At 42.2% G+C, this 288,358-nt stretch overlaps 2 protein-coding genes, 1 long non-coding RNA gene and 1 other non-coding gene across 9 annotated transcripts; 1 reads left to right on the top strand and 3 right to left on the bottom strand.

Annotated features, from left to right (window-relative positions):
• Positions 1–2,131: 2,131 nt before the first annotated feature.
• On the bottom strand, positions 2,132–130,933 carry RHBDD1 (rhomboid domain containing 1). Of its 6 annotated transcripts, XR_005989427.1 has the most exons (8): positions 123,718–123,877; positions 100,672–101,176; positions 99,510–99,642; positions 65,548–65,636; positions 62,300–62,356; positions 54,837–54,980; positions 36,111–36,228; positions 32,441–32,461 (listed from the first exon to the last, which is right to left on the bottom strand). XR_005989427.1 is itself a non-coding variant. In XM_041766427.1 (7 exons), the coding sequence occupies exons 2-7, from the start codon at positions 101,102–101,104 to the stop codon at positions 4,390–4,392; spliced, it is 951 nt and encodes a 316-aa protein (XP_041622361.1). In that variant the 5' UTR covers positions 101,105–101,176; positions 130,517–130,933; the 3' UTR covers positions 2,132–4,389. The 6 variants fall into 6 exon arrangements, 5 of the variants coding, with proteins under 5 accessions (XP_041622361.1, XP_041622360.1, XP_041622359.1 ...); XM_041766427.1 differs by lacking the exons at positions 32,441–32,461; positions 36,111–36,228; positions 123,718–123,877 and adding exons at positions 2,132–4,484; positions 130,517–130,933; XM_041766426.1 differs by lacking the exons at positions 32,441–32,461; positions 36,111–36,228; positions 123,718–123,877 and adding exons at positions 2,132–4,484; positions 128,560–128,639.
• On the bottom strand, positions 56,592–56,720 carry LOC121498355. Its single transcript, XR_005989735.1, has one exon. It is a non-coding gene; the product is annotated as a small nucleolar RNA SNORA70 (small nucleolar RNA).
• Positions 130,934–159,834: 28,901 nt separating the features above from the next.
• Positions 159,835–223,906, top strand: IRS1 (insulin receptor substrate 1). Its single transcript, XM_041765569.1, has 2 exons — positions 159,835–163,711; positions 219,151–223,906. Exon 1 carries the CDS (start codon positions 159,971–159,973, stop codon positions 163,688–163,690), a length of 3,720 nt encoding a protein of 1,239 aa, XP_041621503.1. The 5' UTR covers positions 159,835–159,970; the 3' UTR covers positions 163,691–163,711; positions 219,151–223,906.
• On the bottom strand, positions 215,204–219,142 carry LOC121496831. Its single transcript, XR_005989352.1, has 3 exons — positions 218,217–219,142; positions 217,530–217,574; positions 215,204–217,443 (listed from the first exon to the last, which is right to left on the bottom strand). It is a non-coding gene; the product is annotated as an uncharacterized LOC121496831 (long non-coding RNA).
• Positions 223,907–288,358: the final 64,452 nt, after the last annotated feature.

The following is a 288,358-nucleotide window of genomic DNA, read 5'->3' on the forward strand; positions in this document are numbered from 1 at the left end:
TGAGCAGCTTATTTCAATGCTCAGAGAAGGGACCCACATCAGGTTGTGTTTACCGAGAGCCATGTGGCAGGGCGCTGCTTCCCGGGTGGTGCTTGTGCGGGCCCCAGATGCCGAGAGCCTCTTTCAGCCACACGAGACGACGGATTTTGATCATCTCATTCATTCTCTTCCCAAGCACCGATATGTGTTACCACCAAATATGATTTCTACTGACCATGTTCTAATTTTCGTTGACAAATCCTAAACCTTGCGTTCAAATCTGCCAGTTCATTTCTGTCATCTGAACAAGATGTCAAGATCACTCTCCCTTGCTCCAAACTTCAATAGAAGAAAAAAAATTAGCAGACACATCAAAAGCATTCCTGCAAATTATAATGACCAGATTTGGTGGTATAGACAGGGAGTCCTCAGTGGTATTTTCTGGACAGACTGGGATCTTGAATCTTGTGCTGTGACGTGGGGGGAGGCCTCAGACCGACACACAAGGGTGGCGACACCTCCCCACTTTCTTACCAGTGGGCGTGCTATCTTGGGAAGCTTGGGAAGAGTCTGAAATGCTTTCTAGGGGTAAATCCTTTCCTTCATGGTATTCCTTCCTTGATGGGATTCAAGAAAACATCAAAAAACCATAACAGTGTCCATTAGCAACACGCGTTATCTCTTAACACGTGCCGCCGGGGACGGTATCGATGAGCTGCTGTTTCAGTCCACGGCACTTACTGGTTCTGACCTTCCAGCAGAGCATTGCTCTAGGTACTGTGAGAAGACACACAGAGGTGGTCATGGCCCCTGCCTCATGAAGCCTAGAGAGAAAAGACATTGTCGCTGTAGAACACCTAGAAGCAATTCCAAGAGGCCGTGGAAACTATGACCAACAGCCAACAGGAGCAGGAGATCATGCTGGGCTGTGGTATCCGGGGCAGGACAGGGCCTGGATGGGCCGAGAGAGGTCAAGAGACTGTCCCGTGTAAAAGCACCTCGCGATTAAGCCACAGAGGCAGGAAAGCTCCTGCCTTAGAGGGGGAGGCCAGGGAGCGGACGCGCAGACCTTTAGGGGTAACTGGGGATGAGGTGGAAAGGCTGCCTGGAGCCTCATGGTCGAGCCTGTGGAGTGTGACCTTCATGCTTTTGCAACAGAGACAATAAAGCCTACGGAGGTGAGGAGTGCCCAGCACAGGGGTCAATTTTGGAAGATTAACTGGAGGAGCTGAGGGAAGAGGTATTTTAAGTGTTGAGTAGAGCAAGGAATTGAGAGACCTGAACAGGTCCCCTACATAGAGTCCGTGGTTCTAAAATGCAAGACTGGGGGTGGGGTGGAGCAGGAAAGGATCGCAGTGCTCCACGGGAAGGGAAAGGAAGAGCTGTATGTACAAGGTTTGCTAAACGTGTCCAGCTGAATACAGTGATTTACCTGATACTGAAGCTCTCAGGAGGAACGAAGCCTGGGAGCGAGGAGGCCAGCGCTGTCACACCGTCTCACGGTCTGTACTGGGTGGCGGGTCTCATCTCTTATGTAACCGGCCCCCCCAGGGGCAGAACGAGTGTCAGGTACGTAGGCTGGCTCTGCTACCAAACCCTGCCACTTGCTGCTGGCTTGCGCGTGGGCAGCACAGGGCTTCAAAGGATGGAGGGAGCTCAAACTAGCATGTACGACCTTGGCATCACAGGCAGCGCACTTGAGGTCATTACCAGGAAGCCACTGTAACCATCCCCTCACCCTTCAGGAAGATTCTGAACCGAGAGGTCTCCTAAGTTGGCTGACCGCAACCAAAGTAGGGCAACTGGGTGCTTAATGGACAATGGGGAAATTGCTATTAACCCAACTACCAACCAAATTATAAAAACAGCCCTAAATGCTTATTCTCCATTAGAGGTAATTAGTCTAATACACTTGCTTTTGTCTTTCTCAACCCAATTCCAGTTTGTGGACATTGCCTTGCGGATTCCTTATTGCAGGAAAAAATATAAGATGGAAACTGAAAATAAGCATTGGTCATAGGCTAGTCTATCAGGGATAAAGTAACCATAAGGATTTCCAGAACAGCTTCGCTGTTGTGCTAACTGGTTTTTATTTATAACTAGGATGACCTTTCCCACATCTCGAAAGCTGAGTGATGTTCCACTCCATAAATAAAGAAGGTGTGCGTATTTTATTACTCATGCCACACAAAATACAACAATGGTGTCTACCTGTATACAAACAGAGTGAGGAGCTACTACCACCGAACTCCTACCAGACTCAACAGCAGTTAAGAAAAATACTTCTATAAACAGTGGTTGGACTTTCAATGTAACAGAACACTTTGGTGGGAAAACATTCAGTGAGTGCCTCCAAGGAGCCAGGGCCAAGCCTTTGGGTGGTGGCCGGGGAGAGAGGGACAGTGCAGAAAGGTAAGACACCGTCCTTGTCCCCGAGCCATTCACACAGTCTACGCTCCCCGCGTCGAAGGCACATGTTTGTGTAGTTGTGCACAACCAATAACATGGCAAGACATCAGTGCTATCACAGAATTACCTTCACCTCCTGCCAGGAGAAGACAGTGTAAGAATGAGGGTACGTCTAACAGGGGAATGGGAGTCAAACCCGTAGAGCTTGGGAGCGAGAGAAATGACCTTTAACTTGAACATTTTAACATGTTTAAGGCTACCGGACTCGCAGATATGATTTATATTAGAAACACACTGCAAGCAGCGTCACATCGGTTACAAATTAAATCGCGGAGCCCAGGTATCCTTGCGCAGGTCAAAGTGCTCCCAGGACGCGCAGGTTTTCTTTGCTTGTTTGTACGCAGGTGTCAGAGCCTCTCCTCCCAGATCCGTTCAGATCAGGAACCAGACACCAAGCCGCAGAGTTGGGAGGCTCCAAGCTTGTCAAACATGTACAAAGAAAAACTAAGAAAGTCATGTCCCCAAAATGTTAACCTTGGGGACCTAACGTGGTGAGAAGATAGTTGATTTTAAAGTTGTACATGGATTTATTTGTATTTTTTATATTGTGATTTTTTTTTTCTCAGTGGAGACCTAGTACTTATTCTGTTCTCCTGATTGTATAGTTCTTGCTTTACTATCACATAAATCAGTTTTCCTGATTGCAAAAGCAATACATATACATACAAATACACACATTTTAAAAAGACTGCAGTATAAAATCATTAAAAAACCCAGAAAGCAAAATCCTACGTGCTCTAACCCCCAAAGATAAGCTCAGTTAACGTATATTTCCTTCAGATTTTGCTTTATGCATAGATAAGGCAGATATATTACTTTCATAATCAGAAAACTATATACAAATGTTAGAAACATACATGAAAACAGGAGGATCCTTTTTGGCTTCCAACTCTCTTTAGAAATAAATATCTCAGTGACAACAGGGCATCGGTGATACCTGACTTGGTCTTTGTATTCACGAAACACAAGCACCAGGACCCACCTTGAGTGCCGTGGACGGCCTGTGGTTCTAACACTGCAGGGGTCCGGGGGAACCTTGGACACCTGGGCAGGACAAGTGGCTGTTACGGTGGCCATTTAAAAGGCACTTTTTATGAGGGGCAAAAAAAAACCCACCTCAAGAGGGATTTCTCAGTGACCACTTGAACGACTTTGCTTTACTCTGCCTGTAGCACCTGCTGCTGCCCTCCTGACTGGTTAGCTAACACGGGTCCCATCTCTGGGAACCTATCCTGTCACCGGAGAGGCTGCTGTGAGCATGAAATGTCGGTGCCACCTGGTAGCTAACAGAGTGTGTAGTGATCACCCACCTGAGGTCCTACCCAAGCTTTTCCAGCCAAACACTCATAAAGGCAGAGCCACGTAAAAACAAAGTCGGTACACAGTCAACACCACCCAGGCGTAAGGGCCTGAGTAGCTGAGGCACTTGGGCAGGGGTGACCCCAATAACGTTGTTACGGGAGCCACATGATGCTCCTGGAATGTCATCACGGCAACGTGTCAGGGAGGACTGGGGATGGCTTGTCACTTCCGGCCAGGCTGAATACTGGGCACGCTGGGAAGAATGGGGGTGCGATCTCCCAAGCTGGAGAAAGTCATAGTCTTCACAAAGAGAACAAGGCAGAGGCACCGCTGAGCTAGCAGCATGAGAGAGGCATGTGGCGACCAGTCCCTGCATGGAGGAAATGCCCTTCTGCCCATGAGGGGGACCAGGCCAGCAGGAGGGCCGCTTCCTGAGGGCTGTGAGCTGCATCCAGAAGGCTGGTTTCCAGACAAGTCGGTGTGCTGGTGCATGGAGACCCAAAGAGGCCATGGGACAATGAGCAGAAACAGATGGCAGGTAAGGCTGCACTCTGCTTTGGTGTGAAGTTGGGGCTTGGGGGATGACCAAATGGGTGGTCAACACGCCTGGACCACTCTTGTCCAAGATGCTGTGCCACCTCACTGGCTGTCAAATCTGTGGAGCCTCTTCCTTCTCATCTCCTCTTCTGGTGAGAGATGGAACCCGTAGGGTGGAGGGCTCGGCCTGCTATTTCCTGTAGGGAGAAGACACAGGGGAAAGTCAGACACTGTGCATCCGTTGTTCTGACATTTACGGGGCATTGTTGCCCAGGACTTCAAGGGGGAAGAAAAACTGATGGCTTGGGTGTCATCTTTACTTTAGCACGAAGAAGAAGTATGACAAACATATTTCAACTTGAACTGTCAATACTAAACGCCAACATCAAGTAAGTATTTTTAGTGTGGTCCAGTCTACGAATCCAATCCATTCATTCTGAAGATTCCTGACAAAACTCCCCATTTTTCCCCCACCATGTTTTATAATTTATGTCATCTAACGTCTACAGTGTTTACAGCACTTGTTTATTATTTTAAAGTAGCTCATCGCTGTTTCTGTCTTTCCCACCAAGTATGCTGTTTGGTTTCCTTTCATCAGCCTCGGGGCCTCCTTCTGCCCCACTGCCTCCTGCAGTCCTCCAAGTCCACCCCAGCCAGGCGGCATCAAGCTTGCTGGAAACACATAAACACCACCGAGCACCAGGGACCCGAATGCAATGATGACCAATATCTGGGCAGGCAGACAAAAATGCAGGCCTAACATCTGAAAATCATATGAAGGATCATGGACATGATTCCTGGAAAGGGTTTCTGCTCATTCTACAAGACCGGTGCCTTTTCAAAGATGTTTCCAAGTAATAGGTTGGAAACCTATCGGTAGGTTGATTGTTAAGAAACACTATAGTGAAAAAAAATGTTAGAGAAAGCGCCAGAAACTAAGTCAGTCTTCTCACAAAGGAAGACCAAGGCTGTACGACATCACTTATATGTGGAATCGGAAAAACGGAGCCTATGAAAACAGTTGAATGGCAGTTACCCGGGGCTGGGGAACAAGTGTTGGGGAGCTTCTGTTTAAGGGCACAAACTTGTAACCAGGAGATAAGTCAGTCCTGGGGATCCCATGCACAACACCGTGATGACAGTCAGTAATAAGGTATTACAAACTTCGAGGTTGCTAAGCGACTGCATCAACTCTTCTCAACACAAAAAAGGAACTGAAAAACGCATGATACGCTACAAGTGCTGGCTGATGCCGCCGTGGTAATCATACTGCACTATACGAATGTATTAAACCAACAGGTTGCACATTTTATGTTTATGTGATGTATGTCAGTTATGATTGATTTAAAAAAATCTGATTATGGAAAAAAAAATCTGATTATGGAAAAAAATCAGTCTGCTCCGTCCACCACTGGAATTTCAGTGGTCAGATGATGAGAAATTCTTAAAAGGCAGGAAAAGGTAACCCCTCTTTCATTTTGTTGCTGCCCCAACCCTTACCTTTGTTTGGTTCTCCTTTCCTTTGGAGACCACGGGACAAGTACCTGCCGTAAGCCCCCTGCTCACTCGTGCTGGCTGCACTCTATCTACTCCAGGGTTTCTGGGATGGTGTAACCTATGTTGATTCATCAACCTTCATTAAGGGTGACATTCAAACACAGTACGGGCTTATAGGACTTTCACCATAAAGAATTTATGAATACTATTAAGATTAAAGTTTAAGTGATACGGTTTGGGCTGTATATATTTGAAAAGGAATCTCTCTTTTCAGAGTGGCAAATGCCTTGAAATCACAGAGAGGGGCGCCTGGGTGGCTCAGGCTCAGTCAGTTAAGCATCTGACTCTTGATTTCAGCTCAGGTCATGATGTGAGGTCGAGCCCCACGTCGGGCTCTGCACTCAGCACCGGGTCTGTTTGAAATTCTCTTCCTCTGCCCCTCTCCTCGCCTTCTTTCTCTCTTTCTAAAATAAATCTTAAAAAAAAAGAAATTACAAAAAAACTCATGAATCCAATTACCATTAGTTTATTGCTTAAAACTGTCATAGATGATGGAGCTCTAAATCCTGCTTTCCCTTAAACAGTTGTTTTCAACAAGAAGACGATTCTTAATTGCACTTGTGAGAGCAGGCCAGCATGTGACACCCGTGCCAGCAAGGCAGCAGGGAGCCATGAGGAAGAGCTGTGGGTAGTGTCAGAGGCAAGCTCGACGTGGCATGTGGAGTCTGGGCCACGGGGCATGAGCCCACGGAGGCTGCAGGGGTGCTCAGACCCCTAAAGGGAATCCCAGCCTCTATGAGAAAAAGCCCGAGAGTTCATGTTTCCATGAGGCGGTGGGGAGTCCAGGCTCCATTCTGCTCCTGGGGTCTCAGAATGAGCAGCCTGCACAAATGCACTCTGGACCCACTCACAGGGCATTGGGGGAGAACAGGGCTGAGACAACAGAAGTGCCCCATACTGGAGCAGATAAGTCACATCAAGGAGCAAGGACCACTCCTTTGCTCACAGAGCCTTTTTTTTTTTTTTTACAGATTTTATTTATTCATGACAGACAGAAGCAGAGGGAGAAGCAGGCTCCACGCAGGGAGCCCGGCGTGGGACTCAATCCCGGGTCTCCAGGATCAAGCCCTGGGCTGCAGGCGGCACTAAACCACTGAACCACCGGGGCTGCCCTTACAGAGCCCTTTTAATGTGCTCTATGTCAGTCAGCTTTGACTGGATTTTATGATCCCAAGTTTACAGATGAGGGAGCTGGGGTTCAGAGCGCATTAGGGACACACATGAGGTCGTGAGGTGGGTCTGAGAGGCAGCAAAATCTTGCCCCCGGGGCTCCTGACTGCAGGTCTGGCTCTACCCCTGCTGTTCCCACTAACCTGCATTGCCATCACCTCTGACCTTTTGCCATCCCAGGTGCTCCTGCCCAAACCCAGAAGGATGTGTGGGGACCTCCTACTATCTGGAAATAGAAAAAGAAGTTCCAGCCTAAAGCCATCGACTCTGCGGTCAACATAGACAGGACTACAAAGTTCCCACATGGGGCCCCTTGGATTCCTGGCTTTCCAGGACCACCACAGGGCCTGGTCCTACCACTAACACAACAACAACAGCACCACCCCATCTGCAGTCAGGCCTGATTTTAAAGGGCATTTAAAATCCCTCAAATTCAGCGCTTCTGCTACCATCGAAGCCACCCGACTGTGCGGAGTATGGCTTAATTGCATCATTTCAGGCTCTGCACATCACACTGTTCTTAATCCCAGGGGTTATTTATTTATTTATTTTTTTTTGGAAAGTTCTCAAGTGTCAGTAATCTTTGCTATTTTGAAGACAATAACATATCTGATGTCTGTCATGAACGATGACACCACTTGACACGTCTGTGCCACCCTGGGGACAAGGCCTCCGCTGTCCCATCCAAGTCTCGGCTAAGCTCTGTCTTCCAATTCCCTGCTATTCATTTACTTTTAAGTTTGTTCCTCTGTTTCTAATGTTTGCAGTTGCATCACATGGTCTATTACTTCTCCCCATAGCCTCTAGGATCCTCTGCAGGCATTTCTCAAAGGGTCTTAGAAATGTTTTCGATATGCACTCACATTTAGTAAGCACTCAGAAAAGATGCGGACAGGCGTCTGGCTGGGTGGTAGGAGGGGACGCAAGCCCGGTCCCTGGGGACATAATGAGAAAGGTGTTGGTAGGGCATCAAGAGGTGCTTCTAGCTGTACCTGGAACCGGACAGCAGACTCCAGGCAAGTCTCCATCTCGCAGGTTCTGGGAGGTCGGGGGGCTCATCTGTGAGGGGAGGCTGCCTAGCAAGGTGACTGCTGCGTCCCTCCCACCACTGTGTAGTCTGACCACCTGAGACTAAATTCCAACTCCTCTACTTTTTTTTTAAATTTTATTTATTTAAATTAGAGAGAGAATGAGAGAGAGAGAGAGAGAGAGAACCAGCAGGGGGAGAGAAAGAGTGAGAAGCAGAGAAGCAGACTCTCCGCTGAGCAGGGAGCCCGATGTAGGGTTCGATCCCGGGATCCTGGGATCATGACCTGAGTCAAAGGCAGACGCTTAACCAACTGAGCCACCCAGGTGCCCCCCGACTCCTCTACTTGTGACTACACATCCTTGAGCAAGCTGGTTACCTTCATTTGGCCTTAGTTTCCCTATCTTTACATGAGGATTAAGGACAAACTCCTTCCCTGGATTGTTGAGAGGCAAGAAGAGAAATGTTGCACATAAAATGCTTAGCTGAGCGCCAGGCATGGAGAGGGCCTGATGAGGGCCGCATGTTATAATTTCTCATCTCTAACATCATCATGAGTCACAGGGCAGATGTCGACTAGTTAGTTATTGTGAACTGACTCAGTATAAGACACAAACGAAAGGGACAAGAACAGTGACTTCTCGCCAGACAGAGCCCAGTTCTGTTTGAAGCCCACTTGGCAGCGTTTCGTACAACATGCGGAGTTGCTGCTTACCCAGGAATCTGCCTTCTAAGAAACAGATACCCCCCCCCCCCCAAAAAAAGGTAATTAACAGCCTCCAGTTTGCAGCAGCTTTTGTACCACGGAGAAGCCCTTCAGTCACTGGCAAAAGCTGGCGGGCGCAGCCAAGACCTCCTCTTCTCTGCCGAGTTAAATCATGCACTGAACCCTGACAGGCCTGGGCGTGACACCCCTGCTCTGGTGAACTTGGTACAGAAGATTAGTATTTATGAGCCCTGCCTCCGCATCCCGGTAAATGGAGGTCAGCTCTCAGTGTTAACTCAGAGAAACAGTGAGCATGCTTCAAAGAACCTCAGGAACAGTGCCCGTTTTCAGATGATTTAGCTCAATTATAGCACCAGTAGTGAGATCATAAGATTTATTGATTCATGGTTCTTGATGGAAAAATTTTCACTTCCCTACCCTTATGTATAATGCAGTAACCTCTGCATTTTACATCTAAGGGAGGAGAAGCAATTTCATCCAGATAAGAATTGCTAAAAAGAGCACCGCGAGTTGATGGCCAGTTTCCCTCCTGTTCGCCGTCCCTGTAAATAGAGGTGTTTAATTTGCTGGTATTCACAGATCCTGCCCATGATCTGATGAGCGCTCTATACCATTCAGGGAAATTACACTGATGTGAGTCACAGGATGGCATATCATTCGCTTATATTAGGAAGCTAAAGAGGCAATCACTTTTTTTTTTTTTTAAACCAGGAAACCTTTAAATAAATCACCAGTGTTCTCAGGGATCTCTACTGTCAAATGAGGGCAGCAGCATGGGTCCCACATTAGCTCTTTGAAGGTTACTTTATTAGAATTCCATGAATTACAAAGCTCCCAAAATGCCTTCTGAAAGGACGGTTGCTAAGTCATTTACTGACAAAGACCAAACAAGCTGGAAGGAATTCCAAGTCCAACAACTTGGCATGATATTCTTTGAAAAAGGGAGATACTTAAGGACATAAGACCACTGTATTTTCTGAGTCGCTAATTATAATGTCTGTTTGTCTATCTATCCATCCATCCATCTATCTACCTACCTACTATCTATCTCTTCAAGAAGAGTTTGAAATTCACCTAAAACCTCATAACTCCACAAAAATGGAAGCTTCATTATGGTATACAGGAAAGGTAACATCTAGAAGTGACTTGAGAGGGGCTCCTGCGTGGCTCAGTGGTTGAGCATCTGCCTTTGGCTCATGCACTGAACCCTGACAGGCCTGGGTGTGACACCCCTGCTCTGGTGAACTTGGTACAGAAGATTAGTATTCATGATCCCGGGGTCCTGGGATCGAGTCCCACATCGGGCTCCCTGCATGGAGCCGGCTTCTCCCTCTGCCTGTGTCTCTGCCTCTGTGTGTCTCTCATGAATAAACAGATAAAATATTTTTAAAAAGAAAAGAAAAAGAAGTGACTTGAGAGAGAAAATAATCCCATTTCTATTCCTCAACCAATCAGCTCAGCCACAGTGGAGATATTTCTTTGTTCTGAAATGGTATCTGGAATTTCAAAAGGAGAAGCTGAAATGGAGACCCACTCAGTTGCTACTTTCCCTGTTGTACTTTTCTCTCTGATCTATAGTCAGTTTATTTTGGAAATCTTTATGTTACAACATACTTAAAATAAATAGGTTAGAATCCAGCTAGCTATTCAAGTAACCTAAAATATTCGGTCTACCATGTCAAGTCTAGTGTTTCTTGCAATACAGACAATGCATGGTCTGACCTCTAGAACAGAAAGTTCTGGAGACCAGGAACGTCTGCTGGGCCACTGCTATACGCTCACCTTACATATTCTCCCTCCTTTTAAAAAAGAGCACAGCTTGATTAATTTTCGTGAACTGGACATGTGGGGCCAATATCCAGATCAAAATACAGAACATTTCCAGCATTCATAAGCCTCTCCGTGCACCCTTCTAGTCACTGCTCCCACACTCGAGAGTATCCACTTTCCTGGTTTCCAACGGTGTAGATTCTTTTGTCTATTTTTGTGCATAAATGGATTCATACAATATGCGAGTTTTGTGAGTGGCTTCATTTTATGTTATGTTTGTGATCCATATTGTTATATGTGGTTTTTATTTTACTTACCCCTCCGAGTACAATGTCCTGGTCTATTTATAGACAGAGGAAATGAGGCCTAAGGATTTTCAGTAACTCGCTAAGGCCACATAGCCAGTCAGTGGCTGGGTCAGGACTCAAACCCAGACGGATCCCTTTCTACTTCCATCCAGAATTGAGGTACCAGTTGTCTTCCTTAATCCCAAACCAGACTCTGTCAACCTGAACAATACCTTAGCTTTAATTATGACTTGGAAGCAGGATCTGAAGCTTGCCTTCTGCCTTAGATAGGGCTCACTGCAAACAGAAACCTTTCTTGGGTAACTGAAGGGATCTGGGATTAGGAGCTCCTTTGATGACGTATATAGTTTTAGCAACAGGCCCAGCTCCAAAGGGCAGCCTTGGTAGTTAACTATCAAGTATTTTTTTTTCTCAAGTATTTTTTAAACAGAAAACAGTGTATAACTTCTTAAAGAAATAGTTTGATGCACTTTCTACGTCACTGTGCTGGAGCAGCAAGGGAGGGAGGAGAAGCTGAGTGTCCACCTGTCATTAGCAATCCCTGTAACACAAGGCTTTCCTTTATAACTGGAGTATAGTTGACACACAATGTTACACTAGTTTCTGGTGTACGACACGTGATTCAACAGTGCTGTGCATTATGCTCTGCTCACCACAGGGCAACGATCATCACCACACCACGCTACTATAACACTAGTGACTATATCCCTTGTGTTATGCCTTTTATTGCCATGGCTTGTTCATTCCAGAACTGGATTCCTGTATCTCTCAATCCCATTTACCCATTTTCTCCAACCCCTCTCCTCCCTTCCCTTCCTCTCTGGCAAACATCAGTTTGTTCTTTATATTTATGGGTCTGTTTCTGCTTTTTGTTTGCTTAGTCATTTATTTTTTAGATTCCACATGTAAGTAATATCATATGGTATCTGTCTTTCTCTGACTCACTTCACTTAGCATCATGCCCTCTAGGTCCATCCATGTTGTCACAAATGGCAAGATCTCCTCCTTTCTTTCATGGCCGAGTAATGCTCCACTAGATATTATATCACATCTTTATCCATTCATCTATCGACAGACACTTGGATTGCTTTTGAAATGTATTTTTGTAACATATGAATGTGAATTTTAATACTAAAAGACTTTCCTCTTTTAAAAAATCAATGTCTTAAATCTTTTGAAAATTCCCTCATCATCTTATACTTTGTCAAGATGGATTTTCATAACACTAAAAATCTTTTTTTTTTTTTTCAGAAATGATTTTCAAACACCTTTTACATTCATTTAATGATGCTTTAGAATGTTTCAAATTTTCCTTGATCTAAAATAAAACGCCGTCTGGTCAACAACCTGGAGGTACTTCAGTTTTATCCATATCAGCTGATTCTGGAAACTGAAAAGAGCTCGACTATCTCTGAGAATATCAAGGTACTTTGGGATTGTATTTTTTTTTTCAACTCAGAATCATCTAGGGATATTTGTGGGATAAATATATGAAAATCTTGGAAACTGGACACAGGGCTCCCTGAGGGCAGAGGCTGTCTCTCACTTCTGTATCCTTGTTGTCTACTACGTCTGAGGGGCTGTGTGTGTCTGGCTGGGATGACAGAAAACAAACGTGAGCTTTGTCTTGAGACACAGATTTGAGAACATACTTGACGACAAAAAAAAGGAAGCTGAAGGTAGACCTTCCCATCTGCGAGGAGGGAGGGGGTTCTCATCAAACACATCTATATATGAGTATGGACAATGCTAGAAAAAAGGTAACAACCCTTTGGGAAATTGAAATTCCACAGTCCTCTCCGAAGCTCCAGGACCCGTGCTGGCTGGTCTTCGGAGGGCGGCTGCCATCCCCCCTGTGTCCTGACATCTCTGATGGAGATTCCACACCTGCCCACAGACAGGGTCATGGGGCGGGGTGGGGGTTGGGTAATGCACCTGGGTAATGCTGTGGATACATCCCACCCAGCCCGCATCTGTGCTGGACTCCACTCTGGGAATCCTCAAAGACATAAAGGATTCCCCACGTCCAAGTGGCATCTGCACCAGTCTCCAGACTCCTTGGCCCTCTATGAGCTCTGACCCTCGGGCCTTTAACTCTCAGGCAGAAGCTCCCCATGGGGGAAGGACAGGCAGGAAGGGACTTCTAGTGGTCTCCTCAGAACCTGGATACAAGTCCCCCTGCCAACAACACCCCATGCTTCTGTCTTCGGATTTTTTGGTTTTGATTTTTTACCTTCATAACTTTCAATGTCATTATTTTTTTTAAAAGGAGGGGACAGTAGGTAAGAGAGTCTTTAAACTCTAATAAATTGAACTACACAAGATAAAAGGTTGCCTCTTCTCAAGATACACAGAGTGCTGTCCCACAGCCCGCCAGTTGCTGTGGTGTTCACCCTAAAAAGTAGTCATGGTGGAAGCCTCCCTTCCTGGCTTTCAGCAGCCCCAGTCCTATGAGCAGAATTTCCAACAAACAGCAACCAACTGGCCACTGAAGGCAGAAATCAGAGCCACAGCCCCTTAATTGTGCAAATGCAAGATGCCTAGACAAAGCCAGACAGTCTTGGAGGTACTATGAACTGGAGAGTCACCCAGTTTGCCGCTGTGGCCTTTAAATGTCAGTGTAAAGAATAAGGAAAACCCTGTTAAAATGCAGATTACAAGATCCCAATGCCAGAGATTTTTGTGCATTAAAGTGGTGGCTGGAAACTGCACCTTAGTGAGCACTCAAGTGATTTTGTTGCAGGTGGTGTCAAATCACTGAGAATTGCCATGGAAAAGATCACACCTCACCAGACCTAGGTTCACATCCTGACTCCGCTAGGGCCTTGGACAAGTCACTCCCTTCCCCAGGCCTCGGGCTCATCTGTGCCACACGGGTGCTGGACTAGACACTTTACACTCTGCACAGAGATGCCACGACTTGTTTGGTTTCCAGTGAGACATCCGGTTGACTGGCCCATGATGGGAGAGTTCAATGGGCCACACCAGCCACCAGCCTCCTCCTCTGCTGCCTGCGGCCTGGGCAGCTACTCAGAGGACCCTGCCTGCCCTGCTGACCAGCCTGGCCATGACTTCCAGCAGCTGAGCACACAACTGGCCATGCTATGCTCCTTGGCTCTACGGCCTCTAATTCAATGGGTCTATTTCCTCCTCTCTGACATTTTAACTTTTCGTAAACTTTTAATTTTGGAATAATTTTAGATTTGCAGGAAAGCTACAAAGATAATACAGACAATTCAATTCCCCTAATGTTAACATCTTACATTACCATGGTGTCGTTGTCAAAACGAATGAATCGTTTCCAGGGATAAGTGCATTCCTATTAACTGAATTCCAGACTTCACTCGGATTTTACCAGTTTTTCCACTGATTTTCTTTTTCTGTACTAGGACCCAAGGGCACATTTAGTTGCCTTGTCTTCTTAGCCTCTTCTACTAGTCTGTGGCAGCTTCTCCATCATTCCTTGCATCCTATGACCTTGATGATCTGGAGGGGTACCGGGCCAGGCAGCCTGTAGAATATCTCTCAGTTTGGTTTGTCCGATGTCTTTCCTCACGGTTGGACTGGGGTCACGGTTCTTAGGAAGAAGGCCACAGAGGTGAGGTGCCCTTCCCGTAGCATATCCAGGATTCCTGCTATCAACATGACTAATCACACGTGATGTATGTAATCTTGAGCACTTGGGTAAGTAGTGTTTGCCAGGTTCCTCCGTTTTTAAACTTTTTTGATGAGTTCTGAGGTAATAAAGCTTTGACTCTTGCCACCAAGGGTTACCAGGATAAAATGGAAGAAACAGGAGTAGGTAGGTCATGTAGGCTTCATCACCTGTTTGGGGATAAGTGGATATGTGTGTGGTGGGGGAGGGGGGCCGTCCCTGACCTAAGCCGGGCTCTAGGTCTCTGAATTGCAGGTGAAGTGGTTCTCTCACACTGGTGTCAGTGTACGAAGCGAGCTGTTTGAGAGACTTTCCAATTCCGTAGGCTTGGCATGGAACCCAGGCCACTGTATTTTTAATGAGCTCCCAGGTGATCTTGACCTACACTAGCTCTGGGGACCCACTGAGCTACTGCTTAAATTTGTCTTGCAACCCTGGTTTCGCGTTCCAGTTTTTACACTTGCCAGCAGGTGGACCCAGAGCCCTGTGACACCGAGTCCGCTGAAGAAAACTAGGGCAAATTCCAGTCAACAAAGCATTCCGCATCGTAAGCAGAATTGGGGTTATTTTGAAACAGATGGGCTCTACAGAAGCTGCTGCACTGAATATTATGGAGTTGTTTATTGTCTCGATGGTCTGAAACTGGGGACTATTTGCCAGCATCTAGCAGTTTCCATGTCCTATCAGACTTCTTCAAGAGCAGACAGGACTGACGAGGCCCTAGGAGAGGGTCAGACAGGGGTATGGATGTGGATGTGGAGACAGATCTTTTAACCAGCTCTGAACTCAGAATCCACTCCTGCTGCTGTGCTTGCTGCCTTGCATCATGGAGTGCTTTTTACTGCACTGATCTCTATCACCCTAACTCCAAGTTAGAAAAGATAGAAAGATACAATTTGTGGTAATAAGATGATCTTCGATGTGGGAATACTAAAAATGATTTATTGTAAAACCTAATCAAAGTGGTTCTGTTTACCGGTCCACATTTTCACCCAAACCCCCACTTACACCTGCCCCCCATGCTCTTTTCCTCTGCCTCTTCTCCTTGTGCCACCCCAGAAGATCACCAGGAGAGAGGAAGCGAGATCAAGAAGGGCCTTCTGGTGCTCATTTGGACCGTGCCTGATGCAGTGGTTCAAAATATGTAGGACCAGGACTTTTAAACGGAGTATTCTGAGTTCTGGAAATCTGCAAAGAACTCTGGCATCGACGGTTCCTCCCTGGAGGATGTTTTTAATTCCTTATCCTATGACCCCAGACACTTTGCTGCTGTCCTGGCCAGCCCCGGCCCAGAGGGGCCACGAAGGGGTCTTTGAAATTGGTGGCTTGGTAATTGGTGGCCTGGCTGTCTCAGCTGCTGGGCAGCCCCCAGCGATCCAAGGGATGTGGATGCAGGGATGTGCTTCCTGTTCGATGGGGCCCTGCCTGAGGTGGTGGGTCCCTGACTGCCTGGGCCAGCACCACCCCTTGGTCCAAGGGATAAAATGCCAGGTGCATCGTCCACCCCCATTCATGCTCAAGCGGAGGCTCTTCACTCAGAAATAACAAAATGTCCAAGGCTATTGTTTTTTGCTTGGGCTTTCAAAGCCCCTGCTCAGACCGAGAGAAGCATTTTTGATGACATTTAGGCCTATTTCATTTTTTTTTCTCACTCTCTCTGCCTTAAGTTCCAAATCATAGACAGCTCATGTTTCAGCTCTTTAAGCAAAGGCCCAAAATAATGTTTTCGTTGACTTTTGAAATCACAGACCATTTAAAACTAGACAATATTTCACTCAAAAACCTCAATCTTCTGAAAACACCGTTTGGCCTTTGGGTATGAAAATACAAATAAACATCATCCCAAGGAATCAAGGAATAAGAAAAAAAACATGGAGAGCCTATGTGGGGAGAACTTTGGAGAGGGACAAGGGAACTTAGGGTAGAAACCTCTGCTGAGAGGAATCACTGGGAGGGGCGGGGGCAGCAAATCCAGGTGGCCTGGGGCACCCACTGCAAGTAACTGTGTGTCAGGAGAAACAAGGCTGTGCAGCTTGGGGAGGCACATAGGCTGGGACATCTGGCTCCTAGGCTCAGTGGCCATAGGAACCAGGTCCCACAGCCACCCAACGCGTCCATGTCACAGTCCTGCAAGAAACATGGCCTTTGGAAGCACTAAAGGCCAGATACTGGATCTAGAACACAAAATCCCACAGTTTGATGTGGGAGAGCGAGGTGAAAGGCAGATCCTAGGTTGTAACTTGGGAGATCCCAGACCAATGTCTGTGGTGGGACCCAGGAATCTGCATTTTTCTCTCACACCTAGAGTGAGCTACTGGCCCGACTTGGAGAAACTTGGATCAGAAGAATCCCACACTGTATTCTGGGGAGTCATCTGGCCTTGAGCATTGGCACCAGCAGCATGGCTGGTAGGGTCTTGGGTTGTTAATGCTCAATCCCGGATGATGTGTGACCCAGCTCTCCTGAAGATACCATATATACATACCATTATGGTGCTGCCCTGAAGATTCCATCAGTCATAACATCAGAGTAAATGCAACTGGCCCAGAATCCCCCATCCTATTCTTGGAAAGAAGCAGTTCACCTCTAGATCCCCGGTGCTAGGTACACGGTGGGTGCATCACAAATGTTTGGTAAATGGGCAAAGAAGCAACTAATTTGCCATTGGGGCTGGGCACAGAGGGGGTCAGGATGACCCAGCCAGGACAGCGGGGCCAAAGCACACTGAGGGAAACATAGGTAAATGGTGGCAGGAAGGAAATTTCAAGGTCTGGGATCATGGTTTTTGGCTTGGGTCACTAACCAGCTCCCAAACCCTGAGCCATTCATGGGTGAGGGGAGGCTACACACCCATAGGCTGCAGAACACAATTCAGTTTGTTTCCTCCATGAAATTCCTGAAGCTAAAAAAAAAAAAAAAAAAAGAAATTCCTGAAGTTTTCCTGGGCTCTGGGGTTCACGATACTTTAGGGAACTTACAGTAGCTAGGAACAGGCCGAGATAGGAAATGTATTACACATATCCAAGCCCAACGCATCTTAAACACTTAAAAAGTTCAAATTATTTCTGCTTTTCTAAAGCCATAGGCCTGATTAGTGCATAACCGCATGTCCAGAGATACTGATATCAACACAGAACTGAAAAACAATCCCTGACCTAGGAAACTGTCCCTGAGATTTTTGATGGCCAAGGGGAACATTGTGATTCAAAGCTCTCACGAAAGCTGAAAGCCGCCTGCTTCCTTCATGGCAGGTGGGGCGAGGGGAAGACAAAACGCTCTGAGAAGCCCTGTCACGGGGTGTGCCATGGCCGGGGTCCGAAGTGTGTGGGTGGGCGGGGGCAGGCTGGGGCCTCCCAGGGAAATAAGCTCTACACCCAGCCACGAGCAAACAAGAAAACGTGAACACTAGAGCTAGATGGTTTTAAAAAAAAGGGTGGGGGGGGGCAAGAGAGGGAGGAGGTGGGAATAGGGAAAGAAGGATGAGACACCCTTGTCCAAAGTATGACGGCCAAGAATTGTGAATGGTGACAGTTGGCGGCTCAGAAAATTGGGGTGGGCTCCTCTCCCAATCTACCAAGGTGTCCATACCAGGAAGGTGAGGACAGCACAACCTTTGAGACTTTCTCAGTGGATAAGTCCCGTGAGATGAGTGGCTGAGAGAGGCTGTGGGCGGTGGGGGGTACACAAATGGGCCTTGGTCTCAGTGTTAGAGCCGAGAAAGTCTTCGTGTAGGTCAGGGTCCACCTTGAGCTGTGGCACTTGCGGATTTCTGGGATGTGATAAGCTAGCCCACAAGTACGATGGTTGTTTAAAAAACATGCTTGCTTCTTCTGTATTCGATGGTATTTAGCCTAAGCCTGAGCCTAAGTGCCACTTTCTTGAGTGTTCTTTCTTGAGGTCTGGTCAACTCACTGCCATCCACACTGCATTCTGATCATGTGCCCCATTAAAGAGCGTGTGTGTGTGTGTGTGTGTGTGTGTGACACACACACTTTCTCTCTCTCTCTCTCTCTCACACACGCCCCATGACTGAAACATCTCTCCTACATGAGCCCTCCCCTCCCGGCCTCGGGAAGGCCCGGGGGGCTTTCTCAGACTGTTCTCACACCCCTGAAACGGCTGCCTCCAGCTGACCTAGAATTTGCTCCAAAAGGATTCTATAATGGCCTTTGCTGTGGAGAGGTACTCAGTAACAACAAACAGTGACTTATTCTTACAGGTTTGTTAATAATTTCTAGCAGAATAAAACTTACTTTATGAACATTAAGGGAGACCACAGGACTAAACTTTCTGAACTTGAAGTGCCAAGTGAGGAGTCTAAAATTATCTTGGAAAATGGATGTAAGTGAAGGGAGAGAGTATGTTGCTTTCTGAGCCTCCTCTCTGGACGTATCTCAGTGTGTGCTACGGACAGATTAAAAGCTCCTACGGGAAGGCCAGTCTATGGTTTTAAGGAAGCTCTGAAGTTTTGATCGAGTGTGAACAGGGATTCTGTATGAGATGTGTCTAGTCCACCACAAAAATCATGGGTTTTCCGAGCAAGGACGGGGGTCACTTGGGATGGTGGCATCCAACTGGCTCATGTTGGAGATGGGAGACAGAAGCACAGGGAGGGTAAGTGGTTTTCCCGCTGATGCAACTACAGCAGCAGAGAGAGAAGCCAGGTCCCTCCACTGTCTGTTCCTAACACTCGGCTTCTTTATTTTCTCTTTTAGGCTCATTTCATCCTGCATAACCCACACCACCTCCCTTGTCAAACCTGGAGTGGACACTGGTGTCTTACAAAAGTGCCCGTCTGCTCCCTGGCTCTGCTGGGGACAGTGCAAGGGAAGGGTTTCCCGGAGCCAGATGGACCTGAGTTTGAATACCACCCCTGCTCCTTGTCCTGCGCCCTTGGACATGTTACCCTCCTCACTGACCTTTGACTTTGTTATCTGTGAACTGCAGAAATCGGCTTCGTAGATGTGCTCAGAAGTGAACTAATCAGAGGCTGTCAGCACCAGGCCCCAAACCATCGAGAGTAAGTGGTACCTGTTATTTTACTAATAACCCCCTTTCCAGGCAGCCCCATCCCGGGAATGTTCCCTCCATACAACCAGTTAATCACACATACCCAGACCCTAGTCACCCTGGACATCTCCCTCTTCTCACCTGGCCCTCTGTGACACAGCACCAAACCCTGTCATTTTAACCTGAATGGTCCTCGAACTCATCCATTTCTCTCCATCTGCCCCATCACCACCCCTGCCTGAGCACCTGTTTTGGGAGCCTGGACTGGCATCTGAGCCCCTAGATGATCTCCTCACATTCTCCCTGGCCTTCCTGCAGGCTATTCCCCACACACTTGTGGGAGAGCTTTTGGAAAACATGCACCTGATCCAGTTCATCCTCTGCCTGCCCAGGGCTTCCTTTTCTTTAAGTATAAACATCAAAATTTGTACCCAGCCCAGGACACCTGCCTTCCATCCCTTCCCACTCACTTCTTATCCTTTTCCAACAACCAGCACAAACACTGGATCCTCAGGAAAGGGACTGTATCCCCTGAACCCTCCATGAGGTCCTCTGCCCTGGGCTCTCATGGGAGCATGTCCCCTTCCTTCAAAGCACATGACTCCCCCATTGCTAATTTGACAGGACTCATTATTTCAGGAATGTGCATCCTCATTGGGCTGTGAGCTCTGTGGGTAAGAGGAGTGAGGGGTTGTGTTCACTTTCTCTAAGGATGAATAAATAAACAAACAGATCCATGACTGAGAGGGAAGGAGGGACAGAGGGGCTGCGTAGTAACTACTGTCCTCATTTTATAGATGGCCAAACTGAGGTTCCAGAAGGTGTGTGATTTTCTGAGGTTTCAGAGCCAGCAAATAATATGGCCTGGATGCCAGGGGTTGGATCTAAGCTTAGTGTTCTTTCTGCGTACACCACCAGGTTGCTCTGGACACCAGCACCCACATCTCTCCCTTTAAAATCCAACTTTCTTCACTTTAACCAGTGGCTCAGCAAAAAAATTTGTGGGTTTTTTTTTTTTTTTTTTTAATGGGAGGCTATGAGGGTATGGGAGGGGCCGTAATTGGTACATGAAAAAAGAAGAAATTGCAAGTTGATACATTGGATATTCTGAGCTAAGGAAAAAAAAAAAAAAGACCATGAAAAGGCACAGAACTTGTTGCTATTTAGACCAAGTATAACCACGTTTCCAGAACTGTTTCTACGGGTCTGAGGATAGTAGATTAAGGGCAACTGACTTGGCAAAAGGCCTAGACCTGTTTTCAGATGCTCTTAGGTTAGAAAAAATAAGGACAGTTAAAAAGCCCCAATGAGGACACTATACCAACATGACTGATAAAAATGGAACAGACTTCTATGAGTCATTTGTAGCTTTAAATACTATAGAAAAAGAAGAATTTATAAAACATGCCCAAACAGCCTCCCTTTGATGTGGCGAGCCCTTTTAAAACCACATTGTTCAAATTTATGTTAAAATGCAAACCCTTCATGTTTACAATGGTACTCTTGGAGGAATGCAATATAAAAGTACAACTGTTAAATTTCAAAGACAAGACTTATAACCCCAGAACAATAGGGCATTCCCAGTGCAAATTTATGAGCTGTTAAACCTCAAAAGGTTTCTTCAATTAGCAGTGAAGGCTTTTGACATATTTGCAGCCTGATATAGGGGCTGCTCTTTATATAATTTGGGGTGTACTGCTTTTATCAGAACTTTTCCTTACTTTTATTGACCTCGGCCGACAACTATTGTGCTTCTCTCTGCACAGCGTTTGATCCTGCTAATTATGCTGTGAGGCCGGGACGGCATTTCACGGTTTACCATTGCTCCTGGGGCGCGCTACAAATTATACATAATGCATTGCATTGTAATTGCTGCATTGTGAACTTGGCTCGCCTTTCCAACATAAAATACCGACATCCAAGTAGTTTTATTATAAAAAAAAAAAAAAAAAACCATAAGGGATTCTTTCGGATTATAAACATCTGAAGACATAACATTCTCATGAATTCCAGCTGGCTATTTTGGACACACAGAGGGCAGGCCAGGCTGAAAAGCAAAGCAAATATACTTCATATTAATGTTTACAGAGAAAAAAGAGGAGGCAGTCATAAAGGCAAGACTCGACTGAATGCAAAACGAAACGGAGGGGGCACAAGCTGAAGTGGGGACAGAAGTCCAAACCGAGGAAGCAGAGATGCACATTCTCGGGATGGTCCCTTCGCCTCACTGTGCCTGGAGGTCCTTGTTTCAGAAACAAAGGCGCAGAACCAAATGACCACAAAAGTCTCCTTTTCCCCCAAGACAGGGGCCTCGGGAGAGCGGTGGCTTGTTTTCCGAGTCCAGTTTGTAGGAACCTGTGTCTTGTACCAAACATGGGGTCTTGTGCCGGTGCCCTACTGCTTTGGGGCCCTTTAGAATAAGACAATGCCTCCTTTTTAAGGGGCAGGAGGTGGGGTGGCTGCATGAATGGAGCTGCAAGTTTTCTCTATGCAGTACCACCAGGTGGAAACAAGATCACAAGAATGACATCATGGTCAGTGAGGCTCACTGCCGCTGCTTGCACGCCCCGGGCCAGAAGTCCCGCCCCAGACACCCCACAGCTGGCTACCTGGAGCTCCGGGCCTGCGGTTCCTGTACCAAGCAACACCGAAGAACCAGGCGACTACTCATCCTCACTTCTCCCCTCTCTCCAAAATGAGACGGTAACATGATCTATGAATTCAGACCAGTTCCTTTTCACCTCCTTTCAGGGAGAAGAATGTTCTAGAAGAGCTTAAGTGGAGGTGGCACTCAATCTGAGCACATTCTGCACCAGTGAGATGCCATGATCAAAGAAGGGGCTTTAGGAGTGTGGTGAGGCTGGGGTGGGGTGGGTGTGGGTCTTAGTAATTCCTGACAAATCATCACGATCTGAGGACATGCCCATCCCTTGCTTGCCACAGTGGCTGCAGTTAGGAAATCAATGACTGGGCATCCTTGTTTCTCTTGCCTAATAAGTGGGCGGGGGGTGGGGGTTATGTCCAAGATCCAGGATGAGCAGAGGGCACAGGCTGCCCCTGCAGGCCCTGCCTGGTAGCTATGTTTGGGCTGGCCCCCAGGGGACAGCGGCCAGTTCTATCACATCTCACAGTGTCCCTCGTGCCAAAGGCTCAGGAGGTCACATCCTTGCTCCAATCCACACCGCACCTGGTCTCCAAAGAATCGAGACTTGTAACCAGTCAGGTGGGCCATGCCAGTGGAGGCGGAAAGGCTGACTACTTGAACTGAGCCACTAGTGGGACTGCTCTCGTATTTTCTCCGTTGCTCAGACCTAGAGAAGGAACACAGCGCCTCGGCTTCAGTCAGCTTTACTCCTGCAGCCAGACGCACTCAGCAGAGCCCTTGGGGGCTCGTTTTCAGCTCTTGCTTCCTGTGGGCAGAGGCGGAACTTGACTTATGTGTATGGCGATCTCTTCTTAACTATTTGCTAAATCATATGTAGTTTCTATAGGCATCACCTCAACTTTTAATGTGCCCAGATAAAAGGCAATAGTTGAGGAGTCTATGTTTAGATCATTGTTGAAAATTCTAAGCCTAATAGATTTTCAAGGACTCCTTCTTTGTGTAGAAATACACCCATGTCCATGCCCTTCTGCACTAGGCAACGTTGGACGGTGTCTTTGCATCCAAGCAGACTTCCCTGTTCTGCACCAAACTGCCGACTTTCATTAAGAGCCCGGGTGGCTCAGTCAGTTGAGTGTCTGCCTTCGGCTCAAGGTCATGATCTCAAGGTCCTGGGATCAAGCCCCATGTTGGGCTCCTCGCTGAGCAGGGAGTCTGCTTTTCCCTCTCCAGCCCACCCCATCATGCTCACTCTCGTGCTCTCTCTCTCAAAAAAATAAATTCTTAAAAATAAAAAAGAGAGAGAAAAAGATTAACCAACAGTTTCTGCTATCTAGCTGGGATTGACCTGGCTTCTGAGGGCTCCGAAGGGAAATGAGAGTGTCAGGAAAATCAAGAACTGGCTCACTCCAGGAGGAAGGGCCCTTCCTCAAGGAGATGACCACTCCTGAGTGAGGGCCTCAGGGGCATCTACTCCACTTGGTCCTGTCAAAAAGCATTTCTCCTTATGCTCTTTTATCCTCTTGACACCACATTAATCCCTCGGAGACCCCACAAAAGCCTGGGTCTGAAGGCTCATGTGTTAGAAATGGAACTGCCAATTAAAGGAAAGGAATAAGCTGCAGCTTTAAAAACACAACTCCCCCCCACTAGGAGACCCGATGTTCCCCCTGCCCTCCATGGGGTAACAGCAGTGAAGGAGTTGGGGCAGCTGGCACTGATGTTGGTCCATATGTAGCCATCAGACCAGCCGACCCAGGCCTCATCTGTGCCACGGGAGCCCAGTCTAAAGAGATGTATGGCCTAAAAACGGTAAAGGGGGCATCACGTCACCTACCTGCAAGGCCAGGGACCCTCTGGGAGCAACTCCAATTATAGGACAATGCCCTTGTCACCACTGCCATGATGGGTCACTCACTGCTGGGAGTAGGCCCCCACCTTGCCCTCAGTGATGGGTACCAGTCATTAAGAGTATCCTCATGCCTGGAAGGAAATCCCTATGCATGTCACTTCCGGGGTAAACTTCTATTTATTTTTCAACTAAATAGAAGAATCAAACAGCCAGATGTCCCTTCTGTACGTCTTTATTAACCAACAAGAGACCTGATAGCTGTCACCACCTGGATCTTCGGGACTCAAAAAACGCAACACACAACACCGTGGGGCCAGGCCCTGGCTCAGCTGAATCACATCCATAGCCTACGCTCACCACTGCACCCAGAGACCCGCTGTTCCAGGGCCTGACACTGAAAAGGTCCTGTGAGTCAAATGTTAACTCCAGGAAAATTTGGTGGAAAGTCAACGTGCTCTCAAATTGCGGTTCTACTGTGTGATGATCCACCTCGTCTGATAACCTTTGGCAAACTAGGAAACTCACCTTCTTCTTCCTACTGGTGATAGCTGACACTGTTGTGTGCCTATGGTGTGTCAGGTGCGGAGTGAGGCACTGAACGCGGATCATGTGCTAGGACTCTCTCACAGTGATGGACGAAAGGGAGCGTGCCTGACCAGCCAGTAACAGCCAGGAGAGCAAACAGCTAGTTTGCTCCTTCTCATCCCTCTGATCTCCTTGATTTCGGTTTATAGTTTGTAATTTCTAATTCCCCGAGAGTTTCTGAGGCTGCCTGAAATGTCAGCAAGTTGCCTCCCCTGCTTTCCTTAATTTATCTGATGACCATTACCTGAAAACACCACCTGTGTGTCAGGCACCATTCTAGATTAAGGACGAATAAGGTAGTCTCTTCTCTTAGGAGCCCATGTAAACCTAAGATGAACATGGATATACGGTGTAAATGAGTACATATATTCACATCCATGAGACCTGTGCACTACAACCAATATTAAACATACACAGAATTTCTAAAGCTAACAAGGCCACCTAGACATCCCCTGGTCTCACAGATCCTGAAACAGTTCAGAAAAGCTACGAAGACTTTCCCAGGTCCCTCAGTAAGCCTGCAGTAACTCTGGAACTAGAACTTACTGACTACACACATGCCTATGAGTCAGCGCTCAAACAATATATGTGCTCCAACAAGGCTTCCAGCAAAAGGGGTCACTCCAATGGCTCGGATGGCCACAAGGCATTGGCACTCTTGCTCACATAACACATAACCCAACTCCGTTAGAACACTAGCTTCTCTTTGATGTTGGGCCACAAACACTCAAACATGCAGTTGATGGGCAGTTAAACTCCCCTCAAAGAGTTCTGTGTTCCTCAACTAACCACTCCCTGCCAACCTGGTTTAATGGCGAGCACACGGTGCAGCTGATTTCAAACCACACTTCAGACCTATATTTGACAGCAAAGTATGTTTAGAACTTTCGAGTGTTGGGCGTACAACGGTCGGAATCCTAACTATTTATTCAGATTGTTACACCCAGTGCCTTGTAAATGGCATCTTTGACTCTGGCCACTCCTCAAGGCCTCGGATACTGGGGAAGGATGCCAGAGTGTGGCAAGGCTGTGAGGCGGCCTCCCCACAGACCCTGCAAGCCCTCAGGTCCAGCACATGCCCAGCAGCCATTCTACCTGATGGTTCCCCTGAAGAGAAAAGGGGACTCTCAATAGGGAACAGCTGGATGGGTCAACAGTCAGGATTATGATTTTAGGACAGGATACTCTATTGGCCTGAGAACAGTTCTAAGGCTCACAGAAATGCTGGAGGGGGATACGATCAGTGGCAATTCTGTCCATGAACGAAGCAGCTAAGCCTTCTTCCCATTCGGTTTTCACTCCTGATGACAATGATGATGACAATCACAACAGACCTGGCGTTTTCAAGAAAGACAATCTCTAGGACTTTTAGGGCTGATTTCCTCATGGTCTAATTTACCACCTTCTCTAAAAAAGAAAACAACTCAAATATAAAATATTAGAAGAGTTCTTGCTGAAGGGGGCTGGGCAGGGAAGAAAGAGTCAATGGGAGAGGTGACATCTAGGAACTGCTCTGGGAAATACTCCCAAGGCAATGGAACTTTACTCTAAATAAATGCCAATCTCCCACTGGGGATAGTTCTAGGTAAATGGCAAAGCATAGGAGGAAGCAGAGCAGGAGGCCTCCAAAAAGGTCCATGAGGAACAAGTATTCCCAGTGACCATCCACATAAGAATGGATCCCCTTTTCTGGGGTGAAATCAGGTTTGAGGAAGAAAGGATGGCTCTTTAGATAATCCTAGTTTCTCCCTTCCTCATTTAGTCCCTTTGTATTTCTTTCTTTCATAAGGAAGGGGCTCTCTCTCTCTCTCTCTCTCTCTCTCTCTCTCTCTCTCTCTCTAGCTTTCTGCCATGTTTAGTGGGTCACTTGCTAACAGAACCTAGAACTTTCAAGAAAAATGAAAATTCAGCACCTTGGATTAAAAAAAAGGCACAGGGATCCCTGGGTGGCGCAGCGGTTTGGCGCCTGCCTTTGGCCCAGGGCGCGATCCTGGAGACCCGGGATCGAATCCCACATCGGGCTCCCGGTGCATGGAGCCTGCTTCTCCCTCTGCCTGTGTCTCTGCCTCTCTCTCTCTCTCTCTGTGTGACTACCATAAATAAATAAAAATTTAAAAAAAAAAAAAAAAAAAAAAAAAAAAAAGGCACAGAGTCAAATGTTTTAACACATTTGAAATGACACAAAGTAGGGCTCCAGAAGGTAAAAGCCCACAAAGGTCCTCAAACATCCCCGTATGATGGATAGAACATCTCTCCTTTCATACAGCTTATAATCTAGTGGGGTCAGAGGCACATACCAACAACCGCCACCTCCTTGTGAAAGATCTGAGAAAGTAACTTCTCTGAACCTCAGTTTCCTTATGAAAAAAACAACTGACCCAAAGCCAGAAACCACTGCCTTCAGGGCAGTTTTGGGGATTGAGTTAAAAACAAACAAAGAAGATGGGAAAGTATTTCACAAGTTCAAACTGATGACATTTAAAGTTTTAACTCCTTAAATCTTGGGACCTCTGGGTGATAAATGTCTCATACTATGTTTGATGCTGTGCACCTGCTGCCTATGAAGAACTGGTACTCAGAACAGACAAATCTCTACCAAACCCTAAAAATAAGGCCTCTCTGGTGCCCTTTTGTAGCCAACAGATGTTGCTGATGGACAGACACACATAAACTAGGATGCTTCATGCACAGACCAATCTTGGTCCATATCACAAGACTTCAAAGAGACAGGGGTTTAAAAAAAAAAAAAAAAGCTTTTTTGGGGGAAAAACATGAAACTATTTTTCAATTGGCTTCAGTCCTAAGCAGACACCACCACTTATTTGTCCTAAGAATGAAAAGCCATACTGCTCCTAAATTCAATTTTACTTCTCTCTTGTAGACATCTTATGAAACACCTAAATCCTCCCAGCTGGCAGTGCTAGTAGATATAAGGGGAAAATGAACTCAGTTTCAGAAAGAAAGGATTACGCAGCAGAGCTGAGAAATATATCGTAAGAGGCTGTCTGGTTTCCCCCTTCTTTCTCATGGGCACCCGTTTGGGGAGCAGCGTGGGTGAGGGCTAGGGAGGGATATGACCAGGTTCAAAGCAGCCCAGGACACAAGAGAAGACACTGAAGGAGGAAAACATTTGTAGACTCGTGTGAAGAGAAAACTGGCTGCTTCAAATGTGTTAGACTAGACCGTCCTTCTGGCTTCGAGATCCCCTTTGTGTCTCACCACAGGATGTGTTAAGATGATGTGCAGTGTGTTTAAATAAAACAAGAAAACAAACCAAGAAAAATTTAGCGTTATGAAGAAGGAAAATCTCCTAAAAATACTTTACTACGACTTCAAACATGAAATCACATTTACAAAATAACATTTTAATGACTTAGGCGTAAGTGACTCAGGAACATATGGATTAAATTTCCTTCAAAATGCATATGGCTTGAACAATTAGGGGGGAACTTGCTTGGCAAAATTAGCTTGGTTTGTAGAGCACAGCTCTGGAAAAAGGAGAAAAAAGTGTGTCAAACTGTACTCACTGTAGCGTCCCTTTCTGGAGCTTTCTTTGGTGACTGAGTCAATTGGCTACAAGAGCCATTACCTAAGAAACTTGGAACAACTTTCTTGGAAATGGCTTAATTCTTTTTTCCTTATTTAGGCAAAGTATTCAATAAGTTTTTAGTAAATGACTCTCCTTCACCCCCAATATTGCATCAAAAATAGAGGTCCGCTTCTGTAAAAAAAATGTTGAGTCGTCTTAGGCCCAGAGCAAACGATGACGGTGTCTTTTTGACAATGGGCATGGCTATGTATACAGAGATATTTTAATTTCCTTTCAATCCATTTGGAACAAACTTTAGAGAATACCTTCTTCCCTTCCCCAAATTAAAGATGCTAATTTTAGGCAAAGCCCACAACAATCAGGCTCTGTTTTACCTGTCTAGCCTTTTTGGAGTGTGATTTTTGTTTGTTTTTTGCTTTGTTACCAAACTTCATATGCAATACTACCACCACCACCACTGTAAAATACCGTAACATTCATAGTGTTTACTGATTCCAAAATGTACCCTCAAATATCATCTCATTCCTCCCTAGGGGACAGTCATGAGGAGTATTCAACCCACTTTTTAGATAAGGAAACAGAGATCAGGTTCAGAGAAAGGTTGTAGAGCACCTACTAGCCAGTGTGCTAACACCAACTGTACATTCCTGTCTTGGTATCTTTTATCATTTACTTTTATTTACTTTTATTTTAGAGAAAGAGTGAGAGCAGAGAGGGGATGAAAAGGGGTAAAGGGAGACAGAGAATCTCAGGTAGGCTCCACACTGGGTGTGGAGCCCATCATGGGGCTGAATCTCATGACCCTGAGATCATGACCTAAGCTTAAATCAAGAGTCAGATGTTCAACTGACTGAGCCACCCAGGTACCCCTATTCATTTTTATTAATATTTAATAGTGGTACTCTCTGGACGACCTATTCTCTTTAGTCACACATCTGAGAATTGCCACTCTTTAAGGACTGGAACAAACGCCACACATTTCAAGATATGATCCTTGAACACTCAGTCTCTAGTGTGATGGTCTTTTTTTTAATGTGTCAACTGGGCTCAGCTGCGGTCTGCAGTTACTCAATCAAGCACTACCTGGGATGCTGTTGTGAAGGTATTCAAGACATGATTAAAGTCTATAATCAGTTGACTTTAAAGGAGATTGTTCTAGATAATCTGGGTGGGACTAATCCAGAAAGGCCCTAAAACCAGAGCTGAGATTTCCTTGAAAAAATAAATTCCACCTTCGGATTGCAGCTTTCGCACATGCCTGAGAATTTCAGTCCACCAGCCCTGCAGGCATGCTCTACAGATTTCAGACTTCCCTGTTTAGCGCCTTCAATTGCATAAGCCAATTCCTTGCATTGAATCTCCTAACAAATGTCTCCCACTGGTTATTTCTCTGGTTGAAACTTGAGTAATTTCCCAGGTAACTCTTCCTCTCTGTTCCTATCATTTTATGATTCTTAAGCCATTTCTATAACTCACTGCTGGTCCTATAAGTTCTTTGCAGGCAGGCCTGGGCCTCAGACATCTCTGTAAGGCACATAGCACTTAGCCTTACATATGAATAAATATTCACTGGGAGAATTAAATTATATAATGCAAAAGCAGAAGAGATAGTGCTCCATCCTCCTGTGAAATAAGTAAACCTGATTACGTGCTCACGGGGAAATAGGACAAGCAAAGGGAGGGTCATAGCCTTACAGGTGATGATTTCACCAAGGAGATATTTCTGTCACCTATGAACAGGTTGCTGGTTTCTCCTCACTGGACAGGACAATCCTCTGCAAGCAGGACAGTTAACACTCCTGAGCCTGAGGCACTGAATGATGATTACAACCTTTCTACTTTTACCCTGTCAATGTGACAACAAAAAAGCTCTCACAGACACATTTCCAAATGAGCCCCCTGCAGGGGGCATACTATACTTATCAAAGATTACCTTCTCAGCATTGTAACAATTAAAATTTATTAAAATACAGAGTGAACAATTATGCCAACAATGGCTTCTCCTAAAACAAGCTGCAGAATTATAGGTTGCAAAAGTAGAAGTGTACTAACAGGTCATCATGAATGCCATAAAGTGATCATATGCAGCAAGTCATAGACAGGATAAGTGTTCTTAACTTTAGACACTTTACCCATGCTAAGGATATAAATCTCTTTAGTAACTCAAAAAACACTTAGGAGCCCTTCTGTGAGCCAGGAACTAATTGTTACTAGCTCATGAGAAAGTAGCTAGAAAGATTTTCGTGGAGTGCAGAGGGTACATTTGGGATGTCCTGACTTAAAATATTAGTTATGTGGCATGCACGGGATTCATTCTTGGGGACCTGGGGGCCTCATAAAGAGGTGATCCATCTTCTACATCACCTTCTCAAAGTGATTTCCAGACCAGTATCAAAGTATCATCTGGGAACTTGTTAGAAAAGCAAATTCTCAGACCCCATTCCAGACCTGCTAATTCAGGAACTCTGGGAATGGGGCATTCTGCTTAGCGTCTGAGAATTTCTATTTCTAACAAGTCCCAGGACACACTTTGAGAAACTGTGCTCTACTGCATTAGGACAATGGCCACTAACCACATGTGGCTATTTACATTTAAATGGATTCAGATTAAGTAAAATAAAAATTCAGTTGCTCAGTTGTATTAACTACAGCAGCCCCACTTATCCATAGTTTTGCTTCTGCTGTTAGCCATGTCTTGTCATGAGGTCAACAGTAGACCAAGGCTACATCACATCATTCTACTTCACCTCATCACATAGGCATCTTATCATCTTGCATCATCACAAGAAGGCTAAGTATGATATTTTGAGAGAGAGAGACCACATTCACTTGGCTTTGTACTATAGTCTATTGTCGCAATCCTTCTAAATTACTATTGCTGTTCATCTCTTACTGTGCCTAATGTCTAAATTAAACTTTACCATAGGTATGTATGTATAGGAAAAAACATGCAGGGTTTGGTACTCCCTGTGGTCTCAGACATCCACCCCTCAAGATTAAAGGGGAACTACTGTACATTTGCAGGGCTTAGCACATGTAGCTAGTGGCTACTACACTGGACATGGAAGACACAGATCATGTCCATCATTGCAGAAAGTTCTATTGTACGATGCTGCTCTAGAATTACTGACAAGCCCCTCCTAGGAGAACCTATCCATATACAGTCAGGTATTATAGGCAGAGAAGAGACCAATTTCATAATTCTCAAGGCCAGATGGTCTAAGTCAAAGGCAAAAAACTGCTTTGTGATGAAGTTTGCGTCTCATATGGGCAACTCACTATAGCTCCAGGATGAGTAACATCAGGGGTTTGTTTATTTAACAATATCTAAGGCTGGGGAGTCCGGTAGTAGTAATGCAGCCGATGTCAATTATCATGTTCCTTTTCATTAATTATCAGGGGTAGAGGTGGGGGTTAAGAAACTCAAGCCTTTAAAAGCACAGGACCCCTGTTCTAACTCTGATGGAACAAGAGACAAAAGTGGAATCTATATGGCACCAGCAACTGTTCATTTCCTGAAGCAGCTGTTACCAAGGTCAATCCTGACGTTGGCCTTGCTGAATCCAGGACCCATTTCTCAGCCGTCATCCCACAACGGGAGACTCGGCTGCAGGAAGTACGCTCAACTTTCTTGGCCGCATACAGCAGCACAGTGGGGCTTAGAGCAGCAGCCCCCAGTCCCTCTGGTGCCATTGGAGGCCTACTGGAGCAGTTTGTCCGTGGTGTTGGACTCCAGGGCACCAGCAGCAGCACCTTATGAAGTAGCCAGCCCACAACAATCTCCTTCTCCTCTCACCTGAGCCCTGAGCGGAATCAAAGCCATGCCTGGACAAGGGGTGCTTCAAGATAAGAGGGAAATCTTCTCACCCCTCCTTCTCCATCATGCACATGGCAGCCCCAAAGCTAAGCAGGGCTAAGGACAGGGTTCTCCAACCCCCAGCTTCCTGACTGGTGACCACCACCCCTCTTGTCATCGCCTTTCACCCACCCTAGTCTTTGTTGGGATTCCCATCAATTCTCAGAACTGTGTGGGGTTTCCCTGGGGCCTTGTGGGGGCTGAGACCTCATGAAAGACTCCCCTCTTCCCATTCTTGTTTCCTGGAGAGGAGGGATCACCTGCACTGAGAATGAGACAGTTTGACACAGATCACAAAATAAAAATCTTTTTGAACAACAACAACAACAAAAAACAACAACAAAAAACTTATCTTCTCCATTTTCTCCCCATTTTGCTGGTCCCTTCTTCTCACTTTCCTTTGCTGGTATCTTCTTTTCTCTCCACGCTTCATGTTGGACACCCAGGCACTGGGTCCTTGATCCTTTTCTCTATTTACACTCACTTCCTTGGAGATTCCATCCAGCTTCAGGAATATAAATACCATTTATGCCATGCTGGTGGCTTGCAAACATATTTCCAAACACAACTGTCATCTGGCCTCATATAAACCACCTCCTCACTGTCTCTACATGGAGCTTTCATTATCCTCTCGCTCTCTCCAGGTCCAAGACTGAACTGTTTTTTCCCTACAAATCTGTTCTCTCTGCATGTTCAGGTTAATGGAAATTCCAACTTCCCAGTGCCCTCAACCAAAACCTTAGTCCCCTCTCTCTCTTCTTTCTCTTACCATCACAACTATTCTGTCAAAAAATCCTTCTAGACCACCTTCAAAATGTTCTCAGAAGCTGACCTCTTTGCATCTCCTCCAAGGCACCTGATGGGAGCTGTGGCCTCTCTTGCCTGGACTGATGCAATTGACTGATCTGTCATTGGGTTTGGGGTCCACCATCTTGAGATTGTTAACTTAATTACATCTGCAAAGGTTCTTCCTCCAGATATGGTCACATTCGGATGGGGTCTTTTGGGAATCACCACTCAACCCACTATGCTACCTTACAGACCATTCTCAACACAGCAGCCCAAATGATCCTTTAGAAAGTTAAATTATGTTACTCTCCTGCCCAAAACCCTCTAATGGTCCCATCTCAGAGAAAAACAAAAGTGCTTTGACTGGCCTAAAAGGCTCTGTGTGATCTGGCTCTTCTTTCTCCATCTTCACCTACCTTCTGGGCACAGACAGCACTGGCTCAGACTAGTGCACATGGAAAGAAGTGGAAGAATGTGAGTCATGTTTTGAATCAGCATCAAGAGGACTCGGTTATTGGACACCGGGGTGGCTCAGTGGTTGAGCATCTGACTTTGGCTCAGTTTGTGATCCCGGGATCCTGGGATCGAGTTCTGCATCTGGGACTTCTCTGTCTGCTATTTCTCTGCCTTTATATGCCTCTCATGAATTAAAAAAACAAAAACAAAAAAAACCTTAAGAAATACAGAGGACCTGGTTATTGACAATACTTGATGAGGAATAAGTCAGGGAGGTGGAAAGGTATTATGAATTCGGTTTTGTACATGCTGTATTTGGGATGTCCTTGAGTGGGTTATATATAATATCAGAAGCTTAAAAAGAGATCTGAGCTGTGGAGATAAATCTGGAAGTTGTTGGCATATAAGCAGTAACTGAAGCTTTGGGAAAAGAAAAGAACACCTAGGGGCGAATGGGTGGCATAGTAGGTTGAGCATCCAACTCTTGATTTTGACTTTTGGGGTCCTAGAACCAAACCCCACATAGGCTCTATGCTCAGTGTGTAGTCTGCCTGGGATTCTCTCTCCCTCTGCCCCTCCTGTTCATGTTCTTTCCACCTCTCTCTCAAATAATTAAAAAAAAAAAAAAGAATAACACCTAGGATGAAGTCATTAGGAAAACTGGTATTCAAAAGTCAATTCAAAGAGGTGCACCTGCCAAGGAAAGAGGCCAGAACAGCAGCCAGAAAACCAGGGGAGTGGGCATCAGGGGGGAAGGGAGGCAAAAGGTGGGGTTTCAAGACAGGGTGATTAGCTTTGGTAGGAGAATGTGGGGAAGAAAAATGATGCCAGGCTTTAAGTACACTGAGGTCACTGGAGAACTTGTCTAGAGCTGGGTGATTAATCAATGGTGGCCATACCATGATGAAATGAAGAGGTGGCAAGATTCGGGGTTGAAGAAGTCAAGAGATAAGCAACTGGCTGGAGGCTGTCAAGGGAAGAAAGTGGCAGGTGAGTGAAAGGCAGCTGTGTTACCGTTCTCTTTCTTTGGGGATGAGGCAGGAGAGAGGCTAGTATATGCTTCGATGTTGATTGGAAGGATCCAGTAGAGGCCGACAGGCTGAAGACAGAGGGATGATCAGTAACAAAAGATTTTCCTGAGAATAATGATAAGAAAGAGACCTCCCCACCCAGCTGTCAGGAGGGATGAGTTAAGTATGGGAATGGGTACAGGTAATTTTGTAGTTTTTGTTTGTTTGTTTGTTTTTAAAGATATATGGGAGGGAGAGAGAAAGAACGAGTGCAGGCATGCACGTATGTGGGAGGAAGTGCAGAGGGAAAGAATCTCAGGCAGACTCCTCAAAGAGTGTGGAGGCTGATGCAGGGCCCGATCCCAGGACTCCAAGACCAACCATGACCTGAACCAAACCAAGTCAGATGCTTGACAGACTAAGCCACCCAGGTACCCCAAGTTTGTAGTTTTGACAGGAGACTGATGTCATTACCTACAAGTGGATTTTATTTTCTCTGGGCAGTCAAGGCCAGGAGGGATGCTGACATGTATTATAATAGGCTCAGGCTCTTCTGCTGGGTCGGAGGAGTCTCCAGTCAGACTCAGCTGGCAGATGGAGGGTCTGAGAAGCCTATTGGCTGGGCTCACTCAAATCTGTGGTTGTTTCCAGATAGATGGAAGGAGGACCGAGCAGCAAGGGCATAGGCAATATTTGTAAGACAGTAACTGAAACAACGGACCAGAAAGCTAAGCAGGGTGGGGAAGCAAGAGAGCCCCCCAGGAGATTGTCGACAATATCTGGAGCTACTTTTGGCTGTCACAACTCGGGGGAAGGATGTATCCATCCACTGGGTGGGGGACAGGTGCTTCTCAACATCCTATGATGCACAGGACAGCTCCATGCCACCCCAATAAGGGGACTATCTGGCCCAAGATGTCAACAGTGTTAAAGAAACCCTGCTCCAGAGCAAAGCTCCTTGAAAATGCAGGCCATTTACATCAGAGAGAAGAGGGCTCAACTGGGTATTGAAGTAACAAACTATCTTCAAATTTTCTGTACCAGAGACATTCCAACGGCCTAAACTAAACCAACTTAGTTTTCAGGAAAGGCATCAAACCAAGTACGCAAAAAAGTACAATGTTTAGATACTTAAACCTATGGATGCCCTTGACTTCTCTTGCCTTCTTTGCCCAGCTTTCCCCAGCTTCTCGTTTACTTCTTTCCCACATGCTAGAGAGTTAAGTTCTAACGATACATTCATCTTGACAAAATTCCTTTACTGGAAGTAAATGTGAAAGTCTGAAGAATTTAGTAAGACAGCCTTTTTGCCCGTATACAGAAATGATGAAAGACGAGGCCACGATTAAATTCCAAGCAGAGTAACATAATTAGCAAATTTATGAATGGGTCTTCTTTTCACGGTTCCACTGTCAGGACTAATTACTTGTATTAATTAGAACTGTCAACACATGAATATGCTCATGGAGGCTGCTTCCTACGGTAAAATACGAGACTTGTAAATATCAAGACGCTTGGAAAGATGTAAAGACTTTCATTTATTAGCAGCTCTAAATGATGTGGAGGCACCCGGCTACACAGTGAGCCTTGGGAATTGACTGTAAATAGATTCCTAGTTAATGAATTTGCTGTTTGTTCTTCCTTGCTTAGGCATTAGTCTCCATGTAGCCTTTGGATGAAACAGCCAAGACATCACTACTTTGGCACGACCATCACAAGGATAAGGAAAGAGTTCACATGTTACTGGAGAACTGCAAAGAGTAGCCAAGATGGTTAAGGTGGGAAAGATAGCTGGGAGGAGGGGGGCTAAAAACCATAGCTGGAACACCACTTTTAACTCTGTGTGACCCTGGGTAAGTGGACGAGTTACTTAGCCTTGTGGTGCCTTGGTTTCCTCACCTGAAAAATGGGGTTAGAGACAGGGCTTGTCCAGAGTCGTGGTGAGCCTCCAATGAGTCCATACACGCAAGGGGCTTCAAGCACTAGCTCTTCTTACTGTTTTCATAACCACTTCCATCTGCGATGGGGGCAGAGACAGAAGTGAACACTCCCAGAAGGAGATCCTTGGAGTGACCTGCATGGTGATGAAGAGCTCTGGAGTCAGACAGGGCTCGATTCATACCTTGACTCTATTACATTTAATTTCTAAGCCTCAACTGTTGCCCATCTAGATCAGAAGACCTTGCAAACAGTATATGGAAAAACAATGCATGTAATGTATTCATTCTGCTGGGCCCATAAGAAGCTTGCTAAATGTTAGTGGCTGAAGTGTCCATTACCATTATTACCTTTCAGGAGAAATCTCCAAAGTTGAAATGGATGCCAAAAGAAAGGTTTGGGTGAGTGATCTAAGATAAGTGGAGAGAGCAAACGTGTGGAAAAGGAGAAAGGAAAACCAAGTGGTGGGAAGAGGCGTTTGAGCAAGTGCCTTCTGTGCCAGGTGTCCTTCATCCCCTGTCTCAGGTGGCTACCAAGCGCCACAAGCAAGGCTTAACTCCCCAGCCACAAAATCCCCATAAATCCCTTAATTACCCTGTTCACTGGTGAAGGAGAGACAGCTGGGATTCCAACTGGGGCCTGACTGCCTGTGAAGCCCAGACCCATACCGTGTTGAGGCGGGAAAGCAAGGTTGCAAAGGGCTTCATCACAGGCGGAGGGTATACAGATGCTAAGCTCCTTCTGCTTGCTTTTTCCTTTTTCCCTTTTCCCCTTCACATATAAAAAAATAATAACCCAATTCTTGATAGGCAAAGCTTGTTCTGGCTGGTTGGCTAAACTTTACCTGATAACTACCATAAAATTCCATAAAATGTTACATAAGGGTCAGTTAATCAAGTCGTTTCAGTTTTAATCCCCTTCAGTACCAACTTGGCAACAGTCCACAAAAGACAGAATTATTCTGTGTTTTATCTGACAAGGTCCTTCCAGAGACTCCTATTTCTGACAGTGTGAAGATGGCCCATCTGACAGGCAGTGCAGGGGAGCGTTCCAGAAATGACTGAAGGACGTATCTGCTAAGGTCCCTCCTGATTCAAGGATCTTCTATTTCTGAATAGTGAGATGCGGATGCTACAACGGATTTTGGTTGAAAATCCATTTCTGCATAAAAAATAAAAAACTAGACAGCTAATAAAATATGGTAAATTTGACCTTTAATCTCACCTTAAAAATCTTGCAATGCCTTAAAACCAATCCAGCCAAAAATTTATAGCATCAGAATAATCAACATATAAAGAGAAAATCTAGTTGGTGAATGTTCTGGATCATTTCACAAGGATATTTATTAAAATACAAGATAACAGAAAAAACCCTGCAGTTCCTAAATACATATTAAAAAGCAAGCTGATGTATGCTGATCACTGGAAACCGTTAAAACTTATTTTAAGGATAGAACTCCCCACCTCTACTCTAGTTGCTCATTAGTGACTTTCAAAGCAAATATAGGCACCAAAGGATCCTACTGGTGATCCTCTAAGGCAGTGGGGAATCTTTAGTAATGTGCATTATTGCTCTTCAAAGAACTCATTTTTTTTATTGCATATTATGCTTAAAAATGAACTTGCATGATATGGTAAAAACAGCTCTAAGCAGAGAGTCTGATGATGTGGATTCCAGGTCAAGCTCCAGGATGGATAAGCCATGTGGCTCTAGCCAGTAATAAACTTTTTCCCTAGGGTGCACACTGCCAAGGTGGTTAGGACTAGGCCATTCCTAAAGCCTTTACAGACTTAGAATCCCAGGAATAACTGTTAGCAAGAACTCTGTGTAATTCTTATAAGGCCAAACCACTGCCACAGGGCTTGTAGACTAACAGTTCTGCACACTTTCTGGAAGTGTCAACAGAGCTCTTTTTAATGGTGCAGCCGAGCCGTCAGGTTATAATCATCTCTAATTGGTGATCTCGTGAACTGCATCTTCCCTAACTTTTAGTGAAAAGGCTCGACAGTTTCATTCCTCTAAGAAGAAACATGTTAAAAGGCAAAATAATAATTAAAAAAAGCACTGTGAGCAATAATCACTGAAATTCACTGTGTTTATGTGAACATTCCTCATCAGTAAGATTTAAGTCTAGAGGACAGAATAAACAAAAACCAAACATGTTATTTTATAATTTCTTAATTGCATGAATTCCAATAAGAATTGGTATGTGATGTAAGATGGGCTTAATGGTTCTTCTTTTCTTTTCTTTTCTTTTTTTTGGTCATGGAGACATGTTAAGAAACCACGTGCCACCCTTTCTTCCATCCTTTACATCCCTAAATGTTCCCAACTGGTCGTTCCCCTTCCCTTCTACTAGCAATAATTTCATCTAGACAACAGCTATTCCTTACTGGCTCCCTCTCTCCATATACTCTTCCTCTTTCTCATACTTGACTAAGTTCTCTGAAAGCAGAAAATGTGTTCTTCATTTTCATTCTGGAGGAAGAGGGGTAGCCTATCTTGCTCATACTCGGAACAATATGTTTTCCATATATTCTAAAGACGATATATAAAGAATTTAGAAATCTAGGTACTACTGAAGTGTGTGGTAGTATCTGTACCTCCAACTTAAGAAAAAAAAAAAAACAAAAGTGCTCATTGCCTTCTGCTAGATAGAGCTCCTTGAGGAGCGATGCAGAGACAAATGGGAACCTTCCACTTTGGTCTTCAAGGATCTCTCCAACTGAGGACTAGGGGAGCTTGCAAAGCAATCCCAGTGCCTGGGACCCCACTGCCCTCTCTGTGCACACTCCCTTACCCCCACCCCACCGGCTATAGATCCCGGTTCATAATTTCAGAAAGCTCCCTGGGTGATTCTAACAGGCAGGTGGCTGAGTACCACCAAAATCTCTAAAACATCTCCTCTAGTTTCTTAACTACTAGTCAATTGTATGTTTGGTATTTCTGGAATTACAGTCCTTAGATGCACCCACAGCCACCATTCACTTATGGAAACACACAAGAGAACAATGGTTATTCTGTTTTCAGAAAACAAGTGAGGTCACTGTAGTTAGGAATATATTCATAGTCTTCCTTGCTATTGGTGAGCTGTATCTTTCATAAAAATCCACTCTCCTTTATTCTTAATATTGCCTTTCCCATATTTCCACTGAATTTAGAAGGTTTCGTCTACAGTTAGCTGTTACCTGTGGGTTGGAAAACATTTTGGGATTTCATATCCCCTGGACTCTCACATGTATCCAGTGCAGGTCCTGAAAAAACTCAACCATGAAATCTGCCACACAAATTCCCAAAGCGTAAAGCCGGCCAAGAAGACCTAAGTTAACCTCTACTTGGAAAACTTAATTTGAAACTTTTTGATATTTTACAGAACTCTGATTTGCTAAAATTTCTATAATTTCATTCCAATTAATATGAATACAAAAGAAATCACTAAGCTAATAAAGTACTAGCCACATTGCATAGAATATTAGTACTGTTATTTTTATTTAAAATATGATGATGACAATGCTACCGATACAGTATGATAGGGGAAATAACAATGATTAAGTTCATAGACTCTAGAACCAAGACGTTTGGGGTCACATCTTGGCTCTACCACTTAACTAGCTTGTGTGACTGAGGTCGGCCTCCCTTTGGTTATTAGTCTTCTCTGAAATGGGTAAACACTAAAACCCATTTCATTGTTGATGGATTACATGAACACGTACATGCACGCATGTGTATATAAACATACAAAGTCACTTATTATCATGTCTGTTATGCTAGGATTCACTTATATTCCATCTCTTGGGGCACCTGGGTGGCTCAGTGGTTGAGTGTCTGCCTTTGGCTCAGGTCATGATCCTGGGGTCCTGGGATCAAATCCCAGATCAGGCTCCCTGCAGGGAGCCTGCTTCTCCCTCTACCTATGTCTCTAACTCTCTCTGTCTCTCATGAATAATTAAAATCTTAAAAAAAAAAAAGAATGCCATCTCTCCCCCTGCAACCCAATCCGCACACACAGTGTGGTGATTGTAAGATCCCTATCTGCTCTTGTTGCTCCCCTACTTAAAACTGTGGCTTCCATTGAAAGATGAATGGATAAAGAAGATGTGGTTTATGTATACAATGGAATATTACTCAGCAATTAGAAACGACAAATACCCACCATTTGCTTCAACGTGGATGGAACTGGAGGGTATTATGCTGAGTGAAATAAGTCAATCGGAGAAGGACAAACAGTGCATGTTCTCACTCATTTGGGGAATATAAAAAATAGTGAAAGGGAATATAAAGGAAGGGAAAAGAAATGTTGGGAAATATCAGGAAGGGAGACAGAACATAAAGACTCCTAACTCTGGGAAACGAACTAGGGGTGGTGGAAAGGGAGGAGGGCAGGGGGTGGAGGGGAATGGGTGACGGGCACTGAGGCGGACACTTGACGGGATGAGCACTGGGTGTTTCTCTGTATGTTGGTAAATTGAACACCAATAAAAATTAATTAAAAAAAAAAAACTGTGGCTTCCACTGTCCCCAGGACCAACTATGAAACCCTTAAACACAGTGTACAGACATTCCCACCTGTCTTGCCACTTGGGGCTCCACCTGAAAAACAAATTGCAATCCCAGACAATTTAGTTTTTTCCAATAGGCCATCCTCACCTCTGAGGGTCTTTATCCATTTTCTCTCCTCCCCTCTTGGCTCCAATCCCTCGCTACTCAGTGGTTGTGGTTCAGGGGGAAAACCACAATCCTTAGAGGAGCCACGGTCTAGAACCCACTAACTGAAATTTAGGGTCAATAATCCAGATCACCCCAAACTTAGATGTTATACGTTCATTCATAGAGAAAGGATCCTCAAGACCTAAGCATTCCGCCTGCTGATCTTTAAGACAATTAAGGTAACAGCAGGTGTTATGACGTCACTCTGTTACAGCCACTCCGGAGAAGATCCGTGAATTCTGAGTTTAGAGTAAATGGCATCCTCTCTGTATGCTTCTGTCTTTTGTCTGCTGTAGGTGCAATTCTGAAGTTATTTTCATGTTAAGGAGTTGTTTCTCTGTTCATGTAACTGCAGAGAGCAGAGCAAGGCATGCGTCTTAGAAAATACAAGTCTGAGTGTTTTTAAGGACACCGCTCATTTGATCTCATTATTCTGCCAGTTAATTGACAGGAAAGAATGTCCTAATTGCTCATTAACTCTGAAGATGTCCCCCTTGTATGGTGTCAAGGTCTAAGAGATACAGGGTACACAGCATCTGCACAACTGCTGCTGCTTTGAGGGACAAAGCATTAGTTTTTGCGCAGCTAAAAAAACAGCAGATGTTTTTAATTTTGGCTTCAAACAATCTTATCTATAATACAGCAGAATTTGGTGGGGAGTTATTTTCTCCCCGGGCTAATAAGATGAACCACATTGCTGGTTAAATACCATTTTCTGGGGCCACATGGCTTTTCACAACCACTGCTTATGGAAATCATTCTTGGTTTGATTGTAATCTGCCAAAATGGCAGCGGATTTTTAGAAGTGCCTCTGAGAAGGCACTCCCTGAAGTTCTTCCATTTCCACCCACCTCTGTCCCTATATGCAGGATCATAATGAGTAAAAGCCTAACAGAAACACACCATCAGCATAGGCGCAGCTCAGGTCCCTTCCTCAAAGCGTAACAAGAAATCCAGAATTTCACTAAACAGCTATGCCCACATGCCGAGAGGAACAGTCTACATGTTCCTGTGATATATAAGACATTAAAATGACAATTAGCAAATAATTAGAGCTACCGAGGGCTAGGAAATGTCATAACGTGACAACCATCATCGTGTCAAAGTTATGCTCAAAAATGGGCCTTGCTGAACCTGAATTATCTAAGTCAGGGGCTTATTCCCCTCTGCACCCCCCAATGTCTTACCAAAAAGCATCCTCCACATGACAGTAAATTACTTGAGGTTTAAAATTTATCTTTGTCACAGCAGTGTATGCCAAAAGAAGGGCCCTGCTAACCCCCAGAGACACAGCTTATTTAAAGTTATAATGAAGACAGCAGGTGTTCTATACAGATGTCACTTCTTCTAGAAGACACTTATTAAACACTTTATCTTCCTTAATGTCGAAGGACTAGCTACGTTTTATTTGCTTTCAGCATCACTGTAGCCAAAAGCAAATTGTTTCCTTTTAGTCTCACTGAGCTGAAAATTAAAAACTACTGGGCTTTGGGTTGTTTAGGTTGATTTGTAAAGAATTCTAAATGCAGTGATTCAAGAGTCAACCCATACTGTTTTCTAGTAACACAAAACTGTATTTTGCAATTCAAAAATACTCTTCCAGAAAGTGTGCCAGACTTCTTCCCCTGGTGGCCCAAACCTCTGCATTCCAACTGCCACACAACCTTTCGTGCAGATAAAGTGAAACAGATAGGAAAGGACCACACTCGATAAAATATATGAAGCTTTACATTTCGTATACTGGCAGGTAAAATGGAACTGCCTGGTGGCATGGTCCCTAACCTGCATGCTAAAGCAGCCCCTAACTGGGACAGAGTCCAGTGTGTTCTGGAACCTTAAGAAAGAAATCACTGCACTAGGGAGGGAGTGCTAGCTACTGATAACAGGAGCAGTTAGCCTTCTTGTCTGAAGTGCGTGGATAACTTTAGCCTGGGAGGTTCAGAGCAGAGAGGAGAATGGAAAGAGGAAGAGACGCAGAAAGGAAAAGGGGAGACAGGGTCTGGAGAGATCCTAGTTCAGGACACTGGGCTCTGCTCAGTCTCCCCATCACTCTGACTGCTCATCTGTACCCTACAGAGCCTGGAGGGGAATGTAAGTGTCTCTGCATTTCTCTGCAACAACCTGATGCCTTCAACAGAATGGAGCTATGGAGAACATCAGAGAAGAGCATGGCTAATATTGAATACTTTTTAGCAATGCATAGATTCATGTTAATGATATTTTTCCTTTCCTTTCTCTACATGATTCTGCAGAAATTTTAGTAAATGGAGTTAAGCCAAAATAAGCAAATAAAAGTCACTGTAATCGTATTCTTGAGAAATAAGGATAATTGGCATTTTGTTAAGGATTATCCCAACCTTTTTAACACTACATTTAGATCTCCTAAAAATAAATGATTTGTTACTAAGAACACTGCTTGTATCCTTGCTTCTCATCTGATATACCATGAACCTGCTTCTCTGTCTTTTTAATGGCTGACTATTATTCTACATCATGATGTATTTAACCTGTCCCTTATCGTGGCATGATTAGGCCATTTGCAATTTTTCCAAGGCAGATGATTACAATATAATTTTAATCAGCTTAATATTTATAGTAATCTTCATAACATTGCACAATTTCAGTCCTGTGTTACAACAAAAATAGATTTAAATAACACAGATGTGACACAGGAAGATTTCTCGTCCCTAATTGAGATTCATGAAGATATATAAATACATATTATGCATGACTCTCACATCTGGCTCTCCATAACTAAGTGCAACAGAATTATAAATAGTTCTGGACCCTTGGAGAACCGCCATGTGATGAAACTAGACCACTGTGAAAGTTATTTGTGATTCTATAATAAATGGAAACCAACATATGACTCTTGATTTTTCTTACCAGCAACACAACACAACAAAACGGATGGAAGACGGTGCATTTTCTGAGCGAGAGGACTTTGAGAGGCAGAGTGGATAGCAGTAGAAATTCCTACGGGAATAATTCCCTCTCACATGGAGAGGGAGAAATGTGTAACAGCCTAGTGTAAAATTCTGATGTCTTAAAGCCGCACTTAATGTGAGCACATTTATTCTTTTGTTCTGAATCATTTCTCTTCTAAAAGGAAAGCTACTGAACAAAAAATAGAGCCCTACTTAAATGAACGACACAAATATCCTTAATTAAAATGTCGCTAATGTGTCCATATTAGAAACAATATTTTCACGCCCATATGCTATAAATTTTGGTAGAAATGAATGATAGCTCAGCAGATGATTTATGATTGTATACAGCAAGCTTCTGTGTGTGTATGTGTGTGTCCTATAAGGTACCTGAGATGCAGGTTTCTTACGTAAAAGGGTGTTCTTTCCCCACATGAACAATTTTGCAATTTTTAACTCTATCAGGATCTGTTGCCTAAACAAAACCAAAAATCAACCAAACAAAAGAACTTAGCTAATCATTTATGGACAGGTGAGGACCACAGTAAGAGAAATGTCATCGTTATTCTATAAGGAATACAGTCCTTCTGGATGTAGCCCAGACTGTTGTAGAGTGGCCACACTCATCTCAGTTTTCAGGATTCTGAATTCAGGAAGATCACAACAGCCAATCCCCCTCCCAGAATACAAACAAAACTCCAGCTCAATTATGTCCTGACTATATGGAAAAAAGTCTCTACTATAACTGACAAATTCAGTTGTGGCCTAGAAATGCTTTTTCTAAAGAGGTTCCACTTTATGATATAAAAGTGTCCCAACTAGGAACACAGAAGTCTGGCCTTCTTGCCTGGTGTTTATCACTTAGACTGTGACCCTGGGCAAATCATTTAATTGGTCTGTGCCGTCACTTTCCAATCTAAAAGAACAAAGATAATTACAAATGCTTATTTTGTAATGTGCTGTGTGGGTATGTGAACCCTCCCAGCACCATGGAGAGGCACTTCATTCTTGTTGACTTGAAAAGAACTTCACCAAAACACTGGCAGTGCTTTCTCCTGGGTGCCTACATTATGGGTAGCTGCAAGGATAAATCTCAAATGTTATGTGGTTTTTCTCTGGGTAGTGGGGTTATGGGTATTTTTTGTCTTCTTATTTGTATTTTCCACAAAAATATATGGCTTATATATATATAAATTGGAATATATATTGCTTTTTAGAACTAGAATAACAAATACTGCCCAAATTGTAAAAGACCGTGATAGATGAGCTCAGGTACCCATCATCACCTGTCTCAGGTCCTCAGCCCCATCTGCCTCAGGACATCTGGAATTCAAGAAGAACTTCCAGAAAAGGAGCTGAGTGTTGCCTACTCCTGTGGCAAAACAAAAGCAGACCCCCACAGCAATCACAGCACATGTCTTAACAGATTTTAGCACACATACATGAGAGCCGCCTGTCACACTTCCTCACCCATCTCCCCTTTACCTTGAAGGCCACGTGGACTCTGCCCTTGGCGGGAGGGGAAAGCTGAAAGTCTGTCCGTAGTCAGGTCCAGAAGGATTATTCAGGGGTTCAGCTCTAGGGTGGTCTCATGGGAGCCCTAGAAATGTAAGTCCAATCTAGCACCTTCCAGATAGGTCCTGACTCCCAGGCTCCTCACACCTGTCTACTTTACACCTGCATCCCCAGGGCAGGACATTGTCAACAGTAACTGAGGCCAAGTTCACAGATAGGCATATAGATGGTGATGGGATACTAAGTCTCTTGGCTTCTCTGAGTCTGTTTCCTTACTGGGTGAAAGTAGGTGTCCGATATGATGACCTTTAAGGCCACTCTCAGTACCAACATATAACAGTTACATTTGAAAATGGCGCTACTTTGTCTCATTCTTTGTCACTGACTTCAAAAATAATTTAAATAAATTAAGCAAAGGATCACAATAACACATCCTTCCCTGAGATTTAAACTAAAGTCATTTGCTTAATATGCTCAACAATGGGGATGCCTGGGTAGCTCAGCAGTTAAGCATCTGCTTTTGGCTCAGTGCGTGATCCTGGAGTCCCCGGATCGAGTCCCACATCGGGCTTCCTGCATGGAGCCTGCATCTCCCTCCGTCTGTGTCTCTGCCTCTCTGGGTCTCTCATGAAAAATAAAATATTAAAAAAAAAACAAAACATGCTCAACAATGTGGCTCTTTACAAACACCAAACTCATCACTGGTGTTCAACTCACAGATGAAGATGAAATATTAAGACACAGTCATGCGAAACGTTGTATAAAATGATGTGTAATTATAATGCCTAAAGAAGAACTAGAAAGGCTCAAATAAAAAGAAAATAAAATCCAAGTCACTGAAAATATCAACTACTGAGTCTATGTAAAAAAAGTTTGGGCCTTCAGCTCAAAAAAAAAAAAAAAAGACATTTTTGTTTTAAATTTTAGTACAAATATGTAGGATTAGAAACTTCTTCATACCCTCAGTTGTTTGATTAATAAGAATGTAAGATCCACTATAATTTTAAAGCACTATTTGATATTTCTTTTCCAAATTAATACATTTTTGTAGAAACAGCAAACGTTTCTTAATCAGGCCTAAATTCATAGTTTTCTGGGATTATTTGATTTTGTAAGACACTGAATATATACACCTCAATAACTTCTGAAATTAAAAACTGTATAGATAGCTTGACTATACAAAATCATTGTATTAGTAAACTTGATAGTTTATAAAATTCTTTTTTTAAGAAAAGATTTTATTTATTTATTCATGAGAGACACACACAGAGAGAGAGGCAGAGACATAGGCAGAGGGAAAAGCAGGCTCCATGCAGGAGCCTGACATGGGACTCGATCCTGGGTCTCCAGGATCAAGCCCTGGGTGGAAGGCAGTGCTAAACCGCTGAGCCACCCGGGCTGCCCAGTTTATAAAATTCTTATATAATTTAGGGACTCGTGGTTGCTTTGGTATTTCACAGATTGGTAAGTAAAGTGATCAACTCATTTTGAAAGTTACTAAGAGTGCCTGGGTGGCTCAGTTGGCTAAGTGTCGGACTCTTGATTTTGGCTCAGGCATGACCTCACCCATGAGGTCCCACCATGCTCGCCTTTCAAGATACAGCCCTGGGCAGCTTGGTGCTGGGTGTGGAGCCTGCTTGAGATTCTCTCTCTGCCCCTCCCATCTTGCGTGTATGTGTGTGTGTGTGTGTGTGCGCACACACACACACACACATGCTCTCTCAAAAAAAATCTTTCAAAAGTTACTGTATCTCATGAATCTAAAATATTGATATATTGATTAGTGGAAGTGAAATAAATTACTTAAATCATCTACTGTGTAGCAAAAAGAGTAATATTTTTGGTTTGATAATAAAGAACAGGATTTATTCCTTTCTGTAGCCTACAATGCTTAATAGTATCTGACACATACAAGAGGCTCAAATAACAGATTTGCTGAGTAACAGAATGAATAATGATCTGAGCACATGAGTATGCAAGGTAACATCTCTGAAATTGTTAAGATGTGGTAGCCCCAAAACAGTCTCCAAGTGTGAGGGGGATGGAGGGGCGATGGGTGGGTGGAATTAATTCATTAGCGTTTTGTTTATACGTTTATTGTTAAATCTACTCATTAGCATCTGAATAATGCTTTCAATATACAGGGACTGTAGGGGGGTGGCAGAGGAAAAATTATAAATACACACAGAACTATTACTGTCAAGTTTCCAAATATGTCTAAATTTCATGTATCTTTATTTCTATTTTGCTATTTCAGTAACAGCAGGCTATGGTTAATATTTTAAAATTTGGGACCTCAAGAGAAGCCGGCTCCTTTACAATAGGGACCTAAACAGAACTCTGGCCCCACTCAGTTTATTATTTTGTTTTTCCTGGCTGGGATAGTTACATGTTGTTTCACAGATTTTAAAACTCATATACTTATGTTTCTTTACATGCACAATTTGACATCTAGACAGAGTCTCGAATATTCAACTTCACTGAGACTAGCAAGTAAGAATCATAATCCAAAGGAAGTGTTCTGCAATGAAACTGCTTTTAGACAATCTGGCAGATGGTAGTTTTTCATTACATTGAAACTTTTCCTAGGGGAAAACACACCAATTTACTGGGGAAAAAAAGGTAAGTGGTCACACAGAATTAGCTGTGCATCTCTGTCCTGGCCTCCAATGCCTCTGCAAAGCCAAGCAGGCCAGCCACGAACATTTGCATATGTTAAAAACTGCCAACTGCATTATGCCTACACTGGGCCAAAGAAGGATCATATAATCATGCAACTGAATAAGATACCACCATGTAATCCACGTATTGATGGATGTAGATCTTCTGTAGAAAGCAGTGTGAATTTATATTCCTGAAATGGCCTTTGATCTGTAAGCCCTGAGATCTACATGTCACACACCAATATTCCTGACAGTTCCCTGTACCACCTCTTTCTAGCTACACCTCTCCTAGTCTGTCCATTACCACAGAATAATGGAAAAGGAATACTTACTATTCCCCAATTCCAGTCTTTATTATAAAAAAATAATAGTAAAATGAAGGTCTGATTAAGATTCAGTCATTCACACCTCAAGTAGAGCTAGTTAATTAATAACCCAGGACTGAATGCAGGCCACGGATTTTTCCATTATTTTCTCTTTGTATCAACACTGGGGAAGATAAAAAGAATGAACATAATGTACTTCATTTTTCTCAAAAATGTCCACACAATAAAGACACAAAACAAATGCTGCTCTTATATGCGTGGGTGCAGCTTCAATAAAAGGAAAAATATACGACAGTTCTGTTCTTTTTTTACCTAAAATGTGTCTCAATTGGTCCCTATAAACACATGATGCTTATGAACAAGAGATTCAAAGATATTGTCAAATAATCTGTTAACAACAAAAGGACGAGATATTAATTTGGAACCTAAATATTTTTTTTTTCCAAAATGGCTTCCCTGGCAATTTCACATCCAAAGACTGAGAGACAAAGCAGCAACCGGTTTCATTCTGAAGCCAAGACCTTTGTAGTATATTCCACCATAGTTTCACATATGGCTAACCAGCAACCCCAACTGTACAGTGTGGGGAGGGGGGGTGACAGATCTGCTTGCTTTTCACGAGAGAGCCAAAGTGTGATTGTGGCCATTTGCCTTGCAGAAGAGTCTAAGAAAAGAAGCACAAGTTACTCTACATGCCAGTAAGGATTTCCAGCTTTAACCAGTGCACATGCTTCAGCCTGGCAGATAGGAGTTGAAAAGGACACAGCTTTGTACGCAGCCGCCAGCTGAACTTGGTGGCAGGCTATTAAAAAAAAAAAAAGGGCACAAATTATACATGGAAGGATGTGGGGGAGGGGTGGAGGAAAATGCAATGAGCTAATGTTCCTACTTGGCATCTGCCTTTTGACTCAAAGAAAGAGATGGCTCTTTTCCAGAATTTTTCTATTATTGTGGTATCAGCTGCCTCTTGGACTCGCTTATAAAAGTGGAGACTGCCAACAGAACAAGACAAGATTTCTGTTGAGGGTAGTAAATGTGCACGCTCCTTGAAATAATAGGGATTTCGATATTTCTACTAGAAAGGCTACTTTGGTCTTACTATTCCTGGCATGAGCTTCAGGATTTGTATGGCCAGGTACTGGTGAGGACCATGACAACAGCAAATTCTGAACTTAAAAATGTGCTACCTTGGTTCTTTAATTTACTCCTCCAATATATTTAACTAAAGAACAGTTTGAAACTAATTGGTGCTGGATGTTTCTTGCTGGACTGGCATGCTACCAAATGAATTTCTATTAGTTGGCACTTTCAAATCTCAGTATTACTCTACTACACTAACTTCTTACTCTGGAAATCAAAGAGAAGAAATTAAGTACTTATCCAACCTTAAATAAAAAAAAAAAAGGATTACAGATTCTACCTTCTTCATGGAGGAAATATCTTTATTTAAACAACAACAAAAAGGTAGTAAATAAATGTATTAAGAATGATAGATTCAAACCCTGATGAAGAACAAGGAATGCTTCCAGCTTCCCTTTGGGGTATAGAAAGCTATCTTATAATAAACATAATGTGAGGCAATCTACAAATTAGTAACTTTTTCTGAACTCATCACACGGCTGAGGCAGTAGGGCACCTAACTCAACACAGGTCTACAAAGGCACTGGAGCACTTGCTTACCTAGGTCAGACTCCACTGGCAACTAATAAAAAGAATTTAGCCAAAACCATGAATAAACTGCTAAAGGCTGAGTGTGAGCTAGCAAGAGAACACAGGATGTATTCACAGAACATATAACACAAAGCATACTGGGTGCTAAAATATAAAAAACTCACACCCACTTTTAGGTTCTTCTCAGAACCTCCAGTGGGCCTCCCAAAAGAGACAGGTGAGAGTGCCCCAAAAGTACCCTTTGTCATTCCTGGTTCAGTCCTGGGAGAAAGAACAGCAACCCTGGCAGGAAAGGTTTTTATAAAATAGGCTGCATAGATCCTTCTTCTCTGTCCCTATGGAACAAAAGCCATCTAGTGCCTGGAAGAAAGGCAAAAACCACTGTTTCCCTAATGGAAATGGTGAAAGCCAGGGCAGCTTAGGAAAGGGGGAGGAGAAATCAACACCAACCTCTAAATGTGGGGGAGGGCCAGAAACACTCAGAGGGCCACACCTCCAAGCCGAGGCACACAATCACTGAGATCAAGGCCTAGCCAATGTGTACCCCACTTGCCTCCTACCCCTAGACTGCAAAACAGAGAGTAAGAAGCAGCGGCAGTGTACCCCTGGGAGAGAGTCATGAGAGCGGATGGGGAGCCTACCCATGCCACTGCACAGAGGAAGGGCTGAGATCCAAGGTCAAGCAAACACTGAGAAAACCTCACCAGCCCCCACCCTAAAAAACAAGGTAACACTAGAGGAACCTGAAGTGCCTGCTGTACAGAGGGTAACCACAGCAACAATGTGCATTCGGGATTACTGGGAGCAATTTGTTTAATTCAAAATGCAGTATGCAATAGAACAAGTAGATAATCAGAAGGGAATGGAAGACCCGGGGAATGCTAGACTAAGTTAATCTAATTAACATTTATGGAATATTCCACCCAACCAGAGCAGAATACACATCTGTTTCAGGGGCACATGGTGTTTTCACCAGGGTGGACCATAAAATGGCACAACCAAGTGGAACTTATCCTGGGAAAGCAAACCTTCCTCAATTTTGAAAAGCAAAATAACTTAGTATGTCAACAGACTAAAGAAGAAAAAAATATATAATAATCTCAACAAATAGATTCTTTTTTAAAATTACTCTTTACAATAGCCTACCTCCCCCTCCAAAAAAACATACTTAGGTATAACTCTAAGATATTATATGGAAGATCTGTATGCTCAAAAAATTTTGTGATATGGAAATCTGATTACAATATAACATTGAATGAAAGCAAGAAAGGTACAGGATAGTATGTATATATGGTCAGAATTTTATAAAATAAAATTCAAACCAAGTATTTTTTCTATAGGGATAAAAAGGCCACAAAATATTAAATATTTACAACAGTGTGTCTTTAGTTCCTTATTCTTAATAAGGCAATCACCAAGTGTTTTAAAGGAAATAAAACTGAAATTAATATGAACAATGTGTAAAGCTAATTCCTTTGCTGCCACCTGTTACTGTATAATGCACTGCAAGAAGTCTTCTTAGGTCAGTTTTCTTGGAAATAGTTCCATATGCTCTTAAAATCATTTGCTGAAAAGAAAGTTCTGTGGTCAAAGAAGTTTAGAAAACATTAATGTAATAAATTGGTTTCCTAATTGTAAAACTCATTAGAATCATCAGTATACCAGCGTCATTCTGGATCTTTAATGGGGTATAGTTTGCTATATGTTTATAGTTCTGTGGTGTTTTCCAAATTTATTTGAGTGCAGTACTTGTAGACGGGTAGTAAGAGAGACAGGACAGGGTTGTTTTGGCTGACCTTCCAAAGTAGGTTGCAGACATCACATTATTTTGCTTCTAAATACTTCAGTGTGTATCTCCCAAGAATAAGGGACATTCTGTTGCTTATCCACAATACTGTTAACACATCCATGAAAGTCAGATTACTTCCCTAACAACTTCTAAACTCTAGTCCAAATACAAAATTCCAGTTTTATTAAAAAAAATGCTTTTATAGTTAGTTTTTCAAGGTTCTCATGTTATGTTTGTTATTTCCTTTGAATGCAAAACCACACACTGTTTGTTTGTTTTTTTCTTTTTGATGTGGATTTTTTTTTTCTTCCAGGAGACCAGTCTCAATGAATTGTAGAAATCCCATGTTTTGTCTGATTATTTCTCCATGGTGTTACTCACTTTGTTCCTCTATCCCAGGTTATTTCCAGTATATTGACACAACAGAAGACTTAGAGTCAGGTAAAACACTTTTATCAAGAATATGTCATAACAAGAACATGATGCTGTGCTCCTCATCCCACATCATATCAGGAGACACACAATAGGCCACCTCACTAGTAATACTGCTGAGCTTGATCACAGCATTCAGGTGCTAACTGCCAAATCTCTCCATTGCAAAGGTATACCTTTCTCTTTGTTACTAGCATTTCTGCCACGAGGTGATACTTTATCACTTTATCACTGTCCTGTCTCTCAATAACCTTCTAAGTGACATATATATATATTTTTTTACCCCTGGATGGTATTTGCAGGACCACCAATTATTTCATTGTGTTCCTAATTAATTTTTATTTACCTCTTTAAAATTTCTTTATAGGAAAACTCAGTCTTTGTGATGTATAGGTATGGGAGTTCTGCCAAATACAGAGTTTTGTATCCACCACAATAATTGAGATACACAATAGTTACGTTACTTCAAAAAATTCCCTCTCACTGTCCCTTTGGGGTCCTAAATGAAGTTTGATACAAAGTCCATTCTCAGTAGCTTTGCTCCAACCTCATTTGTCCCATAGTATTTTTTATCTCACCTAGTAGTGATTAAACTCCTATGTGCATAAGAGTAAAACCATTAAAATTTATTTTAATATAGGCTCTGGGGCCCTACCCCCAAAATTTGGGATTCCAAGGCTAAGGCATGCTGCTTATGATTGTGATTCTAGTAAACCTTAAGTATATGCCACATGATGATTATGAGCATGGCCTTAATTCTCTACCTTTCCTTCTATCCATATTCTTTGCAATGCAATTTTGCAGCTCCTGCCATGAAGAGGTAGAGTCTGTTTCTGAATCCCATGAGTCTGGGCAGTGACTTGTTTCAGCAAACAAATACAGTGGAATTGATTGTATACCTGCACAAGCCTTGCTTGTTTTGACTCTTCTGGAATCCTTGGGCTGAGGCCTGGCAGATGAGCCAGGGCTAGCCTGCTACATGAGGAGGGGTGTGAGGCCTCATCTCCACCATCACCTCAGATGACAGTCAGTCAGGCAGGTAAATGGATCATCCTGGAGCAGCCAGCTCCACGCAACCCACTGCAGACACCTCAGCATACCGGCTAGGCAAGATCTTGTAAACTTTGCCAGCTGACCCATGTATATGTATGTGTATATATATACATGGCATGTATATATATATATATATATATATATATATATATGCCATGTCAGAGCGATCTGTTACATAGTAGTAGATGACTTAAACACTACAATTCTGATACTCTTTACCCAAGGATTACTGACTTACCTGTTCTCCATTCCCCCGCTACCCTGGCTCCCACCACCTTCCTCAATTAGGCTTTTATATCTTGTTCAGACTATTGCTGTCATTCTACCTCCATGCACACTACTGCTATTGACTGTATTCTTTAAAGTCAGAAGTTAAGTTGTCATAATGGATGCATTCCTATCATCTAGCATAATGACTGGTGCCCCCCACAGGTGCTCAGTCCTGGTTTGTGGAATGACAGTTGCCAGATTCATAGAGCATAGCTCTGATCATGTTGCTACTGTATGCAGGACTCTACTGGCACTTACACCACATACCAGGTCCACTTTCCACTTGGTTTACTTAATTCTAGGACCTCTGTGACCAGGCTGCAGCCTCGCTCCCCACTCTTCTTCCCTTTCTTCTCTCAAGGCTTGGATAAAAAGTGAGGGCTAGCTGACCATGCCTTTCCTTCCCTGTCTGTATGATACTGACTCCTGCCTGGAAGGCCGGCCCACAATCCATAAACTCGACACATTCCTGAAGGTCCAAGTCCTCTGTGAGAGTCTAGTAGGTCTAGTTAAGAAAGAGCTCACCCGTTCTCCTTGCCTCTAGCACTTAGCCTGAGCACTATCCCCTGAGCACCTGATACTGTGGTTACCTGTTCACTGTGGCATCTGGCAGGCATCTCCTCTGAGACTGTGAACTTTGAATACCTCTCTGTATTCTCTATGGTACCTAACACAGTCCATGCAACATAGTAAGACCTTTGTAAATGCTTACTGAACAAATGAATAGGTGGTTTTTAGTCACTAAAATGATAATAACAGTGGTAAGCCAAACCCGTGACAAAGATGGCAAGATACACAGTGGTTTTCATATATCAGTCTGTAAAAGACTCTTCTGGAAGGCCTGTTGAAAGTACAAATTCCAAGGCTCTGCCCCCAGAGAGGTTGCTTCAGTAGGTCTGGAGTAGAACCCTAAGTTTAAATTCTTATCAAGCTGTCCATGTGATTTTGGGGGAGGTTTGTGGGAAATACTTTTACATACAGTGACACACAGCCTACTTTGTAGATATGAATTCCAAAGTAAACTCCTTTTCTCATGCACCTAAGAATTTTTTTTTTAAGTTTCCCCACAGAAATGCCAAGGCACTGAGGAGTGTGGTGGGCCTATAAAAAGAACGACTTTAACAATACATACATAGTCTGGCACCTTATTCGCTTAGGTTGCTGGGAATATGGCATCACACCCCATTCTTTGTAATCACAATCTGCACACATTTTTTTCATCTACATATCCTTTTTATAAACTATTTAAAGTTTAATTTGCTACAAATAGTCCTTTTTGAGACCATCTCACCATGTGAGGTATGCTTTAGAAGTGAAGGGTGCAGAATTCCTACCTCGGTCCCAGAGGCTGGCTCTTAATGCTCTCTCCAGCTGTTCCTCCTCACTGAGTCCTGCTGTGTAGGCATTATAGTTCATGGGTGCCTCTTCAGGGTAACCTGGACTGCCATATGGGTAATAATCCTGGTATCCGGAGTAGCCTACAGGCACAAGGAAAAAGTTACAGAACATGGCCATGTACTGTTCTTTCCATTCTTCCCATCTGTAAGCAAAGACAATAAAATGATTTAGGTCATCACTCTGAGTACAGTAATAAGTTCCAAGAAAGAAAAGATGATAAAGGGAGAATTCCTCCATGAGCATGGGCAATGATACTCTTATTAGTGTTGTACATGCCCACAGTGCCCAATGTGGGACTGCACATGCTCTCGCATGTCCTTATGTGCTATAAAGGAAGAAGATATTAATTTAGAAGGTCTGAGTGGTAGTGGAGAGGGGCTGGTATGACCTGTTTTCATCTGGAGTGGGCTCTTGCAGTTTAGAGCTCCGCAATACTTGGGAGTATTTTCTGTGAAGTCCTGACGAGAATCAAGGGCACAGTTGAAATGATAGTTGATAAAGCCTTTCTGTCGAGTGGCTCCATACAATGAGCGACAGACTAACATTTAATGCAGGGACCACAGGATTTCTGTGCTGGATATGATATTTTGGACAGTAAGTTACTTCATAGACATATACAAGGCGATGTCTCTATACTTATAATTTTATGTCAAAAACATAGTTTCTATTAAAAGCACTTTCAAGTAATTGGTTGCTAGACAGAATGAGAGAAGAAACAACCTGCTCATTAAATAACGCTTTAAGTATCAGACTTACATATTCCATTAATGAAGGTCAATCACAGAGCAGAGTTCGCTTTTGCAAGGTGCTTCCATCCATCTTTTTAAGTTGGTTTGAGTTTACTCCTTACATTTTCTTTAATTGCTCATTTTGATGTAATTTGTTTGGAAGAGAATTTTCCCCCCAAAGAATACCAATCTAATTCTGGTGTAATGAGAAGGAAGACAAGAGTCTGTTTAACTATATCCCTTCTTTACTCTCATTAACATACCCTTTGGGGATGAGTTTTCAAATGTTTAATTAATGCGCTTTTTGTTGTTGATGAACATTCCTATCCTTTACTTTGAGTCCTGTCTCACAGGTCTTCATATCACCCAACATGGTATATAACCTGAGTTCAAATTTCTTATTGCTTCAGGGAAAAAAAAAATACACAATCAAGCCAAAAAGAGGAATACTGTAGGGCAGAATCTGGTTAATTAAGATTTCATATTCAGAATATTTGCTAATTGATCCTAAGGCTACTTTTTTTTTTTTTTTTGGACAGGAAGTAGGATTTATTGGTGGGCATAAATAGGGAGTTGGCAGTGCCAGGGTTCTCACAAGTGCAGAGCTCTCCATTTGTCCAAGGGGCCACTATCAGGGATGTATCTGACCCCACTGGCATCTGGGATGAGCTTCCTTTCAGCCACCTTGTCTTCAAATTCATCCACATTAAACTTAGTAAAGCCCCCCTCCCCCCCACCGTCTTGGAGATGTGATCTTCTGGTGGCCAGGGAATTTTAATTTGGCCCTGTATAGGGCCTCAATCACATGCTCCTTGTTTTGCAGCTTGGTATAGATGGACATGATGACTTGGCCAATGGGACTCTGGCTACTGTGCCCTGAGGCTTCTCAAAGGCACCCCGCATACCTGTCTGCAGCTTAGATTGGAGTTAGCATGAGGTAAGACCTCAAAGTCCACTGGAAAGGGCTGTCTCCAAGGACCCTTAGGGCAACCTGTATAGACAATAAGCTGCATACACTGCCAAGGAGGCTACTGTTTGCAGCGATGGCACATCAGGGGTCCTGAGGCTATTTTAAAATTTACTTTTGTGCCGGTTAAAAATAAAATACAATATTAAAAAGGGAAGCAATTCATTTCCCATAAGAATTTTCAGGCACTCCCAAAGTCTTTATTTTCATATAAACAATGAAATGAAAATAAAACATACTGATCTAGTTTGGGCTGATAATCTAACATAATTATACACATTTACACAAATATTTGTCATGTTACATGTGTCTATTGGTTATGTTTTTATAGCAGCTTGAATAAGACATAATGGACATGCTATATATTTCACCAATTTAAAGTATACAACTCAATAGCTTTTAGTACATATTCAGAGATTTGTGCCACCACCACCACAGTCAATTTTAGAACATTTTCATCACCCTCAAAAACAAACCTATGCCCTTTAGCTATCATCTTCTACCCCTCCCTAAGGAACCAGAATCTACTTTCTGGCTCTATAGCTATGTCTATTCTGGACAATTATATAAATAGAATCATACAACATGTGGTGTTTTGTGTCTGATTTGTTTCCTTTAGCACAGCATTTTCATGGTTCATCTATGTTGTAGCATGAATCAGTACTTCATTCCCTTTTGCAACCAAATAATATTCCATTGCATGATTCTATCACATCCATCAACTGATAGACATTTGGGTTATTTCCACCTTTTGACTCTTGTGAATTATACTCCTATAAACATTCATGGACAAGTTTTTATACAGAAATATGTTTTCATTTCTCTTGTGTACATACCTAAGAGTGGGATTCCTGGGTCATAAGAACTTCTATGTTTAACCATTTGGAACTGCCAGGATGTTTTCCAAAGCTGCATTATTTTACATTTTATGGGTTCAGATTTCTCCATATATGCACCAAGGCTTGTTACTACCTATCTTTGCAATTATAGCCAGCCCAGTAGGTTTAAGTGGTATCCCATTATGGTTTAAATGATTAATGATATTGAGCATCTTTTCATGTGCTTGTTGGTCACTTGTACATTGTCTTTGGACAGTGATCTATTCAGAGTCCTTGCCCATTCTTAATGATTATTACAACACTCTTCTTTGTAATATTCTACAAGATGTCCTTCAAAGTTACAAAGCGAATGATTAACAAAGTTAATAAACATTAAATAAAATTGTTCTGGATTTGGGGGGCTGATTCTGACAAGCCTTGCTCCTAGAGTAGTAAAAAATTAGAGGGAATTTACTAAATATGTCCAAGAACCCAACTTCCACATTCTCTCTCCTGTTTCCTGTATCACAAAATTAACATCTTCATATTTAAAACAGAGGAAGGAAAAAAAATAAAATAGGGGAAGGATATAAGTAAATTTCCCAAATCCTCACAGGAGTGTAGGACTGAAGTTAGATCTGGATTCAAATTTAAAAAAGGACCTCCGGGGGCACCTGGCTGGCTCAGTGGTTGAGCATCTGCCTTTGGCTCAGGCATGATCCTGGGTCCTGGGATCGAGTACCCCCATCAGGCTCCCTTCAGGGAACCTGCTTCTCTCTCTGCCTATGTCTCTGACTCTATCATGAATAAATAAATAAAATCTTTTTTTTTAAAAAAAAGGATACACTTCTTTAAATTGGTCTCTCCCCAACAGACCCGCAAAAAAATTTAGCTCCCACTGCTATGTTAGGGACCACCCACCAGCAAATCTTATATCCTGAGCATAAAGAAGACTATGGCACTGCTACAAACATCGTTTTCTAGATTTCTCACCAAAACAACAATAAAAACCTTTTATTAAGGGCAAATGGTTAAAATACCATCAATATGTCTACTTCACAAAGAACAAAAGAAAGGGGCAACCATTCCAAAACATAATAGAATACTTATGGATAAGTTGCTGAATACCATGGTATGCTTCCACAATCCCTCAACAGATAGACTGCCCAATTCCCTAAGAGTGCCAATTATTTTATTGCAACACAAAAAAAGCACATTGGGCGCTTTCCCATATGGCTCATTACCGCTTTCAAACCCCTGTGGAAAGTCATTCTGTTATACAAGTTCTAAGCGGCACTTCTACCTATCTATCCTCGAAAATGTCCAGCTAATTCAAAACCCAAAATAACCCCAAAGCTCTGAATACCCATCTGTACAGATATCAGAAATACCCCATACATCTATAGAGTTTCAACTGCCAGGTAAATTTGCTACAATTTGAGGCAATATTTTCTTGACATAGAGAAACATTTTTTCTTCATGTTGTTTCTTATTTAAAAACCAACCCAGCACCGCCTTAATGAAATAAAGTCTACAACTCTAAACATCTGAATATTATAAAATCTAATTTGGTACTTGTCAGACAAAACATGAGGAGAGAAAGGGAAAGCTTCAGTGTGTTAAGTCAAAAAGACTAGTGTGGTTGAAGGTTCTATCTCATCAGTCATAAATCATCAAGAAGACCAAAACTCCTATCAATATCTATTACAATGAGAACAGGTCTCCCTAGGACAAAAAATTTTCTTCAGCTGTTCTGCTGGCCCAATCAGATATTTTTAAATCTTCATAATAAACATGGCTGGAAAAACCCAACAATCAAACACTTAAGATAAATAAGTTTAAATTATATCCTGCGACGAATAGCAGTCTAATACTCTTTTGTAGCTATATCCTTTGGCTCTGTAGTAAAAGGAATTCTGGTTATCATTATTCTATTAACTACTCCATCTGTTCCTTATACACATACCAGGATTTCATGGCAAAAGAGATCAAGAAACACCACCAAGATTAGAAAAATTGGTAACAGCTTTTTAAACATTCATGAGGTTCTTTGACCTATAAAAGACACTTCCAGCTAAGGACGGCCATATTAAGCATAAATCATTACTTGTAAGGGATACATATGCTCTCCTACAAGTTCCCTAGATGACCATTAGCATGGCCACCTGGCCTTATGTAGCTCTGCTTTTGAAGAAATCCAGTCACTTCAGAGGAAGGAATATAAATATGGTAATCTTACAGGGGATAAGAGAGAAAGGTAAAAGGGGCTTTTATTTCTCCCTTTAATTCTGTGCTGTCTGTTAGGCTTACGCTTCTTCCATATGAAGGAGGAAAGGAGAAGGTTTCCCTTTTTACTTTTTTTTTTTTTAATAAATGCCAAAAAAAAAAAAAAAAAAAGGAAAGAAAAGACAATAAGGGGAACTGCCCTATTTTGTAAAGATAAACCAACAGAATGTCCATCTCCTATCCTTGTAATAGAGAAAAAGCAGAGGCTTGGAATCAAGGAGTTGCATTTTTGGTCCCGGTTTTATCACATTTGTATGACGTTAACCAAATGACTTAACATTTCTAAACTTCAATTCCCCAGCTGTCACAGAAGACATTAAGACTAGGGAATCTACGATAGTTGAAGGCATGTCTGTGCACAGGTATGTTCTTATTCTCTTTGTCCAGAGGAATATTCCTGTTACTTTTGGGGATTTAAAAAAATCAACAGTTGAAAAGCCCTTTATCCTCTGCCAACTTCCAGGTGTTAGAGGCTATGCTCCTTGTGAAGTGGAGGGAATAGTCAATAGGAAGTGAGAAACCACAATAGGAGAACCAAAATGGTCTTCCTAAGCCACCTCTTCCTAGTCAGGCAGGCCAATGAAGCTCTTATGCTTAAGTCAGTGTGAGCTGGTCTCCAGGACCAACGACTAACAGGAATCGATGCTCTTCCAAATGAGTATATTTATCAGCTTAGTAACTAATTAATCATCACACTTCTCTTTAGGTGAGACCACAGATAGAAGCAGATCAGCTGGCATCATTCAACAATGGTTCCTCTCCCACACCAAGACCACGTTTCTAGTATTTTAATCATTCAAATTAGCAGAGGCAAAAGCCTCAAAAGTGAGGTTTTTCTTGGGGTAGCAACAGCATTCACTTCCATGATCCCCAAGTCTAGGTAAACCCCATCACCTAGACCAATGATTTTTGTTCTTGATCTCATTAAAATCACCTGGAAAGCTTTAAGAAAAAAAGTCCAAGTTCCTGTCTCTATCCTCATTCTGATTTAATTGGTTTGGGATGAATTCAAGGCACGGATATATTAAAAACAAAAACAAAAAAACCTCCTCAGGTGATTCATATATATAGCCAGGGTTGATGATCGTGATCCAAGTCTTTATAACTACATCAAAAACAGAGCTTGAATGTAACTCCAATAGTATCACTCCACTGATTAAATCCTTTAGTGGCACTCCAACACATTCTGGATAATCTCAAACAGGCCTTTAATAAAGGCCTGAAAAGCCCTTTCCTCCCACCGCTTTCCTTAACTTCTCCTTACTCATTCAAAACCCTTACCTTCCACTTCCTCTGAATAACTTCCAATAACCGCAACCGTACTCCTCCCTATCAGGCTGAACACTGAATGCACCACATTAATTCTGCTGAACTGGACTTCTATCACTGCCAGGAAGGATTCACTGGGACTGAACTAGCCCTTCCACCATAATCAAGTAGGAAACTAGAAAATATATATGAAATAAGTGTTTTCAGACATTGTGTAACAGGCAATACAAGATTTTGATCCTTGAGAGAAAGGAAAGGAGCCTGAAGGGTGCTTTCTAGACTGTGGCATAGGGACAGGGGACACAAGCAGGCGCAACAGACTCCTTGAGTGGACCTGAAATTTGCAGGACAGAAAAGAGCAAAGGAGAAAACTAAGTGCACAGAAAGACCTTCAGGAATCTGCACAGGCCGCCTGGAGATTTTGCTGAATTTTTAAGCCATGCATGTGTGGGTGAAATGCCATGAGACCAGGCCAAGGACGATGAAGAATTCCAGGAGCTCAGGCGGGGCTGGTAGACCTCTGCTTTCCAACCAACCAGAACAGAGAGTCCTTGCTGAACAAAGGCCATTCAGGAAAGATCCTAGAAAAGTGACACCTCAATACTAGCATAGAAGTAGCCCTATAGTAAAAGTTACTTTAGACCCACTTTAAAGGACTTAAAAACCAGCACCAGAGGGATCACATGGTTCTCCAGTGGAAACAACTATAAAAGACAGACCTCCACAGCCTAAGGCTTCTTTAACACCTGTCTGCTAGAACTGGCCCAGGGAATGCAGGGCAGCCTCCTCAGCATGGAACATAAGGCCCTTAACCTAAAACAGGTCAGATGTCCTTTCTACATACTTGCAAAGACATATGGAAAAAACGCATTCTCTTCTTTAAGTCGCATGGTAGTAACTATAAGAGGAATGCCTATTTTAGCCTCTGAGGTTAGGTGTGATTCTTCCTGAACGTGTAGGTGGGATGAACTGCAGAGAATCGTAGATCTGAAACCAACTTCTAACACTCAGCAGGCAATCTGGATGTGTAGACCAAGAATCAAGGGCCCTGGGTCTACTATGATTCCTACCATGGCTGAGAGATCTCATAACAACCATACAATCCTTTCAGGCCAGAGTTACCTCCTTCCCTGGCCTTCTCTCTCAAATTCACCCAAATCCGCTCCCTGGGCTCTAGCTCCATCTAGCTTTCGGGCATGTTAGCAGCATAAGCACATATGTGTGGACAACTCTACAACAGCATAAGCTAATATGACCTTTTGGCAGCTCGATGCTGGCAAACTCTAGGATTTTTTTAAGATAAAATGTATTAAATGAAATAAAGTGCTTACCTGAACTATTAAAGTGGTGCTGCTGTCCTGGATAATGAATATTGGAGGGGAAAATGCCTAAATATGAAGGAAACAAACATTTTAATTGTAGCCATAAGGATTCCCTCACTGTAGCTTTTATTGAGGTCTGACTGACAAAAAATCGCATGCATTTAGGTTGTACAACATGAATTCTTAAAAGGTACATAGCATGATTTGTAACATCATACCTTAATGGCATGTAACAACATGCTTCAACATACATATGAAACGATTATTACAAAATTAATTAATATACCCATTATCTCACAGTTACCTTTTTGAGTGTGTGTAAACATAAAATCTACTCTCAGTAAATTTCAAGGATCCAAGGCAGTATTATTAACTATAGTCACCGTATTGTACATTAGACCCCCATAATTTATTCATCTTATAACTAGAAGTTTGTACTCTGTGACCATTTCTCTCATGTCCCCAGCCTCTGTCTGCTTTCTGATTTTATAAGTTCAACTTTTTTAGATTTCACATGTAAGATCATACAGTATTTGTGAGACCATATAGTAATTGTCTTTCTGTAACTGACTTATTTCACTTAGGGTAATATCTTCCAGGTTCATCCATTTTGTCACAAACAACAGGTTTTCTTTCATTTTTATAGCTGAATAAGTCCACTACACACATGCACACACATATATTCTTTAACCATTTCTCTGATGGATATTTTCACCCTCTATTGGCATATTGTGAATAATGCTGTAATGAATATGGGAGTGTGAATATCTCCTGGAGACGCTGATTTCATTTCCTTTGGATATACACTCAGAAGTGGGACTGCTATATCCTCAGGTAGTTCTAATTCTTCAAGGAGCCTCCATACTGTGTTCCATAATGGCTGTACCAATTTACATTCTCACCAACTGTACACAAGGGCTTCCTTCTCTCCAAATCCACGCCAATGCTTCTTATCTCCTGTCTTTCTGATAACCGCCATCCTAACGCTTCCTAACTGCAATCTGTATCACAAAGCTGTAGTAATCCAAACAGTGTCGTGCTGGCATAAAAGCAAGACACATCAACCCATAGAACACAACAGCCACAAGGCCTTAACTGATGATCTTTCCAACAACTGGGGAGGTTCTTTATAATGAAGCCAAGGCCATTTAAAATGATTTCTAAACAACTGTTAACATAAACTCTCTTTTGCTTGGGGCAAGCTCTCTAGGGAACAGAATGCAGAAAACCTTGAGGCTCTTCTATACTTTCTGCAGTTCCTTAGAGGTTCCTGTAGACCTCAGAGAGTCTTTGCTTGGGCTTTGAGGCCCTCTGTACAAGTAGAGGTGCTCTGGCTATCCAGAGAACTCACCCCCAGCCACCCCACCCAGTAAGCCATGGTGCTTACTTCTCTTACTCTGTCCTTAAAAGGGCAGCAGGACAGTGGATTCAGCGCTGCTGAAGGGAGGGAAAGAGGGTGGGAGAAACAGCAGAGCTTCAGTGTGATGCTCCTTTTCTCCAGGAGTTATCACAGAGCAGCTTCACGCTCTTGGCTCTTTTCCACCAGGTACCTATGTCACACCACTCTAGATCTTTCTCCGGCTTCCCCAGAAACAAACAAACAAACAAACAAACAAACAAATAAATAAAAGGCAGAAAGACTGCAGGCTATTTGTAAATAGCACGGAATGTTGGTTTCAACTTTTCATATTTAAGTCTCTACTGTATACTTTTAGAATGACATGATATAAAAAGTAAGTCTCCAAAATAAATAGGCAAGGTTTTAGGAAGGAAAGTAAATAGCACAAATGGTAAAATTGTGGGGGGAAGTCCTCTTTATAATCAGAATGCTTCCCTCAATTCCATAAAATGTCTGTGGAAAGCTTGACAAACCACTTCAACTTCAGATACACGTAGAAAAGTGAAAGAAAATATTAAGCTCCCAAGAATCATTTCTTTTCCTTTATCTGTACTGAGAGCATTGGGGCAACAAAGCTCGTTACTAGATTTCCATAATTAAGTTGTATCAAAAAATATAATGGAACTGGACATTTTCAATAAATGTGGTTCCCACTGCCTTCTCTAAGCACACATACTGAAAACACAGTAATAAGCAAATGCAGGAAAAATGGGAATCTGTTTAGATGCAACAAAACCTGTAAAAATCATCTGAAAGTGCACACAGCCCACGAATAAAGACGGCAGCACAATGCCTGGAAAGCTTTCTGATATCATGAATATTATATGGTTCTCAAGAATACCAGTCATCGGCACAAACTGTGAAAACAAATTATTTATGGTTCAAGGAAAGGTAAAATAGTCTCAGAAGATTTCCCATGAATAAAAGATGAAATATTGGAACTCATTTGGTCTATAAAACAAGTGTTTGCAAAATAGTTTTCCTATTAGTCAAAGCCAGTATAGCATTTTAAATTAAGAGGGCTAAAAAATTCATATATTGCTAAATAAAATAAAGTATTTTCATTGAGCATCAATTTGACAGGAAAAAAAAGCAAAAAACAAAAACAAAAACAAAACAAACAAAAACAAAAAATCCAACCAGCCAACAAAACTTTCAAAAGCAGGAGCCATGCTTCAAACAATAGAAGACTTGGGTTTGGCCATGCACGCATGTGCATCCTGCCTGCTGAGAATCTACTGGTCATTCTGACTTCTTTCTAATACTGGCCTTGCACTTCAGGGCAGATTTGGTTTTCTTTTGTAACTCTGCCTTGCACACATAATATTAATTCGTGGAATACTACAGAAGAATGTATTATTTGAAACCCATTTTGGTTCTCTGCATTTTCAAGAATATCCTGGTTTTTCTGCAAGTACCATTAATGTTGAAGGTAAACATATTTGTCTCCTAAAAAAGCCTCAGGTTTACAATTTGGGTTTGCCATCTTTTCTTTGGAGCAATATAAGGACTATACCAGCTGTTTTGCCTAGTGGGAGACGCCTGAGTGGCTCAGTCAGGTTAGCATCTGCCTTCGGCTCAGGTTGTGATCCCAGAGTCCTGGGATGGAGCCCTGCATCAGGCTTCCTGCTCAGCAGGGATTCTACTTCTCTCTCTCCCTCTCCCTCTCCCCCCTGTTTATGCTTGTCCTTGCTTTCTCTCTGAAATAAATAAATGGAATCTTTAAAAAAAAGAAAAAAAGAGTCTAGTAGGGAATTCCTAGGCTGAACCACAAGGAAACTTGGGATTATTCCTGTTTCCATTAAAATTAAGATGAACTTCCAACTTGTTGTCAGGCCAAAGGTGTTTTGTTCTGTACCTGCACATTTTTCCATTATTTTCTTCAGAGGCCCATGAGTATACATGAGTCCAACGAGAATCCCGGCCAGATGCCCGGCGAAGGAAGTCCTAGGAGAGAACGAGACCGTTTATGAGTAGATACATTCTATCTTCTCATCAGTCCAGTGCATGTCACTTTGTCACTGTCTCCAGGCTTTGTTCCATATCATGTCCTTTATGCTGAGCAGCATTTCATTCTATCGAAAGCACCTTTCCTACCTTAAAAAAAAAAAAAGTACGATGAGTAATAACCACCACGTGTTTAAGGTGCGGTATCCCTCCTTGACCAGGAGAAGCATTTTGTCAAGACCACCCATTCTATTTCTTCCAGTGTTTCTCTGTGGCTCTTATCCAAAAACATAAATGAAACCAGTGTTCCCCGAAGCACACCTTGAATTACCCAGCCACTGTGAGGCTCGCTGTCTATCAGTGTTGCTGTATTTTTATACACCACTGACCAGTGAGGCAAAGAGCAGGACAAACCCAGTAGAGGAGCCTGGGATGTTCACCCCCTTCCCCCCAAGTTGTCTTCATAGGCACCTTTCCATCACTCAGCAAAAATAAACAAAATTCTCAACCTCCAGCCTGAAAGATGAGTTAGGGCATTAAATTGGTTCTATTCTTCTTAAGGTAGCATCTAGACTTGTCAATTGCTTCTAAATTCAAGGCAAGCCCCAGCCAGCTAAGTCTTTGTTCAATGAGTAGAAGAATAAATGAAAGAAAAATCACCTGGCCAGTCTCCCTGCCCTCCCAATCCCCCAGCTCTTGCGCACTCTACCATCAGCTGTTCCGGAACAGTGTCAGTGTCATGTCATGTCACGGCCATCCAGTGACACTCACTGCCTCGTCTGCTTATAGTCAAGTCCTCTAGGCACTTGGCCTTGCTCATCCCTTCCCTTCACCCACAAAGCCCATCTCCTCACCCCACTGCCAGACCCCCACATACTCACAGGTGGCTATAAGGCTGAGCTGGATGGCAGGCACCCCTGTCATAAAAATCATGTCCCTCTTTCCTTCTACCTCCCTCAGTCACTTCCTATGGGATGTATTCAGCCCTCTGGGTAGTGGAGTGTTTACACGCTGGCCCGTCTGTCTCTTTCTTACAAATAACCTGGGGGCAGCAATGATGTCTTCTTAGTCATCTGTTACGCTACATTAGAAGCTCAAAGCAAAAACAGAAAAAGGTCAAGTGATTGAATATTTCCACAGGGCAGGGAAATGACCCTCACTCCAGAAGTGGGGGCCACCAAAAGTTAGTAAGGAGCTGGACGTAAAGTCCAAGAGTACGGTGAAGTTTGTGGCTTTCGCATGTGTATTACACGCTCCTCGGGCTGTGTGTCGCACAGGGCAGACACTCGAATGTGTGTGAAATGAATGATTCGAGTGTCCTCGGACCAGAAGGCCCATTAAACCCATGACATCTTAAACTTAGAGCACCCTTGGAGCCACGGGGCTGAGGCTCAGTCCCCCATGGGAGACCCAGCATCAGAGCCAACACAGTCCACCTACCCCCACAGCAACCAACAGGCCCAAGGCCCTGGAGATCTTCAAGCAAAACAGCCAGCCATGAGTCATTCTCAGTGTCTTAGAGCCAGCAAAGAGACTTGTTGGCTCCCAGGAAAAGACCAGACAATGGGACACTTCAGAGGAAAGACAAGACTCAGCCTTCTACAGACAGAATGGCACTGCTGTTCACTCCATGTGCCAATTCAATCCTACTGTTGCCCAGGCAAGCTCCTGCATGTCCACACACATGGAAAGTCACAACACGAGTGCTTGCACACATGCCATACACACACATACTCCCCCCAAACACACACACACGGTCATTCCTTCAAGAGAGCTATTATTTTCATCAAATATATTTACCTCAAAATATGTGTAACCTGATAATAAAAATATGGGATCAGATGCTCGGGTTCCCATTTTCAGGGAAGAAGAGCATGAACTGGGCTTTTCTTCAGCTTTTCAAAAAAATAAAATAAAATTGTGCTTATTTTACTCTATTTTTAGGCTACATAAAACTCTTCAAATAGTTCTAGGAATGGCAAAGAAAGTGGTAGTTTGAGGGATACAAAGAAGCAGCCAGAATCAATTTTTTAAAAATAGTAACCTCGATTTAACTGAAAAGAATAAAACTGCATCAACATTTTCAAACTTTTTAAACCAATCTTCATGGTGAATCACATAGAGATATAAAATAACATGGGAGAAAATTTCAATTGAAAACCCCAACCTCTTAAACAATCAATCCTGAACCTCATTTACAGTTTAGAGTATAATACGGTAAAATGAATTTCTTATCTCTCTAAATGAGTTTGTAGAAGTTTGAGTTATAATCTAATTGTCCTAATATAATTGCAAATAACTAAGGATGGAAAGCTGGCAGACCAGAGACCAGATTGCATTATGGCCCAACCTTCCAAATTTTCACAAAAGTCCCCTCTCAAAACCCTGGCTGTCCTCATCCATTCACTTAAGCTTTATATGGGTGTTCTTTTCTTTAAAATAAGAAGAGATTATGATCAGATTAATCAAAACTGAGAATGTCTTAACATTACACACCAAAAAGGGAGAGGCAGCCAATGAAGAAGGAAATATGGGCCCATTTTAAGAGGCATATATTAACTTTCTCTGTGCCTTTGGTAAGCCTTTGACAAACCACCTCATTGGCCCTCTTGGAGACACCACGTCCTGAGAGAAGAAATGGAACCAGAGGCTGTCTCCTCCCCAGCAGGACAGAGAGCCCCTGTCCCAGCGCTAGTGTGCTTGATCCCTGACCTGGGGTGCTGCGGAGCTGCAAGGAGGCCCTCCTGCCTGGCCTTTGGAGGAAGATAGTTAACAGCTTCAGAAGCAGGTTGTGTTATTATGATCATAACCACACACATAAGAAGGACAATTTTGATATCTGTGCTGTCCGAGGAAGCCCGTGGTTTCACGGCAGCTGTCCTCGAAGTGTGCGGTCTGCTCTGAGTTATACCCGCAGGCTGATATCCTGTGCGGCCAGCTCTCGAGAACACAGCTTCTCCTGGACCCGACTCGGTCTTCGGCTGAGACTGCAGATTTGGTGATGGCCTGTCACCCTCCATCCTAATTCAAACCCTATACCCATGACCTTGCTTGTGCGGTAAACGGCCTGACACTAGCACTCAACAAATAACAACCGAAGGAGTAGAGGCATGGAATTAACATTACATATAAAAATGCACATTTCTTGCATACATTACAACTGTATTATAAAAACCCAAGTTACACACAGTCACCGATTAATAGTTGTTTTAGTATCAAATCTCATTGGGAGAGACAGTGATTAAGCACAACACCCTCCCCATCCCGCATACTTGGACAATGTATTACACAAAACATGCTCTTCATTAACAAAACAGCAGCACTAAACCTATTATTATATCCTAAAATTGGTCACTTATAAGCTTTATTTCTTCTGATAGTGCAACAGCAACTCGCTTTAGAAATCCTAAGAGCTATAATCAAACACTGACCATGATTGGTAAGATGCAGTCACAGGGGCCAGACACATCGCTGCCATGTAGTCACCCAGGTTGTGTGAACTGCACATACAGACTACAGTGAAAAGAAATATCACTTGTCTGGGGTCTCAAGAGTGCCACAAAGATCCAATATTCAAATTTGGATCATCGTTTCTCAACTTTGGGCCAATTACTCAGAGTAATTTCATTTCAACAGGGGGACAATATCTTGATCCAGTAGTTCTTAAGGTTGTTCAGTTTCTAAGCCCCTTTAAATGTTGAACCCTGTCTGCAGAAAAATTACACATACACAAAGCATGTCACCTATAATTTTAAGAAGTCTATGGATGGCTTGAATTCCAGACCCTTGCCTCAAGTGAAAATAATTCATCACAAACAGAAGAACTCCAAACCTCCACCAATCTTAGTAGTCATACAATCGGCTGGAAAAACATCTTGTTTGTCCTCAAATACTAAGGCAGAGGTAGCCATTTTGTTTAGATGAAGACTACTCTTTTATTTTAAGATTTTATTTATTTATTCATGAGCGATACAGAGAGAGAGGCAGAGACATAGGCAGAGGGACAAGCAGGCTACCTGCGGGGAGCCCGATGTGGGACTCGATCCTGGATCCCGAGATCACACCCTGAGCCAAAGGCAGATGCTCAACTGCTGAGCCACCCTGGCGTCCCTAGATGAAGATTATTAACGAGCCCAATCTCTTTTGCTGTGCCACTGCTTTGCAGTGGTGTTTAAACCCACTCCTGGATTCAACTGCCTTCCTGCCAAAATCTGACTGTTGGTCAATTCTTTCAGTTAATGTCCAAGGGTAAAAAACTTTGCCACTCTCCATATGTCTGAAAAGGTCTTTATTTCAGTCTCCTATTCGAATGATAGCTATAGGATCAACTGCTGCTGCTAAGAAATGTAAGCTGGACAGTCATTCATCAGTCTTCTCTCTTGGCTTTTAAGATTTTCTCTTTATTATGGATACATTGTCATTATACCATAGTCACTCTAATTGTAGATTTATCTTATTTATTCTCCTTGAGATTTGCAATGCTTTTTCAATCTGAGGTCTCATGGTTTTCTACAATTCTGAAAGACCTTCGGCCATTGGTTTTTGTTCTCTGGACTCCCAGAGATGTAGCACTGACACAGAGTGGGGGGCTCAATGTGTGTATGTAGAAAAAAAAAAAACTAAAAAAAAAAAAAGTTAAAATCAAATTAATGTTGGTACACATTACTTATAAAGGATAGTGATGGTAGGAAAGTTATTTTGAAGCAAAACTAAGATTAAGATATAAGAGATATTATTGTGTGCTATATGTCAAATATATTTCAATAAAGCTGGAAATAAGACGATTGTGGATTTCAGTTATGCAAACTATATGCAGATATTATTAACACCAGTACAGAGTGTTCTTTCCTATCATGCCAGGATAAACTGTTCCTCCCTCCTTTCAGAGGCGACTTGGAAGGTTGAGCTAAGTGGTTATGCAAAACGTTTCTGCTCCCATGTGCCACTGTTAAAGAATCAAAAGCTAAAGCTATGATTGAAAGCTGTGACAGGCTATAAAGGTCCTCCTCTGCTAAATGGCAAATTCTTTCCACAGCTGAAGAAGCTGCCATCTCAGGCATAGCTCAGAAAACAGAAAATGTATTACTCTAACACATAATCTCATGGCATATGCCAAGCAAACGATCTCATTAAGGATGTAACTTGATGGAGACACGGCGTTGGACAAGGCAAGAGAACAAGGTAAGAGGCAGTCACCTAGACGTGGTCTGTCTATTGTATCCTATGTTCCGTAATTTCCTCCTGTAAAAGCAGTTATACCAGGCACAGACCGCACTGATCAGAAGTTACTCACTGTTTGGATCTTAATAAATGATCTTCATAAACTGGCGTTACAAGATGTGGCAAGAAGTTTTCAGGTTTTTGAACATTCATGCCACTAGGAAGGACTTGATAGGATTGCTTCTTCCCAAGATAAATTGTTCTTAAACTGTCTGGTTTCTGTCCTGGCTGTTTCTTCAACCACTATGCCAGTGTCTTTGGCAATGGCACATTTGGAAGAGACTTGGTCTATATGTTCTTTCTCTTTACCACATTCTCTGGCACCACCCTCCTGCTACCTCTGGCTGCAGAAGTAAAAACTAGCCCCCTTCCAATATCATATTCCCTCAAAGGGAGGCATTGCAATATTGGCCATGCAACCTCTAATATTCATGTTGATTTATTAAACATGGCACCAACCTCCAGCCTAGGGCTGGGAGCTGACCACTGACATTTACTTGAGTCCCAGACAAACACAATCTGGAGAAAAACAAGGGTATTGCAAAGGGAGAGGAAAGCCTCTTTTACAAAAGAGCTTCCCAGATAATAGATGATGCCTAGCCATTCTTTGGCTTTCAATTCCATGCCCCTCAGCCTGGCAGCAAGAGAATTTCACGAGCTGGTTCAAGAAGGTAGCATTCATTCATTCATTCATCAAATATTTACTGACGGGTTACTACATAAATAAGACAAACATGGTCACTGCCTCATGGAGCTTCCAATCTGGTGGGAGGGCACGTTTGCACGTGTGCACACGGACAAACACATATACACATACTAAGGGCAAATTGTGCAAAGTATAAAGAAATGAGTCTACTTTCCCTAGGGTGGTCTGGGATGGCTCCTTAGTGGCATTTATTTTTTTATTTTTTTTTTAAATTTTTATTTATTTACGATAGTCACACAGAGAGAGAAGGAGAGGCAGAGACATAGGCAGAGGGAGAAGCAGGCTCCATGCACCGGGAGCCCGATGTGGGATTCGATCCCGGGTCTCCAGGATCACGCCCTGGGCCAAAGGCAGGCGCCAAACCGCTGCGCCACCCAGGGATCCCTTTTTTTTTTTTTTTTAATTTTTATTTATCTTAGTGGCATTTAAAGTGACATCCATATTGGGTGCCTGGGTGGTTCAGTCGGTTAAGCATCTGCCCTCAGCTCAGGTCACCATCTCTGGGCCATGGGATCAAGTCCGACATCTGGCTCCCTTCTCAGCAGGGAGTCTGCTTCTCCCTCTCCTTCTGTACCTCCCTCTGTTTGTGTTTTCTCTCTCTCTTTAATAAATAAAATGAAAAAAATAAAGTGACATCCATAGCATTTGGAGTTTTCATGCTCCGAGGGGAAGAAGAGAAAAGCACATATGTAAGATCTTAGAGGGTGCAAAGAACCTGGTTGGTGTCTTTTAGATGACTGGAGCACAGTGAGGTAGCATAAGGACATTCTATGGCAGGAGATGAATTTGGAAAGATGGGCAAGATCCTATAGGCCTTATGTGCCATGAAGAGGAATTTGGGTTGTGTCCTGACTACAGTGGGAGGCTGCAGAAAAATTTTAAATGGGATCTAGAATTTCTACAAGTGATCTATTCCGTCTGTTGGGAGAGCAGAGTCTAAGGAGGCAAGAATGGCCAGTGCAGCAGATCAGTAAGGAGGCTAATGTAGCTCAGATGAAGAATGAAGGCCACTGAGAAGAGGCTGGTAGCAGCAGAGGTGGAGAGAAGTGAGCAGAGCCAAGTCTATCCTGGCAGCAGAGATAAAAAAGAAACTGTGGATGGACTCCATGCGGGGGGGGGGGGGGGGGGGGGGCGTGCAGGAAGGAGGAATCTAGGCTGCTGGCCTGTGCAACAAGATGGATAGAGGAACTTATTACCAGGATGGGGGGACTGGGAAGAGAAGGCCGGGTGGGGAGAATTCGAGGCTCAGTGCTGATGTGTTTATGGAGAGATGCCTGCATGACAGCTAAATAAAGGCACCTAGGACAGTATTCAGGAGGCAGCTGGGTACTAAGTTAGAAATTGAGGGGAAAGATGGTCCAAAATATAGCTCTTGTATTTCATTTTATTGGGCTTCTAGTATACCTGTATACACTATATCTTTACGTATGACATAAAACACATTATACACATACAAGGTACATATATGTATCTAAAATAAGATGTGAAGGAAATGCATTAAAAAGCAACATATAATGTGTGGTAGGGAGGGAGTAACATACCCCTATTTTCCAAACTTCTTAAAATAGTGTTTTAGTAACTGGCATTATTATTTTTCAAATATCAAGGGCACAAAAATTGGGTAAGGCCCTCCTTTAAAGAACAGTATCACTCTCATCAGTGTGGTGGGTAAATCTAAATATTTTTGTTGTTGTTAGGGTAAATCGTGAAGAAAGCTTTCCCCCAATTGGCACCGGCAAGTGTTTTGAAACTAGCACTCCAGATGAAAATCTGTGGCTTTGCAGCATTACTAAGTTTCTTCAGAGTCTGTTGTGGTGACTCAAATTTTCAAAACGAAACGAAAGGTGAGCCAAATTAACTGACAGCAACGGGCAAGTTTTATTTTCCAGGCGAAATAAAGGCACGACAATCCCCTCCCCGACACACACACTTCACTGGGGCCCAGACATGAAAAGAGAGCAGTCCCAGAAGTGAGGCCTGTGTTCCCTTCCTTGCCAGACACTCCACAGGACCAGACACATCCTACCCTTCCTACCCCCCACTCCCCATATTCACTGTTTGGTGCACAGCACGTGCCAGAACTGTCTCCACCTGCTCGGCACCACACCGCATGCACCCCAGCCCCTGGAGTGATCCAAGAATGTGTCTGAGAACACAGAGCTGGGGGTCAGAAGACCGGAGACTGAATCCTAGGTCCGAAACACCTTCACAGGACCAATGAGCACCCCCACTGCCTCTCCCAGCTGCCACCACCTCCGCTCAGGCCTCTCCCTGGTGTCCCTCGCCCTGCTCCAGCCCAGTTCAGGTTCGTTCCTGTGACAAGCATTCCAACCTGCAAGCCTCCTCCGATGCATACGCCTCTTGGTAGCTCTCCAGTGTTTCTGGAGTAAAATACAAGCAAGGCTTGTTGCATCCTCCATGTGCCTCTGTCTGCCTTGTAAGCTTCACTCCTTACTGCCAGCCCCCAGCCCTACTGCACCCTAAGCTTGGGCCCTTTGCAAAAGCTATGCTTTTGCCCTTCTTGACTTTGTTGGTAATACTCCCTTTGCCCTCCACTTCACCCAGCTAAGCACTAGCAAAACAGTCTCCCTAATCACACTCTTGGTGTCGCCCTGCTGCATGGTCTAATGGCTCTCAAACCTGTATTACCCAATGCCCCCTTAAGCCCCAACAGTTTGTCCTGCTCCCTCTGTTTTCTTGAAATGGAATTCACAAACACACATACTTTTAAAAACACAGATACATATGCAAACACAATCTCAACACAATGCCCTAGCTGTAATATAAGAAAAAAAAATTCACAAGTGATACAATGAAATACCATGAATTGTTTTACACCAGCAGAAGACATAGAAAATGGTCCTCTGCTTGCCCCTATGTATGGAATCTGCATGAAGGTAAGAATAATAAATGCAGGTAGAGGGATCCCTGAGTGGCGCAGCGGTTTGGCGCCTGCCTTTGGCCCAGGGCGCGATCCTGGAGACCCGGGATCGAATCCCACGTCAGGCTCCCGGTGCATGGAGCCTGCTTCTCCCTCTGCCTGTGTCTCTGCCTCTCTCTCTCCTTCTCTCTGTGTGTGTGACTATCATAAATAAATAAAATTTAAAAAAAAATGCAGGTAGATACAGATGGGCTTTTTGTGACTCAAATACCACATGCAGGGTTCCATCAGTGACACGATTTCATGTGAGGGAAAATAACTTTTTGATTCCAAAAAAAAGCAAAGTACAATTTTCCCTTAAGTTACATTTACAATTCAATTTACAATTTTCCTGGAAAAGTCATTGTATATTAAATCCATGCCAAAAAGAAAAAAAACAGAACACAAATCTTTGTGTTTATATGAAAAGCACAATTAGGTTTTAGATTCGGATAATCATAAACAGCTTGTTCACCTACATAAATGTTCTCACAACAGAACTGGGGATGGGAAAGTTATGCAGGATCATTCCTGTAGGGGACTGTCCTGCCTGGTGTGGGGCAGTTAGTACCTTTGGCCCCTGCACACCAAATGCCAGCAGCCCCCCCGGCTAATCATTATGACAACAAAACACAACCCTGCAAATTTCCAAAATCCTTCCTGAGTACTAAGCCATCTATCCCAGTGGAAGCCACTGGCTTAGCACACAGCAAATGCTTATTAAATGTTTGCTGAATTGATGCCTTTTAATCATTAGGCCTCAAAAATATTTCTTTTCAAAGTACTTCCCATGTGACCATACTATGCACAAATTCCACGGATTCCAAGTAAATCTACAACATATTGAACTGATATGCAAGAAAACTTCCCACCATGACTGAAATGCACATGGGGAGTTAGAATATTTGAAAGAGGCCATGATCACTTCCACATTGCACTGTGGTAGAATGAATGCAACTTGGCACGTGAAAAATGCTCTGCCATCTGCTATTACTATAGACAAAAATATTTCTGGATACCACATGAATGATTATTTGCACATCACCTCCAGAAAGTAAATATAAAATGAAAGAGAAGTTGGATTGTTTATAGCCTGATTTTAACATGTGCTACTGTTATGAAGCAAAGAGACGTTCCTGTGAGCTCAGCCTTATGGAGGGGTTTGCAGAAGCAGTGTGGATACCTGGAAATCCCACAGCCCTTTGATAGCAGGGCTTTCTGAGATTGCAGGAAGAGACTGGCATAAGTGACCTGGATGACCAGGGGTACACGAGGAAGAAAGAGCGGCAGGGGATGATCTCAACTATGAACTGGGGAAATGACTTCTACATATTCCTCCTAGACACCATAACATGAGTGGACGTGCTGCCCTTGCCAGCAAGGAGTCTAGATCTACTGTGTTTTAACCCCGGCTGGACATTAGACTCTCTTAAACAGGTTTTAAAAGTTACAGCTCCTTGGACTGCACCCCCAGAAATTCTTCAAAATTGTTCTAGAAGTAGGACCCCGACATTGCTTTGTTTGGTTACTTTCTGGTTTTGTTAATTCCCTAGGTGATTTTAATGTGTTGAGGTCTGCTGATCTTAAGCCAAAGTTCAAATTCTAATGGTGAGATTACAGCTGCCATAGCAGGTCAATAAAGAAAAACATTTTGAGTATAGGCAATACTCTTTACCCTAAAAATTACCTCAGAGAAGTGACATCTGTTTCCCTTCTTGGTAAGTTGGTCTTAATGTATTCTACTGTAATGCTGCAAGACTGAATTTTCAGTTATACTTACTTCAAAAGATTTACAAGTTCTTTGGACTTATAAAAACATGATAATTCAGCTAGTGTACCCACACATCCAAGAAAGTCATATACACATGGCCAAAGATGACAACGGTAAAGAGTTAAGGTAATTCCCGAATCCCTAGACTCAACACAAAGACTAGGAAACAAAACTAGATCATAAAGTTAGCCTATAATTTCAAAAGATTAAATTCTACTTGTGGTTAAATCTGGTCTGAATCAAAATTCTGACTGTGAACACCCCACCTACTATATGACTCAGAGACCTGGGCGTGCCATTGATAACACATATTGCTTCTGCAACAGCTTTGTTGGTATGCCTGCAAGGCACGGTTAATGTTATACAAGAGCACGGAATCACCAGCAACACAGTTCCGTAAACAGTCTAGCAGAGGAGAGTCTGTTTATGCAATGCAACCTGCTCGGCCGAACATCCGTGGAAACCATGAGACCCATATAAGCTCATCTCAGAGCACTGCCATGGTCAAAGAAACAGTCACACTTCCAATGGAGGTCCAAGGCCGGTGGATATCTCCTCACTTCCCTTCCTTGTAGCTCATCCACAAGCAGAGGCACCTATACTTGGCCAACGAGATATACGTTGCATCTAATCTTGACAATCTAGTGATAGGAGTGCAGCGAAGCAGCATTCAGGGTTCATTCAGTTCTCTCAGGTTTTTCCAGCAAAGTGCTTTGGTATTCTCTACAGTCTAGAAGATGATAGCCTTCCAATTACCGGGGACTGGTGGTAAAGTTTGCCAGAGCAGATTTCCAAGGTGTTCAACCAAGAATCTCAACTTGTGGGTTCCAGGTATATATATGGGAGCTGAAAAGATAGGCTGCTCTATTTTCTCTAGAATTGCCCTTATCTCTGATTCTTGGTATTCATACCTTCCACAATCCTTTCTTCCTGCATGTGGGTGGGACCTGTGACTTGCTTCTAAACAACATAGAACATGCCACTTCCACTATTGTGTTACGTAAGATGATAATTTCTACCTTCCTAACAGACTCCATTTTGCTGACCTTAATGTACGAAACTCCCATACTGTGAGCTAACCTATGGGGCAATTCCAGTGGCAAGGAACTGAGGATGCCCCTGACTGACAGATGACAGCACAGCTCTTAATCTAACAACCCAAAGGAACTGTGTTCTTTGATGAGCCACATAATTTGGAAGCAGATCCTTGCCAGGTCAAACCTTCAGATGAGATCTTAGTGCTGGCTGACACCTTTGTTGCAGTCTTGTGAGAAATCCTGCCACCTGAGGCCCACATAAGCCATGCCTAGCCTCCTGCCCTATGAACACCATGAGATAATAAGTGTGTATTCTCTTAAGCTACTACACTTGATATCACATATTACAGGGCAATAAATAACACAGAAGCCAACACAGGAAAAGACAAAATTCTGATGCCCTTGCTTGCACACCCAAATTCCACCATACTTCATGTCTCTGAAACCCTGAAATTTTAGTTATGTAAGCCAGTAGAGGTCCTTTCTTCTGATCAAATTAGTTTGGGCTGGGCTTCTTGAAACCATAACCAGAAGAATCTCAAAGGAAGTGGACAAAGATGACCGAGGCAATGTAGAACCAACCGAGCTCAAAGTCTGAAGGGGAACTGTGCCGTACACTATCTCAGTTCCAGGATAAGCAAAGACTCCAGGTGGAGTGGGGGACTGATGATCCTACTAACAGAGTCAAAAGAATGTTTCCACACTGAAGAATCATTAGCCCAGACGTTCAAGTTACTGAACTCATTCTCAGAACCTACACCCTTATATTAGATACAGCTCCAATCCGCATGCGCAGGAGATAATAATAACGACACTACAAGAATTAAAAGAGAAAATACATATAAAAGCATTCCATATAATGCCTGACATATTGTAGGTATTAAGCAAAATGTGAGAAAAAATTCAAACATCTCACTTTTTTAACTTAGAAACACTATTTGCTATCTCTATTAAGGCGCTCCCTGAAATTCAGACACCTTATTGAGTAAGCTATTAGCACATACTTCCAAGGGAGGTGCAGGACTCCCATAGCTCTGGAAGACTTTGATATGCTCTGACTAGCTTCAGTTATTCTTATACTCACAGAAGAAAACTCAGAGGCACTGAAGTGGTGGTAGCTCTTCCAAGGAGCCAGACACTGATTTCAGGACTTTCCTCATGGTATCTTTTTAATTTTCCAGAAAGCCCATAAGACAGGTATTATTGGTCCCATTTTATATATGAGGAACTGAGATTTAGAGAAGTAAAAAAAAAAAAACCTTGGCCAAGGATGCCAAGATTATGAAATAGAGATCCAGGAGAAAGTGGGAGTGGAAATCAATAAATGTGTACAGAAAGGCAGTCTCAAGAATGGGTCCAACCCCAGGAGGCCCAGACTGATGGATACACCTTCTACCTGTCATTGCCCCAGACACTCACACATCTGAGAAAGTTTAAGTAGGATACAATGAGGAACAGGGAACAAGACTCCAAAAGTATGACTAGGAACCATGTAACTGTTCATGTGACACAAGACTAGCAGTACTATGAGCCACGTTTTGACCCTCAAAACACTTCTTTAAAAAAATAAAATAATCTACTCTGATTCCTAATTTGCATTCCTCAATGAACCTCTTCAAAAGAGTGTGTGCCTTCTTCAAATCTACTGGAAGTTCTATTTCACCAGGTGATTTTAATTTCCTTTTCTAAGATCTTTTGCTGGCCATTCCCCATCCAGTCTTCTTTTTATCATCGATCCTGAGCTGCACCTTAAGAAAACTCCACTGACATTAATATGCAAAAATTTATGAAACCCAGACTGAGTGGGGACCTTGAGCCATCATTAAAGACGAAGCCCTCAGAGGAAGATCTTGCAACAATATGGATCGCACGCAGAACACCTCCCTCATTAGGCAGTCCACCTCCACCCATATTAGGAACAACAGTGCTGATGAATTCTTCCAGACTGAATGCGGGGAACAAGTCAGTCTGTGTAGCACTTGAACTACACTGCAAACAATGTGTGTCAAACAGTGTATAATCAGCGTGCTCAAGATGCCTGATGGCAATCACAGGCAGTGTACGCAGAGAGACACCAGAGTGGAATTTATGAATTTTAAATGAACTTTTACTGTTTCTTACATCAAATCTTTAAAATTGCTGCTACAATGAAAAAACCTTCAACTTAACATTCCAAGACAGGTATTCCTGCCATTCCTGTGTCTCCCGTCTTACTGTAACCCTCCACTCTCTGTGGCTATGACTCCATTGGATCCTAACACCTGCAAATATACCTTAAATCTTTTTACCATGAAAGTGATTTTATTCCGAACTCTAAGAATCTCAAATTAGAGATTTGATAACTCCTGGATGTGAATAATACCTCTATGATTAGTACAAAATACCCAAGTGAAGAAAATAAAACCAAAGAACACTCATAATGATGGACGAAGAAGAGCATTTTTCTGCCTTCAGAAAAGCCACAATTCTTTGTCTGCAAGTTCTGCGCATTCCATCCAGGTAAACAAGGTTAGCTGTGTCACTCCTTAGAAAAAGAAACTGGGGACAGGAAGATGAGGAGAAAAATAAGTTTTGAGTAATGAGTCTATGAGAAATGTGGCTAGATTCATAATAGTCCATGATCCCTACTTTTTCACACAATGAACTGTTGAGGAAGGGGGCTCTTCTGAGCGAACCATCCTCCTAGTCCATTCTACCCTCCTTCCTCATTCAGCAGCTCACAGGAAGGAGGAAGAGGGTGGGAGGCTGCCGTGAGTCACCATTAAGTTAGATAAACCAGACAAGGCTTGCTCCTATAAACCTATTTCACTGTAAATACATATGTATTATCTTTGCCAAAATGACTATAAGGTGATTCTCTAATAGGAGGGGAAAAATGCAAAACATTAGTAACAGCAAATTTCTATCAACGCTATACATTGGTTATTAGTAAAAAAGAGGGATCGGATCATGTTCATTTTTAATTTATAGACTCTACTTCTACATTCAGTACAAAAGAGAATTGCAAGTTTATAAAGTCATTTTTCTGCTGCCTGCATAAGTACTGAATTATTTAAAACTCGTTTGAAAAACACACACACACCTGACAGTTTTTAAAATACTGTTTGACAACAGCATTTTCAACATCTATAAAAAATATGTGCTACCAAAGCAGATTCTGTACACACTGTCTTTCATTAGCAAGTCCTCAGATATTTTTACCCACCAGTGTATCACACTTCACAAAATCACTTGAGAGAAACGGGGGTGGGGGAGAAATGTGACCCTTTGTTCAGAGTTCACATCACTTGGTATACACCATTCGGTGAACCTAGGCCACCCTCAAAGTAAACTTAACTGGTTCATCAAAACCTGCAGTGTCAGTTCTGCTGGGAAATCCTCCTTCCGAATTTACAGGATCGAGGTCCTGGATAAACTGACATTACAAATGAGTGTTCTCTCCGTAAGAGCTCATCAAAGAAACTCCATGACTGTGGATGCAACAGTGACGCAGCAGTTGGAACACATCAGAGAAACTCAAAGACTTACAAAACTGTATATTAAATATTGCTTGGATCACAAAATCTCCCCGTTCTCTCGTAGAGATTTGGTTTTAATAATGCCAGTCCAAAACGGTCACGAAAACACACACACACACGAAAACCTGGTAATCTCTTAGACCAAAAAACGGTATTCCCCCTCAAACATGCATCTTTCTAGAAGTGGAGCTAGCTTCCTCCACACCTGTGCTTCCATTCCCTTTTGTCCTATCTGCTGTTTCAGGTCATTCTAATTCTCTGAGTTACACCTGCCACCGGCTTGCCTACTTGATTTGTCCTTTCAAAGGAAAGACTCCTCAATGATCAATTCTTTTTCCCTTTTTGGTTTATTACATTTTGAATTCATCAGTACCTTCTTCTAACAGTTTATTTGTTGTTTGTAGCTTCTGAGATTGAAGGCTTAAGTTATTTACTTAGTAAACTTTCTTACCGTATTATAAAAAAACACTTCACAGTTTGCCATGGCCCCCAGGTTTGATTCGGAGTGTTCCTACTGTTCATTCATCAAGTTCTTTTTAAAAATTCCTCTTAAGTCAGGGAGTTACTTAAATTTCCAAGTGATTAGGATTATTGGGGTTGAATACTCCTTTGGCTCATATTCAGTTTTTTAAGTTTTTATTATTACTTTGTGATCAGAGAAGTTGTCCTACAAAATCTCCCTGTTTCTGGAGGTGACTGAAAGCGCCCCAGCAGCCTCCTAGATGACTCGTGTCTCATGCAGGCACCTGCGGTCTCTGGGGGGACAAGAGGCAGGGTGCAGCCCTGTTCTCACCTGGGTGTTGAGCGGCCTTTTCAGCCGGTCTTCCCTTTTCTCGCATTTGGATGCTAGACTTTGCCTGAGTACAGTGCACAAACTCTGTACTCAGATTTTCGATCTGACTTTACTCCCCCACTATACTGGACTTCGGGCAATTAACTCGGCTGTTTATACTTAGCCTTTATCTTTCATTGGGCCAGCCGCCCCACGCTCTGCCTTTATTCTATAAACATACATTTTACTGAATAACTATGATGTGCGAGGCACCATCTCAGACACTGAGGATAAGTAAGCTGTGAATGGGACAGATGATATTCCTGTCCTCTTGGAACTTATAGGAGACGAGCAAGTTAAGATCGATGGCAGTCTGAATATACCCATGAAAATATGCTACTCTATATTTATATTTTAGTAACTCCTTTTTGCTATTTTAAATGATGCATGCTCACTATAGAGAACTGCGGTGGGGGGGAAGATAAAGGAAAAAAATGATAAACAATTCCACGACTTTAAGTTAAACAGTAATACTATTATGTACTTTTTTCTGGTCCTTTTTGTGACTATTCTTTGGGGAAAAAATTGAAATCATATTATACATAATACACTGCATTCTACTTTTCTACTCTTACCTTGAGGATTTTCTTTTTTTTTCTTTTTTTTCTTTTTTTTTTTTTTTTTTACCTTGAGGATTTTCAAAATGAATTCTAATATTTCCAAAATTTAATTCCATTAAAACAACCTCTGAACATCCCACTTTAAGGGCTATATAATAATCTATTGCATCATGATTTATTAAATTATTCACTTGCTATTGAGCATTTAAGTGGTTTCCAACTTTCCAATACTTCATGACAATAAGTACACTTATGTCGGATCTTTTTCTGTATTTCTGGCTATTTATAACTTGGGCAGGTTCCTAAATAGTTACTGAATTAAAGGGTATAAACTTTTTACAGCTCTTGATACAGATCATCACGTTACCTTTCAGAAAATTTGTACCAATATGCAAACCCATCAGAAGTTTATGTATACTCCCATTTCACCAAACCCTCAATAGTGATTTAAATCTAATTTAACAAGTAAAATAGCTTATTATTTTAATTTGCTTTTATTTGGTTAACAATGTACATGTTATACAATTATTAGCCACTGATTGATATTTTCTTCTGTCAACTGTTGATGAACTTTTTCAATTTGCCTGTATTTTTCTTTTTTTTTTTTAATTTCATTTATTTATTCATGAGAGACACAGAGAGAGATGGAGACACAGGCAGAGAAAGAAGCAGGCTCCATGTGGGGAGCTGATGTGGGACTCGATCCCGGGACTCCAGGATCATGCCCTGGGCTGAAGGCAGGCGCCAAACTGCTAAGCCACCTAGGGATCCCCCTGCCTGTATTTTTCCTGCAGTATTCTTCATCACAATAAAATGATCCTCTTTTTCCTAATTTATGCCTTTCTTGCTTTTCATTTTGACACATAACCTATTAGGATCTGGAAAAAAAAATTGTTGCTTTGCCTTCATTTGAGATTATGTTCATTGCTTTTATGCTTAGAAACTTCCTCTGGACTCAAGAACTGAAAAACTTCCTTCACATATTCTTAGACAATTTGTTCATATTTTTAAAAATTCCAAACATAATTATAAGAAATTTGTTTTAAAGTAGTTACTACTCTTACTCTTCCAAGTAGTTAAAAAATTATTCAAGTACCATTAGCCAAGTAACACTATTTTCCCTACTGATTTTTGATGGTATCTTTATTATGTTTGTGGCCTATCTTGGTCCTAAAAAGATGTAGGGAAAAAAAAAAGTGTGTCTTAGAATCAAGGAACTATGCTGATATAAATAATAGAGGAGACATATATTACTAGAAATAAAACTTGTTTATTTGACCTGTGTGTTATAAATGACTACAAAATTAAAACACTCTCCTTTTGAATTCAGAGGGGAACAATGTCCATTTAAAGAGAGATAAATTAGAATAAAATTATTTTATCTCTCACATAAGCTAATGAGAAGCCAACTTTAAAATGGAAGGAGCCTGCAGTCTGTTCTCAGCTGGTTATCACAGAATAATTGATGCACTAATGATTTCAATTCATAGCTCTGTCTTCATTTTGCATAATTTGAACCAAACCTGAATGTAAATGGAAAATAGTCCTCTTGCCTATTTAACTCCCATGACTTTTAACTAAAAATCACTTAAGACTGCAGAAGAGGAAGGGGGAAATTAGCAAATGTAAAGAACTTTCTATTTAAAAGCATTCCTTCCTATACAGAACCGGGAAGATTTCAGTAAATACATTAGAAATCTCCAGAGATGTGATTTATCATCTTATTAGTTGAGAGTGAATATTTAATTGTATAACATTTATCTCCAATAGCAACTCCTGAAAAAAATTCCAAGCAGGCCAAAGTGCATTCTAAATACTCCAAAGGGAAATAGATGTGCTTCATGGAGTCCATTATTTTTTTTTTTTTGATGAAAAAAATACTAGTAAAAAGAAAATCAAGTCAAAATAATTGCTACATTTGGTAATTTTGAGATTAAGAACACCTTTTTTGATAAGACATGTTACAAGACACACCTATTGATATCACCTTTAAAGCACAGAATATATAACTTTTCAATTTTTAAAAAATAATACCTTTTAAAATAACCCCCAGTCATCATTACCTGAGACATCCAGTACAATGAACCCATGTCTTGCACCTGTCACCAAGTCACCAGAATTAATCATTAACAAGCCTGGTTAGTTAAGCACAGATTAGGTAGGTGCCACCATCCGCACACCCACAATTACATCACAGCATGATGGCCAATTAGTTTCAACCTGGGTAGTGAGTCTTATTCCAGACAACTCTATGTTCACCTGGAAAACCAGCTGCTTCCTTATTTCTACCTACTGCTCTTCTCTGTTATTCAGAGCCAGCCAATTGGGTAAAGCAGGCCCCAAACAAGGTCTGACTAATTTACAGACAGCAGGCATCTTCTATGCTGGTGCACTCTGGTTGGGAGGGAAATTTCTCATACTCCCCTCTGTGATGACGTATACATTTTAAAATGGAACCACAGGAGGACTGTCCAATTACAGAAAACAACATGGGTTCGTACACCTAAATTAAAAATTACATAGAAATCATGTTAGTGGCTAGCTGAACACTGCTTCTGAATCACACGAGGGCAAATGAAAGGAAGTCCATGCTTAAACACACAGACATTTAAGAGTAATATTTTATAGCTCTTCCTTAAAAATTAAAAAAAAAAAACTGTCACAGCCAAGAGGAACTGTTATGGACTTAATTTTATCCCCACTCAAATTCATATGTTGAACCCCTAACTCTCAACAAGATAGTATTTGGAGATGAGGCCTTTTGGAGGTAGTTTGGATGAGGTCATGCAGGTGGGGCCCGTATGCTGGCATTAGTGCCCTTAGATGACAAGACACCGCGGGTTAAGCTTGCATCCCTCTCTTGTTCTCTTTCTCCCTACTATGTGAGGGCACAGAGGAAGGTAGCCATCTACAAGCCAGGAAGGGATTCTGCACCAGAAACCGGCCATGCTAGCATCCTGATCTTGGAGGTCTAGCCTCTAGAACTTTAAGAACATAAATTTCTATTGTTTAAGCCATATAGCCTATGGTATTTTGTCATGGTAGCTCATACTAACACAGGTGTCTAAGCAGATATGAAGACTAAATGTTATATAGCATCCCAGATGAGATTTTAGAATATAAAAATGACATCAGGAAAGTGTGAATAAAGTATGGAGTTTAGTTAATAATGTGTCAATACTGGCTCATTAATTTTAAGAAATATACCATGCTAATTTTAAGATGTCAAAATTAGCTGAAAATGGGTGTGTATTATATGGGAACTTTCTGTAGAGCTTCACAATTATTCTGCAAATCTAAAGACATTTTAAAAAATAAATTTTATTTAAAATACATAAGTAAACAGAAACTGTCTTCAATCTTCCTCCCCAAACAGTCCATCATGTTTTTGTTGTAAAAAACACTTTCTGTTCTTAGCTACGGTTTAGAATATATCTTTATCCATTAATATCAGCAAGAAAGAAATTCCCTCATAAACACCGTCTATGGGGGCACCTGGGTGGCTCAGTTGTTTAAGTGCCCAACTGTTGATTTCAGCCCAGGTCATGCTCTAAGTCATCCAATAGAGCCCTGAGTCAGGCTCTGAGCTCAGCATGGAGTCTGCCTGAGATATTCTCTCTCTCTCTCCTTCTGCCCCCTCAACTCCCCAAATCATGCTCTCTGAATAAATAAATACAATCTTAAATAAAAACCAAAAAACCCACTGCCTCTGTCATTATTTATAGAATAAAAGATTATACTGTGTACTTAAGGTCTTTTAGTATATAACCTAATAAGAACTGCATGGTATTTAATATCACACAGCTCCTTGAAAATATGTAAGGGACACACACAAATCACACACAATGAAATACAACTTACTGAAAGGGAATTGACAAGTTGTCCTATTTCACTAATAAAGAAACTGTAGATCACAGCAATGGAATGATCTTTGTTATGTATCAAATTTTCAATAAAAGGAAAAACTGAAGAGAACATCCTGGCTGGTTAGGAAGTGGGCACTTTTTTACACTATGGGTGGACCACCAACCAGACTAAACTCAACAGAAAGCCAGTTGGTAATATGTACAAAAAGCCATGAAAATAACTCAAACCCTGAACTCATTCATTCTACTTCTGGGAATCAACTCTGAGGATGTATTCAGGCCTGGGAGCCAAAACTTGCAAATAGTGCGTTGACAGACAACCTCACTTGTAATTTGAATGATTAGGTGGTAAAATCAGTGTGTAAAATTAGTGAGTGAGAAACCGAACTCAAGGAACCACAACAGGAATCCCAACGCGGCCATTAAGACTGTGGCTTTTGGAGAAACTGTGCTTACAAGTTGAAGGAAGAAGTGGGAAATAATATAACTGGGTGTGAGGGCAGCACCGGGTGATAGCAGAAGTTTTCTCCGCATGGCAGACCATGGGCAATCTGTTTTCTTCATCGTACGTTTACATGTTGTCAATGTTTCCTCCAATGAATGTGCAGATAATCAGAAGATCAGCAACTGAGAAATTAGATTACACTTCCACTTAGCTGCTGTGCTTTTTTTTTTTTTTCCCAGTTCCATTGTTTATGTAATCTAACCAGTTTTTAAAAGAAAAATCTTATACAAATCTCTTAGGAAAGAATTACCTAAAGAAAACTCAGGAGTCAGATGAAATGGTCTTTTATGTTTTCTCAAAGCCTCCTGCACAGCTCCAAGCTCATTTGGTCCAGATGGTCCAGGGCAGGGCTGCATCTCCCTGCCATCCATGGGCTTGGACTCCAGAGCTGAAGAGATGATTTATATACCTCCCTTTCCCTCAAGAAGTTCCAATTCTAGTGGCAGGGAAAGGTCTCTGCCTCGAGGTTTCTCGTTCTCTTCTCATAAAACCTAACTCCAGGGAATTGTTGCTTTGGTTCAGTATTGCTCTCACCTTGAGTTCTATTCAACTATAAGCCCTCCTGGGAGACAAATTGACTCTTTCATATGATTCATATAGCTTTCCTTTATGGGAGCCTGTAAAGAGGGGAAGGAGTAAGTGAATAAATGGACATCCAAGGAACGCAGAAGAAAAATTTCCCCTACTTTGCAAAAATCTGCTCGGGACAGTCCTGGAATGTTGATTCAAACTGCTCTCCTTAATAGGCTGTGAAAACATGTTTCCATGAAATAAAACAGAAGGTGAGTATCAATGCTATAAACATTTGTCTTCCAAGCTTATTAGAAAAATGCAACAGCCCCAGTAGATAAAAACAAAAGATGTGAGTATATGTTATAAAGAAAACATCAACACTTCAGGAAATGTTCATCCTGGACAATGAATAAACAGATTTGTATATGCACACATATCCATATACATATGTTAACACAAACACGCACCAAACAACTTGGCAACATCATATTATACCTACTAAAAAAGTCCGTGTTTTAAATAATGATACTGAATGCAGGTCAATTGCAGACAAAAATGATATAAGAAATTGGTATAACTTCTTGAAAATAACTTAATCCACCCTTGCAAAACATGGATCCCTCTCTCCTTTCAATGAGCTGCTTAAACACCACCCCAACCCTAAAGGGACCATGGTTTTTCCTTGGGCTTATTCATCAGGCCATTTTTGAAGGAGCTTTCTCTCCCCGGTACAATTAATTGGGGTATTGCTGGAACTACTTATTTGTCACTTGCTCGTTTATACAAACCCCCAATGTATATCTTGACCCTATAGACATTTGGGTTCTGTTTTATTTTCTTCTAAGCTGTTGGAAATACTTCCACATTTAAGCAGTTTAGAAAGGATTGTTATGCTTTCATTTGGGAAAAAGTGTTAACTCTAATACCTCATCTTCTGCTTTGCTCTTAATAACCCCTTTTCCAATTTTCAAAAGATTTTATTAATAATGTTGTTTATGACTGAACAACTGTTATTAGCATATTTGGTTTAGGTGAACTCTACATCTTGTTAGCACATATTTCCATATACAGACAGCTATCTTGAGAGCTGGCACAGGCTTTAATAAGCCTCATGAACAAACAATACTCGTTCTAATAAAAGATGGATAAATTAGTAGAAATCTGTGACCATGGCCTGTTCTTCTGATTGCCACTGATGTTCTGGCAGTTTCTTACCACTGAGGACTATAAACGGCAGTGTTCCTAAACATACACATTTGGCTCTAGTTTAAGCAACTAGTAGCTGGCTTTAAAGCAGGACCTCTGGCAGCAGGGGTGGCTGAAGGGTTTAGCGCCACCTCCAGTCCAGGTCGTGATCCTGGAGACCCGGGATTGAGTCCCATGTCGGGTTTCCTGCATGGAGCCTGCTTCTCCCTCTGCCTGTGTCTCTGCCTCTCTCTCTGTGTCTCTCATGAATAAATAAATAAAATCTTAAAAAAAATAGCATGAACCTCTTGAAACCTGTATAGGGTCCCACAGTAAAAATACATTTTAGATTTGACCCAGCTCACATACAGCTAAAACTAAAATTCCTTGAGATAGTACTTATCCTTACTGTATTCAACACTAATATCTCTATTCTACATCCCCTCCTTCCTTCTTTTCTTTCTGAATACCAGCTGTGACCAACTAAATTGATTTGGGGATCTCTTAAAGGATTAGAACCCACAGTTGAAAACCACTGCTTTAAAGCACTGTAACTGCTGGGTGATGTTGCTATGACTCGGGGCATCACAGTGTCTGGGTGTGGATGTGCCCTACACTGCTGACCTTTGCTCTCTTTTGCTCCCCTCCAATCTCTGCCACTCCTCAAACACTGTCCTTTGTATTCATTGCTCTTCATCCTACTTTCTGCCTTTCCATGCAACTCATTGTTGTCATGACAGCTTCTGCAGAGCAGACCTGCCCAAATGCAATGGCATAAAACAAACATTTTCTTTAACTCACATTCAGAAATTCAGAAAGAACATGGAGGGGTGGACAGTGTGTACTCTACAACATCGAGGCTAAGTTGATTCATGGCTGTCTCTACAGGCCATCCACTCCCATGGCACATGGCACTTTCTCATGATGGAATTGGGGGAGCTGGACTTCTTACGTGGATTCCAGGGCCAAGTATTTCAGCTCACCAGGCAAGAAACATGCTGCTTCAGAAGTAATGATGCACTTCTGCAGCCATCTACTGATTACAGTGGGTCACAAATTCCCCCATTCAAGGGGAGGTGAACTAGACCCCACTTCCTGATGGTGGAGAGGCCAAGTTCTAGAAATACATGGGTCAGGAGATGGTGTTAAGAGTTATGTTCTAAACAGTAATTCCTCTCCTCACTCTAATTCCGAGGCAGTGATCTAATAATCTGTTATTTAGGTAGACCTACATGGTGTCAACTAGCACTTCAAACATAATGTAGCCAAGCTAATCATTGTCCTCTTCCTTCGTGTTCCCTATCTCAGTACAACTGGTGGGAGAAAAATCCCTATGTTGTATTTTAGACAAATATGCCTGAAGCGACTTATCACAAATTGCATGTAGATGGAAGGAGAGAACTCAACGTAGCTTGGAAGCTCCATGCAGTCTAAGGGATTCTGTCCATATGGAACATAGGCAGGTTTTATAGTCAGTCTCTGGAATTAGACAAGTAGCCATTCTTCTTCGGACAAAGAGCTGACAGCTCACACTGACAGATGTTACATAGCAGTTTTGGTGGTTATGTCTATTTTCACACATCCCCACCATGTTCCTCCCTCTCCAATCCCTGAGTGCACAAAGAGTCCCTGGAAAAGATTCTACTTGTCCAAGTTCTACATCACCATCTTTCCTTTCATATAAGCTATGAAACCTTCAAGTGGCTAGACAGGCAGCATGAGAGTTCAGAATGGCAGTTCTCAAGGTGTGCTCTGTGGATCTTTAACCTTTAAAAAAGTACTACTCGCCAAGTTTTGGTATGATGCAAAGAAGAATGTCCACAGTTATCTCAAAAAGCTATTCAACTGCTCCCTCCTAACCTTTCCAAGCAGGCATCTGTGTGAGGCCAAACTGTCTTTCACCAAAATGACATAGCTCAACAGATTAACTGGGGGAGCAAACATAGGAGCCAGATTTTTTTTTTCCTATTAAGTTCATCATCAGTGAGTTTTGCAAAAATGTTTATTGCCATTCATTTCCCCCTTTGTGGTATAGAACATATACTTATTTTCCATAAAAAATATTACTAAATGTGGACTCATACTGGGTTAGGCTTACTATTATTATCTTAAATGAATTGTTATTAGTAAGTGAAGTTATGATTTAAAGTGAATTATTATGAACAGTGATTTTTAAAAAAAATTCTCAGTTTTAATTTCCAATGTGATCAAGACTGATAGATATAATCCACATAAACCAAAGCCCTTTGGGGTCATCAATAATTTTTAAGACTCTAAGTTGGTCTAATGACCAAAAAGTTTAAGAACCACTGGTTTAGGCTAAGAATTCACAGACTTGATTGCTGAAGCTTAACTTCACTAATGATCCCATATATTAGCTGGCATTTGACTAACTTTAATAAGGTATTTATAAATGTTCATGCCTCAGTTTCCTTACCTCCTGAGAGAAGTAATTACTCCTCCCTTGCAAAGTAGGTGTCAGGAAGGCAGTAGATAACAGATACAAGCTTATGATGGTGCTGGGCAGGTAGGAAGTCACACACACACACAAAAGTCACTATTAATATGCCCATGGACCATCGAATTGGCCTCAGCAACCTCTCCTCCAACTGCTCCCTCTTGTTCTTTTCTCTCAGCCCCTGCCATAGACAATCTTCAGTCTCTTCTCTAGTCTAGGTCAACATTTTACTAGACTCCTCCCACCAAATCTAAAGACAATTCTTGGTCTTCTCCCCAAAGCCACAAGTCAGTTCATGGCTGTACCTCTTCAGAAACCAAAGCCATCTCCCTGGCAAAGTCAGAATTCCTGAACCAGCCAGCCAATTCAGTAACCAAGACCCTCTCTGAAGTGGCCTCATCCCCACTCTAGAGCCTGATGTTTATAAATCATACCTTGTTCTGGAGAGACTGCTTCATGCTAGTGCTAAACAAAAGGGTGCCATCATTAAATATATTGGGGAAACTCAATAGTTACCCTCATTTTTTTTCTTTCTGAAGGACTTGCTCGAACCGTTCAGGTGTTCATGTGTCCTGTGGCCACTAAACTGGAACACAGAACACACGTGTGCAGTCTGCTGACCAGGGAACCTTGCTACAGGGATGTCTCAAAAGCTAGTGTTTAAAAGGACACATGTGAGGGAACACTGCTAGCCTTATATTCCAGTGTTTGTGGGCAGATTCTTTACTATTTCCTAAATTTGCCATGTATCCTGGGTGTTGTTCTTTCTGTTCCCATGGCAAAGAGAGGTCTACCTATTATCTCCCAACACTCAACGCACATACACCTGCCTCTCTGCAAAACCACCTAATTTCTCAAATCAGGGTTAATTATCCTCCTTTTCTGTTCCTCTGCTTTTGATGAACTAAAATTCCTGCTTTGTAATGTTTCAGTTAGTTGTTGGTATGTGTGTCTTTCACTAAATTGTGAAGTTGTGGGAGGGGGGCAGCAAAAGATAGAATATTGATTCAGGTCAATACTTAGCAAGAACCCCAACAGCAGAGGCACAAAAGAAACATTCTGTCTTTACTCAACATTTAGTCCAAAATTGCTCAAGATTACTCCTTCCTTAGAGTTGAATGAGATATCAAGTTCTAAAACAATGAGATCTTGGCCCATCTTATTAACTGAAAAAAGTAGTAAAATTAAAATACTTGACAGATATCATAAAGGAATCCAACAGAAGATATCAGACCAAAAGCAACCACAGAAACTACAGGTCACTTCAATGATTGTATTAGCGTTCTCAAGAAAAACAGACTCCACAGCATGGATGGATACATGATTTCCTTAGCTCTTTTATATATGATTTATGTGTTTATATTTACATGTAATTTATATCAAATTTATTATAAAGAGTTGGCTCACATGATTATGCAAGCTGAGAAGTCCTATGATCTGCCATTTGCAGGCTGGAGATGCAGGAAAGCCAATGGTATAAATTCTAAACTGAGTCTGAAAGCCTGAGGACCAGGGATACCGATGGTGTAAGTCCCAGCCCAAGGGCAAAAGACTGAAGTCTCAGCCCAAATAGGCAGAGAGAAGGGAAAGGGTTCACTGTCCCTCCACATTTTTGTTCTATTCAGTTCCTCCAGGACTGGATGATGTCCATCCACAATGAACTTAAGTTCATTCAACCATAAATATTTATTCAGTGTCTACTACGTGTCAGGCAAATGAAGAAGATACAAAGACAAGCAAAAAAAGTTCTTCGTCTCAAGAAACTCCTAGCCTAGAGAAGGAGGGGTGGAAAAGGATAAATTATAAGGGAGAGTGCTTATGGTAGAGAAATCTACAAATACTATTGGAACAAGAATAAAGAATTAATTCTGCCTGGAAGAATCAGGGAAAGCAACATAGAATAGGTTATTATTTGACTTGGTTTTGAAAGTAACCAGGAATTTACAAGGAGAAAAGAATAAAGGGTAAGCCAAAGAAAGGGAAAGGAGATGCACTGCCAGAGGCCAAGACACACGTGGTCGGTATTTTGAGTTTGAGTCTTCACCACCTTCTCTACCCATCTTTGATAGTGTAGTAGATCAAATAATGACTCCCAGAAATATATCTATGTCCCAATCTAAGTTAAAGACTCCGAGATGGAGTGATTATGCTGCATTTTCAGAGTGAGTCCTAAATGCAGTCCCAGGGACCTTCTAAGAGGGAGGCAGAGGGAAACTGGACACAGGTAGAGAGGAAAAGGCCATGTGGTTTTGGTGGCTTTTGGGTGATGTGCTCACAAGCCAAGGAATGCTAGAAGCCACTAGAAGCTGAAAGAGATAAGAACAGATTTCCTCCAGAAAAAGAAGAGCCCTGCCAATGCCTTGATTTCGCCCAGAGTTACTGATTTTGAACACTTACCTTCGGAACTCATGAAAGCATAAATTTCCATTATTATAAGTCACCACATTTGTGGTAATTTGTTACAGCAGCAATAAGAGGCTAATACAGATGTTGTTGGCTATCTATCTCTGGTATCATTTCCTGACATCCATGGAATATTCCAGAATAATCTTACTCTCTTCATCTCTACCCCCTCTCTAATAATTACCCTGGGTGATTTCACTGCCCATGTAGATCATCCATGCAACACCTTAACCTTACTACCCCATAAGCTCTTTGACACTAATGAGCCACCCTTCCTCTAGTTTCACACCTATACAGACATGCTTACCAATAAAAACTCCAACAGCCTGTCTTCTGACTATCAATTCCTAGTCTCAAACCTCTCTCCATTTCCAAACTTGACAAAACCTCTTATGTCTTAACCCATCCATTTGCCCACCACATACAGGCCTTCCCTCTCCTTCCCATACAGGCATCACTGCAACAATCCTTTTAACAGAACCCACAGGTGAACCCAAGGAGTTCACAGAGCAATAGGCCTCTCACTTGCCAGGGATCCTTTAGAGCATGAAAGAATTCCCAGCAATGTGTTCATAGGGTCATATGGTTTTGTAAAATTTGTGAAGTGGGATATCTTAACCATACTGGTTAAAATTGCTGTCCCTGTGTGCTCTAACTTCCACTCTATCACATTTCCTCCCATGTCAGGTGGCACTGGTGTAGCCACAGACAGTTTTTGGATTCAACTAAAGGGAAGCTGAGTTGAACCTACATTTAGTTTGGATTCAGTGGGGTTTATTTACATGGTTCGTGGTCATTTTTGTGCAGTTTAAGTCCCTGCTAGTTACGTAGTACACAAATGGCTTCAGGAAATCCTCTTAATGCCCTTTCAGCATCTCTAACCTTAATTGTAACCGGAGGCAGAGAGGCAGAAGTCCTATGGCACTCTCAAGTGTCCTGGGGCAGCGAGCACTGGTAATATAGTCATCTTGCTAGTGTCAGAGCCCTGTGTCTGGAAAATTCTCCCAATCGCCAAACATGCAAAACTATTAATGGGGGGAATTCAGTTCCCACTAATACACAGTGAAAACAGCCATGAAAGAGAAGCTCTCTTCTGCCAAAAATCTACTCCATAACATGGCATATACAATCATAAATGAGCTACCCATCTTCCATCTCTTTTTTGAGAATCATGCAAAATCAACTTTATTGGAATTTCTGTGTTTGTAGCTCTCAAAAATATTTTCAAATCATATCAAAAGCTGTAAACAGAAAAATAAAAAGGTTCTTAGAGTTCTGGTAATCCAATTAATGAAGAGCATTAGTATTTAAAATTCTTGTTGATTTGGCACAAAACATTAGCATCAGTGAAGAAAATGTGAATCTCCTACCAAGCCACTAAAGATCAGTGACAACACTCAAATCAAAGTACACTGGGTATTGGTCACTGCATAAGTAATTTTAAAAAGCCTTGAAATTCTACAGCCTGTCTGTAAAAACATTTTGATGGAGATTTTTTCCAAATCAGAAAGCAATGCTAAAAATTTACATAAGCTGTAAAAAGAGCTCTCCTAAACTTTCAATAGAAAATTAATTTTGATGCACCGTGCTCTTCTCTCTCTACAGAACTGCTATTGCCAAATTACTGTCAGATGAAGAAGAGATCAAAAGCACTCAGCCAAACCTGGGGGGAAAATATTATAAAGGGAGTTAATAGAATATTACATTACTTTCACGGATTTTGTAATGTTTATAGTATTTGTTAGTTCCTTAAAATCTGTAAATTTGTCATGCTTTGTATTGTCATTTAAAATTGTTACTTTTGTTTCCAATTTTGTATTTTTTGTTTCTTAAAAAGAACTCACAAAGCTGAATTGCTTCAAGTTTACAAAACTAAGTCTTCCCTTGACAGAACATTGGTCTTTCTCAGTGCCTTGCCTTTGGAACTTTGACCTCTAACCCTGGATGAACCCCACCTAATAAATGTAGAAGGAATGATAGTGTCAGAAAACCATTCTTTCCTGCTACTCCTGAAATAAGCAAATCAGACAAGTGTCATCACTGGCATGTACTGAACCATAAGGTAGAAGGTTATTAACAAGCTATCTGCATGATGTCCAGTTACCACCTCACAGATTACTTTCCAAATGCAACGGGATGGATGTTTCCTTACATACAATGAAGACTATCCTAATTGACTGAACTTAGAATTGCTCATAGAGGGACAATGAGGCATTATGTCTTTCCTGTAACGGTGCAAGTCGGTATTGCATAGCCTAATGGCATCACTACTATGAAGTACTCTTGTCAACAACCTGGTTTAATTCTGAATGTAATTAAACCTTTGTGCCTACCTTCCAGCCTACAGAAATGCAGGGGGTAGAAGAAGGTGTTAAGGAACCCTACAAGTAAACAAGAAGAGAAATCTAGAAACTGGAACATTCTACAAAGCCTAGTCTCTTCGCAATTTTTCCATGAGTTCTCTCTCAATGTCATAGAAAAATAAAAAGCTAGGAGGACTGTCTTAGGAGTAAAAGGGGACAAAGAAATATAATCAAATGTGTGAACTTTAACCATATCCTAATCCTCTTACATCTCCACCCCCTACCCCCCAAAAAACCCCACAACAGTTACAAAAGACATGTGAAAAAAATGGGGAGTTTTGAATATAAACTAATTACTAGGCAGTGCTGGGGAATTATTGTTAACTTTCTTCAAAGTGACAACAGTAATGCATTTATATAAAGCAATATATTTTTAGGAGATACACATTAGAAGTTTTGGGGGTTGGGTGAAGTTACCCTGATATGTGCAACTTACTTTCAAATGGCACAGAAACTTCTCTTTACCTTTGAAAATTTTTACAATTAAAAAATTGGAATAGGTAAAAAAATATATTAAATCTATTTTTCTCTCATTTGGTCACTCTAACCAAGAAGTTTTTAGTAGAGTCAAAGTAATTACTCTCATCAAACATTAGCAGTGAAGCAGTACCAAAGTCTAGAGGCTAATGTTTTCAGAACTGCTGTATTAAACTAAAGAATCTCCTAGGGTCCAAATGCATCGTGGCCTGCTCAATTTGTGTTTATGAGTAGCCCACGGGAATTTTTAGACTGCTAACTGCCACACCGGATGGAAAAGTCACGCAAGAACAAGGGGCAGGGGAGAGACAGAACTGAAGCAAACAAAATTTTGTTTGACTTATTTTATTGATTTTAGGAAGAAAAGGAAGTATGATTCATTTCAGGGACACTGCACACTTCCAGTGATTGATCTCATAATAAAAATGCTTAGTTAAGGACTTTATAAAAACACCCTCAGAGAGACTACCTCTTTGACTCCTTAAAACTGGCTTAGGAAACAGAGAAAGCAAGTCATATTCCCAATGGACAGAGGAGGAAAATGAGGCTCACTGAGAGAGGCTGCAGGATTCCCCTGAGGTCCCACAGCTAGCCCAGATCTTTCACACAGGACCACTGTCCTCTAGCATGGTCACTGAGTGGCTGTCTCACAGAGGGTCACATTCATTTCTCTGAGCTTCACTTTTGGACTAAATAGCCTTCGGCTCATATGAGAAACTGCAGAGGTCAGAGGTAATCCTTGGCATCAGACCCCCTTTCTCCCATCAACGGGGCTAAGGAGCAAGAGCCCAGACTACAAGGAGGCTACATACATCCCTGCTGTGCCACCTTAGAGGCAGGGACGAAGCTTCTTCAAACACAGTTACCGACCGAGCAGGGGCCCAGGATTTGCAAGGGAATGAAAAGACCATGCCTGGTGCAGCCATCACTAAAACAAGGTTCAAACAAATACTGTGGGAAGCAAAAGCACTAGCAATGAGTGTGAGTACTTCACCCTACTGGTCAAGTCCAACCCCTTGCAGTGCCTAGTGGCTGGCTGTTTGGAGTGGCTTCCCTCCATAAGAGGCTGTAACTGGGGGAAATTACTAATTCCGTGGCTTTCATAAAACACAGAGGTCCACCAAATGTTTGCTTGGCGGGGTTTTTTTTTTTTTTTTTCTCTCCCCAGAGGGCAGCTCATTAAGTCTGACAATAAAGCGGACTTTGTTCTAAAGATTTACACTGTTTTCCCAGTGCAAATTCTAATTGACAACCACCAGGAGAATAACAATGCCGAGCAAAGAGAGCTCTGGTTTCTTCCATTCTTCCAAGATCCATCTCAAAGAAGCCCTGGCTTCTTAGTTTCCTGGACCAGTGTTTAGCCTGGTCTTTATTTAGACACAGGCAGAAGCAGATGCTTGGGTATCAGAAGTTTATCATTCAAAGTAGTCAAATCTTAAAAATCAAAAAGATTTGTTCTTTCAAACTTCAAACGATAGAAAATTTCATTTAATTCCCAGGCTCAGGATATCGGGTCCCTCCATGCAGAATAAGCATATTACATAAAAATGCAACCATGCCTTTTCCATGGAAAGGGGGGGGTGGCCCTAAAAAAAATAAAGTGCATGATGATTGAGAGTCTTCAGAAATGGTTGCGTGAGAATATTAAAGGCACAGCTATTCAAGTGGACTCATCGTGGAATAAAAAGTTCAAGTATCAGAGAGAGTGATTTCAATATGAATGTTGGGTGTTGTAGTCACACACAAGAGTCTCTCGTCTACACAGAGAACCAAGTCACATCAAGCAAGTCAGGGAACTGTGAGTGACAAGGTATAGAGAGGGCTGTTCAGACAGGGGACAGACATTACTGGACCCTTTCTCAAAGAAAACTTTGAAGATTTTGTTAGGCTTTCTTCGTGGAACTGTCACAAGATAACAATACAGTTGCAAATGAGTGGTGTTCAGTGGTCACATCACTGCCTTTTGCAGACCAGCTGCCAATGGCTGCCTATGATGGGAAATTAGCATTAAAGAAGAGACTCTCTCGAGGTTACTGGGCTGACACAGAGCCCAAAGAGAAATGCTCAAATAAAGTACAGCACCCAACACAGCCACATAACCAAAAGCAAAATAAAACTGCAGTCTGGAAAGAAAAACAGCAAAAGACAAAATATAAAAAACAAACAAACAAACAAAAAAACACCTTCTTACTTCTCCTGCATCTTCCTCAATCTCCCCCTTCTCCAAAGAGTATCTAGATCCCTAGAGTAAAAATAAACAAAAAACCATGTGTTTCCAGTAGTATATACAGACTAGGAGAAGTGAAACTGGCAGGAGAGGTAGGGGAATAACACAATTCATCCTCCTGTTTTCTAAACAAAAGCAGAAGAAGGAACCAAAGCTGGAAAGCATGGCACCCCAGGCAGGAGCACCAGACCCAGAGTCAGGAGGTCCAAATCCTTAACTATGCTAGTGTCTACCATGAGCTGTTTTGAAAAGTACATTAACTTCGTGACTTTTCTTGTCCTCATCTGAAAAGGAAGGATTCATCTAGATCAGCAGTGGTCACACTGTATTCCTTTGAGTCCTAGGGTTGCCTCTAAGATGACCACAGCAACATGGTGGGTAAAGCAAAGGGAGTGGGGCCCCATGCATGCTCTCAAACCTAAACAGTTCATAGTTGACCCATTTTACATACTGAGGTTTTGAGTCTTTTTAAAAAATTTTTTAAAGATTTATTTATTTATTCATTCATTCATAAAAGACACATGGAGAGAGGCAGAAACATAGCCAGAAGGAGAAGTAGGCTCCCTGCAGGGAGCCTGATGTGGGACTCATCCCAGGACCCCAGATCACGACCTGAGCAGAGGCAGATGTTCATCCACTGAGCCACCCAGGTGCTGTCAAGTGTTTTGTTTAAAGAGTTCTTTTTTTTTTTTTTTTTTGTTTAAAGAGTTCTATTACCAAGACACTTCACAAGTGAGATGGCTTAAAAGCACTAGACCCACATACCTTGTGATTTTTATCTATTTTTTTTAATTTTTATTTATTTATGATAGAGAGAGAGAGAGAGGCAGAGACATAGGCAGAGGGAAAAGCAGGCTCCATGCACCAGGAGCCTGATGTGGGATTCGATCCCAGGGTCTCCAGGATCGCGCCCTGGGCCAAAGGAAGGCGCTAAACCGCTGCGCCACCCAAGGATCCCGTGATTTTTATCTTGATAATTAGTGGTTTCAATGTGCCTCTTTGCATCACTATTATTACAATCAATGAATAGATAGTCTCGTTAATATTGATCCTCCAATCTGTGTGTACAATTCTCTTATTCCTAAAGGGTGAGGGAACTGAAGGTAAGGCAAGGTTACCAAAATCACAGGGCTCAGCAACTGACAGGATTCAAACTCAGAAATGTCTGACATTAAAGTGGGTAAGCCCAGTGCTGTCCTTAAAGAATAAACTTCACTGTAAAAAAAAAAACTGGTGATCTCATTATTATTGCAATTCTTTCTCCACAGAACATCAGGTTCTTCATTTGTATTCTCTGAGAGTAAACACTTACCCTGGTGAGATGAAATGAATAGCCACAAGTTCTGCCCAACAAGCAAATCTGTTGGGTACAGGAAAGCCCAAAATGTTGGCAAAGCCTCCAGGGCAATAATGGTTGTTAAGAACTTTCAAAGCAAACAAAACTCCTAGAAGAGAAGAAAGAACATACAAATATCAACAATCCAACTGTGCAGATAATCAACATTTACGAAGAAAACTAACTGAAAGTGAAAATGATTGACTGTATTCAACTTCTTGCTTTGAAACACTCTATTCTTTACAAGTCAACCAGGCTTTTGGTAGAAAGACAATGTTCACGGTAATCGTCCTTTGGAGTCCTTTGGATGTTTCTTAACACAAGTTCACACTGACTTTCAGTTGCCAGAAAATACATAACACGTAAAATGGGAATAAAATACATGAAACGGTACTAAATGCCACTGAACTGTTCACTTCAGAATTGTTAATTTTCTGCTATGTGGTTTTTAACTCCATAAAAAAAAATTAGCAGTAACGTGTATTTTTCGAACCTCTATGGAAAGACACGTTGAGGGCAGGGCATGTTTCCTTTCTTCTCCCACAACTGGCTGCATGAAGATATATCTTAAAGGGAAGGGGGACAGATGGAAGGAGACGTAGAGGGAAGAGTCAAATTTCCTTCTGTTGCAGGACTATTTCCCTCCTCCCCTCACATCTAACTCTTAGAACACCTAATTTTGGCCCTGATGGCAATTTCAGTTCTGTGAGATATGTATAGAATGACTATCATAGTTTCTGAAACATAGTGAGCATACCATGGTAGTGTGCGGTGCATATATTTTAATGAAGTTATGGAGAGGCTTACTCATCGTTTTAGGGCATTCCTTATCACAGATACACACCAGTGGGTCTTTCTACCAGGAAGGAGCCAGTGTGTATTTCTAGAACTAGATCTCCTACAACGCTACTTTGGAGCAGACCCTGGTGCAAATTGTCCAAGAGTGAATGATGCAGCATTAATGTAGGTCTATGCAAGGTCTATGTCCTTCTTGTGCTCCAATCAACCGTTTCTCCAAAATCCAAGCCCAGCAATCCTGAGCCCTCACCAAATGGAGACCCTCGCTTCATAAAATGACGACAGCCACACCTCCCTTACTGTCTTCACCCAGGCTACCTTAAAGATTTCTCTGCCCTACCTGAGAAACCTACAGCACAGTTCCTTCTGAAGCCAGGTTCATCCGTAAATTCTGCAAGAGCAAATTCCAAGAACAGGTACACCACTCCGGTGAGTAGGGAGAAGGTGATGATGATGTAGGCAAACCATCTACTTCCTAGCCTTCTTTCCAGATTTATTCCTTTCCAGAGCATGGATGCCATATTGAAATACAAATGCCAATCATCTGCATGGTGAAGAGGAGAAAGCAGTAAGCGCTGCCAGTCTTTTTGCTGGTAACACTTCTCCACGCTAAGGCAGGACTCATACAGTGGTTTCAGAGGATTCAAGAAGAACCAGACGTTGAGAGCCAAAGTTGCTAGGGTGACAGGTGGAATATTGTTGATTCCAACATGGAAGATTTGAGAGAGAAGCAGAATAAGTCCAGCATTAATTCCCCTTGATCTCCGCTGCATGGTTTATCAACCCAGTGATAGGAAAATGTGGTCAGGCTTTAGGAATCTGGAAAGATATACCGGCAGCTGAACCTAAAACATAAAATAAAATGCACATGAAAATTTATCAATTAAGACTTAATATACCATAAGGCCTACTCATTTAAAGATGAGCTTACATTATACACATATCCCACCTCCCATCTGACAGAAACATTGATTTGCAGTGTCTTCCAGGGTAACATCAGGATGCTGGCTGCCATCCTTCCTCATTTTACGTTCTAAAATAAAAATTTTCTCCCATATCCCAAATGGATCAGTTAATGGATGGGTATACTTTCTCTGACAAATATGCCATGTAAAAAAAAAATTGTCTTCTTTAGAAATAAACTTGTAACATCATTAAAACCCTACAAAGATAGTGTGTAAATATTTAATAATGATTTCTATTCAGAACACTGAACAGGATTCTTTACCATCTTAATTTTTTTTAAAGAAATATTCAATTTTGATATATTCAACAGAGTCTGCCCCAAGTTTTTAAACCTCCACAGGCATGTTTTGAAATGCAAGCATTTAGTATCTTTTACTTCATATTGTCAGTTACCGACTGCTAGGATGCTTTATCTTCACAAAAACTTCCACCTTTCGAAGTTACTTGGTATATGCCAAATCCTAGATTGCACAGTCACCGTGTTCAAGGAGCTCATTTCCTACTAAGAAGTAAGCTAACAACTGTCGCACTATGTTCTAAACACAGTGACAGAGGAAGCCCAAATCCGAAGTACACAGGTCAGCCTGGGATGGTGACAGGACTGAGGTCTTACAGAGTAAAATGGAGTTAGCAACAAGAAGGAGAGTCAAGTTCAGCGGTACCTCTCCGTCCCCTGAACCTGGGCTGTCCTTGTGACTTGTTTGGCTGACAGAATGTAGACGAGAGGACACTATTTCTGAATGTGGGCCTTGAGATGATCCACAAGTTTCTGCTCTCTCTCAAGACCCTCTCAAGCAACCAAGTGGACAAGTCTGGGCTAGCCTACTGGATGAGGAAAGACACAAGCTCCAGTCACCCTAACGGCCCTGGTCACTAGTTAGCTAATGCCTCAGAAGCAAAGCTGTCTAGCTGACCAGCTGCTGACCAAAGACACAGAAGTGAGTCCAGCAGAGCCAAGCCTAATTTGCTGGCCCACAGAATAGTGAGCCAAATAAATCACATTTTAGCTTTGCCAAGCATTAGAGTGGTATGTTATGCAGCAATTACTAACTACCATAGAAGGTATTTGATTTGGTGAGGGCCTCGGTTATGCTTATGGGAAGAAGCTAGTGAAGAAAGAGACATAGACTAAAGATGCAAAAGATACACAAAAAGAATTAAGTCCTTGAGAAAAAGTCCTAGGAGAAAAGCCTTGTCCAGTCCATTGTAACAAGAAGGAAGAAGAAAAATATGAGTAGGCATATTTTTAGGGAAGAGGAGGGCCAGGATGCTGGAAAAAGTTCTTATCTAGTGTTTTTTATCTGTGGAGCTTCTTGGGCTCCCAACCAAATATGAGACTTACTCCGATATCCTAAAGATTCATTCAGACAGGGCACTAGAAGGTACATGGGCTTTGGGGTATAGCTTTTAGAAGTTGTGACTTAAGGCAAATTACTTAAACTCTCTGAACTTCACTTTCTTCTTTTTAAATTAGAAATGATAATACCTGCTTCCCAAGATTACTGTAACATGTCTGAAATGAAGCAGATGTTAAATATACAGTCACTACCTTTTTTCATTACTCTAAGGTAATCTCACCTATGCAAAAAAGCTTTGCAAATGGTAGCATCCTAATAAGGCTCAAATATACTCCCCTCCTCCATCTTCTTCCCTTATGCATTCTAAGAAATCACCAAGAAAAAATTATACATTAATGTGTGCATGTTTATATGTATATGCCCCTCTTATAGCACAAATCTAGTTTTTTTTAAATTATTCCTATGGGCTTATTATTATAGTTCTGTCCCAGTCTCATGAACTAGAGAACTTAATAAAATTTCAACTGAAGAGCTCAGAGCTCCTGGGTTATTTTAGAGAAATGGTCTATATTTTTCACACTGACATTCAAATCGATTTTCAAATCTCCACTTATTGTGTCTTTTTTGCAATATTACCTAAATAAGTTTAGTATCAAACCTCAATACCTATAACAGGAGCAATGGAAAAATACAACCTTGATCATTAAATAATCAGCTTACAAGTAATCACAAAATGAACCCTTCAATCTCAGGATAAATAGTGTCCTATGATGCCAGTGTATGTGCAGCACAAAATCAAAACCATTTATGTCTTTGCTTAAGAAAAATCCCTACCCCTTCCACCCAGACTGGAATCAGCAGTGACAAAGAGTATATATTTGAAACTTCCCCAGTTTTATCTCACACTGCACCTAGGCTCATTATGCATTTGCTTGACTTCTGCTCAAGCCCAACGGTTCCTCTCCATGGGCATTCCTTCTCACCACCACCTCCTGCTGGTGAAGGCCTCTGCCTCCCTGGGACACTCTGCTCTCCTGCACCACCTCTCCACTGCTTTTCACTTTTCCTCTGACCCTACTTGCTTCTGCATGAATTCATGGAATTCCACTCTCCTGCATGGTTTCTAGAATTCTTTTTGTCATTTTGATTCCCAAATTACTATTTTGCAGCCTTGATTTTGCAGTAGGTCTCAGAGGGTATAATCTTATAGGAAGAATACAGCCTGTCTGATCTCTTGGTTTCCGAAAACTGAATTACCCCTCCTTCTCACAAAATGCCTACTTAGCCATTCCTTAGGTCACTCATTTACTTCATAAATATCAAGTGCCAAACGCATGCCAGTCTCCATGCCAGACAGTAGAGGTATAGCACAGAACAAAACCCTTATAATCTCAGCCCCTAAATAGCCCATTTCTATTTGCTGAAAAATAGAAAAATACTGGCTGTAGAAAATCAAAGGATGAATAGAAAGATGTGGTTCATATTTGCAACAAATGTATACGTAATGGGAAGGCAGATATAACCAAAGCCAAAGTGAGAAGTACAGACCATACATTGGGTTCCATGTTTACAAATAGAGGCCACTCCAGTACCAGTGTGGGGAGAACATTAAGTCTGGGGTTTTAAGTAGCAAAGATAAATGGGCATATATCATACCATTCCACTTTCCTTCCAAATAAGCTAACAAGTCAGCCTTCAAAAGTGACGGATGCGGCCTCTAACAAGGTAACAGAAAATGCATGTGTTCTACAAGAAGACCAAATCTGTAACTTGACCATATGGGCCAGGTAGGCATAGTTCAAATACCAAGGAGAAGAGATTACAATAAGTGAGCACTGATGATAAATGAATGTTGTTTTGTCCTGTTCATCAATATATAAAAATTTTCAGACTGCTGAGCCAGAAGAGAGACCACAGAGGCATGATCAGTTACAGCAACTCATCTATAAGCTGGAAACCAGTTCAGTGTGTTTGGTTTGGAAGTGATTTATTTATTCTAACTTGTACCCAGACCATAAAGCAGTTACCACAGCCCAAGGAAGAGCAGGCTAGTCTCTGCCCTCCCTCACCTCATAAACACATCCTTCCCCTCACCTTCAACCTGCCCCGAGCTGAACGCTGGACCATCCCCTTCCAATTTTGCTCCTTTTCATTTTTTTTTTTAAGATTGTATTTATTTATTTGACAGAGAGAGAGCACAAGCGGGGGGGGGGGGGGCAGTAGAGGGAGCAGCAGAGGGAGAAGCACTCTCCCCACTGAGCAGGGAGCCCCATGTGGGGCTCGATCTAGGACTCTGGGATCATGACCTGAGCTGAAGGCAGACGCTCAACTGAATGAGACACCTAGGTGCCCCAATTCTGCTCCTCCTCCATGTTCTACATCTCCGGACACAGAACCTCCCACTCCCCTGCTGTTCAAGGCAGAGATGCAGGAAACATTTTTGACTGGCCCTTTGTCCTCACAATCCTACTATCCCCACATCCCATCCACCACACTCTGTTAATTCTTCCACAGTTTGTGTAGATCTATTTCTTTCTAGCTCTTGAGCCCTACTCCAGTCTAAGCCACAATCACACCTTGCCTGGATTATAACCAACCCCCTAACTAGATTGTCTGCTTATCTCTTAAACCTATCTGCCATTTGCCGCCACCACCCAGAGCAATCTCTGTAAAACTGAAATCAGATTCACCTGCCGTAAGCCTGCAATGGCTTATCATTACGGTCAGTATAAAGTCCAAACTCTTTACAATAGCCACACACTTGTGACAACCACTACCCTGCCCAGCTACTCTGGTCTCGGGCGCAGTCATGGTGTTCCCACCACAAGGCGCTCCCACCTCGGGAGCTCTGTGACTGCAGTGGAAATGGCCAAGGGCAGAATTACCTTATCTGTTTTGTTCACCCCTAATTACCCAGAGCCCAGTACAATGAATGGCATAGAGTCAGCGCTGTATAAGTTATTTGCCCAAGGACTCAAGATTAGTATTTTTTAATATACCCACATTATATAATCAGTAACACGAACTGAAAAGACCATGATCTGTTCATCTTCTAAGTATTTTTCCTGCACTTGGAGCGACCTTCCCCATAGCACTATGCATATTATTCCGTTTACATTTTGGTTCCAGAACAGTGTTTATAACATTTATCTCAACTTTACAGAAATAAACCTCTGATCCATGTAAAATGTATTAATAGGTTGTTTTGCCAGAACTATTTGATTAAAAAAATGGCATTTTAATTATGTAGTAATACACACTAGACAGCACTATATCAAAGTTGTGACAGAGAGAAATGGAAGACTTCCTGAAATATTGAAAGGAAAATTAGCCATATTTACTTTTAATGAGAAATTAAAAATTAAACAGATATGTAATAAGAAAAACTAAGTGGCTAGAACAAACAAAAGAAACTGAATTCGTAACTTGGGAAACCAATGAGTCTCAAGGGAGAAAGGGGTTTTATAAAAAGGGGGAAAAATCTAATTACAGTGATCCTCTGTTCTACTTACAAAGCAGAAAATATTTCATCATTATCATTTACTAGGGTGGTAAATGTCTCAATTTTCAGTTAAAATGTTCTAGAAGAATTCAAAACACAGAACTGCAAGAACAACTACCAGTTACAAATTATATCCCCAATGTGTTCATTTGTTTGCCAGTTGATAGACATTGGGTTGTTTCTGCTTCTTGACTTGAATAATGCTGCTAGGAATATTCATGTATAATTTTTTGGTAGTCACACGTTTTCAGTTCTCTCACATATACACCTCAGAGAATTGCTGGGTCATATGGTAACTCTATGTTTAACTTTTTGAGGAAATGCAAACTGTTTTCCAAATTTCTGCACCATTTTGTATTCCTTCCAGTAGCATTTGAGGATTCCAATGTTTTCATATCCTCAACAAAACTTGTTTTTATCCACCTTTTTCATTTTAGCCATCTGACTGGGTAGGAAGTAGTACTTAGACTTCCCTAACAACTAATGACATTGAGCAAATGCCTAAATTTAATTGCTTAAAATGTAATATAAGCATGCATGTTGATAGGTACGCATAACCATACAGAAAAGTTCACGCCCCCTCTCTCCCGGTCCTTCTCTCTCTCCAAGAAACAGTCTAACAAGCTCAGGTCAAAAGAAGTCTTGGAAAGAAAGATGGAACCACAAAGAAATTGTTCTGGTTAGCCTGCCAGGATTTTAGCACTGCTATGCCCCTGGATGTGACGTGTTGAGAGGGAATATGAATGTACTTCACTAGCAGGGGCATGGCTCAGGCCAATTCACTCGACAATGAATATTGTAAAATCGTTTGAAAGAAACCGAGGATTAGTATGTTTTATTGCTTCAAACAAAGCAAAAATGCAATGGCAACAGCAGATTATACTAAACATAAGAGAAGCTTCCTCTGCTTTTTTAAATTATAAGAGCTGGATAACAAATTAGCACATCATAAATATGACATTTTTTGGGTCAAAATATACACAAAACACAATGCATTTTTTTGTTTCTTTCTTTTTTTTTTAATTTTAATTTTTATTTTTTTTTAATTTTTATTTTATTATTTATGATAGTCACAGAGAGAGAGAGGCAGAGACACAGGCAGAGGGAGAAGCAGGCTCCATGCACCGGGAGCCTGACGTGGGATTTGATCCCGGGTTTCCAGGATCGTGCCCTGGGCCAAAGGCAGGCGCCAAACCGCTGCGCCACCCAGGGATCCCTATTTCTTAAGAAATTAAACTTTTCTAGGAATAAACTGGACTGGGCCATTTCTTCTCACTCCCTGTCTCAGGCATCCTATCATTCATGGCTTTTCTAATCCAAACTCAAGAAATTGTTTTCTCTAGTTCTTACTATAGGGCCAATAGATGGAAGCATTTTAATCTGGCACAAAAAATTCTTTGTTCTTCCAATGAAACTTCTTAGCATACTTTTATTTTTCCTAACAAGTATAAGCTTCCTTAGGTCCCAAAAGAAAATACACATTTCCAAAATATTTTTGAAAAAATAAGAAAAAAAGAAAATAGTATATTGTGATATGTTACTGCATTTAGCAAAAAACAAGAATTAATTAACTAAATGTTAGCAAAGTAATTTGTTTCCTCTTTTCAAATACATGAATGCATTTCAAAAAGCCCTACACAGCCTATAGGCAATATATGGCTGTTAAATGCAATACATAGTTGTATGAGTAACACATAAATTATGCTTTTAAAACTTAATATTTAAATATTAACTGTAATAGCAAATGGTATGACTTCACATCACTACACCATGTTCAATTTACCAGAATGCATCATCTACCTGAGCTGATTAGTAAATGGGGAGTCCTGGCAGTACTGGGTGGAATCTTTGTCAGAGTACCATAATTGTTTAATGGCAAGTTGCACATAAATGACAAATTCTTCTGGCCATCTAGATGTGTTAAGTGGCATCATGAACCACAATGTTAAGGTCAAAGAATCAGAGTAGGACTCTGTTTTCTTATTTCATATTAAAGGCAGAGAGATCCAAAGAAATGAAAAAACTCAAGTGAATGAAAATTGACTTCATGAATAAAAAATGAAAACAGGAATCGAATTCTATTAAGAAGGTAATGGGATCCAGTCATGAACATTGTGACACTCTCAGTAATTACATCCTATTTATGGAAATATCTACACCTTGGTCTCTTTCAGAAGAAACTGGGAATTGAAAGCACTCTTCCTTTTTGAGGGCTTCTGATAATTCCATTTATTCAATGATTCTCCAACCTCATATGCTTTGCTGTCATTACAACCACATGAGAAACTGTCTTACCTAGCTCTATAAAACCATTAGACTATCACCTGAAAGCCAACTGGCTAAATCGCTTTGATTTTAAGCTACCAGTTTTTTAAAAACTTTAAAAAGAGTTTTTAAAAAAAAAATAAATAAATAAAAAGAGTTTTTAAGACATGAGATCTCCTCCTTCCTCTTTTTCCTCATCTATCATCTCTCCAAATGAAAACAAATACAAGATTTCTCACAGCTTAATAAGGTGATGCCCAACTGTTGTTTATAATAGCCTGACTTGAGTATGAATGTCATTCATGTGGAAGACAGAATCCTTGACCTCTGAAGGGATGGGATTTAAGACTACTAAAACAACATAAGAATTAACAAAATGTTCCAGATAAGTAAGAAACCATGAATAAGGGCATATATTATATGGTGACAGACCTCACCAAAAGTCAGGCCCTAATTACTGGATACTCTTCCCCAATCCACTTATACAATGCCTAACTAGATTCGCTAAAAATCCAATCTCATCACGTTATCCCCTCCCCCCAATCCATCTTGTTTCTCACATATGATGGCATTCTCTACATCATCATCATAAGACTGAAGAGTATCATAGTTAACAGAGTGGACTCTGAAATCTAATGGCTTGCATTCAAATCCTAACTCAACTGCTTGGAATTGTATGATCTTGGTCAAATTCTCATTCAACCTATGCTCAAGTTCCCTTGTCTGTAAAATATATACTAAATAAGACTTGCCTCAGAGTTGTTGATGAGTTAATATTCATCAACCATGCAGGACAAGGCCTGAAGCATAATAAGCCCTCTACCAGTATTAGTGGATATTAAATTTTTACCCTCGTCATCTAATCAACTTCAAGTATTTCAGCCTAGGATTCAAAGTCTTATAATATTTACGTACTTCCCCAATAATAACTAATATCTAACGTATTTATTTACAGTTTTCAAAGTAGTTACATATAATTTGTTTCATATAGTTCTCAAAATCATTGGAAGACAAACTTGGTTCCATGCTATCCACTAGATCTACCCAGCACTTGCCAATAAAAATCACATAATGTCCTGCTACCCATCCTGAAGCACATTCTATAGAGCTATCCTTATGTACTGCAGCTCAGTGGTGCTTCTGCCCTTGAGACTTTCTAGGGATGTTCAAAGGTCAGCCCTCGGCTTTCTCTGTCCAAGGTGCTTAGTTAGTGGCCACCTCCACAGATGGAAGGTCGGTCACGTGGGGCACTCTCACCACTAGAGGTCGCCAAAGCGAATTTCACACATCCCATGGCCTACATTTTAAGTCTGCCCATTCCAAACGCAACTGCCTGATTTAGTAGGAATCCTTTCAGCAGTTTTGGTGGGAAACCATGAAACAGAGAAAGAAATTCCGTTTTTCTTACATAGATAAGCCAAGATGGCAATGCTTATAAACTAGACTATGAGGACTCAAATCCAGTCCTTCCTACAGATGGTACTGCTTATCTGGCTATCTCTGTCTCTCACTACTGCAACACTTACTACCATCTATTCCTGAGAAGCTGTCCCAAAGTCTGCATGTCCACAGCATATAACAAATGCCTTGAATATCTGCAAGTAGTTAAACAGAAATCTTTGGAAATTCTAGGCTGGGATCTAGAGGCAGGGCAGAAAATAGTTCAAAGTTCTGCTTCATAACCAATATTTTTTAATTTAACTCACTAGATTAGGAACCCTGAAAAATGTCAGCTACGTTTCTTTCACATAAATGCTTCTCGGAGGGTAAACTCAAGTTTGGGAGAACTTTCTGAAAGTACGAAAAGGGAATAAAACAATGTTTTATGTTTAGTTCAATCCCTACTCACATGGTGTAAAATTTTATTAGAACTAGTTTAAGCAGTAATGAGGAAAGAGTGGTTAAAAGTGTGAAGATTTCAATACTTAACCATTCAGCAAAGGGCTTCCTTTTATGAAAAGATCTCACCAAGAGAGATAAAGCAGAACAATATATTTTAAGTTAGATATTGCTTTCAGCGATAATAAGGGTCACTGAAATACAATGTCTATTTAAAAAAAATTATTACGAGGAGAGAATTACATTTTTAACACTTCAAAAGACATAAAAGGCATCTTAGAATAAAATCCCTAGAAAACAAACCAATATGAAGAAATTCTGGGATTTAAACAGTAAAGTTGCTGAGGACAAAAGGGTATGCTAGCAAGATTGGGAAAAAATGGTTAAGACTTGCATAGTTCATAAATATACAGAGGGTGTCCATTGGGGGAGATGGTTAATCTTCATGACCATCCCCTCAAATACCCCAAATTAACACACAATCTAATTAAAAAGGGCATGTATGCTATGCAAACACAGCTTCAAGGCATCCCCTAGCTACTAGCCCCCAACCCTGTACCCTACTTCCAATCAGATTTCTACCTGAGACCCTGAGATGTAGAAATTCTAGAGCCATCAGAATTCCTGGAGTCATTGCATGCAGATGTTTTAATAAAATTTATTTTGTACACACAAAAACAACTGAGGCAGAACCATGGTGGTAGCTATGAGAAGTTTCAATTAAATATGGGAAGGTGACTTCAAATAACACAATAATCTACTCTGAGCCACAGAAATACATGCCCACGGCAATAAATGAAATCACCAAAAGAAAGTGTCAAGTCAGGACCTGATAATCTGTTCTATCCTGTGGATTCTTAACAATATTCAGGAAGTGATAAGATTCAGAGTGCTTAGTGTAAAGGTTCAATCAACTTCACCTAAGAGACAATATGGTGCAATAGAAAGTCCACAAGGTTAAACAGAAGACATCAGCTTCCATCCTGGCCCCACCATTAAGAAAGAAGATAGAGGGACATCTGGGTGACTCAGCAGTTGAGCATCTGCCTCCTGCCCAAGGCAGGATCCTGGAGTCGGAGATGGAGTCCCACATCAGGCTCCCTGCATGGAGCCTGCTTCTCCCTCTGCCTATGTCTCTGCCTCTCTCTTTCTGTGTCTCTCATGAAAAAATAAAATCTTAAAAAAAATAAAAAGAGGGCAGAAAGGCCGAATATGCAAAAGATAAAACAAGAAAACAAAAAGCCACCAACACTACTACAACAAAAACCAAGTGTTCCTACTTCACTAAGGACTGACTGGGGATGGGAAAGGCTTCATCCAGGGCTGAAGGTGTTGGCACTCATGGATTATCTTGATGGGCTACTGGGTCCCTGCCCTGCCCTCACTGTCTACCACAGCTTGGCGCTCCTCTACTGTTGCGTCTGACTCAGTGATCTTGGTTACAGAGATACTCTTGAAGTAGTACTTGGGCTGGGGCTGCGGAACTGGGCCAAGCCCTTCTAGGAACCAGAAAACCAATATCATTGTCTTCTTTGGCCCTATAATGAGGTCACATGTCATCAAACCTGTTGAAAAGTCTCTGGTTTGGGGAATAATGAGCTGGCGGGATCCCTGGGTGGCGCAGCGGTTTAGCGCCTGCCTTTGGCCCAGGGCGCGATCCTGGAGACCCGGGATCGAATCCCACGTCGGGCTCCCGGTGCATGGAGCCTGCTTCTCCCTCTGCCTGTGTCTCTGCCTCTCTCTCTCTCTGTGACTATCATAAATAAATAAAAAATTTTAAAAATTAAAAAAAAAAAAAAAAGAATAATGAGCTGGCTTCCCATAAAGGCAACACACTCTGGAAAGAACTGCAGATTTAGGAAATGCTTTAAGTTAGTTTCAACAACAATAACAACAGAAGAGCTATGTGTGTCAGTTTATTTATACAGAGCAGAGGAAATTAAGATTCATAATACATTCCATGGACCCAGGGATTTTGTCAAAGTGAAAGAAAAAGACAAAGCCTTGGTAGTGCTAAGCAATATGCTGGGGATTCCCTCAGCAATTTGAAAACTTTAGGTAAAAAGCATAAAGAAGATTAAAATGAACCAGAGAAACTATTCTCGGTGAGAGGGCACTTCTCCTCTCAGTTCCGCCAGCTGTTCTGGTTCTGCTCATCCTAGGTCTGCTCCCTGCTTTGGGGGTCCTCAATGTTCAAGAACACCAGCTTCTGGAATGGTCCATTTCTTTGGGCTGAGTTGGATCATTAAGTTGCCTTGTGGCACACAAAGCTCAGAAAGTTTGAGTCTGGTCATAAGACGGAACTATCTTCCCCAAACACAGAGACTGATATTCAGATGGAGCAAGAGACACAGAGATGCACACAGAGAAATCCATCATTAGCCATCAACAAACAACATACTGACCATCTATCACAGGGGAGGCAGAGTTATTAGGCTCAGAGAAAGAAAAAGACGAAGTGTGTATATATAACTTTCTTGTTTCAAGTGAGTTAAGAGGTTGCTCTGGGGTGCCTGGGTGGAGCAGTCAACTGATGTCGAACTGTTGGTTTCACCTCGGGTCATGATCTTGGGGTCATGGGACCGAGCCCTGAGTTGGGCTCCAAGCTCAGTGTGGAATCTGCTTGAGATTCTCTCTCTCCCTCTCCCTCTGCCCCCCACCCCCGCCCCACTCTCTCTAAAATAAATAAATCTTAAAAAAAAAAAAAAAAAAAGGAGAGTTGCTCTGATTATTCCCTGCACATAATGAGGCAGGTAACAGTGTTTCACCCCCAGGGGGTGATCAAAGATGTCGATTTAGTGAAACACAAAATAGTTCCACAGAATAACCCTACTTTTGTTCTATCATGGTCTCAGAAGAGTCTGACTAGATGATTCTGTAGTAAGGAGGAGTCCCAATATGCACAGATACTTTTACTCCTTTACTACTGCACATTTGCTAGATGGCTTTCAAACATTTTTCACTGGAATCAGGGAGAGCCATTCAGAAAATCACACACACATACAGGGTCTCTTACATCACCTTGCCTTGGATTTCTCAGGAATAAGATCATCAGGAAAGGTCCCCTCCACTATAACCCGCCCAGAATGTGCAAGACCAGGATGGTAGCCCCTTAGAAGAAAAATCAGGCATTGTTCCTCTCTGTACTTCCCCAAGTCTGGGAAAAACACCAATGTGCAAAAGTCTAGATGAGGTGGGGTCCTTCTGATTTCATAAATCCAACCCCAGCAACCACGAAAAGGAAGAAATTCATTTGTGCTTCTTTGTAACAACAGAACAAGAGACCCTGCTAAGAGTCTCCCCTGAAGCCCCTGTAATTGTTAGACTTAAAACACTAAGTACCTGACCTTATTTTCTCTTACTCTTCTATGCCTAGTTTCCTGATCAGGTCATGCTTGTCTCGAGGTCTTTGCTCAGCAAAAGCAGCGATTACAATGGCTGCTGTGGATCAGATCACCCAACTATTCTGTTTATTAGCTGTCTTAGTTACCTTGAGCAAATTCTCTTCAATCCATGCTTTGGTTTCCCCACCTGTAAAAGGAGTGGGTATGAGGATTTAATTGGCATGCTCTGGATGATTAGAGCAATTTGTTTTGGTATTATTATGCACTGGGCTTCGCCCAGAAGCAGACATTGAAACAAGGGTCTCTGTGCAAGTAATTTATTTGGGAGGTGACACACTTGGGAAATATGATAATTTATTTGGGACACAAATGACTAGCAGGGGAGTGGGAAAACAAAACAGGGAAGGCAAAGCAGCCACAAATGTATGCATTATCAAGCAAGCCATCATGACGGGTGCCTGGGGCTTAATCTCACTGGGAAATCTGAGAACTAGTACAGATATGCCCCAATGCTATCTATCCCTCAAAGGGCTAAGGGTCTGCCTTAACTCCCTGTCACTTGTGGCTTGCCACAGCAGGCAAACCAAATGACAGGGGCCAGAGAAAACACTCAGGCAAAGACCTGCAGGTCTTGGAGGTTAGAAATCTGTCAGAAGGCATGAAGGGGATGTGGGCAGGGCCCTACTAGCATCACTCCCTGACCCGACACACATTCCCTCTCTCTCCTCCCAACCCATTAGTTCCTCCTCAACTGCAGAACCCAGCTCTTGTGCAGGCTCCTCACTGACACTCCCTGACCACAGTGCTAATGTCCCACAACGCTCTCTGAATAGATGGCACACCACTGTCAATAGGATGTCACCAGACCCTATTATCATGTCCTCCAAACTGCAGGTTTTCAGTGTCTTGGGGTTTGAGAGCACACACTCTGGAGTCCAAACTGGTCCCATTGATTGGCTTTAGGATCAAGTGCTGTGTGAACTATGCAAGTCACCTAAATTAAGCCTCAGCTTCTTGCTATGAAAATGGGGAAGTAATAACAACAGCTAAATGCGATCCTGGGATTCTTGTAAAGGTTAAATGGATGAAAACATTGAAGTGATTAAAATAATGCCAAGTACACAGCAAGCACTCATTAAATCTCAGCTATTGCTTTAATGACTTAAACAGAAATACTCATTTTCTCCCAACTGAGCTTTTCTAAAATGCAAGTCTACAATTATACTTCTTACTAGTTCATCTTTGGGAGGACTGCTCTCAAACCTTACATCTGCCTAATATCTGATGGGAGTTAATTTGTAGATCAGGACCCAGAGATGGCAGGCTGTGCCAGTGGTCCGGCCCACATCACAAACCTAAACCTCAGTCCATCTGCACTAATGAGAAAGGCCTTACTGTTAATTCCTTAACCTAGACACCAATACGAATCCTCCATCTTTGGCTTTAGCTTGCTTATCTTACTCTAGAAAACAGGACCGGGATCCCTGGGTGGCGCAGCGGTTTGGTGCCTGCCTTTGGTCCAGGGCACGATCCTGGAGACCTGGGATCGAATCCCACGTCGGGCTCCCGGGTGCCTGAGGCTTAATCTCAGGGGCTTAAATTAAAAAAAAAAAAAGAAAGGAAAACAGGACCTGTCAGCCTCAGAAGGAAATCCCCCACCCCCTAGCCAACTATGCTGTTTCCACACTGCCTCTTCTAATATCCTATAACTTTCACCCTTACTCAAAATCTCCAGGGAAGAGTACTCCATTGCTTGTTGGGCACGCATCCACATCCTACCCCAAATCAATGGACTATTTCCCTTTGGATAAAGACTCCAAACTCATTACCAAATTGTCTTAGTTATTTCACATGTCCCATTTAACCCTTTAAACTTTATGAAACAGGTGTTATTACTTCCCCATTTTATAGATGAGCAGAAGTTGTAACCACGATAAAACCTGGCTCCAGAGTCTTTGTTCTTCAAATGATGAACAAGTCAGATTTTTCTCTGCAGAAAAGTTGAGAGTTTTTAACACCCAAGGTAGTCTATACTTAGACTTCAGCAAGTCACTGAAATTACCATTTAAATGGTTCTACTAGTGACTACCTTCAGCTGGCTCAGTTCCAGGTAAGCTAACTGCAGGGGAGGAGAATATGCCACCAAAACATGTCATGTGGTATAAACTTTTTTCTTTTCTTTTTTTTTTTTTTTTTTGCAGAAGGCAATTGAGAGGCAGCAGTTATAAGTTCTTTGCCCTCCCCTATTTACCTACAAGTAGGACATGAAATTATGTGTCCCCCTCCCTATCTACCAGGAAGGACAAAGTTAATTACTAGAGACAACCTTTGATCTGGCACCCATGGAATCTACATAAACTTTACTAACTAACCCATATCCAGTAGTTCCCCCACATATCTGCCTCCTATAGAAAGTCAGTCTTTTTCCTTTGTCTTGTCACTTCTCCAAAAATGTACTTCTCTTTTGTAAAGATGCTATATAAGACCAAGTTCTAACCATCTTTTTGAGTTAATCATCTCTGTGTACTCCCAAGTGTAGGTATCACATGCATGCTAATAAAGTTGTTTTCCTCTTGTTGATCTGTCTTTTATTAGTCCTGGTTACAGGCTCCCAACTGGAGAACCCAGGAGCACAGAAGGGAAAAGAAATTTTTCCTCTCCTACGTGAACTTGGCTACGATTCTGAGCCTCTTCAAAGTTGGGAGTGACAATTTGCCTTATGTCCTCAGTTCTCTGATGGATCTAAGAAATCTCGATTTTCAGTTTGTTCAGCTTCTGTCCTGTTGTAAGGTCAAGGGGGACAACTTCCAAACTCTTTACGTGTCAGAGCTGAAACAAGAAGTCACCGCACTTTTGATAAGAGATATGATACCTTAACCACCAAAAAAATTAGGAAGGACATAACCTCAATCTAAAGAACAGTCTTTCCCAAGAAAGGGTGGTTGGTGGCTTCTATTACACATGTCAAAATGTATACGTATTTTGAAAATATTTCAAATACAGAAAATCTTACTAAAGAAAACTTTTACTCTAATCATTTTCTTGATACAAGTCAACTTGTAGATCTGTATTTAAGACAGTAGTACAAAGTAACATTCAAGTATCTCACCTCTTTTGGTAATTACCAATAAAAGAACAGCCAGATAAGAATAAAAAATCAATTTTAAGAATCGAGTTAAAAACAAAAAAGTAACAACCCACATGTAATTTTTTCTCATTTTGGAATATATACCCTATACAAACAGAGAGGCTGAGAAACAAAAGCCTCCATGCATTCTCTGACTTCTCCCCCCAAGACTCTGGGAAGTGTGGGTCTACGGGAGGGAGACGTATGAAGTGTACCCTCCTTGTCATTCTTTCACATATGGCTCCCCACGTCCTGTCCCATAAAGTAAGGTTTAATCTGAGAATGAAGCCACAGAGAGACAAAAATATCTTTTCTACCTTTTAAGAATTCCTGGAATAAAGGATCACTATCCTGACTTTTAGCCTTGTGCTTGGCCAACTCTCCAAGAGCTGCCTGGTCACATCATGTCACTTTGCCTTTGAATAGTGACTCTTGTAGAATGTGCCTCATATTATTAAAAGCCTTGACAGCGGCCTCACCCAAAGGACTGCCACATAGGAATCATCTTCACATTATATAATCAAACTTACTATTCCTTGTGCAAAATCCCATCAGAACTAGGAAAAACTTAATTTCTCCTAATAAATGAATATGCTTTCTTCTGCTAAAAACCACTCAGCCATTTGGTTGTTTATCCCCTCTTTACTTGTGTTTTGTGTCATTTCTATACCCAACACTTTTTGAAATAGGCAAATAATGTACAAATATGTGCCAATTATCAAAATGTTAAGTCAGTCCAATCCAGAATACCTTAATGACGCTTCCTCACTTGCAGCAGGCTTTTTTGTTGTTGTTGTTGTTGGTTTTTAAGATTTTATTTATTTATTTATTCATGAGAGGTAGAGAGAGAGAAAGAAAGAGAGAGAAAGAGAGAGGCAGAGACACAAACAGAGGGAGAAGCAGTCTCCATGGAGGGAGCCTGACGTGGGACTCGATCCCGGGTCTCCAGGATCAGACCCTGGGCTGAAGGCGGTGCTAAACAGCTAAGCCACCCGGGTGGCCCCGCAGCAGGTTTGAAAGACAAAAAGTGAATAAGAGAAGGGAAGATTTCTTAGAAATATCTTTGTTAGAAGTATCTAAGATATTTCACAGCATGTATGTGCTGTTGGCATAAATGCTTGAACTACATTAGAGAAATATAAGTTAATTAGTGTGGTCAGTTCTGCTACAGTGCTTGTTTTGTAACAAGCAAATTTGTTCAAATGCAATTAATGTATCAGAGAACAACTGGAGCATAATGCAAATTTCCCATTTGATTATGTGCAATTTCATCTGCAAGAAACATTAGGTGAGAGCAGAAAACTGCGCCCAGCTGAGGCAAGCTATGCAGAAAGTCACCAAATGCACACATTTATATACCTCAAACATCTACCAGCTACCTATGTTTAGAGAATAGGAGTTATACCCACTCCCATCTACAGTCACAACTTACCTCCCTACTCCAGATAATCCTTATTCTACCACTTGACAATAATTCACAAGCTGCAATCCTCTGACAGCCACTTTCACAAGCAATGCTCAGGATTTTTGGAAGGCAACGTGTCGTATTTATTATAGTATTTATGTATTTCTTAACCACTTAATGTGTAACTGTGCTATTTTGTTAGGTTCTTTTTTTTTAACGTAGCACTAATAAAATTTTGTGTTTTACTCCTGCCATGATTTGCACCATAAGCTCAGTGGTTTTATTGCATGATTTTGCACAGGATGGTGATTTCAGGAATGCCCATGTCCCATCCTAGCAGAGCTGACTGTAAAGCTAGTGTGAAGTATGTGAGAGGCAGGGCAGCTAACCTGAGAACTGCTGCTTCTCAGTCATTATTAGCCCACTTCACTCCACATTTCACTCCTACAATCCTACCTTTTAACCAAACTCACCGAAGTTAGATGCTCCCATCACCCAAAGATGTGGAATACTGTATGCCCTGACCTTTCTCGGACAAATTAGAGTAAGAGAGGACAAGCTCTCTCTTAACCTATCAAATATGCCCCTCTCTTTCCCCTTGATATCTTCACTACCAAAAGTGGTTTTACCTTCCTTCACATGGAACTTAAAATCAAGATTCCTTTAATTTTGGCATTTGTTTACTTGACCACATGTCTTTAAGGTACCAGGGTTTATCTCTGATTAAAATTACTCAAGGAAATAGACCACATTTGTGTTTGGCCAGATGCTTTCAGTGAGAGAAATCAGTTATAATAACACTGTTCGAGTGTACCAATTTCAGCAAAGAAGGGAAGAGGTAAAGCTGAAACCCAAGATCAGAGGCTCTGACAATACATGCAGCTCAATGAAAAAAACTGCATTTACATGCATTGTGCGTGTTTCACTTCTAGACAGCATACAAGGTCAAACCACTAACTGTCAGTGACAATACACTTACAAACTTCTGGTCAATTACCTGGTTAATAACAAAAGGCAAGGCTATGACATCATTACAGTTGTAATTAATTTACACAGATCGGCTCCCAGTTAATCAAATACATCTTTTAAAACCATTTAATTATTTTCCACCTAGAAAGCAACACTCAGCTTTGCTAAATGAAAAGCAATCTTGCTGAATTCAACATGAAAGGCTGTCAGGCTACTCTCAGACATAAAGGACAAAAGGCTTCACAGGGCACACCACTGCAAGGTAGGAGCACTCACAGCAAGCAGAAGCAGCACAAGGTGATGGCTAATAGAACACGTTTGAACAGTTTCCGAACATAAAGAAGTTGTCAAGAAATGGGATAAACAGATAAGCTGTGGGAAAAGAAACGTCCCAATGCTTTTTGTCAAAAACATACATGGGGCCAGCAATGTTAATGTATGTAGTATTATACGCTAGCTAAGTGCATGGTCTTTGCTAAGAACTCTACAATACGCCTTAGAAACTCTGGCTGCCAGTTTCTCACCTGTAAAAGGACAATGAGGCAGGCTCATTTGGTTTTGCAAGGATCAAATGAGATTACATACATAAAATCCTAAGTTAGTTAATAATAGGGTTTTTCATCCATATAAACAAGTGAATTAAAATAAGACCTAAGATTAAGGATTTTAAATAGCTTTAAAGTATTTTTACAACTTAGTAACCAATTAGCATTTTTCTGGGCTTTCTATGATCCATTATTTTTAAACTGCATCATATGATTCAGGCACACATACATTTTAAAAGCAATATGATGGGGTATGCGTAAGGCCCATGAAAACAGAAATCATTTTCAATTAAAATAAATTTTATAATAAAGTCTCAAACCAGAGCTTCTGTCAACATTGCCTGATAATTTGAGAATTTAATGAGCCTCCACTTTAGGATTAAAAGAAAGTCTCACTATGTCAGATGACAAAATTTTTATTTTTTTCTACCTTTTTAGAGTGTTAGGGTCTTAACAGAAATGATTACCGTTATACATGAAAAATGAAACTACAGGGTTTTGTATATAATCTTGACTTTTGCTCCATGGTGAAGTGAATTAGTGCCAACTCCAATTCTGATCCATCACCACTTATGATTTCCAATATCAATCATGAGCCAGTTCCTTCTCTCACAGACTACATGTCTTAGTGTAATGAGGGCTCATTAAGTTTCTCCAACTGACAGCCCTTCAGACATAGGTCCTTCACCAGGAGACACATGGGAAGCAGCAATGCCAGCATCCACCAGCACTCCCTTCAAGAAGATTCAAGTAATTCCACGTTCACTTTTGCTCCACACCAGAGTTCTTTGTTTATTTGCCTAAAGTCAAGGAAAAAGTGAGAGCCATCCAGCCCCCCCTCATGTAGTCTCTGTGTAAGAATGGTTAGTGAATTATTTATGTGACTGAAATCCTCCCAGCACAAGAACTAGTCAAGAGGGAGAAGAGCGTGCCTGACTTCAGAGATGTTGTTTATGTTCCCACAAAGCACATGGGACATCCACTAGCCATTGGATGGTGGGGGCAGCATGAAGTTTTGGCCTGCCCAGCCAGCAACAATACCTCATTCCTTTAGGAATGGGAAGCTGCCTCCCACCCTCCCTGGATATGGTCCTGGGAAGACCAACAATCAAGGGTGCCCTTTCTCACAGATTCAAGGGTGACAGCAACCAGAGTAAAACTTGTATAGGGACCCTAGGACCAACAACATCTGGAACTGATAATGAGAGCTTTAAGTAAAAAAATGGTTCAAGTCCACCAAGTCTACCAAACCCCTGAGAGTTCACCTAGCTAGTTTCCAAGGCTTGGTTGGTTGGTTGGTTTTCTATCAATTCTCTGAGCTTATCCATAGACTTCCAATAAATGTCTTGCTCTTCAATAAGCTACCTAAATACCACAGTTAACTTACTTTCTGTTATTTTCAAAGAACACTACCTAAAACACTACATCTGCCAAGAGCTGGCAAGTAGATCCTAGTCTATTACAAGCAGCACTAACTCTCACCATCTCCTGGTACAGCACTCTAGCCTATGGAAGAGCCAAAACATGGTGCGTGTATAAGTGGTATCTCAAATGTCGGCTAAGTCCATGCTATTGCTAGAGAAAAAAAAGAGCACCCAGCTAAGGATGTGAGCACAAGAGCAACTTCGCCATACATAAGGTAAAGTCCTCTTAAAACCATGTACTAGTGTCTAAATTTGAACACTAGATGAAGAATGTAATCATAAAATGAAAAAATGGATGGTCTAAATTTGTCTTATTTATATAAGGTCGATGTTTTAAAAGAATACATCTAATTCTTGATTTTCAAAACATACTCCTTGCCTTTGTTCTTCACTGAAAACTACTCTCCACATTTAGTAAAATGTTATCACTTGATGAACACTTCTGACTAGTAGAACTTAGAGACAATGAATCATTTAGTTTCACCAACCAAAAAAAAAAAAAAAAAAAAAGGAAAGAAGGAAGAAAGAAACAGAGTAAGAGGCTTCTTCAACCTGATAGCCTTCAGGAAGGATCATGGAATTATCCTGCATGTGTTTCTGTGAGTTTACTGCTTTGTCCCCATCTTGTAATTCATTAACAGACATAAATCATCACATTTCTCTAATTATGAGCCTGGAGAAGGAAACCAATAAATGTGAAACTATAGCAGTAAAAGCATTATGCAGATAATTTTATACCTCATTGTCTGTATTCCTTCATTTAATAAATATTTGAGTGCCTTTGAAGGGAGAGGTACTGTCCTTTCAGGCAACAACAGCCTAGAGAGCAGAAATACAAACAGAGACATGGTGCGATGAAGAATGAAAACAGGAATGCATATAAAGGTGTGAGAAATGTTTGGAAAATAGCAAAAATAAGTTTTAAGGTTTTGTATGTGGGGTGGGGTAAAGAAAGAAAATAGTGGGCAGGCATTTTCCTGTGGGCTATACAGAGGAAGAGGAAATGATCCACGAAACTCAGAATCAAAATAAATAAAAGGATTTGTCATCATTTGGGGGACATAATAGCTACAAGCTAAAAATCTGGAAAGCCAAAGGTCCCTTATTAATACCAAATTAACATACCTTGAAAGAAACTAGTAAATCTAGAATACTCTGGTAGGAAGGGACTACATGGGCAGTATGTACAATATTTATTACTACATTGGTTCAAACATAGAATCAAATTGATTCATTACAAAGACATGATTGCAAATGGCTGGTATTTGAAACATAAAAAAATATATAGCAAAGTTTCCTTCGTGCTGCTCAAGTGAATTCCTCAAGGAAAACAAATCCAAAATTAGGAGTAGCTGCCAACCCACACACACACACACCCTATATTATTTATATAAGGCTGAAGTCATTGTAATATGTATATAAATTTCATTCATAACTATCCTGATATGCTGACTCTGGATTAAAAATGCATAAGCAAGTTTACTCCATGCAGAAACAGCTTCTGGTATAATGAGAACATTTCTGGAACTGAAGCCAGATTTGGGGTCAAATATGGATGCCATCATTTGCTAGTATGTGGCCTTGGGCAAATCATATAATCAATCCTGCTGAGCTTATCCTGCTTCTTTATCCATAGATGAGAAAAATCCCACTTACTTACTGGAGTCATTGTGAAGAATAAATGAAATAGCATATTATGTGAAAGCACGTAGCACACTCCCAAAGTTTGTTTTCCAATCTCCCTTCCTCTCCATAAAGTAATGAGCCTTTCCCCCCATGGAACTACACTTTATTGCTTTATAATTATGATGTGCATGTAACAATGTCCAAGAAACTAGATGGTAAAATAAAACCAACACGCAAACCTGAATGCAGACATTGTTAGTTGACTATCAACTAGATCCCAAAGGGCTCTTATACAGCTCTTGTACACTATCTATTGCTTCCCAGAAATTTGACACATTTTCTTTTCTGAATACAGCCAAAATTATCCCACAGGCTTTGAAATATCGCCATCATGATGTTGCACAGAGCAGCTGGTTGATTGAAAGTGACTCCCCCTCCCCCACACTCCAGCTGTCACCAGGAAACCCTCCTCAGTGTGTGAAAAAAGACAATGTGATATTACTACTATCCCTATTAATAATGATCTAACAAATACTTGGCATTTGAGATTATTTTTCTTATGAAAGCTCACTATTAACTAAAAATTAACTTTAAGAAAAGCCCTTTACCATACAAATTGCAAACCAGCTGCTTTCATACAACAAAAAACAGAGGGACAGTAAACACAAGTAATATATTTCCACTGACTTCTTGTTTCTTTTTCCTGGAGTCATCTGTAATGCTAAACAACAGCCAGTTAAAATATTAAATAGCTTTAACAGTGATACAGCTGTCATGGCCTAAGAGGGATCAAAAAAAAAAAAACTGACATGATTTCTCAAAAAGCATGCATAGACTCCTATTTTTTGTAAAATGTGGGTCAGACTGAAGGCTGCATCTTTTCCTTTTTTTTTTTTTTTAATAATCCCATTCCTCTGCATGAGAAGTTATATATACATTTGACATTGCTGAAAACCCTGGGAATGGTCTTCAGAACAAGTCTGTGAATCCCACTCACAATAATCCTTAATGCATGACTTTTCAGATATATAACTGTCTCTTGAGGATTTCTATCCCACAGATGAAGAGTTACACACCCAGTGCCCTGGTCTCCAGGGTTCCATTGACGTGCCTTGGAGCATCACTGCAAAAAGTTCAAGATGAGCACCAGCAAGCAGAACTGTGCCCTTTAACATCTCTTAAAGCCTCTCAGCTCCTGAGCTTTTCAGGTAAGATTCTGCTGAAGAGGGTTCCCTGCTAGAAAAACAAAACAAAACAAAACAAAACAAAACAAAAAAAAACCCTAAGGACCACTGCTTGAAGAACTAAAGCATAAAAGGAAATCTATGTTTTTAAAGTATCATTTCTATCCTTTACATGGTTTTTTAAAAGAATGTTTAGGGGGTGCCTGGGTGGCTCAGTTGGTTAAGTGTCAGATTCTTGAGTTCTGCTCAGGTCATGATCTCATGATTGTGAAATCGAGCCCTGTTGTCAGGCTCCCTGCTCCGCATGGACTCTCCTGGATTCTATCTCTCCCTCTCTCTCTCCCACTCCCTCCTTGCTTGCTCACTCACTCTCTCTCAAATAAATAAATTAAATCTTAACAATAAATAAATAAAAAGAATGTTTAGGGGTGCCTGGGTAGCACAGCTGGTTGAGCATCCTCCTCTTGGCTTCAGCTCAGGGTCATGAGACTGAGCCCAGTGTTTGGGTCCATACCCGAAGTGGAGCCTGCTTGAGGTTCTCTCTCCCTCTCCTGCTCATGCTCCCTTTCTAACTAAAATAAATCTTGGGACACCTGGGTGGCGCAGCAGTTGAGCATCTGCCTTCGGCTCAGGGTGTGATCCCAGGATCCGGGATCGAGTCCCACATTCAGCTCCTTGAGGGAAGCCTGCTTCTCCCTCTGTCTGTGTCTCTGCCTCTTTTCTGTGTCTCACATGAATAAATATATAAAATCTTAAAAAATAAATAAATATTAAAAAAGAATGTTTATATATGTGTGCATGTATATAACTTTACATAAATGTACAGATTCATCCCCATCTCCATATTATAACACATTGCCAAGTAAACAAAAGTATGACCTGGTATGACATTTTTCAAGTATTTTCCATGCTCATATGTTCATGTTTTATATATATACGAAAAAACGACATGAAATATTTCATTTTTTAAATACTGGAATATAACGCATAGTGCATGTTTTCAATGAAGTCTCACCTCCTAGAACAGTGTCCCCTCTATGCAGACTGTTGTGGTAAACTAAATGAAGATACTTAAATATTAATTACCCCCTGACCTTGACCTACCAGTAAACACCCAGAACAATTTTATGGAAGTTTGCTCCATTACAGTGATAAAATCGAAGATAGTGTTTTTCTACCAGGTTTTAGAGTTTTAACTTTTTCCATGTGTGTGCTTTCTCTCAAAATAATGTGAAAGTTCTGACTCTTCAGGATTTTACCACTTAAAAAGAAAAGTAGTGCAGTTAGGCAATAACAAAATTACCTCATTTATAAAAGTAGGATGAAGAAATGAATGCAGTAAGATTATTTGTGGAGTGATAACTACTTTCTTCCCCCTGTCCAACTGCAGCATTTATTGGGTCTCTCCGCCTTCACGTGGTTGACAGGCTTTGCACTTTATTTCATTTAATTCAATGTCCTGAAGGAGGAGCACACCATGACTCCTACTTTAAAGAGGAAATTAAGGCCAAGGGGATGTTACTTTGTCTAATGAACCCAATAACGGAGGGTTCAAAGCAAGGTCTGACCAAAACCACTGCTAGAGACCTGCCTCTCTGACACAGAGAACAAGAAAATTATTTAGGACCCTTGAAAAATGAATGTTTCATGATGGGACAGTGCTAATTTGATGGTAGTATTAACAAAATTATTTATAGAAGCTAATATGCAAAGTGACTCATGTTTATCTGAAAACTCTCACCCACAGTATACAAGGTATACCACAGTATACCTCATGGTGTGGCTCAGGAACAGTGTGCCCTAATCAAAGTGACATGTTGTTTGGCAATGACCTTTTCAACATTGGAATGAGTCTAGGTCTTATGGCAACTGCTTCAAATCCTACATTTTTCTTTTCTTCCCCCCACACTGGCACCCTGAAAAGGGAAGGGGAAAGTTGTTTTTTTTTTTTTTTTTGGAAGGGGAAAGTTGTAAGTAAACACTGCAACTGGTAATCTGAAAAAAAAAAAAAAAAAAACAGCAGGCGAAAGGCACTGCCAACTTAGCTGCTGCAATGCTTCCAGAAAACAGATGTATAGGCAACAGTTATGACAAGGCGACGTTGGCTTCCTGGACCTATGTGACACATGGGGAAGAAAGATAAGGATGGCAACATCTTCAGCTTGGGCTTCTGCACGCCAAGTCATTAACATCCTTCAGCTTTATGGCTAAGGCTTATCTCTGGTTATCCACCCTACTTTGTTACCAAGGCCTGGGTCAAAAGAAGGTATAATTAAGCTGAAAAAACCAAAAGGCCAAAGTATTAAAAACTATTCTTTAACACAATTATTTAGGTCTTTCTTAAAAATACTACAGTTCCAGGGGTCCTGGCTGGCTCAGCCAGTAGAGCCTGAGACTCTTGATCCTCAGAGTGGTGAGTTCAAGCCCCACATTGGGCATAGAGCCTACTTATCCATTCATCTTTCGATGGACACTGAGGCTCCTTCCACAGTTTGGCTATTGTGGACATTGCTGCTAGAAACATCGGGGTGCAGGTGTCCCGGTGTATAAGGGAAGGGAGAAGAAATATGTGGGAAATATCAGAAAGGGAGACAGAACAGAAAGACTCCTAACTCTGGGATACGAACTAGGGTGGTGGAAGGGGAAGAGGGTGGGGGGGTGGGGGTGACTGGGTGACGGGCCCTGAGGGGGGCACTTGACGGGATGAACACTGGGTGTTATTCTGTATGTTGGTAAATTGAACACCAATAAAAAATAAATGTATTATAAATAAATAAATAAATAAATAAATAAATATATATATATATATATTAAAAAGAAAAACAAAACAAAATAAAACTATTTCTTTCAAAAAAAAAAAAATACTGCAGGCCCAATACGGTGGTATTAGCACACACTGCTCTAACTTTCAATGGAATATCCTGATCCAACAATCTTGATTATACAAACTATACAACTAGAATCCAGAAATAAACAAGTAAAATGCCCTCTAAGGCATGGTCACAATATTCATGCACTGCAACTCACATCCAACCTGGTGAAAACCCTTCCAGCACAATCCAGGCACTTAACTCTATGCAGTTCCAACAAGCTATTAAATAATATCTCATCTTCGAATGTTTTCTTATGTGTGCTAGTGTTAAATTTATTTCCCCTGTATTTTCACACTGAGTATTTACAGCCCTATAAAGGAGCCTTTAAATAACCTGTCCAAGGCCATGCACCTAGGAAAGGCTTCACCGCGATCCACATTCCATTCAGTGATTTCTCCTCCTTATAAACACAACATTAGCTCCCAAGTGCACGGGGATCAAGTGGAAGTCTTGTTAAAATAGATTTGATTCATTTAAGTCTGGGATAAGACCCCCCCACCAAAAAAAAAAAAAAAAAATTCGCATCTCCAGCGAAGTTCCCAGGTGATGCGGATGCTAGCAGTCCTGGGACAATTAGGAACGGTATTGCTATTCTTCTTTATAAAACGACTTGCTTCCCCCAAGCTGCCACTTGAGTAGCAAATTAGAAGTCTTTAGACTTTTTTTTTTTTTAAGAGTTTATTTATTTATTCATGAGAGGGAGAGAGAGAGAGGCAGGCAGAGACACAGGCAGAGGGAGAAGCAGGCTCCATGCAGGGAGCCCGACGTGGGACTCGATCCTGGGTCTCCAGGATCACGCCCTGGGCTGAAGGCAGGTGCTAAACCGCCGAGCCACCCGGGCTGCCCAGAAGTCTTTAGATTTAAGGGCACCTGGGTGGCTCAGTGGTTGAGCATCTATCTTTGGGGCTCAGGTCCCGATCTCGGGGACCTGGGATCTTTGGCTCAGGTCCTGATCTCGGGGACCTGGGATCGAGTCCCGCTTCACACCCTGCCTCTGCCCTTCTCTCTGGGTCTCTCATGAGTCAATAAAATCTTTAAAAAAATAATAATAATAATAATTCTTTAGATTTATAGTTTGGTGGAACTGACTAAATAAATAGATGCCAGACATCACACTTTCAAGAAGCAACTGCCAGGAACTAAAAAAAAAAAAAAAAAAAAAAAGGCAGGACAGCCCCGAGCTTCCTGCAGAGGCCCACCGCACTCGGCCACTGAATCGCGACAATGCCAATTAATTCCTTCTAACAGCCATCGTGAGTCTTCAAAAGTCCGTGCGCGGTTTGGAAGAGGGGAAGGCATGTGGTCCGTTTCTGGACGGGCTTCTAAGGCGGGACGAGAACACGGGGTTAGATGCACCGGGGGGCGAGGGGGCGGCCGGGCCTCCCATCCCCCCACTAAGGGGATCCCCACCTCCTGCATCAGGGTCGCGCGGGCCGCAGCCTGCCCAGGGGAGCGGAGTCACTCTTCCAGCACCTCAAAGTGCAAGTTGCTGCTGATGCAACCTCACTTTCAACGTCCTGCTTTCGGAAGGAATCTTCTACGGCTCCCAGCGAGCCCCCCCGCCGCCCCCATCCTCTGAGCACGTCGTTCCCCGCACGGTCGGCCCCACGGAGACACCCGGGCGCGGCCCGCGGGGCCCCCGCTCCCCTGGCCTCCGGAAGCCCCCGCCCGGCCCTCGGACCTGCCCCGCGGCGCCGGGGAAGCGGCAGCGCGCCTCCAACCCGGCCCCCGGCCCGGCCCGCCCCCGGCAGGTGCCGCCCGGCGCCCCGCCTCCCCTCCCCGCCCCGCCCGGCGCCGCCGCCCGAGACGCACCGGGCAGCACCGACGACGCGAGGGGCACCAAACAGACGCAGAAACTCACGCTCTCTACGGCCCGCCTGCGTCCCCACGTCTTGGCGCGTGTGTGCGTCATCACGCACGGGCGCCGGATACCGAGCGCTCCAGGTCCCCGGGGGGGCCTGTGGGGCGGGGCGGGGGTGACGTGGCTGGCGCAGCAGGGCTTGCAGGGCGGGGATTGGAGGGGGACGTAAAGTGGGCGGGCCGGGCTCCCTCCGCGCATGCGCAGGTGCGCGCCCGCGCTGCGCTCCCCGCTGCTGGCCGGGCGTGCGCCCCGCGTGCGGCGGCGGTGACTGCCGGGGGTTCCCGCGCGGCGCGGTGTGCGGAGCCTGTACCATCCCCGAGCGACACGCGGATAAAATTCCTTCGTGCCGTAGATGTTGGTCGCCTACGCACGCGTGAAGCCGAGGAGCGGCGTAGGGACTGGACGTGGGGACGAGCGGAGAGGAGCTGCTGCGGCCAAGGAGCGGCCTTCCGGTTGCATCTCTCTCGTGAGGTCCTGCTGCTGCGTGGGGCGCTGGCGGAGCCCTGGCAGGCCGTGCAAACGGGGTCGTGGGTGCGCTGCTCACTCCCCAACGCTTAGGCTGCAGCCCGCGTTTCTTGGTCCGTTTGCCCGTTTAAGGGCTTCAGGTGTGAAGCTTTGCAGCGGAGGTATCCCTTTGATGCTATTTTAATTAGAGGCGGTGCTTCTACCGGGAAACAGGGTTATTTTTTTGTCCAGTCGGAGTCCGGTTCAATTAAATGCGGTAATGCTGTCGGTCACTTACACCCTGCAATAGGAGGAAGCTATCCTACTACCTGTACGGTGTGGAATTTTCTGGTAACAAGGAGGAGGACAACGCATTTTTCACGGAGGAATCCAAATGCAGGCGGTGGTACGCTGTTCTGTGTGTATTGGAAGTTGCAGCAGCTGTGTTTAGCGAGGCTGCAGGAAAACTGCCTGAATCAGAAGAGTTTTGATGGTCTTTTGTTACCGGTTACTGCAAGGACTCTTCGTGGAAATGTTCATTTTGGAGTTTGAAATTTCAGTGAAAATTTGGCTCACGTACAGGGGACCGTTACAGGTTTTTCTAGTGAGAGAAAAGATTCTTAGGAAATTGCGAGCATGTATTCTTTGAGTCTTACAAGTTATCCCTTTCTTCCGAAAGCAATATGCGGATCAGAAAGCTTGGCTGATGATGAGAAACTGCCTTCCTCGAAAGCCAACTGAAGGAGGATGAGGAGTACATGAATTGCATATAGAAGTATTTTATATACTTTTCTGCAAAAAAAAAAAAAAAATGTAATTCTTCCAAAAGAAGAGGTCTCCATTTATCCTGATCATGATCATGTGCATCAGTTCAATTAATACCAATCCCATCTTCAGTTCCCTTGCATCTCTTGCACCTTCCTATAATTGCATCATTTTTCTTGCTCTTAATCCATCAAATACGGAAGTAATTTTAAGGGAGCCACAAGTTAAGTCCCAAGATTAATCTCAAAAATGTTATATAGAGACGTTAAGAATATACTTAGGCAATTACGTTCCATTTCAGATATTATCAGTGAAAAATTTCATAGACATTTAAGAGGACAGAAAAAATCTATCTTTTTAAAAATGACCTTTTTTGTGCTATATGATTCAGCGGACCAGAACTTTAATTCCTTTTGAAATCATGTTGTATACTTGCGTCCTATCTAAATTGGCAAACATCATTTAGATAATAATTGTACATCTTAAACATTAACATGAGACAGTCCTGCATCCTTTCACTGAGGTAGGGCTTTCATAACAAATAGAACAAAATACAAAGATTCAGTCCCAGAAGAAGACCTTTAACATTAAATTTATGCAGTTGTTACATTACTTTGTAAGATGATTCCTAAACACTCAAAGTACTCATCTTAATCATGAGAAAAAGCATTATACACATTGTAATATTCCAGACCCGTCTAATCTGAACAATTTTCTAATTTTATAAAAGGCTTAAAAGCAGCAATACCTGGAATTAAGCCATTCGATGCAAATGACTGTTCCTAAAATGTGGTCCCTGCACACAAATAGAGGAGTTGTGGTAACAGCCTTTGTACAGTTCATAAATCTAGGATGGGAACTGGCAGGAAAGCAGATGAGTCATTTTCAGCTTCAAAGCCTGGCCTGAGGAGAGAAGACATCAAGCAACAACAACATGAGCAAATAACACAACTGCATTATTATTTTTTTTTTTTTAAAGAGGAGCTTGTTTGGTATCCAATTGCTTTTAATGGATCATTTAGTGTTATACCTAACACTACCAAAAGATGTATAAAACTTATCAAAGAATTTATAGCTTATTATGAAAAAGCTTGCATATTAATTCAAGAACAATTTAAGAACCATAAAAATAAGTACAAAGTTGCATCATGTATTATGATGATAAGACCAACAATTAAATAGTGCTAAACCATGCAAACAGTAACCTTAAGAAATTTGCAATGGCTTCGCTGATAATCTAACATAATAGACTTTAAGACAAATACTTATAAAGACACATGTCATACAGAGTCAATACATGAAGAAGATATAACAGAAATGTACATGTGTTCACCAACAGAACCCTAAATACATGAAGCAAAAATGGTTAGAGTTGAATGGAAAAATAGACAATAATAGTTTGATACTTCTATATCCTATTCTCAATGGGTAGAGGGTATAGAGAGAAAGCCACTAAGGATGTAGAAACCTTGAACGACACTACCAACCTGATACGTATGTAGACCACTGTACTTAATGATCACAGGATTTATATTCTTTTTAAGTATATCCTTCAGGATAGTCAATATGCTAGTTCATAAAACAAGTGTCAATAAATTTAAAAGGATTGGGATCACGTTCTATAATGGAACCATGTCCTATGGCTACAATGAAATTAGAAATAGACAATAGGAAAAAAAAAAAACAAAATCTCCAAATATTTGGAAATTAAATTACTCAAGAGCCAAAGAAGTCACAAAGGAAATTAGGAAATATTTTTAACTGAATGTAAATGAAAACACTGAATTTTGGGAGGCAGCTAAAACAGTGATTTGAAGGGTATTTACTATTTTAAACACCTATATTAGAAAAGAAAAAGGATTTTAATAATCTAGACTCTCATCTTAAGAACTAGAAAAATAAGAGCATCTCAGTAAACCCATAGCAAGCAAGTGGGAGGGAATATTGTTCATATTAGAAACCAGTGAAACAGAAGAGAAAAATAAAATGAAAATAAAAACTGGCTCTTTGAAAAGATCAATAAAATTGTCAAAACTTTATTTGGTAGCCCCCCCCCCAGGCCCCCCCCCCCGCAAAAAAGAGAAGACACAGATTGCCAACATTAGGAATAAAAGTAAAAAAAAAAAAAAACAGTATATCACTCCCCACCCTACCAAAATTTTAAAAGGCTATGCCAACAAATTGGACAATGTAGTTGAGTTGGACAAATGCCTACAAAGATACAAACTGCCAAAAATGAATCAAGAAAACAGAAAACCTGGAGTTTGCATTCATGTCCTAGGGCTACCACAACAAAGTACCACAAACTGGGTGGATGGAACAACGGAAATTTATGTCTCATATTTCTGGAAGCCGGAAGTGCAAGACTGAGGTAGCAGCAGGGACACACTTGCTCTGAAACCTGTAGGAGAGAATCCTTCCTTGACTATGTTCTGATGGTTTGCTGGCAGTCCAAAGCCCTACATGGCTTGCAACTGCATCACGTCCGTCTCCACCTCCATCACCACATGGCCTTCTCCCTTCATGTACCAGTTTCCCCTTCTTATTAGGACACTAGGAATCCCATCTCCAGTATGACCTTACCTTGACTAGTTACATCTGCAATGGCCTGTTGCCAAATAATACATTCTGAGGTACCGGGGGTTAGGACTTAAACATGGCTCTTTGGGTGATTGCAATTCAACCCATAACAGATGTGTAACAAGTAAAATTATTATATAGTTGGCCCTTGGGCAACATGAGTGTGAACTGTATGGGTCCACATATATATAGGTTTTTTTTTTTTCTGATAGAGTACTGTAAATAAATTTTTCTTATGATTTTCTTAAGATCATTTTTTTCTCTAGGTTTATAGCAAGAATACAGTATGCAATACTTATACAAACTATGTATTAATCCCTGTTTGTGTTACTGGTAAGGCTTCTGGTCAACACAGACTCTCAGTAGTTTTGGGAGAGTCAAAAGTTATGGGTTTTAACTGTGCAGGGGGTTTGGTGCCACAAACTCCCATGTTGTTCGAGAGTTTACTGTAGATTAAAATCCTTCTACAGGAACACTCTGCTGGCTGTCAGAAGATCATGTGACTCTTGATCTTGGGGTTGTAAGTTTGAGTCCCCATGTTGGGTGTAGAAATTACTTTAAAATGAAATCTAAAAGAAATTAAACCAAAATCTTTCTACAAAGAAAAGCCCAGGCCCAAATGTATTCACTGGTGAATTCAAATACTTAAGTAGAAGTGATGCAATACAAAACATAAGAGAAAATCTCTGCGCTTTTAGGTTAGGCGAACACTTCTTAGCTATGAAGCCAAAAGCCCAAAATGCAAAGGAAAAAAACCTGATAAGCTGGATGGCCTCAATTTTTTTTAAATATTTGCCGTTTTAAAAGACATCATTAAGAAAATGAAAATCAAGCTACAGATTAAAGGAAAATGTTTTGTATCTTATAAGGATTTGTATCTGGTTATTTAAAGTACTCATAACTCAAAAGGAAAATAAGCTATTCAATTAAAAAATGAGCGAAAAATCTGAACAGATCCTTCACCAAGGAGGATGTAAGAATAACTAAAAACCATTAAAATATTCCCAACGTCATTAGTCATTAGGAGAAAGCCAATTAAAACTATTGCAGAGCCCCTGGAGTGACAATAATAAAGAAGACAAGCAACTATGTACAGAAACTGGAACCATTGTTTACTGCTGGTGGGAATGTAAAATGGTGTGGCCATTTTGGAAAATAGGTATATTTTTAAAAGTTAAGCATACATTTATGATACAACCCAGCAATTCCACTGTTAAGAATCTACCTAAGAGAAATGAAACATGTCCACAAAAGACTTGACTGCAAATTTCACAGCAGTATTATTCATAATAGCTAAAACCTGCAAACAATCCAAATGCTTATCAACTATCATTGGATAAAGCAATAAAGATACAAACTACTGATTCATCCTACAACATGGATAAACCTCAAAAGCAGTATGCTGAGAGAAAGCAGACCCAAAATATTATATATTTAGAATTCTATCCATATGAATTTCCCAGAAAAGACCAATCTCTCCAGACATGAAACAGATCAGTGATTGACTGGGACTGGATGTGAGAGTTGGGTTAACAAAATGGACAGGAGGGAACTTTGGGGGATAATGAAATGTTCTAAGACTGGATTGTGAAGATGATTTTCCAGCTTTATAAATGTATTAGGGGCACCTGGATGGCTCAGTGGTTGAGAGATTGCCTCCAGCTCAGATCTCAAGTCATGATCCCAGAGTTCTGGGATCAAGTCCTGCATCTGGAGCCTGCTTCTCCCTCTGCCTGTGTCTCTGCCTCTCTCTCTCTATCTCTCATGAATAAATAAATAAAAACTTTAAAAATTAAATAAAAAATTACATAGGGACACTATACACACACAACGGGTGAATTTTATGGTATGTAAATTCCATCTCAACGAAGCTGTTTAAAGAGAAAGGATAACTAGTCTGTTGACACATGCGGCCAGTCATCTACAAGACCTAGTAAAGACTAGGAATGGCAAACTACACAGGTCCTACCCATCCACATGCTATGTTCAGGGCATTATTCTTGAGTCAGGGGATACCAATCAGATGCAGATGCCATACTCTAGGAACTTCTGGTCCTAAAAAGGAGCCAAGGGATCTATGTAAATTTCAATGAAGCCGCATAGAAATTGCTAACTGTTCCGACTAATGTGTAAGTCAATTAATTTGGAACTTCAAAGGAAACGAATATTAAAAGCAGCTGGAGAGATGAGGGAGTGCTTTGTGGAGCTGACATTTGAATAGTATCCTGGATACAGAAGTAGGATTGGACCCATGAGCATGAATGGAATGGAACATTCTAAAACAAAAAGAGAACAATAAAATAACAATATTATGAGGGGTGCTCCTGGGTGGCTCAGTTGGTTAAGTGTCTGCCTTGGGTTCATGTCATGATCCCAGGGTCCTGGGATATAGCCCTACAATGGGGGGGAAGTGGGGGGGGGGGTCCCTGCTCAGCAGGGAGCCAGCTTCTCCCTCTGCCTACCACTCCCCCTGCTTAAACATTCTCCTCCTCTCTCTCTCTGTCAAATAAATAAAATCTTTTTTAAAAAGAACAATATTGTGAGAAATCATTAGGGTGATTTATTCTTTATGTATTATTTGAACCAGGGTATTATTTTGATCAGTAGTAACAGATGAAATGGGTATGTCATGATGTCCAATATTCTTGGTGTATGAGCATTACAATGTAGATGCTGGACTAAACAGGATGGAGAATTTATTTAGAAGAATATTGGGAAAAGTTAGGTATAGATGATGGATGTAAGATAGAGAATGTGAAATCTTCTTGAAAAAAAACTAATAATAAAAATATAGTCAATTAACATGTTTTAGAAATTCTTATAATGAGGGGATCCCTGGGTGGCGCAGCGGTTTGGCGCCTGCCTTTGGCCCAGGGCACGATCCTGGAGACCCGGGATCGAATCCCACATCGGGCTCCCAGTGCATGGAGCCTGCTTCTCCCTCTGCCTGTGTCTCTGCCTATCTCTCTCTCTGAGACTATCATAAAAAAAAAAAGAAAGAAATTCTTATAATGATCTTGTCTTTGAGTCTTTATGTGGAAAAGTGTGCTTTGGAATTCAAATGTTTTTTTTTTATTGGTTAAAAGGAAGAATGTAGAATTAGGGATCTATCATGATTGAGTTTACCGCCAATGAGAAAATTTCTTGTGGTAAGAAGGTATACTAAAACTACAAATAACAATGGACTCGCCATAGATCTGTGATGGTTAATTATCCTGACATTATTATGGACATTATTATAATTGCATGTGAATTTTCAGTAATCAACTCTCAAATAGTCTACTCTGAGAAGAGCTGATAACACTAAAATAATTCATATTACTCTGCAGGTATTTTAATGCTTAAACTCCTGCCCGTAGATCAGTCACTTCCTGATTTCCAATCATACCATAAACAGCTAATTTTATTTCTTCTATTGGGGTATTAAACCTGTACAACTTCATTCTCTCTTCCTCTATTGTCTAATTTTTTTGTCTAAGAAGTAATACCCTCCCTCCATAAATGATGAATGAATAAACCTTAATTTCCTCGTCCCTATCCCCAGTAACCACTAAAGAACAGGAATATAACATGAAATCTGTTAGTCAAAGGTTTTCTCTTGGGACTTGGACTCTTAGGGGATCTGGAAATGGTAGGAGGCCATCCTCGTCTCAGCACCAGGAACAACAGTGCTTTAGTGGAAGAGCAGAAGGTTGAGTACTCTTTAAAGCAACTTCAGTATGACTACCTCAAGATACCCCAAACTTTGGGGCACCTGGGTGGCTCAGTTCATTTAGTGGTTGAGCATCAGATTCTTGGTTTTGGCTGGGGTCATGATCTTGGGGTTGTGGGATTGTGCCCTATGCCTGGCTCCTCAGTCAGCATGGAGTCTGCTTGTCCCTCTCCCTCTTCCACTGGCTCTCCCCCTGCTCTTTCTCTCTTTCTCTCTCTTAAAAAAAAAAAAAAAGATACCCTGAACTTTAACTCAATCCTTTATCTACTCTTGCTAAGACCTTCAGATACAGATTTTATTTTCTCATAACTCAATATTATTTTGGTAAATCGTAAAATTGTTTTCTTAATCTAACATCCTACAAAATTACCACTATTACCTCCATTATGACCTCTACTTGTGAAGTAAGTTACTGCATTTTGATTATCAAAGTGCCTGTTACACAATAAATACACAATACATGTTCACTGTTATTATAACTACTATTAGCTACCACTGCTGAGTGTCTGTCACATGCCAGGCACCTCTCTATTTTAAAAATGAGGAGGGATGCCTGGGTGGCTCAGTAGGTTGAGTGTCCCACTCTTGGTTTTGGCTCAGGTCATGATCTCAGGGTCCTAAGGTCGACCCCATGTCAGGCTCCACACTCAGCAGGAATCTGTTTGAGATTCTCTCCCTCTTCCTCTGCCTCTCCTCCCAATGGTGTGTGCTCTCTCTTTCTCTCAAATCAATCAATCAATCAATCAACCAATCAATCTTTAAAAATAATGATAATAAAGCAAAATGAGGAACCAGAGGTCAGAGAATCTAAGCAATTTATCAAAGCTCACATACCTAGTGGGTAGAAGGGATGATGAATCAAACTTTCTCATACATTATTTCTACTTCTAAATATTAAATATCCAGTTCTGGTCACCAGATGCAGAATAACACATGTAAGAGGTAATTTTGTAAAAAAAAAAAAAAAAAAAAAAGAGGTAATTTTGTTTTTATTCATGTACATGGTTAAAGCTTTCATGGTTTCATTATCTAAACTGTTAAAAATGGAAATAACCATTTACTATCCACTTCAGAATTATTTTGAATGATTGTATTTCTTTCAATTTTCCATATTTTTCTACTTTGAAAAGTAGTTTTTCTATTATTTTGAAGAAATCTTCCTGAATCTGGTTTTCACTCATTATGACTATTATCTAAAAATTAAATTGGGTTTATAGATGTTCGATTATTTGTATATTTAATAGTAGAATATTGTTTGAAAGTTCCTGTTTCTTTCAAACAATGAATCCTAAAAAAGTAATTTATTTTAATAATTATTATTAATAGTGTTTTTCTTTTACATCTGCAAATACCCCTTCTGTTTTTCTATCAACTGAAACTCTGATGCTTCCGTGACTACAATGAATGACTTGACTCTGATCTGCCAAATTGTATTTTCTACATGCCATCTGGGACCTCACAGAAGACCCCCTAAACCACATCTCCTCAAATCTAGCAGAATGGCATGTGCTTTATGAAAAACTCAAGACAATGAATTCTTAGAAAAGGAAGAACTGTTAATTTTCTTCTAGGAAAAAAAAATGTCCAAAAAGGAACTTGCATGAAAATATCGGACATGCAGCTATGATCATAGCAGTAGTAGGTGACTCAGGTGTTTGGGCCAACTTCCATCTGCCTGTAGCCCAAGTGATTGCGACCTTCACAAACCTGTCCACACCCACATACACACAGCTGTACCTCCACCACTGCTTGCTAGAACAAAAGGCACTTGGAAAAATGTTCGAACCATACTCAACTGTAACATGTTTTAAATGGAGCTCTACTGAGGGAACAATTAGAAGAGAATTAGTCAGTGAAAGGTCAATGGGTCAACCTGTCCGTCAGCATATGGCAGTCCCAAGCAGTGCCTGGGGGAACTGCACAGAGGGATCACAGGTAGAGAGAACCAGGGACCAAAGACACAGTTGAAAACTTGCAAAATTATTGCTAAGGTTCTACTCAACTTATTACAAAAGGCTAAGAAAAATAGAAATCATGGGGCAGAGCATGGGGTGGGAGGAGTTCTCAATAACACCTATAATGACAGAGAGCTCTACTTCACACGTAATTTAGATTTGTCTTTTTGAATTTTAATTGAACACACTTGCTTTCTAATCAAAACATTTCTTTTCCAGGGGATATGTGTTTTTGAGTGCTAACCACATAAGATTGTCACTTATCTGTGAACGTTAGCTCTATGTAAGTGGAAAAGGTTTTTCACAGGTAACTGTTTTATTTTTCTTAAATTATAAGCATGCTAGCCATAAGGTGGATGTCAGATCGTAAAAGGTTTTATGCTGACAATTATTTTTTTTTAACTTATTTTGAAATAATTACAGACTTTATCGAAAAGTTGCAAAAATAGTACAGAGAATTTCTGTGTATTCACAAAATCTCCTAAATGTTAATGTTTGCTTTTCTCTCTTCCTCTCCTTGTTTTTATATATAAATTAGTATTAGCATTAGTACATTAATATATGTGCACGTACAATAATTCTTTATTTATTCATGAGAGACATAGAGAGAGGCAGAGACATAGGCAGAGAGAGAAGCAGGCTCCATGCGGTGACCCCCATGTAGACTTGATCCTGGGCCTCCAGGATCATGCCCTGGGCTGAAGGCTAGCGCTTAACCACTGAGCCACCCAGGAGTCCCAAATTTTTCTTAATTATTTTAATGTAAATTGTAGACAAGATGCTCCTTTGCTTCGGTTTGCATTTCCAAGAACAAGATTTGTCTTTAGGAGAAAAGTTTTTAAATTTCCAGGATGAATCTAGCACACCGTTGTATCCATTTCATGTTCCAAACATCCAAGTGCCATGAGGCTCAGTTGTGAGGAAATGTTGACATTCATTCTATTCTAGCCCATACATTTAAGTATTAAGTAGACCACAACCTGAATTTTAAAAATATGAAATGCAAATTGAGCCTTTGGGCTGAACTGCCAACATGACTCCTAAACATTTCTTTCTACATGTGCACAAAGGAACAAACATTCCAACAAAATTTAATTCAATTGACAAAGTAATAGCCTAGAACCTTAAAATTAACTGATAGAATGAGTATAATATAATCCATAAGGAATGAGATATCAAGGATGGGGCAAGGTGGGGTGGGTATGAGTCTAACAGGCTATAATATAAATTATTGGTATGTAAACTTTTAAAGCTATTTAAGGCCCAATACAGGTTTTTCCTTTTTTTTTTTTAATTTTTAAAGATTGATTATTTATTTAAGTGGAGTAGGGGCAGGGGGGAGAGAGAGAGTCTTAAGCAGACTCCACACTGAGCATGGAGCCTATTGTAGGGCTCCATTTCACAACCCTGAGATCACCACCTGAGCAGAAACTAAGAGTCAGATGCTGAACCAACTGAGCCACCCAGGCACCCCCAGGTTTTTGTTTCTAATGTTTCTGACTTAAAATGAGCAAGAAGGCATAGAAAATTGGAAAGTGCATGGAGTATGATTTTCAGCTGTGCTGCTGCTATGGGGCCTTGAGTTAGCCATTTGGATCCTCTGAAACTTCCTTTTCTCCAGTGTAAGATGAGGGGATCACATGAAATTATTTCTAAGTTCTCCTTCAGCTTAAATAGCTTAAGATTCTAGAAAAAAATAAATAGCATGCTAGAAAAAAAACCCCAAAATACAATAAGATATAGAATGTGACTAAATTAAAAGTTGCTGAGCCAAAGAAAAGTTTTAAGATATAGATAAAAAATCACCATAATATTCAACACTTAAAAATTCATGAGTTTAAACTAAAACTTTGATAGTGAAGGAAAATGAAAGGAATAAAACATATGGTTTTGCTATGTTTTAGAATGAACCAAGAACAGTCACTAAACTAAATACAACTCACAATTACTTAATAAATATATCTTGTGTTATAATGTCAATGAGGGGCAATTATAGCTCTGGACAAAGAAACTCCTGCTGTAGAATAACACATCACTCAAAAAAATAAAGGAACATCAATTTAAAACATTTCTATCTATTGAGAGCCTTTAAGTCATAAGGAAAAAATAATATATATATATATATAAGCAAAGTCAACAACTGTGAAACCAACCCAAGCAAAGAAAAAACTGATTATTTTTAATGTGATAGGAAAAAAATATCAAAAATGGTTTCACTGACTTTAAAAAGTCCAGAAAACACTAGTAATCATCACTGCATTCGTAAGTAGCTTGGATTCGGACAAACCAAACTTCAGTCCCAACCCTAGCCAAGGGCCTGCACGATCTGACCAACCTTTTACCTCAGGCAGTAATTCCTTCCTCTGTGACGCCTTGCCACTCTTACCTGAGATAAGGCACGTAAGATGTACAGCTCAATGACGGGCACATAGTGAAGGGCCAAAAAAATATATATTAACTGGAATAACAACCTTTCCATAATTCATATTCAATTGTCTGCTTTGAGGAGGACAAGCAGAAAAGATCTGACTTTTCTGATGCTGGGGATGCTGGGTGCCTACCTTCCTGGACCAGTTAACAGCCTTCATTTGTTCCACACTGTTCTTTGGAACACCAGCTAGCTTTGTGGCACCTCTTTTTTCTGTCTGTGTTAATAGCTTTTCTGATCTAACTTTCAAAAATAAAAATTGATTTTTAAAACAAATATTTACTTCTCTGTGGACTTCTTTAGAACACGCATGTGAGAAATACAAGATTCATCAAGAGCCTTGGGAGTGATGACTAGCTATTAGCTGAAACAATGCTCTCTTGTAGGTAATATATTCATTTGCCCTTTTCTTTTGTTGAGTGAATAAAGCTCCCTAAGAGAAAACTTGAAACAAGGGTTGACCAGGTACTTTGTTAGGGAGTCTTTCCTAGGTTTTAGGAAATATTGCTTAGTCGGTATCAGAAAAAGAATCAAAAGCTCTCATTTATTGAACCTATGCCATGCACTTTACTCATCAAACTGCATTTCTCCTTCTAATGAGTTTATGAAGTAGGACCATTATCTCCTTTTATAGACACGGAGCTCTGACACAAAAAGACTAGTGCAGGTTCACAAAGACAAAAAGTGAGAGACTTGGCACCGAAACCTAAATCACCATATATTCATCCACAAATCTTCTGCTGTCATCGCTACAAGGGGGACCTGATTTATAGGCGAAAAATACCAGTTTAAGTAGTTTCTCACTCACAACTCAACTTGATATTTTATTAGCAGATTTCTACTTTGAATTTTGAGACTTATTTTCAGTGTACATAATCAAGGGACGAAGAAATAATGAAGGAAAAGGCCGATTTTTCCAGTGCCAGGTTATATCTGATCTTGGGGAAAGGCAACATGTTTAATTTTCAAGTCCCTATGAGAAATGACATATTTTAACTATATTTTTATAAAGGAAATATAAGACAGGTTGCTTACTGAATATTCTTGGGCTTTTTACCACATGTGATTGATTTAAGGTGAATTTTTAAGAGTAGTTTTTAATTTTGTTTATTTTTTGGTGAACTATTGTAACCAACTGTGTTTCCTATAAAACGCCAAGTCTCGATAAGCAGTATCTTTCTTTTGACTCTAAAAACTATTCACAAAATAAAATATGCACATCAATTAGATGCGGCAAATTGTGTAGCCTCTTAGAAAGACTTAAGTTAGATTAGACTTTCTTTTGATGAATGGGTGTTCTTTAAATGAATTAGCCCAGATTCTGCCCAGGAGCATAGTCTGGGCATCCCAGGGGAAGACACTAGAACAAGTAAGGATGTGGAGTATCTGTCTTCATCATCAAATACTGCTCAAAAGCAATTGGTTTTGAAGTACTCTCCAGACAGAGGTCGCAAACCTCAGTGCCTGGAGGGGGTAAGCAGGTGATACAGAGTCAAGTGGGCTGGGTGGAGGAAAAAGCCTGACACATGATGGTGACAAATGGCACCTGACAGTTGGCCATGGTGTCAGGGCGATGATCTGGAGCCATGAGACTATGGCAAACTGGCCGTCGAAAGGGGCAGCTGCTTTTCAATTTTGGCTAACTGAGGCCATTTGGGAATCAGGGCTCAATGCTTTCAGATCATTTGATTTTTAAAGAGAAATTAGAATTTCAAATTTTAATTGATCATCTTCTAATGTTTAATGTTGACAATTAATTTTTAAAATGCTATTTGGGCCAATTAAAAAAAAAAAAAACACCCTGGACCACATCTGGCCAACAAGCTTCCAGGTTGCCACCTCTGATTTAAGGAAATAAGACAAATAGTAATAGAAATAATACCTGAAAATGATCTCATGGTTCTGAATTCTTATATCGCTTTACTAGCCATTAGATAGCATTAAAAATGCACTTAAGTCATACTTCACCAAAACAAACAGGAAAGATGGTGTAGGCCTAGCATTCTATAGGAAACCATATGGTGTGTTTCTTGATATGTGAACTATACACCACTTCCTTTAGAATTAACTGAAGAGCTTATTTAAAATGCACATGCTGGATTTACATTAATTAGGTCTCAGGTGGCTCCTACAAATCTGACTTTGTGCAAGCACCTCAATCCCCAGATGATTCTAACAGCCATTAATGGAGCTCCCCCACTTTGAGAATATGCAGGCTATGTGGTCACTTCACTGCCATCCTTCATGATTGTATCTTCTCTAGTCTCCCAGGCAGAGACAGCTCTGATCTAAAGAGGGTTAAGTTTCGGATGCTTTGGATCTCTGCTTGGTTGGGTGATCCAGAACACATCTGTGCTTTTGGGTTATTTATTCAATTCCATAGTTACAGGTTGATACTTCATTATGACAAATGTCTACCTCATTAGCTTGCAGCTTATGGTTGCTCAGTATACATCTTCATTTAGCTAATGTCTTAGTGGGTTATTTCCTCTTGGCTCCCTACTGAGTATCGGTGTAATGTATCCGATCGGTGCCCAGTAAGTAATTTTTGATTAACTACTATAATGTATTAATTAGAGCACTGTCAACTAGGCACACTGTCTGTGCCTGAACCAAATAATCATTTGCTTTAACCCACTAGGCATTTTAGTTAAGCCAGTAATTTGACTAATTTTTAGCTCTCAGAAAATTATTTGATGACATTGACCAAATGAGTCCATTGCCAAATAATACAACTTCTGACCTCACCTGCTTTTAAATTCAGGAAGTAAACATATTATTAGAAGTACATAACTCATTAGGTGCTCTTACCCAGGACAAAAATAGTATCATGAAAGCGTTAGAGTCACACCATTTTAGACACTGGAAGCATTAGCTGTAGAAAATGCTGATAGACTGACTCGTTCTAATGTGTCTAGGGAAAACCACAATTGAAATGTAAATTGTTATTTTGTTTCAGTGAAAAATGAACTAACACGCAAGTTGTGTTTTAAAAACATTGAGATCAGAAAAATGCATCAGATCTGTGTTTTCTTTCTGGTGTTCCTACCCTGTAGACAACAGAACCTGAGTATAGGGCACAGTTAAGAGATTATTCATCATTTAGCTTAGACCGTTAATAGGCTGCTTCTTAAACCATTCCATGCATTGTTCAACAATAGAAATTTGGAAAAAAAAAAAACAATAGAAATTTGGGGCCTCCAAGGTAACCCTCTTCAGAAGATAAACTGATAATTTCTTGCACAGCTTGTCTTTTTTCCATCATTTCCATGCTATTCTAGTTAATGCAACCAGCCCTGCAGTTCAGAATATCCAAATATGCTATTAGGGTCCTGGACCCAGTGATGGGTCTTGGGTTCACCCCTGCAGAGGTGAAGTAACATTAAATTTGTCACTGCCTCCTCTAAGTCAGCACTGTATAATCTCTTTAGAAATACTAAGTTAAGTCCACGGGGAAGAAGGTGAAAAGAAGGTTAGCTACAGACATAAAATCGTGCACCGGATGTGATGACTCTTCATCAGAGGCTTTGTAGCCTGCAAGTCAGCATAATGTTATCGAATTCACCTCCTAGCTGAAGCCAGACGCATTGACAAAGGCTGCCCCACCTGCACACTAATAGATAAGCCATCAGCATCCCCTCACAAACTAGAGACACAGAGCAGGGGCAATTCATACGGAGGACTTGAATCTATAAATAGTCTCTTTTATTTTCTATTCCCCTCACCCCAAAGAATTGACCTTTTATTTTAATGTCTGAAGAACCCATGAATCTCACTTAAAGAGACATAGAAATTAACCTTTGGTAGCCAGAATCCTGAAAATCATACTCTGAAGAACGTATGGAAAACTCAGTCTTCCATTTGTTGAGCAACTGGGATAAAAAGAGGAATAGAGTGATGAGTCTTCAAAGAAGCTTTTTCCTTTCACAGAACACACATAACAGAAATAACTTCAACTAGAACTAATGAAGTGGAATAGAAATTGCAAGTTCTATTTTTTACTTTTGCTTTCTATTATGTAGGTAAAGTTCATGGTCTTGGAATCAATCAGCCTTTATATGCTTTGATTAATACAATATAAAAGTTTCCAAAAAGAGTTCTGTGTTACCTAGAGGAATTAAAAGTAAAATATTCAATGAATTTTTAGAGCTTGGATGAAATGTATAGTAACTGTATTATCTGATATGCTGATCTTTATTTTAGAAAAGAGAATCCCCAAATTGGATGAGAAGTGGGATTCCAGAAGGCAGATTCTAGGAAATTGTTCATGATGAAATGTGATTTTAGAAGTTAGAAAAATAATTTTAAATGTGCCCATCACAGAAATTAGCTTGTCACATAATTACTGATGGGAAATTACATGAAGACAACCAATGCCTTCAAAGTAACTAACAATTAGAGTTCCTGAATAAGGATCATGGGAAGACAAAATTAATTGGGTTGACTTTGGGCAAAGAAAATAAAATAAATTCAAGTCAGTTATACCTAACAAATAATCAAATGCATGCACTCTAAAAGAATGGTGTTGGGAGGGGCATCTGCTACTGGCAAGCAGAAGTCTTGGAAAATTCTTTATGAATGGTCAGCTTGCAGTCTTCTTCAATTCCTGATGCTGAACAGATTCTATAGCTAGTCACAGAGGCAACCACGTAGATAAAGGTACACACAGTATGACAACCCAACTGCCATTTTGGGGCACAGCAAGGATGGGAGGGTGGCTTGTTTGCTGCTTGCTGGGCTGAGGGCCTGGCCTCCTCTCCTGTCCCCAACCCCCTTTTGGTGCAGCATCCATCTCAACCACCTGGGTTCCCCTGGTGGATTTGGGGGGATAGGGAACTGGCACAAACATGCTGACTTCTGGCTCCTGCGTTTTCTATGAGTGATAACAATCTTTCACTTCTGAGAAAAAAAAAGTGACCAGATGTCCCATTAGCCTCCAAATCATTTGGGATTAAAATTCCAATCATCTGGGGATCCCTGGGTGGCTCAGTGGTTTAGCACCTGCCTTTGGCTCAGGGCGTGATCCTGGAGTCCCGGGATCGAGTCCTGCGTCGGGCTCCCTGCATGGAGCCTGCTTCTCCCTCTGCCTGTGTCTCTGCCTCTCTCTCTCTCTCTCTCTCTCTCTCTCTCTCTCTCTCTCTCTATGTCTACCATGAATAAATAAATAAAATTTAAAAAAAAGAGACTACCAAAATTCCAGTTATCTTTGACTTCTCACACAATTGCTCCCAGACATCCAATCTATTTTCAAAGCCCACTGTCACCACTTCTGATTTTTCTCTGTCTCTGTTCCTTTCTCTTAATTTCTACCACCACAGACCCAAAACACCATCTCATTAGGTCTGTTGAAATGGACTCCTAACTAGCCTACCCCTGCCCATTTTATTCTATTTCCTGGATCTGCTCATGTCACTTCACCCATTTATCATACCCAGCGCTCTTCATTATGCATGAAATGAAAGCCCAAACTCTTTGATCTGCATTCACAGTCATCTCTGTCGTCCTCAAGGTTATGTAATGGCATTCTGTTCTACAATTGAGTATCGAGTGCCTGGTGTATCACAAGGACATGGCGCCAGATGTCCTGAATGATTCTCAGATGAAGAGGACATTCTTCTTCTCAAAGACTTTGTAGTTGCCACTTCTTATCATGGTTAGCATGATGGTTAACAGGTGCTAAATACTTTACACGTAGGATCTCATTCATAGACAGGCCACATGCTCCCCTGGCTCCAGTCTGCATGGAATACCCATGTTTCTTCATGACTTTCCCACCATTGTTCACATAGTCCCCTGCCGGGAATGCTTTCTTCAGTCACCAATATTGCTCACCCAAAGACAGCAGTGAACAAAATCACACGCACTTTCTACTGTTTGAGAATAAGTAAGTATAAAATGTGTCTGATGATATTTAAGAAAAATAAAGTAAATTTAGATGTCAAACTGACAAAGGCTTGCCCCTTCTTTAAGCACAGGATTTCTGGGCACCTGGGTGGCTCAATCCGTTAAGTGTCAGCTCAGATCATGACCCCAGGGTCCTGGGGTTGAGTCTCATGTCAGGCTCCCTGCTCAGCAAGGAGTCTGTTTCTCCCCTTGCGTGCTGCCCCCCTGCTCACTCTCTCTTTCTCATAAATAAAATCTTTTTTTTTTTTTTTTTTAAAGGACAGGATTTCTGTGATCCTTACCACTCTAGGGTAGGCTCTGTTCTGCAACAGGGTGGGGATTAAGGGTGGGGAGATGAGGAGTGGTGGGACTAATCCCATTAAAAACATACGATTGAGGACAACAATAACAATGCTGCTGATGACTAATATTTATGAGCACTGAAATTATAAGTGCTATCTGCTTAAAATCTCACAAGGATTCAGTGAAATACTAATTTATTTCCATGCTATTGATACTTGAAACATAAGAGAGACGGAATAAATTGTTGACATTTATAATCATGGTAAGTGGCAGAGCCTGTTGACCTGAGGAAGTCCAGATCTGAGAGCTAAACTAATAGTCATTCTATGAATTGACCCACAGAATATGAGGATGTTCTTGGCAGAAGATGGAGAAACTTAATGCTGAGTAGATGCCCAGCAAATTTCCATGTCAACTACCTCTGTGCTTCCAATCTTCTCTTTTCTAAACCCATCCTTCAAAACTGTAAGAGTGATCTATATTCAACATGAAAATCCAGCTTTGTCATTATCCTGATTAAACAATTGAATGTCTTCCACTGGTAGAGAGAGAAACCATTATTATATATTGTTCTCTAATAAAATTTATGAGGTAGTGTATACCTTGGCTGTCAGTTTAAGAAAATCTCTACACCACATCTAAGCACCTAAGGTACAGAAGGAAAAGTTTATTTAGTGATTTGTTTTATTTGCCATTCTGAAAAGGATTCTTATTGGATATCACTGATAGACTGCAGGGAGATTTAGTTTTTATCCACATTAATAAGTCCTCGTGGGTACAACAGCAAAGTCAGAGACAGTTCAGGGTGGCAAAAGGAAGAATAAATACAAGTGCTTTGCAGCCAGAGTTTGCAATCGTGGTGTGAAGACACTTAGAGCTACAGCAGCTTTATCTGCAGCAGACTCGAGTGCAATTTGTGGAAATGTTTTCTTCTTCATAAGGTTGCTGTGAGGATCGCATGAGATAATGTATTAATGGCTTAAAACAATGCCTACATAGAAATTCCTAAGCATGAGATAACCATTATATATCATCAAAATTTTCATTGTTCCACCCTTCTTATATTTAGTTATAGTAGTTTAATTCAAGTGGTAATACGTGAATGTAGTTTCAAAGACAAGTAAGCAATCTTATATTGCTTGAGCATGGGATAAAAAGTCTTTCTTCCAGCGAAAATCATTGCTAAGATTTCTTATTTGCCCTTCTAGAATTCTTCTGTATATATAAAAATATACATGTGCTCTTTAAAAAAATGATAGCATTTATTAGACTGTTTGCATCTTATCTTTTCTTTTTTTCCCTGCAAGGACGATTCTATAATGGCACTTATAGATCTACTGAATAATCTTCAATGGCTAGGCAGCATTTCAATATGTAAATTTAAGAAATTGCCTACTGATGGACATGTATGTTGTTTTCAGTTATTTTCTATGACAAAAGAACATTTCAATGAATATCCTTGTATACATTTTTTACAGAATTCATTTCTAGAAGTGGAATTGCTGGGTCAAATTGTATATGCATTTGAAATTCATATAGCTCTTATCCAACTGCCTTCTGAAGAAGCTGAAGGAATTCATACTCCTACTCGATTTAGTATAAAGAAGCTATTTAAATACATTCCTTAGAAAACACTCAATATTCTTAAGCCAATTTTCTCACTCCCAGAAAACCACAAGCTATATTCCTACCTCCTTTCCTATAATCTTCTTTGCTTCTAGCCTAGAATTATCCTTCTTCTCGTTTGTCTGTCTAAATCTTACCTATCTACATTAGTTGGACACAGCCAGTTGCAAGTAAGAAAACTCAAGTGAAACTAGATTCAGGAAAACTATAAGAGAGAGGAGGATAATAATTGAGTGGATTCCAAGTAGTTCACACAATTGAAAGATAAGCTTCAGGTTCTAGAGCAGTTTCAGAGACCAGACCCTGCACACACGGCTCTAACTAGTCATTTACAACTCTGTGAATTTCTCTATGATTTAATTCTCTTCAATGGCAGGCCAATGGGCCAAAAATGTGAAAAGGTAGCAAAGTATAAACACAAAACTTCAAAAGATGTTTTGCCCTGGCAATTCTAGGTATCCATACTTTTGGTATCTTCTCCTTAGGTGGAATTCAAATGAGAAGTTTAGAAAGCACTAGTAGAATGTCCAGAAAAATTATTCCTCCTAAATATCAGGGAGTCAGAATTTCACTGTTATTCTTTATAATAACGTCCCTTAAGTGCAAGTTGCCCAGCAACAATTCCGGAATCATCTCTTCCCCCACCTACATGACTAGAATATTTTGGAAGCGCCCCCTTGGTCACGCTCTCCGTGGTCCTGAACTACCACGTAGTACACTGTTTTAGAGTCTGTTGAAATATGATAGGAGGAGGAAAAGGGAATAGAACAAGTGAAGAAGCTGTTGAGAGAGAATAGAAAATATTTTTGTTTTCTAATTTTTAAATACTCTCAGTAAGCAACAAAGAAACCCCGATCAACCTTGGTCAAACAGAAAGAGAGCAAGCATTTTTGTGGGAAGCATGGTCGATCTGTGCAAATGTCCACCTGCAGAAGCAAGGTCATGTGGCGGAGTCCGCAGATCATCATTGGGTAGAGGCAGGGTGGCTCGCTGTCATTCACAGTGGACATATAACAAATTACATGGATTTTCTTTATTTTTACTTTTAAATTATGGTGGGAAAATTGCAGAACTAAAATAATAATAAAGTCCCACAATTCACAGAGCTGTGTTTAAGTATATTCTGTAGCTTTAGAAATATTCCAAGAGGCATGGTTTCTACTGTTTGGTAAATTGTGTGCTTAACAATGACACAGCCATTTTTATTTTACATAATTCTATTGTTGCTATTGATTTATTTTACATGATTTTATTTCTTATTTTTCCAGCTTAAAAGTAAGTGCTAGTATTAATATTTGTCTTTTAGATGCGCTGTATTACTTTCCATCAATCTTTAACAGTAATTCAAAATAAAGGGGAAAGCTATCATTTATTTGCAGAAATTTTTAAAACATTAAAGTTTGATTAATCTAGAAATAAATTTCTAGAAATAAACTTTCATCTAAAAATATTATTTAAAAATTTGGTAAAAAAAATATTAGGGCATAATATCTTGGAAATTTTTTCTATGACTCTCTCTCCCTCTGCTCCCTTCTCCCTTCCCTCCTTCTGTCCGAATTTTAAGAAATACCGAGAAGTCTAGGTATCAGAGACAAGAAGGTAAAAGTCCTTGGTGAGAATTACTTAATATAATATCAGACATATTTCAATACCTTTATCCTTATGGCAATTTTTCAAGTTAGAATTATTTAGGAAATATGAAATATGTTGCTATAATTAACCATGTAAGCACTACAGATTTTACTATACACATTTACTGTACTATCTACATGTGAGGAGTGGGTTGAACTCTAGTGATATCCCTGAAGAATCAAGTCATACTCCAAGCATGTTGTGTACACCTGAGATCAATACTGGTTGGTCTTACATAAGACACAAACACAATAAGGCTAAAGCCAGTGCCAATTCCAAAGTTCCCTCTGATTTACCATCACCAGCATCAACTCAATAGTTGATTTTCTGCTCCCTGATACAGTGTCTTCCTTTCTCCTTAAAGAGTACAACCTTAGTAGCTGCCCTTCCCAGTCTCCTTTGCTGGTTCCTTTATGCTATTCTGTTCTCTACTTTCTGTCTCTTGATGATTTTGTCCAGTATCATGGGCTTTCAGTTCCACAGATGCTGACAACCTTCACATTTACATCTTCTGCCCAGACCAGTTTTTCAACTCCAACATTATGTAACAAATGCCTACTTGATAAGCAGATGCTTAACTGACTGAGTCACCCAGGTGCTTCTCTTTTTTTTAGAAAATATTTTATTCATTTATCTGAGAAAGAGAGAGTGTCAAGGTTATAATCTTGAATGAGACCTACCTGGACCATCTACTTATAAATGCAACCCTCTGCTACTATAAGCACTCCCAATCCTCCTAATCTTGATTTATTTATTTATTTTTCCTCCATGGCACTTATCACTTTCTAACATACTAGATATTTTAATCATTTAGAATATTTAGTTTTATTGCTGTCTTCTCTTACTAAAATGTAAGCTCGATGAAAGTAGATACCTGTCTGCTTTGTGCTATAAATACCTCAGGCACTTGAAATAGTGACTGACAAATAGTAAATTCTCAATAAATATTTGTTGAGTGAATGAATGAGAATTAGCCTTTAAAAATGGAATTTCCAGGGTGCCTGAGATCAGTCAGTTAAGCATCTGCCTTCTGCTCAGGCTATGATCCCAGGGTCCTGGGATCGAGCTCAGCATCCAGCTGTCTGCTCTACAGGGAGCCTACTTCTCCCTCTCCCTCTGCCTGCCACTTCCTGTGCCCCTCCCCCATCAAATAAATAAATAAAATCTTTTAAAAAATTGAATTTCCTAGTACTTGAAGAAATTTATGTCTGGTAAATTGGGTACAGAATGGCATTAACATTTTAACTAGTTTAATGAAACTAATGTCAAGAAAGCTAATTTAAATTACTAACAAGTAATTCATTTTTAAATACATCTCCTTTACAAAAAAGGCCCATCCCTTTGCTATGTAGCCTCAATCCAAAACTGGTGGAAAATAAAATGTAAATTTACATGAGTATATTTTACATGCATTTCTGTCTACTTCACCTCTTTCCCCTAAATGCTTTATACATAGTGCAAGATAAATGACATTAACTCAGTATTACAATAGAATAAAATTGGGAAATGATAATAAATGTTATCTTCAAGAAAATAGTATCTCAATTACATTGTATTCTTAATTTGCCTTTTGCCTGTATTTAGATTTCCATTGTTAAGATACATGGGAAATTTAAGTGCAGCAGATTTCATTGCTTAGCAGGTAAAGATTGGCTTCAGCTTAAGAAAAAAAGCAGTGGAAAAATCATATTTGACTCTTACTAAAAATAGTATAATTTAAATGAACTAGAATTCATTGGAAGCACAATGTGCATTTTGTCCTTGAGAGACTTCATGGTTAGCACACCAAGGAACACCAAGGAACTAGAGGTGGTGGTGGTTTTGTTTTTGAATTCAGACATACTCATCTAGTGAGGCAAACTACAGATTGTGATGCCTTAATGTGCTCTGGAATTAATTTAGTGGGCTTTAGAAAGCATTAAAAGAAGAGATGAGAAGGAGAGAGAGAGAAAGAAGAATAAAGGATCTCAGTGCATTACAGGGCATAAGGGTAGTTTGTATTTTAGTTGCATACCTGCGTGTGAACAGAACTTGATATACAATGTGTTTGTAAATATTTTTACTCTGGGTTATGGTCAAAAGTTTTTGAGTCACTGCAGAATAAAACTATTAACCAAAGGTCAATTGTTATTGGTATTTCATAATGTTTTCATTTAAAAATATATGGTTTCAGACATAAGCTGATGAGTGGTTTTCAAATCCTAGCACACATAAGCACATTAACCTAGAGAGCATCTGATGTAGTAGATTCAGGGGTAGGATAGAAAAAGCTGCACATTTCATAAGCACCCAGGTGATTCTGATGTGGGTGACCCTCTGCCCATGAGTAGAGCACCCAACAACACCACAGGTATCGATGTTATTACAAATGTCCTGAGCTCAAAATAATTCATATGTTCCTAATCCACACATGTTCCTAACCTTCTAATCAGTTGTGTAGTTGTGGGTTATTTTTTAAGATTTTATTTATTTATTTAAGAGAGAGAAAGAGACAGAAAATGAGCAGGGGGAGGAGCAGAGGGAAAGGGACAAACCAGACTCCCTACTGAGCAGGGAGCTTGTGTGGGGGCTCTATCCCAGGACCTGAGCTGAAGTCAGACACTCAGCCAACTGAGCCAACTAGGTGCCCCTGTTTTTTTGTTTTGAAATAAAGGACCTTGAAATCATGAGCCCCAGTTTGAGGAGTTACTTCAAAAGAAGAAGAAAGAAAGTAGGAAGAAGAAGAAGAAGAAGACGAAGAAGAAGACGAAGAAGAAGAAGAAGAAGAAGAAGAAGAAGAAAAAAGAAAAGAAAAGAAAAAAAGAAAGAAAGAAAGAAAGAAAGAAAGAAAGAAAGAAAGAAAGAAAGAAAAGATATGATTATTAACCCTTTCCATTAAGTGGGGTGGGTGATGCAGGGATTCTTTGTTAGGAAAACCAACTTATTTTATCTCCAGCCCCTGACTACTGAATAAAAGGCATTGCAAGGGGCACCTGGGTGGTTCAGTGGTTGAGCATCTGCTTTTGGCTCAGGTCATAATCCCGGGGTCCTGGGATCAAGTTCTGCATCAGGCTTACTGCGGGGAGCCTACTTTTCCCTCTGCCTATGTCTCTGCCTCTCTGTGTCTCTCATGAATAAATAAATAAAATCTTTAAAAAACATAAATAAAAGGCACTGAGAATTTGCCATTACTGAAAATCTTATTTAAAAACAAATAAAGTTCCAGAATTATTTTGAAAACATTTTTTTGTTGTCAAAATTTAGGCTGAGTGCACTGCACCAAAAAGACAACTTTAAGATGAATCACGGGGCAAACCAATCAGAGGTGTTGTAAAGTCTCTAAATCCTTCTAGACACGTGCTTTTCTAGATACAACTGATGTCTCTTTGGATACAAGAAACAGCTGGGGGTTCACTTCCTGGGGTTAAATGACCAAAAGAGTTGGGAGCATTATCTAAGATGACAAATTGGCAAACCTCCGGTCCTTACCAAAGAATGTAGAAAATGGGAAAATAGTAAATCAATAACATTTTTAAAAAGATGAATCAAATCTTTTTAGATAGGGGCCTTTGATTTAGAAAATCAGCAATCAGCAAAATTTCTGAAATGGAAAAATTAAATAGTAACAGAGTTTTCACCTTCTCCCTCTCTCTTCCAACCTCAATCATCTGTTTACTTATTGCTTTGTTTATACCAAAAATAACAAAAGGCTTGAAATCGTCTGTGAGGGTGTTAGTGCCTTTCTGAAATCCTGTGTTAGCTCTCGGTGCATTTATCTTCTCTGAGTTCTCTAGGATAGATGGAAGATGAATTCAAGACCAGAGCAGAACTGGATTCTTATTGGCTGACTGCCTCTAACTGATTTTTCTCAAAGACTCAGAGACTTACCAGGCCTGGGTCACCACCTGCTCCACCCCGCTATAGTAAACAGCCCACAGGTAGACACTTTTGTTTACTGGTTAAGATGCGTTCACTTGTTCCCAAGATCCTGAATTAAACATCTTCCTTTGTACCTAAGGCACTGATTCTTAAATTTTAGTGTAAATAAGAATCTCTTGGAATGCTGTTTCAAATGCAGATGATGGGCGTCAGCGTTCTCTAAGAGATTCTGGTTCAGTAGGACTTGGATGTAGCCAGAACTCTACATTTTTAGTTACACCTTGGAAAGCCCTCACACAAGTGTTTAGGAGGCACAATGGCTCTCCACACTTGTCCGAAAGATTTGATACCTATGAATGAAAAGAGAGAAGCTCCAATGCAATAACGCCTCAGTTAAGTAGAATTTTTATTGCTGTTGTTCTCTTGGAATGCATATGATACTGAAATGTCAGTACTCTGCTTGCATTTCACAGCAGCATATTATCATGCCTTCAGCCAATCATTGGTCATCTGAAATTGCCACAGAAAAGATGGTGCCCACATGTACCCAGAAGAATCAGTGTCACTGCGTATGTGTCAGAAATGCAGGACATCAGCCTGCCCTAGACCTTCTGTGTCGGAACTTGTACTCCAGGAACATTCTCAGGTTTGAGAAGCCTTGCTCCAGCAGATTCTTGAGCCAAATGTGACTTTCTAGCTCACTTCTATTTCCCTACTTTCAGATTTTTTTTTTTTTAATCTGAAAGGATTAGAGATTTTAACTATAAGAGAGAACTAAGATTGGAATGTTTGGGTGGTTCAGTTGGTTAAGTGTCTGACTCTTGGTTTCGGCTCAGGCCATGATCTCATGGGTCACGGAACTGATCCCCACATTGGGCTCCGTGCCCCCCCCCACACACACCCGGAGTCAGCTTGGGGATTTCCTCCCTCTAATTGTGAGGTCTCTCTCTAAAATAAACAAGTAAATAAATCTTAGAGAGAGACAGATAGACAGACAGACAGAGAGAGAACAAGGCTATTAAGGGGAGGGGCATCTCCACACTGCCCAATCATATTGTGACTGATGACATTTAAATTAGAAGCTAATAAATAGGTCGTTAGTGGAATCTCATTTGTGCTATGCCTACTTTTTTTTTTCAAGAGAGATCACAGTGCTCTGAAACTGTATTCATTTCCCTTTACTGTAAACTTCCTGTGGGCAGGATCATATGTCAATCTGAATTCTCAGTGCCCAGCTTCATACCTGACAAAGGAGGTGCTCCACAGCACCTAATGGGGAAAAATATTGTCTATCACTTATGTGAGTGATAGCATTCAAGTTCAACTTTGAGGCTTCTCTCTTCCACAAAGATGTCTTTAGTTATTTCATCTGCCATGATCCCCACCTGCTCTCAGGAGATACCCTCTATTGGACACTTAACACACACACACACACACACACACACACACACACACACACTACTTTGGGTATCATTCATCTTTATTTTTATCTCTTATTATCCCATCAAAGCTGTAAGAGGCTGTCTCTATATATTTCATACTGCCTTGCAGAGTAGACATTCAGAAATTTGTTACTATGAAGCTATCTTAAAATAGAAAATAGACATTGAAAAAATGAGAAAATTGGCAAGTTTTTCCTTCCCTTCAAGCATCATGTTAAATTGCCACAATTTCAGAGATGACAATATTTAAACAACTCCTCCAGGTATGAGCTATTTATCCCAAGTAGAACATGTTTTGACATAAGAAATACTTCCTAATTGCCAAATGCTTGGTTGTACCTTCAGCCAACGCAAATCTAACTTGTTATTTTTCACGGTAGCTTATACTTCTCTATGTTGACAATATATACAATGTTTAATTTGTAGCAGATTAATTCGTAACCAGAATAAGTTTATAGTTAGAGATCACTTTAAGGACATATGTAATGATTGATAAAGTTTGTGTGATGTTCCTGATAACATTACACATCAATATTTCCATTTCCAAGCTAATTGCAGGCATATTGCCCAATAATGCACCCGTGCCATGGCAAAGTCTTAGCTTCTGGAATCGAAATTGCATTTGGGAATCTCAACATAACTGTCCCAGTGTTCTGATGAACCATTTCAGCAGTTGCAGTTTTAAAACGCGCTTTAGTCTATTACACAGACCATCTCTATCCTATAGATGGCAGCATTGAGCAATATATTAGGTAATAGGTTGCTTTTCGGTTTCCGTGAATTTTCAGCTCGGACTGCATGTTTTATACAGTGTATTTCATTACAGTATGCCACAAGACTAATTTAGCGTACGGTGACAGGATAATACTTGTACCTGCTCCAAATTACTTTAGATTCCACAAAAGCATCTCTTTCTAGTCTGTATCTTATACGAACCAAATGTGCATTTCCAGAGTTATCTTAACCCATTAATAAAAAAAAAAAAAATGTGAAGAACAAATGAACTTACTATAGTGCAATTAGAATAAATATTAACCACCTTTAACGTTGGTAGTAAAACATCAGCAAGTAGGAAGAAATGGCAGTAACGTCCCATGATCAGCAATTACCCTCTGCCGGAAACCCACTGATCTGAACAGAATTTGTCGCAGCAATCTGGCTTATTTCTATAGAATCTTTTAGCCACTGAAATTGAATTTTTAAGGCAGAAATCCTTTCCCACTGCGACTTTTTTTAAAAAAAGCTTTTATATTATGTAATAATTTGTTTTATATGATTAAAATCCAAACCTTTCTGCGACAGTAATTGCAGAATATTGACACATTACACTGATCTTCCTGCCTTCACCTCCCTTTAGGAAAGAGTATTTTGTTTTCCATAGAGGTATATTCCCTTTAGCTTTTGGGGGAGGTGGGGGAAAGGGAGAGGCTCATTTGAAAAGTGAGTCTATGGATTTGGACTGTTTTCCTACAAAAACGCGAAATAACCTCCACTCCCACCCGCGCTAACCATCAAACCTGTCAAAAGCCCTTTGGCCTTAGATGACGTTGTTGCTTGCAAACAACCCTTTCATCTCGCTTTTTTTTTTTTTCCTTGCCAAGGGCAAAACCCCACACAATTACACTTTACTACTAACTTCGGGCTCCCCTGCTTCTCATCCCCCTCCCCGGCTCCCCATAAAGCAAGCTGTGCCCCCAGAATCCCGGTCACTGTTGCTACCAGCCTCGTTATCGGCTCCAAATATCTGCTATTTATAGCTTAGCTGTAGTGGGCACGTGTGCCCTCATCCCCAAGCTGTCAGAGGGAGAGAAGGGCGGGCTCGCAATTCAACAGTGTGCACACAAATTAGACATTAACCAGCTTCCGATGAGCCTGCGTGATGTTCGGGAACCCGAAGGTGAGAGCAGAGAGGAGAAGCTCCAGGCTTCCGCAGGTGCCAGGTCCCCCAATTCACGCATCACACGCCACTGAATGGCGCCTTTGGTTCTTCTCTTTTATTTATTTATTTTTTTTTACTACGCTTCGCAACCTACCTTGGTACCCTCACCCTCTGTCCCCACCTCCCCTCCTGCAAGGCAAGGCTTGAAAGACAGGCAGCTCCACCAATCAGCAGGCTTCCCCAAGAAGCAGCCCCCGCCCCTCACCCCGCTCCAGGCCCAGCCGGCCCCGCCACCGAGCAAGCCCGGCGCCTCCACGGCTGCGTTTCCCCGCGAGCATCCCGCAGTGTCCAGAGCTGGAGGCCGGGGGGTGTGTGTGTATGTGTGTGTGGGGTCGTCTCCGGCGTGGAGAGGGGGCGGAAACCCCAGCCCCGCCAGGAATGGGGTGGGTAACCAAGACAGCCTTACACCGAACGACAAACGTCATCTTCGTAGGGTCCTTAGTGCCAGCCGGGCAAGCCAAGGACAAACTGCTTGTTTATAGGTCAGCTTAAAAAGAAAAAAGAAAAAAAAAACTTTGGGGAGCGTTTGCTTGTGTTACGACTGATACCCCGAGGTAACTGTAAGAGTCTGTTCAGGTAGATCCAGGATGCTGACCTGTTCTAACTCGTGGACGTGCCCATTTTCCCATAGCGTCCAGCCGGTAGGATCCCTGTCCCCCCCCTCCCCTGATTATCCTTGAGGTCAAGGGTAGAGATTTTATGGGGTGGTTCAATGGGTGTGGAAGCTGCGCGTGAAACAAACACCGAAGCCAATATTTACATAGGAGGGTTTTGGCCTTAGGAACCCTCTGTAGGTCCCTAACATCCTTTAAAAAACACAGATAGATCCCGGAATATGATAAGGGGCATCTCATTTTCTCGCCAGGCCTTAAACCCCTGTGGATACCCGCCCCATCGCTAGGAAGAGGGGCGGGGGCGGGGGCGGGGGGGGCTGATATTTACATTTTCTCCCTAATTGATCAGCAGCTGGCCCCACAGCCGCAGACACAGGGCACTCTCTACCGGATCCTCTTATTCATTTTGGAGTGACCAGAACACCCCCCAGCCCACCCCCCATATATGCCCTTGGGCGTCCCTCTGTTCCTTCGAGGTCCCTCCCTGCAGTGATTTCGGGGCTTCCAAGGTGGAAGGCTGGCCCAGAGGTCCCTTAGTAGACCTTCTAGAAATACACATCTCCTCGCTGTGGCCTATTACCCTGAAACTGAAATCTCGCCTTCCTATTTTCCGGGAGAAAAAGGCTCGACTGGAAACCTCCTTCTGGAGGGGTCGATCTTACCTGTTAGGTAAGATCTAGCCCGGCCCCCGCGCCCCCTCCTCCCTGGGCCCTCCCACTCAGGGCTCCGCAGCCGCAGTGCCCCCCCGCCGCCCCCCACCCTCACTCCTGCGTCTTCCCCGGCGCGCCCCCACCCCCGCCCCCCACCCCACCCCACCCCCCCCCCCACCCCCGCCCCCGCCGTTTTCCCAGACTCCCCTCGTGCTTTCGGGTGGCCACCCAAACACACCCGCCCGCACCCGCGGCGGGGATTCCTGCGGGCCGGGGGCGCCCTGGGTGGCGCGCGGGGAGGACGGCTCCGCGCCGGGGCGGGTGGCCGCGCAGGGGCGCTGCCCGAGCGCTGCGCCGGGGCCCAGCTCGGGCGCCGCTGCGGCACGGCCGGGGGGCGGAGAGGGGCGGGCGCGGGGCGGGCTCGGCCGGGAATGTAGAGACCCGGGCGGGAGCCTCCCGGCGGCGGCGGCGGCCGGGCTGCGGGGCGCGGAGGCTCCGTCACGTGTTGTTCTCCTCCGAGGGAGACGGCGGCGCGGTCGGCGGGGGCCGGCGCGCAGAGCCAGACGCCGCCGCTTGTTTTGGTTGGGGCTCTCGGCAACTCTCCGAGGAGGAGGAGGAGGAGGAGGAGGAGGGGGGGGGGGGGAGGAGGGGAGAAGTAACTGCAGAGGCAGCGCCTCCCGGGGAAGAGGCTTCTTCCCCGACTCCTTCCCAAGCCTCCCCCTTTGCCTCCCGCCCTCGTCCCCTCCCCTCCTCCCCTGCCGACTGGAGCGAGGGGCAGGGATGAGCCTGCCCCTCCGGCGCGTCCCCAGCTCCCTCGGCTGCCTAGTGGCGTTTTGCGTGGAAAAGGCACTTTCTCCGCCCGCCGAGATGGGCCCGAATGGGGGCTGCAGCGGAGCGGTCCGCGGGCGGCGGCGGCAGCAGCAGCAGCAGCAGCAGCAACAGCCGCAGCGCCGCGGTCTCTGCGACTGAGCTGGTATTTGGGCGGCTGGTGGCGGCGGGGCGGTTGGGGGGGTGGGAGGAGGCGGAGGAGGCGGCGGCGGCGGAGGAGGAGGAGGAGGAGGAGGGAGAGCCCCGTGCAACGTTGGGACTTGGCAGCTCGCCTCCCCCTGCCCAAGGATATTTAATTTGCCTCGGGAATCGCTACTTCCAGAGGGGAACTCAGGAGGGAAGGCGCGCGCGCCTGGAGGGGCAACGCGGGGACCCCCGGCCGCCGCCGCCCGCCTGCGCCCGCCTGCGCCAGGCTCCAGCCCGGGCGGCGAGAGATGCATCTTCGTCCCTGCCCGGCCGCGGCGGCTGCGAGGAGCCTGGGCTCTCGGAGGATCGGGGCCGCACTCACGCCGGACGCGCTGCCTCCCCGCCAGGGCACCAAGCGCCCGTAAAGTCCGGCCCAGGCCGTCTCCTTGGCGCGGCAGCTGCGTCCCGCTCCGGCCGCCCCTCCCCGGCGCAGGGGGGCGGCGTGGCTTTCGGAGTCCGGGGCTCGGCCGCCTGCAGCCCTGTTTGCATGTGCGGGGCCGCGGCGCGGAGCCTCCGCCCCCCACCCGGCTGTTTCTCGGCGCCTCCCTCTGCTCGGCGGCGGCAGCATGGCGAGCCCCCCGGAGGCCGACGGCTTCTCGGACGTGCGCAAGGTGGGCTACCTGCGCAAACCCAAGAGCATGCACAAGCGCTTCTTCGTGCTGCGGGCGGCCAGCGAGGCGGGGGGCCCGGCGCGCCTCGAGTACTACGAGAACGAGAAGAAGTGGCGGCACAAGTCGAGCGCCCCCAAACGCTCGATCCCCCTCGAGAGCTGCTTCAACATCAACAAGCGGGCGGACTCCAAGAACAAGCACCTGGTGGCCCTTTACACCCGGGACGAGCACTTTGCCATCGCGGCGGACAGCGAGGCGGAGCAGGACAGCTGGTACCAGGCCCTCCTGCAGCTGCACAACCGGGCCAAGGGCCACCACGACGGCGCCTCGGCCCCCGGGGCGGGAGGCGGCGGGGGCAGCTGCAGCGGCAGCTCGGGCCTCGGGGAGGCCGGCGAGGACTTGAGCTACGGGGACGTGCCCCCGGGACCTGCGTTCAAGGAGGTCTGGCAGGTGATCCTGAAGCCCAAGGGCCTGGGGCAGACAAAGAACCTGATTGGCATCTACCGCCTCTGCCTGACCAGCAAGACCATCAGCTTCGTGAAGCTGAACTCCGAGGCGGCGGCCGTGGTGCTGCAGCTGATGAACATCCGACGTTGCGGCCACTCGGAGAACTTCTTCTTCATCGAAGTGGGCCGGTCCGCAGTGACGGGGCCCGGCGAGTTCTGGATGCAGGTGGATGACTCCGTGGTGGCCCAGAACATGCACGAGACCATCCTGGAGGCCATGCGGGCCATGAGCGACGAGTTCCGCCCTCGGAGTAAGAGCCAGTCCTCCTCCAACTGCTCCAACCCCATCAGCGTCCCCCTGCGCCGGCACCACCTCAACAACCCCCCTCCCAGCCAGGTGGGGCTGACGCGCCGCTCGCGCACCGAGAGCATCACCGCCACCTCCCCGGCCAGCATGGTGGGCGGCAAGCAGGGCTCCTTCCGCGTGCGCGCGTCCAGCGATGGCGAGGGCACCATGTCCCGCCCGGCCTCGGTGGACGGCAGCCCCGTGAGCCCGAGCACCACCAGGACCCACGCGCACCGGCACCGCGGCAGCTCGCGGCTGCACCCCCCGCTCAACCACAGCCGCTCCATCCCCATGCCCTCCTCTCGCTGCTCGCCTTCCGCCACCAGCCCGGTCAGCCTGTCGTCCAGCAGCACCAGTGGCCACGGCTCCACCTCGGACTGCCTCTTCCCCCGGCGCTCTAGCGCCTCGGTGTCGGGTTCCCCCAGCGACGGTGGGTTCATCTCCTCTGACGAGTACGGCTCCAGCCCCTGCGATTTCCGAAGTTCCTTCCGCAGTGTCACCCCGGATTCCCTGGGCCACACCCCCCCGGCCCGCGGCGAGGAGGAGCTGAGCAACTACATCTGCATGGGAGGCAAAGGGTCCTCCACCCTCACCGCCCCCAACGGTCACTACATTTTGCCTCGGGGTGGCAATGGCCACCGCTACGCCCCGGGGGCTGGCTTGGGCACCAGCCCGGCCCTGGCTGCGGATGAGGCGGCCGGTGCGGCCGAGCTGGATAACCGGTTCCGAAAGCGGACTCACTCTGCGGGCACGTCCCCCACCATTTCCCACCAGAAGACCCCGTCCCAGTCTTCCGTGGCTTCCATTGAGGAGTACACGGAGATGATGCCTGCCTACCCGCCAGGAGGTGGCAGTGGAGGCCGACTGCCTGGCTACCGGCACTCTGCCTTCGTGCCCACCCACTCCTACCCCGAGGAGGGTCTGGAAATGCACCCCCTGGACAGGCGTGGGGGCCACCACCGGCCGGACGCCGCCGCTCTCCACACGGATGATGGCTACATGCCCATGTCCCCGGGAGTGGCACCGGTGCCCAGCGGCCGGAAGGGCAGTGGGGACTATATGCCCATGAGCCCCAAGAGCGTGTCGGCGCCGCAGCAGATCATCAACCCTATTAGACGCCATCCCCAGAGGGTGGACCCCAATGGCTACATGATGATGTCCCCAAGCGGCAGCTGCTCTCCTGACATTGGAGGTGGGCCCGGCAGCAGCAGCAGCGGCAGCGCCGCCCCTTCTGGGAGCAGCTATGGCAAGCTGTGGACAAACGGGGTAGGGGGCCACCACCCTCACGCCCTGCCGCACCCCAAACTCCCCGTGGAGAGCGGGAGTGGCAAGCTCCTGTCTTGTACCGGCGACTACATGAACATGTCGCCGGTGGGGGACTCCAACACCAGCAGCCCCTCCGACGGCTACTACGGCCCAGAGGACCCCCAGCACAAGCCAGTTCTCTCCTACTACTCATTGCCAAGGTCCTTTAAGCACACCCAGCGCCCTGGGGAGCTGGAGGAGAGCGCCCGGCACCAGCACCTCCGCCTCTCCTCCAGCTCGGGTCGTCTCCTGTACGCCGCGACGGCGGAAGATTCCTCTTCCTCCACCAGCAGCGACAGCCTGGGCGGGGGATACTGTGGGGTCAGGCCGGATCCCGGCCTCCCGCATATCCACCATCAGGTCCTGCAGCCTCACCTGCCTCGGAAGGTGGACACCGCGGCGCAGACCAACAGCCGCCTGGCTCGGCCCACGAGGCTGTCCCTGGGGGACCCCAAGGCCAGCACCTTACCACGGGTTCGAGAACAGCAGCACCCGCCGCCCCTGCTGCACCCTCCGGAGCCCAAGAGCCCCGGGGAATATGTGAATATTGAGTTCGGGAGCGATCAGCCGGGCTACTTATCGGGGCCCGTGGCCGCCCGCAGCTCGCCTTCTGTCAGGTGCCCACCGCAGCTCCAGCCAGCTCCCCGGGAGGAAGAGACTGGCACCGAGGAGTACATGAACATGGACCTGGGGCCTGGCCGGAGGGCAGCCTGGCAGGAGGGTGCTGGGGTCCAGCCAGGCAGGGTGGGCCCCGCGCCCCCCGGGGCCGCTAGCGTGTGCAGGCCCACCCGGGCAGTGCCCAGCGGCCGCGGCGACTACATGACCATGCAGGTGGGCTGCCCCGGCCAGGGCTACGTGGACACCTCGCCAGTGGCCCCCATCAGCTACGCTGACATGCGGACAGGCATTGTCGTGGAGGAGGCCAGCCTGCCGGGGGCCACAGCGGCCGCCCCCTCCTCGTCCTCGGCGGCCTCGGCTTCCCCCACGGCGCCTCCAAAAGCGGGGGAGCTGGTGGCCCGCTCCTCCCTGCTGGGGGGCCCGCAGGGACCGGGGGGCATGAGCGCCTTCACCCGGGTGAACCTCAGTCCCAACCGCAACCAGAGTGCCAAAGTGATCCGCGCCGACCCGCAGGGGTGTCGGAGGCGGCATAGCTCTGAGACCTTCTCCTCCACGCCCAGTGCCACCCGGGCGGGCAACGCAGTGCCCTTCGGCGGGGGGGCGGCCCTGGGGGGCAGCGGTGGCGGCAGCAGCGCGGAGGATATGAAACGCCACAGTTCGGCTTCCTTTGAGAACGTGTGGCTGAGGCCTGGGGAGCTCGGGGGAGCCCCCAAGGAGCCGGCCCCGCACGCTGGGGCCGCCGGGGGTTTGGAGAATGGGCTTAACTACATAGACCTGGATTTGGTCAAGGACTTCAAACAGCGCTCTCAGGAGCGCCCCCCTCAACCGCAGCCGCCCCCGCCCCCGGCCCCTCATCAGCCTCTGGGCAGCAGCGAGAGCAGCTCAACCAGCCGCTCCAGCGAGGATCTAAGCGCCTATGCCAGCATCAGTTTCCAGAAGCAGCCAGAGGACCTCCAGTAGCTCAACTGGACATCACAGCAGGTGCGTGTCATGGTGACAAAGTCAGAAGACAAAACTGCTTTTCACCTTGTGCTGGAATCCTCTTCCTCTTTGCCTGGGCCCTTAGGGGGTGTTTTCACGGGGTGGGGGAGGGGAGGGCGCCCAGGGTGCTCACCCCACCGTGACACTTGGCTGACAGTCCTATAAACCTGTGGGAGCAGCGGCCCACGAGGCCTTCCATTGGAGGTTCCCAAGTGAAGTCCCTGTTGGAGTGTTTTCAGGATCTCTATCCCATACCGGCTCCGAGGCTTGTCAGGTTCATATAGAAGAACCTCGTTGTCTTTACTGAAGTTTTCTTTGGACTATATATTTAGGTCAGTCCCTAGAAAGAACAGGTCTACAAAAATATTTGTTAGCGCAGGGGCTAAACCAAAGCCTTCCTTTCAGATAGTTTCTTGGAGCTCTTAAAGGGTGATCTTATCAAGTTGCTCTGTGTACTTTAATTCTGTGATTTCACAATACCAGGGCAACATAAATAGCAGTGGAAACATCAATTTTTTATTCCTGCTGCCCTAAAAAGATTCAGGAGTAAGAGCTTGTTTAGGCTTACATGTTTAGGGAGAAATACCTGTCTGTTTATGACTCTGTTGAAAGGAACTATGGGTGACATTCTGTTTTTGTTCCTGAACGAGGATTTGTGAAATGTTATTCACATACCGACCCACCACCTCACAGGCATGGTGGCTGCTTTTTTTGCACTGGGCATGCAGTAAAGTCTGCATGTGTCTGGGACCCATTATTAGTTAAGAGTTATGGAAATTCATCCCAGCGTGTCTGCCTTACAGTTGTCTGTTCTTGCAAAGGCCTGCAGGCAGACATCACACAGATCATTTGGGGGCTACTGTATGTCTTCTGTAAAATTACTTAACATTTTTTTACGTGGAAAAGGGAGTGTTAAGGTAGGGAAATGCAGGGGTTTGGTTTGGTTTTGCATTTAATGGAAAGGCTTAGGAGTACTCTTCCATCTTTAGAGAATTCATTGTTTGCCTTTAAGTGCAGGAGGAGACACCTCAGTAAATGTTGAAAGTTGGCTTTACTTCTGTGGCTGAGGCTCTATTGAAAATGAAAAACATTTGTAATAGGAAATTTGCCTGTCCTTCATTCTGTTGAGCCTATTTTCTGGTGGTCATAATTGTGGGAAGAAGAGAGGAGGATAGTTTGCAAATAATGTGATGAGTTGGCAATGCAGAAGTTTCCAGCATTTGAAAACACTTTATTCTGACAAACTGATGAACTTGTGATAGTCTTTTTGATATACGCTTCATAGAATGAGCTTTTAAAAGCATTATTCTTCATAATACGTGTCCATGCATAAGAAATTGTGCATTGGGTTCCTATGGGTAGGTATTTGCTTCTTATGTGATCTCAGTCTCCTGGATTCCAGGTTTCTAATATCTGACCCATATCATTTGCTGTTTTCTAGAACAAGATACAGGTACACAAACATTCAGACTACGATTTTAGGTGGTATGATATCTTACACAAAGCATTATTTAGTTTAGCACTCAACGTTTATTTTTGTGATTCACTAGGAGAGAGATTTCATTGTATTTATCAACATCGACAGTTAAAAACTTTGGTTATTTTTAAATGATAAAAGAAGTGTTTTGGGGAGTGTGAATCCCTCCACTACTTTAACCATTTACGTTGCAAAGCATTTATTGCATTTATAAAGTAATAAGGACTTGAAGGAAAAAGCCCAGGAGAACCAGAATCTTTGTTTTAGAGGAGATGAAAGAAGAGGCTAGGAAACAATAAGTTGTCCTCACCTGTTTTCTTAGTTTGAACAGGTTTCTTTCTATATAGAGTAGAAGAAATAATATTTGCTCTAAAAGAAATTGATGACCAAATAGTTTTTGCCTTATAAAGGGGCTTTAAAAGAAGATCCTCTTTATGGGGAGGATACATTAAAAACAAACAAACCAAAGCAAAATGATCTTCTATTCTTAGCTTTCTTAGGGAGAGTGTAGTACTCTGGAATAATCATCTCTCTAATAATCTTGGAGAAGCAATACACCACGCTTTGACAGCACCCTGCCAGAAAAATTCTACAGTGTGTGTTTTGTAAGATGTAAATGGAGAGATGAGAGGTGCGTGCGGGTGTGTTTTAAGTGAGGCACCAAATGCTACTTGGCACACGTACATCCTGAATTCTGCTCGCTTGCCTTTGCCCTGTTGAATTTAAAGATGTGATCTGATCCTCGATTATCATCCGAAACAAAAAAAATCCGACCGGCCTTGGCAAATGACTTTTCCCAGGAATGAGTATTTTGGCTGTGAAAACCTCCCTTCCCTGACGTCTTCACCCAGTTCCTATCTTTGCCTCTTGCCCATTGCTCAGGTAAAACTTGGAACAGGAAAGGAAATGAGGTGCTGTAGGGGGTGTGCGCTCTCTCCCAGCCCCTCATTTGAAACATTGAGGCTTGTCTGGTATTTTTTCGCCGTCAGTTCAAAGAGGACATTTATGGGGCAGCTCAGGTGCTCAGGACTGGTGGTTGTCCTTCTGGTTGACCTCAGGTCCAGGCAGCAATTTCTCTCAACCTCTTCTAACTTAGTTCTCACTGCGAGGTCTTGTTTGTTCCAGCATCCCCTCTCCCCTTCCCTTTGTTTCACACCTCCTAGTTCATGTTTCTGGCGTTGTCTTTTTTTTTTTTTTCTTCCCTCTTTTTCTCCATTTCGGAATTTCACCGTCCTTGTGGCCTACTCTCTGCAGAGTGGCCCGAGAGCCCAAGAAAGAGGGCAGAAAAGGACACAGCAGCCCGGTTATCTTTAGCCAGCTTTTACCTTAAATTTGTTTTTCAGTTTTCAAACTGCAGCTCGGGCACATAGAGCTTTGGCAAAGGCGCAGACCCAGGGCGCCCCTTTTAAGTCCCCCACCCCCTTTTTTTGGAGGGGGGGTCATTTTGTTAGGCCCCCCCCTCCCCTCCCCCAAAGGGGAGTGGGTGGGCATTTCTCTTCCTTTCACTGCGTTTCCCTGTTGTGATTTCAAGGATTCCGTACCTCCAGGACTACCTCCCGTGTCTCCCTCCTCCTCCTCCTCCCTCCTTCCCTTCCCCTCCCTGTGTGGCCTTTTTTGTCTGGCGCGTACGGTCTCAGCGCTGGCACTTCCCCGTTTCCCGGGTCACCTCCGCTTCCTGCATTCCTCCCTATTTATTTGGCACTTGGCTCCCCTCCCTCCTGCAAGCCCCTGCAGCCGGGGGCTGGGGACTCTGCGGCGGGGCTGAGGCCGCCCTCCCGAGCCTCCCACCCCGCCCACCTCCGCTCGCCCGGGGGGCGCCGGGCTCCGGGCCCCCGCCCCGCCCCGCCGCGTGGTCCGCGGAGCCTGCTGAGCCCGGGCCCCTCGCTGCGGGCCTGGCTCCGGGTGGGCGGGGCGGAGGGCCCTGATTGGCTCCCGCCAGAGCCAATCAGCGCGAGCATCTGCCTCTCTGCGGCGGGCGCGGGGGGGGGGGCGGGGGCCTGGAGCCGGGGCGGGGCCCGGGGGCCCCCCTTCCCCGGGCTGGGCGTCGGGGGCAGCAGCCCCCCCACTCCCCCCTCCACCTGGTCCCTCGAGAGCCCGCGGAACTGAGCCAGATGCGCGCCCCCTCCCGCCCCCCTCCCAGAGGATGTTCTGCGCTCGGCCTCCTTCGTGCATCGCAGCCCAGAATCCCAAGAATGAGAAAGTCCAACCAGCCCACTGTCAGAGGCCGGAAACACACACTTCCTCTTATTTTTAATTGAGAAAAATCCAGGCCACGACCATGTGACGTGCCCCATTTTGTTTCCCTCCTCTCTTTACTACGGTTTACTACGACGCCGCGTTCCTTCATCTTCCTGTCTGCAAACCCACGAGCACGTGGTTGTAGGATTGATGGGGCTGGCTCAAGATCCTAACGTTTACTAATGGGAAGGAGGAGGAGGAAAAAAAGAGAAAAAGAAAAGAAAAGAAAAAAAACCGGAGAAGGAAACACAAGCGCTGTGGCTGGCACTGTTTGGGGATCATTCAGGAAAAACTCATTTGGCTGGAAATTGTTTTAGGGTCAACACTATATATCGAGCGGCTGCAGTTTGCAAAGCGTGGAGCCAGATAAGATCAACAAAAACTGACCCTTCTAGGCCCTGGGGAGCTCACAGTGAGATGAAAACGCCGGATATAGCTTGCAAATCATGAGAATCTAGAGATTCATCGCAAGGGCCTGGGTAGGGTTTGGTATTCAGGGTGGAGGAAACGCTGCTTAAGCTCTCAGAATCGGATTTGTGTTTTTGACCAGTGACAGCCCAAGTGAAAGCTCATCAGGGCAGGCTGGGCTACCTTTCTGAAAGCTTGCTAGATTGGTGTTGTGGCCCTCACATCACCGACATTATGTGGGATGGAAAGTTTGTTCCCATTTTCCGTCCTAAAATAAAGGAAAATAAGAGAGGAATTCATGGAAGTGTTCCCCCTCCCCTCTCTAAGAAGTCTTTCTCACCAGCCAGTATCCCTCATGCATCACTGAATCATAAGCCCCAAAGGCAGCATTTTTTCCTGAGGGATAAATGTAAGGAAGAAGGACTGCCCTGGTGTGAATGCTGTGCCTTCATGCTGCTTCTGAGCTGAGGCAGAGAATTTCTCTGTTGTTAGTGAAAACTTGGAGCATCTAATAATCTTAATCCCTGCCATTGTTTTATGTTCAAAACTAAACCGATAATAATTCCACATACTGTCTTTTCTTTGATTGATCCCCAAATAAATACTATCTATAATATTGCCTACCACAGTAAGGGACTTGAAATTTAAAAATTCATGGCTTCCCTGCTTCCTGCAGTTTGGTTTTTTGTTTTGTTCCTCCCCTCCCCCCCCCTTTTTTTTTTTGGTTTATCAAAACTCCTGGAAAATGGCTTTATGCTATCTGAAATGATGCAATGGAAACAGCAGTTCCTGGGAGCCAGAGATCTTGAGTTGTAACACAGCTTGTGCCCTTCACTAGCTAAGTGACCTTGGGCAAGTCCCTTAATTTCTCTGGACCTATTTCCTCATCAGTAACTTGAGAGCTTTGTTCTAAATTATTCTGACCTCCTTTGCAGCACTAAACATAGGAATATTTTGGAGAGAATGACTGATATTCTTTAATGGGTCAGTTGTAATGAGGATTCTTTCTGAAGAAGCTGTTGATGGGCTCATAATGAAGTGCTTTAGAATGTTCTTTTTTGTCCTATTCTAACTTTTGGATCACTCTTTTGATTCAGGACTTATTTTAACCTTGGTGGTTTGGAGGGGAGCAGATTTTAACAGACCTTAAGACCAACCCTCCAGACTGCATAAGTCTAAATTTTTGGAACCTTCTCTAGACTGAACTGGGCTCCTCCCCCTCCTTCCTTTTTAAAACATCAAATGTGTGTGGAATGCAAGTCAACTGCTAGTGCCTTGCCTCCTAAGGTCAACTCTTGGAAGCATCCCACCCTGCCATACAGATCAAACTTTAACCACTCCACGTCTGTGACATTATTCTGTTTGTTCTATTGGAAATCAGCCCTTGGCCAGGTGGTCTTTTTATGGATAATGTTTCTTGTTCGTACCCTCAGAATCCTTCCTTCAGTGAGGTACATCCACATGAATGAATAGAATGGAAATCTGAGAGGCCAACTGAGGACTATAGGAAGTCTTCCACAATTTTTTGTTGGTTTCAGTTTTCTCTGTCGGGTGTGGGGAAGAGCTCATTATTTCTCTTGCCGGCAGCATGACTGTTGTCTGGCCTTTATGTGTTTTAGGATTTTTGATTCGTTAGTTGAGCTGTACGCTGCTTTGCTGACCTAGTATTATCTGGGCTGTCAAGTTGCCAGTGTATTCAGAAGTCCTGACCCTTTGGGTACCTCTGTGTGGATTGCATAAATCATTAGAATAGTCTATTGACTCTTTCATTCAGAACTTCATTCACTTAACTCTTTTCCAATCCTGCTACAACCATATATATCTCTTAGCTGTATAGTATATAAATGGTTCCTTTTATTCTGGTGGGTTGGTGATTTTAAGATACTAGGACACGATTGTAAGGTTTTGTTTTTTTTTTTAAAAAAGCTATTTTCTCAATGATTTCTTCATGGTACAGAGTTACTGGAAATTGTATTCAAGGAAAATAGTGTCTCGTGAGTTCAGTTTGGAGTCAGTTTTACACTAAAGATGCTGTTACTTTCTTTACCACATTTACAATTATATACTTGATTTATTATTCCTTGCCTTGTGAGTCCATAGCTGTGCAGCAAACTCTAAAAAGCGCTTTTAAAAATGTTATTAATAAAAAAAATGTTATTAAAACACGTTTAGAATTTGTAAGCACTTTTGAGCTTTAGTTTACCAGAATTATGTTCTAATATTTACGTGGTACAATAGTATGCAAATTTCTGACTAATACGAAATAGTTGCAAAGAAATTCTTGTAAAACTTGTTTTAAATGATGGTCAGGAAATGTCTACTTCTGTTCTTGTCTTACATCGTGGAAATGGTAACCTCTCCCCCATTCCTGACTCCCAGAAAAAAAGGAGAAGATGGATTAGATGAGTATAAGGTACTGTCATCTATGGGGAAAGGAACATTTTCCCTCTATATAATATTCTTGCTACAGGCTCTGCTATAATCTATTTGGTAAAATAAAATTGGTTAGATAAATGTTATTTGTGCTTCCTCAATGAGCCACTCAGCTTTGAATAATAGAGCTTTTAAAAATGATGTGTTTATATTGAAAAGGCTGCTTTTCTTTTTCAAGCCCCTTTCTGCATTTTCATTCATGATGGCAGTAGAATTGAACGTGTAGGTCAGGCTATAATTTTAATTGGATCATCCTATTTACTTCAAGCAGAGTGGAAATTTTGTGGTTTTATAACCCCCACCCTGAATGTTTTGTTGAGGAATGTTTTACTAAGTAAGTAGTCAGTGTTTTCCCTTTGCTCTTCCGTGTTTGTTCCTTTGCTCCCCACACCGTGTCACTTTCTGCCATCTACCCCAGTCCTGTTTGAACCAAACCCACATGCATTGGATACTAATTGGTTGGGCTAAGGAAGATGCCAGTAAACCCAAGTTCATAAACTTTTTCCCCCTTGTTTTCTGTTGACCAAAAAATACTTTGATGCAAGTTCTCTGATCTGCCCTGACATATTTAGGTCATGTTGCTGAACAGTATCACTTAATCTTGAGAAATTGATAGTTGTGTTATGTTTGTTGAAATGATTAAAGAACCATTCTCCCTTTTTTTTCTTTAAACATATATAACGTGGCAAACAAATTCTATTTTGCACAGAAAGTCATAATTCTTACTTTTAGGAAGGTTACAATCCATGTGAAACAGGTAAAAATGAAAGAAAAGACATTTATAAAAATAAAGCAGTTTAAGGTCTCCGAAATATTCAGTAATCACTCTGCCTTCAACTGTTATTCATCTGTTATCCTCTAATGATCATGTTCTGTTTATTTTAAAATTATTTGAAGGGCTCCCTAGAATACCAGAAATAATCATACTTACCCTTGGATTTTAGAGATTGTGGGAATAATCAGAACGTTAGTTTCTCTGGTACAAGATCAGAGGCCACCTGCCTCCCACCCTCAACATAAGTGGCCTGCCCTTGGCCAACTAGGCCCCAGACCTCAGCTTCTTATTGGTCTCTTTCCCTCTTCGGTAAACATTGAACACCTATCATGTTCCGATAACATAGATTTTGTTGTAAGAGAATGGGAGTGGATACACAGAAATGGAGGGGGGAAAACTTAGTGAAGTGAGTTCATCCAAGTAATTACCAAATTTCTTATGGCACCACTTATCTGGGGGAAAAAATCCAGAATCAGGGTACGCAATCCATAAAAGTCAGCAGTTTTCATGTACTTACTGGGTGAAAGTGCCCATCTACCTCAAAGTAGTATGCTTTGCTTAATCATTCTAACCCCGGCTTCCTGGCTGGCAATAACACCAGCTTACTTAAATAGTTTATAAGGCTGTTGAAACTCTTTGGAAGAGGGGCCCTTTTTTGGATGCTCAGCTGGCAAGCATATTGTTAGCAAGAAGCAAGAAAAAGATATCTTTGGCCCTTTTGTCCAAGCAAAGCCGCTGGGAGAGGGGTCCAGGTGTTAAATGAACAGGAGTTCATGAGTAGGAAGTGTGGGGTAAAGGGGGGGGGGGGCTGCAAAGGAAATTATAGTCTTTCTATCCTAGAAGCTCTATCATTCGGGAACTTTTTTCCCCTTTGGGTGGGTGGTTTTTTATTTTTAGCAGTGAAAGGCTTTAACCCCCTGACCTCTGGTTCCTGTGCTTGCTTCTGGCTGGAAGTATAACCTCCTTTGAGATTTTGTCATTGCTATTTCTTAAGTGTGCTCACTTGCACTCTCTCTGCTTTGATGATGTGCAGTCATATTTGTTTTTAAGCTTAAAGCAGTTTCTTACAGCCACCTAAAAAGGCAGTTTTTTAAAGACTGCCTAGTTTTATGATAGCTTGCTGGGTCTATTCACACTATTTTTTTTCTTTAATTTTTTGGTGTGGGCAATTCATGCACATGCCAGAAGTTTCAAGTGGTCTATTTTTTTTAAAGGTATAAAGTGAAAAATAAGATTTTAAAAATTTATTTACTTATTTATTTTTAAAGATTTTATGTATTCATGAATGACACAGAGACATAGACAGAGGGAGAAGCAGGCTCCCTTGTGGGGAGCCCAAAGGGGGACTCCACCCCAGGGATCAGGACCGAGCTGAAGGCAGATGCTCAACCACTGAGCTACCCAGGCATCCCCAAAATAAGCTTTTATTTTAAAAGTATTAAGTGAAAAATAAGATTTTCTCCCACTCTTGTTCCCCAGCTTCTCTTCTCATAGGCCACCATCCATGCTAGATTTTATTTATGTTTCCAGAGATGAACTGCTAATAAATTTTGAAGCTTAGTAATAGAGAGTTGGTTAAATGCCCAACTGCTTAAAGTCGTCCGTGGAAGAAGCTCAGATCCCCACGTTTTGCACTGAAGGAACACAGCACACAATGTACCTCTTACAGTAGACTCACTGCTTTTTTTGCTAAAAGGAAAGAGAAGAGTACTCTTTACTTTCCATGCCTTCTTGTGACTCTTCCGGTTATAAAAAGACCATCATTTAGTATAACCCAGTGATGGGGGGAAAGCATTAGTTAGGAAATGATCTGCTTTTCTAATTTTGAAGCATTTGTGCAAATTGATTATGAAGGGAAAGGCATCTAAGTATGAGTCTTTATTACTCCATTTTCTCCCCTGTTCCTTCTGTGGTTGCATGCCAGCACTTCCCTGCCCCTCCACGTGAATAACTAGTTCTTAATATAGTGTGGCAGGATTAACTATAAAGGTTAGGGAGCCTTTTGAAGACATTCTAGTCACCAAGGTCTTATATTTTTGAGTGTTCAGAAGAATTAAAACTTTCTATTGGAATAAGCAGAAAGATTGGCAAAACCATTTCAAATTCTGGGAGCAGGTTACTTTAGACATAATAATTGCATGTAAATAATATCATAAATTGTTTAGTGATTTCCTCTCACTCAGAGTATTAATAACTTTGGGGGAAATAAGTGGAATTTAGAGAATCTGTTCCGTCTCCTAAGGAAATGTATATTATAGTAGGCATGACTGAGATAATCTCTACTTTGAATCTAATGCTTAAAAACATTTATAACTGATGCCCTGATGTTCCTGCTGATGGTGGTCCAAGCACAGTGTGAATAGGATGGGGTGGTTATCGTTACAAAATAGAGACCTTCAAGAATATGATAGCAGATGACATTTAAATCACAATTATCAATATTTTTTAAAATCATTTTTGGTGCCTTGTCAATAAGAATATGCTAAAAGAGTAACATCCATTTTCTTTCAGATCATCTGGAGTGAGGAACAAAACTCAACAACATGCAGAAACTTTTAGGAAAGCTGTTAAAGAATTTAAAATATATGCATCAAGCTAGTTTCTTAGGTGGATGCAGCATCTAGCTCTGATCTATAACAAACCACCCCCAAACCGAGGGCCTTAAAACATCAGTCGTTTGTTAGATCACATTTCTGAGGTTTGGTGATTTAGGCTGCGTTCAGTGGGGCAGTTCCTGTCTCACCTGGATAAACTCGTGCGGACAAGTGGATGGTTGGCTGAGGACCGGTTGCTTTAGAAAGGTTTCCCTCACTCTTTTGGTGGATGATGCTAGCTGTCAGTTGGTGCTTGCTGCTGATTGAGCCAGACCAGGCTGGGTTAGTAAAATAGAGGCCAGTTACTCCGTGTGTGATTTGGAGAGTCCCTTTCTAGTTTGTTCCCTATACTTCACATAGTATTTGGGTGAGCAACCAGCAGCAGTGAGGTGGCGGGGTGGGGGGCATAGGCATGCACAAGTACTTTTCAAGCCTCTGCTTACATCACATTTGCTACGATCCCGTTGTCCAGAGCAAGTCACAAAGACATGCCCAGTTTCAAGGGACAGAAAAAGAGAAACTACTATTTGATTGATGGGAGAAGCCGTTGTTTCGGATTTATACGTTGTATAAGTGTATTTGTAAACGCAGCTGTTTATACCACCACTGACCATTTATCAGTTGCATGTTGGCCATTTAGAATAAAGTTCTTCTTAAGTGTTTGTAATGAATATTCCTAGCTTTGGGTGCAATATCAATGATTTCCTTTTGTATTGGTGGTATCACTTTTTTCCTTTTCCTTTTTCCTTGAAAACCATGAAAGCTTATATTGTCTCAATAAACTTCTGTTGAGTTCAAACTCTAAGCCAGGCCCTGGGGACCGAAATAGGTGTGCCCCTGTCTTTCCAGTGCCAGGCAGAGAACAAAGAAGTAAACAATGAATTGCATTCCTGCAAAATGTGATATGGGGAGGAAGAAAGGCAGGGTGTTATAAGTGGAATAATGGGGAACTGCTTTAAATGTGGGGACAGGAAATGATTGGAGGAAATAGCAAGTAGTGTGGCTCTATCATTTAGGTTTGTGAAGGGATAGGAAATATTTTTATATCACATGTTCATTGGGCCAGGTATAGATTCAGATCTTTCTTTAGGAGTTTGATTCCCTCTGGAGGTATGCCTCTCTTAGAATGAGTGAAAGCTGGAAGTTCATCTTTAGGAAAAACAGGAAAAATGACTCCTAAGATTTCTTACCAGAGACTATCATCTATATTTTTCAGGCCATTCGTGGTTGGTGAAAATATCTATGCTATCTGCCCTAGGCCAAAAGGACTACACTGCCAACAAGTCCTCAGGCAGTTCACACAGGCCTGGAGATGAAATGTGGTGCTAGAAAGGAACCCAGGGCCACAGGACATCAGGCATCTTGGCACCCCCCTACCTCCATCCCTTCACCAAGAGTGCCCTTTCCTCCCTACCCAGCAAGCTGGAGCAGAACAGAGCTTGCTCAGAGAATGAGGCTGTTAGTGGGGAGCACTGGGGAGCCACGGGTGAAATGGAGTCAAAGGCTTCAAAGGTTGGAAAGAGGTGTTCCCACCTGAGCACAGATAAGACACAGGCTCTGGAAACGCAGAGCTGCTGGTTCTTGGGCAGCAAATGCAGCTGGTTGGCAGTACCCCACTCAACGCCACGGCGGTGCTTTCTTGAACCTTGTCCCAGATCTCTTACCAGGCAGTATTTACATTTTTCTTACACCAGAATCTCTAATGCCTTAATGTTCCTGAGGTTATAGAACAAAACAAAATTGGGACACTGGGTAACCTACGTCATATTGGGAGTAGGAGAGGGAGTCCCTGAGGTGTGTTGAGGGGTCGGTTGAGTGGCGTATTTATATCCTGATCTTGCCAGCTCTCACCCACCCCCCAGCTCCTCCTTGGCTTGCCCTTTCTGCTCCTTCCCAATTCCAGCGCACTCTTTGAACCACAGTTAACAATACCTTCCTTTCAAAACTGATCCCATTCCCTCTGGTTAGATTAAGGAATATAAATATTACATGTTTTTCTAAAGAATGGGTAATGACTTTACTTCTGAAAATATTTTACTTCCATTGGTAGGATACCCTGGAAGTCATTGGGATTATAATGAAAGCTTTCCTTTTTTGCCTAAGCTTGTCCTGTGTGTGGTATGTGTGTGTGTGTGTGTGTGTGTGTGTGTGTATGTGTGTGTGTGTGCTTGCACACGCACACGTTTGGAGGTGAGGAGAGTTAGGGAGTGGAAACTACATTCCAGTAAAAAAAGGTTACATTCCTAAAACTAGCTCTTTAAAAATATTTTGCAGCTTGAGCCTTTGGTCCTTCACAAGTTTCTACAAGGGACAACCTTCAGACAGTGTACAGGCTTGTAGATTCTCAGGCCTTTGAACTGGGTGAGGAATGTGTCTCAAGTCAGAAAAAGGGAATGGCTCGTGCTTTTAGCCTCTAGCTTGAAAGCTGGAAGAATGTTATTGTGTCTTCAAAGCCTCTTTCCCACCACGCTGTATTAGACCGGCTCTTGGAAAGCGTCTTTGCATTATTGAGTCCACAACAAAAACCCATGCCACCCAATTCGATCTAATTCAGTGACGACTTTTAGGTGGATTTTAAATTAATGTGTCTCTTCTGTAAGAATAGAGCCCCCATTCCACTCCTCCCTTGTTACCCCAGTTGAGGCGATTTATAGTTATTCACTAGATAAGGAAACTTTGGTCTTTCTTTTTTTGCGGGGAGGGGAACTTGGGGAATATTATTTTAAAAAATAGTGGCCGAGGTATTTAGGAAGAGTTCTTAGCTCTGTAGAATGAGAATGCATCTCCGTGGGAAGTCAGATTGCATTTGCAGTATAAAACCAATACATGAGGATGATCACAGAAAACATCTAGAGTGTGTTGTTGGCTGGGTTCAAGTGCACCTACCATCCTGTCTCCTCCTTGCTTTCCAAAAGTTTACCCCTTCCTGTGGTGTTGGAAACCCCCCTCATTGTTCCAATTACTCCTTTCCCGGAACTCTTTCCTACTGAAACTTGTGAGCATGTTGAGAGCAGTGCCAGTGTCTGAGGAGGAGAGGACCCACAGAGCTCTTGCCAAATTAAGAACTTGTTTATCAGCAGTTCAGAGGACAGTTGTTGGATAATAGCTTTGGAAAAAGCCCCACGCAGAAACAATGCTGTGGATATATCTTGGGTACCTCAAACCATTTCAGTCGTTGGGTATTTTAAAGTTTTTTTTTTTTAATTTTTATTTATTTATGATAGTCACAGAGAGAGAGAGAGAGAGAGAGAGAGAGAGGGAGAGAGAGGCAGAGGCATAGGCAGAGGGAGAAGCAGGCTCCATGCACCGGGAGCCCGACGTGGGATTCGATCCCGGGTCTCCAGGATCGCGCCCTGGGCCAAAGGCAGGCGCTAAACCGCTGCGCCACCCAGGGATCCCAGTCGTTGGGTATTTTAAAAATCAAATTTAAGGGGTGCTTGGGTGGCTCAGTCAGATAAGCATCTGCCTTTGGCTCAGGTCATGAACTCAGGGTCCTGGGATCAGAGCCCCCAGGCTCCCTGCTCAGCGGGGAGTCTGCTTCTCCCTCTCCCTTTGCCCCTCCCCCTGCTTGTGTGCTCTCTCTCTCTTCTCTCAAATAAAGTCTTTAAAAAGAATACAAATCAAATTCAGATTTCACATGATATTATACATAATCAAACAGAATGACAGGAGTTCTTGTCATCCGATAGGACTGGATATGCAAGCTCCGGTGAAATTAGTTACAAGAGCATCCTTCGTATGTCTGAAATCCTGGGGTACTTCCTCTGTTTCCCCTAAACCATTCTTATAAAGATGGACAGAAACTTTGCTTTGTTTTGAGGAGATTTGTTTCCCTGCATCCAACAGTCCTTTACCAACTTTCCTTCTCCTAATAGAGTTCTGATGTGAATTGCAGTTTGTTCATGTAGATCCGAGCTTCACGTTTTCACTGAGGTTTAAAGATACCAAAAGCGATGAGAAAATGATTTGAAAAATAATTATAGTATCATAGTCACCTCTGTTTTCAAAAAGAGACCAGTTACTCAGTGTGTGATTTGGAGAGTCCCTTTCTAGTTTGTTCCCTATGCTTGTGCCTTTTCTTCCTCTTGAGTATATGGCTGCTAGTTAGCCCCTCTGCTAAAGTACTGGTAAGATCTGGGAAAAGGAATTAAATTTATGTGAGTGCCATTTGCCACTGTGGCATTTGTTAGCTACAACGTTAACCTTGATCTGAGAAGTTGAACCTAATTGCCAAGATAGGAGACTGTTTGCCTGTGTTCTGTTCCCATACCTCATGGAGGCTGGGCTGTTTGGATGGCCACAGTGATCGAACCTTCTAAACTAGTTTATCACCTATTAGAGCAATTCTTCCTAAACATTGCTTGATATTTCAAGTACTAAGCTAAAACTTGGGATCCAAGCAATGTACACAGAGCAAAACATTTGTCACCCTTTGTTCTTAAATCCCGCAACTGCCCAAGATCTGTGATATAAATGTGTCCTATTGTATTTTAAAGAGGATTTTGGTTTTCCTGGCCCTTTAGAGTGATTTGATGTTTATGCTACTTTCTAAAACCTGGGAGTGTTTTCTAGCAGGTATGTGTCTGTCTGTTCTGGAGCTAAGCTATTTCTCTTTCTGCCAGCGTGGTTGACTAAGTTTGAATGCCTGGTGCAGTGAGTTTGGCATTTGGTTGATACTGTTTGTTGTAGATACTGAATGAATGAATGTGGGACCATATGTTTTTAAACCACAGTATGGGAAGTATGCCAGCACTTCATTTATCTGTAGACCAGAATCCTATTCTAGTCAGGAGGACAGAGAGTTTTTCTTGATGACACTACCACTGCCTCACACTTGGTGGGTGCTTGTCGTAGATTTTTCCATTCATTCCATAATGAAGCTGTTGTAATTATTGAACCTGGACATTTGAAGAAATCGTAACTGGTCATAAAGATAGTGGTGGGGAATTGCCAAAGATGCAAATGTTTAAAGACCAGACGTGAGAGAATGTTCTGGTTAATTAATGCAACAAGGATTTTAGTGAGTTGTTGCTGAGTGCCAGGCATATTCCTAAGTTCTGGAGTTACAAATATAAAGAAAACAGACAATAATTCAGGCTCTCCTAGAGCTTCTTTTCTTGAGGACTGGTTGAGGGAAAGGCTGTCGGGATAGATCAGCTTACCCAGGGGGCAAATGAGATGCTCCCAGGGAGACATGGCAAGGGCTTCTGGCCCACTTCATGAACTGGAGAGCTTGACAGCATTGATTTGTACACACACATTTACCTTAAAGCTCATCACAGTCCTTTTGCCTGGATGTAAGTGCGTCATTTGTACTCTTCACAGCTTATCATGATCAAGTTTACCTTGTGACTCATAAATGGAGCAAAGTCAGATTTTTTTCCTGCTGTAATAGGGCAGTATATGAAAGAGAAGGAAGTGAGAGTTGAAATTGATATGTGTCTGCTGGAAGAGATTGTCTTACATGTAAATTCAAGATTCGGAACAGATGACAGCTAGGGAAAGAGGGTGAGGAATATGTGATAACCTCTGGGGGGCCCTGGAAGAGATGGGATTGGCCACAAGTATGGCCACCATGGTGTGTTGGGTCACATGTGCATCTTGGTGCCATGAGCCATAGCTTATGTTGCAGTGTTAAGGTTAGTAATGTTTGCTGGGTATTAAGGCTTTTCTTTTCAACATTATTATGCAAAACACGTAATGTGTAATACCCATCCTGTTGGAAAAGTATTTAGTATGTTTGCTTTTCTCTACATTTATTCCTTGTACAAAATGATTGGGAAGAAAGTCTTGAACCTACTCTTATATCAAAAGCTTTTCTTTCAATACTGTTGTATATTTTGCTAATAAGGATCTTCAGGTATATTCCTCTTGGATCCATATGTAACAGGAAATCCCACAGTTTGAGGTAATTTTTTCTAGTGGTTTAAAGCTTTTATGATGAAGAAATTTCTTTATAGCTAACTTAAATTCCTTATTCTCAAGGGAGAGTGTTTTCTTCATTCTGATTTTAGCAGTGGTGACAAGTGATGGGCCATGTCCCTTTTTTTTTAATTGAGTATATAAATTTTTATTCTTATCTGAAGATTTAAATACATATATAAAATCAGCTGTAAGGTACAGTAAGGTTGTAAAAACAAATTAAAAAATAAAACATAATGACTATACTTAAGTGTGCAGAAGATAAAACAGGAAACCATAACCTTGGTATTGTTACTAGTCAGTTTGCTAAAAGATGAAATAAGGATTGAAATGAATTTAAACAAATTCTTACAAGAAAATAGCCATAAACATAAAATGTTTCATAAGTGATTGGAAATGCTAATTAAACTGGATATGACTTTCTGGGTTTCAAATGCAATATACATTCATTGGCTGAATAGAGTTAAGTTCCTCTAAAAGAAATTTCGTATCATCCAACTTTTGGATAAAAGACAACAGTGCACCCAATACAATTATAATTTGGGTTCTTTTTTAAGATTTTATTTATTTGAGAGAGAGAGAGAGAGAGAGCATGAGCAAGATGAGGGGCAGAGGGTGAAGCAGACTCCCTGCTGAGCAGGGAGCCAGATACGGGGCTTGATCCCAGGACTCCAGGATCGTGACCTGAGCCAAAGGCAGATCTAGCTGAGCCACCTAGGCACTCCACAGTTTGGAGTTCTTTAAATATTTTATTTTTCAGTAATCTCTACACCCAATGTGGGGCCTGAACTCACAGCCCCAAGATAAAGGGTCATCTGTTCTGCCAACTGAGCCAGCCAGGTGTCCCCAATTTGGAGTTCTCTAAGTGGCCAGGAAGTTTAAAGGTGTTTGAAAACCAGTTAGCAAAGTCCTGAATATTTAGAGAATTTGTTTTTTTCAAGCAAACTTGTTTTGTCATTCATTTTTTAAAGATTTATTTATTTATTTGAGAGAGAGAGAGCACGAGAGCCAGCATACAAGCAGGGGGAGTAGCAGAGGGAGAAGAGAGAGAGAATCTCAAGCAGACTCAATGCTGAGCACAGAGCCCTACGATGGCTGGATCCCTTGACCCTGAGATTACCATCTGAGCCAAAACCAAGAGTCAGTTGCTTCCCCCATTACACCACTCAGGTGCCCCTCTTACATTTTTAATTCAGTAGTATTTTTTTTTTTAAGCATTTCCTTACTTTCTGACACTATAAGATGCTTCAGGATCATCTTCTTTATTTCCTGCCCCACTCCTGGAATCATCTGTTTCTGAAAGAGGCCCTGGTTCCTTTTATTGGAGAATTGTATTAGACACCCACATATTGGCACTAGTTGTGTTTGTTGCCACGGGGGTGTCATTTATTTTCTGCCCTCTCAGTTGCCAGAGCAAGGAAATACATGTGTGTATACTACGCCATATATATATACACACGTGTCTATAAATATTTCTATATGTAACCATCTGTATCTATACTAAGCTAAACATAAGTTCATACTGATGTCTCTTAACTCTAATGGATTTCCATATGGATTATTCTAGCGTTTTTCCTTGTTTATATGTCACCTCCCACTCCAACAGTGAGAAACTTGGCTGTCACCGTCCTCCATCCATTTCCTTACTTGCTCAATTCTACTGCTTGCGTACATATAACACTCTCAGACTTGTTATCCTGTGCCCTGTAGGAAACAACTTTATCAACCAGAGCATGGTGCTTAGGTACAGTTTCTTTTGCCTTAGTCTTGCAGAGTCACCTCATTTCCAACATTCTACTTTGGTCAGCACCTTATTTCTTCTGCCCCCTGCAGGGAGGTAGTTTTGCGCATTTGTGATACATTTCAATTCTCTGTCACATTCTGCATTCCACCGTGATCACTGACCTCCTAATGAGTTTTTAAAATTTGCACACACGTAAGTTTAGCCTTTGTTTCAAGTAAAGTGCTGTGTTTTGACAAAGGCTTAGATCTTGTGTGTATGGGGCACCTGGGTGGCTCAGTAGGCTAAATGTCTGCCTTTGGCATAGGTCATGATCCCAGGGTCCTGGGATTGAGCCTTGCAGTGGGAGGAGCTTGCTGCTTCTTCTCCCAGTCTCCCTGCTTATGTGTGCATGCGCTCTCTCTCTCTCTCTCTCTCTCTCTGTCAAATAAATAAATAAATAAATAAATCTTTAAAAAAAATCTTGTGTTTGCTACTACAGTGTCATGCAGAATAGTTTCCCCACACAAAACATCACCTGTGCTTCCCTATGTAGCCCTCCTTCCCTCCTCCCTGCCTCTGGCAAACACTGACCCCTTTATCATCTCTGTAGCTTTGTCTCTTCCTGAATAGCATATATTTGAAATCATACTTAAGTACATTTATCAGGCTGGCTTCTTTTACTTAGCAGTATGCACTTCAGATTCATCCAAGTTTTTATGTGGCTTGATAAACTCCTTTCTCTTTATTGCTGAATAATATTCCATGGTGTGGCTGTACCATGATTTGTTTATCCAGGCCACGGACCTTTTATGGGATGTTTCCCTACATGTGTTCGAAGACCTTCATGAAGTGAGCTCTCAGTTTTTCCTTAATATTAACCATTTTTAGGTTTTACTCATCATTCTGATTTCTCAAACCTACAATCAGTCTTGTGGTTCTTTCCAAGACCTATAAAATTTTCCACAATTTTTCCTGCTCGGAATTGGCCAATTTCAGATCAGTCCAGGGGACAGCTAGAGATCTGCTTCCTGATTTCTCTACATTCTTCCTGTTTTAACCTGCTCTATATCAGTATTTGTTTGTGTAGTAATAGCAGAACATTGCAGATTTTTGTGCCACCTTGTAGCCACTGTGATCATCAGAGCCCATTTCAGCTGTCTTCCTTGAAGGACCTAGCTATTTGGATGTTTTGAAACCGTGTTATTTGAATCCTTCTATTGGCAGTCTTTTTAAAAAGTTATCTTGTAATCTTTCCTCCCTGTAGTTATTTATAAAATCTTCATTTTACCTCTCCATAATTGATTTCCTGGTCTCCAGGAATCAAGTTAATACAGTTAATTTGAGTCTGGTCCTCATCAGTTCTAGACACCCAGTGGGAATCTGGAACTGGCTTGTCTTCATCAGTTCTAAACACTCCGTGGGAATCTGGAACTGGCGACACACTCCTGCCAGGGCTGGGCCCTGCATGGGTCACATGAGGCAGCCACAGGGTTCATCCCCATCTGAATTTGTCATCTGGGAACAGGGTTTTCCTTGCTGGACCTTAGGATATTGTTCTAGGCCTTATAAAGGGTCCACTCTGTGTTGAATTCATGCTTATCATCTTTACATGAAAAAAGGCAGCTACTTAGCAATTTCAACACTCTGCGAGGTTTTTTGAGCATTTACTACATACAAAGTGTAATCAACCTTAGGCTACTCTCTCATGAGGTGGCTGCCATTGACCATGACAAAATGCCTTCCTAGCCACTGGGGAGTGCATGTGCTGTGGGGCAGGTAACCAGAGGAGGGAGTGACAAGGGGACCGGCCATAAAGGCACAGATGTTTCGTTCAAATACTAGGACACAAAAGACAAATAAATCCAGGCCATTTGTGCTCCATAGTCTCATTCCATACAGTCTCTTTTTTTTTTCCTTTAAAAACACAGACATTGATTTTTTTTTTTCCTCTCTCTCTGAAATTGTCTCAACTTGTGTTCCTGACAGTAGAATTCCTGACATACTAGATCATAAAGATTACAGCAAGGCATCTTTTATATCTGTGTGTGTGTGTATGTGTGTGTGTGTTTTCTCCATATATTTAACCTTGGGTTACATGTGTAATTTTTCAAACATTCCCTTATAATCAGTTTTGTTGTCTGTACTTGTTGGCTGTGAAGGCCTCTGGAAAAGTTGTTTAAAACACAGGACTCAGGGGTTTCTTGATACATATCCTTTTCACCCAAATGAATCTCTGGATAAAAGTTATTTTTAAAACTGTTTAAAAATTAAGTGACATAAAGCAAATCTTATGTTCTTTTCGAACCTTATGTTAAAAGTAAGAATGTATATCTGATAATGGCCAGGATTTCAGAATATCCAGAAATATCCAAGCAGTGTTCCATAGGTCATTGACTAGAGACATTCATGGTATCTTCCATAGAGTTTCTGAGGCTGCTTGATTTTGCACATTCCAGATTGTCACCAGAGTCTAAAAAGAATTAGTATGACTGGACTATATTTGCATTTAGAGTGTTAGCAACCCTCCGGAGTATACACACTGGGCTATTTATGAAGCAACTTCAGCTGACAGCTGAAGATCAGAAGATTCTATTTTGGGAAGTGTCCTAAATGTGAGGTTCTGTGGTGAAAAAATTTAGTGCCCTACAGATAAGAATACTTCAAACAGGAAGCAGTGGTAATTTATTGCTTCCTGTGTAAGTATTCTTATCACTATGATAAGCTTTAGGTTTCAGTTCTGTTTTCCTGATCCCAAGATTTCTTTTCTTGTAATCAGCACCTATAAGAGGATTAAAAATGAAAAAGAAGAAGAAGAAGAAGACGACAAATGTAGGGGGATGGGTAGAGAATTTACGAGCGTGATTTTTCCTATCTGGAGAAGACTCATATATTTCCTACCACTCAAAAGTATTTGGTAGGCTAAGAGAAAAACTGTTTACTACTGTTGGCTCATTTGCTTGGCTCCATCTGTTATGTGTGTGCATATGGCATCAATTCCATGTTAGTGTAATGCAAGGCTGGGTTGACTATTGCTCATGGAAGGTCGAATAATGCACATGACTATTGCACATGATAGAACCAGCATGGATAAGAAAAGAGGAGATGGGGATTTTATTCCTGATTCTGACATTCCCTGGGATCTACCATTCTTTGACCTGGTTTTCTGGCTCAGAAAATGAGAGGTAGTACTGTTTCCCCAGTCTGTCTAATAGTGTTGTTCCAAGGAGCAAGTGTGGGAATATATGGAAGTGCAGTCATAAACTGTGAATTTCATCTTGAGCCTGAAACTTAGAGTGGTTTCACTCAATTCCGACCACTCCCCTTTCAGCCTTAGAAAATAAGGGTGCTTTTGGTGCATGTTCCTTCCTTATTAAAAATATTTTTCAAATTCAGTCAGCTTCCTAGATTTCTTGGCTGGACGACTATATCATGATTGAGTGCCTGAAGAGAAAGATGCATCAACATTGACTCTCTATTTCAGATATGTGTTTTGCGAATTAGGAGTGTGTCCTACTGTTAAATTCAAGGGAACTGGGTTGGGTTTATTAGCTTGGCATAGAAAAATCAAAGTTCTACACATGGGCTAAATTATTTTATAAGCTGTAAGTATAAATCAGGATTAAAGACTGAAATGTATTTATTAAATTTTAAAAGGAAGTACGTACATGCATTTTATAGTTCCTATGGATTTAATTATATACTAAATACAGAAAATAAAAGTATTACTGGGTAGCACTGAATGTTTTCTTCCAAAATTTTTGTTGAAAAGTGTCTTTACTCTTAAGTCTGTGCCCTCTTTGTTAAATCATATCATCTCTTAGTTCACTCTTGCTCTTACAAAGTGACTTTTGGTAGTGTTGCCTGCGTTGTGATTTTAAAGGGTACCATGTTTCTATGTGCATATTCAGCTGTGAGCTCATTCTTGGTCCTAACTTGGCATTTGTCAAGGTCACAGCTTTATGGCAAGGATGATAATAGGGTATACGCATGGCTTGTAGAGGAGTTCCCAGTTGGGTCCACTTGTCTGTGCTCAAGTGTATGATATTAGCCAGCTATCCAAAACAATTATTTCAGTGGCTCACTAGGCTCATTTGTGTTCCAGAATTATTTCAGAGCACTGGCTCCTTGCTCAAGGAAAAAAAAAATAGAGATAAGATGAGAAGAACAAAGGGGGGTGGGTTGGAGGAGGAGTAAAATTCATGTGACAGTTTAGTGGATAGCCATTGATGATAGCTAATTAATGATTTATAATTACCCAGGGGTCAGAAGTTAGAATATTAGTTATTTTGCTATTTTGCTTTCCAGGTAGAATGGATTATGTGAACCTTAGATGAATCTTTGAATTTATTATGAAAAATATTAGGCCTACATGTGTCCTTAAAAATGGTAACACTTAAAACATTCATTCTGTAGATAAATAAACTCAGGTCCAGAGAAGTTAAGCAAATTGCTCAAGATGATACAGCTGTCTTAAGGTAGAATCAGCAAAGAATCCTAATATCTCTTCAGCTTGATGTTTTTCCCCCTATGCTATACTGCATAAAGATGTTTATTCATAAGTGCTTTGTCAATTTTATATTTTTGTATAAAGTGTTTTTCATGTTACATACGTATATATGTGTACAGAGAGTATGTATGTAGATTTAATTGTTTATTTATTTGTTCCTCAAATAGTTAAATGATTCCAGGCACTGTTTTGGGTGCTAGGAATATAGCTAGGAATAAGAGTCAGTGTCTGCCCTCATGGAGTGTATATTCGAGCGAGATTGACAATAAACAGACACATTTATTTCAGATAGTGGTTTAGATTTTGCTTTTTTTTTTCTTTTTATTTATTTATTATAGTCACAGAGAGAGAGAGAGAGGCAGAGACACAGGCGGAAGGAGAAGCAGGCCCCATGCACCGGGAGCCCGATGTGGGGTTCGATCCCGGGTCTCCAGGATCGCGCCCTGGGCCAAAGGCAGGCGCCAAACCGCTGCGCCACCCAGGGATCCCTAGATTTTGCTTTTGAAGTAGTTTTGAAAAATTGTATTGGACAAGAAGCATCCGGATTTTCAAAGATATGTTTGGAAAAAGAATTGTAAATTTATGAGAATAATTAAAGGATTTAAAAGATTGCTTGTTAAATGCAGCTCCCTCTTTTATATGCAGAGTGTTTGATTATTAGCCCTCCATGAAAATAATTTATAAGCACTGGTAATTAACTGCCTGTATCCATGACTTAGTCAACCCTATCCGTAAAGTTTTAAAAATGTATTTATGACTACTAGGACTTTATTAGTGCTCTTTTTTCAAACCTCCTGTTTCCTTTCTGAGGGTGGAAGTCCTTGCCTGCTCTGCTCATGTAGAAGAGCAGATAGGAGAGCCTTGAAAACGAGGATGCTCTGTTTTATATAACTTGGAAGGCCATACTTTAAATAATAGTGAGGCAATCAATGAATGATAAGTCTTAATGAAGACAAATATCTGCTTGTTATCAGTGAATAGGCCTAGTTCATTCTGAAAAGTTGGAAGAATCTTATTTCATTGGTTTATGACTTATTTTTATATGTACCTGTTTTCCTGCAGTCATAGATAAAAAAGTTTTCTGAAAATAATGACATAGGAAGCCTTCCCTACTGTCTCCCTGTAGCAAAGATCCCTTTGCTAAACTACTTTGATGTTGTAATAATAGGTTGATAAGCTATTACTTTTAAAATGGAAGTTAAGTCTTGAGCCTCCTGTGAAACTCTCAGGAAGCCTAACATGGCATGTCCTACATTCTAGGTCATCCAGCCATAAACTGGGTGGCTGGAAGGACAGGCCTAGAAATGGCTTTCTGGTCCCATGAGGTTCTGGGGGCCTGTATTGTTTTGATGTGGTGTTTGGACCTTCTGAAGATCTTCTGGGCAGCTTGGCTTGAGCTTCCTTTTCTTTTTTGGTTACTGATCACTTGAACCTGGACTGTCCTGATCTCAGTGCCCATGTCTTGCATGGCCAGTGTCCATTCTTGGCTGGGCAAGAGCTGCCGTCCTAACTGTCTTGTTTCATTGTTTGTTCACGACTCTTCTGAGTATGCTCAGTTGATTGCAATCTTTGGCATGTCTTCTGTGTGTGCTTTAAGAGCATACTTGTGGCCACAGAGCAATTTGGTGATAGCGATCGTGTTGAATTAGAATTCTAGGATCAGTTTCTAAGTTCTGATCATCTTTCCACTTGTATGAACAATTTTGAAATATATTGCATACAGAATGTGAGTGGTCCCATTATGCAAACAAGTGTTATGACATTGTTGGAAAATAGGTTATGGATAGGTGCATCTATCCTGCCTCAGTCAGTTCTGGTAACTTTAAAGAAGAATCAGAATTTTGGTGAATTTCTGAAGCCATCCATATTGATCTGATAACAGCCAAAGCCCAGTTTCAAATGGATTTAATGGATTTTAAGGTCAGCAAATATAGAGGAGTACTCAAGGCAATCTTACCTATCAGCTCTTGACATACTACTCTGTAATACACAAACACCTAAATCTTTGATTAGCCCTTTGGCTTTGGTTCGGTTTGGTTTATTTTCATCTTATCAGTGGTTATTTGCTTATTATATTCATATTATTTCATAAAATATATTTGTATCAGTGCAACAAACATATGTCCATTCATTCATTTCATAGGTATTTCTTTGGTCAGCACCTACTGTGAACCCAGCTATTTTTTTTTGAAGATGAAGAGTCTAGAAAATTAGGCAGTTAGGTTTTTATCATCATGGAATATAATATTATCCTAGTGGAAGTGACAAATGACAAGTAAACAAAAGTGTCTGATTGCGGGCAGTAACAGCTACCGCGACAATTAAGTAATAGAAAGTGATGGAGAAGAAGGGGTAGGCTGGGCTCTTTCTGAGAAGGGTAGTCAAAAAGGAAGAGTTTGAGCAAACATTTTTGTGAAGTGAAGGAGAAGACCCTGTAAGGATGTGCAGGTGAAGGGTGTTCTTAGGAGCAGCGGACACAGTCCTACAAAGGGACTACAAAGGCATATGTGGAACAATAGAGAGGGGGTAGCAGATGCAATTGGAGTAGTAGGTTAGGGCTGGACCTTGGAGAGCTTGAGAGGTCATGCTGAGTCGTTTTCATGGATTCATTCTAAGTGAGATGGGAAGCCCAGTTAGGAGGTTAGCTCATGTGCTGGGACCACCCTGCAGGCCTACCAGGGTTTACCCCGGAGAGACATGGAGTTCTTCAGTATAATCGCTTCCTCCCCACATCTTCAATTTGATTGAAGCCAGTCACCTACCTGGGGCCTCTTGTATGAACTAAAGCCACCTCTGATCCAGATTTTCAGATTCATTCCTAGCATCACTCAGGCAGGCATATTTTAGGGATACCTCAAGGAGATTTCATCTTTAGTCTTGCCATGGCAACACCTTGCCCAAGCCACTGGGATGCTCGTGGACCAAACCAGGCCCTTCGGATATTGTGACTACAATTCAGTCCTCATTCCAGGACCGTCTGGATGCTTGGCCACCCACCTAATGATTGTTGTCACATCCTTGCAAGACATGCTTTCTTTCCAGACAGATCACAATTATTCTATAAAGAATGGCAAGGGCCCAGCCTTCTGGGGTAGGATCCTTGGTTTAAGCCTCCAACAAGGATTCTAGCTGTAAACAATAGCACCCAGTTTTTTATCTATCTAGATTTGGTCATTTTGTTTTGGAATCCACGTCACCTGACATGACCTGTTTGCATATTGGCCCTGTTAGTGTTCACACTTATTTCAGCCCTCTTTTTATCTTAAGTGGTTTTTAGGTTATGAGATCCAAATTTAGACTTGGTGATAACACTTGGCTTCCAGTGGACTGGCACTGAGTGGAAGTCTGTATGTTTTAGGAAGTACAGTATTAGTTCATTTTAATCCTTTAATCTTCCCGTATGCCAGATACTTGTCTGCTCTAACACCTACATTTAGAGCATTTTTTCTGTGACATTTAAAAGCTATACTGGAAACATATGGCACCAATCAGGTAGAGTGAGTTAGCTTTGACTTTTATTGCTTTTTTCGTTTTTTAACTGGATTTTACCTACTTCCTGGAAAATGTTGGCAGAGTTCACTTTTAATGATGTTTTTGATATGCCATTTGCTTTTAGGTGTTAATTCTGTGATCATTCTTGTTTTGAGCTACTCTGGACAGCTGGCTCTAGTGGTTTCATGGGGACACGCTCGTGGGTTGATGATACCCTAAATAGGTGCACAGCAGGGGGAGAGTGATCTTCATTATCTGAGGTCCTGCAATTGTGAGGATTTAGTAGGGAAGTAGATGCTATAACCATATTCACTAATGAACTAACCACTTCTATAATCTCTCCTTGCTTATTATCTTTCGATACTTACTACTGCTCCTCCCTCCATTTCATTCAACATTGAAAAATGTACATTTTGCAAAAGATGCAGGATTTCATAAATCCGGTGAACATGATGTTGAAGAATTGCTGGGATTCCCAAGTAGTCCATGCCTAGTATAGATCTAGCAGATGAAGATGAGCCAACTGTTGAAGAAACAAATAAAAAACGATGACTCCTGGGGCTGCTGGGTGGCTCAGTTGGTTGAGTGGCCACCTCCTGATTTCAGCTCAGGTCATGATCTCAGGGTTGTGAGATCGAGCCCTGCCTCAGGCTCCCTGCGCAGCTCAGAGTCTGCTTGAGATTCTCTCCCTCTCCCTCTGCCCTTCCCCCTACTCATGTGCGCATTCTCTCAAACAGATCTTTTTTTTTCCCTTAAGATTTTATTTATTCATCCATGAAATACAGAGAGAGAGAGAGGGAGAGAAAGAGAGAGGCAGAGGGAGAAGCAGGCTCCATGCAGGGAACCGGATGTGAAACTCGATCCCAGGTCTCCAGGATCAGGCCCTGGGCTGAAGGTGGCGCTAACCCGCTGAGGCACCCGGGCTGCCCCACAAATCTTAAGAAAAAAAAAAACAGAAACAAAGATGATAACTCCTTTAGGGAATGGCAAGGGGAAAGGGATAAAGATTTGAATATTTCTTTCTTTCTTTCTTTTTTTAAAGATTTATTTATTTAAAGATTTGAATATTTCTATAGTTATGATCTTTTTTATGATTTTCCTATGAAAACTAAAGAACTCAAAGATGAAATATGCAGGAAAGTATTCCAGAAAGTGAACACTTTGATCACACTTTTACATTCTAAAAATTTGCCAGTAGATGCAATTGACTTATATTTTGTTAGATATAGGTAAAATAGCTTGTCCCACATATTTTAGCTTTAATATTTATAGTATTTTAGTTTTCTGATATAAAATTCCATCAAATGCTTTTTACTATAAAAATGGGCTCCCTCTTTTAGGTGGATTTTACTTTTTTAAATGACCTTTTTCTGGTGCCAGTTACATTCAGCTGATAAAGACATTCTTGTATTTCTTTTACGCATGTGACATAAGAGAGTCATGGGAGCCCTTCCCTTTTCCTACTTAAATTCTGCAAAATATAACTTGGAGTTTTTCAATGTTGGGTAGGCAAGTAGTAGAACCCCAGGGATACTTCACTCTTGTGAGCCCAAGAAAGACCATTCATCAGTGCTCATGGGTTTTTTTAAAAACTCACTGGAACAGAGTGATGCTAAACAACTTTTTATAGAAAACACCAATAAGTTGTCAATCCTACAGGGTCCAAATAAAAATTCTTCCTGGCCCTTCCAGCTGGATGTGGATCATCCTAAAGACGTCCCCAATTAGAAAGGACCCTTTAAAGAAGTTTGTCTGACAACAAACAGCCGTTCATGAAAAGCTTGCTACTTGCTAGTCAATAAAATTTTAAATTTTAAGGCTATTATCTCATGTCTAATTCGCATTTCAGCTCATGTGTGTATGTCCTGAAGGAGGTAAGTTAGAGGAGATTTTTTTTTTCTTCCTAAGAAAGGAGTATGAATCAATAGTGTGAAGTCAGGCTAGATAGGGATATAATCCAAGAGGAGGGGAATGAAAATATAAACAGATTTTCTTGGCTCTGAAGGGAATTACCAAGAAACCAAGTTTGTTTGGTAGAGTTCTAAGCTCTGTATTGATGGCGTTCCTATAACCACCACTTCAGTGTGATTATGTGCTGTTATGTCTTCAGGGAGCACTTAGTGTCCCGTAGAAAAAAAAACAGTTAGGCAGCTGACCAGTTTCTGATATGCTCACACATAAATAAGCATTAAGACCTTAAGACTGTAACACAAAGGATAAATTGTGATACCATTTTGTACAGAGATGATGCTGCAGATGGCCACCATGATCTTCTGGATTCATCACATTAACCTCAATTATTCTTTCTCTTTTTCCTGGTCTTCATGTTTCAGGCTTCTGGAGTACTTTTCCAGGGCAATTTAAAAACCTGTATTTTAATATCTGATTCTTGGGCACCTGGCTGGCTCGGTTGGTTCAGCATCTGCCTTCAGCTCAGGTCATGATCCCGGGGTCCTGCGATGGAGCCCCGAGTGAGGCTCCCTGCTCAGCTCCTTCTGCCCATCACTCTGTGTGCATGTGTGCTTTCTCTCTCTCTCACACACAAATAAATAAAACCTTAAGATAAAGTCCAATTTTTTCACATTCTTTTGGTCATTCTTCATTACAGCCAAACAAACATACTTTTATTAGTGAAGTGAAAGCAAAGGCAAAATATTGTTTAGAAAATCTAGATTTCTCTCTATAGAAATCATAAAATTTATTTTCAGGTGGAATAGAAATGATATTGGATTATGCGCTGTTAAAGTTTATCCATGCTCTATCTTTCATCATTTGGCATGAACTACAGTTATGAGTAGGGATTTTCATTTTATTGCTATTTGAAGTTCATTTACTATGAAACATTGATACAAATGTGTTTTGAAGCCCTGATGACTAAGTGATCGGCCTAAAGATTATCATATGAGATAGGACATATTAATGCCCTGAGACTCCTTGTTGGTATTGACAACAAAGAAAACAGTAGCGTGGGTATTGCTCAAGAGAAATTTGATTCAAACGTCAACGTTTTTGTGAATGGAGGATTTATGCAGGGTCATTTTTTATGGCATTTGAAGTTGATCTGGAATTATTGGGAAGATAATGGATAACTCCAGATGGAGTGAAACTTGACTTATATCGTAGAAACCCAGACAGACCACAAAAGTCTTGATACCTTGGCCATTAGAAATCAAATGCACTATGATCTAGTATTTTGGATTGCTGGTACTAGAGAAGAAGAAAGCTATTTCTCTTGCTGTTTTACTTTTGGGAAGCAGATGGCATCTTTTTTAAAAATACCCTTGAAATTCAAGCTCTCTGGATTGCTCATTTCGTTTTCACGTTGGCATTCAAGGGGGTAGCCACGGGGATCTGAGATGTGGCACCTATGTCACTTCTTGTGGATTTTGTTTGTAATATTTTTGTCAGAAATGTGGATGGCAGCCTTCCAGAGAGCCTTAATGCAGGACTCTCAGAGTCTTGACTAATTTCAGGACCAAAGAAACCACACCATGGTATAAAAAGAAAAACCCCAAAAATGTAGCAATTTGAATAAAAAGTAACCCAAAATAGGATGGTATGGGAAATGTCTAGGGAATGACGAGTTAAAACTAACAAGACCCTCCAGTGCAAGGCTGGCAGCCATGCATTCTCTCCACTTACTGTATTTCTTACGCTAGCCATTTCCCCCCCTTGCCTTCGGGGGTGTTGTCTCTTTTCCTTTTGGTTTTCCATCCAGAAAATTACTGTACATTCTTTACTATGAAAGCATTTAAGGCACCTGGGTGGCTCAGTGGTTGAGCATCTGCTTTTGGTTCAGGATGTGATCCCTCGGTTCTGGGATCAAGTCCTACATCGGGCTCCCCGCCTGCTTCTCCCTCTGCCTATGTCTCTGCCTCTCTGCCTCTCTCTCTCTCTCTCTCTGTCTCATGAATAAATAAATAAAATCTTAAAAAAAAATAAAAAGAGCATTTAAAAGAAGAAGGCCTCCTGGGTGGCTCAGGCAGTTCAGCGTCTGACTCTTGATTTTGGCTCAGGTCATGATCTCAGGCTCTTGAGATCGAGCCCCGCGTTGGGCTCCCTGCTCAGCAGGGAGTCTGCTTGAGATTCTCTCTCTTCCTCTGTCTCTCCCCCCACTAGCTCACTCTGTCTTTCTCTAAAACAAACAAATAAATCCTTCCAAATAAAAAAGCATCTCAAAGAAGGTAATGACACAGAGTGTTCTAAGTTTGTCTTGTTCTCTTCTGGGTGATCACAATAGTACTATCATATTTTATAACAATAACAAATACATATTTATCCTTGGCAGACTGCTCATTAGCTATTTCTTGCCCGATTCCTTGCCTTTTCTAGAAAGGTGTTTATACTCGTCGGGTTGTTACTCTGAGCTGATTTGGGTTTTATGGGTAGTCCTCTTTGTATTTTCCTTCCTGATTTACAGTAAAATATGTAATTTTACTTTATGCTAGAATAGAAATTGATGAACTAGAGCCTGTGGGCTAAAATCTGGCTGTCGTTTGTCTCTTACAGTTTGATGGGGATGCAGCCACCCTATTTCCTTATGTATTGTCTGGCTGCTTTTGAGCTCTAAGAGCAGAAGTGAGTTGTTTCAATAGAGCTTGTAGGTAGAGATGGTCGGTAAAACTTATACTGTGGTTGCTCTTTAGCCATTTTGTGTATTTCTATGGTCTCCTGTTTTAGATGTTTGTACCACAGGAGGCATGAGTTATGTGTCTTTAATGTGACATCTGTAATGACTTTCCAAAGAATCCCGGACCATGGTTCCAAGTCAGGATGCCACATTCAAATGGTGATAGTGCCTATTTATGGTCACTAAGAACAAGATTTTTAAAAACTTAACTAAGTGAATAAACCATACCAAATTTGAATGTGTCGTTTCTGGAAAGTAATGATTGCCAGTTGTTGAAAGAAAGAGAACTTTAGGGAGGCTTCTAGTTTGTATTTAGAGTGCTTCTGTAGTGAGCAAGGCCTGGCTAAATAGAGGGCTCACCGTCCCACCCTTTGTATTGATTAATCGTCTGAGTCCTGTTTTACATGCTTCTTGGATAATCAGGATGAAGTCCTTGGGTGATCCAGTACAGGGATCTTTGCTAAAATTAATGAGAAACTTTAATTTTCCTTTAGTTTGTGACAAAGTAATGGCACTAGGCAACCTCTCTTCATAACCCTGCTTTCTGCTCTGTCATAATTTCTAGATTACACTCATGAAACAGATATTCAAGATTCAAGATTCACAGTTTGTAGTTTCATCAGGTTAGACAATGCTTCCTTGGGCAGATTCCTTGGGTTTGGAGAGTTTCAGGTTTATCGAAATACCTATAAAACCTTAGTTCAACTGTTAGGACCTGTATCGTCTACAGTTCGGATTCTTTGTGGGAAGAAGGCTTTCTTAGAAGAAGGCCTCAACCAGCCTGTGTTCAGTATAAGGTTTGATAAGAAGCAAAACTTCATCACTGTGAGTGACAGTTGACCAGTGTGGGGAAGGTGGTGGTGAAGAACTACATAGGAAAGCATCAGGGATAAGATGGATAATTTCCAACCTTTTCGGAGGCAGAGCCCTTGGTAACTGGTTTAGAATGACTTAATAAACTGAGAACCTCCGGCTTGTGTCTGGTGCCATTCACAGGACCATTTTCACACTATAGTGTAAATAGCACCCCCTATAGTTGTACCCTCCTAACTTCAGTTACAACAAAAGCCAAATTAATACCAAAACACATTCCAAAGCCATTATGTTGTTTTAGTTGCATTACCTGGAGAGTTGGGTTTTATTGCCCTGCTTTTGCTCATTAAAACTGAGAGTTAAGGGGCCCTCCGTTAAGCATTGGACTCAGTTTCGGCTCAGGTCACCATCTCATGGGGTCCTGGGATCAAGCCCTTCGTGGGGCTCTGCACTCAGTGGGGAGCCTGCTTGCAAGATTCTCTCCCTCTGCCCCTCCCCCACTTCATGCTCTCTCTGGCTCTAAAATAAATACGTAAATCTTTAAAAATAAATCAGTAAAATAAAACTGAGGGTTGAGAATGGGAGTTGCCTGTAGGCTCAAACTCCTGCTAGTTAGGTGGTATAGCTTGCTGCAGGACTCAGCTTGATTCTAAGTATAACTTCCCATCCTGAGCCAGCAGTGAAACCTAGAAGTATTGGTTTTCAGGGAAGCGGTGTAGAAAACCTCAGCAATTCCTGCCCCTCTGCCGAAACGCACATGTGTGAGTCTGCTGCTCTGAGGAGGGCCGAGCTGCAAGGTGAGGACTCGCAGGGCTGCTGTCACCAGGTCGGCCTCAGCGTTCTGCATCTTTGCTCCCAAGGCATCTAGGGGTAGTAGAAGACCTCACCTTGGGCTTCAGGTAGCTTCGATGGCAAGTTTTCAAGCTTCGTTCTTGCAACATCTATTCACCAAGGAATTATTTGCTGTCTGATAAAAGTACAGAATTTAATTTAAAAAAATACCAACTCTTTTTTTTTTTTTTTTTTTTGGTTGTTGTTGTTGTTGCTGGCTTCATCCGAAATGGGAAGTAGAGGGTGCTGGAGGGATTAATCATTTAGCCAGTGTCTGCAGGCACATGAGTGGGTTCCTTCCTACGTGCCCAGATCTCTACCAGCTGTGTACTTGTTCATCTTTCACAGGGGTGAGGGTTTTCCTTTGACGTAGAGACATTCCAGATGGACAAGAGTGTAAATGCCAGGTTACATTTTTAGGGGCTTACTAATGGAGCCACAGCAGATTAAGAGGGGGGAAAACAGTATGACTGCATTTATTTGTAGGGAAGTGTGGACTGAACACCGTTAGATTGGCTATTCAGGAGATCCTCTTTTATTGACATTTTATAAACTCATCAGGTATTTTCAGCTCTCTCCAGGGAACAGAAAGTAGATTCTTAATGTCACCTTTTCTTGAAAGAATATTTCAGGCAACCTTTTAGGAAAGGCACTTATTGAATCTTGGTTTTAAAATTAATTGTTAATCTTGTCTCAGGGCAAAAGACAACAATGCAAGGGGGAAAAAAACCCACACATTTAATTTGTGTGCATAAATTAAAATACTTGTTTGAAGGGTGGGCTTATTCTGTGAATGACTTTTCTTTCTCATCCAAGCCTGTGGACACGTTCTAACAGCAAGAGGTCAAAGCATTTCAGTGCATTTTCATGGTTTCGTTATTCATGGCACTCGTGCCAGATTTACATTTTATTGAGTTATCGCTAGTGTTAAAGAAAGTGCCATGTTTTAAAGGACAGTCAAAAAATGGATTTTGTTTGCCTTTGCCTGATTTTTGAAAAAAAAAAAAAGACTTTCTGTGTTGCTTTCATTCAGTTTTTAAATACATTTGAAAATGTATATCTGCTTTGATCATAATAGTCCTTTTCTGCTTGCATCATGTCATTCAGCCTTGGTGAGGAAATAAATTTCACTGCACATCAACATTTTACTATATTATAGGAAGTGCTACAGAGTTTTGGAATGTGACTTGCTTCAGCTGCTGTTGGTGGTTAATGGTTCAGGACATTTGCCAGCTGCCATGGTTTGCTGGCTATGTCAAAACCTTTGTAACTTCAGACCCAAGAGCCCAGTAGTTATTTGTCTCTTTATTAAACGCAGGTGCCATGTTTAGAAGTTCCTTTGCTCTAGACCTCCATAAAAGTTTTCTTTGGACAAAATATTTTGCTTTGTAGAAAGAACTTTTTCCATTTACCAACATGGCATTGTAAAAATGCGGCAACTTTATCTCACATTTATAAATAAGCATTTGGATTTGGCTTTCAAAACCACATGGATGCCTAATGAATATTACTTGCTAGTTGTGACTTTTATTTGTGCTTTGAGCCTTGTGTAATATTTTTTTCCCCCTGAAACAGGCAATTTTGGGTATTAGGGCTTATTTTTTCATTATCCCCCATTGGGCCTCGATGAGTCATATTCTGGGCACAAACAGAAGTGAATATATAATTGCAGAGCCTCTCTTATTCCACAGTTACTGGATAAAATAATTTGTAATGTGCACTGACTGTCTTTGTTAGAGGAATTTACAAAAACGACTTCCAGACAATCCCCGCATCTATCTGTAGTTTCAAAAATTCCATTTCCTGGGATGTTTTAAGAATCTTGGATTGTGTCGTATCTGGCTAATTATGGGGTTGTTCTCATTTGTGTCTCATCATTGAAGGTCATCCCTTCCCTGCCACCTTTTCCTTTTTACTCCCTATAAACATCATGTTCTTTGTTTCCTTTCCATATTTCTGGCTGTATATGATCTATACACATAGAGATATTTTAGAAAATATGTAAATCATTACAGACTTTTGGAGAGGAAGAAAGGGATGCAAGTAATAATCTGCTGCATTGTGATTATTTCTGTATTACAGCAGAGTTTAACCCCATATGGTAAAACTTCTACTACTCAAGTCTAAATATTCACAGACATTCAAGCTTCACATGTTCCCAGTATCCATAGCTATTATACTAGAAAACATTTAGGCTAACAGGAAAGATAGCATTCTGTTTCATATTTTGAAAAAGTACAGCATTTTCATTTGTGATGTTTTTTGTAACTTTATTCATTGTGTGTTTTGGTCATGGTGGCAGGACTAATGGTAGAGCTGGTTTTCCTAGCAATGTAAAAGAGTTTTACATTTGTCTATGCTTCTCAAGTGGTATTTAAAAAGTATTTGTGTAGTAATAAACCATTTCACTTCTATGACGTCCATCCTCTAGTGCCATGAAAAGAAAAATAAAACAGCTTTCATACATGAGCCCTGAAAACTGAAGAATGGTTTTCTGAATTCAGATTGAGTCTGAGTAATGAGGGGACGAAGCTGGCTATCTCACTCTTCATTTCTCTCCCTACCCATAAATAAACAAACAAACAAATAAATCCATTTTCCTTCAAATCTGAGCAGCCAGTAATTCTTTTTGACATATAAATTGTATGCCAAATGTATTGATACATTAACATCTTATGGACTACAAATCATATTAGGTATTTAAGAATTAAAAATCAGGGATGCCTGGGTGGCTTAGCAGTTGGGCGCCTGCCTTCTGCTCGGGTCGTGATCCCGGGATCCAGGATCAAGTTGTGCATCGGGCTCCCTGTGACGAGCCTGCTTCTCCCTCCGCCTATGTCTCTGCCTCTCTCAGTCTGTGTCTCTCATGAATGAATAAATAAATCTTTAAAAAAAAAACAGAATTAAAAATCAAATACAGTATTCACAAAGTCTATTTTTGTGTGTGTTTAGTTTTTATCAACTTTTCCATCCTAAAATTACTTAGGTTTCTACATATGTGTATTTTGCCCAGGATTTTATCAGAATGCTTTTTGACTGGCCAAGTTCAGGGGGAAATGACTTGGGGAGAAAACTTATGCTGTCTTTCCCAAAGTGTGCTTCACAAGGTGTTGGGAGTTTTTAGTATGAAATAAGATCTACGTGTTTTCTGATCATAAGTTTGGGAAACATGGGGTTTGACAAAATGCAAAGGCTCTACTGTCAAGAGGGAGATATTTTTCCTAAAGGTCATTGGCCACACAGAACCTTCTTTCTCATGGAGCTCATGTGTTAGAGAACATGTTTGGTCCTGCCAGCTTACGGCCTGCCCAGAACTGGGTCTGTAGAAGTGCACAAATTTGGGGGCACCACCCATGGAGGCTTCTAACTTTGTCTGTTATATTACAGGTTCCCCCAAATGTCGGTATGATTTGGAGTCATTGTCATGACCCATTAATTGTAGGGCTTTATAAGTAGACTAATATATTTGTGCTTCTTACATGTGCCCTTCATCATTGAGAGTAAGTACACAGGCATTTCTTGGGGGGTTTACGTATATATATGGCTGCCTTCTCAGAAACCCATTAAAGAAAGGAGGAATCATTATATTTTAAAGGAGACCATTAAAAGGCTTCCCTAGAATTCTGTCCCCATCGTGTGTGGTCTGGACCATCGCATTTGAATTCACACTGCTCATCGGTGAGGATGTAATTGATCGATAGGTCAACAAATTTCTAAAATTATCTTCTCTACATGCATTTTCAAGGCAAAATATATTGGTTCTGTGTATTCATCCTCAAAAACCTTCAGATGTGTGTTAATACTTAGAGCTTTGGATGTCAAGACATTGGCTTCTAGTCGTATGGTTAACACAAACAGTGCCTGGTAACTTTTGGGCGAGGGATTCACTGACAGGAGGCATATCCAGGGCTGTTTCACCACCTTCCGTGGAGCATATGTTTTGATTCAGTGAGGTCACTGATGCTAGATTTTAACATCAGAATCTTCTCAGTGAGATGAAATTGGTGATTCACCTTGGCTCGTACCTCAGACATGTGGGTATAGGATAAATGCTTTCTTAATGATGGTTCAGGGCAGCCAATTCTTTGATCTGCCTGAACTTATTGGCTCTCTTACCATTGATATTAATTGGCTGCTCCTGATGGAAGTGAGTTTGCATCCCAATATTAAAGATACTTAAAATGAATTCTCTCCCCTTCTATGGACGATTGAAAGTAAACGCATTGAGGTCTGTTGATGGACATTGTGTTCTAAAGAGTTTTTTGCCAACTGCCGATCTCTGGAAAATGTAACATATTGTTAGAGATTTGGGACACCTGGGTGGCTCAGTGGTTGAGCGTCTGCCTTTGGCTCAGGTCTCTGACTATATGGTCTTTGCCTCTCTTTCTGTGTCTCTCATGAATAAATAAATAAAATATTTTTTTGTTGTTGTTTTTTAAAAGAATATCAGAGTTTTGACTTCTCCCTCCCTGCTTCTCTTTCACCTACAAGATGTTGGGATCGGGAGATCCATGCTTTTCCGGGTGGCTTTTTGGTGGCATTCGTGCTGTGATGCTCGAAGGCAAGGATTTAAAAACAGGTTGTTGGGATGTGGCCACTCTGTTTTCTAAGCCTGAGTACCAGTGATAAGGCTGATAAGTATTTATGGGTGGCACTAAGGGATAGGGAGAAGCTATTAAGGGAAAGTTAAAAAAAAAAAAAAGTTGGGAGGAGGAGGGAGGGAACCAAGGGATGAAGGAGTAGAGTGTCTGCAGTATTGGCATCCACGGTCACCCACGCCTGGTGCCACTGAAGTTCAATTTTGGATTGTTTTGATTTGTTAAGCCACTTGTATCCCACGCTGTGCAATAGGGAATATACACTCGAGCTAGATGCCATTTTAAAAGGTTACATATATATTTTAGAGTTTTCTGTAGACAGAGATAATTAACACAATTACAGCCCTCCACTTGAGCCATTGAGATCAGTTGCTGCCAACTAGAATAATGACACTGAGGCTCTGTTTATATGTAAACTGTGTAATATCTTAAAGCTCACGTCATTGTTTTTCTCTTCTCAAGTACAGCATGTTTTGATCTACATAGGGAATATTTTTAAAAAGTGGATGTCTAAGAATGTAAACAGTTGGAAGGGGAGATGCAGCTGTTTATGATTTACTTTTTAATCTTCTGTTCTTTGGTGGCTTCTAATGTCAAAGGGCTTTTCTTTACATATTATAGTGTATGGCTTATGACGATAAGTATGCTCTTTCTGGGTTTTATTTTGGCTTTCTAAATAAAGGACGGAAGGACCGACCGAAGGAAAAGTAGTGGGATAAAAATATCCATCCCCCCGCAGACTGGATCCTGTCCTGGAAGCAATGGGCCAGAAGAGCCTACGGTCTTAGAGTGGAAAGGATTTCTCTTTTATGGGGCCAATAAATGTCAGGCCTTGTGCTTTACCTTTCGGCTCTGTTTGTGTGTGTTTGTCAGAATCTATTAGTCACACCCAGTTGCTTGCGTCTACCACTGTCTAGACTCTTCAAGAAATGAGCGATTTTGTATTTAGTGTTTTTACAGGAGGGCACATAATAAGGGATGGGTGTGCTTCTGTGATGGCAATCTCTTTTGCAGACTGTTTTCCAGGAGTGGAGGTGGTTCTGGTATCCAGGTGCCTATTGTGTGAAATGGTGTTTTCGCTGATTTTGGTTTAGATTTATCAGAATGGCATTTCACTATGTAATTTCTCATTACCCGTTGTAAACAACGAAGGTCACCCCCATTTCCTGTTATAAAAATAACTTTGTATATTCCGGTGGACTGTGTTTAGATGAGAGGTTTGCCAGTATTTCCACCCATGCTTTTTCTAGCATTGTCTATAAATGTGTGGTCACCAGCAGGGATTTTGAATCCTAGTGGCCCCGTTTACTGGCTTTGGAATTTACTCTCTGTTCCAAACCTCAGTTTCTCAGTTTTAAGACAGGAATAGTAATACAATCTCAAGATGGTCATGAGGATTAGATGAAATAATGCACATTCAAACTCATAACATATAGTGGTTGGCGTGGAGCAAAAGTTGGCTATCTTGCTAGTGGGGACTCTGTGTGTGTGTGTGTGTGTGTGTGTGTGTGTGTGTGTGAGAGAGAGAGAGAGAGAGAGAGAGACGTGTTTACATATAACATCCTCATCCCACGAGTGCTTTGCTCAAATATTCAGGGAGGGAGGTGGACACAAGAGAAATTTGAAAACTATTATAATCAATATAAAATTCACTTTATATGTGTAGTCATATTTAATTTGTAGTATTAAAAAATAGATTGAGCTTTTTAAAGAAAATATTTATTAAAGGAGGAATAGTACTTTTATTTTTTTTTTTTTTTTTTTTTTTTTTTTTTTTTTTTGGAATAGTACTTTTAAAAGGTTAACAAATCCCTGCTTATAAATGTAAGGGAAACCACAAAAACTTAAGAGCCTATTTTTCTTTGCCTAAAATTACTCTTTTTAAAAGAGATTTATTTATTTGAGAGAGAAAGAGAGGTGGGGGGCAGAGAAAGGGAGGGAGACTCTCAAGCCGACTCGGTGCTGAGCACGGAGCCCGAGGCTGGGCTTGATCTCATGACTCTGAGATCATGACCTGAGCTGAAACCAAGATTTGGATGCTTAACTGACTGAGCCACTCAGGCACCACTAAAATCATTCTTAATATAAGTCATATGGACCTTAGAATATGTGTGTGTGTGCATCTGATTTTCTTATATAGAAAGAAAGAAATTTTCTTATATAGATTATGTATGAAACACAATGATAAGTCAGGTGGGGTTGGAGATGACAACCCTGAGACTGAGCCCCTCATTAGGCTCCAACACAGTGTCTGCTTGTCCCTCTCCCTCTGCTCCTCCTTGCCCCCCTCCCCCACTTGCACACGGTCTTTTTCTCTCTCTCAAATGAATAAATAAATGCAATCTTAAAGTTTGGGGTGCTTTAGAATTGCTAAGGAGAACCCATTTTAAATCACGGATCAACTATTAAAATTATAAACTTAGAGCAAAACAAGAAGTACCTTCAATACCCAGTGATAAAAACAGTGGGACAATATCCCTTATTGGTGATGAGTGTCCTCCTCAGGGATTTACTGACACCATGTTTTGAGGTGCTCCTCTCTGCCAGCACCCCAGCAGTATTGCAAAGAGCAAGGAGCTTCGGTGGCAAATACCTTCCTCCTCCTTTGAATTCCTGTTTCCCCAGCCCCCTCCCTTGGCTTCTTGCTACTAAATGAGACGAATTAATTGTTCTATAATTATTTCATTGTCGGGGTCTGTGCCACATGTTTTACAGTCACCATCTCATTTAACCCTCACAACAACCCGATGAGCTAAGTAGGCACTTTTATCACCATTTTACCAGGAACAACAGCTCAGCGATGTTGCTCAAGGGCCTGAGTGCTGGGGAGGGGGGGTGCTAGGGTCTTACCACCATCAGGCAGCCACAAAGGGTAAGTGCCTTGCAGACAGTTTCCATTCCTGCTGGATCCCATAACCGTTGATGAAATGTATTTTCATTCTGTCCCCACTGGTTAGGAAAAATAACTCACGTGAATTGCATAGCATGCGAATTGCACTACCCAGCCGTGGTTTTAGAATGAGCTCTTGGGGAGTATCTCTGGCCACCCCATTTTCCTTCCATTTCCTAAAGCCATTAGAAACCTACACTTGCCTTGTTCGGGCTTCTCTTCCAGACCAGTAAAGCTGCACCTCTTGGTCAGAGCACCGAGTCAGGCCCGGTGAATGAAATTGCTATCAAATAATGAAGACCTTTGGGGCGCCTGGGTGGCTCAGTCGGTGAAGCATCTGCCTTTGGCTCAGGTCATGATCCCAGGGTCTTGGGATCAAGCCCCGCATTGGGCTCCTTGCTTAGCTGGGAGCCTGCTTCTCTTTCTCCCTCTGTCTGCTCCTCCCCCTGCTTGTGCACTGGCTCGCTCTGGCAAATAAATACATAAATCTTTAAAAAGAAATAATGAAGACCTTTGCTCTGCTGTAAAACTTCACTGATGTAGAAACAGAACCTTGTAATAACTAACTTGCTAATAAGTCGTACTGAAGGGCATGCTCTTGCCTTTTAGAAATCAGACCAGTTCACTGCCATCCATTGATGTGAATGGAAGTTACTAGAACCCACAGAGCATCCCTCTGTGCTTAATTTGTAGTCTTTTCCACATTTTGATACCTTTGAGCATTATGGTTTTGGGCTTCCCCAGATGCAGAAAGTGCTGCTTCTGGATCTTCCCCTGCATGCATCCTGTGGTTCTGGAGATGAGATACCTGCGCACAGAGTCATCCTTTTTCCACCAAAACATTATGGAGGAAAAATTAAGGTGCAATGGAAAAATGGGAGCCTCTTTGATATCGGTACTTTCGATGCTTCAAAGTTGAAGGTGTTGTAGATCGCTATAATCATTTAATTGTTGATGTTGATTCTACTCTTGTATTTGAGATGAGATCTGAGTCGGCAGTTTGGGGACTTTTACCACCTGCTGGTCCCCTCAAATAATAAAGACAGGGAGTTAAGAACTAACCTCTGGTTTGTGCCTTGAGGTTTATTTAGTAAAAGACGCTGGAGGGCGGGGTGTTAGGCGGTCCATGTTCCTTTGAGTTGTGCCGAATGCTTGTTTATTTGGGTTCCATCATCTGTGAGCTAACGCACATGGCCCCACTCCCTTCCTCTTGACCGGGACCTCTAGACATCAAAGTAACCGGCATCCGTGTTTTAAAGCGATAGAAATGTATTGGATCCCAGTTTCCAGCCCTCTTTTCCCAGTCCAGCTGTCTTGAGTCTCCCGTGGCCTGAACACTAAGCAGGTAAAGACCTATCAGTGCTGTCTCAGTATTGGGGGCTTCCCCAGTGTCGTCTTTGTAGTCATCCAGATGTTTGTTTTTCCAGGAGCCCTGAGACAGAGGTTTCTCATTCTTGTCCAGTTAACTCTTTTAGAACCTTTCTGCCTGGAAATTTTTCTTTGCGTTTCAGTTCAAAAAACTATGTCTGTAATTTAAGCTCATTTACCCTACTGAGCCCGAGAACAGATGGCTTATCACGTAGCCTTCCTTAACGTCCCCCGTTAAGCCCTCTTATTATTCTTTCACTGAAATTAAATAGAAATCTCTCCTTTTCTTCAGGGTTCTTTACTCCTTTGCTCCTCAGAGTGTGGTCCTCAGACCAGCAACACTGGGGTCCCCTGGTGGCAGGTTAGACATGCAGAATCGTGGGCCCTACCACAAACCTCAAGAATCACAATGTGCATTTTAACCAAACCCCCAAGAGATCCTAAGCACATTTAAGTTTGAGAAGCTCTGCTTTATTTTATCCCTTCGTAGCTTAGTTATTATTTCCTCTGTACTTTTCTCTGGCATGCCTGAAGCATAGAGACCAGTGGTCTTGTAATAAGAGCAAATACCTAATACTTATCTGACTCAAATCCCTATTAATGTAATACCTATGATATTATAATAATTTTGAACTAAATTGATGTGTATTTTTCATTTGTAATAAATTGGTAGTCTTCAGAGACTTTGGGGGGTCTTTTTTTGCTTTATGTTTGCCCTTTTTACCTACTGGACGTCTCCATTGTATAGCTGAACGACTTTGCTAAGAATCTGGCTTTGCATTTATATTGGGTACCACCTTGTTTTTCCTCTTTGGGGGATCTTTTTTTAGGGGGGCTCTTTTCTTTTCTGTATAATTGGGCTATTAAGATTTTAATGACTCATGACTAGAAAGAGTACTGTTGGAGGTGAAAAGACCCCAAATCTTACCTCAGTGCTGCTCTTCACCAGTTTCATGGGCTTATGATTCTAACTCTTAACAATAACCATATGATCCGGGAAGTCCCCATAATACCGGGTATAGGACTACTTCGATTGTTCTGTTTGTATTAATCCAAGAACCCTGTCTATGATGACTTGGTCACATAGTGGAAGTCACCTGGTAAAAAGGGAATGGAGCCTCTAAAACAAAAGTTGGAATAATTACTCACATCCAGATGTATATTTTGGTTAGTCCTTATACTCCCCTTCCCACCAGGTTATTTACTTATGTCAGATGGTTCTCAAGTCACCTTCCTGTTGATTCCTTCTAGCCATGCATTAAGAGGGGGACATTAGCAAGGATATGGCTGCTCTTAATCCTTGCACCTCCGTCTGGAAGCCTCTGGGAAGGCCTTTGTTTCTACTGGACATTCTATGGGGAGGATCCAGCATAAAGATATGTGTGAAGTCAGTGGCTGTGTTCAGAGGCTGTTTGGTGCTGCTGATGGCCAAGAGTGAGGAGAGCTCAGGGTGGAAGGACAGGAAGGAAGAGAGGCATATCTTAAGAATGAGATTTGACGTGGACGCTTACGCAGTCATGCTCTTCCTTACACTGTTCAGGAAGGAAAGTGGGAGTAGCTAAACGAAGAGGTAGACCATTGCCCATTTGCAACATGGTTTTATGGGAAAAACATAAGGCAGTTTTTGAGCAGAATTAAGCAAAGTGCCTCAAAGGGATGTTAATTCAATGTTAATTACAGCCTGTCGCTTTTGGGTAGTAATGGTGAAATTGTGTGGTTGGGTTTTACTCTGAAGGCATTGTGTCAGCTTCAGAGGCCACAGTGTGGAAAGAATAGAAGCTATTGTTTTCTTTATGAACTTCGGCACCACAGTAGCTTCTGTGGCATTATTTCAGGAGGATATGTTCTTCGTACCATTACCTTCGGGTTCCATCGGAAAAGCCTCATACCTAACCACCTGGAAATCAACTTGTTCTTTCTGGTCACTGTCTAAGTCTTAGAATTTGGAACGCTATGTACTCTCATCGATGATGGTCTATGTCCCCTGCCCCTCACCCAGCTCTTTTTCAAGCTTAAAGTTTTAGGGAAAACAGACCTGAAAAGTATCGTCCTGGAAAGACATCTTAGAAACAGCAGCTGAAATTTCCATCTTTCTAACTTTGACTTTTTGTGTAATAAATCACCTTCCAAGGTATTTATTTCATAAAGTGAAAAAAAAATCTCTAGGAAATACTATTCTGACTTGGGAGTCGCCTCTTAGCAAAGTTAGTGGATTTATTTTAAAAAGTTGACTAATTCTGGAACAGAAGGGACCTAATTCTTAACTTCCTTTTACTCCCAGTTATTTCAGGACAATGAGCGTGACTAATGGTCACAAATACCAAAAGGAAAGTTCTCTTCTTTCTCACCGAGTTTTACAAATGATTGTGAGGACTAGATATTTTCTCCATTTCGTTAAATTGTGGAGGCAAAGCAAGGTCAAGTGACTTGTCCAAGACCATCCACAAAGTACGGGCTCAGTTGGATGAGATACAAGCCTGGGCATGATACAGGGTATCTCCTCTTGGGGTTGATCTTTATGTCATGGTCATGGAGGTGGCGCAGCGTCACACCTGCTAGTCTTCCCCAGACTCTGTTGCTTTGGCCTCCACAGTGCCTGATACTCTACCTTCTTTAGTCATTGCTTTTGCATTGCCCCCAGACATTCTTGTGTTCCTTTGGAGGAGGAACGTATGGAAACATGGGCCTGGGCTGGTTAATCCGATCAGCTGTCTTCTAGCGGAAGAGGTAGGGAATGGGATGCAGGTGAACTAAGCTTCCAGCAGTGATGAATTGGGAAAGGCTGAGAGCATGGACACACCCACTGGGATTCTGAAGCGTGGAGTCATAAACAAAGCAAGGCCTTGGAACAGGAACGTACCTCTTCCTTCATTCTGTTCCATAGAACCGGTGTGGACCCCAGCAATGGGTAACAGGTGCATTTGGTGGCTTCGGCAACAGTTAGAGAGCATGGTGTCTCAGCCTCAGAACTAATGACACGGTTCTTTGCTACTGGTGGCCATCCTGTGTGTTGTGGGAGGTTTCGTAGTCCTGGCCTCCACCCCCTAGATGCCAACAGCTTCTCCCCTACCTCATCCTAACCCCAGTTGCGACAACCAAGAATGTTTCCAGGCTCTCTCCAAATAGCTCTTGCAGGGAGAAATTATTCCTGCCCACCCAAACTGAGAACCATAGATTTAGTGAAATGCTTGGAGGCTAGAAGGTCTCCGCAGAGAAAAATGGTTTAGCCCCACGAGTGTGTTTCAGGCAGAGTCCTGGCACACCAGTGGGCCTGAGGATCACCTTCACAGATCTCCCTTCTATCTCCCCTGGGGCTGCGATCTCCTCAGGGTCACTGATACATTTTTTTTAAGAATTATTTTTTTATTTGAAAGAGAGAGCACGTGCAGGTGGGCGTGGGGGGGGGAGGAGCAGAGGGAGAGGGAGAAACAGACTCTGTGCTGAGCATGGAGCCTGATGTGGGGCTTGATCCCAAGATCCTGAGATCATGACCTGAGCCAAAATCAAGAGTCAGATGCTCACCAGACTGAGCTGCCCCTGATAAATACCCTTAATAAGGATCTTTTCAAGTTGCCACTACCTCGTAATTAAGAATTTGGCACCACTGCCCTCAGGAGGCCTCTGTTCAACCAGGCTCAGGACCTGATGCGGTTCAGTTCAGCTTGCTGTCGCAGGGAACGACTCAGCAGACGCTACTGAGACGCTACGCTCCAAATTAAAAAGCAAAAGGCCGAGATGTCAGATAATGGGGGAAAGCAAGGGGAACAAGAGCAAAGTGGAAGTGAGACTTGAGAGATGAAAGCAAAGGCCCACAAACTCTGGGGTCAGTGGGTTGAAAGGTCAGCCGCTCCTTGTCAACTGGAAGAATTTTGCCTCTTTATCCTGGACAATAGAGAAGTGTTTGCAGTCACTTAGAAATCTGCACCATTGTCTGCTTCAAAGACCTTTGAGATGCAAGCAATGTATACATTATCAATTATTTCAGATTATCTTTCCAGTTTTTCCTCCCTCCTCTTCCAGCTGCCAACCATTAGACGTGTGCATCTGGCAGCAATTTCGGTTTTTCGTCAAGTAAGTCAGGCAGCGTTGACTGGCTGTGTCACACTCCTGTTCAATTCCTTCAGATCAAGACTGGGGACAAGAATTTGGAAACAAAAGCCATCCATTTCCTCCCCCAACAATTAGAAACATGCTTCAGAACCTGGAAATAGTGCAGAAGAATCTCACTGAACATCCATTTAAGCCTATTCATGAGAATTCTTTGTGAATCCTTTCATGGAGCATTATAAGTCTTTTCATTAGACTTATAATGAAGTCTAGAAAGCCTGAAGCCCCAGCTTAGAAAGGGTGGGGGCTTCGGGCTTCTAATTTCTTCTGAGAAAGCACTAGAAGTGGGCTTTCAGCAGTGTTTCTGTAGATAGCATTAATTTAAGATCCGCTCAAAGATACGCTAATGCTATCTGTCCTAATATTTAACCTCTGCTGTTCCCCGTGTAGGTAGACAGGTCTTTGTCTAAAAGCCTATCCTAGGGTCTTATTTTTAGCTTCACCACTATTACTTTTACCTTTTCTTTTTGTTCTGGCGCGTCCTCCATACCACCTCATGTCTCAAATAATTTTGTCTCCCTTCCCAAGCAAGACACCTCCTGATCTTGGTTGGCTTCAGCCTCAGCCCTCGGCTCTGGCATCTGGCCTGTGGACTCATTCTTGCTTGTTATTTCCACCAATGCATTTGTGGTTGGTGTGTGTTTTTTAGGTATCAGGAGAAAATTGGAGAGCCAGGGATACCTAGTTCTTAATAAGAATTCTTCATTAAGAGCTAATGTTTGAGGGCTCATTGTGTGTCAGGCACTACGATGAGAACTTTTCATGTATTATCTCATTTTACCTCAAGGGCTAACCCTGTGAAATGGGTACTGTTCTCCCCGTGTTACAGATGAACACATTGAGATTTAAGAGAGCAAATGACTTGCCCAAAATCACAGAAGAATGAGAGGAGATTATGTAAGTGGTCTTAGTCTCCTTTTAAATTTTAACTTGGAAGTAAGTTTTGAGTTAAAATTGGTCAGTCTTTAAAAAGCATAACAGTGAGGTGCCTGGGTGGCTAAGTCAGTTAAGTGACTGCCTTTGGCTTGGGTCATGATCCCCGGGTCTTGGGGGTCAAGTCTCCTTGCTCAACAGAGAGTCTGCTTCTCTCTTTCTCTCTCAAATAAATAAATAAATAAATGCATAACAGCTATGCGTTAGGAACATCCTCTTCCTCAAAGTGACCTTTTTTTTTTTTCTTAAAGATTTTATTTGTTTATTCATGAGAGACACAGAGAAAGAGTCAGAGACATAGGCAGAGGGAGAGGGAGAAGCAGGCTCCGTGCGGGGAGCCCATGCAGGATTTGATCCCAGGACTCTGGGATCATGACCTGAGCCGAAGACAGATGCTCAACCACTGAGCCACCCAGGTGCCCCTCAAAGTAACCTTTTGTGGAATGAATTCCCTAAATTACATTTTAGGATTCAGAATTCCATACAGGTTACTCCTCAGGTAGTGGCAACTCAAGGGAAGCACACGTTGGTTGCATTACTTTATTGCAAGCAGTGTTACAACTTCTCCTGAACATAATCCAGTTACGTAGAGGTCCCACCTGGGGGACCTTCTGTAGCCTAGGGTGGATGGGACAGTTTTTTCCATCCTTTGAACATTGACTTTTAAGACTAGCTTTCATAACTCAGAAACCTTTATGACTTGCATTTCTTTAACAAGAATTCTTAAGTTAAAACAACTTACACTTGAGCACTGAATACATTTGAAACATGCTGCCCTGTGCTTCTGTATTGATGACCAGTTTCGATTGGTTTCATTCATCCTTCGACAGTTTTCATTCATCACTTAGACCCCAGAAATAGCGACCACAGCCCACTTAGCTTTGAAGACTCGGGATTAAATTCTTCCCTGCAGGTTCCTCTTAGCCTCCTCAAAGCAAAGAGGAAGACAAAGGGTAAAACCTTTGTGTTTGTGATTTATGAAGATGACCTCCAGTTGATGTTGATTAGATGTGTGCAGTAGGGAAAGCCTACTGAGCTTGACCTTGCTGGGAGCAGTTGGGAATGGCCCTGCCCTCCGTTAGGCCCGTCTCATGACCAGAATACCTACAGAGGATCAGGGCCACACAGCCGAGGTACCTCGTGGTTCCTTTTAAAGATGCCTGTTCAGTTCAGTACATTTTTCTTGCATTACCAAATTCTTCCATAAAGTCAACCGCAACCCATATTATCGGGGACTCCGGCTAAAACTTGTGGTGAGTAGGAAGTAGATTAAACACAGGTTTTCCCTTTTCTCCGGCTGCCAAGAGTGATGTCAGTGGTGTTAATGATCCTTACCTCAGCCCGCTGCAGACCCTGTGTGAACGCTTGTTCTGTGCTCTGGTTCCTAGGCTATTACGGAAAAGCTGCTGATGCTTGATAAGAGACAATTGGGTAGTCAGACAATTCCTCAAATGTAAAATCAGGCCCTTGCTTTCTTGAAGCAATTTCTGATATGACTCTGGGGAGAGTGCAGAGAATGCAAAATCTATTTAGTGTTTAGCAGAAAAATTAAAGCAGTACGACCGGGCTGAGCCCACTTGATTCCCTTTTGCCTAATTACAGAAGTGGTATTGCAAACACTTTTTTTTTTTTTTTTTTTTTTTTTACCATCTCTGCACCACATTGTAAACTAAGTTGTGATTTTAATTTAAGTCTACTGGTTTGTATCAAAGCCAGACCAATAAAACCTATATCCTGTATTTCTGAACACCAAAAAAAAAAAAAAAACAAACAAAACAACAAACTGATGTGAAATGACAATAAAAACTATAAACCTCAGAACTGGAATTTAATTCCTGGGGGAGAGCAGCATATCCTGCAGAAATAGCTCCCATGAAAGCAGAAGAAAGACTTGACTTTTATGACTTGCTTTCTCAGGTAGGGAAGAAGGTATCCTATTACTTTGATGTCTTCAAGCAACAGGTTTTGTTTTTTTTTTTTTTTGGTTGAGCTCCGTTAAAATTAAAGCTTCCTGCCCCACATTATGTGGTCTGACTCGTAATGTAGATGGACTATTTTTCTGAGTTCCCCTACCTTGACTGTCACGTACGTGTCCCGCATTCTAATTTTGGTAGAAGACAGATTTGAGACATTTTGGGTTACACTGTGGGGGGTGGGAGGTGGGGAAAGGGCTCTTATCTCTTGCTTTATCAGCATGCTCTCTATTAATTACAAGAATGGGAAATAACTGAAATGACCAAGATTGGGAAGTAACTGAAATGACTATTCTGCAGCTTAGAAGATTTCTGAATGCTTAGTCAGATTGCCTTAATTAATATACCTTATTTTTAAAAAAATATTTTTAAGTCATCTCCACACCCAATGCGGGGCTCGAACTTAGAACCCCCATGATCAAGAGTCACATGCTCCACCGACTGAGCCAGCCAGGCCCCCGCTGTGTGTTGCTGTTGCTTTCATCTGGCTTCCCCATAAATCTCTAACCCTCTGGAAAAGTGTCCCAGTCCAGCCCCTGTCCCATGTGGCTGACCACCCCTGGACCACAGTGCAGGCTCCAGGCTGGGTGGCCAGCTCCCAGGTCAGCCCCTCTCTTCTTTTCATGATACAGGTGCCTTTCTTCCCCAGGGGGTCTCCCAAAGTCACCAGCCCCACCAGAAGGACGTTCACTGGGACAAAAGGGGAACTGGAGCCCCGGTGGCCTCTCACACGTTGGCAGGCGTCCCCAGATGCTCCTCCCTGGCAGCCCTGCGTGCTCCCAGGCCCGGCCAGCGACCTTGTCATCTTCACCCACCCGCGCCCATGTGACTCGCACCAGGCAAAAGTGCTCTTTAAGCAGCTCCGTTAAAGCCCTGGCCCGGCCACTTACCCTTCGCCTTTTAAGACCACGAAACCAAGTCTTTTCAGCCCTGTTCTGGCCTATTTTCAAAGATGTTGGTTTCCTTTCTTTGGATTTTTGTCAACATAAAGGAGCAAATGTATTGTGGTCTTACCTCTCATTTTAATTCTTTAGTTCCATCCTACCTTGATTTTTCTTTTTTTTTCTTTAAGATTTTATTTATTTATTCCTGAAAGACACAGATAGAGAGGCAGAGACACAGGCAGAGGGAGAAGCAGGCTCCATGCAGGGAGCCCAATGTGGGACTCGATCCTAGGACCCCAGGATCATGACCTGAGCTGAAGGCAGATGCTCAACCACTGAGCCACCCAGGTGTCCCTACATTGATTTTTCTTTTCTCTTTCTTTCTTTCTTTCTTTCTTTCTTTCTTTCTTTCTTTCTTTCTTTCTTTCTTTCTTTCTTTCCTTCCTTTTTTTAAAAAAATATTTTATTTATTTACTTGAGAGAGAGCACAAGTAGAGGGGGTGGCAGGCAGAGGGAGAGGGAGAAGCAGGCTACCCACCAAGCACGAAGCCTAGTGCAGGGCTTGATCCCAGGACCCTGGGATCATGACCTGAGCCGAAGGCAGATGCTTAACCTACTGAGCCACCCAGGATCCCCATCTTCTTCCCTCTCTCCCTCCATCCCTCTCTCTTTTTCTCTCTCTCCCTCCTTCCCTCCCTCCACTTAGGTCTGTCCTTTGCCAAGGTCTCATCCTGTACTGACACTTCCCAGGTCTACCTTGTAAAGAGTAGAAAGATTCTCCCTGTGTCCCGAGCTTGAAGTCCTCCAGAATTAGCTTTTCTTCTCTTTTCGCTTGGGTGATTACCATAGCTAACAGGACAACAGGACAGGGCTGATAATTCTGGGTCCTCCCTAAATGACTTCCATCCACCGCCCTAGTTGGTAGAACCAAATTCTAAGCCAGGAAATTTCTCTAATAAGGGTTTCACAGCCCATCAAATGGGACAGTGGCCTCCTTTGTCCATCGGAGATGGAGTAGTGTGGATGTTAAAAGGCAGCGCCCCTATACACTCCCAGAACTATGAGTCTGTGTAACACTGATAGGGGTTGTTTTTCTGTTTTTTTGTTTTGTTTTGTTTTGTTTTTGTTTTTTCAATTTACTGGTCTGTTTGCCAGAATCAGGTAGGCTTAAAACCAGGATACTTTTGCAGTGTTTTATAAGGTGCCTTATTAATGTGTAAGCATTCTGGAAGACTTGATCTTCTCTAACTGAGTGGTAGTGTGAATTATTGCATCAGCATCAACCAGGTGGCTAAAGAAATGAATTGCGGTCACGGTAGTGCTGTGCAGTTGAATATAATTGTGTCAAATGAGAAATCAACAGGCTTGGGAAGACAAGCTCGAGAGAGGGGTCGCAGGTGCTACGTTCAGCATCCTGCTGGGATGCTGATCATGGGTCATGATCCTGGGGTCCTAGGATCGAGTCCCACATTGGGCTCCCTGCATGGAGCCTGCTTCTCCCTCTGCCTGTGTCTCTGCCTCTCTATCTGTGTCTTTCAGGAATAAATAAATAAAATCTTAAAGAAAAAAAAAAGAAAAATCAAGGTAGGATGGAACTAAAGAATTAAAATGAGAGGTAAGACCACAATACATTTGCTCCTTTACATTTGCTGGGTGTGGAGCTCCACACTGCACCCCCCATTTCGCTCTTTATTTCCAGCCAAAGGGAACTGGTTTCTCTTATGGGAGGAATCCTCCCCCCTGTTCTTCTAACTGCTCGGCCTGTGCCATTTCCTGAAGGACTTGGACTTTTGGACATCAAAGCCAAGCCAGAGGCTTTTTCTACTTTCAAACTGCCATATTCCTCCCCAAAAACATGAATTGGAAGGAGGGAAAGGGACAGCATACCAAGAAGGTTTAAAAGTTGGTTAAGAGGGACATCTGGGTGGCTCAGTGGTTGAGCATCTGCCTTTGGCTCAGGGCGTGATCCTGGGGTCCTGGGATCGAGTCCCACATCAGGTTCCCCGCAGGGAGCCTGCTTCTCCCTCTGCCTGTGTCTCTGCCTCTCTCTCTGTGTCTCTCATGAATAAATAAATAAAATCTTAAAAAGAAAAAAGTTGGTTAGCATTTCAAATATCTTCTCATCACAGTTATTTTAAGAATGGGAAAAAAATCTAAATATGATGGAAATGTGATTTTCCTGTCCTATTGAAACATTTGTGATATCGAATGCAGAATTTTAAATGTTTAAGTCCTTTAAGCAAATAGTGGATTTAGAACCACAGCTGAATCGTGGCTTTCCCTGGGTGACAAGAATTCAAGAAATGTTTATTCCTTCTTTACATTTTCCTGTGGTGCATAAAATTTCTATATTATAGTCAAGAATTTTTTTTTTGACTCACAGCTGTTTATTTTAAGTGAAAGAGAAATGTGCTGTTTTGACACATTTCTTTAAGTGGAGGAATTTATTTATACAAATTTTTCTAGTTGAATCTACAATATAAGATTTCAAACAATGGTCTCCATTGAAGAAAAGTCATTACGATAGTCATTTTTTTTTTCAATCATAGTTGGGTGAGGAAGAGTTACTTTCTGGCTACATTTTGGTATATGAAAATAGCCAAGGAACTTCTATTTTACTCCTGTTTCCTTAGTAGAAGTAGAAACTGCTGGTAATGCTTTGACTACGTATTTATAACTGTGTTGCACTTGACTCAACAAATTGGCAGGTTTTGAGCCATTTGAATACAAGATAAAAATGTTAGTCGATGGGTTGGGCCAAAAATTCATTGTTGAAAGGATATGGGTCCTTCATTGTACACATATCATAACCTTATGCTGTTCTCAGCTGCTTTATAGTGCAGCCTGGTCAATAGGTTGAGTGTGAAAGGGAGCAGAAGCTTTCTCTGTTTTTCAGCTCTCCGTAGGCATAGTTTAAGTGGGTCGAGGCCAGAAGATGTAAATTCCTATTGGATGCAATAATGCAGTAATCCATAGGTCTCCAGTAGCATCGCTCAAGTGTTGACTTATTTGATAATGCTTTAAAAATTACATTTTTCATTACTGGCAATAGGATTAGGTGGGTTTTATCTTACACGAAGACACACGGAAGGGGACAAGAGATGCTGGTGTGGTGATGAAATTTTGTCAAAAAGTAATTTCCTGCTGCTAAATCTCGTGACAGGTGCAGCGTCTTTCTGGGTCCAGGAGTTACTCCCCAGTGAGGTAACCAGAGAGGATGTATCCAAGGAACATCACCATTTGATATTTGCCCAGCTCTAATCCGAGGAAATATTTTGCTTCTTTTGTTTCCACTTCATGGGTGTTACAAATGAGTTTTTGTATTTGTATTTGTAAAACATCGTTGAAATATTTGCCTCCTATGGTTGGTGTGAGTCAGTCCGGGTTGTATATATAAAGAGCATCGAACATACCTATACCGGTGTCTTCCCTTGTACTGCTTGTTACAGTCCTTATCACTGCCTTCTCATTTGTCACAGATGTTTCTTGAATTGACTGACTGTGGGAGCCCAGTACGGGTATTGGTTTTTTAAAAACATGCTCCCAAAATGTCTGATATACATGTTGGCCTTTCTTCAAGGCCAACTCTTCTTCAAGTGAGTTGCTTTGGTGAAGATCACCCTTCTTGACTGCAGTTCCGGAGAGGCTGGGATCAAGGCAAATGAACTTTAGTCCCATGAACATCCACTGAGGTCTGTCTATAATGTCCCCAGGGTTCATTTCCATCAAAACTCAGCAGGGCAATTGCAAACAGCTGTGTTTTGGGAACTTTAGTTTTGGGGTCTTTGGCTTTCTGTAAGGCCTCCTGGGGAACCGTTACCTGGCTTGATCAGCCCCTTCTTTCACCATGTTTGGCTCTCAAGGCTTTTTGGCCATCTCCGAGGATCAAAGGTGCCCTCAGGGGGCTGAGACTGGCTGCTCTAGAGACCATTCCAAAGAATATGCCCAAGGCTGAGAAGGCCATCGCCGGAAAGAAATGAGAACTTGAGGAAGCATTCCAGAAATGCTTCCAACAATGGCTGCATGATTGGCATAGCTGTGCAGACCTCAAAGTGGCTGCAGTGAAGGGCCAGTCTCACTCAGGGGTGGCTGTTAAATATCCGTATCATTTGCTCACGAGCTAAGTTTTCTGTACGTACACACAGAAACACAGACACACGCACACACGTACACACACACACACACACACTCACACCCTTGAACGAAGATAAACAGATGTGAACTTCAGACTTTCCCTTGAAGTTTTTCCGGGCCTCTGCGGCCTGTTTATTGAGTCTGTACCCAGCCCCTCCCCGTCAGCATAACCTCCCTCATTCCTTGTTTTCACTTTTTCAGAGATCCCCAAGGTGATGGCACCAGTAGGTAAGCATTAGTGCCTGAGACATGTGCTGATCAGGGTTTATGATAAAGGACTTTGAAAGGTAGAGTGTTGAGACTTTAGAGGGCAAGTTTATGGTGCAATTGATGGATCCTTTTATTTCCTGCTCTTTGAACATACATACTTGTGGGAAATTACAGGGAGGGGTTCAGCGTGGCCCAAAGCAATAGACTTCAGCATCTGGCGAAGCCAGAGTGTTTTCCCTCCTCAGGGAGGCCCCCAATCTCTGCCCCCTAACTGCATCCGTGCAGGTTGGCACATGTGACAACAAAACTGGATGCAGTTTATTCCTGGGCAGAGCTATTCATTCCGCCTGTCCTGGATGTGAGCCAGGTGTAAAATGAAAAGCAGACCGTGTGCCCTCTGCTCCCCCCACTCCCCCCCCCCCCATTTTCTATAAATGAGCAAGCAGTTCGTTTGTTTGTTGCAAGTGTTTTAATAAAAGTGTGGCCTTCCCACTTCATTTTGGGACCAGAGCTGTGAAGCCGTGCTAAGCGGTGTCTAGATATTCTTGTAGGAACATTCTGATAGTTTGCAGTGTGAGTTCAGGAGAAACTTGAAAGTAAACAAGAGATCTGGAGAACGGTCTCCCGGGTGTTTGAAGGGATGGGTTTTCCTTTCACTCGTAGGAACCACGCGAAGTAAGTCCTGTTTCTCTGGCAATCAAAGGGATAAATAAGCCTGGGGTCCTTTTGTGTTGGAACATTGGTGTCTCCATGGAAAGTCTTTACTTGTATATAGAAAAACAGACTGTTTACCTGTTTTAGGGGTGGAGTCAATATTATAAAAACAACAACAGAAATCTCACAAAACTAGAGTCCACGTTGAGTAAATTGCAGCTTACCTGAAATCCAAATAGTGAATGGTGACTTGTCCCAGCCATATTCTCCTTCAAGAGAAGAGAGAGGAAAACAGTTATGTTGGTCAGCATGTCCATTGGATGAATTGTAGAGTCTGTTCCTTTCCTTGTGGCTGGCGGGGGTTATTACTACTGTATCTACTACATCTGGGCGCATCATGAAACGTGTCCTGTTGTCCCTGTTCTTAGATAAAGATACCTGAGCCTTTCGTTCGAGATTCTTCACCCTCTGTCCCAGCTACATTTGCAGATTTACCTTCTTCGACCCCTTTTCACGTACCTTGGGACCCAACCCAACAACCCAACACAACCCTTTCGCTTGGCCCGCCTGTGGCCATCCTTCTTCCCCGGGCCTTGTTTTATGGGATCTGGGCTTGTGTCCCTTTGATTCCTTCCACTTACATTTAGTGAGTACTTAACTATGCACTAGCCCTTGTGCTAGGCTCTGGGGATGCAACCCTGAGGCAACAAAGATGGGATCCCATTTCCATATCCCCAAACTATTCCTTTTCTTCCAGACCAAGGTGAACGTGTCAGTGAGGTATTTCCTTTCTCTTCCCAGCTAGAAGCATCTTTCCCTCCCTCCCTGCAGGGAAAGAGTCTTTCCTGTCCATCTGCCGTGGGATTTACTCCCTTTTTCCTTTGCATTCTCTGTTCATGAACGGAGCTTACCTTCCTTGCCCGACTTTCTAGAAAGCAGGGCCTGTAGCACAATTCAGCTTCACGTTCTCCATAGTGTTTAATGCAACCAGTTACCCGTTTGGCAATATTTATTATCTACTCTGTGCCACATACTGTTCAGGACATTCTGTAAGTACTGGCATTTTATAGATAACTTTGGAATGCATGAAAAATGTGGGCCTCAGAAGGACTGTCTGATGTTAATGCTAGAGAGCAAAAGAGGGCTGAGGTTGAAAAAGGTGTCTCCTCTTTGCAAGGGAATGGGTAATGCCCCATGAGGTCTGCTTTCTGGAATCACATAGAAGCAATGTGCTTCTGCCAGAATAACATTTCTATTAGATCTAAATCAGAATCCCTTTCTTTTTTAATTTAATGATTAACTACGTCTGTTTCACCTGGGCCTCCTTTTGCATCAAAAATCCTCATGTCAAGCAACGTCACGTTACAAAGTGATTTCAGATTTTGTAATATTAGGGCTCGCGACTTCAAATTCTAAAACCTGCAGTTGACTTTAAACCAAAAGAAGTTGAAGCGTAGCCTGACCATAACCTGCTTACCAGATTTTACAGTCCTCTTTACATGACAACTATAACTTACATTTTTGTTTTGATCCTAAGAACATCAAAGTGTTTTGCGTGTTTGTGTTACTGAACTCTGAAACCTCCAAATCACATCGATCTGTTGACTGATTTAATATTGACTATTTTGAGTTTATATTTGCTTTAGACTCTTGCATTTTGAAAGGGGGGAAAAAGTTAAATACAGTTTGTTGATTTTATTTAAGTACACAGTACTGTTTGTGCCCGTAACTTCCGCTTATCTGATATTGCCTCTTTTTTAAAGAAAAAAAAAAAAAACTCAGAAACTGATGGAGCATGCATTTTGAGAAGCCTGTGGTGATGAACCCTTTCGTTTTCCTTTTCAGAATGAAGACCTGAATGACCTCAGCAAATCCTCCCTTTACTCATGGGTACCCAGACTCTGAATATTTCATGATTCACAACCAGGACCTCACATCTTTCTCCTCAGTAGATGGTACGATGCATCCATTTCAGTTTGTTTACTTTCTACAATCCTCAGGAGTTCCTTGACTGAACTGCACGTACTATATTGTGCCAAGCAAAAAAGCACTGTGACACCAGAACAATGAGTCTGCATAAACTTCATCTTCAACCTTAAGGACTTAGCTGGCCACGTGAGCTGATGTGCCCACCACCATGCCACGAGAGAATGGGTTTACTCTCATTGCATTTGCAAGATCCATTTCATCTGCTGCTGAAACTGTGTACGACAAAGCATCGTTGTAAATTATTTCATACAAAACTGTTCGCGTTGGGTGGAGAGAGTATTAAATATTTAACATAGGTTTTGATTTATATGTGTAATTTTTTTAATTAAAATGTAACTTTTCTTACAGCACATCTTTTTTTTGGATGTGGAACTGAGGTATACAATGTTCTGTTGTAAAGAGTGGAGCAAATACTTAAAACAAGGCTAACAAGAGTAGAATAGGGTACGATCCTTGTTTTAAGGTTGTAATTCAGAAAAATAATATAATAAGAATCATAGTGCCATTAGATGGTTCTCAATTGTATAGTTATATTTGCGGATACTATCTCTTGTAATATAGCCCTGATGTTGAGCTGAGATCCTTACAAGAATTGATCTTAATTTTGTATTTTTCCTGTAAGGCAATAGGCCACGTTAATTAAACTGAAGAAAGATATATTCTACTGGGTATTTTCAAGTGTCAGCTTAAAATTGGCAATTGAATGGAAGCAAAATTACAGGCAAGTGAAATCAAAGTCTTCCATTGTATATACTGTAAAGAGGAGGAGACTTGGGTGATCCCTTTAAATCAAAAGCTCTCTTTGGAATGAACAATGTGGGTGTTTGTAAATTCTGGAAATTTCTTTCTATTCATAATAAACTAGAGACTGTTGATCTTTTCTTCTCCCCCTCCCCCCACTTTTGTAAGCTTCCTGCTCCATGGCTACCAGTTTTTTTCCGTGCACACATTAGGATATTTTATTTATTTCTGGCATTGTTTCGAGAAAGGTGGTAAGACAAGTGAGTACTTGTCTCTAATTTCCAAGCAGAAGTTAAAATTCCAGAAGAATGGTTTTTATCATGACCAGGGCTACATGTCACTTTCCGCAAGACCCTTATCTCTTATTTTCTGAGAACATCCCGTGTTACAATATTTGACTGAATGTAGTTGGTCCCATTTGCCCTGGTCCGTGCGGGCCTCTTAGTGATTAGTTAATAAAACCCAGTGTACAGAGAGCATGTCAAAACATAATGACCGCTATGGAAACATCTAGCCAGCAGTGAAGATGTTAATCCTCCTCTTGTTTGGAAAGTACACACATCTTGCAGTTTTTCCTTGTGAAAAAGAAAAGGCAGTGGACACACTTAAAAGATACTGCCTACAGTGTTTTTAAATCTTTTTTTTGCCAGGAAACTTCCTAAAGGTTAAGTGAATTAATGCCAAGGTCAGGCTCCCTCAGAGATTTCCACCCCCACTGTTGAGAGGAACAACATTTCATTTCTCTGATAGGTTGAGCTCCCTGGGTTGGGGAGGGGCAACAAGGAAGGGGCCAGGGTTGGGGGCCATTGCAGAGGCTGCTGCCCCTCATTCAACCAATCGGGGGGACCCCTACTCTACTCAAAAGGGAGTGGAGCTAAATGGAACCCCTCACGCTGCTGAGGCCTGTGTTACTGTTAATTCAACCGGATGGCATGTACCTCACAGATTGTTGTACGATGTTCATTGTTGCAGATTCTAATCATTTGCATGCTCATCAATTTCTAAGATGAATAGGTCTGTAGTCATAAGAATCCATTGTTTTCAAGGAACTTGCTGAATTACATCATTTCCTATGAGGAGAGAACACTACCGATTTTAAAAATCTGCTATGAAATTTTTTTTATACTTTTATAAAAAAGACTTCCTCGGTCAAACTAGTTTAAATGTTTTCAAGTCTTCTGACTCATACTCCTGCTAGGGTAAGAAGAAAGCAAGCTGTCCTGCTTTCTTCCATTGAAGATATAAGTGGTTAGACATCAATGAGCAAAGTCAGCCCAAACCGTTTTCCTGTAAAGCTGGTTATTATTTCTCAAGAAAACTATACTTGGAATATGTATTACCAAGATACCTCTGCGTGTGGAGTATTAACATGTTTTGGGTGAGAGCAGAAATGAACAGACTGGAAAAGCCATCTCTTGGTTAATTTCTCTGATGTTTTGAGTCAAGTAGCAGAAAGGTAGAAATTTTTATTTAAGCTGCTTCTAGCGGTCCCTGAGCTGGGTTTCATGGTGGTATCGAACTTCACCAATTTAAAACTGGAAGTTGCAGGCATTTAAGGCAAAAAAACTCATGCTTTGACTACAGAGGGGTTGACCTTGAGCAACATCAGCTGCTAAATCCTTGTGTTCAGTTCCTATTGAAAGCTGGCTTTTATCCATTTCCAAGTATTTGTAGGCCAGCCAAGGAATTACATTAATGGGGCTTCTAGTGGCCTCTGGTTAACCTATAAGTTAGTGGCTTTTCCTCATGAGACCAACCTTTTATAGTGTTCTTTCTTAGAGACCTAGGCAGAGTTTTAAAATTCTCCTTTGTGGAAAGAACAAATATAGTTCATGACTTTGATGATATCTTCATTCTGGGCGGAAAAAAAAAAAAAAAAAAGAAAAAAAAAGGTCCTAGAACCAGCTAGAAGTGAAGAGAATCCATTAATGATCAACCATGTGAGTCAATAATGACAATTCGGTACTGATGTTACGTTTCTGGCTATTTCTTGCTAACTTTCAAAGGTCAGGGACTCTTAACTAATCTAGGTTGCCTGCAAAAACGGGTTTACTAAAAATCATCTAGCCAAAAGTAGAGATTTTTAATCTTTTTTCCCCCCATTGTCTTCTAGCTTTAAATTTGAAACGTTTAAAGTATTAAGAAACAATCTTACTATACTGTAAGAAACCGTAATTTATGATCCTGAAGCCCTGTTTTGTTCCATCTTGCATCCTGAATGCAATATGCCAGGTATTTGAAAACTTTATTTACTGCAGGTGGTTAAAAAATGGGAGGGGAGCTCATCATCCACTGACAATAGAGCCATGAAAAATGGGAGAGATGTGAAGTGCTCTGTGTACTTTGGCAGAGCTCTGTGGGTCAGTCCGTCACGCAGAGAGGCCCTGGGGAATTAAGACCTTGATCGGGGAGAGACAGGAGGACCCTTTGGAAGGCATGCGAAGGAGAATGGATGGAATCCGCATATGAAATCACTCCCTTGCAGTGAAAACTTGATAGGGGAGTTTGTGTTCCTAGGACATCGTGTGTGTGTGTGTGTGTGTGTGTGTGTGTGTGTGTGTGTGTGTTGGAGGTAATGCTGCATTCATAAAAGCGGCTGAAAAACTTTAGGGGAAGAAGCATGTACTTCTTGGGATGTGAGGAAATAGGAAATATGGCCTTGCCCAAACTAGGAGAAAGACCTCCAGTCCTTGAGCTTAGTTCTGGAGAGCAAAATAGTCTTCTTGTAGTCAGTAGAACACCAAGGGTTAGACACTCGCACCTTTGATCATTTCCAAAGTCAAGCCAGATAAGATCTTGGAGGTCCCACCATAGCTCTGTACATCCGTGTCCTAAGCATGGGTAGAGAATGTGTGGGTCAGATGGCATGTTGGTTTTCCCACTGCTTGTAACCAGAGCATCCAGTTAGGTGCTGAGAGGAGGTGGAAAGATAGTGGCGGTGTTTCACCCTATTCTTAAGGAATTCATCAGTAATAAAGAGCTTACAATTAGCTAATAAGATTAGAAAACATGACTTAGCTGGAGAGTCGTCTTCCTTTCATCGTTCGTTGATGACTTGGCATTGGTGGTGTCCACCAAGAGCTCTGGGGTTTTTTTGGATTTTTGCCATTCACCTGGCATTTAGATCTCCCTTGGCTTACGTTGTTAATTTCCCCAGTGTTAACCGGTGTGTCACATGATAGGACAAATTCAGTAAACAGGAAAACTTGTCTGTATTTGTATAGACCCCTTTAGTGCTGTTTTGGCTTTGTTTGTTTTGTTTGTTTGTTGAATCTTAGAACCTTGCTATTGGCTTAAGAATGTCGTTCCCAGAACAATTTTTCTCACAAAGTTCTTTCCTTACACCTCTTGGCTGCAGGGTGGGCCAAATTAAGTACATATATATTTTTTCATTTAATGTATGTGCGGTTTGGTTTATCATCTTAAGATGGTGGTGCTGCCCATGGTGCTACTTCATCTGTGTACAAAAGGACCAATGCATGGTCTGTATTGCTACCAAAACATTTATTGTATATATGTGTATAACATATGTATTATGTATATATGTAATGGGTACCAGGCCAGGTATATATTTTTATTTAGAAGTGTTTCACTTTTCCGAGTTTTCTTTATAGTGTTATGCTTATTTTCAGGTCCCCCCCCCCCACCCCACCCCTGATTCTGTCTCTGGTACTTAGAACTGTAGTGTCTTCATCGTTAATTAAAGAAAACTGTCTAAATGAATTCACGGATGTGAATGCTAGTGATCCTTCATGTTTTTGGTTATGGGACATGAAACAGAAATGGCCAACTCGAAGTTTGCCGGGCGGGGCATTTGGGTAAGAGCAGTGTACACCACTTAACAAACTCTAATAAATGATTTTGGAATGGAGAGGTTTGCTGAATCCTATCCCTCTTCGGTTGGCTTTCAGTGGCCAAGAGGATAAAGAAAAAGACCTTTGGAAAAATTTTAAGCTGCTTTTGGTGGTGGTAGTAGAATGGGAAGAGAGAGAGGGGACCAACAATCCATCCTTCTCGGGATGAGAAGATAGATGTTCTGTTGATAGGCCGGGGAACAGCCTTGTCAAACCTCCAGTGGGCACAAGGGAACCCCCACCAAGAGGTTGTTCAGACGCACATTGCCGTTGAGGGGTTATGGGGACAGGACCTGAGACGCGCTGGGTACACCTTCCCGTCATCTGGATAGCTTTGGAAAAACCACAGTGGCCAAGCCAAGTCCAGAGGTGCTGGTTCACTTTGAGGTGGAGGCGGGCATCAGTCGTGGCTATGGACGGACCGCAGCTCTTTACACTCTCCAGGAGACAGTACAGGGTCAGGGCTGAGAACCACAGGGGACAAGTGTTGCCCAAACTTGTCTGATTACCAGTCACTTAGAAATGCTGATTCCCTGGAGCTGTCTAGGAATGTGTGTTTCAACAGGCGACTTGTGGTGGGCGAGTTGGGAAATCCTGATTTCTGTGCAAGTGGAACCTTCTGGATCATTTCACCACTAGAAGGGATAGGACACCAAAGATTTTTTTAAAAATATTTTACTTATTCACTCATGAGAGACACAGGCAGAGACAAAGACAGAGGGCGAAGAAGGCTCCCCGTGGGGAGCCTGATGTAAGACTCAATCCCAGAACCCTGGGGTCACGACCTGAGCCAAAGGCAGACGCTCAACCACTGAGCCACCCAGGTGCCCCCAGACACCGAAGATTTCAGAAAATAAGAAACCACTTTACCAATATAGGAAGAGCCAACTCACCCCCCTTCTCCCAAACTGAGCTTTCTCGCTCAAACAATTTAAGTAGATGATCGTTGTGTTTTACACCATTAGGGCAAACTCAAATTACTGAACATTGTGGAAACAGATTGGGGATAAATCTTTTTTTTTTTTTGGGGGGGGGATAAATCTTTTTAATTTTTTAATGAGCTTAATGCTTCATGGAGAATAAGAAGCCTGAGTTTTCTTGGAGCACCAGGCTAGAGGAGTCTTACGTCTGGCCAGCGTTGTAAATGACATCTTCATTGTTCACAGGAAGCACAGAACAGGATTGGATAAATGCTTGAAGTCATCATTTCCTCTTCACTGTATCTTGACTGTGCCCATCTACGTTTAAAAGAAAAACAATGACAACAACTGATGTGTCCCTCCCAGGGGTATCACACAGCAGACGTCACTCTAACCGCTATTGAAATGTAGACGTCACTATTCAGCAGCAAGTTGAGGGCAATCTGATTGGAACAAATTGATGGTGCAACTTATAGCAGAATTGTCTGATCTGCCTTTTGCACAGAAACAAACTATATCAAGTGGAATGTCAAGAAAGGGTCTGCGAGAATGAATAATTGAGAATTTAGGATTATCGCTCTAATTCTGTTATAAACAATAGCAACATTTATTCTGCATTCGTTCTAGGTTAGCTACCACGATTCACATCAATTATCTCATTTCATCCTTCCAGTGACCCAGAGGTAGGTCTTTATTCCTGTTCCCAGATGTGTAAGCAGAGGTGAAAAGGGGCGTGTCTGTGTCTCCAGCTCTGAGTCAATAGAGCAGCTTCTCCAGCGAGGGTGGCTTGCTGGCCAAGTCTGGATTCTCATCGACGCCACTGCAAGTCTCTGGGTTCCAAGTACTTAAACTAAAATTGAGTTCTGTACATGAAAAAGCGTTTATCGCTCCAGCTGCCTTGTGTTACTAATTTGCTGAGCAAGTATGATCTCGCAGGAGCCCAAAAGTGAAGCCCTGTCCTACTTAACAACTTTCACTCCACGAAGTAACAGGATCTTCTTAGGTCTGTTTCCATTTGTTATCTTTGTGTCCAGCATGGCTTATTTGTGTCAAAAATCTCTTTCTGGTTCCCAGTTGTTCTTCTTAATAAATATACTCCTTTTTTGGCATCAGAAGAGAAATACTCAGCTTTATTTGAGGAACAAACCTGGGCAGCAGGTGAAATGTGAAAGGCACAGAAAATCCAAACCCCTGTGTTTTCAGACATTAGGTTTTACATATTGTCACTGTAAACAGAAGTAAAGCAGAACTTCTTAAATTCTGTTTGAGATATGGATGATTAGGTAAATGACCGAGATCAGCTAGAGGAAAAACGTGAGGAGGTGGAAGTCTGAGTCTCTAGGGAATCAAAGAACAAGACCTGAAGTCAAAGAATGTTGGGAGCTCCTCCAGTCCAGGAATCCCTTCTCTGATCAACCCTGCAGAGGAGGAAAGAGTTTTCCTCCACTCTTCAGGTCTCTGGCTAGGTCTGGAAATTAAACTAAGGCAGATTAACAGGAGGGGGAGCATACAAACGTATTCAGTGCAAGGTTTGCATGACATGGGAGCTCTACTAAGGATATGAAGACCCAAAGCAACAGATGAGGATATTTAGACCTGATTCGATGAAAAGTGGGCAATTGTGGAGGAAGGCAAAAGGGTTAAGGAGTATGAGGCTATGGTACTACACAGGGAAACAGCAAAGCCTGCTTATTGGATCCTTCTCAGACACCCCTTTGTCTTTGGAGAGAAGTATGCTCTTTTTCTGTGGGTGTTATGACCTGGTCCAGGGGAGAAGGTCAGAGTGATCTTCCTGCTTCTGCTGTTTTCTTTAACTTCTTCAGCTTAATATATTTAATATGACAAGGTGTCCTGTTTTGGGGTTGCATGTCCTGAACCCCACCAATCCACAGTGCTTCTCAAAGCTTGGACTGTACATGAACTACACAGAATTTCCTGAAGAGCTTGTACCAAGTAGGTTTTAACAAAGACCTCATGAGACTGTATTAGCAATCAATTGTTTCCCCCGGAACACACAACTCTCCAGGGTTATTTTATACCCTGACCTTAGAGGAATGTGTTGCTGGTGTTCACCAGACATTATCCTTTCTGCTCTCTTCTGTATGTGTATTGCTCTAAATCTCAAGCCTCACATGTTTAGTTATAAATGTGAGAGAAGAAATAATATTGCTGGAGATCTTCAATGCTTCTGGAAAAAGCAATCTCTATAAATTAGAAATTAGTAAAATTGACCTAAACTTAGGTAGGAAAGAGCATAAATAGTCAAGGAATTAGGGAACCTTGCACTTATAGTGTTATACAGCATTATCCAGATTCTACAGAACAAAATCCTAAATAAAACAAAATATCCCCAAATATTAAGAAGTAGTATGTCTGATTGCATTATATCCCATTATAAATTCTTTTAGTTTCAGCTTTTCTATTTTTCCATAAGTCTTTACAATGATCCTGTCATTTCCATAACGCAAGACAAACAAAATATTATTTAAATAACACAAAGACGGTTGGATGGGCATCTCAGTGATTTATTAGCATATATCACACTATGCCGTGATCAGTCAGGCAGGGGTCAGACAACAGTGGCCTGTAAGCTAAATCCAGCCAGCTGCCTGTTTGTGTAAATAAAGTTTTATTGGAACACAGTCCTGCTCATTCATTTACGTATTGCCTGTAACACCAACCCAGCAGAGCTGAGTAGTTGAGACCAAGGCCAGATGGCCCCTCAAATAAAACACGATCCAGCCTTTATAGGAAATGTTTGCTGATCCTTCCCTATGACTGATGTTTTTCAAGACAGATATTTGGGCTGAGGCAAAGTTTTGTGCCCTGGGATTCTGAAATTCATACCAGTGTGCTGAAAGAGTGTCATGAAGCTCCGCGGCCACCATTATATTGCTGTTGGACAGAGTTTATGATCAAATTTTATCAGAGTTTATTTATTAGTCCCTGTACAGTTGATCACTGAGGTACCAAAAGGACTTATTTAAATCTCATTTACAAACATTGAAGTATTTTTATAGTTAGGCATGGAGAGTTGAATTAGAGCAAATCTAGGATAATACTTTTTCTTGGTATTTCTAGATTAACAGGAAAGAAAGAAAGAAAGAAACCAATTAAAGTTTGTCCTTTTCTAAGAAGGGTTGAGCTTCCTCAAAAAATTACAAAAGGAGTTCAAAGTAGATTGTAGTATCCTCAACCCATCACAGAGACAACAAACAGGCATCCTTTTCTAGTCTCCCTTTCTAACTTGTCATCAACTGCCATGCTGAGAATGGAAATCAGTGCTAAGAGCATGAAGATAAAACCTGGTAAGCTATAAGACAAAGATAAGATATTTTAAGATTATTGGATTGAAAAAGAAAAAGAAGAGCCACTGTCATGAATTGAGTCATTAGCTAAGAAGGCAAATTCTTGGGTATTTTTTTATTATTATAGACTATCAATATTTATTCATTTATCACACCCAGAATATTATTTTTTAAAATAATTTATTTATTTATTCATGAAAGACACAGAGAGAGAGGTAAAGACATGGACAGAGGGAAAAGCAGGCTCCCTGCAGGGAGCCTGATGTGGGACTCGATCCCAGGACCCCAGGATCACAACCTGAGCCAAAGGCAGACGCTCAACCACTGAGCCACCCAGGTGTCCCACACCCACAATATTATTGAGGATCTCTTCTATGCTATGTGTGAGAGATACTCTCATAATGACCTAGTTCTTGCCTCCTTGGGGTCCCCATTTCAAGTAATCTCAGATCTGGACCGCTTGTTTTATATATAAGGAAATTGTATTTTAGTCCCCCTCTCATTGAGTGTGACTCTTTTTTAAAATTGATTTTATACCAGGTCGATTAAATTCCTTGATGCCCCCCCAACTCCTGGCCAGTTTTGGGGGATTGTTTCAGGGTCCCAGTCAGTATGCAAGTGTGTGAAGCTTCTGCATGGATTTAAGAAGTCATGACTTTTTGAAGAGACCAGAAAGCATCCTAGAATCACAAAGGGTTGCTGCTAGATGGAGTCCTTGATCGCTCATCTGGTGCAACTCCTTATGCTCAGGTAAAGTCAAGGAGCGAAGGTCCCCAGATTCTAGCCCCAGAATTTACAACTTCTGGATCAGATATAGTGAAAACCCAAGTAACGCCCCCAGCTCACTTTTACATGTGCCCATGTAAACTTTCATCTCGAAGGTTTGTAGATATAAAACATCATTTTAGAGAGTAAAACATCTGGGACGCCCAGGTGGCTCAGTGGTTGGGTGCCTGCCTTTGGCCTAGCGGCATGATCCTGGAGTCCTGGGATCGAGTCCCACATCAGGGTCCTGCATGGAGCCTGCTTCTCCCTCTGCCTGTGTCTCTGTCTCTCTCTGTGTGTGTTTCTCATGAATAAATAAAATAAAAAAATCTTTAAAAAAGAGAGAGAGAGTAAAAAAATCAAAAGCCTAGGAAAGAACTTGTGGATTAGACCACTCAGTGGGCAAGTATAGAGCTAGAATCCTGACTCAGTTCCAGTTAACTCCAGAGCTTTGTTTTTAAAATTTAATAATTGAAAGACATGGAGACAAGAACAAAAATCCATGTTCTTTGAAATCCTCGTTTCCATTTATGACCATAGATTGTCAGAAAATGCCATGTGGAAAATTTTTGATTTACAGTTCAATACTTCAGACACAACTGGCACCCCCCTCCGCCTCCCCCCCCCCAAAAGTCTAACTTTCTCTGGTGCTTTTGAGGGTTTCTGGTTGAGTCAGGATGAAAATGTTCCTTGGCTTTCTCTTATTAGCTTCCTAAAACTCCATTCTTAATTAAGCGATTTTCCTCACCAAGTGAAATGCAGCTTCTAGTCTGCTTGTCACAGAAGATGGCAGCCAAATGCACACACATATGCACACCACACCACTCACATGTGCACACACACACACACACACAGCCTCCGCCTTCCCCCCACCCCAAGTCAAGGAGGAAATGTTAATGAGGCGTCCAAAACAACCAACTTATTTTTTACACCAGCAGCATGTTTCTGGTTTACATTCGAATCGTTCATTTAATTTGAAGTCCCTCTCTCACCCCACCCCACCCCAACTATTCCAGTTAGCAGGGGTCCATGGCCCCTGTGTGAACAAAAGTGTAGACTGCGGAATCTGCTTTACTTCATCTGTTGAAAAATAAAATGAGTTTGGCTGAGCTAAACAAACTTCTTCCTGAATAGAGTAACCCTACTATTTGTGTTTGCTGAAATGTTTGACAGATGGGAATCTGATGGGGGGGGGGGGGGGGCATTTCTTTTAATGACTGTGTGAACACTTCAGTTCCTGTCTTTCCCTTGCCATACCTGTGTGACTTTGGGCAAAGCGCTTTTCTCTGGCCCTCCGATTCTTTATTTATAAAATATGAGGGTTACTTAATCATAACATGGGGTTCAGAAACTTGTCAATGCTAAAATCTGATGCAATGTTTTTCATGGGGTTGGCAGTGTTCTTTTTTTTTTTTTTTTTTTCCCTCCACCTGGGGAGAAGGGACTGTGATTTCTAGTGGATTCACCAAAGATTCGAATCAAAGAGATAGTTCCTTGGAGTCAAAAATTTTACAGTTTTTGTGATGCCCTAGCAAGTTGTATAGAATTAGGGACTGGCTTAGGGCAAAAATATTAGGTCAGCAAAGCTCCCCCCAGGGGCTTTTTCCCCTCGACTCTACACATTGGTCAAAGCTGGGTCCCCCCCCCCCCCATCGCCAAATGTTTTCATGGGGCCCGGGGTCTTTCTGGAGTGGAGAAAACAACTGATAAACTATTTTTTTCTGGAGGTAAATGAAATTAATGTATTGGTTCCAGGGCATTTGGCTCCAAAAAGGAAAACATACTTAGAAGGAAGAGAACACTTCGGCAAATAGTGGGATTTTTAGGTACCCATGTGGGGAGATGCTTAATAGGGGTTGTTTGGTTTAGTTGAAGAAGATTTAATATTTTATAGGCACTGAACCTTGAAAAGGAGTGTGATGATCTCTTTCTCCTCCATGTAACTAAAATAAAACTTTACTTTGACAAAGACACAATTCTTGCATGTTTGCTAAATTAATGATAACCTCAATTTCTAGATTTTCGGAATCATTTCGATTCTGAGTTCATCAAAGCTGAACGTTTTCTCTCCTTTGTTTTTGGGGGCTGGAGAGGGAGGCGGTCCATGCCTGGTTGGTGCTCTCAAATCTTTTCTGGGTGCAACATCCTTGTCTTCACATCTCTGAGGTCATTTTGGTAGGTGACCACCTAGGCCACCGTTCGTGAAGTTGGCTCCGACCCACTCGATGATGAACCTTACTTAATTGTTGGCAGAAGAACAACTGAAGCAGGAAAAGAATGAAAGAATTTCCTTCTGGCAGACAAACAACTCCTACTTGTTGCTACTAACGGGAAATCTATTTTTACTCTTCCGTGCCCCAGCAAAGGAGTTGATCTTCATGACACAAAGGAACCCTCAGCCAAAAATTGAAAAAGAGCATTTCTCTTTGGAAATTACAAACTCAACACAGGAAAGCACACTCTAGTATCGCAAGTAAGAAGACGATGCCCACGTGTGTGTTCCATACAAATGTTGAGCCCCCAGTGAAAATGTTACCAACGACCAAAGATTTTCAACAAAGATGACCACACAGTTGAAATCTGCCATTCAATTTTTCCTTTTGTGGTTACAGATAAATTTTTATTCGAGGAAAGGGCTGCAGTGTTGGAATTAGATAGTTATAGGTCAACCAGGAAATCCTGTTTCCTAGCTAAGAGACCATGAGAAAATTACTTAGCGTCTCAGAGCCATAGTTGCACCATTATAACGTGGGGACGATGCTATTTACTCTGCAGAGGCTTGGTACGCATTGCCAGGTACTCCTGCCATACCCAGCGCATCTGGGGCTTTGCCCATAGCTGGCACCCTGTATGGTCATTTTGATTCTAAACATTTTCACAACTTTTGGACCATAGCTCTTCCTTCGTGCCCAAACGGTTTGGTCTATCTTCTCATATCTGTAAAGTTTAAAAGGCCTTAGACACAAGGAGCCTTCCTTGCTTGGTTTTTATTATGCATTTCTGGAAAAAAAATAAAATAAAATAAAAATAAGGCAAGCCTGTGCCCCAGGGAGAGTTGATGATGGAGCCACAGGTAGAATTTTGCAATCACCGAGTCGCTTCTCAGAAATGCACTCGTGCAGAGCTTTCTGAGCCCAAGACTGGCACCCATGAGGCAAGTGGGCATGAGAACAACAAACACGTTAGTCAGGTTCTAGCTTTCCTTCCAGCTAATGCATTGCTCTTCTCAAGATACAAGCCGGGACTGGATACCCTCCCCCAACCCGGGCCCCTTTCCATTGGATTCAAATATGGTCCCCAAGTGTCACCCTCGCACACTTCTGGCTCACCCACACGCTGCTGTCTCATTCTAACTGTAGCATGCTTTTGGAGATGCTTGTCTATTAGCAAATGCTGCCCCCCACCTGCCCCTGGCACCATTTGGCCCCCTTGCCTGCCCCCTCCCCACCCTGGGGTTGGCTTGAGTCAACTCTTTTCATGTTTAAGATCAAAATTCATGAAGAAAACTATGTAAGAGGAAGCTGTCACTTCTGCTTCACGTGTAGGGCAGGTTCCCCCTGCCACGATGCTCTCACGGAGGGGGGTGTCAGGGGGACCCCACCATGGAGGGAGCATCCTGGCCACAACAAAGCAGCCAGGCAGCCCTAAGCAGGCCCTGCCTCTGGCCCACTTCCTCTGATCCTGTCTCATCCCTTCTCCAGCCTCTCCCTTGTCTTTCCCTCCATTTTAGGGCCGGGCCAACCTCACCAGGCATTATTTTTAGTTCTCACATGGGAGTACTGACTTGTCTCTCTCCTGCTCTCTTTCCACCCCCCCCCCCCCCCTTACCGAGGATGTGCGATTGTTTTTCTGCCCTGCGTTCAGGGGCTGGGGAACATCGTGTGCTGACGTTTAACCCCTTGCCTTTCCCCGAGGTGCTTTGTGCAGTCGCTCATGAACTTTTAATTTTTTCCAGGCTTGTGTGTTTTGTCCAGGCTGCAGCTTTTCTGGAGCTTGGCCGGCCCTCTTTGTTTTGGGGAAGCTTATTGCTTCACAGTGCGACCATCTGACAGTTGTTATCTGTGACCCGCAAGTCAGAGGCAGCCAGGAGCCTGTTCTTCTCGAAGGCCTCCTGGCTCCCCCGCCCCCACCGCCATCTGGGACCACCCCAGGAAAGAGACCAGTGTGACACCAAATGTTCACGGGAGGATGAAGTTTTCTCCACCTCCCCCAAGGCCGGCCTGGTCTGTCCTTGAGCTCCGGATAAGGGGGGCAGAGAACCATCAGATTCATCCGTGTGGGTGTCCTAGGGCCTTCTCTCCCGCTCTCTGTCTCTCTCTCTCCTTCCTTGTCTTCCTCCTTTCCCCCTTCCTTGATACCTTTCACAAAAATCTGTGGGCCAGCTGCAGGGTCACAGCTCTCCATGGCAGATATCACACTGAGTACAAGCCAGTGAACTGTGTCTTCTAGGAGGTTCCCAATCACGCTGGGGAGAAAATCCGTGCTCCTGACCAGGGCCCCTGCCTGTCCCTGCCCACCTGACCTCTAGCAGGCTCTCCTTCACTCACTCTCCTGTCACCTCACTCCCCTGCCTGGAGCCTTCTCATCCATTCTCATCTCTCCTGAAATGCCCTGGCTTCAGAACTTCTCATAGATGCTTCCCTCTCATTGACCAGGAGACCACTCCGCCCAAGCTCCCCTCCCAGATAGCCTTTGCTCATCCCCCTGCCTCTCGTGCTTGCTCCTCAATATTTTTAGTTCCTTCACAGGGCCATGTTCATCTGAAATTATCTTGATATTTATTACTTTGCTTCTTGATCTTCTGCCTTTATCCTGCCTACTCTCTGTCTTTGGCTCCTTGCGGACCTCGGGTGCCTGACACACACTCAGTCTTCAGTAAATATCTGTTGAGTCAATGGATGCATAAATATTTTAGTAGGGGACATAAGGATTAACCAAAATAACCTCACAAATAAGGATAATAATGATGATGATCAACTTCTCTTGGTATTTTACCAAGTGCCGTGTTTTATGTGTGCTATCTCCAATCTTCAAAACAATTCGGAGAGAGAATATGATTTTTACATTTTGCACCCCCCAACCCCAACCCCCAAAAAAGGGAGGCTTCCAAGAGTCGGTGTTTTCCCAAGGCCACCCACCTAGTGAAGGATGGACCTGGGATCCATCCTCAGACAGGTCTGACTCCACAGCCAGCAGTTCTTTCCTCTTGACCATGATGTCTAATACACGTAAACAACTATAATACAAGCCAGAAAGAGATAAGCCCCAGGAGAGGCACAGATAAAACATCATGGGAATTCAAAGAGGAAGAAGTGGCCTCTGGATGAGGGTAACAAGGAAAGGCTTGTGACAAGGTGATTTTGTTTTTCTGGACCTGTGCCCCTGAGCACTCAAGGGAGGGAGGTGGGGGGTGGGGGTGGGGATTTAGACAGTTGGAGGTGGGATGTGAAATCCCAGGGCATGATGAAGTCAAACACCAGAGGGCTATGTGTGCACACGCTCATTATGGTTGAGGGCACAAAGGCAAGAACGACAAGACGATTTTAAATTCAATTCAGAGAAAGCTGGGAGTTGTAATAAGGAATATTTTCTTCCTGCATCCAGTTCTAACTTGGGTTATTATTTAAAGACAAAAGCACCCATCTATATCTATTAGAGTAAGGGCTTCATATAAACATCTATTATCTCACATTTCTGTTTAAGCAAACCTCACTATTTATCTACAAAAGAAATGTTTTCTCCTACTGAGTCACATCTGAGTTTCAGATGTAGTCTAAATGTTCCCAGGCCTATCTGGCCTGAGGGTCACATGTGACCATGTTGCCACTGAAACCCAAGTTTTCATGATTCAGTGTCCCCATCTACTTAGTAGGATTTATGTTCCCTGCAAAACCTCTGACCAGATTTTCCTTGAGTTTTCAGGGACACATCAACTGTGTTTATAGACAAGTCCCTGCTGCTTGCTCTGCTTTGCCCTCTTTGTGCTGCTGGGCACTGTGGCCTCCACAGGCTCATGAACTCGATGCTTTGGGCCAAGCCCCTGCCTATGGCTCTAAACCCAGATTCCCAGTCTCCAAATCGGCTGCATTCCTCGCAGTCTTCCTGGCACTTGAGCTGTACACAGTGGTCCTCACAGGACAGGGACAAAGGCCTTCTCTCTTCTGAGGCTAAGACCTGTTGGCGGAAGGCTGGCAACCAGAATTGAAAGCACAGCGAAAGGCCTGGCGGACACAACAGATTCCATTTAGATCGATACCGATGTATTGTTATGGGTGATGATGTCAATGTAATCCTAATAGTGTGATGTAAAGGAGGTGTCATAGGTGCGTTGATTTCCAGATCTATCACGTGAGGAGAACGCATGATTTACAGCTGATGAATGTCAGAAGTAAAAGTATATTCAAAGTGTAAAAATAAATATTATAAAGTAAAATTGATAGTGGAGGAAAGAGCTGTGGGGAGGAAATAGAACGATAATAATTCTGATCCACTGCTTGCCTTCATAACTATAATATATCACAGTTTAGTGTGATAAAGAGTAAAATTGAGAGCAAAGGTCTAACAGGTTTGAATATACATAAGCCTAAGAATGGAGGCTCAACATGCATAAAAAAAAGAATTCAATATAGCGAGTTATAGGCAAAATATTTTCTAGGAAGAGACTTGCATGCATTCTCCTAGTCCATGGTATATCGAGGGAATAAAAAGTAATAAAAGCAGTAAAAGATCTTACACAACAAAATTAACAGTGGAAATGCAATTGCTCGTATCTCATACTCTGTTCCATGAACACCTTCTTCCCTAAGTGTCCATGGAACATTGACAAAAAAAGACCATATCTTAGAACACAGAGAAACTAAGCAAAGTTCAATCTGTACAAAAGTCATCTCCTGATCATATGGAAAAAAAATTAGAAGAAAACAAACAACAAAAGCTCCACTCACCTGGATTTTTTTTTTTTAATGTTTCTGAGGTAACTCTTGGGTCAAACAGGAATCAAAACCAAAATTGTGGAACATTTAGGAAATAATGAACATGGAAATACTACCTATCAGAACTTGTATTATAGAACCATAAATTCTACTCTGTTCTCTTTATATGTAATAAAAAATGAAAATAAGCTAACAAAGAGGAAAGAATAACCCAAAAGAAAGTATGAGAAAGTATGAGAGAAAGAACATACATTAATGGAGAAAAAAAGAGTAGAGTTAAAAAAAAAAAAACAACCAAATTTGTTTTTTGGTTTTTTGTTTGTTTTTTAAAAGAGAACAATGCAAAGCAAAACTATCAGCTCATCTAAATAAGTGAAAAAAGAAGACATCTTGTGAAAACTTATATGTAAACTAATAATAAGGAAATAATCACAGAGGGGGTGCCTGGCTGGCTCAGTCAGAGGAGCGTGTGACTCTTGATCTCAGGGGTGTGAGTTTGAGTCCCACATTGGGTGTAGAGAGTACTTAAACTGTCTTAAAAAAGAAAAGAACTGCAGAGAAAAGAGAATTACAAGACTTGTAGGGAATGTAATGCATCCCTTCATAAAAATAAATGTGTGAACTTGGTAGTAATGGATAATTTTTCTAAGATAACAAGTTATACAAGAGATCCCAGAAGAGGTAGGAGTTGGAAATATTAGAAAAAAAAAACAAAAAGAAAGCTTAAAGCTCATATATGTGGAAGCTAAGTAACACAATCATATAACTCTCAAGGTGGAAATTACAAAGAAAATGGGAAGTATTTAGTAGTGAACAATATGAGAAGACTATAGTTCCAAATGTGTGGGACAACACCAATATTTAAACTCAAATGTTCACAGAAGACTTACCTCCATTAACCCCAAGTTGGAAACAAGTCAAGTGCTCATTAGCAGGTGAATGGCTAAACAAATTGTGGTGTATCTGTACCGTGGAATCATATGTAGGAATAATAAGGAATGGAGTATTGATTTGCTCAACAGCAGGGATGGACCCCAAAGACATTATACCGAGTAAAAAACACCAGGCATAAATCATGCCTTTTGTATGTTTCCATTTACGTAAAGTTTCAAAAGAGGCAAAACTGATTTATAGATGACTGGTTTCTTTGGTGAATGGTCAGGAAAGATTGAGTGACAAGGGGCATGAGGCAACAGTTTGGAAGGTGGTGGAATTGTGACTGGCTGGTTACTCAATGGGATGCGTAAGTTAAAACAGCAACCTGTCCACTTAAAATGACTACATTTTATTTAACTTAAATTACATCTCAATAAAGTTGGTTTTTAAAATTGTGTGACAACAAAGCAGCAGTTTGAAATAAATTTACCTGGAAACAAGGAAGATTCAAAAATAAAGATGTCAATCAAAGAAATGGAGAGATAGTCGTGCTCTTGGTTGCAATGAATTTACCTATAATTTTGGTATAACCCTAATCGAAATTACATTTGGATTTTTGAAAGGAAACTTGATAAATTTATCTTAAAATATATGTGGAGGAGTGAAGTTCTACAAATTGTTAAGTCAATCAACATTTTTGCCTTGAACACGAAAATTCATAAATAATATCTGGAAAGACATCAAAGTGAAATCATGGGAAGCGATGTGTGTGTGCAAATGTATGTGTTGCGAGAAAGTAGTTGGAACCGAATGGGTAAAGGACTCCTTTTTACATATACTTTTTCATACTCTCAGTTTTTGGATCATATGAATCTATTACCTATTCAAAATATTAAATAAATAATTTGAAAAAGATATTACAATTTGTGCTACTATGGTTGTCTGTAACTCTAAGCAAAAATTTTTTTTTAAGATTTTATTTTTATTTATGAGAGAGAGTGTGTGCATAAGTGAGGGGAGGGGCAGGTGGAGAGGAGAAGCATACTCCCCACCGAGCAGGGAGCCTCATGCAGGGTTTGAACCCAGGACTCCAGGATCATGACCTGAGATGAAGGCAGATGCTTAATGGACTGAGCCACCCAGGTGTCCTGTCCTTATAAATGAATTTATAAGTATTTATAAATAAATACTTTCAATGTTGCCTTCTGATCCAATCTTGGATCACACTGAAAATAAATGGTCACAATTGTTTTGGGAGTGTAACCATAGGGCTTTAAAACCTTGAGTGAACACTAATGGTCATCTGATGAAATCCAAAATCTCATTTGCAAAAGGTGAAACGTGTGACCCAGGGGAGTGAAGTTTTATCTACTGTCAGAGCTAAGCGAGAACTAAGGCATCTTGCATTTTCCTGTGGATTCACTGGCAAATTTACTTATCATTTATATAATACATTTTAAGCTATTTTCACTCCCCTCTTCCCATTTAGATGGTTCTTCCTTAGTATTAATTGTGTAATTACTAATTTACTGCACCATGGTTCTTCCAAGTTTATTTTTCCCTACTAGGGAATTAGATCCCTGAAATTCATGGCCCAACACTGGAGTGATAACCACATTCATCTCTATACAGAAACATTTTGCTTGGGATCTTATTCTGAAGTTAGGTCTCATACAACTCCGAGGAACAGAAATTTGACTCTGAAAGTCAAGAATTTTCAATAATTTGGAGATGCTGTGCAACTTTTCTGTTTTCCTGAAGTAATAACAATAATAAATAATGAAGCTAACATTTATTGGCTTCTCTTTCTAAGCAAGGATACCAGTGATGTACTCTACCTGCATTAACTCATTTAACCTTTTTTACAATCTCATGAGACAGATACCATCATGAAACCTATTCCAGAGGAAGAAACTGAGGCTTGCAGAGGTGGAGTGCCTCAGGTTCACAGAACTGGTCAGTAATGGAACTGAACTGCAGACAAAGGAAGGCTAAGTCCTGAATCGGCGGCATCCTTCATCGTTTCTCAGATGCCTCTGTCATAAGGTTTTTTTTTTTTTTTTTAACATCTCTGACTCTACATTCTTTCCCTACTTCTCCTCTCACAGCCGCTGAGTTAGATATGTCTATATTTTCATGAATTTTTGAATTCAGTGAGCTCTGATGTCTGTCTACCAATTGTTCTGTTCTTTGATGCTTCATCTTATCTAAATGTCATTTAAGACATCAGAATCCTTGTAAGGTTATTTCTCTTTGTCAAGTACCTAACCTTCAGCAAGAGCAAATTTGAGTACTAATATGTTGTTAATATGTAGCTAATGTATAAGTGTAATATGTTAATTTGTAAAGTTTTTTTTCCATAAAGAAATCATTCATTGAGTATTAGAATAATTCAAATGCATTCAAAGTTATGCAATAAAACTTTTAAAGGAATGCTGGGGGCACCTGGGTAGCTCAGTGGGGAGTCTGCTTCTCTCCCTCTGCCCTTCCCCCTGCTTGTCTGCACACACTCCCTCTTTCTCTCTCAAATGAATAAATAAAATCTTTACAAAAAAAGGAATGCTGCTCTCATTGCTTTCAAATAAAAATAGTAGTAAAATAAGATGAATGATTTGTTACCTAATAATGACTTTAGGAAATCTCTTTTATATATTAGAATGATTTATTATGTACATTATATTTTATGTACATACAATTATATTTATTGTATTATGTTTATTATATACATACCAATAAATATTATAAGTTTTATAATAAATACATATTTTAAAGTAAATAGTTTTCTTTTATGGCATAGAGTTTTTGCCACCCTTTATTTTCAAAATATAGTTGACTTACTTATATAACAGGATGCTGAGTTGGAGGTTCTCATGTGGTGTCAAGACACAATAAATGCGGGATCCCTGGGTGGCGCAGCGGTTTGGTGCCTGCCTTTGGCCCAGGGCGCGATCCTGGAGACTCGGGATTGAATCCCACATCAGGCTCCCGGTGCATGGAGCCTGCTTCTCCCTCTGCCTATGTCTCTGCTTCTCTCTCTCTCTCACTGTGTGCCTATCATAAATAAATACAAATAAAATAAAAAAAACTTAAAAAAAAAAGACACAATAAATGCTCACACCATATACAAAAGTTAACTCAAAATGAGTTACTTGAAAGATCTTAATGTAACAACTGAAATGATAAAACTCTTAAGAAAAAACGTGGTTACAAATCTTGGTGATCTTGAATTAGGCCATGATTTCTTAGATATAACTCCTAAAGCACAAGTAAACAGAAAAAAAATATATAAATTAGATGTCACCAAAATGAAAAACCTCTTTTTTTGCCTCAAGCAACACTACCAAGAAATTGAAAAGCCAAACCATAGAATTGAATGTATTTGGAAACCATATGTCTGAGAAGAGTCTAGTATTGAGAATATATAAAGAACTCACGTGGTAAAAGTCAACAGGAAAAAGCAAGTTGCTCAAAAGCTGGGCAAATATTTGAATAGACATTCCAAAGAAGATATACAAATGGCCAATAAGTGCATGAAAAGATGGTCAACATCAGTAGTCATTAGAGAAATGCAAATCAAAATCACAATGAGATCCCATTTCTCATCTACTTGGGTGGCTCCCATAAAAGACAGGCTGTAATAAGTGTTGAATAGAATGGAGAGAAATCAGAACCCTCACACATTTGGGATTGTAAAATTGTGTAACCATTTGAAACACAGGCTTGATGCTCTTCAACAGGTTCAACATAGAGTCACCATGGGACACAGCAATATCACTCTTGGGTATACCAAAGAGAACTGAAAACAGGTGTCCACACAAAAACTTTTAGGTATTATTCATAATAGCTCATCTCCCCCCCCAAAAAATGATGACAGCCCAAATACTCATCAGCTGATGAATGGGTAAACAAAATGTGGTATACCTATATAATAGTATTATTCAACTGGAATGGAGGTGGGTGGGGGGATGGGTGGAATAGGTGATGGGGATTATGGAACACACTTGTGATGAGTACCAGGTGTTGTTTGGAAGCATTAAGTCACCATATTGTACCCTGAAACTAATTATTATACTCTATGAGAGCTAACTGGATTTTTTTTAAAAAAATTTATTTGTTTATTTGAGAGAGAGCATGAGTAGGAGGGGTGGAGGAGGAGTGAGAGAGAATTTCAAGCAGACTTCATGCTGAGCGTGGAGCCCCATGGAGGGATGCTGTTATGACCTTGGGATCACAACTGGAGCAGAAGCCAAGAGCTGGATGCTTAACTGACTGCACCACCCAGGTGCCACATGAACTAACTGGAATTTAAATAAAAGCTTAAAACAAAGGAATGAAATAGTGATACATGCTACAATATGAATGATGCTTGAAAACACTATGGTAAGTAAAAGAAGCCACAAAGTGAATGATTCCCTGCATGTGAAATGTCTGGAATAGGCAGATCATAAAGACAAAGTAGATTCGTAGTTGCTAGAGGCTGCAGAGAGGCTGCTAATGAATATAGGGTTCCTTTTGGGGGGATGATGGTAGTGCTCTGGAATTAGTGGTGATAGTGCCACAACCTTATGAAAATACTAATAACCACTGAATTGTATACGTTAGACCAATGGACTTTATGGTTTATAAATTATATCTCAATTTAAAAAGATGTGATAAATGTCAGAACCAAATGGACCTATGAAAAGATGAACCATATGGACATTTCAAAAGATATATTTCAGATTCTCCTGGATTCCTGGTCCAAGTGACTCTCATCTAGGTGAAGGATATCAAGTGTGGCCCTGTGCAGACCTACGGGATCACTCACGTTTCCCAAGTTTTCTGGGAAATGTTCATTTGTGTGGAGGTTCTTGCAAACCTTCCAGCTTTGCCTTCCAGCAAATTAAATGCTTTCCTCTGAGAGGTGAAGACAAAGAGGTAGCCCCTGCAAAGTAAATAACACAGAGTTAACAGCCTGATGAGCTGCAAATGCATTTTCTTAGCAGGTTGATGATGGAAGAAAATATTCACCGATAAACACTTTCTCACCTAGGGCACCTATGGTACTGCATAAATTAATTTCTTTGTCGAGTAATGATCAGCACTTTCTACAGAGTGTCTTTGATTTTAGAGGCTTCATAAGTTTATTTCAGAAGGTGCTTAAAGACAAAGTGTATGTTGTGATAAATTCTACTCATTTATATCATTCATTTAAATTCAGGAAAGGATCTAACAGCACAGACACATGTTTATACCCAGAATCAAGTAAGGGGCTTTGAAATATTATTTGGTTAAATAGCATAAAAGTCGATGATCACAAATGTGAAAGTTACACTAGCCGGCATTATTTTGATTGCTCTCTTGAAATATTCCCTTCAAAAAAGCAGTCATTTCTATTGAGAATTTTAAAAGGATGCAGCTTATCTATACATTTTTATCTATGGAAGGAAAAATAATTTCCATTGCATTTATACTTATACTATTTCTAAGCAGTACGTTGAGCCCTGATTTTAAACTATCTAACAACATAGACCAATGAAATCAATAAATAAGGGATTCTGATGTGCATTGATCTAACTCGATCCTCACATTTTATAGATGAGGACATTGAGGTCCAGATGTGATATATCAAAGATGTCTGTCTAATTCTAAGACCAGCCTACTTTCTACCACCCAAGGCTGATGGAAGATCAGAAGTGCCTGAATGTAGCCAAATATCATTGATCAAATGTCTTGAACAGTTTCCTCAAAGCTCTTACTCAAAGACAACTTGATCCAAACAATAGGAATGGAGCTACACTAGCTAAGTCCATGTTGTCCTGAAGCTTTGTTGTCTTCCTGCTGAGGATGAGATGGAGGAACTTTATACCCTGCCCTTGATCCCTGGACATCATTGCAACACTGTGATTTCTGCTTTTGTAGACCTAGAGGAGATGGAGTTGCAGGGTAGCAGTGGTTTGGGACTGTGGCATCATGATGATAGCTTTGAATTTGCAGGGTTTTATCTTGCCACCGTTGTTGAGGAAAAGCAGATGATCTAAACAGAGTTTAGAACATGTGGATCCTACTGAAGCCTGCCATGTAATCACACCTTCCTCCAAGCTACCACACCAAAGACCAGAAGAAATGAGAAGTGAGTCTTTGAGCGGTCATCAGTGGCATGTGATTGACCAGCTGCTGCCCTTCTTTGTTCACGAATCATCTGATGACTGTTTGTTACTTATTTGATAAAAAGGAAAATGGGCATCCTAAATGAATGCAGAACAAGCCAGTTATTCATTAATGAGCATGAGTCTATGTATTAGTTTCCTGTCCCCGCTGTAACAAAAGACCACTAACTTGATGGCTTAAAACAGCAAACATTTATTCTTTCATGGGTCTGGAGGTCAGAAGCCTGGACTCAGGTCCCTGAGTCACTGGGTCAGAATCAAAATGTCAGAAGGACTGTGTTCCCATTGGAGTTTCTAGAGAGTGATCACATTTAGTGCCCACCTGGATAACCCAGGATAATCTCTCCATCTCAAGATGATTAATTTACTCACACCTGCCAAGTCTCTTTTGACATATAAGGTAACATGCACAGGTTCCAAAGACTGTGCCCTCAATATATTTGGGGAGGCCATTATTCAGCTGACCATAGACCACAAGGTCAATATGCTTTCTCGAGGGTACACATGCGTCCTGCTTCCAAGCATGATTTTTAGCATAATTAATTCTTCAGGGCCATTGTGTACAATCACTGTGCCAGAGTGGATTTCAGAAGCCTAAAGAAGTTCATATACTTTCCAAAAGGCCCAATTTATACCCAGGAAGGGGCTTTGGAACCAGATTAGATTTTTATCTGTAATAGGTACTACTCTTACTTTATACTCAGTCTGTACTACTATTAAGAGTAGACTGAATTTGCTTAAATTTGCAGATTTAGAGATAAGGAGAAGAAGGATTATTCCTTTCTCCTCTTGTGTTTCTCATTCTTCCCGATACAAGTCTAAGCACCACACAGAAGTATTGACTGGAAACTCTGTTGGCTGGGATCCTCCTGGACCTCAGCTGGGATCTGGAAGGATCCTGTGTGAGGCCTTTGGTTTGGCTGCTTTCCACTCCACAATTGGGAGCTTCACCTATGACACTGGCCAATGACTTTTTTCTCTGTCTGCTTGATACCAACCAGTAGATTTAAGGTATGTGTGCCTGTAACCTCTGGAGGTAGGGATGCTATAGATGGAGGAGATGGTGAATGAATCTTATTGCTGGATACCACGAATAATCCAGATGACGTGAGAAGAAGAATCTGGCTTCAGACTTAAGGGCCCAAGCTCTGGAGTTAGACTTCCTGGATCTGAATCTGGTCTGTGTGACCCTGGGCAAGTTGAGAAACCTTTGGGAGCCTCGGTTTTCTTAGCTATAAAATGGGGGACAATTGCATTTCTTAGCTTCTAGGGTTGCCGGGAAGATTTAATAATATATTCTGAATCAAGCTTTTAGCACTGTGGCTGGCATCCAGAGGCACTGAATCCATGCAAGTACTTGTGAATAATGTGTCCAGCCACGGAGACTTCCAGGGCGTGGATCTGCTCGTCAATTCACCAAAATTATGCTGAATATATGTATATGGAGGAGAATGGACTGTACCCTGAATCCTGTCTTTAGTCATATTTATGGAGACTCCTGACAGAATTTGGTAGCTGTGGGAAAGAAAAATGTATAAAATACAGAACTCAACATCTATAATAGAAAGTGACATAGATATAAAAGTTCTCATAAATGCCACAGGACTAAGGCAGCTAGGTCATACTCTAGGAATCTCGAGCAAGATAGAGGGACAGGGATAGAGAATTTGGTGCTCCAATCACTTGTAAATCTCTGCACACCATTCTCTTAATTCTCTAAATGTGTTTCCATTTATGATTATTGGGTGTCCATTTATAGTTAAGAGTGCTGCATGGAAGTATGATTGGAGTCTGTATGGGCAGAGCCTGTTGACTCATGGGCCTCACAGGAGAGAGTTCAGGAGCAGTAGCCAGGGCAGTTGGCTTCCCCAGGGAAACCTCTGCCAATCTCCTGCCTGGAAGCTGAGCCCTGGAGCTAAGTAGAAAAGCAGGCTGATGAAGGTATCTGGCTTTTCTGCAAGTATTTTCCATGTTACCTTCCTATATCCAGGAGATCCTTACACCTTCAACTCCCTGGGATGTGATGTCCTCTCCAGGTCAGGGTGACCATAATAGCTTCCCAGCGCTGTCATATAGCAAAGTATCACAAACTGGATGGCTTACAACAAAAGAAATTTACTTGCTCACGGTTCTGGGGGCCGTTAGACCTAAATGAAGGTGTCGGCAGGGCTGGTTCCTGCTGGAGGCTGTGAGGGAGAATCCATTCCATGCCTCTCTTGTAGCTTCCAGTGGCTTCTGGCAATCTTTGATATTCTTTGGCTTGTGGCACCATCACTCCATCTTTGCCTCCGGTTGTCACATAGCCCTCCCCTGTGTCTCTTTCTTGTCCTGTCCTGGCTCTCCTCGTTAGATTTAGGATCCACCTTTATTCAAAATGGTCTCATTCTGAGATCTTCACTTTCATTACATCTGCAGAGATTACTCTAAATAAGGTCACATTCTGAGGTTGAAGATGGATATCTTTTGGGGGACATAATTCAACCTAATACAGTGACTATGTTTTTTATTGTTGTTGAAGCCAAGACATTTTGAGATGGACAAATGCTAAACTGGATGGAATGCCAGTCAAGTGTCCTTGCTTGGGCAGGCTGTATGACCACCTTCTAGATAAGCACGCAGCATCTTCCCCTGGGAGGAGCATCTGTCAGGCCATGTGGGTTAGAAGAGGAAATGTGAGGATTGAATTATTCTTTTTTTTTTTTTAAAGATTTATTTATTTATTTGAGAGAAAGAAAGCAAGTGAGAGAGGGTATGAGCAGGGGCAGAAGGAGAGGAAGAGAGAGAATCCACAAGCAGACTCCCCGCTGAGCCCAACAAAGGGCTCAATCTCAGGACCCTGAGATCATGACCTGAGCTGAAATCAAGAGTCCACGCTTACCAGACTGAGCCACCCAGGCACCCTGGATTGAACTCTTCTTAATACAGACTTCTGAGTTTTTCCAGCATTCTTTGGCAAAAATTCACTTGATTGTTGAGTCTTCCCCTTTAGGGAAACCGAAGTTGAAACCCACGTCACTTCCTGCTTGTCCATTACTTTCCCTCTTTCAGACTTTGTGGTGTTCTCTTTGCCTTCTCCCCTCTTCTTTTTATTAACCGTTGTACATCACTTGACTGGGACAAAAAGACATGGAAGAAAATAGTAGCTCAGGAGTTGGGAAGGAGAAGGGATGAGTATGGATGCTCCATCTGTTTTTGTGTACAGGGATGTGTGCAATGAACAATTTAACGTTACAACACAAGGAGTAAAAAAATACAAGGAAACCTCACCCATAATTTAAGAGATTGCAATTAAAATGACAATTGATACTTATATTTAAATGTTACCTACCCCAACAGGTTCTTTTTACGTGATCTCGTGATATTTACTGTTAGTGGAGATGTGGGTGAGAATAGGCAAGTCTGATACACTGTTGGTACTTTGCAGATCAGCAGACTTTTCTGGAGGACAACTCAACATCAGATATCAAAAGCCTGAAAAATAGACAGTTATTCACCCAGTTCCACCTCTAGGAAGTTATCTAGAAGAAAAACAAAAAAGCGATTTGTTACAGACCTACGTGTGAGGAATACGCATCACAAACTGTGTAAGTCAGAATCAGTGGAAGTCTTAGTATGGTAACAGTTAAATTAGAGGGGATCCCTGTGATAGCATTGGACGCAGCCACTAAGAATCATGTTTTGAAAGAATGATGACATTGCCAAATGATCAGGATATGATTTAGAATGTAAGGGGCAGGTTACAAAGCAGTTTGTTCATAATGATTCCCGATTTTTTTTTTTTTTTAGATTTTATTTATTTATTAATGAGAGACAGAGAGAGAGAGAGGCAGAGACACAGGCAGAGAGAGAAGCAGGCTCCATGCAGGGAGCCCGTCGTGGGACTTGATCTTGGGTCTCCAGGATCACGCCCTGGGCTGAAGGCGGCGCTAAACCGCTGAGTCACCTGGGCTGCCCTGATTCCTGATTTTAAAAACCCAAACAACTTTATATATTGTAAAAAAAAAAAAAAAAAAAATGACAGCTGGATGGATACATGTCAGAATGTTAAAATTCAGTCTCTCTGAATGATGAGATTACAAGTGACACTTACTTCTATTTTCGTGTTATTTCGCATCTCTCTATTTCCTACGGTAAACCTGTATTACTATGTATTGCTGTTATATTAAGAAATTAGCCCTAGAGAGCAAAGACAAAGAGGGAAAAATGAACACAACAGAAAAACATAATCTGAGTCCCTGTCCATTCCCCTTCTACGGTGTTTACATGCGGCAGTGGCAAGCTATTTAGGGAATGGAATCTCTATAAATCCATACCTATATCTATATCCACATCTATATCTGTATACTCCTCAGGGACTGCTGGCCTCTTCCTACCACTTGTGCCTTTGGAATCCAGCCCTTGGTGGCCCTGTTTCGTTGAGATCTGACCCCCACATGATTTCTCTAAGCCTGCCTTGTTCATATGTCATAGTTGGAAAACTCTTTAGACCTTGGGGATGAAAGGGATTGCTTTTCCTTTAGCTACCAATTTAGAGCAACATCCAAACAGTCTTTTGTATTGCTTACTGTCTCTCCACGGTGACCCCTTTCTGCAAGTCACTGGCTCGGAACAGAATTGTCACTATTTAGTGTGCGAGTAGTGAAGTCCTTAAGGTGAGACTGCCGTTCCTCTCTTTCATGTAGTCATCAGCTTTACCTGACAGCTAGTCTTTTGGTTAGATAGATAATCTTGAACTTCTTCTGCTTTGGGTATTAGCAAAGCATTTGAGGCATTTTTTTCCCCCTTCGGAGGTATTTATTGGTCAGTTCCACAGACTTGAGAAAAATCTAACACATGCTCTCCCCGACCCCATATCCCACCTTCCCCAAATCCACTAAATCAGAGCTGAGATCCTATCATTTCTGATCTTTATATCATTGTCCTATTAGCCACTTTCACCTCATTTCTTCTGTTTTCAAAGCACCGTCTTTCTGCTCAGCACTGCTTTTTTCTCAATTTTGTGTGTGTGTACAACTTGCAGATTAAGAGCAAAATGACAGCTAAACAATTGGATGTGTTTGCACACATGTGATAACCGGTTTGGGATTAAAATTTGGGTTGCACCATGAACACTTATATACCGCTCTGTGTTTAGGTGGCCTTAGATCCTGGAGCAAAAAATAGGACATATAATATGGTTTTTTTTCTAGTGTTTAAATATCTATTCTGTCAGTCTTACAGAGGGATAAAAATTAAAGAATGTTTATGTTAAAAATAACCAGTATTGATAAAATAAAGTTCTATGATATTAAGACTGTTTTAGAAAATCTTCAGCATCTGGCCACTCTGGTATTTTACCCTTGGTTGTGTGTGTGTGTGTGTGTGTGTGTGCGCGCACACACACGTGCACACGCATGTATGATGCTCACAGATGCTCAAACTACTTTGTATACAAGTAGTGTTATACAAATAATTCCATGGTATTAGAGTATGCAATATCTCAAAATGCAGTTTACACTGACCCATCAGCTCGTTAACTTATCAGCCCCAAACACATTTAACACAGAGCAGCAATTGTTCATGGCAGGTTATTGCTTGCTCTTCTCGCCTGCCAGATGAAGGAATGCTAAAAATGGCTTTGTAGATTGGGAAACTTACACTTTAAAAGAGTGATATTACTTATTAGAAACACAGAGTGGGAATTTTTAGAGCAAGAGTTCCAGATTCCTGTGGCTCAGATGGGTGTGTTACTCATTGTCCAGCCTACTCCATTGTTTATCTGACTCTAAAAGCTGTTTATTGAAAATAATTTAAAAATTTTTGAAATACAGAAAGGCATAAATAAAAACAACAATAACCCTATTTCAACACTCAGAGACAACTCCTATTAGGAATTTGACTTTTAAAATAATTCTCTGTGACCTTGTGACTATATGACTTCGTAGCCTGCTTTTATTACCCAACAACATATGTTAAGCATGTTCTATATAACTAAAAATGCTTAAGAACATAGTTTTTAAATCATGTGAACTCTACCATGATAGAGATGTTTGGATAGGGCCTGGACATAGTAGATACTTGATATCTATTGAATGTACCCTGATTTACATGTTTGCTCTCTAGTTCTTTCTTTCTTTTATAAATTATATTACTATGGATGCTTTTAGACACACTATAAATCACAAGCCTTGGGAGTTATTTCCTAAAATTTGACATCTTCAAGATATAACCACCAAGTCAACAGCACAAACATATTTATGGCCCTTGATAGAAATTGCTTTTCAGTTTTGGTGCCCAACTTCAAGAAGACTAGTAGAAATTATAGATTAAAATGATCTCTTTGGACAGAACATAGGTAACTAATTGATAGGAGAATCAAACCATGATTTTCCTGAGATCATTTAACCAAGATAGTTTACTAGTCATGGGTGATAGGGAACAGTGAAGTTAATATATCTAAATGTCGACCACCCTACAGTTAACCCTAGAAGGCTTTATTCTATATTCAATAACTGTGCATGGAGTGCTAATGATGAATTGTGTGCAAACCTTTACAGTCGACTTCATAGACCTCAGTCTACGAAGGTTTAACACCATCTGGGAGGGTTGAGTCAGAGAGAGATCTCAGAGCTCACATCTTTGGGGGAAACTACATGTAATTTATTTCTTCACACATGCTGCTGCTCATTAGGTAGAGTTTGGAGGGAGAGGAGACTAAAAGTGAACCTTATAGAAGGCATGTGTGAGCCATGTATGAACCATGTGTGAACCATGTATGAAATATGGATGAGACATGGGTAGGCCATTATGAACCATGTGAACCATGTGCGAACCATGTATGAACCAAGTGTGAAGCATGTGCAAGGCATGCATGAAGCCTGTGTGAACTCCAGCAGAGGTCTTGGGCTCACTATTTAACTTCCCAAGGTCTTGGGTTTTCACTTGTAAAATAAATAATTATAATTCCAAACCCAGCTCGTCTTTGAAATCTAAGCTACAAGGGTCTCTGCTCAGCAGTTTAGAGGTGATCTCTAGGCTACCAGATAATATGCATTGATCTCTAAAGGTAGAACTTTGTGTTCACAGACAAACATAAGATTTTGGAAGCTTCCTGAGATATCCTATGTGATTAGCTTTTCTTTAAAAAAGTTTTTTATACTAAAAATAGGCAAAATCGAATTGTCTGTCTTCTGCCTTACTGATCTTGACAGCACATCTTTTTTTTTTTTTTTTTGCCAATGTTGTGGCCCCATCCAGAGCCCAGAGCATCTAGGAGCCAGTATTGGTGCCTTTTACCCTACTCCTTAGCTTAAAATGTGTTTTGGCATGATAGGATGATAGATTTATATTGTTGCACAGATGTTGAGTACATGCTTTTTCTTTCATCTGTTTTATATTATTTTTCAGTGTGGGGTCCTGGATGATATTCCATCTATGTCCTTCCCTAGATGAGCAGGAGCCGAGACACTTACTGGATGGTCCTGAGGGGACCAGGAATGGCTGTCTCATGCCATTGAGGGCTAATAGTCACTGAAAGAACAGTCCAGAGAGGCAGCATCTAGGGCAGAAACTGAAAACAAAATCACATAAAATTATCCAGCTGGTTTGTCAATCTGAAAGATCCATCAGAGGAAGAAAGTCCTGTCAATGGAAGGGAAACCAGATGAGTCCAGAGGGTTGGAAGTGGAAGGGCAATGGAGCCTAAGCCGTGAGAGTGGCTCTAGCAGCTTTTCGTAGGCACCTTGTCGCCTCTGGGGATCACAGAGAGTTACCACTAAGAGCAACATCTGGACGTGGCCAACTATTAAATGACTCGAACTGTACTAGTAAACAGGATCCTGGCTGGCCAGCAGCCAGCAGCAGATTTTGCTGGAACTGCCACACCAGCTCAGGGCCAAGGAACATATGGCAGGACCCCTGAGTCATCTGTGCTCTCTCTAAGCACTTCAAGAGCCACTGTGGAGTGCTCACAGTGGAGCACTGAGTGATACTGGATGCTTTTGTTTGGCTTGCATATTCACTTTAGTTACAGTGGATCTTAACTGATTGGAATAAACTTCCCCATGATGCTTTGTGACCAGGGAGCCCATCAACAGGTAAGTTGGTTTCAGCCTTCTGGGCTGCTCCATAGAGGACCTTTTTTGGGTGAAGAGCCATTCAGACACATGACTGGAAACCAAAATGCTAGACTTCTCGGCGTCGGGGGCTTTAAGAGCCATAAGGGCTGAACTGAAGATGAGTGAAGAACTGAAGATGAGTGAAGAGAGAAAGAAAATGTCTCTTCCAGGAGGTACAGAGATCACAGTTGAGGAGAAATTGGCACTCCTCACAGTCCCTCCCCCAACTTAGAAGCAGTAAGACAGTCACATCTTTACACAACCACGATTACGCCAAGGAGACTGACGGTCATCTTAGTCCTTGAGTGTTCCGATGACTTGAACTTCACTTTTTCCTCATGTTAATAATTCTCAGGCTAAATTAGTACTGTGTGTGCTAGTTTAAAGTTTTCCTTTGGGAACCTGCATCATTGCTTCTGGTACTAGCTGTTCCTCTTTTATTGAACAGTAGCAAATGTGCTACCCAGTTTTAAATCCATATTTGGCAAGTTCTCCATGGTGCAGTGTCAAAAGAGGAGATGGGGCCAGCTTTCCTTGATTTTTATAAGAGATGCAATTCTTTATTTGAAAAGATGTTTGCCAACCGTTTACATTAAAAATAAATATATCTACACAAATGCTATTTGGCTCAAATTAGGATAAGCTATGCTTTGACTTTAGATGAGATGAATTGTTTGCTAGAATGGAGATTTATTCAATATTCAGCAAACACTTATTGACTTTTCACTATCGGCCAGGAATAGTATTAAATACCATGAGGTTTGTGTTGATAAATGAGATAATCCCTGCCTTCAAATCACTCATAGTCTCTTGAGGGAGACATATAATAAAAGATCAATGGCACATTGTGGGGCACTGGGGGGCTTAATCGCTTAAGCCCCTGACTCTTGATTTCGGCTCAGGCCATGATCTCAGGGCTGTGATTCAGCCCTGTGTCAGGCTCAGTGCTGGGCTCGGAGCCTCCTTAAGATTCTCTCTCTCCTGCTCCCTCTAATTCCTCAACTCCTCTACCTGCCCAGTGCTCACCTGTGCTCTCTCTCTCCCAAAATAATAATAATAATAATAATAATAATAATAATAATGGCACATTGTAATTAATATTTAGATATACATAAGCACAGGAGGCTTTAAAGCCATTTTCAGGGATCCAGACATGGAACACCAGACTCAGATTATCAGCAATTACCTATGTGCATCCTTAGTTTTTTGAGTTTCCCAAGTGTTCTCTACATGTTACCAGGTTTGATAGCCTGTTCTCTTTAAGTCATTCCTCAAATATCACCTTCCTCCTGAGTCTTCCATGACCATCAGCTTTAAAATTGTATCTTCTGCCCACTTCTATCCCAGCTCCATCCCCCACCCTGTATTCTCTACTCTTCTTCTGGGCTTTCTTTCTTTCTCTCCAGCAACTGTCACCATTGGATAGAATACATATTTCACTTTTTATTTCTGATTATTATTATTAATTAGCTCTTTTTCTGTTCCCTCACTAGAAATGTAAGCTCTGTCCTTATACAGTCATATTCTGAGCACCTAGAAGAGTGGCTGTCATATAGGGAGTGCTCAGTAAATATTTGTTGACCAAAATTAAGGATGAGGACTTTTATCATTTGTACAAAGTTAAGGGTATATCTAATGGCCTGTCCATTGTATTTTTATTCTTTGCATAGCCAAAAACTTCTAAGGGGGACAATATTAGATAAAAGTCAGAGGGGAAAGTTATCTTGCAATTAATTAATATTTATCGAGTTGCTGTTACACATTAGACACAGTGCTGGATAATGTAGTAAATACCGGAAGCTCAAGAGAGAGCTTTGCCTTCAAGTATCCTACAGTTTAATTGGGGAGGGAGATATGAAACCATGAACAAAAAGGTAAGAACACAGAAAAGTCGTATCGGGTACATTAGGCAGAAAAAGAGGAAGAATTAAGGGAAAGCCTAAGCAACCTTGGCTGAGTTGACGGAGGGTAGGCTGATTGGTCAGGAAAATTTCCTGGAAAACATGGGACTTGATGTGGGGTGCAGGATTTAGGGAGAAACGAAGGAAGGCTATGGGGGAGGGGTGATGGAGGCAGAGAAATGTGTGACTCTACAAAGCTATGGCAATGGGTGACATATTCTAGCATGAAAGAACCCTTAGATCTTTGCATGAGTGTTCTTTAGCAAAGTTATCTTGGGACACAGTAAACTTATTCCCGTAATGCTACCTTTGCTCCAACCATTGTGAAATGCCCCTTTGGAAATGATCTTTGGAGACTGTGACTTGTGTTTTTGAACTTTCTCACTGGGGACATCCTTCATTACTGGTGAAGCTATTTAATATTTTGAGAAAATCTAACAGTGGTTCCAGCTATAACAGTGGTTCAAGCTGGGTGCTATAGAATGAATGTTTGTGTCCCCCACACTCCCAAATTTACATGTGAAATTCTAGGACCCAAGATGATGGAATTAGGAGGTGGGGGCCTTTGAGGGCTCTCATTGGATTAATAATGGGATTAGTGCCTTTATAAAAGAGACTTCAGAGAACTCTCTCATTCCTTCTGCTATGTGAGGACAGAGAAAAGATGGCTGTCTATGAGACCCCAATCAGTTGGGGTCTTGATCTTAGACTTTGAAGCCTCTAGAACCAGGAGAAATGAATCTTTGTTGCTTTTAACCCACTCAGTCTATGAGCACCTGGGTGGCTTTAGTCAGTTAAGCATCTGCCCCATCTCAGGTCATGATCTTGAGGTTCTAGAGTTGAGCCTCCCCCCCCCCCCCATCAGGATCCCTGCTCAGTGGGGAGTCTGCTTCTCTTTCTGCCCCTCCTCTCACTTGTGCTCACTCTTTCTCACTCTCTTTCTCTCAAACAAATAAATAAATAAAAATAAATAAATAAACCACCCAATCTATGGTATTTTGGTATAGAGCCTGGGTGAACTGAGATACTGGGTTAATAAAGTGACTGATCAAGCTGGACAAGGCCATTTTGGCCTCCACCAAAGGATTTTAAAGTAATGGGCTAGATTTTCAGATGTGTCTCCTGCACTAGAGCTGAAGGCAACTCCCAAGTCGGGATTTAAAAACGTGTTGGGGAGAACTGTGCCTTTGTCATACATCAACTTCTAAGATGACTGTTTTGAAAGCCATTGCTCATTTGCATGAATAATTGCTTAAAAAAAGAAGCATTACTCCTTAAGAAGTCACTCTTCACTATTGTAAAAATGGATTCCTTTCTAATTTCTCTGAATTCCTTCTATGAGCCCTTTGCGTATGGGAATGTTTTCTCTGCTTCTGTATTTATTGGAATTGAACCAATTTAACTGTGATGTTGAGAAATGACCTCTCTGACTCAAGAAAATCAGAGGGAAAAGAGCACAAACTTAGCTCTTATTTAATTGTTACATGAGCATTATTGGTGTAGGCGAAGGAGGTAACTAACTTTGACTTTGTCCTTAATATAAAAGAGAAAAGTCAGGCAGTGGCTACATCCTGCGAACCAGACATGGTGCCCCCATGGTGCCCCACTTCTCCCTATATGCTCTCCCATATCCAACTGTAAGCCTCAAACTCTGGCCTCAGGCCTCAGTCCTGAGATGCTCAGATGACTGGCTAGCTGTGAGCATGATCATCACTAAACTTTGCCTTGGCTTTCCTGAGTAGATGCCATTTCCATGTTCTTAACGTTGGATTCTTTGGTGGTAGAGGGATTATAATCACCAAACCATTTCTATTTTATGTATACATGAGCAGACCAATAATCGCATTTGATATTTGGCATCTATAGAAATTATTCACGTATAGGAACTTACAGACGACTTTGACAGGACCCCGTGCTGATGGAGAACATTCAAAAGGCTGATCTGGTCACTGTGGCTCTGAAAGTAACTCACCTCCCTGCATCTATCCCAGGGTGGACCATGGGAGAGAGAAGAGGTTAAACTCGGCTAGAGTTTCACTAGCTGCTGACAAATAGATCCTAAGTGCGAGGGATCACTTGGGAAGAACCAGCCTTGTTAAAAGGGGGCAAGGTCAAGTTTCAGGAATGGCAGTTCAATTGTCACCTCAGGTCTTAATATCCACAAGACTTATAGCCTGAAAGGCCCCCTGGAACCTCCTACTTACGCTGCCCTGGAATACATAGAGCATTGAAGTAGAAAGGGACTGGGGAAAAGAATTCATTTCCCCAAATTCCTATGTAATTCATCTCCAATTTGTCATTGTTGCTTAAGGTGAGTTAGACTTACCTCCCAGACTAGGTTGCATGTTTCTAGGGTATAACACAGAATATATGCCCTTAATCTGTCTCCACTTAGGTTAGCAAGCGTCAGGCTATTTGGAAACACACAGTTAAATATGTTGAGTTACTGTGAGGACTAACCACTTGTAATTGTGTTTGGGTTTCACAATATCTGTAGAAATACAGAGAGCGCAGAAATAAAGCAAGTGGGGCGGGGGCACAGTGCCTTCTGTTACAGGCAAAGTGACAAGAGACAAATTATCTTAGGGCAGACTTGCCTACCCCTCCGTAGTCCCAGAGCTGTATAAGTCACTTCGCTGTGTGGTTTTGGCTTTTTAGTGGTGATCACTGTCAGACCTGTACTTTTAAAGGCAACGTACCAACGGGTGTTTAAGCAGGCAAAGAAAGACACGGTATTTGCAACGAAATGCAGGAAGGACAGGAAAACACGAGCAAGTTGGCGCTTTGTGGATCATTATTGCCCTTGCTTAATAAAGTAATAGATGCTTCAAAATTACTTTGAAGTGGCTGCCAACTTCCTCCCAGCGCTGTGAAACCTGATACTTCTGCCTTTAAACCATGCGTGAAAGTGCAAACAGTAGTACTTGTGAATTCATTCAGCGACTTCCAAACTGTAGTCTAAGCAGGGGATGGGAACCCAAGGGGGGGTGGGGGTGGAAGGAGGGAGAAAGGGCCTCTGCAAGGTTCGGTGGTTGGATGTCAGATTTGGCTGCCTCCGAGTTATGCAGACTTGAACTTTACCGAGATAAACATTGGTTTCCCCAAATGATCTCAAGGAATTAAAGGGAGGAACTTTGATCTTCTTAACAATCTTCTTTTAATTTAATAAGCTCATGGCAGAGTTAAGTGAAAGCCAGCTCAACCCATATTTAATCAAACGCTTATCCAGCTACCAAATTTAATAGATGCGTTTCAGAAGGGGGGAAATTAGCGTCTAAATAATAAAAGGGGGGGGGCAGCAGCATATTTTCTGTGCTTGAACCGAGAGGACTAGTGCGAAGGCCTCGCTCCGTCCTCAGGCTGAGATGGTTTGTTCTGTTCTAGGCCCTCCCTCTCCGAGCAGGTGGTCCACGTGCTGAGGTTCTTGAGAATGTCCAGAGTCATTCTCCTAAGTGTCAATAAGGCCACATGGGAAATGGAGGTGTGTGGGGGGGAGCCTCATTTTTAGAACTCCATCACGGCCTTGGTTGCAGGCTCATATAATCTCTGTTGTCTTTGGGGAGAACATGCCAACGGAGTGTCGTCCTTGCCCAGTTTGCTTGCTAACCAAGGGGTTTAGAACAAAGGTTGACTCCTTGGCCGTTCGTTGCCAGATGGGTTGTGTAACAACAGATTCAGAAGTCTGAAATCTGTGACTTCAGCTCTTCCTGAGCAACCAGCCACTAAATCAGACAAGCAGAGAGACGATTTTCTTGTGCAACACGGTGGGAGTACCAAAGAGGCATGTGGTGAAATAGAGAAGTCTTTATGTGAACCCTGGGCCAGAACAGCACTGTTTCTCTCCCAAAAAATTCATCATCTGGCTATGGTGCAGATGTCCATGAAAACCCTGTGCTCCGCAGCAGCACTGTTCGATGGAAGACTTTCCGCAAGAAGGACCTGCTTCTATCTGTATTGTCCAGTATAGTAGTTACCAGCCACATGTGGGCTGGGGCACCTGGGGTGGGGGGGGCCTCAGTGGTTGAGCCTCTGTCTCCAGCTTAGGTCGTGATCCCGGGGTCCTGGGATCGAGTCCCACATCATATTCCCTGCAGGGAGCCTGCTTCTCCCTCTGCCCATTGTCTCTGCCTCTCTCTGTGTGTCTCTCATAAATAAAATCTTAAAAAAAAAAAAAAAGTGCAGTGAAAGTTACTTTTACTTAATTTTGATTCATTTTAATTTCAGTGGTCCCATGTGTCTAATGGATTCTGCATCGAACAGCACAGCTCTAGAGGGACCGCAGCAGAGATATTTGTGAACACCTGCTTCATGTGTTAATACAAAATTCATGGACACCGTGTCTGGTGTAGGCTTTTAAACTTTAGGAACTTCCATTTATTTTTCTCACGAAGCCTGCAGTGCTGATCATAAAAACGAGACACATTCCTGCAATATGCTTAAGCCCTCCTTAAAAACAAGAAAGGGATGAAATGTAAAGGGGGAAAAAAATAAGCTGAAGTTACAGGTGTTTCTCGAGAAGGACTGATGATTATTTCTTGGCCAGACATTTGCTGTGATGAAAAGCAGTAATACCTCAGCAAGCAGACCACTCTCGTACTGTCACTCCTTTCGGGATGCTGGGTTCCTGCACTTTTATCTGTGTTGGAGAGCTGTCTACCTCCTTTCCAAGCCACATCTTAGAAAAACAAAACAAAACAATAAAACAGAGAGAGGGAGATGTGCTAGGTGTGGGAAAATGCTTAACGACACAGGTTTCAACTTGCTATCAAGTCATACCATATGTGGCTGCAGCTTACTGATTCGGAATCTGGAACACGCTGGCTGTGGAAGCACTTTTATAATTTGCTAACTTCCAAGGCTGAGCCCCGGTAGCCTATTTTACTGACCATGGAGTCCTATATGTCACTTCAAATATTTTATTTCAAAGATGATGGCTTTCCTTTTCTCGTCTGTGGGCATAGCAGTTTGCTGCTCTTAGAATCATCAAGGAGCCTTGTTTGGATTTGTGACTGGAAGAAATTTCTGGAGAGCAAGAAAAATTGAGAGGGAAACAGACTGCCATGGAATGGATAGAAGTTGAATGGAAGTGGAAGGATCAAGTCAAGGTTGAGGACGATTGTTGGAGGTGAAATTCATACACTTGGGAATCCTAACTGTCCCCATTCATGGAACATTCCCTTCTAGCACCTGGAACTGAGCTGGATTATGCATGTTAATAATTTCTTGTCATTTTCCTGACAACCCTCTGAAGTTGACCCTCTCCGCCTTCTGCCTCAGTGGGGAAACCAAAGTTGAGAGTTGAAACAACTCACTCAAGGTAGCCCCTCACCCTCTCCAGCTAAAAGTAGATGAGTCTGGATTTAAATGCAAGCCCGTTGAGTGCCAAAGCCCCTGCCTCCCCTGACACTGATTCTGGTGTGAAATGGAAGATGTGGGTGGTCATGATGTGTACGACCCCTTGCGGAGAGATGAAAGGGCCCCCCAAAGAGGGTGTTGGGTTGGTGGTTCCTGCTGCTGGTCTGGAAATGGGTGATGAGCTGGCGAGGAGCAAAAGGGGATCAATCGGGGAGCGACCAGCTGGTCGAGGTATGAGGATTTTAAGGAGCCAGGAGATCAGGACCCGGGGATGCCTCTTGTCGCATCTGTGTGAGGGAAAGCTCTCTGGCACCGAGCAGCCTGCAGGCTCGGACTGTTGGCCCCATTGCTGGGAATGCGTTGGACCTTGGTGGGTTTGCAATGCTCACCTTTCCAGGGAATTCGCTTCAAAGGGTGAACTATGCAAACCGGTACGTTCATTCCAGCAATCCACCTGTTTTGAATACCCGGTGCTCACTGCCAACCCTTCTACATGCCACAAACAACGAACGGAGGCCTCTTAGGCGTCACGTGCTCTTTGATGCCACCTAACGAGAACACCGACTCCACATAGTGGATAATGTATTTTAAAAGTCAAACTTTAATTTACTTAACCTCTTATTTTAAAACCTTTTTAATCCCCTCATGAGGCTTTATACCACAACACTGTGTGGCACTAACGTGGTCCTTAAATGAGAGCATTTTCCTTGCAAGTGTATTTATAACTTTCCTCTTGATTTAGGGCTTGACAGGGCTGAGTAGAAACTAAATATAACCAGCATTTGTATTTTTCCCTCCGAAGCCTGTTGGGCATTGAAAAGGAAGGAGGAGAACACAAGCGCGTTGGGAAAAAGCCTTCCAGTGTTAATGAGCAGCTGTATGTATCTCAGGAAAACAGTTTGTAACTAAAAATAGAGTCTCTCTAACTATAGCAACTCAGAGCATTTAATACCCAGATTCTGCATGGGCAGAAATGAATTCCGAACAAGTGTGTGATTAAGGAGGGTGGAATGGTAGCGCTGAAGGGTCCGAAGAAGCAGGGCCCTGAACCCAGGGGTGCATCAGTGCCCCTCACGAACTTCAATCAAATATGCTTCGTGCATTCACAGGAGATTTTTCTGAGTCTCCAAGACAATTAGAAATCTGTTTGTAACAATGAAGCTAAAAGGAGAAACGGTGCACACAGGCTAATTTTAGCACACTTCACCAAATTGGTTTTCTCTTTCTTTCTTTCTTTCTTTCTTTCTTTCTTTCTTTCTTTTTCTTTTTCAGGCCAAAGAGTAAGTAGAAAGAAAGAAATATAAATACTCCAAGGAAAAGGTAATTTAAGTTTCTTGGTGTGTGGCTACAGTTTACTAAAGATTCCAGGTAGGTCCAGAGCATGGAGGAGTTTTAAAATGGCCATCTCTGTTATTTTATTAGTATTTGTTAAATTTGGATAGCTCGAAAGTGCAGTCTAAGCCAAATTAAAGAGTTTATTGTTATTTATTTTTTTAAATTTATTTATTCATGAGGACACAGAGAGAGAGGCAGAGACATAGGCAGAGGGAGAAGCAGGCTCCCCGCAGGGAGCTTGATCCCAGGACTCTGGGATCATGGCTTGAGCCTAAGGCACTCAAGCACTGAGCCACCTATAGGATTTAGAACTTTCAAGAGGTATTTGTTGTTGTAACCAGTGCTATGGACTGAATTATGCCCCACCCCCACCCCCATTCATAGGTTGAAACCCTAACCACCACCGTGCTGGCATTTGGAAGTGGAGCCTTTGGGGGGCCAGTGGGATCCAGGGGAGCTCATAAGGGCAGGGCTCTCCTGATGGGATTAGTGCCCCATTGGAGTGCTTGCTCTTTGTCTCCCTCTCTCCACTAGGTGAGAACACTGTGAAAGGAGGCCATCTGTGAGTCAGGAAGAGATCCTTCATCACGAACCAAATCTGCTGACCTCTTGATCTTGGACTTCCCAGGCGCCAGGACTATGGGAAGTCAAGTCTATTGTTCCAGCCACCCAGTCTATGGTAGTCTATTATAGCAGCGTGTGCAGACTAGTACAACTAGCATTGCCATTGTTGTGTTGCACGGCTATTGTTCAGTAACCAGGGGATGACCAATCAAGCATTTTGGTGCGTCTCCATATTCTTTTTTCCTTTCTCCATGATGAATGAAATCTTCTGGAAATGTCAACAGGTGAAGATATCTCCTAACACCTGTTCTGATCTGGACTGGCTATCACTAAATAAAGTATTTCTATCATGTGTAGATTTGTAATTTTTAATTAAAGGACAGACCTGCAAAGCTAAGCATTTTGGTGTCTTTGGCAGTTTAGTACTGGAAAGAAGAAGAGGGAGGCTGCCAATGTTCAAATGGCTGATAGCCACACCTTTGTTTTGAAATCATAATTGTTATGTTCTTGGCCCCGGAGGATGACCTGGTTCCATAAATACCTGTGAACACATGAAGGAAAGAATACTTCCCACACTGAAGGATTTTGACCACAGTAACGCTTACTTAAAATACAGTTGGTGAGTTCCCTTCTTGCAACAACAACTGATTAACTTGAGAAATGAAAATATAATCGAATTTTTAAAAGGATACAATCGTTTTTAAATCCTTGACACACATGGTCTCATTTTTATTTGTATTTTGGAGTCAAGTCGCAGCGGCAGGTATCACGGTACCTTGCAACTGATGGAGAAACCCTGTCAGAGAAGCCCAAGTAAAAGGATAATTTGTTCCCCTCTGTGGGATACTTTCTCAGAAACTTTAAAATAATAGCTTTCCATTTCTAGAGGACTGAGACTGACCATTCTCAAACTGTTGATGCACTTTTTTTTTTTTTGCAGCGATGGGGTGGGGGGGGGCAAGAGCCGAGGAAGAAATTCCACTGCTGTTCTCAGATGTATATTCCCAAACATGGGTAAAAACAAGGAGGCATTTCTCGTGCTCTGTATTGTTGAAGTTGTCTTGGGTAAAAATGGACCAAAACAAAACAAAATAAAAACATTGTGGGCAGCCTCCTTCCACGGCCTGCAGAGTCCTCGGGTAGGACTGGGTGATTCTTTCCAGTCTCTTCCCAGGTCATTTTAAGTGCAATGTGAATGCTAAACTGAACCATACAAAATAACCACAACTTTTGTGGGTCAGAAATGGTCAAGTATGGGCAATTTCTTATAGCCCTCCTTAGAACAGATATTTCTCAGTTTATATGGCACAGGTTGATTGTGACACTGCTCAGTAGTCGCTCAGGCATTTTCAGCTTCCTCCTCTCCCTCCTCCTTACTCCACTACAATGATTAGTTGGTGTTTCTGGGCACTATGCACTCACTGTGTATTCAGATTTTATTGAAACACCCAAATAGGAGGGGAGGAGAGGGAAGGACTAAGGACCATAATGGTTTCTAATCATCACAAGAAATAAGAGCCTCCGGCTTAGGTAACATAGGATGCATTTTATTCCAGGGCAGAAGTCCACACAGCTCTCTATGTCTCAGAAAAGAAAGCGTGGATGAAGTTGTCACTGTTACAGGAATAACCTAGAATTGGCTCTGGCTCATTTAGGAGGTCAATCACTTTCCAACATCGGTAATGAATGAGGCACACTCTGTGACTCATATACACAGTGTCCTGACCCCATGGGTGAGAACTCCTAGCATTGCCTGCGAGCCCATGGGAACCAAAGGGTTAAACTCAAAAGCCTTGAGCCTGGGCCCCAGGGAGCACGTCAAATGGGCTGCCCAGGGACTATCAAGATGACCAGGAATGCCACATGTCTGGGAAACCTCATCCAGTCTGTAAGTTATAGTCAGTTGCTTTAAAAACCCTTCTTGGCCACTGAGGCTGCATGCGTGGGGCCTCGGTGGCCCGGATCATTCAAGGCACAGAGTAAGGGCAGAGCTGGAGGGCCTCACGAGCACAGACAACGAGCTCGGGGCAAATAGGAGTCGACATTTCCAAGGGCACAGAATGAAGGCAATTGCAGCAGCACTAGGGTTGAGAGACCGTCCACCTAAAATCACCACTTCATGCATTGTGGACTGAGAACCGTTTGCAGCTGACAGGAAATACCTTGCTACAGAGAAACAGTCCTCACAGGTATAGAGCCCCTTGAGATGGTCTTCAGTTGGCCGAATTAGGACTCAAATAGCTGGAGAGGATGCCAATGAGGCCAGGGACAGGCCAAGTCTTACCTGGCTAAGAATTTCCACTGATTTTTTAGTAAGAAAGGAATTCCCTTAGAAGAGAATAGCAAAATTTCACGAAACAGTATTCGTCCTTTATTTTCTGGGTGCGGTGGTAGTAGCTGTGGCCCACCTTGTGTGCGTGAGCACGTGCTTATATTAATGGCTAAGTCATCTGTCTCTAGTTTTTTAATTTCGTAGCATGGGTTTTATGGCTCTCAAGGGACTCTTTATAAAGGCTGGAATTAAAGGGCCGTTCAGATATTTTTATAGACGTGTCTACACCAGGTGGAATCAACGGATGAGTTCTCAGGAGATTTTAGATTCTCTGAGGAGGCCGACCAGACAGTTCTTACTGAGAAGGCTTGTTGGAACCTGGCCGTATCCCACCGTCCGCCAGGACAACAGCATGCTTGCTCATGCTCACCAACTCACTGCTTGTATTTGCCAGAGATAGGGAAGGAAGCCCGTTTACATATTCTTTTTTTTTCCTCCAGAGTTTTGGGATAAAGATAATTAAATGTGAAGGGCTTCCAAAATAGATGTATGGATGAAGAGAATTGGATATTGTGACAATGATTGTCAAAAGGGACAAAGGCTTGAGTCTTAGGAGCAAATATTTGTGCTATTAATTTAATAATAATAATAATAATAATAATAATAATACAGAAATTCCAAAAAAGAGGCTAGTATAAGACAATAAAATGCACATGAAAACTTTAAGACTAGGTCAGCATTAGATCATCAAGGTTTTTTTTTTTTTTTTCTCCCTCTCTTAATTTCAATTTCCTGGTTGAACAATAAGATTATAGTGAGGGGAAGAAAGTTTGAACTGTACTTGGTCATGGACACTTAGGGTATGCTGAGTCTGACCCCACCAAGATTTTTGCCAACACCCACACACTCTGAGCTTGATGGGGAAAAGATTTCCTTACATAAAGGTGCGTGTGAAGTGGTATCTGAAGTGAGAATTTCGAAATCTACATTTTATCAAGTAGAGGTGAAGCACCCCGTATTGTTGGTGTCTGCAGTTTCTTACCTGTTTCTCTCGGAAGAACTGGCACTTTTCTCTATGTGGAAAGCAGAACGTGAACGGGTGAATTCTAGGAAACGGTACTTGGGCATCATTAAACCACAGAACTGCCAGTCACTATAATTAGGAATATTGGCTTGTGATGGTCCCAAAAGGCATGCATTTTAAAAATCCCTAAAAATATTTTTGGAAGAAGGCAAGGGCATACATACATAAAACAAAAGTGAAAATTTACATTTAACACTTTTGCCTAGTTTCAGAGAAATTAGGGTAGAAAGAAAACAAAATCTTCCAACCACCAGTCTGGTATAAGAGATTTCCATTCCATTTTTGAGGGATCTGGTGGACAGATGGGACTGGATTCACGGCAAGAAGGGAAGAGATGTCAAACCTAGAGAAATAAGATTATTTAGTTATTTATGATTTATTTAAATCTCTTGGGGCAGGGCAGAGGTGGAGAGGGGCTTTGTTTCTACTGCCCTGGGTTTCTACATGGAGGCATGTCATTTCAAGCAGAGATTCTTATATTTTGTTGTTGTTTTTTTTCTGGCAAAACTTACGAACGCTTCTCAAAATATTGTTTTTATTTTTATATATTTTTTTAAAGATTTATTTTATTTATTTGAGAGAGAGAGAGAGAAAGGGAGAGAGAGAATCTCAGGTAGATTCCCTGCTCAGCACAGAGCCAGCCCCATGAGAGGCTTGATCCCATGACCCTGAGATCATGACCTGAGCCAAAACCGAGAGGTGGAGGCTTAGCTGGCCACCCAGGTGCCCCTCAGAATGTTTTTAAGTTATTTAATGCATATATTGTGTAACATACACATATGTTGTGTTAGTAGAGGAAATTATATCATATCATAGAGGAAATTAATTATATCAAAATGCCCTTATCAAAATACTGAAACAAATTTATTATTATTTTTTTAAACTAGAAAAGGTTGTGTTATTTTTTAAAATTTATTTTATTATTATTATTTTTTATTGGAGTTCAATTTGTCATCATATAGCATAACACCCAGTGCTCATCCCGTCAAGTGCCCCCCTCAGTGCCCATCACCCAGTCACACCAACCCCCTGCCCACTAAAACAAATTTAAATTGTGATGTAACATGTTTCTTAATATCCTAAACATCAAGATCTAGCAGCGCATCAGAACTTCCTTAACTTTGAAGTACTGATGCACATAAGTGGGATCTGCCTCTCTGCACAGCGTAACGTGGAATGAAAGCATCTGAGATGTCTGTGGCCTAGAGTCACATGCGCTGCTCATGCAAGTCAGGCTTATTGCCTCCTTTCATAACTGAAGGAAATGCTAAATTTCAGCTAGAGGTGAGCAGGTCAGATAGAGTTCAATGACAATAAAGAACTAATTTTTCCCCTCGCCAGTTTCTTAGCCCCCTGGATTTTCTCTGAGGACATCTTGGTAAGAACCACTGGTGGAGATCCCTGGGTGGCTCAGCGGCTTGGCGCCTGCCTTCAGCCTAGGGTGTGATCCTGGAGATCGAGTCCCGCATCTGGCTCCCTGCATGGAGCCTGCTTCTCCCTCTGCCTGTGTCTCTGTCTCTCTCTCTCTCTCTCTCTCTCTGTCTCTCACTAATAAATAAATAAAATCTTAAAAAATAATAATAATAATAAAAAAGAACCTCTGGCTCTGCTTCCCTTACTCGCTTCCATGGGAGGAAGAATGGGTTACCTGCCTACTGACTTTGGGAAAAGAAATGCAGCCTGTTCCTCTCCAGTCAGCTTTTTGCAGGCTTCTCTGTGTCTTCCAGGAAGCCTGTCTGCACGATGCCTTCCTTCTCCCTTCTCTCTGTCCCACAGGAAGGCCCGCCCGGGAAGGGAGATATGCAGTTGTTGAGCTGGCCCACACCCTAAGTGGGCCACTCGGTCTTTTTTCAGGGCTCCTGCACCCTCTCCTTTGCAATGGGACTGAGCCACGTCTTCTAATCCAATTTTTATCAGTGATAAAACTACCAATTTCTAAAAAAATATTTATTTATTTATTTATTTATTTATTTATTTATTTATTTATTTATTTATTTATTTATTTTTGAGAGAGAGAGAGGAACAGGGAGAGAGACCGAGGGAGAAGGAGAAGCAGACTCTGCTGAGCAGGGAGCCCAATGTGAGGCTCGATCCCAGGACCCCAGGATCATGACCTGAGCCAAATGCTTAACCGGCTGAGCCACATAGGTGCCCAAAGCTAGTGTTTTGCGCTCCAGATACCTCATTGTGATTGGTTTCCTTTGCCAACCTCCCTTTGCACCCCCAGGCAGCCCGAGTGTGTGCCTGGAGCCCAGAGATTTTTGGAGGCAGACAGCTTGGGTGCTAAGCTTGCCTCTGCTACTACCTGCCGGGGACTTTTGGAAAGTGATTTCTTTCTCTGTCTCAGTTTCTTAATTTGTAAAATGAGGCCAATAGAACCCACCCCATAGGGTTGTATGACAATGTAATGAGTTAATCCACATATGATGCCCTGAACTAGGTGCCTGCTTGATAAATGCCAGCTGTTACGATTCTGATTGGAGACTAAGGGGTATGCTACTGATTGAGCCCCTGACCCCAGCAGTTTCTAATCTGTAACACCCAGTTGCTTGCTTGGGTTAAGTTACCTAGATACTTGACAGATCGTACCTACTTGTGCTGGGTTGCCAGAGTATCAGACTCTGCTTATTTTGGAAGAGACATAACCTCTGTACATGCACTGATACTGGTGTCTTGGTTATTAAAATAGTGAAGCTTTATGAAATAAATGGTTTTATAGGCCAGGAATAGTTATATATCAGTAATTTCATGTGATTTAACCTGATACTGGTTGTGAAAGAGCCTTGGTCTCCCAGTCTGCAATCTCCCTAGATTCCCTAGAACTCTCCAACCAAGGGGATCCCCGGGATCTTGCTATGGTGCCAAGGCTGACATCCCATCCTGCCTGTTTGGTGCCTTTCATTTTTTTTTTAAGATTTTATTTATTGTTTGAGAGAGAGAGACAGAGACAGAGAAAGAGAGAAAGAGTATGAGCAGGGGAGGGGCAGAGAGAGAGGGAGAAGCAGACTCCCTGCTGAGTAGGGAGCCAGCCATGGGGCTCCATTCCAGAACCCTGGGATCATGACGTGAGCTGAAGGCAGCTCATGACTTAACCAACTGAGTCACTCAGGCATCCTGTGCCCTTTCAGTTATGGGAAAGGTTTTTGTTTTTAGAATTTTTAAAAAGATTTTATTTACTTTTTCATGAGATCACAGAGAGGCAGAGACATATGCAGAGGGAGAAGCAGGCTCCTGGTGGGGAACCTGATGTGGGACTCAATCCCAGGATCCCAGGATCACACCCTGAGCCAAAGGCAGGTGCTCAACCACTGAGGCACCCAGGTGCCCCAAGAGAGAGGTTTTTAAAAATCTATTATTTATTGAGTATCTGAAGACTTGTGTTGGATGCTGAGACCATGTAAGGCCCTCAATGAATGGTTTGGACTTCAGTTTTCCAAAGCAATCCCCCAAAACCCACCCCCAAAACAAAAATCCAAACCATCCTCCCCAAAACAGACCCCAAAAACCAAACACACACACAAAACAACCAAGATTCAAAGCTTCTGATCGTCTACTTGGAAACACCCAGGCATCTGTGACATTTCTTGAACCTCTATGCTGTGTCCCTATAAGCCTAATTATCTCAGCTCTCAGACACAGAAGACTTAACGTCTAGTTCTCTTAGGAGAAGCATAGCATGAGGACTGATTAAACAGAAGCTCCTAAAAGGATTATCAGCAGGCACACGGCTCCCAGTGCCCACCAGCTGAGCACCGCCTCCTGGGGTGTGAAGAGGGATCCTGTTATGGTGTTACTTCTGGCCACTGTGTAAGTCAGCCCATGCACACAACCCCTCTGACATCCCAGCTAACCTGGGGGAGCAGACTGCGAAGGAATAATTACTTTGGCTTTTAAGAACCGCTAGGACTCAGCACTATTTCCTACCCCCTTTGCCAATAGGTTGTCCCACGGGGATTTTCACCTCGGTGTTTCTGGTTCCCCCTCCAGAAATATCCTTTTCTCTCACCATTCGCTGTGGAGACCTACAGTCCGGCCCCAAAAGCCATTTCCTTTTCAAAGCCTCACTGGGCAGATTGCACAACGTGATGGTTTCTGGATCACATCAAGGCTGCACACAGGCTTCTTTCGCAGTGGGATACTCAGGTCAGAGCTTCCTTTTTCAAAGGCTGGAACAGTAGGGGGAAGAGGGTTGATGGAGATAAACACTAGTTGAGCTCTTGTTATGAATCAGATATTTCTGAGAACTATTGTTTGATCACTCATAGGGCAAATATTTATGTGCCAACCGTGTTCTAGGCACTGGAGATAGAATGATAAGCAGGACCCAGTCCTTACGTTACCCTTAAAATCTAGATCTTTCTATTTGTGAAGCGTGGCTTTTAGTAAGGTTGTGTGCTATTCTTGCTCTGTAAGATCGTGCACACAAACACACAAATACATATGGAATGGGAACTAGGTCTATTTATTCCACTGGGAAATTTCCTTCCTTCTCCAAATTCAGCATTGCCATCACTATTTTTCTAACCTAACCCCTGTGGACACTAGTATAAAATAGAAAGTTCATTGAAACAAAGTGAGATAAAAAACCTCAGGGTCTATGTGCCTATTTTCCCTTGTGACTAAAGACCCACTGATTCCTGCCCCGTCTCCATGGACTGCGGTGCGTAACAGCCCTGTAGCACCAAGCATTTGTCACTGGGCTACAAAGGCAGGGCATATGCAAGCCAGGCCACCTGCGTGCAGAGGCCTGCTGAATTTACCAGTCAGCGTGTGTAGATATGGAGAGGTCCAGACTGAACTCAGTGGCGAGCTCATGCTCAGATAAGCAAGGTCAGGCGTCCCTGGGGGCACAGGCAATTATACAAATGACAGCTCATTGCAGCCCCACAAATAGGTTGCCATTTGCTTCTTGCTTTGTTTTGGGCTTGGGGCCAATGTTATACAGGGAGAATTATATTGTAGTATTCACTTGCCAAAAAATAAAAAACAGCCTGTGCTTTTTTTTTTCCTTTTTTTTTCTTTTTTGGTAAATATAACAAATAATCTTGTTAATGTAACCCAGTTTGAATTTTACAGTTCTGCAGACCTCATTTTTCATTTTTAAGGTGAGTGATTTTTAAAAATAATTTGTTTGCCTTTTGCTTTTGCAAGCATTTCATAGAGAATAAAAAAAAATATATGTGTAATCCACTGACGTATATAGTATTTGTTTAAATTAAAAAAAAATTTTAGTGAAAGCAATGGAACTGCTGTATATTACCAAGTGAAGGTATTATATATAAATTATTCAGTGGATATTTGTGTCCAAAGATACTTTTGATCAGGGAAGTTTCTCAGAGACTCTAGCATGAAGTTAGGGTTTGGATACAGATATTTACAAAGAGTTATGCATATTAATGTAGCAATTTCTAATTAGCAAAATGACTTCCAAATAAACAATCTAGCTAATGTGTCTAAGGAGCAATGTCTTTAATTGCTCTGTGATAAACTACTAACGAAACCCACAGCTGGATAACAGATAGCAGTAAAATCTGTCAATAAAAACCAATATTGTTATGCTTCACCAGCTCTGCTCACTTGTTAGAGTGCGTTAAGCAGAATTTTAATGGAGAATTATTTGAAAGACATTTAGGCACGCTGGAACATATTTCTGCTCATATGATGTGATTTGGTGGAATGTACCATCCTTCAAAGCTAATCATAAAAATGCAAAACACATACAAAAACATTTAGGTAAAGGTTTCCTCCTTTTTTTTTTTTTTCTTAAAGTTTCCTTCTTTAAAGACTTATTTGTCTAAACATAAAACCTGGCCAGGATTACTGTCCCTGTATCCCATGTGTGAACACGGTGTCCTAGTCCAATGTGGTTACCTCTTAACTAGACTAAACTTCACTCGAGCTTAGTAAACACTTTCATTACAGTAATATTCTCCGTCTGTTTGATGATGTTTATTATTAAATATTTAGTTATATTGGGGAGGGGGGCGCAGTCAGTTAAGCGTCCCACTCTTGTTTTTGGCTCAGGTCGTGATCTCAGGGTCGTGAGATTGAGCCTTGTGTGGGGCTCCACGCTCGGTGTGGCGTAGGCTTGATTCTCTTTCCCTGTCCTTCTGTCCTGCCTGGTCATGCTCTCTCTCTCTTTCTCCAGAATAAATAAATAAAACTTAAAACCCCCCACATTTTGTTTGTATTAAATTTTCTGAACTCTTCATCTACTAAGTGATTTTTACATAATCTGCTATGTGATTTTTTAAATATGACTCTGATTTAGGTGGATGAGAATTACCATGATTTTATATTCCAGGTGGGAGATTGCACATACTCTGATTCCCTTTCAGGAAGTCATGGAAGAAGATTAGGACCCAGGGAGCAGGTCAGCCTGTGGTAACCATGGCCTCTCATTGCCCTGCTTGCTTTTCCAGTGTTCTCCTGGTAACCCTTTGTTTTTCTTTCAGTGCCAACCCTGCCCATTTCGCATGAACTTTGTGGGGCTGGAGGTCACATTGCCTGCCCTCTTGTGACCACAGAAGTCAGACACATAATCCTGATCACCCTTTTGGCCTGGCTACGATGATTAATTCAGAGATTGGCACACGGACCAATCTGACCCCATCACTAATGACATTCTCTAAAATGTCTCAGAGTTACTTGTTTTCTGCTGGAGCTGCTAAGCTGAGAGAATTTGGTAGGCAGCTCCTGTAGTCTCAGAGAGACACTGGTTGAAGACTGAGGCCAACTGAGGTCAAAAGAGTTGAGGAATGGAGAAATGGGGCCTGGAGACATAATTTTTCTCCTGACACCACCTGTGCCTGAAATCAAGGATAATTCTAGAACTTCCAGATATATGGGATTGCCTTTTTTTTTTTTTTTTTTTTTTTTTTTTTTTTGGTAAGAGCTAGTTTCAGTTGAGTTTCCATTATTTGAAACTCTGAGTCATGATTAATACAGAAGGTTACCTGTCTGGGCAACATTCAAAGCAGACTTATCTTGATTAGAAAATCTAAGTATAATTGCTAACAAATCCCACCAAAACAGGGATTCTACTAAGGTGGAAGTTTGGAAGACAGTCATGCTAATTCCACAAAGTATCTTGATCAATGTTACTAGAGACCTCCAAGAACCATTCTACACTATTTTCCCACATAATTTCTGCTTCAATTAAACACTGTATATTTAAATATGACTGATTTATGTGGATGAGAATTACCATGATTTTATATTCCAGGTGGGAGATTGCACATACTCTGATTCCCTTTCAGGAAGTCTTTCATAGAAGAAAGATTAAGACCCAGAGAATAGGTCAGCCTGTGGTAACCAAGAGGGTCTCCACTTCGTGAGGTAATTTCTTTAGCTTGTTGATCTATATGTTGATATGATATATATGTTGGTCTATACTTTTTAAATGGTGTAAAAAACAAAAAGCTCACTGTACAATAAAAGCAAAAGAGAACATATTTCTTTCTTTCTTGGTAGTCATAGATACTACCTCAGAATCGGCTGAGTCTTGTTTCTGTGGCTCCTCTGAGAAAGTCATAGCCCTCCCCTCATTTTGGTTCCAGTTCTCCAAGGTCAACTGTGGTCCAAAAGCAGATGATCCTCTTTCTGATGTGTCGGCTGAAGATCAGTAGTAGCCTAATCCTATGTCCCAATGTCGGCATCGTTAACGTCACTTCATCTCATCATAGGCATTTTGCTCATCTCGTCTCTTCACAAGAAGAAAGGTGATTATAGTATAGTAAGATATTTTGAGAGAGAGAGACTATATTTACACAACTTTTTAAGAGTATATTATTATAATTGTTCTATTTTATTACTAGTTATTGTTGTTGAACTCTCACCATGCCTAATTTATAAATTGAACTTTATCATAGGTAGGTGTGTAGAGGGAAAAATATAGTATATAGAGGGTTCAGTACTATCTGCATTTCAGGCATCTGGTGGGCATCTTGGGATGTATCCCCTATGGGTAAAGGGAGGTACTCTACCACTGATAGGCTTGCCCCAAAGACCTCATGTCCCCATGTTTTTCTGATTTAAGTCCCAAGTTTTCTGACCCCACTGGCTTCTTTTAGGGTTTCATACCTTCATCCTGTCTTTATTTTGCTATTTCTCAGCCTTGATCCAATTTCTGAGACCCCCATTTCCACCCCTACACTGTCGTTCCTTCTGGGCTCTGTGTATTTTAAAAGATAGTTCTTTAGGTAAAACTCCTCCTGGACAAACCTATACTCCAGGGCTCTTTCTTTACTCACACTGACCTTGAGAAGTCTCCTTGCCTCCCCAGTCCCATCTGTTATTTCTAGCATTTGATGTGAGAATCTTTAAGGGAGGATTTTTTTTCATCATCAGGCCTCTGAAATTTAGATTTCAATATATCAAGAGATACATTCTCTTGCCTTGTTTCCTCCCTTGATAAAATGTCATCAATAGTGTTCTTGGGATGGGAGGTGCTGTGTTAGACCTTGTGGCTGACTCCACGATGTCCATCCCACTGCCCCCACTCAGTGGAGTTGGGGGGTTGTGCCAGTTCCAGGGTGGGCGGGAACCTGATTAGTCTCAATCAATAATGGCCTTTCTTCCCCTTATCAGCAGTTGGTTCAGGAACTCAGAGCACAGCATTCCATGTATGACAGATTAGGGGTAAATGACATCTGTTGGTCTAACAGCCAGAAAAGAAGGCCTTGAGTCAATGGCCGGGGAGAGCGTCTCTCTGTTCTTCCTCTCCTGTCTCTCTTCACTTGTCCTTCTGGTAGACATGAAAGAAGAAGGCTATGGCTCGAAGTGACACATGTTACCGTCCTATAACTAACAGGGAAAACAACTTTAGGATGAAGCCGACGTTGTGTTTAGCAGAGCAGAGAGATAGACAGAACCTGAGTGTTTTGTGACATTGTCCAGTCCGTGGCTCTCCCAATCCTTATCAACACTTCCAGATAAGTGAGTCATACATTCTGCATTCAAACCTTTAACTTTAAAAAAGCGAGTGTAACTAATACAATGGGTTTATTAGTGTTCTTTTCTGTGATCAGGTTTTGAATCCAGAAGAATAAAATAGAGCCCGGAAGGAGATCAAAGGAAAATATTTCCTAGAGGAGGATGGAATAGGGCCGAATATAGAGTGAGGGAGTGAGGAACACCAGAAATAAACTTGTCATACTTCTCAACGTGCCGGAGGTCAACTCTCTGTCCAAGTAGCCTGGAGATATGATTATTTTTTCCCCATTAATCAGGGATAAAGGCTCCTTTTCAGAAATTTTCCTTGAAACCCTCTCTGTCTCACTACAGTGATGGAGAGGCTTGTCCAGTGTTTCCAGGCAAAGAACATAAGGTTGGGCCACAAGTCCAGCAAATAATAAGAGCGACCATTAACATTTACGAACCATTTCCTACTTTACAAAGGGCTGCCACTGCCTGATTTCATTTGAGCCTGAGAACAATTCTCTGGAGTAAATGGTTATCATCCACATTGCACAAATGAGGCAACTAAGACGCACGGAGACCAAGTGGATAAATGGCACAGAGCGACCTAACAGGAGATAAAGAATCCAGGACCAAACGCTGGAGTTCTGACTCTGGGCTTCACTGCTGTGACCACCTCACACCACCTCTCTACCCTTCCACGTGGCTTCTCTTCCCTGGGTACTCAGTGGCCGCCTCTACATTTCAGAATTAGTTTTCCTTATTGGCATCTCTTTGGGAAGGCAGCCCCAGGGCCTTCCTTATCTGTTTGTGGTCGCTGGATTTCTCTTCCCATGAAAAGGGCTTTATTTCTTGGCATCTAATCTCCTTCCTTATCCACTGCCTCTTCTCCATTACTTCACTGGATTTCCTGTTGGTGTTGAGTTCTGAACCCAGTGGGTTGACAACTGGAGTCAATTTCTGCTTTTGATTCAAAGGATACTGGGTTGGATGCATTCCACACAATGCTGAACTTAGTGGCTCCTTACATCCGAAGTAATTCCCAGGAAATGTGACAAAACTATAGAAAAGGTATCCTTAATCCCAAATAACGTGGGCTGAGGGTGAATAAGCTCTTTGGTTCCTAATAACACCCAGGAGACTATTGATGTCTGGCTGTAAGTGTGGAAAAAAGAAAGAAGAAAGAATGAAAAAGAGTGAACAAGTTGAAGGAGAGGGAGAAAAATCAACATAGGTACAAACATTAGGAGTCAGTATGTATATGCAGTAATTTTCCAACCTCTGAAGTTTTTCTGCCATTTTTGAGTTAAAGGACACATTGCCTAGGAAGCACGCTGAGCCATCCTGTGGAAGCCCTTGAATACCACTGAACACATTAAATCAGTAATTTGTGTGATGGGCTGATAGAGTTAGCAGCTGACAAAATGGCAGATGTAATCAATAACCTACTGACTCACAAAACGGTTGATTTGGCCCCCACATACCTATTATGTTTATTTGTGACTCTCATGTGCAGAATATAAATTACAAGACAGTGTTGATCATTTTCTAGAGTTGTTTAGTTTTCTTTCCGTCAATAAGCCCTTACAAATTAAAATGCAAAGTAGAGGTTAGGAATTCGCAGGTCAAATCTTGTTTTGCTCATTTTTCCCGGTGCACATTTGCATTTTCGATGGCTAACATCTCTCCCTCCCTGCTTTAGCGAGGCATGTGGTTGTTTTATTCCGCCTTATAAATATTATGATTTAGCTAAGGTGAAACTTGGATAAGGATCAGAACATGTCAACCAGGAACTATTAGATTGAGAGAACTTTCAATCACATTTGTCCTAGACCTCTGGCCTCTCTCTGTGGCTCGTGATGTCTTTGAGTCCCTTTATGAGGGAGGTGTGGGTGCTGGGGTGTCTACACTCAAGAAAATGATAGGATGAGTTTCACATATACTTAAACTTTGTCTTTTATAACCAGGTGGCAGCCAATTTATTTAAAGCAGTGATGAATAAGAGCAACTCTCAAAGGGAACATTTGACTCATCCTTATCTTTACTTTTAGGATGATGATAATCCTTGGAATCAAGGAACATTCAAATAAACCATGTAATGCTGGAGCCATCTGATTAGCTTCATTAGTAGAACCGTGAGATTTATTGGAAATAATTAAAAGTTGGATTTGGTACCTATCTTAATTGTTAATATGCAGAAGGCAATATAAGAAAAGAGTTTAAATATACCAGATGAGAGAGTTACAGTGTAGCTAAGTGTGGGAAAACATTTGCAAAGTTTATCCATATAACATTCCTTAAGTTGTCATACAATATATTTGTGTAATAAAAAATGTTCAAGAGAACAGACACCATGGGATGAGGTGTCTGAGGGTGTTTCTCTGTATCCATACGGGGGAACTTGGTAACTAGACCAAAGCTACGAACTGTGCAATCATTCTGAATTTGTATTCACTTAAGGAAAGATTTTTTTTAAGATTTTATTTATTTATTCATGACAGACACAGAGAGAGAGAGAGAGAGAGAGAGAGAGAGAGGGGCAGAGACACAGGCAGAGGGAGAAGCAGGCTCCATGCAGAGAGCCTGACATGGGATTTGATCCCAGGTCTCCAGGATCACACCCCGGGCCGAAGGTGGCACTAAACCGCTGAGCCACTGGGGCTGCCCTTTTAATTTTTTATTTAATTTTTAAAAAATGAAATATTTTGTTTATTGAAGAGAGAGAGACAGAGAGAATACAAGCAGGGGGAGGGGCAAATGGAGAGGGAGAGAGACAAGCAGACTCCTTGCTGAGCATGGAGCCCAATTTGGGGAGGCTCGAGATCCCAGAACCCTGAGAGCATGATCTGAGCAGAAATGAAGAGTCTGTGCTTAACTGACTGAACCACCCAGGAGCCCCTTAAGGAAGATTTATAATGTTCTAAGTTTGTTTTACCTTTTCCGGACTTCTCGTTGCCCTGGTGTGCATTTACATGGCCTAGCTCAGCTGTGTGGGTTTTTTTTTTTTTTTCTACTTGTTAATTTTCTATCCAATTCACAGTGAAGCTTATGTGATGGATGCGGGCCAGATACTTCTAGGGAGTTACGAACAGGTCAAGGAATATGAGCAAGCCACACTCAGCCTCCATGCTATCCAACTACTCAACCTACCCTCTCAAGATTTCTGATGAGTGTGTGTGTGTGTGTGTGTGTGTGTGTGTGGCAATGCTGAGAGATAAAAGGAGGTTCTCTTTCCAGTATCTCCTTCAGAGACAAGGGCTAGCACAATGGCCAGAGCAAATGCCACCATTATTTAGGACACAGTAGAAGTGCTTTTATATCCATTGCCTCATTAGGTCCTCTCACTACCCAGGGAGGATGGTGATATTATTGCATTTGACAGATGAAGAAAAGGAGATGCAGAAAAGTTAGGTAAATGGGCTTGCACTTTGCACAGCTGGTGGCTGAAAGTGTGAGTGTATAAACCCAACTTGGTGCCTGCTGAAGCCTCTGCTTCTATTACTGTGCCCTGCTGCATTTTTAGAGCGACGCTTTGGGAAGGTAGAGGATGACACGGGCCGCTGGTTACGGGTCCTTCTACAATTGCCTTTCTCCTCTCCTGATTTCATTTCCCTCTTGCTTTTCTACCCGCCACACCCAAACAGGAAATAATGGGACAGAACTGAAAAGGAGACACTGGTAGTTGTTACTGATTTAGAAGGAAAAGAAGCTCGTCTTCTAAAGTAGACTTTAGAACGCAACTTGGCCATGTTCCCAAATTCTAAACTCGGAGGCTCAGCTCTTTCCATTGAGCAAATTATCAAGGAAATCATTTAGATAGGATTTCCTCTGAAATGTAGATAAATTTTCATTCAGACTTTTGGCTACGAAAGGCCCATTATCATATATTTTCATTTCAGTCTTACTGTGTGGGTCTGATCTGGTGGTTCTCAGACTTTCGTATGAATAAGACTCATCCAGGAGTGAGTCAATTAGTGTTCTTTGGCTGTAAGAAACAGAAATCTTCACTGGTTCTTATAAGCACCAAGGATTTGGGCAGCTCTCGGAAATAAAGGGAAGCTGAGAGAACAGGTGCCAGAAAAAGCCCTGGCAAGTTGACATGTACAATTAACTGTAGTGCCCTGGTTCGTACATCCTGCGTAACCCCTTGAGTGTGGGTAAGATGATGGAAGAGGGGTATTCCTTCTGTCAACAGGTTACCCACTAATCATTGGACTTTGAGTTCATCAAAAGAAGGATTATCCTAGGCTCGCCTGATCTAATCAGATAAGGCCTTCAGTGAGCACTGGGCCCTTTCTGGGATGAGAGATTTTATGAGAATGAGATTCTCCTACTGATCCTGAAGCTGAAGAAGGCCACAGACAAGGCCATATGGCAGGGAGCTGCGGGCACCTCCGGGGGCTCAGAGTGACCCTGAGCAATAGCTAGCCAGAAAGCGGGACCTCAGTCCCAGTATTGCCAGGAGCTGCATCCTGCCATCAAACAGTTGGGCTGGGAGAGGACCAAAGTCTCACTGCAGCTCCAGCCAATACCTTGATTTCAGCCTGTGAGAGCCCAAGCAGAGGAGCCGGCCACACTGTGTCTGGACTTCTGACCTATGGAACTATGGAGATCAGAAATGGATATTATTTTAAGGTGCTCAGTCTGTGGCGACTGAATCTCAACCATCTGCGTGCTGATGACGCTCCAACCCAGACCTCTCTCCTAGCTCTGTCTGATGACCAACCACCTCCTTGATGTCTCTGTTTGGATGTCTGGCACATGTGACAATCCTAACATGTCCCAAACTGAGCTCCCCCTTTACCTTTCCCTCAACTCACTCTTCCTACAGCCCTTCTATGTCAAAAGTGACAACTCTATAGTTGCTCAAGTCAAAACACTTTGAATCATGTTTCATTTTCAATCCGTCAGTATTAACCTTTGACTCTTGTTTCTCAATCTTTCCAGAATTAACCACTTCTCACTGATGTCTCTGCTGTCACTCTGACGTACGCCACCCAGTGTGTTTCGCATGGGACAGTGCAATAGCTTCTGACTGGCTTCTCAGATTTCACCCTGGCTCTCTTACAGTCTCTTTTTGACACACCAACCAGAGTGGTGTTGTAAAATGAAAGATCAGGTCAGTCATCTGCATGGAGCCTTCCATGGCTCTCCGGTAGACTGAGTTATGGCTGAGTTCTTCCTCTCTCAGAGGTGAACTATGTGGCCCCACTCTTTGACTCAGACTTGGCCATGGACTTGCTCTGAGTCAGTAGACAGAGTGGGGAGAGGTGTGTGGAAATGACAGTATCTCAGTTCTGAGTTTAGACCTTTAGTACCTGTTTTCACCTGCCCCCTCCACCCTACTGTTGCTGAGAGAACGTACCAGGGCTAGTCTAGTTGTTCAAGGAGGATGAGAGGCATGTGGAGCAGACACAAACCTGGTCTCCCACTTAATGCTGTCCAGTTGAGCCCAGCCTAGGTTTGGCTGGCTCTAAGCTGAACTGTAGGTACGTGAGCAAAATAAAAGCCAGTAGTAGGTTACCGAGAGCCTGTGATGGGTTCTTTCCAAGCAATCGCTGACTGAGACAGACTCAGAAGAGAAGCCAAAGTAATTCCAGTGGCCTGCAAGCCTGTGCCCATTCATCCCTACAAGAGGCCTCATCTCTCCCTATCATTCTCCCTCTCCCTTGCTGTACTCCAGCTACATTGGCCTCTTCGCTTGTTCTGGAACTTGCTAGGCCTGCTTTCAAGCAGGCCCTTGTATTTGTTTCCTCTCTTTGGAATCTGTCTGCCCCTGAGAACTTCTTGGCTTGCTCCTCTACTGCCTTCAGGTTTTCACTCAAATATCATCTTTGAGAGATGTTTGTGAGAGCTGGTTGGGGTCGTAACCCCAACCATTATCCTTCCCTGCCTCCCTTCCTTGGTCTGTTTTTCTCTACAGCACCTATTACACTACTACATAGTTTACTTTTTACTATTTGACAACCCCTCCTACCCCTGTTCTGCCCCAACCCCACTCTAGAATGTTAGCTTCCCAAGGGTGGGAGTTTTTGTCTGATTTGTTCACTCCTGAATCTCTAGTTCTTGGAATGGAGCTCAATAATATTTATTGAATAAATGCAGGCATAAATGAATTCATTTCTGATAATTTTAACAGGGAGTCATTTTCTCATTCTCTATCATCCTGCCCAAGAACTAATATCTCAGGCAGGATTAGACCTGGCTTAGATCTTGGTCCCACTCCTTGGCTGGGACAGAGCAGGACACCTTTACTCATAGTCCCTCCAGTTGGGAGGGAGGATTCCCACAAAGGAACCGGGCATGCTGTAACCTAAACCAGGGGAAACGGATGCCAGAAAGCTGAGTAATGGAGAATAGTCTGTAATATCTAGCTTGAGTTAACTAGGCCCACTCTCATACCATTCTAGAGCTTCTATCTCACAGTGTCTGCTGCTCATATTTTGAGAAACATCAGATGCAGTAAAACATCTTACAAAAGTCCTTTGAGAATTGCAAAGGGATATGGGGAGACCTGAAACTCTTTTCCATGTGCAAAGTGAAAGAGAAAGTTCCATTTGAAGCCCTTGGAAGAGGTATGCCCTGGACACCCGGGAGAGGGGACTCACACAGAATAGGAAGTACCCCCAGGGACTTCTATGAGCTCCCAGACTTCCTAGCTGTTGGCATCTGGAATCCCTGATGAGCCTATCAGTGTCCCCCTGGCCTTTTCTCCACCAGAACACATCCCAGGCCTCAGAGGCTCAAGGAAACTCAGCTCCAACTTCCTGGTTAGAATGTAAGAGGTGAAAGGTGGCTCCCACCTGCGGCCAGGGCGGCAGCATGAGGGCTGCGCTCTTGCCGTCCTGGGTTGGAGTCCCAGCAGTTCTTTCCCCTGTTGACCATGGTGTGTGGTTGCAGGGCCTACAGTACACTTGAGTCATGTTGTGCATGTCACAGGCTTCTGTGGGGTGGCCCCAGATGTGACCTCACCATCCAATGTGTGAGAAAGCATTGTGAGCAACAGACACAAAGTAGCTGACCTGTTTGTGGGATGCAGAATGTTTGTAAGTTGGAAATTCTCTATACTTCTAGGGAAGGAATACTCCACAGTCTTTCTAGGTAAAGTACTCAGCATTTAATAACTTGCTGAGATTGACCTCCTTCCTTACCAATCTTCCTGTCATTTTCATGGACGCATCAGGTTACGATGTCCATTGTGGAGCTGGACTAAGCTCTTTGATTTGCATAGTTCCTTATGTTCCAGCAGCTTCTTACCAGTGTGCCTGTATCATAGATTTTTGTAACTCAGTTATCCGTTTTCACGATTCCTGCCTAATGGGAATAAATATACTTCTCATCTCAACAGCTCGTGGAAAAATTGATTAAGGAAACGAAATTATGTGAATAACTGTGAGCCCGTTAGAGATAGTTGTTATTTAAATTCATTCATTTATTCATTTATGCGTTTTGATAATATGCCTATTGACTTGTTGCCGTTCTACTTCCTGTTATCAGTTTAAGGCATTTAAAGCTTCACTCACAATTTTAACACCATAGGTATTTCTACGTCCTGCAAATTAGGCTTGAGGGATCAGAGTATTTGAATAATAATAAGAGCAGTAGTGGTAGTAGATATGATAGTAATAATGAAAACCATCATAATAATCATAGCAACTATCATTTTGAGGATTTAGTGTGTGCTATGGGCAATCCTGGCATATATATTATGTCACTAGAGCTTGCAAATCTCTTGATTCTTCTCATAGCAGGAAAATCCAGGTTCACTTAGGGAGTGCAGGGTTTAGAGTCAGATAAACGTGGCTGGCTGTGTGATATGGGGCCAGTGACTCCACCTCTCTGTAAAGTGGAGGGGCAACCCCTATCTCACGGGATCTTCGCGCAACTAACGCTAAATGCACCTCTGTGCATAAAAGACTAGGTATGGAGCCAAGTGGTCATCTCTCACTAGATGGTGGCTATTTGCAATAATAAATTTACCATGTGGTACACATAGCAAAGCTCCTCCTTGCAAAGAGTCAAAGAAGAGTGGCTGAACACAGAAGACTCCTACCACTTGGACTCCACGAGAGAAGGCACGCATTTCGATTTTGACTGATGATCACTATTTGCGAACCATTATTAAACGTGAAGATTAGAGGACCCTACAAGGACTCTGCCTGTAGCTACATCCCCGAATCTGAGCCAAGCCGACCATCATCAACCATTCCTTCTAAAACCCTTTATTACTTTCTCATTAAAGTCTTGGTCTTCGAGCTGTGAGCGCCATCAATAAAAAGTACAGTTTATGGGAGGCGGGGGTAGGGAAGCAGGAAAGCCTCCCTGTAAAGAATACTTTGCCCAGGATAATTATAACCACTGGAGAAGGACGCAGGCAAATTAGCATCATAATCTATGGGAGCAGAAGGCGCGGCAATGATTTTCCCATAAGAAATACATCTATTTTGGAATTCTCAGTAGTCTATCACTTTCTCTACCATGGGAGTCAACACAGTTTTGCTTTACTGACTCACTGTCCCTGGAGTGTTTGTCTCTGAATTTAAAATAAAAAAAAAAAAAAAGGAGACAAAGAATTGTAGAAGAAATGCAAGGCAAGAAGGAGAAACAGTGAGGGGAAAAAAAGGAAATGAGAGCAAAAGTTGAAAATCTCCTTCTGTTTATTGAAGCGTTACTAAACTATCAGTAGGTTCAGACTTTGAGTATTTACTGAACCTGGAAGCATCCCGTTAACCTAATTGCAAGTGTCTATGGAGTATTTGTTGGGGGGTCTAATCTTGCCAGGTGCTGGGGGGTGGGCAGTCTGGCCCCTTGATGGGTCAGTGTCTGCTCCTCAGCACTGGTTATAGGTTTAGAGATACCAAACTGTTAGAAAATTAGATATCCTATAATCAGGAAGCAAAACTGACAGAAAGCCAGTTGGTTTCAGTTCCACAAGCTCCTAGAAGGAAAAGAATAATAATAATAATAAAAAAAGTGGCCCAGTCAAATACCGTTGGGAAAGTCTGCCACCTGACTGTTCTAGAAGAATCTCTGTGCATATTAGCATATTGACGTTTCCCTCTTCAGCAAAGTAACTTCTTAGCCCGGGTTCCCTCGGGCACAGAGGCTGCCAAAGCTGTGTGCAGAGAGTTTATTAGGGACTGTGAACCCAGACAGCAGGGCAAGGGGTAGAGAGGGGTGGGGAAGGGAAGGGCACGAAGGAGAGGAAGCCAACACAAGCATGTCACTGACCTTGAGTCAGCCAACATCAAGGGCACCTGGTACTTGACCCTGTGGGGCTTTCTGCTGGAAACTGAAACCAAAACATGGGAAAGCAAGGCCAAAAGTTGAGAAAGAGTGAGCTGAATCTTGGGAACTCTTATTTCAGCCTCTGACGAGAGCCCTAGCAAATATGGCTCAGAACTGTCCTCCTAGGAGACCAGAGGGGGCTGTTTCTCCATGGGCTCTTGAACGCATTGGTCAAGGGCAACCCTCATGTGGATTGACTCCCTGGCCCTTTGGGCTGCACATCAACGATGGCTGAGCCGTTCCCACGGGGGAGTCATGCTCCACACCCAGTGGCTGGAGGAAGTGGTGGGCCCAGGAGGGTTTGGGGTGGTACGCAAGCACCGGCCAATCCAGATGCCCAGTGGAGCTTTAAATCTTGTATCTGCCATCCCATGGAGTTATTATTCTGCTGAATGCATTTTGGTAAATTCAGGAATGCTTTCTCTCACAGTAGGAAAAGGACCCGGTCCAACTCCAGGCACAGCTCTATCCAAGAGCTCAAATTCTGTTTCTCAGACTTTTTTTCCCCTCAGCTTTTGCCCTATTTTGCTATATTTGGGTTTCATTTTCTAGCAGGCCCCTTTTCCACATGGTAGGGAAGAGGGACCCTGGTAACTCATTCGTTCACTTGCCCATTCTTCCTGCTGCTCTGGGACACATAATTAGACGATTTTCCTGGCTTATTTTGCAATTTGGTGTGAATGCATGATGGGTTCCGGTGAGTGGAAGGTGGAGAGAAGGGATGCATGGCACCTTTCCTCACAGGCCTTCTCTCTCTCTCTCTCTCTTTTACAGGCTTTTCTTGTAGGTAATGGAGGATGCAGAGAGGACTCCCCAGAAAGAGAGAGCCTGGCTTCCTGATTCTCTGTGTGGATGGTCACCTGCCAAACACCCCTAGGGGATTATTAGGTGAACAACAACAACAACAAAAGGTCTATAATGTGAAGCCAATGCAATTCTGATGTGGTTTGTTCCTGCAGTTGGCCTACCCTAACACAGCGCTCATGATGCCTATGTTTGTATAAGTTCCTGGAAAGAATTCTCATGATCTCCACTTAGGGTATTTGACCACACACTAGAGTAATCAGGGTTTCCAGGGGGAATGGGAAGAGGTAGAAACACTTGATTCCCACCAGAAGCACATGGGATGTATTTATATTTTATGAAGTGAAGAGAGGTGGGACAGAAAAAAAAAGATGCTGTGACAATTGTTATAGAATCATATACAAGTTGGCACTGGATTCTACACTCGGTTTTACTATGATGTATATGTGTGGCTGGGGACATGCTGCTCAACCTTTCTAGGTCTTTGCTGCTCCCTTGGTACAGTGTGAGAATTGAGCTAGATGCTTTCTTCCTTCCTTCCTTGGAGGAGGACTAGGGGGGGAGACACAAAGAATCTCCAGCAGACCTGTGCTGAGCCCAAAGCCCCATGCAGGGCTCCATCTCATGACCTTGAGATCATGACCCGAGCTGAAATCAAGAGTCGGACATTTAGCCAACTGAGCCACCCAGGCGCCCCTGGGCCAGATGGTTTCTAATATCTTTTTCAACTTTGAGATTATTTGGTAGCAAAATGGTAAAAAAAAAAAAAAAATTAAACTGGACAGACTTCTGTTTGTTGATCAAGTGGCTCTGCTCCTCTCATTTTCACAAGTGTTATAAAAAATACAGGCTGTGGCCTGCCATTCTTGGCAATGCCTTCTACTGTGCTACAGAATCCAATGGAATCCAAGCTACGGCCATGGAAGTTGTAGACCAGGAGGGTCAGGGGCATCCACATATGGTAAAGAGGAAAACTCAGGCAACTCTTCTGGTGGTTCTGCCCCTGTAGGGGCAGCATCGCCGAGGGTACTGCCTCATGCTTGAGAGCCGATGTTTGAAAGGAGGAAGTCAGGAAGTGCCAGGGGTACAGCTGTTTCCCTTGTGGTTGGTCTCCCTGGTGGTCCTGTCTTAAAGATCTGGATCTTTCTTCCATGCACTGCATATGACGAGAGAAGTAATTGCCTGCCCACTTGATAGATGCTTAGTTAATAAAAAGATTGAGTATGGACTTAGAAATGGCCAAGGCAGGGGTCAGTTCAGGGGCTGGCAGCCATGTGTGGTGGCCTTGTGGGCAGAACTGAGAACAGAGAGAAAATGCAGAAGGAAAGAGAATGTTTCCAGGAGCATGTACAATGCCCTGAAGGGTGCAAGGCAGTAAGAAGTGACATTTATAAGGATATACAGGGCTAATAGCAAAGGACCAAAATAAACAGTAATAACCACATGCTGAGTCACTTCGGAACTTTAAGTTCTTAGCTGCCACCTTAAGAACACAGCAGAATGTAACAAAAGAGGAAAGGAGAAAAAAGAATCGAGATAGACTGGCTGAGATATAGACCTAGTTAGTCCTGGCCAGAGGACCTTTACCCTATTTCTATAAGGTGGGATCTGTGGTCATCGATAGTACAATTCACTATATATATTTATTTTATTTTATTTTATTTTATTTTATTTTATTTTATTTTATTTTATTTTATTTTATTATTATTATTATTATTTTTTTTTTTGAGAGAGAGAGAGAGAATGTACAAGCAGTGGAGAGGGATAAGCAGTTGCCCACTGAGCAGGGAGCCTGATGGGGGCTCCATCCCTGCACCCTGGGATCATGACCTGAGCCAAAGGCAGTCATGATCTTCAGTCTTAACCGACAGAGCCACCTGGGTGTCCAGGTTATATTTTTAAAGTGAATTTTGAATCATGTCTGTTGCTTTTTCAAATACTACTCTCTTTTTGTGGCGATTCCTTTTGCAGGGCTGGAATCAGACACTGTTTCTATACCAGGGGCCCTATTTGGAATCTGAGCTGATGTCTTCGCAAGTTGGGAAGACTAATGAGGAGAGCCCAGACATCTTGTCATGAGGGACCAAGTTGTGTCCTTGGAGAGGGATAGCCCTTGAGAAAAGATCTGGGCTCACATTCTAGATTCAATTAAAAGCAACTCAGTGTTTGGGGACAGTTTGTGGAAACAATTGTAATGGTGATAGAACTTATAAGTGCACATCTGAGTTGGTGGGAGCTGTGAAACCAAAAACATAGTTCACTGAAACTGTCAGATGCTCCTTCCTTTCTTGATCCAACAAATATTTGTTGAGCACTTACTGTGTCCCAGCAAGGGCACTGGGGTGTAGTGATACGTTCCTGCCCTAGCTGGATTCACGGCGGGTAAGACCCCGGGTGAACAACTTAACCCAAGCAAATGGCAGCTGGCTGATGAGGGAAATAATCAGATTAATGAAATGGGGAAGGATTATGGGCTTGTGGGGCTGGATTTCTTCGTGAAACCTGAAAGGTCTCAAGGAACCAACCATGCAAGGAGCAGAGTGTTTCAGGCAGTGGGAATAACATTTGCAAAGGTCGTGAGGAGGGAAGGAATTGGCACGTTCTGTAACCTGAAAGGAGGCCAGTGTGACTGCAGCGTAATGAACAGGGGTAGAGAGACAGGAAGTGAACTGGTCATTTAGAGCGGGATTTCTTAACCGCAGTGCTATTATTGTCATTTGGGACTGGAAAATTCTCTGTTGTTGGAAGCTGTCCTGTAGGTTGTAGGATGTTTTGCAGGCTCCCTGGCCTCTACCCACTAGATGCCAGTAGCAGCCCCCACTCGTGACAGCCAATAATGTCTCCAGATTGCCACTGGAGACAATCGGGGGGGGCGGGGTAGGTTTGGAGGTGTTGGGGGTTAGAACACCAAAGAGGGCTACTAGAATGTGAAATAAAGAGAAGGACATTGTGATGGTGAATTGTATGCATCTCCTGGCTGGGCCATAGGGCTCAACCATTTGGTCAGATCATATCCTAGCTGTTTCTGTGAAGGTATTTTTAAGATGAGATGAACATTTTAATCAGTGGACGTTGAGTCAAGCATATTACCCTCCCTAATGTGGTGGGCCTCATCCAATCAGCTGAAGGTCTTAAGAGAACAAAGACGGACTTTCTCCTAAAAGGGAATTTTGCCAGCAGACTGCCTTTGGACTCAAGCTTCAAAGTTGACTCTTCCTTGGGTCCTCAAGCCTGTGGATCCGCCCTGCAGATTCGGACTTGCCACCCTACACCACTTCAGGAGCTAATTCCTTAAAATAATTTTCTCTCTCTCTAATATATATACACTACAGAATACATGGTATAATATATTCTATCTCATATATATGTGTGTCATATATATAGAATATGTATATAGGATGTATAGAGACTCAGGCATCTGAGTCCCACTGCCTTGGAGTTTGGGGCTGAGGGATAGAGGAAAGAATGGGGGTGGCTGGAACCTGACCAACAGCTTTGAGTACACCACAGAGAACAGCTGCTTTGTCAAGGAGGGCAGTTGTTTTCTGGGGCCAGAGCAGGACCAGCAGTAAGGCAGTCTCAGAGGGCCATGTGGTGGAGGGAGGCCTCGCCGAGAGCTTCTAGAACACGGCCCTACCAGGGTAGGGCAGAGAAGCTTATCTGTGGTGCACCTGAGGTCCCCCCAGGACCCTCCAACTAATGGGCAGGCAGGACTTTCTGTGGGGCTGGAGAAACCCCAGGAGAGGTGACAGTCAAGGACGTACGGCCACTGCTGCTTGGTGATGATATTTTAACTCCCAGGCTGGTGCTGCAAAATGGGGGATGTAGATGTATGAGAAACACCCCAATTTAGGTGTCATTTATTATCTGGTGATCTCAAAACAGTGCACAGGTATAGACAGACTCTCTGCAACCTGATCCAGAGGGAACACAACCAGTGCCTGGGAAGCAGGGATAACTATATCCACACTTCCCGTCCCTGGGCGCGCCCTTCGAGAGGCACTTCTGTCGCCAAATGAACATACCTGACTTTTAATGGACGAAAGCAAAAGATCCCTCATCCCACAGAATATCTGGAAGTTGGATTCTTTCCCAAGAGAGGCCAGAGGGAAGAGGAAAAGTGGCTTCTTCTCTCCTTCCAGCTAGGAAAACACTCGGGTCTGCTGATTCGAAGGGGAGATTGAAGAGAAGCTTCTTTTTATAGATGGTTTTGGAGTGAGTTCCAGAAGTCAACGCAGGTATCCATCCTGTCTGCTCAGTAAACTTGCTGTGACCCGGCCGTAAGGGGAAGCTTTGGCGGCCTCCGCTCCTGGGCTATGTTGCTGACCCAACCTGAAATCCTTTAGGTTGACTCAGCAACATATCCCATGACTTTTGGGTGATAGGTTCTTTTATATAAGACCATAAAGCAGAGGGCCCTTTCTGCATCGTGTTGAATTTCCCAGAGGCTAGGATCAGGGATTAGACCGAGGTAAGGAAGTTTAAGGCACACTGCTAAAAAGCATTGAGGAATGCGTAACTTGGCTTACTCATGCCCTTCACGCGTTTGTGGAGAGTGAATAAGACCACGTGTAATTGTGAATAAAATGTGTTGCTTTGCACACGTTGGAATGGCTGAAGTGCAAATAAATCCCTTTAAACATTTTAATTTCAATTAACTTCATATTATAAGACACACACATACACAGTCACACTTTTTTATTTTTCTTTTTTTGGCTTGCATTGCTTTTGCTATGGATGTGGTTCTCCAAACTCAATGTTACATAAGCACAAAAAGGTTTTTCTTAAAAATTATCCAATTTATAACCTAAATATAAAAAAATCTCAAAAAAAAAAAAAAGGCTGTGTCAACACCTAACTAAGCAAACAGTTCCCATCTTGGCTCCTTCTGGCCTTTGTTTGTTTTGGCTTTTGTGATACTCATTCTCGGTCACTGGTTGCCCACTATGCTCAACCCCCCACCTCCCACCCCTGCACTGATGCTGCTCACGGCTCACCTTGCTGTTGGCAATGGCAGCTCCCTCGAGGTGCTACATGGACTCTAATAGTTCTCCCTTCTCATGTATTGATCTCAGACCCTTCAACACCGTGGTGACCCAATGTCATGGTTGACAACTACTGGTCTAGGTTATAAGATGGTCAGCATGATAGGACCGTGTGGTCTCAGACTCTACGTGGTAGGTTGGTATCATCCAAATCTATTCATTTCAGCATTTTATTTAAATAGGAGGCAGAGTTTGGCCAAGCCTGAACACAAAATAGACATTCCTTAATGAGGGAGTGTTTGTAGTAAAACAAAAACAACAACAAAGTCCCTCCCCAAAACAATAAATCTGGTCATGGTCAAATCCAAGAGGTGACATGACTAGCTCTGTGACTGAGCAGAGGGCTCTACTTATTTTGCATTTCAGTTTCCTTATCTATAAAGCAGAGCGAACAATAATCAGTCCTAGCTCACGTACAGGGTGGCAGTAATCACAGGCAGTGAGTGAGATTAGAGAGAGTGGTGGTGAGTTTGAAAGCCTCAGGCTTATATAAGACTGCTTTCAGTCACTAATAATTATTAAGCATTTACTAACGGGCTGTTATCCTCTGTGTGCTAAGCTTTAAGTTCAAGATCCAATATAGTATATAAGGACGTAAGACATGGTCCCCTTCTCCGCAGGGACTGCACTAGGGGAGACCCGTGAAATGAGAAGAAACTACCGCTCTCTAACATTACATAAACCTCGCATTACTAAGAAGTAATGCGGATTTAAACTCTGTGATTAAAAAAACAAAAAAAAACAAAAAAAAAAACAAAACTCTGTGATTAATCAGTTTCACCAAGATTTCAATAACATTGATTGGATTTTTGTGCTTTGGGTTCAATTTTGTTTTTTTAGTCAAGGGGGTGAGGGT

This window comes from Vulpes lagopus, chromosome 8 (assembly GCF_018345385.1).
Source record: "Vulpes lagopus strain Blue_001 chromosome 8, ASM1834538v1, whole genome shotgun sequence".
Taxonomy (NCBI): domain Eukaryota; kingdom Metazoa; phylum Chordata; class Mammalia; order Carnivora; family Canidae; genus Vulpes; species Vulpes lagopus.

What these genes read in the sequence shown, in the direction of transcription:
- IRS1 (XM_041765569.1), top strand. Translation starts at nt 159,971, where the DNA reads ATGGCGAGCCCCCCGGAGGCCGACGGCTTCTCGGACGTGCGCAAGGTG.
- RHBDD1 (XM_041766427.1), bottom strand. Translation starts at nt 101,104, where the DNA reads ATGCAGCGGAGATCAAGGGGAATTAATGCTGGACTTATTCTGCTTCTC. An exon ending in CTGTGCTGTAGGTTTCTCAG is followed by an intron (nt 99,643 to 100,671) that starts GTAGGGCAGAGA and finishes CTTCTCTTCTAG; the next exon opens with GAGTTTTGTTTGCTTTGAAA. An exon ending in AATAATGGAAAAATGTGCAG is followed by an intron (nt 62,357 to 65,547) that starts GTACAGAACAAA and finishes CTTCATATTTAG; the next exon opens with GCATTTTCCCCTCCAATATT.